This window comes from Mauremys mutica, chromosome 6, assembly GCF_020497125.1.
Source record: "Mauremys mutica isolate MM-2020 ecotype Southern chromosome 6, ASM2049712v1, whole genome shotgun sequence".
Taxonomy (NCBI): domain Eukaryota; kingdom Metazoa; phylum Chordata; order Testudines; family Geoemydidae; genus Mauremys; species Mauremys mutica.
In genome coordinates, this window is record NC_059077.1 from 33,569,370 (window position 1) to 33,816,618 (window position 247,249).

General features: G+C 43.5%; 1 protein-coding gene and 1 long non-coding RNA gene across 17 annotated transcripts; one reads left to right on the top strand and one right to left on the bottom strand.

Moving 5' to 3' along the window:
* Positions 1 to 2,545: 2,545 nt before the first annotated feature.
* ANKRD55 (ankyrin repeat domain 55) lies at positions 2,546 to 206,822 on the bottom strand. Of its 16 annotated transcripts, XM_045020668.1 has the most exons (21): positions 206,761 to 206,822; positions 200,846 to 201,127; positions 183,205 to 183,365; positions 182,039 to 182,238; positions 170,921 to 171,044; positions 139,177 to 139,328; positions 127,728 to 127,846; positions 126,991 to 127,260; positions 126,364 to 126,485; positions 95,059 to 95,122; positions 86,296 to 86,381; positions 51,800 to 51,922; positions 49,844 to 49,974; positions 48,023 to 48,132; positions 43,789 to 43,849; positions 39,172 to 39,300; positions 24,237 to 24,421; positions 22,406 to 22,573; positions 20,075 to 20,742; positions 14,557 to 14,658; positions 2,547 to 3,567 (listed from the first exon to the last, which is right to left on the bottom strand). In XM_045020668.1, the coding sequence occupies exons 9-21, from the start codon at positions 126,377 to 126,379 to the stop codon at positions 3,284 to 3,286; spliced, it is 2,127 nt and encodes a 708-aa protein (XP_044876603.1). In that variant the 5' UTR covers positions 126,380 to 126,485; positions 126,991 to 127,260; positions 127,728 to 127,846; positions 139,177 to 139,328; positions 170,921 to 171,044; positions 182,039 to 182,238; positions 183,205 to 183,365; positions 200,846 to 201,127; positions 206,761 to 206,822; the 3' UTR covers positions 2,547 to 3,283. The 16 variants fall into 16 exon arrangements, with proteins under 16 accessions (XP_044876602.1, XP_044876603.1, XP_044876612.1 ...); XM_045020677.1 differs by lacking the exons at positions 86,296 to 86,381; positions 127,728 to 127,846; positions 139,177 to 139,328; ... (3 more) ...; positions 200,846 to 201,127; positions 206,761 to 206,822 and adding exons at positions 54,035 to 54,149; positions 54,870 to 54,938; positions 75,800 to 75,851; positions 99,125 to 99,221; positions 125,286 to 125,504 and having other exon boundaries at positions 126,991 to 127,496; XM_045020676.1 differs by lacking the exons at positions 86,296 to 86,381; positions 127,728 to 127,846; positions 139,177 to 139,328; ... (3 more) ...; positions 200,846 to 201,127; positions 206,761 to 206,822 and adding exons at positions 54,035 to 54,149; positions 54,870 to 54,938; positions 75,800 to 75,851; positions 99,125 to 99,221; positions 125,286 to 125,504 and having other exon boundaries at positions 95,054 to 95,122; positions 126,991 to 127,496.
* On the top strand, positions 47,924 to 61,667 carry LOC123372523. The gene is made up of 3 exons (XR_006580328.1): positions 47,924 to 48,077; positions 51,814 to 51,942; positions 61,476 to 61,667. It is a non-coding gene; the product is annotated as an uncharacterized LOC123372523 (long non-coding RNA).
* Positions 206,823 to 247,249: the final 40,427 nt, after the last annotated feature.

The following is a 247,249-nucleotide window of genomic DNA, read 5'->3' on the forward strand; positions in this document are numbered from 1 at the left end:
CCTGAAATGGGATGCTTTCCTGATTTGTGGAACACTGGAAAAGAAAAATGATCTTTTGGGGAAAAAGGAAAAAGCATACAGTATGAAAATGTCAATTGGCTGAGGTTGCCTGGCTAGCATACAAAACACTGTACATTATTATAGTGAGGATGTGTGATACAGTGCTATTATAGAGACTAACAAATGTATTTGAGCATAACCTTTCATGGGTTAAAACCCACTTCATCAGATGCATGGAGTGGAAAATACAGTAGGAAGATATATATATATATACACACAGAGGACATGAAAAACTGGGTGTTGCCATACTAACTATAACGAGAGAAACCTTATGCCCAAATAAATTTTTTAGTCTCTAAGGTGCCACAAGTATTCCTCATTCTTTTTGCTGATACAGACTAACACGGCTACCACTCTGAAACCTGAGGATTGTTATAGTGAGCAATGGTGCTTCCAGCTTCAAATGAATCCTACTTGAATTCTACATAGTTTGGATTTTATGTGGTCTTTGGAAGAAAGTATTTTCTTTGATCTAGACCTCTTTTCAGCTGAAAATGGCTGGCAACATTAGTTCATTACTCAGATTTGTCTGTGCAAGACTGATAAAACCTTTATGGACAGGTACATTTGTTACCTGATACTTTATTTTCTGGGAATGACCCGACCCCTAACCCAAGCTTGGTTGTGCTGTCTCACTCTTCTTAGAATATTGGAGGCAGTTCAGACTTGTCCAGGGATCTATTGGCTGTGTCCCGATCCACATGAATACTCCCAAAGCTGTAAGGAAACATTACATTCTTCTTAGTAGATTGTATCTAATGTTTTAGGTAGTAATGCTTTTTTACCTGAAGAACGTGTCTTAGGTGGGGAAGGCTAAGCAAGTGGTTAGTCCAGAAAAGAAACAATGCTACTTTATTCACATTTACAGGTAATACATTTTCCATTCTGGATCCTGACCTCCCTCCCAGTCTCTAGATTAAGGCGATCCAGGGCCCTAGAGACACCATCATATGGGGCTGCTGTGGCCTTGCCCCCACTTGGAATCATAGAGACCAACTACATAACAGCTACCTGTTGGACTGGTACGTGGCCTGACACCACTTCTCTACGGGCAGCCTAGGGTTCTCCTACTCCCTGGACAGGCAGTGGCACAGCTGGGAGGAGACACTTCCCCCTGGAGTAGGGGCTGAGTCCCCATTCCTCTCAAGAACAGCAGGGGCAGTGGCAGAAGGATCCCCTTGCTTTCCAGAGAGGCAAAGGCCTTGGCATGGGGCTCCTTCTCCCCCCAGCAGAAGGAGCAGAGTCCCTCTCTCTGCAAGCCAACAGGCATCTGCTTCTTTCATCCTGCAAAGGACAAGAGTGGCAACAGGGGGTCATTAAGTACTTACCCGAGGAGCCGGGGTGTATCTGCTTCAGTGAATGTTTGGTGGGCCAGGCCACACACAGTGCTCCTTTTGGGCCGGCCTTAGAGTTCACACCCCATTGAGAGGCAGAGCACATGTCTCAGAGCTATTGTTTCAGGCGGCGTGCATACAGAGGCAGACATCACTCTGGTAACACTTGGGTCACCTTCTCAAACTTTCTGTGCAACTATGAGGGCTAGAAATTTACTTTTTTCATGAAAGCTTAGGTTCTGATGTAATAACATCGCTCCAGGAGAGTGGGTCTTGAGACTGTTGTGTTCACATCTGTAGAGTTTTATACACGTTCATAGATGACCAAGTGGTAGGTTTGCAGATTTCCTCTGTAGTGGCTGCCACCCTTTTTGCCCAGGAGGCTGATGTGCAATGCATTGAGTGGGCTCTGCGCATCCTTGTGGAATTGGTTTACCATTGACTGAGTGTGCTTCGGTGGTGCAGCTTTTTATCTACCCAGCTACAGAGGATTTGGATGCTTTCAGGCTCATGCATGATATTTGGATCAGATGCTTAGGTGCAAGCACAGGAATCAGGAACCCATTTATATGAGTTCTTTCCCCTCTATTTTCCAAGAACAGCTTTTGACTGTTAAGTGTCCTGAGACAAAAAACTGCCCATGAGAAGGACAAACCATCCTTTTCTTTGACTAGGTCACCTTGCATTGAAATCCAAAACTTAGGTATTGGCACTTGCACAGGTTGAATACCTAGGAGTATGTTGTGCTGGCTTTGGCCTCTACTGTGAGGCAATTAAGGAAGAATCATGTAGCTAATAAAACATTTATCTAGAACTACTTGGGAGTGCTTGTTCCATTCTCATTGGCAGAGTGGGATTTGGAGCTAATCAGCCCACGTATTTGACTAGAAATGGAGAAGTAGATTGTTAGTTGAAGACTGTAATATGGCAAAGTAATGAGACGAGCACCCTGAAGCAATCATACGCTGACTAACTCTGTCAGCCTCCAATGGAGTACAGTGTTAGAAAATGTTTTGCAAAGGACCATAGAGCATTCCCCCATATAATGCAACTCAAATTACTGTTGATTAAAAGGCTTTCAGTTTTGATTTTTTTTTAATTTGTAGATCAGAAGGATTAAATTGATGAAATAACAGCTAATAACACCAATCTGATTGAATTATCCTTGTTATATGAAAATAATACAGCGTCTTGTTATTGAAGAATATAAAGAATTAAGTAAATCAGATACATAAATCAATCTGTGCAATCAGCAAACATTTTGAAAGGCCCGTGGTATGTCCCTGTCTGTCCTGCAAAGATTTGTTTTTTGTATTACATCTTTTTTGGCATGTGGAGATCACAAAAATCACAAATTCACAGTGTAGAAAATGTGTTAGAAATAAATTGGAAAATAACAGCTGATTTACCAAAACTGATGTTTCTTTAGAGTTCAGAATTTTAGTTTTAAAAAAAATTGGTTTTCAGCATCAGAGCCTTTGCTTTGTGAACTATAGTAAAACCTCACAAACTCATGTTTCACTTGTCCAAACACCTTATGACTTATCACACAAATCCTGGCATTCTAGCCCTACTTCTCAGCAAAGATTTAATAGCACAGTGCTGTAGTTGGGTTGTCTATTAGGGTCTCCTTTCACAAAATATACTACAGTATATTTACTACTTACTATCAAATTAATCATAAATTAAAATGACACTAAAATGTCAAAACAATGCACAAAATACTGTGTGTGATGCAGTATCCTTGCTTTTTAAATTGTTTAATCATTAACAGTCTAGTTCACATCAGCTTTCATTAGTGTGAATTAGCGAGGTTCTACCGTATAGTAATCTTGTAATAAAAAGCTTAGAAATATTTCCATCTATGTGTTAGAGGCCAGCAAGATGAGCTAATTTTCACTGTCTGATTTGCTGGAAGATTTCTTAAAGTATTCCACTGTGAGAGTGGACCCCTTCTTGCTCGGGATAGCAGGCAGGACACGGCTTGTTCTGAGAGATTCCCCTGATAGAACAGGTAAGAAGGAATGCAGTGAATGACTTTGAGAAAGTCCTCCTCTCTGGGTTTTGGAGGTAAGTGCTGGTGGGAGTATAGTTGTGCCAGTCCTTAAGGAGTTTAAAGACAGAGACTTTGACTTCTTGACACCCTGAGAAACTTCAGTAGGTGGTAGCTGGACTGAGGAAAAAAGAGAAAAAGAGTGCCCAGAAAGTCAGAAACAAATTCTATAATTTGTCAGTTTGTCACTTTCGTATTCTTGTATGTTTATCTTGTATCATGTGCATTTAAATTGAACCCATGAAACTTAGAAACAGTATCGAAAATGAGCAAAGAATTATTAAAGTAATTTAAAGCTCATCCTGGCTGAACTAATCATGTGTGGAAATACTTTTCTTTGTGATAACCAAGCAAACAATGCCAATGACAGATTATTTACAAGGAGTTTTTAGTGCTCTGTGAGCCTGCATAGCTTCACTTTTGATAATCACTGAAACACATGGATACATATCCAAAACTTATCTGAACATGAATCTTCATGACTCCCTCCCTTCCTTTGACAGTTCTTCAAGTCTTTGTTCCTTTCTTGCAACCCATCTGATGGGGATTTTCTTTGCACAAGTTTAAGTAAATTCTACAAGCCAACAAGGAGGAGATTCTCCTCTCTTAATCTGATGTAAATCTGGTGTAATGCCACTGAAAACAATAGAATTAATCCAGATGTAGATTGATTGACTAGGGGTCACCAAATGAAATTAATAAGCAGCAGGTTTAAAACAAACAAAAGGAAGTATTTCTTCACACAATGCAGAGTCAACTTGTGGAACTCTTTGCTAGAGGATGTTGTGAAGGCCAAGACTATAACAGGGTTCAAAAAAGAACTAGATAAATTCATGGAGGATGGGTCCATCAATGGCTATTAGCCATGATGGGCAGGGATGGTGTCTCTAGCCTCTGTTTGCCAGAAGCTGGAAATGGGCAACAGGACATGCATCACTTGATGATTAGCTGTTCTGTTCATTTCCTCTGGGGCACCTGGCATTGGGCACTGTCAGAAGACAGGATACTGGGCTTTGTGGACCTTTGGTCTGACCCAGTATTTCCATTCTTATGTTCCTTTGATTTAATAGAGGATAATTTGGATAAATTGTTGTTAGAGTCAACAGGTCACATCCTTAGCTGGTGTCGGTTGAGTATCTTCACTGAAGTCAATGGAGCTATGGCAATTTATATACACTGAGGATCTTGTCCTACAAGTCCACTTTAAACAATCTTTGAATTTACCTGTTAAGAGTAGATTTGCTGTATATGGAACACTGTAGAATCTATATTTACTGATTAATTGTACCTTTAGAAAGAATAGCAGATCAAAAAATGTGCAGACAAAAGAATGGCCTGTTTGTTACACATCTACGTCTTTTTTTTAAATGTTTTTATTTAGGATATTTTAATAGGTTTACAAATCCTGGCCATATAAATATTAGAGACAATACAATAAATGTTACGACAGTGAGCTTTGGTTTGGCAAAACATGTAATTGTTGGATCTCTCTACTTAACATAGTGTGTGTGATGCACGTTACAAAGTGAGCATCTTTACACTATCCATGACATATTGTTTCTAGTGTTCTATTGAATTATATTTAACAAACCAGGCATGTCTACTGAATGGTAATAAAAATAATTAACTGGTGTGCTTTTTTTTGTAGAGGTGAATGTACTCTGAGTATTGAATAAATGGTAACCAATATCTAAATATCCAGTAATTTGTGACATGTTGGTTACAAATTGCACCCCAGTACTCTACTGACTGGAAATATCCACCACAATTTCTCCAACATTTATCCCCATTCAATCTATAAATATTCTTTAACCTGACTAGTGTGAGCCACCATTGAAACAGTATCTGAAAGACCTTATTTTTAAAAAAAAAAAAATTCTGCTACACACTGAGATTGCTTGTCCTCTTTTCTAGGTAATTTACCTATCCATATGCTTTTCCCAGTTTGTCTCATATTGACACTTTTTTTGTTAAGAAAGGTGTCTGCAAAGAGTGATTATAAATTAGTTATAATGTCTCAGTCACCTAACTGACTATACGCCAGCTCTTCTATGAAAGTTGGCTTTCCTTATAAAACAGCTTTTCTAGAAAGTTAAACATAATGCCTAACTTGAAAGTACTGGTACCATGGGAAAGTGAGCCAGTTAAAGCTAGTTTTGAGCTCTAATTAAATTAGAAAAGCCTCTTTGCTGAAAACTGGTCAACTGCTTGTACTCCATGGCCTTTTCAGGCTTTAGACTTTCTGATTCATAATTTGGGTTAAAATCTGGAATGTTTGCAATGGGGGAAAGGGATTTATTTTATCTTTAGCTCTATCCCAACCTGTAGAGGAGTCTTCACTTAAGGATGAGTATAAATTTCTGGAGGGTGTGTGTGTGTGTGGTTTTTTTTTAATTGGTCCATGGTAGCCTAGCAATGTTTATACTGCTCCAATTTTCTTGTTAAATAAAAGACCCGGTGTTTGGCTGGATTAGAGTGCTCTCAACTTTGAGCGGGCTGGCTTGGTAGTGCCACTGAATATTTGTAATAGCTAATCCACCTTGTTCAATTGGTCTAAAGAAAGTATCTGCACTCACACTTGATCTTTTCTTATTCCATATAAATTCTAACACCATCCTCTGTATTTCTGCTAGGCTTTTTATCCAGGATGATTACAGGAAGACTTTGAAAAAAGAAAGATATCCTTGGCAAAATGTTCATTTTGACTGTGACTATTTCTCCCAACCAAGAAATGGCATACTTCCCCCAGCACTCCAGATCTCTTTTCATTTGCTGAAGTAGAGATTTGACATTTAAATTATAAAGCTCTTCTAGGTTGTTTGAGATGTGAATTCCCAGATATCTTTGAGTCTTTCTTTGGGTGCCCAAAATCATAAGCCACTGTTACCCCACTACTTCTGTGAGCGAGAGCTTTACTGGAGCTTAAACTGCATGTGTCAATTCCTTGCTACACCATTCTGCCTGTCTCACCAGCAAACTCCTTGAGACTCTGCCAGTCTTAACCTTGTGTGATAGGTGGCACTCACTGGCAGTGTCGCCAAGTGGTTAGGATGATAGGTCTCTACTTTCCCCACTTCCAATGTCTTCCACTGGCTACGGTCATGTCCTGTGGTGGTCTGCCTTCTGGTGGGTGTCCACTCGACCCTCTAGTCAGGTCATCCATAGCTGCAGATCATCCAGGAGACTGGGCTTGGCATTCAGTACCCCAGGGGGCATCCCCCTTGCTGGGCCCATAGATCTGCAGTCTGTGATCCTCTGGAATGAGCATATTGAGGCCTCAGTGTTCCAGTGGCCAGGCATGTGGTCACCATATAATTTTCTGATAGCCTTATTGCATTAGTCAGTGTCCCAGGCCTGTGTCACAACACTCATCCATTTCTGCCAGCTGGGAGAATCTGCGTGAATTGCTTGAGCATGACCTGCTCAACTGGAGCCACAGCCAACAATGTTCTTTAAGGCTTTGAGCCACTGCTTGAGGCTGGGATCCTGGTGGAAAGTGCTGCTAGTGGGTCTCAGCCATGATATCAAAGATGTAAAAGATGACTGCCTTGACCCACGTATAGTCTTGCACATCCATGGCATTGAGGCTCTGATATGCTGCTTGAGCTGTCCTGGTAAGATAAGGTGCCGGCAAAACATCTCAGAGTTCAGATGGCCATTGAGCTGCTGCCACGATCTTCTCAAAACTAGTAAGGCAAGCATCAGAGTTGTCCCCAGACACCTTACCAGAAGATTTGGGGTTGGGGCAGGGTTTGGGGTCCTGGCCGCAAGATTTGCACTTGCCCCTGGTGGTTGTGAAAGGGTCACCACCTGCTGGACCAGGTGTTGTTGCTGCTCTAACTGTTGTGCCATCAGCTCCTGGTTGAGCTGCTGCTGCTGTCATTGTGATGCTTACTGCTGTTGCTGGGCAGCCATTTATGTTGGAACAGCTGGTTCTGTTAATGCTGGCTGTCCATCAGCCACCTCAACAGTTTGTCTATATCCACGATTTTTTTTTCTTTCAAGGCTTTACCACAGACCTGTGATAAGTGCCTGCCTTTTCCACCAAGTTGCCAAGGGTGGCTCACCGGTGATGTTGCCTAGTGGTTAAGATACTAGGTCTTTACTTACCTCACCTCCAAAGTCTCCCACTGGCTACTGTCATGTCCTGGGGAGGCCTGCCTTTTGATGGGTGTTAACCTGACCTTCTGGCCAGGTCACCAATTAGCCATATCCTCTGTGGGGAAACAGAGTCTCAAGAAAGATATTGGGCCCCACACCCCTATGAAGGGGTGGTAGGGAGATGACTTTCAGTCTGTTTAGTGACCCCTGGGTGTGTTGAGTTCCAGCCAGGCAGTTTGCAAAGTCTTTACCCTCTCTGGCTTTCCCCAAGGGAGAGTCTGGAAGAGAAGGTTTTCGGGCCCTCCGTAACAAGGTGGTTGGTAGGGGAACATGGGCCCTCCACTCCACTGGGCTCTGGCACTCAGGAGTGCCTTAAGGCTGCCTCCCGGGGCCACTTCTTATCACTCGCTTACTCTGCAAAGTCTTCCAGTTTGTCACAGTAGCAAAGGAAAGGAGAATAATTGAAATTTCTGCCCCTCGGGGCTGAGCAAGCAGGGTCTTTCTCCCAGGGAAAGGTTTTTGTAGCATCCTTCAGGAGCTTTTAGGGTAGGTCTCTCTCTCTGTCCTGTCAGGCCTCTTTTGAACTGTCTGGCTCAACCAATGTTGAATAGAGGGGAATGATCACGTCCCTCGATCTGCTGGCAATGCCCCTACTTATACAGCCCAAAATGCCATTAGCCTTTTTGGCAACAAGGGCACACTGTTGACCCATATCCAGCTTCTCGTCCACTGTATCTCCTAGCTCCCTTTCTGCAGAACTGCTGCCTAGCCACTCGGTCCCTAGCCTGTAGCAGTGCATGGGATTCTTTCTTCCTAAGTGCAAGACTCTGCTCTTGTCCTTGTTGAACTTCATCAGATTTCTTTTGGCCCAATCCTCTAATTTGTCTAGGTCCCTCTGTATCCTATTCCTACCCTCCAGCGTATCTACCACTCCTCCCAGTTTAGTGTCATCTGCAAACTTGCTGAGGGTGCAATCCTCAAGATCATTAATGAAGATATTGAATAAAACCAGCCCCAGGACCGACCCTTGGGGCACTTCAGTTGATAAAGGCTGCCAACTAGACATGGAACCATTGATCACTACCCTTTGAGCCCGATGATCTAGCCAGCTTTCTATCCACCTTATAGTCCATTCATCCAGCCCATACTTCTTTAACTTGCTGGCAAGAATACTGTGGAGGACTGTATCAAAAGCTTTGCTAAAGTCAAGGAATAATAGGTCCACTATTTTTCGCTCATCCCCAGAGCCAGTTATCTCATCATAGAAGGCAATTAGGTTAGTGAGGCATGACTTGCCCTTGGTGAATCCATGCTGACTTTCCTGATCACTTTCCTCTCCTCCAAGTGCTTCAAAACTGACTCCTTGAGGACTTGCTCCATGATTTTTCCAGGGACTGAGGTGAGGCTGACTGGCCTGTAGTTCCCCGGATCCTCCTCCTTCCCTTTTTTAAAGATGGGCACTACAGTAGCCTTTTTCCAGTGATCTGGGACCTCCCCCGATCGCCATGAGTTTTCAAAGATAATGGCCAATGGCTCTGCAATCACATCCGCCAACTCCTTTAGCACCCTCAGATGCAGTGCATCCGGCCCCATGGACTTGTGCTCATCCAGTTTTTCTAAATAGTCCCGAACCAGTTCTTTCTCCACATAGGGCTGATCACCTTCTCCCCATACTGTGCTGCCCAGTGCAGTAGTCTGAGAGCTGACCTTGTTCATGAAGACAGAGGCAAAAAAAGCATTGAGTACATTAGCTTTTTCCACATCCTCTGTCACTAGGTTGCCTCTCCTATTCATTAAGGGGCCCGCACTTTCCCTGACCTTCTTCTTGTTGCAAACATACCTGTAGAAACCCTTCTTGTTACTCTTAACATCCCTTGCTAGTTGCAACTCCAATTGTGATTTTGCCTTCCTGATTTCACTACCGCATGCCTGAGCAATATTTTTATATTCCTCCCTGGTCATTTGTCCAAGCTTCCACTTCTTCTAAGTTTCTTTTTTGTGTTTAAGATCAGCAAGGATTTCACTGTTAAGCCAAGCTCGTCACCTGTCATATTTACTATTCTTTCTACACATTGGATGGTTTGTTCCTGCAACCTCAATAAGGATTCTTTAAAATACAGCCAGCTCTCCTGGACTCCTTTTCCCTTCATGTAAAAGTAGCAAAGAATCCTGTGGCACCTTATAGATGGCAAGTGGCGTCATCGAGAGGCGTCGCTGCCGAATTTCGGCAGGGACGCCTCTCGATGACATCACTTGTTGGCGACAGGCGTCATCATCGAGAGGCATCCCCGCCAAAATGCCGCTGCGGCATTTCGGCGGGTGCTCTCCCGGGGGCCAGGATGCGGGCGCATTAAGATGCCCCAGCAGGCACCATGGCACCTGCGGGCACCGCATTGGGGACCCCTGCACTACATAGTAACATTCTTTCAAACAGGCAAGATGAGGTGGCCAGAAGTCAAGCCCTGTTTGTCTGGTCGGATCCTGAATAATGCAAAACTCCCTCTAGGACAGTGGTTTTCAAACTTTTTTTCTGGGGACTCAGTTGAAGAAAATTGTTGATGCCCGTGACCCAATGGACCTGGTGATGAGGGGTTTGGGGTGTGGGAGGGGCTCAGGGCTAGGGCAGAGGGTTGGGGTGAGGGCTGCAGGGTGGAGCTGGGAATGAGGGGTTCAGGGTGTGGGAGGGGGCTCTGGGCTGGGGCAGGGGATTGGGGTGTGGGAGGGGGTCAGAGCTCTGGGCTGGGGGGTGCAGGTTCTGGGGGGGCAGGATGAGGAATTTGGGGTGCAGGAGGGAGCTCTGGGTTTGCGGGGGCTCAGGGCAGGGCAGGGGATTGGGGTTTGGGACTGAGTCAGGGCTCTGGGCTGGGAGTGCAGGCTCTGAGGTGGGGCCAGGGTTGAGAGGTTTGGGGTGCAGGAAGGGGATCCGGGTTGGGGAATGCTCAGGGCTGGGTCAGGGGTTTGGGGTGCGGGGTTGGGGCACTGGCTTACCTCTGGTGGCTCCCGATCAGTGGTGTAGCCAGGGTGCAGAGGCAGGCTTCCTGCCTGTCCCCTGGCACCACAGATGATGCTGCACCCTGGAAGCGGCCAGCAGCAAGTCCGGCTCCATGGCGGAGGCACACAAGCGGCTCCATGAGGCTCTTGCCTTCAGGCACCGCCCTCACTGGCCAATGGGAGTGTGGAGCTGGTGCTTGGGGTGGGGGCAGCGTGTGGAGCCCCGTGGCCCCCTGCCTAGAAGCTGGACCTGCTGCTGGCCACTTCTGGGGCAAAGTGCAGTGTTGGAACAGGTAGGCACTAGCCTGCCTTAGCTGGGCAGCACCGCTGGCGGGACAGGGCAGGGTCAGTCCTCTGGGGAAGAAAAAGACTCCAGCAGCAATTCTATGCCTGTCCAACCCTAGGTTCCTCGATACTCAAGTATGACTATTGTGAACTGCTCATGTCTGCAGAGACAAGAGGAAGATTGTCAGAGAGGTGGTGCCCAGGGAATGCTAGAAGAGCAACTGTGGAGTGAGGACAAAGGCATCATAGGTAAGACTTGGAAAGAGAATGTAGCAGGATAAGTCATGACAAAATGGAAATAATACTGGTTGGAAAGGCAAAGGTTGTGGAAATATTTGGAACAGTGACTGGCACTTCCATAAGTTAAAAGTTGCGGTTTTTCACTTAAAACAGAGATTCAACCACTTTGTTACACATGAAGAAAGTGAGAGTAGAGGGCTAACCTTTCAAAGATACCCTTTTTCAAAATGGCCACTGACTCCCATTTTTCTCAATGAGAGTGATGTCAACCTGCCCTCAAAGAAGATGGCGGCCTGAGTCCACAACTTCCCTGTCTGTCTAGGCCTTCCCTGAGTGCAGCTTGGCTTCACTCTCATTGAGAAAAATGGGAGGCAGTGGTCATTTTGAAGGAGGGTTTCTTTGCAAAGGGCATTTTAGCCTCCTCCCACTGAGACCAATAGGAGATGGCAGCCATTCTGAAAGAGGAGAGTTCTTTGTGGAATTCTCTATAGTAGAACATTATTCTTCAGCCCATGCTGATGAAGAAACTTTCAGTTATAAAGAATAATGGCAAAAATTACCATTATTCCTATTTTCAAAATCTACTCATATTTATATTTAAGAGGTGAGAATTTCACCACAGTTCTAGCCCCTTTATGCCACATGAAAGGGCCAGAGCAGTATAAGGGGGCCTTAAAAGCCCAATATTTTGCCAGGAGAGGACTCCTCCGTTGCAGGAGCTGTGAAAATCAGCCCTAAGGCTGTCTTCTGAGGACCCTTTTGCAAGGCTTGGTTTAGGAGGTATATACCAGGGGCAGGAAGGGTGTGTTGGGGGTGGGGCAGCAGCACTGAACTCTGCATAGATTTCAGGCCATCCGGGCAGCCATAGGAGGTTAAAAGAATGAGGGGTACTTGTGGCACCTTAGAGACTAATGTCTCCAGCTCCCAGAAGAAGCCCAAGATTGGGAGGTCAAAATGATGGCTTAAAGCCAGCCTAGTACCTCCTCCCACCATATGTTGTTTATTTTCGTATGTTCCTGCTTCAGTGCTACTTATAAACTTCTTTCTAAAAGGTATTTTTAAAGTTGTTTTAAGGCAAAAACATCTTCCTGTTTTTGCTTCTCTTCCTTTTTTTGAGGAGATGTACCTTTTCTGTTGACATTCATAGAGGTTTCAGTTCCCTTTCTAATTATTTTTATACTTTTATTGTGTTTTCTTTCACCTTTTTATTCTATGTATTTAGCACTTGTTTTAATTTAATTAAAAATCATGGAATCCTGTCTTTTCTATTTGAATCCTAACATTCTTACTCAGGTAAACTTCCCTGGGAATAAAATTTCAGGAGTGGAAACCTAGATATATTGAAATCAATTTGAGTAGATCTAGGTTTCCACTCTTGAAGTTTTACTCCCAGGGAAATTTACCTGAGTAAGATAAACCCCAACAATGTTGGATTTCACCACTCATATTTAAGTTTTTTTCTGCTGTTTTCTACAGCAAGTAAAACGTAATCAGTTTTGCAAACAGCTTTTCTTTTTGTTATTTGTATCTGCCCTAAGAAAGATGATACCCTGTATATGGCACTGCTGCTAAACATTAATACCTCACACCTCTATCTGTGATGCTTAACAGTAATATGCTGCTTGTAGCTGAAAATACCCTGGTTGCTTGTGTGAATTATTAAGTCTACATAAATACCGATGACTATGAAATCCACCATTGAAAGTTAAACCTAACAACAGTATGCTAATTGGGGATGAGCAGATAATATTTAAACATCAGAGTTTAAAATTAAAGAGACAACTTGAAGCTCTGGTTCTGCAAACAGCTAAAGAATTTTTCCTTGACGACATGGAGTGTCACTTAAGCATTCTTCATGTCTTTGCTTCAAAAGAGAAGAAGCGAACATGAGTTTCTCTTTTACTTTCTAGACAACAGCAGAGTTCAGGGTTCTGTTTTCCCATCACCCAGATTGGAAACATCATTAATGTGCAGAGCAGTGCAAGGAGTGCAGCTTCCTTTATTTTTTTGTTGTTAGCAATGTGGTCAACTTCAGCTGCAGACACACAGATTCCGGAGTGGTAGAACTCAGGTCCTAATGGGCAAGAGGCCTTTTGCTTAGTTCTAAAAGTTGGTGGTGTAGGACCTGGCTGATTTGTGCTTTGGTAAATGGCAAACCCACAAATCCTCAATTCAAAACAGATGTCTGGACTTAGAGCTTAATGGAGCACAGAAATGTGAGACCATGCTACTGTGCTGAGAGTGGGGCTGGCATTGGTTGTCACACCCAAGTGCCTCACTGTGTCTGGCTCCAGCTAAAGCTCAGACATTGGCCTATGGTCTTTCTCCTCTGTCCTGACTTTTTAAACATTCTCTCCCCTGCTGGTGCTGATAACTGGGGCAGGGACGGGCTCTCTTTGCTCTTGCAGCAGCTCTCTTGGGGTTGCCATGGGAATGAAGAGGAACTGGCTGGCAGTCTACAGCAAGAGAGGCCCTCACTATCTTCCTGCTCCCCTTGATTACAGCAGAAGCTACCAAGACAGCCATAATTGCAAGCACCGAGCACAGCCGTAGAGAATGAGTGAAGGCAACTGCCACCAGCTTCCTGTGAAGTAGGAGACAGCCTAAAGTTCCACCTCCCATCCTTTCACTTGCAGATAGGATTGAGAGTCTCTGGCCCATAAACTGTACACATTTGTAGCTGTCTATGATGAAATAGTGACCCAAAATTACCTAGCAGCTCAGACACCATGGTAATGTGCACACTGTCAAAACCTAGACACCTAGGTTACTGTAGACAGATAAACTAATGCTTTGAAAGGTCTGTTGTGCAATATATAATACAATACATTAGACTGAATATGAGGATATAAAGTTATATGCTCTTGCTTAAGATCAAGTCTAAGCACCAGACCATAATACAGAGTAAAAGATCAGCACAGACCACCTTCTCACTTGTGCACGGTCTCTCTCTCTCAAGAAAACGACTTGGTGTGTGGTAGGCACCAAAGTTCCAGATCTAATTCTCTTTCTGCCCATGATCACAGACAAGGACATATGGGATATGATGGATTTTTTTCATGTTTCTATAGTAGAGCCATTGTGTATCCATGTTTTTATCACACACAGCAAGCATTGCTCCAAAATGCACCAAGCAGGATACATCTTCACTTTTCAGTGGCACTGTACCTATCATGAGGGTCTACAGCACATTGTCTATAGATCCCTGCTCTTCAGTAGTAAAACATTGCTTTGGAGTATCTAGGAAGGGCTGCTACCAGCGCGGTACAAGGCACTTTCACTTCAACTGAAGGCTGTGCATACTACATCTGCAACATATTCCAGCCCCTGCCCTCCTAGAATTAAATTCTCCTATATGGTAATGCTGATAACTGTTGCTAGACCAATTATATCAAACACATCTGGGATAAAGAAAAATTAAAAAACAATCCCAATGCAAATACTTTACAGATTCACATAGGAGTGCTACAGTAATTTAGATGCTCTACTTACTTTTCTGAACACAGTGGTCTGGTATGGGAGCTAGATTGTTCCGTACAGGAGTAAGGTCTTTTACTTTGGGTCGGTCTAGGGACATCTGTTGAAAACTTTTCCCTGTGATAGAAAAATATATACATACTATATGTACTTGGAACTAATATGGAGCATGACAGTACTCTACTTGCTGGTAGACTAACAACTTCTGTGTTAATATTCAGAAATGGGTACCTTCATGTCTACAGAAAACCAACTGAAAATGGCTAGACAGAAGCTCAGTGGTGATTGCTGATATTTATTTATTTACATTCATTTATAAAAATGAGTTGACATCATTAAGTTGTGCACATAAAAAGTCTACATAACAACATGACTTTGTTACAGTCACTCTGGTTCCTGTTCTCTCATATTGTGCGTAACACTCATTTGTACTGTCTTGTTTAAAATTGGCCCAACATTTTGTAACTAGATCCACATAGGAAGCCAATAAGGCTGAACACTTGCATGTGCGTCCATCCGTAGTATAGACAGTTTGCTGTTCTCATTTCTGAAATGAGGTCTTGAAGTCAGTGTTTCATACCTAAGGGTATGTCTACACTACCTGCCGGATTGGCGGGTAGTGATCGGTTTATCAGGGATCGATATATCGCGTCTCATCTAGACGCGATATATCGATCCCCGAACTCCTGAACTCCACCAGGGCGAGTGGCAGTAACGGAGTCGACGGGGGAGCCATGGCCATCGATTCTGCGCCGTGAGGACAGGAGGTAAGTTGAAATAAGATACTTTGACTTCAGCTATGCTATTTCCGTAGCTGAAGTTACGTATCTTACATCGACCCCGCCCCCTAGTCTAGACCAGGCCAACTGTCCTCTATGTAGACAAGTGTAATTCAGCTCACCAGTTCTGGACAAAAGGCCTGATTCAAAGCCCATTGAAAGCAATGGGCATCTGTCCACTGGCTTCTATGGGCTTTGGATCAGGCCAAAATAGCTTTGTTAAAATATGAAGAACACCTGTGGAAATCAGAGATTTTGCCCCACCACTAGAGTCTAAATGCCAGTGAACTCCCTAGACCTGCTTTTCCTTTGTTTGGCATTCTGTTTAGTCCTTAATACAGCCAAATAACTTCTGGTGCATAGGGTATCATAAATTACCCCTTAGCTTTGAAAAAGGGAGCAAGTCACACAGATCAGATATTGCCAGCTCCTTACCCTCTCTGCCAAAACATGATCCCTTTTTTATTATTAGCCCAATTTTTAGATTACTTATCATAGCACTCAAGATGTACTGGGTGCTGTACAAAACACATAACAGAGGAGGAGAAGGACCTCGGAGTATTGGTTGATCACAGGATGACTATGAGCTGCCAATGTGATATGGCCGTTAAAAAAGCTAATGCAGTTTTAGGATGCATCAGGCGAGGTATTTCCAGCAAAGATAAGGAGGTGTTAGTACCATTGTACAAGGCACTGGTGAGACCTCATCTGGAATACTGTGTGCAGTTCTGGTCTCCCATGTTTAAGAAGGATGAATTCAAACTGGAACAGGTTCAGAGACGGGCTACTAGGATGATCCGAGGAATGGAAAACCTGTCTTATGAAAGGAGACTCAAAGAGCTTGGCTTGTTTAGCCTAACCAAAAGAAGGTTGAGGGGGGATATGATGGCTCTTTATAAATATATCAGAGGGATTAATATTAGGGAGGAAGAGGAATTATTTAAGCTTAGTACCAATGTGGACACAAGAACAAATGGATATAAACTGGACACTAGGAAGTTTAGACTTGAAATTAGATGAAGGTTTCTAACCATTAGAGGAGTGAAGTTCTGGAACAGCCTTCCAAGGAGAGTAGTGGGGGCAAAAGACATATCTGGCTTTAAGACTAAGCTTGATAAGTTTATGGAGGGGATGGTATGATGCAATAGCCTAATTTTGGCAATTAATCAAAGATCAATTGCCAAATTATCAGCAGGTAAGTATGCCCAGTGGTCTGGGATGGGATGTTAGATGGGATGGGATCTGAGTTACTATAGAGAATTCTTTCCTGAGAGCTGGCTGGTGAGTCTTGCCCACATGCTCAGGGTTTAATTGATCGCCATATTTGGGGTCGGGAAGGAATTTTCCTCCAGGGCAGAGGCCCTGGAGGTTTTTCGCCTTCCTCTGCAGCATGGGGCACGGGTCACTTGCTGGAGGATTCTCTGCAGCTTGAGGTCTTCAAACCACAATTTGAGGACTTCAATAACTTAGACATAGGTTAGGGGTTTGTTATAGAAGTGGATGGGTGAGATTGTATGGCCTGCATTGTGCAGGAGGTCAGACTAGATGATCATAATGGCCCCTTCTGACTTTAAAGTCTATGAGTCTAACAAGGTATAGTCTTGTGCCTGATGGCTTAGCAATATACGCAACAAACAGATGAACAATAAAGAAGGGCGGGAGGTGGTTACATGGTAGTGGTGGGAAACATCTCGTGCACCTGCCTTTCCACCCCATACAGGGGTTCCCTTTCCGATATTGCTTGGAATTTCTGTAATTTATCTCCTTTCCGTTCCACAGAGTGGATGAAGAGTTGTGTCTGTTTTACAAAGGGATATACTGGCAAGGCTCATTTAAGCAAAATGTTCTGTATTGCTGATACCAACTCAAAGCTACAGTTGACAGGAGTTTCTGCTGCAATATTGCCAATGCTTTTTGGGGTAGTTGACCATCCTGGTTCTACCAAGGTCACGCACTGATGGAGACAATCCAAGATAAAGTGTTTTTTCTCCAAATTTGTGCCAGTGGTAAGATGGTAAGGCTCAAAATGCCCAATGCTACCAACACCAAACTCACCTGACATTTATTCAAAGGGCAATCAGTAGATAGATCAGCTGAGCTTTCATTTCCAAGAGTACAAAAAACCACAAAAAAAAATCCCCCGTTTCATGACAGATGTCTCAGTAGCATTAACATAAAATATAGCTCTAAATTTTAGCAAAGATAACTCCATATAAGGGCTTAAATGCTGAATTTCAGCTGAGATCATGACTTGAAAATTAACTTCAGTTACTAAAAAACCCCAAATGACTGATAACCATAATTCTGTCCTATATTTTCAGTGGACAGGAAGTTATATGTAGCAACCATTGTCAGTACTGAAAATGGAGGAAACGAATATTAACATTTAATTACTATAAAGAGCCAAATGTGTGTGTCTCTCTAATCCCTACCCCCTGTGCAAGATGAAGTAAATGGGCTTTATGAAAGGGCCTCCCCTATATTACGCCCAGCTGTCTGGTGAGGAACTCTAATTTACTTCCAAACCTCTACAATTCTGCAGGCAGGAAAATGCTGTGAAAGCTACAGAGGACTAAAAATCCAGAGCTAAAGTAAGAGCCATGAGGCTCTGAATTCATAAAGTAAATGCAGTGTTAATAACAGGGATTCATGTGACCCTAATTACAGCAGCAGACAGATTTTAGACAACACACACAGCTCTTTTCTATCATGATATTTTAAGACAATACCTGGGCTATGCAATATATTCCCATCAACTAGCGAGCTGCCCTTGTTTTATTCATTTCAATGGATGTCCTCTATTCTAGCTTATGGGAATCTTCTTATTGTTGGAAAATTTTCCTTGTTAAAGAGCAGCTCAGCCTGTACACAGACTACTGAACTCTCACAGCGCTCCAGGTTTATTTAGTAAGTTAATTTTCTAACTGTAATTTGTAAATTGCAGACCATTAGAGATAAGGGGATACATTCTTCCCTTCCATACACAAAGAGCGCTCCCACCATAATGAGTTAACTCTTTCCTGTAGGTTCCATGCTTGGGCCATGATCCTGCAAGCAGACCTTTACACCCACCCCAGGCTCCATGGAAGTTAATGGGGTCTCTATGTGGATACAAGTGTCCACTTTTGCAGATTCATTTGCAGGATTGGGGCTTTAAGACATAAAAAACTCTTGGAAAGATAGCAATTAGGTGATCCTGTCTGTGCCTCCATCTCTTCCTCCCTCCAGCATAGTAGGGTTGATCCTTACCATATTACGCCATCTTAAGAAAAGCGAACAATGTAGATTTAAATAACTTAAGTGATAGGGTTTTCATCACTTCCCAGTGAAAGTACTTCACAGTCAAACAGACAATTCCTTTGAGGAATGTTTCAAATATTCAGCCTCCGTTTTCCTTTATTCAGTTTTATCCCATTTCTCCTAGTGAAAACCTCTTGCGTGATCCTAAACGATTCCTTAGCCTCCTTGGTAGTTATTTACCAAAATGGGAATCATCTTATTGTTGGAAAATTTTCCTTGTTAAAGAGCAGCTGAGCCTGTACACAGACTACTGAACTCTCACAGCGCAAAAAAGTCCGACAGGATTTGTTTCATAGGGGTTGTGTGAAGTGACCATGATGAATTCAATCTAAAGGTGATTGCATCACATCAGTCACTGCTAGTTCACCTGGAGTCTTGGGTGCATGTAGTGAGAAGGATGGCAAAGGGGAAGGTGGGGGAAAAAAACATCTAGGCAGAGATCTGGGGTCCCAGACTGTGTGAACTTTATCAGCCAAGGTCTGTCAAACTTTTAGGGACCTGGCTTTACTGAACCCCCTACAAATAATTTCTAGCCCTTATTTTCACAGCATCAGTTATTCTGAAATTATCTTGTCTACAGAATCTCTATTACAAATGTAATGAAAGTTCAGCTACTGTGCAGTAAGTAGCTTAGTGGATTGTTCAGTTTTCACTGCCATGCAGGAGGCAGCCACGGCTCAACAGTGATGCATCTGACCAGTTAGGAGTTAGTGTCAGAAAGGAGTCCTTTCCAGTCCTCCTTGAACTGAAGGGTAGTGGGCTCTGACATGGTCCCTCAGCAGCAGTGGTGGTAGATACAAATACTTAAATTACATCTATTCTTGGAATTGGTGTACAAATAGCAGAGGGAGGGGGAGGGGGTTGTTTAATTTTCAATTAGTATCTAGATATTACGGTGCTTGGTGCACTATAAGATCCCACTTTGGGAAGGTACATAAGCATGTGCTGAAACTGAAGCATGCGAGAAGTACAATTGGGAATGAAGTTAAAATTGCTCGTATGCTTAAATTATCTCCTGAATCAGGGCCTGATAGACAGATTCATGAAGAGACAGATGTGAATCAAAACATGGGATCCCAAACTGCCAAACATCAGCTTCAAATTCATTTCAGAACCTTGTAGCTCAGGCTCATCTTTCGTTTCATTATCATTACAGAACAGCTTACAAAATACTAGGTTAAAGCATTTACTCTCTCAGTAAATTTAGCAACTTTAATTCAGCACTGAAGACAACATAAATTTGAACACAGCACATATAACTGAAGTGCTGAAAAGACAATATATTAACTAAAAATCTCTTAAGATGCTGTTTTGGGAATGCATACAGGAAGAATAAACTAAAAGAATTAGAAATATCAGCACTCAGACTTACCTATATTTCCAACATGCCCCTATCCAACCTGCCATGTCTGTAGAGATTAGATGATACGGGGGATATTGAACAAAGAAATTACCTGATGGAGAACTAGGCAGATAGGGAAGGTGGGGAGGGCACAAAAGCACATGGCTGGATCTTTCAGAGAGCAAACCATCTATCAGTTTATCTGAAGAAGTTGCAGTACAGACTTTATACGAGAGTATTTGGTTAGCATCTGTGTTCCAAGGATTGTCTGATAAAGTCTGGCAGCTACTTCTGTGATCTAACAAGTCATGTTCACTTCTACTTTTCTGAGACCGGTGTGCAAAATGGTAGGCATTACTACCCAAGGAGACACTTGAAGCTGCACTCTGGGAAGTTGTTAGAAAAGAATTGCCTATAGTAATGGGGGGGAGACTTTGTGTTCTTATTGGAGGAAGTCCATTACACGCTGGCTGCTTCTTTTCTGATATGAGGTACTTCTGGGTGTCTGTGCTCCTTCTTTTAAAGTCAACAGTGGTCATACAGTCCTCGGAGTTGTCTTTACAGTTTGTGTCCATAATGCAATCGAATGTAGTGATAATGTCATCAACTTCCGAGGTCTCTTCCCTTTGATATCTGTCTCTGCCTCTGTCTTTCTGGTTTGTTTTCTGATCATCTTTCTTCTTTTTGCAGGAGAAGATTTGGTTAAGCATACTGAGTCTTCCTTCCTTCTTTAGGATTTTATTGTTCTGTGACGGAGGGTGATGGACTGGCTCCAATCTACTAGAAAATAATAAATAAATAAATAAATAAATAAATAAGAGAACAGAAAGTGGAAATCCTGCAGAGTTTTTGTACAAATGTACTGAATCTTAAAAGAAATCTTGCCTGTCTTAGCACACAAAATGAAGACTGTCATATCCAGAAGAAACTGCAGGATGAATTTAAGTAGGTTGAATGGTATTGCCAAAACTGGAATGTAAAGGACACTTATGATCAAAAAAGAAACTAAGAATGGCGCCTTCTGACTCAACTGACCTGCTTTTTGTGTGTATTAAGAGTACATTAGATGATGATGCATTAGCCAAAAATAACAGAGCTTAACTCAAATGCAAGGCTGAATTTGCAGGGCAGGGAGTTAAAAAAACCACCTCTTTTTATTTGGAAACTGAGTAAATTTGGTCTGGAATCTTTGAGACACTAATAGATTTGGAACCTGGGATGCCAATTTTGTGGGCAGTTTTCAGAGTATAAATGCACTTTAGGCCAGTACGCTGGGACTCCTTTTAACAAGAAAAAATGCATTGGGATCTTGAAAGACAAAGCAACCTTTGTTTTATGTCAAATTTGAAAGCTGGTATTTCCAACTGCACAACGATCACTAGCACCACGTGAGGGGCAATGGTTCAGCATCGACCAGAGAGGAAAAAGCCACCGTTAAATCAATGTACTGTACCCCAGCACTTCCCCTGGAGGTTGCTCATCCAAGTGCCGAGCAGACCTCAAACAGTTTTGGGAGCTCTATCAAGATCATAATGTGCAGTGGTCTGGCCTCAGCAGGTTTGACAGGAGGCTGCTGCTGCCTAAATAATCAACTTCTAGAGGCTGCTCAGGAAGTAGCGTTTGCAGCAGCCTCAAAGATCATTTGAAGTACGTCTTACCCTTTGTAACACAGGAAATAATACTGACTGTTGACTGGAAAGAAAGGGGCAGGATAAAGAAATGTGACAAAAGTATAAAAAAAAAAAAGGCAGCATGTTAGCTTTCAGTCTTTATAAGTGAGTTTTTCTACTCGTGAAGGAGAACCTAAATGAACAAAATTGGGGCCATTGATAAAAGGAAAAATAATTCGTAAAGAGACAAATAATAAAGCCTCTTTAATAGAAGAGGTTTAGCAAAGTGAAAACATGTACACAGAAAGGCACAGAACTAATCATAGACAAAAACATTACGTCAAGGGTGAAAACTATTTTAAAGTTATGGGTATGAAAGCTTATATTATTAGCCGTTTATTGAACACGACTATTGTATTTAGTGGGGCAAATTCTGCCGTAGTTACATGAACCAGTGGTGGTTACATGAACACATAGCTAACCTCCATGAGCTTCAACAGAAGGCAGATATTTGAGGGCAAAAATTGTCCCATCACATGTGCAGGAGACATTGCTGTATTGATTTACAACTAAATTCATGTTTGATTTGTTCTGAACCCTACCCGAGACAGGTCATTCATTAGTTGACTGACTTTACCATTGCTATTTATAGTGAAGAATTTGAACCAAGCATTGTATAGGAACTGCAGATTAATTTCAGTAGTTTCGCAGCTCTTGCACTCTTCGGTAGCATGCAGAGAGAAGGAAATGTCATTTCTTTCCTACTGATACACTGTTCTAGCAAGTGACCTGCTGGCAAAAGCAAGAGGTTCTTTGATTTCTTGTTCCTTTACCTGTTCTCCTGAGAGAGCAGCTTGATGCATGCTGTGTGCCCACAGTACATTGCATATGTCAGAGGAGTGTTTTCATTGATGTCCCGAGAGCTGCTATCTATCCCCAGCTGCAGCAGTGTCTGTACACAGTCAGCTTTCCCAGCTGCTGCAGCCCAGTGCAGAGGCGTCCTAGGGAAAATATGGAACAAATTAATGACTCAATGAGAACTATTTCAGTACTATCTAACCTGCATCTACACAGAGTGCATCATCTAGCGCTCTCAATGATGTGGTGGTAAAAATGCCTGTGGTTGATCTACATTAACACTCCATGATTGCTAGAACTGGTGGATCTGAACTAGGGAAAGAATTGCCTAAAATTCTCAGTGTGGAGTTTGAAGAAAAGCTTTCTAGTCTCCCTTGTCTGGTGGCAAATCCTTCCCACCTCTGCACTGGACCCAGCTGTGACGGTGTAGGGGAAAGGATGCTCTCTCTAGCCACAGAGCAGTAGTGGAGTTACTCTGCAACTGCTACTTCATCTATAAGACTACAGTAGCTTTTTTTGCTGCTGTGTTCCTATTACATAGTGGACGATGACCAGCAGAAGACCCATATAGAGGCAGATCCATTTTCTAAATCAAGCTGTCCTGATCCTTTCTTGTGTTGGGGAACCTATTTGATTTTCTGCAACCAGGAACCTCTGAAGTTACAGTGGAAGAAGCATTATTTGGGCCTAGTGTATAGAAAATAATATTTGGCCTCAAAATTTTAACATTACACAGAAAAACTACTGCTTATATTTCTGAAATTGAAATAAGCTGCAAGGTACAGAACATGCCAGATAAGAAAGATTGTGAATGACAACAGGTGAATAAAAGAGGAAGTGTGTGAACATGATGCAACCCATTGATTTCAGTTGAGTGTAACAGGGAACAGAATTGAAAGGACAGCTAATGAGGGCTTATAAGGTATTGCTCAGTCTCCAACATGATATCTCTTAAAGGAAAATGTGAGGGAATTTAATAGAAAATTCTTTTCCCATTCACATATTGAAGATGTTTAGGGTAAAATCTATAGAACCCTGTTGGTTTAATCTCTATTCAGTTGTATAGGAGTTTTCCATAAAGGATTAAATGTGTAAATCCTAAAGGAACAATCCTGAACCCATTGAAGCTAGTGAGACTTTTGACATTGACTTCATGGGGAATAGGATAGGCCTATAACTGATTAAATCTGAGAGCTGTTACTGACAGCCCTCAGGTTCTACTCTTACTGAACTCAATGCCAAAACTCCAATAGACTTTGATGGATGCAGGATCAGGATCCTAAACAGTAGAGGAGGAATCTTCTGCATGTACAATACAATGGTACAAAGTGCTTCCTGTGAGAATGGGAGATGAGGTTCTCAGCATCATGAAAATCAGGCGCTAACATTTTAGCATACTAAGGGTGAAAGCTTGCACCCACTAAAGTCAATGGGAGTTTTGTCATTGACTTCAGTGGGGCCAGGGCTTCACCCCAAAGTTGTAAGTTCTTGTTCTGGTATTTTGGAAGGAATGCCTAATTTTAGTGAATCAATTAATAACAAGCCCATGTGTATAATCACCATCTTTTCCTTCCAGAAATATAGTGTAAAAAACCATTTACATGAGTCAGCAGTTGTATAAATATCATGGCCTGATTTCCAGAGTCACTAAGCGCACATGATTCTCAGAAAATTCAGTTAAATTAAATAGGTCATGGCCTGTGGAACAGGAAACATGATTATTCAACAGACATTCTTAGGCTCAGGTAATACAATGGGACTTAGAGCAGGGGGTTTCCAGCAGTTTCAGTACATTTCCATGAGTACCTGTCATCCACATCAAGGGCCTGCAGATTGCACTCCGGGACTCTAGCCAGCTCACTGATAATGTCACTGTAACCTGCAGCAGCGGCAATGTGCATACACGTCTTCCCATTCTCATCGTCATAGTTTATTATCGATGGACCCTGGTGATGGCTCAGAATGATGGAACACAGAATCCTGTTACCACTCTGGAAAACAAGCAAGGGGAAGAGAAGCATTTAACAATGAAGCACATGTTTTGCTGCACTGTCTGTTCTTGGGAGGAATAAATACAATAACGGCATTTTCTGTTTATTTCAGATTTGAGAATTCCTGCCCCTCCCAAAATTGTTTGGTCTGTGAGTTTCCTAGAATGCTTCTGGACATTGTAGAAATAACAAATAAGGTACCACAATAGAAATATCCAAAGAAAGATAGCATATAAACTTACATGAATACTTTCTCAGAAATGTTTTGATTTTTTGAAACACAGAATTTAGAGGGATTCAAGCATATATATGCATGTGTCCCTTTGAAGAACATTTACATTCTCCTTTATGTTTTTAATCAAGACTATACAAAGCAGTATAAGTCCCCAGACTGGCTTAGGCTCTGTTATTCCCTTCTCTCTGTTCCACCCTGGGGATCTTAACTTGGGACTGAATTCTGCACCCCTTCATCATGGCAAGTTGTACTTACACAAATAGTTCCACTGACTTCAATGGGATTACAATTGTAAGTACTGCTCAGCAAGAGTAAGGGACAGAGAGCTGGACCTTTGATGATTACTCTGTTTTACAACCTTGTTTGTGTTCCAAGCAATGGTACTTTATAAGCTTCTAAATAAACTGGAAAAATGCCAACTGATAATGTGGTAATAAACTGATGGCCACATTGAAATCCAAATATACAATATCCACTGGCTTCCTGTTATCTGCCAAATCAGTAACTGCATCAAAGATAACAAACCTGAGCAGTGTGTTGATTGGAATCTTTTCTCCCTTAAAATGTCTGAACATTTCATCCAACAGGCCAGTGATTTTCCAATTTTTCCTCCTTAAAAGTACAGTTCTTCATTTGCCTTTTTATTTTTATAGTCATCAGGTACTTCTAACATGTACGGGGTTTATTGAAAATTCCTCATCTCAGCCTTTTAAAACATTCACTTGCACCTCTCTAGAACTGGCAGTTTCTAGGTTTTTGACTGATCACTTTAATTACCCTAGAGCTTTTTTGTTGAATACTGAGCAAAACAAGGTATTTGAGATTTCAGTTATTTTGTTATTGTTGTTTGTCAGTTATTTCACTAATTCTGCTTCTTATTCTGGAATGGCCCTGTCATGAATAGTTAGTAAAGGGTTAAAGCATAGTACCTGGTGGGCATCTGACCTGAGGACCAATCAGGGAAGAGAATTTGAAACTCCTAGGAGGGAACTTTTCCCTCTGTTTGGGGGGGTCTTTGTCTTTGGCCGTTTGGAGTTCAAGAGACCAGACGAGTTAATCAAGTCCCTACAAGTTCCACCTTTCTGAACTAATTTCTTCTAGTCAAGATAGTGAGTATTAGAAAGATACTTTGTGTCCTTATCTAATAATCCTATGTTTGCAATTCTGTGTGTTTGTTATTGATTATTCTTAATTCTGCTTGTACTGGTTGTACTGAGAAAGAGAGAGGATTCTCTCCAGAACTTAGCAAGGTTATACCCTATGAGTGCCCAGCTTGGATTCATAGAGATTCTGTATTTTCTTTTGTTCTCTTAATAAATTCTTTTCTTTTCTTTGGACTTGGTTAATTCCTTCCCTTGGGGAAATTCAGGGGAAGGGGAGGGGGAAGTGGGCTGCTTCCCTGTGTGTAGAGATTCAAGGCGTTTGAATCCAGGCATCTCTGTCTCCAGAGCAGGCTGGAGAGAGGGAAGAGGGGGGAGGTTCCTCCTCTGTGAATTGATCTGTGTTCCCAAGGGGGGAAACAGGGGTGTCCCGGCCCACGGAATTGACCGGGTGGTGGCAGCCGAAGGGAAGACCTACCCTAGGATTTTAGGGTGGGGGAATACATGCGGGTCCTCACTTTGAAACCGCCCAGTTTCAAGTGAGGGTAGACTCTGACAGGCCCTATGCCCACTACCCTATTTTTTCTCTTTTTCTGAGGTATTTCTTGCAAATCCAGCAGATCCGGTCACATGAGGATTCTACATGAATGGAAGACTCCTTGGGTGGCATATAACCTATGCACATTCCTTCGTCTACACCAGGATAGAGGGAACATGGCTGGACACCTCTACTCCTGGTGTTCCCAGGCTGCCATGATACCCTCTGGGGTTGGAAGCCAGTAAAAAGTAAAGCAGCCCTAAGGCTGCTGTACTTTATGTTGAGGACAGGATGGGTGCAGCCTAGCATTCAAGAGTATAAAGGTGCTTTAACACCATCTCCTCATTTCTCCCCTCCCTGTGATGCTTAACCAAATACTGCTTGGACACAGCTCAGAAACTGGGCCTATGGATTCATGAGGTCTGATGATGATTTCATACCAATGTAAATTAAGAATAACTCCACTGAAGTCAATGGAGTTACATAGATGAGAATCAGAATGAAGCCCGAATGCTTCCCAGGTGAATCCATGATGTCATTTGTTTGCCCCTAGCCTTGATGCTTCAGCCTCAAAGTGCCCACTGATGCAGTGACTCTCTCAGAACCATACTGTCCTAATGTGGTTTTGTTTTGTGCCACTGTTGAAGTGAGATTGTATTATGCAAAAAAACTCTGCTTTAAGGGCCCTGAAAACACGACAGACAAATATTTGTCACTGGATCAGTTAGCAGACGTATTTCTAAAATAACTATCCAGCCACGATCATATTACAGTAGAACCTCAAAGATACGAACACCAGAGTTACGGACTTACCGGTGAACCGGACACCCTCTGAAACCAGAAGTCAATCAGGTAGAAGCGCAGACCAAAAAAAACCCACCCCCCCGCCCCACCAAAAACCCCAGGCAAATACTGTACTGCCTCAGGGCTTTAGCCTTAAAGCTCAGGGCTTCAGCCATGTAGGGGTTGGGACTTAGCTGCAGGAGGGGGCAGTCAGGGCTCTGGGCTTCTAGCACTGAAGCTCAGAGCTTTAGACAGGGGTGTGGGGGAGCGCTGGGGCCCCGCAGTTGTGCTCCTGGTTTCAGCCCTGCAAGGGGTGCTGGGACTCAGGGCTTTAGCTACAAGGGGAGTGCCCGTTTCAGCCCAGGGGTTTTTGGTGGGGCGGGGGGGGGGTGGGTTTTTTTTGGTCTGCGCTTCTACCTGATTGACTTCTGGTTTCAGAGGGTGTCCGGTTCACCGGTAAGTCCGTAACTCTGGTGTTTGTATCTTTGAGGTTCTACTGTAATATGATATGATAAGTAATAAAGCCCCGAGCCCTGGTGTGGGTCCCCCCAGTGAAGCAGGGAGAGCCCTGAGCCCTGGCTCCCCTGAGGGGCTGAAGCCGGGATTGGAACCACAGGGCTGAAGCCCCAACTGTGGCATTCCCCCCAGGTCGAAAGCACTGAGCCCTGGTGCTCCAGTGGGGCAGAAGCCCTGAGCCTCCACCCTGAGAGTCAGAAGCCCTGACTTCCCCTCCCTGCCCTGAGCCCTGACTCTCCCCACCCTGCGGCTGCAGCACCAACCCCCCATGTGGCTGAAGTCCATAACCTCTTCTTCAGAGTTACGGAACATTTCATAGTTATGGAAAACCTCCATTCCGGAAGTGTCCATAACTCTAAGGTTCTACTGTATATCCTTTCCTCAGACACAACTATTTCAAATTTGATGACAATATATATCTCCAGATCAGTGGCACCGCTATGGGCACCCGCATGGCCCCACAATATGCCAATTTTGGACCTGGAACAACGCCGACCTGGAACAACGCTTCCTCAGCTCCCGTCCACTCACGCCCCTTCTCTACCTACGCTACATGATGACATCTTCATCATCTGGACCCATGGGAAGGAGACTCTGGAAGAATTCCACCAAGATTTCAACAGCTTCCACCCTACCATCAACATCAGCCTGGACCAATCTACACAGGAGGTCCACTTTCTCGACACCACGGTGCAAATAAGTGATGGTCACATTAACACCACCCTATACCGAAAACCTACCGACCACTATGCCTACCTTCATGCCTCCAGCTTCCATCCCGGGCACACCACAAGATCCATTGTCTACAGCCAAGCACTGAAGTACAACCGCATCTGCTCTAACCCCTCAGACAGAGACCAACACCTACAAAATCTCCACCAAGCATTCTCAAAACTACAATACCCGCACGAGGAAATAAGGAAATAGATCAACAGAGCCAGATGTGTACCCAGAAGCCTCCTACTGCAAGACAAACCCAAGAAAGAAACCAACAGGACTCCACTGGCCATCACATACAGTCCCCAGCTAAAACCCCTCCAACGCATCATCAGGGATCTACAACCCATCCTGGACAATGATCCCACACTTTCACAGGCCTTGGGTGGCAGGCCAATCCTCGCCCACAGACAACCTGCCAACCTGAAGCATATTCTCACCAGTAACTGCACACCGCACCATAGTAACTCTAGCTCAGGAACCAATCCATGCAACAAACCTCGATGCCAACTCTGCCCACATATCTACACCAGCGACACCATCACAGGACCTAACCAGATCAGCCACACCATCACTGGTTCATTCACCTGCACGTCCACCAATGTAATATACGCCATCATATGCCAGCAATGCCCCTCTGCTATGTACATCGGCCAAACTGGACAGTCTCTAAGGAAAAGGATAAATGGACATAAATCAGATATTAGGAATGGCAATACACAAAAACCTGTAGGAGAACACTTCAACCTCCCTGGCCACACAATAGCAGATCTTAAGGTGGCCATCCTACAGCAAAAAAACTTCAGGACCAGACTTCAAAGAGAAACTGCTGAGCTTCAGTTCATCTGCAAATTTGACACCATCAGCTCAGGATTAAACAAAGACTGTGAATGGCTTGCCAACTACAGAACCAGTTTCTCCTCCCTTGGTTTTCACACCTCTACTGCTAGAACAGGGCCTCATCCTCCCTGATTGAACTAACCTCGTTATCTCTAGCTTGCTTCTTGCTTGCATATATATACCTGCCCCTGGAAATTTCCACTACTTGCATCCAAAGAAGTGGGTATTCACCCACGAAAGCTCATGCTGCAAAACGTCTGTTAGTCTATAAGGTGCCACAGGATTCTTTGCTGCTTTTACAGATCCAGACTAACACGGCTACCCCTCTGATACTTGTATATCCTTTGTGCTTTCCAAAGACTACCAAATAACCAAGGACTCCTTGAGGAAAAGCTGTTTGGCTGAAGTGTTGGTTTGTCCCTGTCTTTGTTATAAGTATTGTTCAAATAAAAGTTGTATGACTGACATTGTCTATTTGATACCTTATATGTATATGGAAATTTCTGTAAAGAGTGCACAGCGTTTATCAAGTACTATGATTATGACTAAAACTAGTTGTGATCTTTCCCCCTTCTAGCACAGTATTGTATCATCTGGTTTCTGTGGATGAGTTACTGATGTGGTTTTAACAAACGAGCTTGCTCCTGCGGGTTCTTTATTCTGTACTAGAAGAAGCAGAACTTTCCATTATTTTTGTTGAGGATTCATTTGTTGGTACCCTCGGAGAAGATGAATCATGGATGCTGCATTTCGATAAGATACAGACAATTAAAACAGATGTGGGCATGCAAAAGGTGTGGGGGCATGCTCCTTACTCATATTCTGGCATTCAGGGTGGGGGTTACACACAGATCATCTGCTAGGAAGATGTCTGTTAATCATCTGTTATTCACCTGTTGTTTCCATCACAAAGCTCCATCCCATTACAATTGAACACCCTGGCATACCTTAAATTGTCAGTGGCTCATCTAAGGGTTAGATCACAGCTGGCCCTGCATGTGTATTCTCTGGATTACTGTTACCATCAGTAGTGCTAGACATATTGCAGGGAACATGGAGGTGTCATGACCTCATTCCTCTTCCGCAGTAGCTGGTGGACTGGAAAAGCGACATGGCAAGTCTTCCGTTGAAGGGCTTGCATTTAGGGGGGGAATCAGCTAAGCTCTGGTTAGTTGTTTTGACGATCTGATTATGCTAGTGAGTTTCTAGCTGAATATTAGCATCCAAAGCAGTGGACAAGCCCTTTTGTTTATTATAAATCAAAATAAATAAGTGTTTATATGCAAAGGTAGAGGCCAATTTTTGAAATATCGCTGTAAGAACAGATGTAAATAAGGAGGATTTAAGTAAATAAAAGTTATTTGCAATTCTTTATTATTCACTTTTTGAATATCAACAGCCCAACCGTTCAGTCCGCACTTCTATGGAAAAATCTATCCATGTCAGAAGTCACTTTCACTCCAATGGGAGGACCCTATTTGAATGAGGAAAGATTACTGATGTGAGTACGTTGAAGAATGAGGGACTGGAGGATGAGGCCTGATTCTGATTTTTTTTAAGTAGACATTTTCTTTGAAGTTTCACAAAGTTAAATAGTCACCATCCCCTCCTTAGGCATTCCTAGGAAAACACATGAAACCAGCAGAGAGCAAGTTAAGTTTTAAAATGAGAAAGCTGTCTGAAACCACAAGCAAACTCTACCTAGCAAAGAGTTACAGGTTACACACCTTATCCAAACCTAATCCACCAACACACACACAGGGCTAGACCATGGTCCTAAAGGAAACACCCACTGTGAACTAGGAAACTGTTTTCTTTATTATACCTTTTGAGGGAGGGATCACCTCTCCCCAAAGAAACCAGGGGTCTCCAAGATGCTCCTGAATCACGGGATTCAGAAGGGACTCAGGGCCATCCATATGCAGATCCTGCACTTCTGCATTGCCACAGGTGACTTTGCCTCCAGCCTGTGCTGCCAGCTATTCCCCCTGAAGTGGTTCCCCAGCACATAGGGGGTTCATCAGGCCATATTAACTTTCCTCAAGGGCTGTCTGTGGGAGATGGAGGGTGGGGAAAATGATATTTCCTTTACCTAGTGCTCCCACCTCCCGGAGCCTGCCTCCTCCCTCCACCTTCTCTATATGGAAATCCCCCAGGCCACGGGAGAGCCTTCTGTGGAGCCTAGTGGGAGAGAAAGGAGTACGGCTGAAGAGGCAGCCAAGATCCTTCCACAAACAAAGGGCGCCCTCTACCCGCAGCTCCAAAGGGTACAGTCTTGTTCTCAGAGAGCCTGAACTTCAATTACCGTATTTTCCGCCGTATAAGGCGACGGGGCGTATAAGACGACCCCCTAATTTTACAGTTAAAATATAGATTTTGGCCTATACTCGCCCTATAAGACGACCCCCCCTTCCGAGGGGGGGAGCCCAGAGCCTTTTAAATCCCAGCCGCGGCGGGGAGTCAGAGGGCTCTGGGCTGCCCGCTGCGGCGGGGAGCCCAGAGCCTTTTAAATCCCAGCCGCGGCCGGGAGTCAGAGGGCTCTGGGCTGCCCGCTTCGGCGGGGAGCCCAGAGCCTTTTAAATCCCAGCCGCGGCCGGGAATCAGAGGGCTCTGGGCTGCCCGCTGCGGCGGGGAGCCCAGAGCCTTTTAAATCCCAGCCGCGGCGGGGAGTCAGAGGGCTCTGGGCTGCCCGCTGCGGCGAGGAGCACAGAGCCTTTTAAATCCCAGCCGCCCGCTGTTTATACCCGGCGTATAAGACAACCCCCGATTTTTGGGGGTTGTTTTTTAATATAGAAAGTCGTCTTATACGCCGGAATATACGGTAACATCTCCGTAAGTAGGACTAAGAAAAGCTGTCAAATCTTCCCATATAAATCCAGACAAATGATCTACGATTTCATCATACAACATGTACTAATGAAAGTTTAATTGTTGCCAAGGAGCAAATGTTTCTGGGCACAAGTTTGATAAACTTAGCATCATTCAAATAACATGAACTTGCGCTGCACTAGATCAGAAGTGGGGTTTTTTGTTTTGTTTTGTTTTTAAACGTGAATTCTTTTTATTTCTCTTCTGATTTTTGAGTCTTTAGAGTTCATGTTTTCCAACTTCTCTCTGCAACCCTGTAGCCTAGAAACTTTTTTTTTTAAATGAAAGCTGAGATTTTTATATAAATTACCTGACTCCAGGAGCTGGAACTTTAAGAAAAAGACCAAATACTGTGAAGTTGTTTGTAAAAGTCATGAGAATTGGCAACACAGCACAGCGAGGAAACCTTTTTAAGGTGTTTCTAGAACCTTTGTCACTGCAGTATAAGTGGCAGCATTATCTGGGATTTAGAACATTTTAAAGAAATTACATTTGGTCTCAACTTTAGTAAACAGGCTTTCATGATGCAACTAAGTTTCCTTCTGGTTACAAAGATTACTGCTTGTTTGACTGAAAGGGGAAAAACAGCGTCTGAGGCCTTGTTTAAATAGAGCAAGTGAAACTACAGGTATGACAGGACAGGGTGTTCACTCATGTACAGACATTCGCCTGTGTTTGTGCTGAAATCACATGCAAAGCTCCTAGTGAAGGCAAGGGGAAGAGTGTACACATATGCAAGGGAAGTATTTGGCTCTAAGTAGGTGCACAGTTTGGCACCTGTTTGACTGTTCCACTACATGGAAGTAGCCATGCTAATGTGTTAGAATGGTGGGCCCAGTTCAACACCGCTTGTTCAGCGGTATGAACTGGAGTATTTTCATGTGTGAAAGAGATGAGAGGTGGGGGACAGCAGTAGGGATCTCTAGAGTAATTTTGGCTATCTCTGGGGGAGTGCATGCTGGAGCAGGAGCTCTCACCACCCATTTTTATGGTGTAGCGAGCATTACCCTACTGAATTGGGCCAGCTGCATGGAGGTGGGTGGAGGTACCATGGTTTCGCCTCATCCCACCAGGAGGTCAGAATTCAACGTACTGTAGCTGGTGCCTTGTGTCCTGTATTGCTCCCATGCAGGACCAGATACAGCCTGCCCCCAGCTTCCTGACTTTCAGTTTCTAGGTACTTTTGTTGCATAAATGAAAATACTTTGGGCCTGATTCACTACTGTGGCCTGTCTCCATTAGAGCTGTATACACTGACACAGCAACACTGATGGAGCTGAACCAATGCAAACCCCTAGCACACATCTGCTGCACGGGTGTAAACTGTGACATGCTCTAATATCTTACTCTAGTTTCAAAGGAGTTGTTTTTTACTCTGATGCAGCATGTCTACAATAGTGGTTTACACTAGGGCAGCTACATCACTGTTGCTCTTTCTGTACAACCAACTTCTGTTTGAGGCAAGGCCTGTCTGGTGCACTAGTGTCACGGGCCTGGAACTCTGGTGGGGAAATCATCAGATGCACAAACTCTTTTTGTTTGCACCTTGCTGAGTACTGAACATGCATTCTTTGAAACTGTAGGCAGAGGAAGTGTATTTATCTCCCACTCACACACAATAACTGTAATGGGGCATGATGGTGTAATGGTGTATGTTTTAGCAATATCTACCTACGCTGCCTCTTTTCTGTGCCTTCTGGCACAGGTTTCTTTACTATGCCTGATGTTTCATCTGCTGCTTTCCCAGGAAAGAAAGCACAAGGCCCTATTCAGCTGAAAACAGCTCCTGCAGCTGCTGCCTCTGGGAGTTCTCTAGGCCTCTTGTGCTCCGCAGATGTTTAGCGCAGCTCTTACGGGAAAAATATCCCTGCTTCAGCAGCTCCAGAAGTGGTTACTAGACATCCCTTGTCACTGCCGCCTCCACAGCACAGTCCTGGGACTCCACCTCTAGGCTCTTGTGAAAAAGTTTGTGGGTATCCACTGAGCATTTTCAGAGTTTCCCAGATCTCAGATTGTGGCAATGAGACTAAATACATGTCTGTAAGCTTGGCAGGAGCTTTCGACAGACCAAAGCCTTATCCTGCCTGGCAGCAGTTATTAGCTTCTATTTGCCCTTATATAGGCAGGGAGGTAGAGAGAAACAGCTGTCAAATACTTCTCCCTGGCTAAGCTCAAGTCAGAGAAGAACACTAAGGCCTGGTCTACAATACACAGTTAGGTGGATGTAAGGCAGCTTATGTTGACTTAATTATGTCAGTGTATACACTACAGCCTTGTCCTGTGAGGTAATTGCCCTACTACACCGACAAACATACATGACATACATGAGAAGTGTAGGGCTTATGTCAGTGTAGTTAGGGTGATGCAGTGTCTACCTTACATCAGGTGTCTTGTCAATTTCATGGTTCTACACTGCTGCCAGGAGGCTCCCCACTCAGGGAGGTGAGAAGCTTGGGCAATTGTTCCCCTCCCCGGCTCCTGCCAAGAGCTGGGTGGGGCAACTGAGCTCCAGGCAGGAGGGCTCTTAACCCACCACACTGCCCTCTTCAGTCAGAGGAAGCGCTCCTGGTGAGGACATGCATCACTGAGGGTATGTCTACACTACGGGATTATTCCGATTTTACATAAACCGGTTTTGAAAACAGATTGTATAAAGTCGAGTGCACGCGGCCACACTAAGCACATTAATTCGGTGGTGTGCGTCCATGGTCCGAGGCTAGCGTCGATTTCTGGAGCATTGCACTGTGGGTAGCTATCCCGTAGCTATCCCATAGTTCCCGCAGTCTCCCCCGCCCCTTGGAATTCTGGGTTGAGAGCCCAGTGCCTGATGGGGCAAAAATCATTGTCACGGGTGGTTCTGGGTAAATGTCATCACTCATCCTTCCTCCGGGAAAGCAACGGCAGACAATCATTTTGCGCCCTTTTTCCCTGGATTGCTCTGGCAGACGCCATAGCATGGCAACCGTGGAGCCTGTTTTGCCTTTTGACACTGTCACCGTATGTGTACTGGATGCTACTGACAGAGGCGATACTGCAGCGCTACACAGCAGCATTCATTTTCTTTTGCATGATAGCAGAGACAGTTATCAGCCATTCTGTACCGTCTGCTGCCATTGTAAATTGGCAATGAGATGACGGTTATCAGTTGTTCTGTACCGTCTGCTGCTGTCATGGGTGCCCCGGCTGAGGTCGGCCGGGGGCACAAAGACAAAAATGGGAATGACTCCCCAAGTCAATTCCTCCTTTATGGTATCTAAAAATAGAGTCAGTCCTGCCTAGAATATGGGGCAAGTGTACTAGAGAACCAGTATATCAGAGAACCAGAGAGCACAGCCACTCTGTGTCAGATCCTGCAGACATGATGAGCTGCATGCCATTCTAGGGGGTGTCCCTGCAACAACCCCACCCGTTGCTTCCCTCCTCCCCCAACCCTCCTGGGCTACTGTTGCAGTGTCCCCCCATTTGTGTGATGAAGTAATAAAGAATGCAGGAATAAGAAACACTGACTTGTTAATGAGATAAAATGAGGGGGAGGCAGCCTCCAGCTGCTATGATAGTCCAGACAGTACAGAATCTTTTCTTTAGACATGAAGGGCGGGGGCTGATGGAGCTCAGCCCCCAGTTGCTATGATGAAGACAGTTACCAGCCGTTCTGTACCATCTACTGGGAATGACCGGGAGTCATTCCTATTTTTACCCAGGTGCCCCCCGGCCGACCTCACCTGAGGCCAGCCAGGAGCACTCATGGGCTAATGATGATGATGGATAGCAGTCATATTGTACCATCTGCCATCGGGAAGGGGATGCTGGTGTTCAGCGCTGCAGCATCCCGTCTACCAGCAGCGTGCAGTAGACATAGGGTGACATTGAAAAAAGTCAAGAAATTATTTTTTTCCCCTTTTCTTTCCGGGGGTGGGAGGGGGGTAAATTGACGAGCTATACCCTGAACCACCCCGGACAATGTGTTTGACCCTACAGGCATTGGGAGCTCAGCCAAGAATGCAAATGCTTTTCGGAGACTGCGGGGACTGTGGGATAGCTGGAGTCCTCAGTACCTCCTCCCTCCCTCCCTCCCTCCATGAGCGTCCATTTGATTCTTTGGCTTTCCGTTACGCTTGTCACGCAGCACTGTGCTGAGTCCCTGCTGTGGCCTCTGCCTGGAGATTTTTTTCAAATGCTTTGGCATTTCGTCTTCTGTAACGGAGCTGTGATAGAACAGATTTGCCTCCCCATACAGCGATCTGATCCAGTATCTCTCGTACGGTCCATGCTGGAGCTCTTTTTGGATTTGGGACTGCATCGCCACCCGTGCTGATCAGAGCTCCACACTGGGCAAACAGGAAATGAAATTCAAAAGTTCGCGGGGCTTTTCTTCTCTACCTGGCCAGTTCATCTGAGTTCAGATTGCTGTCCAGAGCGGTCACAATGGCGCACTGTGGGATACCACCCGGAGGCCAATACCGTTGATTTGTGGCCACACCAACCCTAATCCGATATGGTAATACCGATTTCAGCGCTACTCCTCTCGTCGGGGAGGAGTACAGAAACCGGTTTAAAGAGCCCTTTATATTGATATAAAGGGCCTCGTTGTGTGGACGGGTGCAGCGTTAAATCGGTTTAACGCTGCTAAAATCGGTTTAAACGTGTAGTGTAGACCAGGCCTCAGAAGGAGGGTAGTATGGACATCAGCCCCCGCAGTAATTACTGTGCCGACTTTAAGTCGACCTAACATAGGTCAATTTAGGGCTGTAGTGTAGACATGTCTAAGAGACTATGCCTGGTCCAGATATTTAAACCTGCCCAGCCCTCTCCACTCCACACCCCCAAGAAGTAAAGACTGCAAACCAGCCAGGTTCACTAACAGAAATTTCACAGAACAAATCACAGCAGTGAAACAACACTTATTCCCTCTGCTCTCAGGCAGGAAGAAGAGTAATCCAACTGTGAGTGGGTGACTTGAAAGGAGCAAGAGCAGGGATTTGTTAACCACAGGAAACTGAGGGCTTATTTGCACCATTCAACTGCCCATGTTTTCCCAAAACTTGCCTTGCACATTTGTTGTTCTGAGAGGAAGGTGGTGGGGGATATGAACTGAGTAGGTATGTCTACACTGCACACTAAGCTGGGGGCATCCACACACAAATCAATCTGACTTGGGTCAGCAACTGCTCAGGACACAGGTCCTAGGACCCTGCAAATGGGCTGGGTCAAAGCCCAAGTCCCATTGAGACTCAGGTCCAACCCCTGTCATTTTGCAGAGTATACACAGGTCAAGCTGCAGACTGAAGCCAGGTCTGGGTAGCGCAGTATGAATACATTAGCATGGCTGAGGGACCTGGGTTCAGCCATTGTAATCCTACGTTTAGAATGCAGTGTGGACATTCAAGCATGGGTTTGGAAACACCAAGTCCACAAACCTGGGTCCCACAGACCCAGGCTTAGTGTGCAGTGAAGACATACCCAATATGGCTTCCACTTTGCTGTTCTTTTGACTAGCTTGGCCCTCACCAAGCTTGAATGCAGGACCCTCCAGAGCTTGCCTGGTACAGAATTTCAGAAATTTTCAGCTAGATGGAACCTACACTGGAGCAAATGTACAAGAATTATTTAATAACTATTAGAAGAGATCCCTTTGAAATACACCTCTACCCGATATAACACGAATTCGGAAATAACGCGGTAAAGCAGTGCTCCGGGGGGGGAGGGGGCTGCACACTCCGGTGACGATATAATGCAGTTTCACCTATAACACGGTAAGATTTTTTGGTCTCCCAAGGACAGCGTTATACCGGGGTAGAGGTGTACCAAGGCAAAATCTATAAGACACAATATAGATTTGAAATGATCAGAAAAATATGAAATCAGAGAGGAAATGTAGTTGAAAGTACCAATACCTATAGAGGCCACACCTGAATTCTATTCCAGACAAAAAAGTTGATATATTTTAAGCATGGTAGAGTTAAGACCAAAAATGTGAGAATGGGGATGTTTAGTCACAGTGTATCTTCTCCTCGCAATTCGTGTTTTCTGTTTATAGGGTGACCAGATGTCCCAATTTTATAGGGACAGTCCCAATTTTGACCAGGCCTTCTAGTCAAAAACTGGACACCTGGCAACCCTCTGAAGATTTGTATTGGGAGATATCAGAAATGCCGATTTCTAGAGCTTTCTGGTTGATAAAGTAGTGGATAACACAGCTTTTATTGTACTTGGATAATTGTAATGTAACCTACAGACAGAACTCGTATTTAGCATTAAAAAGTTATCTGAAGCAAAGTATATGCAGGACACTTAAACAGTATTATAGATGATGCCTTATCAGTTGCTTAACATGATGCATCCTAAGGAAACCATCCACTTTTCTATAGGCTATTATTATTATTATTATTATTATAAGTATTACTATAGTGCCTAGTCACATCTGATATTTGCCTGCTGTATTTTTCCATCTGTAATGAGTCCCTCAGTAATTTCTTAGCTGTTGTACATTTGGGGGAGCATTTGTGATGGGTAGTAGAGACTCTATGAGGTCCCAAAAGAGGCTCTCTGATTGCCTCATATAGCAATGATTTGTTTAGAACTTGATAGGAAGAGTGTTTAATGTTACACTCTACTTAATGAAGTTAAGATTTCCACAGGATGAGAGCTTCAAGCCTTTAGAAAACTGTCCTGTAACAACAATATTTGCCATTTTACACTACATGTATGTTATTTAATTCTCCGTGGTCTGGAGTCACTGGTTTACAGCCCAGTCCTGACAGGTGTGGAGCACTCTGGCCCTGATCCATCAAAAACAGGCATGTCCTTAATGCTCAGCCCGGGACTAGTTCCAGGGACATAAATGCTTTGCTGGATCAGGGCAAGAGAGCTCAGCACCTTGCAGCATCAAGCCCTATTTAATATTTGTTAATAAAAATGGTGTTTTGCCATAGGAAACATGGGCTGGATTGTCAGCCAGTGTAAATTGGCACAGTTCCACTGGCTTTGAGCAGTGCAGGCCAGTTTACACAGCTGGCGATTCCTGCTCTAGGTTTTTCCAACTTTTAAAATGAAATTCTTCTTCCGTTCTGATGTCCCATGACTTAGAATTTCAAACAAACAATAATTGTAATGCACATGACGTATTGTTAAAATATTGGTAGAGGGCCCTCACCTGTACTGCCCAGTGAAGAGCTGTTTTAAAGTCTTTGTCCACCAGAGTTGGATCTGCTCCTTTCTGCAGCAGGGTTTGCACGTGCTGGGGCCGATTGTGGAAAGCAGCCCAGTGAAGTGCGGTCATTCCCTGAAAAAAAACAAAAACAAACCACACACAATCCAAGACAGTAAATAATTATCATTCACAGGAAGATTTAAAACTTCAAAGGATTTAATTTTCCTTTTAATTAGAGATGAGTTGGACAATTTGGAGATCAGTCTGGTGTGGGGAAATCCACCTTCTCAAGATGGAATAATTTGAAGCAGTTTCTGGCTTAATGGGGTTGTATCAAAAAAAGAAGTAGGCAATAAAAAAAATGGACTATTATAGAGGACTGATATAAAAGAGGCATGTACCTAATATTTGTAAATGTTTATAGCCTGCTTATATTATAAGTAATACATCAGTCAGAAGCATAATAAGTTCCTCATACGTTAATGTTTCATACAGTTTCCAATAGAAAGCCCTCTTTTAGACTTGTATTTTATCACAATGCAACAGCCTTATCTCCAACTCACAGCAATTACTGTGGGCTAGATTCTCATCTGGTGTAAAGCAGTCTAGCCCCATGGACTTCAGTTTGTGCCAGCTGAGAAAGTGGGCCAATTATTTTAACTGTAATCTCAAAATACAAACACATCACAGGCACCATTTTGAAAGAGAACAAAAAAACAAAACAAACAGAGAGCTTGATTCTCTGCTCTATCCAAGCTGTCCTTATACAGTGCAAACTGGTCTTAGCAGACCAAGAATCCACCTTGTATGTGCACATTAATCACCATCAAAAGCAAGTCCACATGCACACTTTAAATCTATGTTACACACTTTTCCTATCAAGTTATCTAAGCAACATCAGTCTTAAGAAACATAATATAAGCACCATTTTTGTTTGGTGGCTTGTTATACACCCACCTTGCACAGGCATCAATGACTACACATCTGTTAGTCTTTAAGGTGCCACAGGACTCATTGTTGCTTTTTACAGATCCAGACTAACATGGCTACCCCTCTGATACTTTACACAATGTGTGGAAATCAGTTCCATTGTTTCTTTTAGTTTCCAAGAGGGTAAAAACCCAAATCATGTAGAATGGAAGAGAAATTAAAACTTCAAATAAAACTCCACAGATTAGATCACAAGCTCCCTGGGGAAAAGACCTGTCATTTGTTTCACCTGTATGATGCCATTCGTGTGTACAGAAACGGTTGCCAATAAAGTCCAAATTCCTTAACATTAGTTTCTCTCGGCTCATCAGGTATGGGCAGGGGTTGAGAAGTTCAAATACAAATAGGGAGGAGAGAGCAATCAAACCAGGTTTTGGTTATTTTGGTTTTGCAAGACTTCATCATTGGGGTTTTGGTTTTTGTAAAAATAAAAACCAGGGTTAAATCCAGCCCCATTTAAGTTAATGGGAGTTTTTCCATAGACTTCAATGGTGCCAGGAGTTCACCCCAGGGACCTGACACTGCTGATGGACACTGAAAATCCTGGGACTCTTGACCTGAGGCACTACAGCAGTGTTTTCCACCCTGAGAAGTACGTACGAAGCTAGTTCTGGGGAACAATGAGTCAGTGTAACCAGGGCAAGCTACCGGACTCCAGATCAGCCTCCTCTCATCCATCTGCTGATAAAAGTGGTAGGTCAGGTGTCACCTTGAAAAGTTACCCAACCTCACAGCTCCCATTTTGGCCCCTAATGAGCAGGCCTGCAGGTAGCAGCTCACAAACCCAAACTTCTTTGCTGCCGTCTGTGTCCGCTCCAAAGGGGGCATGTAGTGTATTACTAGAAAACTAATAGCTCCCTGATCATTAATATTTGCATGTGATGTACATACAATAAACCCACAAAAGAATTTACAGATATGTGCTAGAAATATGTTCAGAAAATGTATTTGTCGACAGTGCTAGTTCCAGACAAAGAAATGTGCTTGAATGAGTCTCCAGCGTAAATTAAGCAAGGTGCGATCAAAGACAAAGAAAAGCACATTGCCATGCAAGTTAAACAAAGCCATCAGGAGAGCAAGTGGGGACAGATAATCACTTTATAACCTTGACAGGGGTTGGAAACTGCACCCTCAGGAAGCCTTCCTGAAGAATTGTGCCCCTCTGGTTTTTGTTCAGCTGCCCTGCTTTGGCGGGGCGGATTTTCAATACACATCATCTCCTGGCAGCCTCCACTGAAAGTCCTTAGAGATAGCCACAGTCATAGAAACTGTGCAGCTGCCAGCTGTATTTCTTACTATTTAATGTGTTTGTTTTTTGTGGGGGTAGTTTTATAAAGTTACAGAAAAACTTGGGTGTTTTCCTTTAAATTGGGCAATAGCTAAGAGAAGAGCTTGGTTAGTGCAGACAATCTGAGCACATTTCCAAGCAAACATGAATAACCAGGGGTCTAGCACTGAGCTTTCAACCAAATATGCTCCTGATGCCAAGTGGTGTTTAATATACTTCTGACCCTGGAGATTTTAGGTTGAATGTGGTAACACGTACAGAGAAAGTGTTGAGGATTCCAAGTGTCCTTCATGGTTCACATTAAGTTTTAATTCTGTGCAAGTTGCTGACAATATAACCCTACATTTTCAACATAGGGCCAAATCTTAGGTCCTGTCCAGGCTGTTGTAAGCCCCATATAGCCAAGTAAATAGGCTCTGCAAACCACAGTGCCAATGGGCACGAAGTACAAGGCAGGAAGGAAATTTGCAAGTTAGTGCCCTTCAGCAATGTCCTCAAGCTGCTGCCAGGCTGGAAGACACACACGGTTGAAACAATGCACCAGATTCTCTATTGTGTTCTGGCTCCTTTGTGCTGAATGGATGGAGCTGGTAAGCAGCCAGATGTGGCAAACAGAGTTCCTCTGGTGTGGGATGTGGAGCCAGCATATCTAATCCATCTCCCTGGCCCAGGGGTATATTTAGTTGATGTATGATTAAGGACCATAACAATCTGGCATAAAATGGTTGCTGTAACCTACAACAGGGCTTCAGGCAGATCTCCCAAGAACCATCTTCCTGATGGTGAGATGCTCAGTGAAACAGAGAATCTGTCTAACTTGAAAATAAGCAAAGAAATCCCTATCTTGGCAGGTGAGGTAGGAAGGATGCGCAGGGAAGCATAACTGGTGGCATGTGGAGGGAGTGGGTTTATTGGCCCAGATTCTATTTGCATCTGCCAGCTCTATTTGAGAGCAGTCAGCCAGGAGATCCACGGTGAGGCAATCCACTAGGTGTATAAACTGGGAAAAATGAAACCGGCTTCTATAAAGTGCTCTGAGGCCATTAGATTAGAGGTGCTAGATCAGTGCATAATATTATATTTAGGGCTGTCAAGCAATTAAAAAAATTAATTGCAATTAATTGCAGTTTTAATCACAGTGTTAAATAATAAAATACCCATTTTATTTAAATAATTTTGGATGTTTTCCATATTTTCAAATATATTGATTTCAATTACAACACAGAATACAAAGTGTACAGTGCTCACTTTATATTATTTTTATTACACATATTTGCACTGTAAAAAGATAAACAGTATTTTTCAATTCAACTCATACAAGTACTGTAGTGCAATCTATCGTGAAAATTGAACTTAGGCCTGGTCTACACTAAGAACGGGGGTTGAACTAGGGTACGCAAATTCAGCTACGTGAATAGCGTAGCTGAATTCGAAGTACCCTAGTTCGAAGTACTCACCCGTCCAGACACCGCGGAACTGAACTCCGCGGCTCCAAGGTTGACTCCGCCACCGCCGTTTGCAGTGGTGGAGTACCGGAGTCGAACGAAGCGCTTCCGGAGTTCGAATTATCGCGTCTATATTAGACGCGATAGTTCGAACTCCGAAAAGTCGAACTCTCCGCGTCGAACTGGCATGTAAGTGTAGACTAGCCCTTACAAATGTAGAATTATTATTTTTACATAACTCCCTTCAGCTGAGTGAGCCTTTGTTTGCAAGGGAGGGTGGATTTTACCTCAACTTGGCATGAAGTGGGGCTGGGGGGGGGGGGAGGCTGATGCAGGGAGCGTGGGCTTGCCAGGCACTATTCTCTACGACAGCGTTTGTCAAACTTTTTGTGCTGGCGACCCTGTTTGGACCAAAAAAAATATTTTTTGACCCTCCCCACTAGAAAAAATTGTGACCCCCTGCCTTCAACCCTCCCACCCCCATTGGGCATGGGGCTTCCCCACCTCAGGGTGCGGGACTCTGGGCTTCAGTTGCTCTTGGGGCTCCAGCCCCTCTTGGATGCAGGGTTCCAGCTCAGCTCAGGGCTTCAGCACCTGTCACTGCCCCCAAGCTGTGGGCTGGAGCTTCAGCCCTCCCCCACCCTAGCTGTCCCCCCCCGCAAGCTGTGGGATGGGGCTTCAGCCCCCCTCCTGCGGTGGATGCCTCCCTCCCCACCCAGAGGAATGTGATTAACACTTTAATTTTGTTTTCAGTTAATTGCAGGCATTAATTGCGATTGACAACCCTAATTATAATGTACTGTAATAAAATCAGTAGTTCTGTGGACCCATTTAAAGTGACAGGGAAGGGTATTACCTGCTGCATGGGATCATTACAGCTGGTGCATGTTTACTCACCTCATTGTCCCGATGATTAATGTCACTTAGATGTGATTGCTGCAGCAGCACTGCTAGAAGCCTGTGGAAGCAAAGATATATTTAATATGCTACATTCAAGGCTAAAACTGGATGAGAGGTTTTTTTAGAGAAACAGAGCCCCCAATTGAAAGCAAAATTAATAGCAGTGATGGATGTGAACCAGATCTGGTACGTGTTCATGTTTGAAAACCAAACCCAGATCCAGTTCTGAAGTTTGTGGCTTACTCTATGTCTAACTAAAACCAGAACACAAACTCAACACTTGGAATCAGAGGCCACCTCTAGGCAAATGCAAAAGCAGATACAATCAGGAATAATTCCAGTGCTAGTTTCCAAAATAGTATCAGAATATTAATTAATATCAAATATCAGAATGTAGTGAATGCCTGAGCCATTTTTATAGCCTAGAAATCAATAGAACTATTTATTGGGATCCTGTTTTAAACAAACATAAATGCAAATTTATTACCTTCCTATTACACTTTTGTATTCTTTGATTAACAAGCCCCTATAAGCACACACGCACACACACACACAGACAGGGTTAGATTACGGCTCACAGTCTCTCTGTTGGGAGTAAGGCAATTATTATGCCATAAACCAGAGTTTATGGAGCTGTACATCTGTTTACTTTTGTGAGAAGTAGAGTAAACACTCCCATGTTGTGTAATAGTTCTAACTGTTCCCTCCACATGAGATGGAGGTTTTTTAGGTTATGGAGCCCTAAAATTGACAAGACAGCCAAGAGCTGACCTAAGTAACATAGTGTCTACACAGATACTGTGTCGCCCTAACTACACCACCATAAGCCCTACACTTCTCATGGAGGTGGAGTTATGATGTTTATGTAGTAGGGCACTTACATTAGGAGGACTAGGCAGTAGTGTGTACACTGACATAATCAGGTTGATGTAAGCTGTCTTACATCGACCTAACTGTATAGTGTAGACCAGGCTGTAGGTGGAGCAATGTTTTATAACCTGAAAGATTTTGCCCCAGGATTTTCATAATCACCCTTCAATTACTGCAGTTAACTCTGAAAATAGTCTGAAGTCACTGGATTTGGAGGAGGCAAATTATTTTTGTAGAAGGGCGCTGAGCATTCATTAAAGTGTGGAGATGGCAGGGTTATCCAGACAGACAATCTTGTCACAACCTCATATCTTGTATCAGAATCAGCCAACATAGACCCTTATGCCAGAGTAGAATCCATGTGACACTGGCAGACGTAAGGGCCTGTGCTAGCAGAAGCCCATTATCAGATTGGGATCATAATGCTCACCCAAGGCATGGTGAGTTATGTGAGAATACTTGCTCCCCCTTCAAACAGAATGCAAGAGAAAGGCTCTTTTCTCCTTTGAGATCTTTTACTCCACTTCTTAGCTGGACAATCCTGAATTGCTTACAGTATATTTTCTGCATCAAGTTGCCCTAGAATGTGTTATATCAGTCTTAGGTTTAACAGAAGACAGGCTATGTAACTAAAGAAATAAATACATGTCCAAAATTAGAACATTAGTTATTTCAGAACATTCTATAAACACATTTGATAAATTCAAAGCCTATCATTCTTCTATGGTATTCCAGTGGCATACCTCATACTCATCTGAAAACAGGTAAAGCTCAGGTGGATGTATGACGTGTGGATTGCAAAAATATAGCAAACTGTCACCCAGCAGCATCATCCCAATTCCCACTCCTGTCTCTTTTCTAGCCATAAACCACCCAGAGACCTTCTTCTGGTCAAACACCTTGTACAATTCTTCACGGTCTTCTCCTCACCACCCTTATAAATGTTTGCAGGTCTATTTTTACAATAGCATACACCTCTATTCACTCAATTCCAGACTCAGACCCTAAAGGGCCTACCAGTCTTTTCCTTCCCCCTGAGCACATCCTTCCTGTGCCTTTTCTGCCTCTTGAGTAATGGGCTGATTAGCCTTTGGGGCTCTTCTCAGCCCATCCCAATCTATCAGTTATTACACACAGCTTTTCCTCTCAGGTTTACTCCATGGCAACGTAATTGGTGATCCAACCAATACAACTGCCCCAATGCTGAAATCCTGCAACCACCCAGATGAGCTGTGCTAATTTTAACTACACATGTAGCATGTGGAGAGTCAGCAGGGTCCTTTTATCCCATTTCTCACTGAAGGCTCAGCCACGCTACGAAACATGTGTTGAAGTTTAAAAACTTGCCAGCCCTTGTGCCTGAAGTGTTTAAATGGACTGATTACAGCCTGTCAATTTCAGTGTGGTCTGTGTGCTGCTAACTATTCCTCCTTGCTATGAGTCAATTTGCTATTGACTCATAGCAATGGGCTGCCAGTTCTTAAGCTCAGGTGAGGAAGCACTTCATAATTAGCCACCACATTTTGTCTTCCTCTCAAATCTAAATAGTTGGCAGAGAGCAAAAATGAGTACAATGGAAAATCTCATTAATGGGTATGGCACTCCAGCTGTGCCTTCTGGTAACAGGGCAATCATATCCAGAACTAATTTCGTTGACTTGGGCTAATAAGACAGAAGAAAAAGAGTGAGCAGCTGGCACACTCCTGTGTGGAGCAAAGGTCTGCTTGTTTCCATGGGGACTGTGAAAAAACTTCAGGGAACTCTGTGTGCTGCTGTTAAAGTCAATTACTGTTTCCTTTCTAATATCTGCATGTGCAGTGTTGCACAAACATAGCCTTTTCTCTTCGGAGGCTTTGTGTAATGATAATGCACTCTTGCTCTGAAACCCTCCAACTGTACCATTCAAGTGATGCATGAAAAACAATTATGAAGGTGCAAAATTAATACATACGGAGACATTATAGACTGTCACAATACTCACCTGTAACTTGAAGCTTTGCTGCTTCAGATGTGTCAAACCACCACTAAGTTCTATGCATTTCTTGCAACTTACATTTTCAACCCAGCTTTTTTCAGCTACCCATAAATGATTTACTCAGGAGAGATTTTGCATGAATTTAATCAGTTTATATAAATCAGGACTTGAAAGGCTTTAAGAAGCATTCCTGTTCACAACAGAAACTATGCTACAAATAGCACATTTGCTTGTGACTTGCTTTGGAGAACTGCCTTTCAGACTTTTTGATACATCTTTAGTAACAGTTGTCAAAAATCAACTGTACTACATCTTACCCCTGATCCTTTAGAACTACTTTCCATAGGGTGGACCAAATCTTAACAGAATTTGTCTTTTGGACAACTTTCCTCCCCTTCATAATCCCACAGGTTGTCTCCCCTCCCAGTAATAAACTATTATATTCACAACAATAATATAAATACATCATATTATAAATATATTATATATACATGTTATATAACAGAAACGTGTTCTATGACTGGGGCTCCAAGGCACTATAATAATACTAATAAATTCTAATAATAATACAAATATTTATTCTTTAATCCCACTAACATCATCCACATAATATTGTAGCAGCTGTAGCAATTACTTACATGAGAAAGTAACATTAGGAAAATATTTAATAATTTTTAGCTGTCTTTTAATGCAGCTGGAAACAAGGAGGAGCCAGAACCATGTGACCAGCCACCTCTCCACGAACCACGAGCAAGAACCACATTCTGGGAACCTCTGCTTTAGCATATAACCTATAACATTTAATTTATATAATATTCAGTGGACATAGAGTGGAGGGCAACTGGTTTTGTGACTCCTGCTGGGAGACCTGCATTTGTAAATAATGCCGAAGCCTGAGTTAAAGAACACCCTGAACACTGGCACCAAGTTAGCTAGGGAAAATACAGCACTGAACTATCATGGGAACAAATTTCCTGTGGTATTTCTAGTATAGAGGACGGCTTGATCACGTTGGTGGTGATTGGTCACTGTGGGAAATCTGGAGCTTCAGCCTCCATTCTGAGTTCCATTGCTTTTGTGAGGTTTAAATCAGATGCTTCATCCTGCCTGAACACATTCCTGTAAAACAAGTGCAGCACCAAGAGCCCTAGACTTAGGTCTAAAGTCCCAATAGCCTCTTCATTTAAATGTATGATGATCACCAGATGAAATAGCAAATCACAAGAGTAATTGCCTGCCCTACACTGCCTGCCCTACACTGCCCTACACTGCCTGCCCTACACTGCCTCCAGTCAGTCAATCTCCATGTTCTTTTGGAGACTATGTACCGGACCGAGAAGATGTTTTATTCAAATAAGCAAACGCCCTTTTAATATGGGGGCTTACCTCACATCAGGCTCTGCGGTAGCAGCATGCAGTGGCAGTCTCCCATTTTTATCAGGTATGTTCTGCTTGGCACCATTTCGAAGCAGACTGACACAGCCTTCAAGCCACCCCTAGGAAAGAAAGTCCTGAAGGTCAAAGAGGAATGGAGAAGATTTGGGACCAGATCCTCAGCTGGTGTAATTCTGTTTACACCAGCTGAGGATGTGTCCCTTGGTTTCAGAAAAACATCTTGTTAGAGCTTCAAAGATGGTTCATGTTTGGTTCAAGTCCTGGATTGGTTCATCCATCCATTGCCGTAATTAAACTTTTTAGTTCCACTGCATTTTGGCCTTTCTTTGGCTATGGTGGGGCTGGAGGGCTGTTTTAAGATTTGCAGTAGACATGGCACTGAAAATGTTGTTAATTGCTGTTGTACTAGAAAGTCTTATGTACGTTCCTGCATATGGATTTTAATTAAATGAGAGTCAGCCAAGAGCCTGAGCATTTGATCTTATTTTCTTTATAAGAGGTTACCAGAGGTAGTAAATCGATATGAAAAGCCTGAGAATTGGAGTTATTTTAGGTTTTGCTTTCAGCAATTCCTTCTTGTTCTAGCAAATGGCTTTTTACAGAGTTGAAATAGAAGTGTTATACTGAAAATGGCACCATCATTTATGGGGATTGATCACTGACAGAAGTAAAATGCTGCACTGTCACCTTCAAAAACAAACCAAAGCAGATGAGCACTCTGGTTCTCACTGAGCAAAGTATTTTGGTATGTGCTTGAGTCCAAAGGAAGTCAAACATGTGCTTAAGTGGTTTTCTCAAACTGGGACCTCCGCAGGGTCACTCCCCTACAGCTCAAGTCATCTGCCTGCCAAACATGACCAGTATTTCCTGGGGAGAGATGGAATGAGGGAATTAAAGCACCCTTGTGTTGCCCACTGATCAAAGTTTTGTTGCAGGGAAGTTTGCAAACTGAGCTAATTCTAGCACTCAGTTGCATTCATGCACACATGCAAACCCATTGAAGTCAATCCTCTGGGCAGACATCACACCCAGATTCTCACTAGGTCTCATACTACATACAGCATAGAAACCACCACTCACAAATTTAAATCACATGTAGCACACTCACAATAAGGCTCATGGATCTGAAATTTCCCCATGCATCCAAGGCTCTTACTCTCGTTGTCTCTTTAATGCTAACCAAGGGAGTATATTACAATGATTCACTCTCCCTACCCCAGGCACCTGATTAAATTGCAAAGGATCGTGAGCCTAATCCTTAGGATATCCATGGGGGTTTTAGCCTATGTAAATTCTGTGGCACTGGCCACGCTATAATTTAATTAACCTTTTGGGGTGGGAAAGCAAATTGTCATCCTATCTTATGCCTCCTGTTTAGCCTTAGAAACTGTAAGGATAAGAAGTTCAGCTAAAACAGGGGAATTCTGAAGCCATGAGGCCAGCCTGAGTGATCGGAATGTTTTCCAGTCATTTGTTTTTTTCCACCGATGTTTTTTCCCCCTTCAGGAAAAGAGGAAGGGAAAACACAGCATGTTACTAATTATGGGATTTTTTGAAAATATCTGGCAAAGAAAATATCTGTTCTTGAAAGCAACATGTATATTTAATATGTTTGAACCGATTACCCATTCTGATACTTTTGACACGTTTTCTAGCTGGAAATGTCAGAGTGAAGCACTGTTCTTTGCACAGCTCTCTAGGACCACACAAGTCTTATACTTACTCTCCCCTTTCTGTAATACAAAATTAGTCTTTATTACTTCACCCTCTTGCCCTCCCAAAGTGCTCTGTAACAGACAAAAGTCTTGGTACCATATATGTTGCAAGAGATAAACTGGTGCGTCCACAGGCATCTTGAGTATTAATATTTGCTCCCATCTTCAACAGCAATTTCACTGTATCGACTTGGCGTCCCGAAACAGCATGCATCAAGGGGGTACAACCTTGGGGGGAAATAGATTCTAATTAATTAATTAAATTATAAGTGATTATAAGTGATAGCAAACAGATCAAAGTAGATTACCATAAGAAATAAAACAAAACCGCAATCTAAGTACTAGTTAGGATTTGACTCACGCAGTGTCTCACCCAGTTAGATAGTACAAGCAGGTTAGCTTTTGCATATACAGGCAGGCCTCTGCCTTCTTTCCTGCCTGGGACCAGTATTCACCCCCCCACCCAGTTCAGTCTTTTTCCTCCAGTACTTTCAAGTGTTGTATTATAGGGAGAGTGAGATCCAGTCATGATGATACTTCTCCCTTTTATATCTTCTTCCAACTTGCTGGAAAGCTCTTTTGCTGTGACCTGGGTCAAACAGTTCCCATTGTGTAGTGCTATCTCTGAGAGGTTTCTATTGTTCACAGTTCCTGGGGTAATCCTGGTGCTTGTGTGTATTTCCTCAATAAGCCATCAACATTGTTTTGCCTTTTTATTGTTGTACCTGAAAGGCTGCTTGTGGGTGTTCTCAACCTCACATGCTACAGTAACACATACATAGCCAAACTTCATAACTTCACATACAAGGATAGCATATACAATCCAATGATATATTAATGTCTCACAGATCAAGACTTTTAGAATAATACCTTACAAGGCATACTTTGTATAAAACATATCATAATTATATGACAATGGTGAATATGGGGGTGCCAGGGTGTCACACAGATTATCTCAGTTACATCAGTGTGTGAATCCATTTCAACCGAGTTACTCTGGAGTTGAAAGGTAATGATTAGTCTACTGCAGGCAGTTAGACATCCTGCCTTTATTCTTCTGCTTTAGGAGCCGGAAGATCAAAAAGCTCTTGTCTTGACTTTACTGAGATCCAGAGAACTATTTGAAGATAATACAAGGATCCCAATTTCTGAATCTAGATTTTACAATCAGTTTTCTGAAACAGAAACAGATCTCCGCAGGGGTTTGGTTTTTTTTAAAATGATTGGGAACCCTGCAATTTTCATGGTAATCCTGGGAAAATGCCACTGTGGAAAAACTAGACCCTTGATTGAACACAAAATACTTCAAGGGACAAGCTTTTAAATATCTCTGGTTCAGATTCACTTGGAAAATACATGCCTGTAAAGACAACCAACTAACTGCATGCACTCAGATGGCACCATGTCAGGCATGGCATGAGAACCTGAATAGAAAAAAGTATGCAGCTTTAAGCATAAAACAGGTAACTGATTATACATGCAATTGCTCTTTTGGCAAGAAACTGCATATGTTACCATTTTGTTAATTGTCTGTTTGTACCTGTGCCCATATTCAGCAAGCACAAATAACCGCTGGTGTCTACTTTTTAAAATTTGGCCTAATGAGTCTTTAATATGTCCACAAATATATATAATTTAGATTTGACTAGAATAAATTATTTCTCCATTATCCTCCCCTGAAATTTCAGCAACTTTCCAGTGTTTCTCTTCCTATGACAAACAATATAAATTCATGGCAGAGGACTTTGTGTCTCATGTCCACTGTCTGATACATGGGATATTTTTATTTATATACAAATAAATAAACTTGTAAGGAGGAACAATAATATTATTTTATGGCCATCCTGGGACATCCAAAATGCATATTCCCAATGGATATCCCAAAGAAAATACCAATTTCCCATTCTACTGCTCATAAAGGGGAAAACTAGATATAATTCTACTTATGATGTTTCACTAATTTTTAAAGTCAATATTAAAAATGGAAAAAAGATGATAGCTCAATCACATATTGTATTGATTAACCCATTGGGAACAATCTAAACAGTTTTACCCTCACTGTCACAGCATTCTAATATTGAAGGATCTTCACGAATCACTGCAGTCAGTGTGTTGACGTCGCCATTAGCAGCTGCTTGGTAAACCACAGTCAGGTCAATTTCTTCTGCTGAATCACCTAGAGACAGATACATTTAAGTAAGTATGTGGGGAAACTCTAAAAATGATGAATGGTGAAAATAATCCCATTTATTTTCATGAGGCTGGGTTGACCACATAACTCATGAGAGGTCCAACCAAAAACAGATCCAACCAACATGATGTTGCATTTGGTCATCTAAATCATGTTCTTCAGTATCAACAACCTCCTATGAGTTCTCAGACAGAATCACTGAGACGTATGCACAAGCAATTTCCTGACTGGGCTAGGTTTCTGACTCAACTCATGATAGCCATATTAATTGCACAGAATCAAGTCTGGAGTGAAAAACACTACGTTGCAAAAAAAAGAAACCCATCTCAAAAGATTAGCAGCCACGTATGTATGTATGTATGATATAATGTAAGTTAAGGATACAGGTATTTTCAGTTTCTTTATTACCTCACCACAAAACACAAAGTGGAGACTATGCACTTGTTTCCCTGAAGTATTCTGATCCTCCTCCAGGATATATAAATGTTTGCAATTTCACTGTTGGTTTTAAAGGCAAATAGTGTTTAAAACAAAGAAGTGTAAACTGGCTGGTGAAGATCAATGAGAATTGTATAATCCTTATTTTCTCTTTGCATTCTATAGTGCCAGGTGGTACAAAAACACTGATTTAAAACTGAAGTAACATATTCCGACAGGTGATCCTGATGATGGTTTGCAAACTTATATGGACATTGGTCTGATTTAAAATAAGCTTCCCCGAGGGGTGAAGGTGGGGTGGCTGGTGAAGAAAGCATTGGAGCCATCTCTGCCAGCACGCCATCAGTGCAGAGTTTGCCTGTGCAGGGCTATGACACTGGCTATCTCCAGCTGTTTTAAGGCCACTTTGTACCATGGCCATGCAGAGTGGTCTTAGTTTATTGGAGAATCCAGCCAAGTACCATACTTCTGTAACTCACAGGGATGTGAGACTTAGTTGTTTGTAAAGCACCTTGAGATTCTTAGATAGAAGGCACTATAGAAATCCAGAGTATTATTTACTCTGTTGTAACATTCTGCACTATTTAACTGCATTTAAAAATGAAAGAATAGAAAGTATGGATTAACATATCTTCCTTGCACAATCTAATACTGATGTAAAGTTACACTGGAAGCTAACCACAAGCAGGGCTTTGCATGTAATATTTTCAAATAATCAGACCATTTGTCTGTTATATCATAAGTAACCAGCTATAGTCTTCAAACACAAACATTTTGCTTCCAGGGTTCTCTTGATTGTGCTCCATGTGTCATTTTATTCTAGCAGATGGGTTTTTAATTCTGTTTCAGAAAGGCTGGTAAATAGAGTCTACCCTTACCAAAGTGAATGGTCAGTCATTACTTTGCCTATGCCTGCATTTGGATTTCATGCAACTATAAGTCCTGCTTACATATTACTGCCATGCATAGATTAGAGTCCTAAAAGGGTTGTGTGGCTGGCAAGGAAAAAGTAAAAAGCAAAAAACAATCCTGGGTTGACTAGAGAAATGACTTAATTTAGCCAAGTGCAATCCTTCAGAAAAAAGTACTTTTTAAATTAATCATCAACAGCAACTCATAGAGAAGGCAAACAAAAAGGCCTCTATGGTTACTCAGGGATAACAGCTTGGTCAGAGGAAAAATCCAGGAGTCTCATTTCAGAAGAGGTTACACTGATTTCATTAACAGTTACAGAAGACCAAGTGCAAAGCAGTTGCTTATTAGCAATAGTTGAGTTCTGCTTCAATTACAACAAACTTCACCAGTCAAAACGTTTTGAAAATGCAGGTGAAAGTCTCTTTTCATCTAATGTACTCCTTCATTTCTGGGAATCTTATTTGCTTTCATGTTGGGATTCTTTTGGAATTTATCTATAATTTCACTGTTGGCCCTTATTCCAAAAGGCAGCTTTGTCTCACTAGACAGAGGATGCAGTCTCTGTGACATCTATTACTGAACTATGAGCACACTCTTCTAAACCTTCTGTACCAGTGATGAGGAAAAATAATGTCCAAGTAAATTTCAATAACAGTGAAAACAAAGTAAAAAAATTCATGTTTTAATACAGTATTTTTAGACCCATATAAGCTTAAAACTAAAAAGACTCTTAATTCATCATACCATGATGAGATTTTCAAGTGTGTTGTAATCCAAAAGTGTAGTGACATAGTTGAAAGTCACTGAATCTGTAACATTCTCACTCCACTCCCAGAAATAGTTAAAAAAATTCAGCTATCTGTACAAGAGAAAAAGTAAATGATCAATGGGCATAGTCTCTCTCTCTCTCTCTCTCACACACACACACACACACTCACACTCATTTTGGTGAGAATGTGGCCTGTTATCTGAATATATAAAAATTATGATTAACTCCCAGATTATTATACATTACATTTTCAAGGTTAGGCGTGAGTGTCTAACATGGCATATTAGTATGTACTTTATTTATATACGCAAACAAGTTATTTTCATGCCCACATAGCCAGTAGGTGCCTATTTGTCCATGTGTACGTGCAAATACCTTATTTGTGTATTCACACTGAATATTTGCAAATGAGTTGAAGGGTACATGTGCAATTGCTTGGTCATAACTTTGAAAATCCCACCCAATATCTTTTTCTCGTGAAAAACCTAGCTTCCCCTCAGCCACCTGCCAAATCTACACTGCATGAGATGGCACAAACAACCTGAAGCTGTGAAGAGTATTCCCAGTTTACATACAATGTTGCATATATGTTGCTTATAGGGCAAATTACTAGAATACTTCCAAGGTGTGAATATGTAACTCGTTTCATCAGCAAAAACAACACCATTTAAGAAACGTGCCAAAGTGTCAATTTTAAGTCTTTTTTTTAGGAAAGAAGTAGTTTAAGAGCAAAATTGCTTCATGATAAAGCTAAATTAAAAAGCCAAATAAGTGAGTTCCTCACTGAAGGTTATTTCACTTAATACTAACATGAATTCATCTAAGCCTTCTGTCATTTTGGTAACTTCTTTTCTTCTCCCATTATCTCTGGTCTTCAGCCTGTACGCATGAGAGAGGGAGAATGAGAACAGACTGGCTAGGCTATATAATGCATGTGATATTGCCCGATTTGAGGGCTGTAAAACAGCCATTGTTCTTTCTTGGACTCAGACTCTGACTTTAAGGTGACAAGGAACCATCATGAGCCTGACCTCCTAAACATTGCACAGATCTTCACCTGCCCACTCCTGTAATAGACCTATAACTTCTGGCTGAGTTACTGAAGTCCTCAAATATTGAGTTAAAGACTGAAAATTACATAAAATCCACCATTTACCCTAGTTCAATCACGTGCTTGTGCCCCACGCTGCAGAGGAAGGAAAAAACCCCCAGGGTTTCTGCCATTCTGACCTGGGGAAAATTCTTTCTCGACCCCAAATATGGTGATCAGTTGCACCATGAGCACATCAGCTAGACCCACCAACCAGACACCTGGGAAAGAATTCTCTTTAGTAATTCAGAGCCCTCCCCATCTTCAGACGTTGGAGGTATTTGTGGATGGACAATATGCCATTGTAGGTAACCTCATCATACCATCGCCTCCAGAAACTTATCAAGCTCAGTCTGAAAACAAGTTAGGTTTTTTGCCCCCACTACTCCCCTTGGACAGCTCCAGAAGGTTCCAGAAGGTCCTCTTGGAAGGTTCCAGAACTTCTCTCTTCTAATAGTTACAATCCTTTGTCTAATTTCAAGCCTAAACTTATTAATGGCCAATTTATATTCATTTGTTCTTGTGTCAACATTGGCCCTTAACCTAAAAAATTCCTCGCCCTTCCCCCCAGTGTTTATCCCATTGATGAATTTATACATCCTCTCAGTCTTCGTTTGGTTAGGCTAAATATGCCAAGAACCATACATTGCCTCTCATAAGGTAGATTCTCCATTCCTCTGATCATCCTAGTAGCCCTTCTCTGCACCTGTCCCTATTTGAATTAATCTTTCTTAACATAGGAGACCAGAACTGCACACAGTATTCCAGATGAGATTTCACCAGTGCTTCATATAATGATAATAATACTTCTATATCTCTACTGGAAGTACCTTGCCAGATGCATCCTATATTGCATTAGTCTTTTTCACAGTCGCATCACATTAGCAGCTCATAGTCATCCTGTCATTGACCAATACACCCAGGTCTTTCTCCTCTTCAGTCGCTTCCAACTTATACATCCCCAGTTTATAGCAGAAATTCTTGTTGTTAGTTCCTTGAACCTGCAGGGATCAGGTGTCACTGGCCCTGTGGCAGTCTCTTTGGCTCTACTCCCATGGACCTGCTCTCTCATTCACCAGCTGGGAGTGCTGGAGCTGTCCCCAGGCAAGAGCCATTCAGCAGCACGGTGGACCTCCCCAACAGCCAAGGGCTTGCCCTCCTCCTCACAGTACTAACCGGGGGTGTCTTCTCTCCCCCGCCAGGTCCTCAGCCTTCCATGCACCTTGTTCCTACAGAGTTCAGGTGTCAGTCACCCCGCGGCCATGCAGGGAGCCCTCTGCAGCTCCGTTGTCATGGCCCTGCTCACTCATTCACCAGCTAGGAGTATGGGCAAGAAAAGTTCAGAAGGGGATGGTCTCCCCAATAGCTGGGAGCTTGTCCTCCTCCTTGCAGCCCTGACAGAGATCTCTGCTCTGCTGGGCCAGGACTGTAGCCTCCCCTAACCCTGTGCCTGGGTATCTTGGGCCTGCCCTCACCCTAACTCTAGCCCTATCCCCCTTAATTTCTAGCACCTGTAAAAATAAAGTATCTTAGGGGTAGCCGTATTAGTCTGGGTCTGTAAAAAGCAACAAAGAGTCCCGTGGCACCTTATAGACTAACAGATGTATTGGAACATGAGCTTTTGTGGGTGAATACCCACTTTGTCAGACGCATGTAATGGAAATTTCCAGAAGCAGGTTTACAACCGCATTTGCTCCAATCCCTCAGACAGAGACCAACACCTACAAGATCTTCACCAAGCATTCTCAAAACTACGATACCCACACGAGGAAATAAGGAAACAAATTAACAGAGCCAGACATGTACTGCTGCAAGACAAGCCCAAGAAAGAAACCAACAGAACTCCACTGGCCATCACCTACAGTCCTCAGTTTAAATCTCTCCAACGCATCATCAGTGATCTACAACCCATCCTGGACAGTGATCCCTCGCTTTCACAGACCTTGGGAGGCAGGACAGTCCTCGCCCATAGACAACCTGCCAACCTTAAGCATATTCTCACCAGCAACCACACACCACACCATAGCAACTCTAACTCAGGAACCAATCCATGCAACAAACCTCGATGCCAACTCTACCCACATATCTACACCAGCGACACCATCACAGGACCTAACCAGATCAGCTACAACATCACCTGCATGTCCACCAATGTTATATACGCCATCATGTGCCAGAAATGCCCCTCTGCTATGTACATCGGCCAAACTGGACAGTCCCTACGTAAAAGGATAAATGGACACAAGTCAGATATTAGGAATGGCAATATACAAAAACCTGTAGGAGAACACTTCAACCTTCCTGGCCACACAATAGCAGATTTTAAGGTAGCCATTCTACAGCAAAAAATCTTAAGGACCAGACTTCAAAGAGAAACTGCTGAGCTTCAGTTCATTTGCAAATTTGACACCATCAGCTCAGGATTAAACAAAGATTGTGAATGGTTAGCCAACTACAAAAGCAGTTTCTCCTCCCTTGGTGTTCACACCTCAACTGCTAGAAGAGGGCCTCATCCTCCCTGATTGAACTAACCTCGTTATCTCTAGCTTGCTTCTTGCTTGCATATATATACCTGCCCTGGAAATTTCCACTACATGCGTCTGACAAAGTGGGTATTCACCCACGAAAGCTTATGCTCCAATACTGCCGTTAGTCTATAAGGTGCCACAGGACTCGTTGTTGCTTTGTAAAAATAAAGATAGTTAAAAACTGAAACCAAATCTATATTGTCAAAATTGCAACAACAACAAAAAAAGAGCCAACCCCAAGCCCAACCTCCCCCCAAATTCTGCCAACCCTACTTATAATGTAATAAATGTTGCTAGGTAACACTTTATGTCTTCACAGTACAACACCCCTCAAAGCCTCACAACACCTCTGTGAAGTAGATAATTATAATTATTTCTATTTTACAGAAGCGGGCACTAAGGCAAAGGGGGCCAGGACATTTATTCTTAGAAAGGACTACAGGATGGGTCCAGAGAAACCAGATCGTTTGCCCAAGCCCACAGATGGCATTGGTTCCAATGCTAATGAAAAATAAGCATGTCCTCCACTGGCCATGAGTAATTCTTACAGATAAATTATATTTTTGAGCATTTCAGAGATTTTACTGGGTGCCTATTAAAGCGCCACATGGGGTATATTTACTAGTAGTTAGAGTTTCTTTCACTTCAATAAATCTGCTTTTGAAAGTGTACTAGATCTAATTCTTATTACCCAAACTTCTGACATATCTAAGTAATCTTTCATGCGGCACAGTGAATGGCAATTTCATTTTGCACATTAGCAAAATTGCTGGGAAATGAAGAAGAGCATTTATGAAGCTCTAGCATTAAGATGTTAAATTGGACTCTGAATGTATTTTCAATTTTAATCTCCTTCTTCAGCGCCCAGTAGCATCAACATGTCTCAGGCTGTTTCAGAATTTCCTTTGCAGTCCCCTATTATTTATTGACACAATGATTAAGGATGTTTCTGTATTTGCTTTATGATCTCATACCGAGTTTTTAAATAAACTTTAAAAGAGTGTAAGACTGAGAGTGAACTGCTTTTACAATAGCAAAAAAGTGCATGTGAACATGTCTTTCTGAACCTGCTTTCAAACACAGTTCAGATATTAAATAAAAATATTATATGCAGTCCAAACTCATCCCCTTAATGCAGTCTATTTTTATTAACATAGAAGTTAATAATAAGATAAAGTTCAGCTCAAACTTTCTCTCTCCTTCTAGGGTAACTTGCACCCTAGAGCTTCTCTCTAGAAAGCCCCCCTTCCCCTACCCTTATATTTGGGTAAGAAGCCATCTTTCTCAGTAAGTCAACAGAACTCTCCTACCCTTTCTCCACAGGCTCACACCTGCTATTATGGTGTGAGGTTTTAGGTAAATGCTGTTGGCCTGTTGCAGTCTGGTCTTTAAGGTATGTCTACACTACAGCTGGGAACAGGCCTCCCAGACTAGGTAGACAGACTTCCACTAGCAGGACTTGAGCTAGCACGCTAAAAATAGCAGTGTGAACATTGAGGTTTGGGCTCTCAAGCCCACCTGACCCCTTAGGCTTCAGACCCTGAGCTCCAGCCTGAGTCACAATGTCCACACTGCTATTTTTGGTGCGCTAGCTCAAGCCAAGCCAGTGTAAGTCTCTCTATCTGGGCTCAGAGGCTTGCTCCCAACAGCAACGTAGACATATCCCTGGCACAACAAAGTAGCCGCTTCAGTTATGCAATAGATCTCAGGCCTGATGCTCAGTTACACTACCAGAGAGACATAAGCTGACCAGCTACCTTAAGGCCCATTCGTGTAACTGAGGGTCAGGCCCTTAGCTCTTTAGAGTGAAGTTTGTCAGGCCACTGGACTACAATGTGAGCAAAGGAAGGTGACAGAAAAGTGATGTTTAAGTAACGTTAATGGGAGGAGTTGACCAATGGAAAGGGAATCTAAGTTAAGAGTGGCACGGCCTTACCCACATAATTTTCTGTGCTAACATAATTACATTTGAAAATTGTTTGTAGGATAAAAAAGTCCAAGCAGCTTTAAAGAAGCCTGTTCAAACCATTTACTAATATACAAACAAACGATTATTATTATTTCCTGGATGGATACGTGATAAAACGTCTTAAAAAAATTAAAAATTATTTGACATACAAGTCCAGTCCATGATCCTATGTGGTCTCGGCTCCATTCCCATTAGCTCCACATTATAATTTCCCATCCAGCATAATTCCTCACACATGACCTTCTCTCCCTAGGAAACAATCATCATTCTTACTTTTAAAACTTGGCTACCATGGAGACTGAATCAACTCTCACCTTGAGAAAAATTAGTCTGTCCCACTCAGGGTTAGTGCTTATAGTCTTGGTAGATTTAGACAACTGACATGGAATCTGCTCCAAAAATACAGACCCTCCCATTTCATTACTGTTAAACTGAGACTGAAGCACAGGCTGTTTTTCTTTCAGTTAGTCTCTTAAATTGCATATTTTAAACAACTTATAAATAAAAATTGATAATTTTACTTAAAAATCCAGTTAGTAGTGGAAGAGGAATGTTCTGGGTTTTTTAAGTAGATATTGAGCCTTTGACCTGTAGGTCACAGCTTTCAAGATAGGTGGGATCAGAAGTGACTAAGAGCCATTACTGTTTGATGGATGCTCAGCAGCATACAAGTATGTGAAATAATGGCAGTGGTTTCAGTTCAGTGTCCAATAATAGACAGATTTCCACATTACGCAAACCACTATCACAACTAGTAATCTTGGCAGAGAAGCCAAGACTTGATTGAGTCATGGAGATCAGTTCTAATCTCTTACTCCAAGAGGAGTATCTGCTGCATCAAGTATGAGGCAAATTGGCAGGGCAGAGAGGTGACGTTTATGTTACTGGTACCCCTGCTGTATCTATTCTGCAGCTAGATGAGGAATTCCATCTTGAGTGCTGTCAGTGGGAGTCTTTCACAGTTATAAATGGTTGGAAACTTTATGGGGGTGGCAAGGGGAAGAAATTGATGGAACAAAGGAGCAGGATCAATTTTTTGTGTGAGGATAACTAATGAAATTGAGGTTTTTGTAGCCTGGGTGCCCACCTGGGATTTTAAAATTGCATACACTTTGCATATGCCCGTTTTATGCAAAAATCCTCAGGCTTTATACAGTGTAGGCAGGCCTACTCTTGGCAGAGACATGGAGTGATCCATCTAGAAAAGGAAGCCAAATTCTCTAGTCCTTGAGTACGTGAGGCACTAACTCTGCCACAGAGCAATAAAATGAAAGCAATAGAACATTAATAGTTAAGTTACAGCAGGTGGCTCTTAGATGCACTTTCCCACATAAAAACAAACAAACCTTCCTAGCCAAAATAACCTAACCTTGCATCCCAATCCCCATAGCAACCTTCTTCCCACCCCAGGAGAGCCAGAGAAATATTCAGTGACTCTCTCTCCCCTTTTCCCCCCTCCAAAAAATATTGACTCTACTGCTGTCAGTGGCATAGGGCTCTTTATAAGATTGACATAGCCTAAAGCTAGTAAATCCTAGCACAAGGCATGGGGATAGGTGGGGAATCCTTAACCAATAACAGGAATGACTAAATAAGCATATTATGTATTCCTAACTGCATCAAAGCCATAATATATCACTTGACACACATTTTAATGAATGTTAATTCCATTGATTTGATTTCAGAAAGGATGGCTTAAACAAGAGCTGTGTGTTTTGACATACCTCTAATCTCCTGTACCTCCATTGCAACATGCCATACTTTTGCATCACAGACAAGTTGAACTATAAATGCTCCCTTTGCTAAGCTCACCTAATTTCTTTTTGCAGACATGTCACTAGAAGGTAACTGACAGATTGAGAAATTGTGTCAAAAAGGGGACTAATACCGCAGTCAGGTAATATATCACCCTTTTCATCTCCTTTTGTAAGTTGTTTACAGTATCAGCTTGTGGATTTTTATTGTACATTGGGGGTCACATTCTCAGATGGAGTGAACAGACTGTGATGGTGCAACACCAATTTACCCCAACAGCGGAGCAGGTCCTCTGCATTCAAGTGTGTTTACCTAACTTAATTTGCTTTCTCGCTATTCTGTTAAAAACACCAATAAATGCTACATTTGTTTCATCTAAGCTGACTGTTAGGCTGTTTTATCTGGGAAATTACTGTCTGGCACTGCTGAATGGAAGCTGTCACTCATCTTCTCGGAAGCACAAAAAGTGCGTATGGGTCAAGTGTTAGGAGAAGCCTGTAGTGTGGCTAGACATAGCACTGCCACAGAAAGATCTGCAGGTACCATTGTGGGCAAAAAGCCAAATGATGTATGGGTACAGGATGCTGTCATAATTACAAATCTGTGTTTAAAAAACAAAAAAACTAAACACTTCTAGTGTATCTTTAATGTTCAAGAAAAAGGAATGTTAAAGTTGACATTTCTGTTCAGCATTTCTGAAATATGTAGTAGTGTTCCACAAGGATATCATTTCTTTCAAGACATTAAATACTAGCAGTTTGTTCTGAAAGGAGGTGTATACAATACATACAATATGATCTTAATGTAGTGTTTTACAAGGAATGTGTTATATGAGCATGTGATCTTTTTGTTAACAACTGAAGTCTAGTCTAACATCCACAAAGAATTGCTGGAGCTAAATGTATATGATCTTACTGACAACAAGACATTTATAAATTATTAATTACAGTATCATTATTAGTGATTGTAAAACAGGAAAGTTGAAAATCCAGGTGTTACATGTTCAATGTGAAGAATTATGTATTTTTATTATTTGCTTTCCCCACCATCAATAAGATGCTGCTTGGTCTCCTCTAAAGACCACCAGTGTCTGGCAGATAGTGAAGTATGTCTCATCAGGCTCACTTCACAGCAGTTCAGCATGAACAACAGTGCTTAGCAACAAGCATCCATCTCTCCCATCCCTTTGATGCTTGAAGTAATGGGACATGCTTTCCTTTCTGGCTGTACTGTGATAACCTGTTTCATGAATGTTAGTATTCTTTTCTGCCCTCCAGCAACAGCTAATTAATACTCAAGTAACAGCATGTAGTGTATGAATATAGAATTCAGAAATCACTTAATTCTCTTATTTTATGGATTTGATTATTTAAAACATCCTTGTGTTATTCAGACCCGTGAGTTAGCAACGTAAGAAAGAACAACTTATTAATGTAGAGACCAATTGTATGGATTAAAAAAAAATTGGACCTCGTCTCTTGATACATTTGGATAAAGAATGCTAAGATAGCTCAAATAATACCTCTGCTTTTCCCCTCCCTCTTCCTGCCCCCTCTCCCCCAATTCCCTTCTCTCCTTCCCTGCCTTTTGGGGGGGGGGGTATTATTGTTACCACCACCCTAATATGTTATGTCTGTATAACATTTTCCGATTTTATATTGACTGGTTTCACAACTTTGACAAGTTACATAATTGTATTGATATCCTGTGAAATGTGGGGCATTTGGTAACATATACAAGTTGTGAACCTTTTTGTTCTTGTATTTTTTGTTTGTTTCTTTATGAAAATAAAGAAAAACACACACCAACAAAACATTCACATTGTGCCAGAGTAGGGACATGACAATTTCAATCCATAAAGATAAAATTCTTGATGCAGAGTCCTGAACCTACATGTTGTTCTTTGGGACTGTCATTTTGAAAGTGAATTATACCTAGAAGACAGAAGTGCAATATGTGATTTTCTGCTCCATTAGAGAAACCCCCAAAGTCCTGGACCTAAACATGATGTTTATTCACCATCACATTGTCTTTTCCCCTCCTCTCCCAAGTCTCTGTTTTTCTTATTTAGACTAGAAGCTCTTTGGGACTGGTGCTCACTCACTTGTACAGTACCTAGAGCAATGGGACTCTGATCTTGGTTGGTTAATGGTGCTGCCATAATACAAATAAATTATTATAAGCATTACTATCTGAGGGAAAGACAGCAGGATTTTCAAAGCCCAAATACTTTGTGCCTAAACCTGTAGTTACATGCAACAATACGTCATTCTGAGACAATCTAACAGAGTGTACTGTTAACGGAGTATCAGGTTCTTTTTTGCTGATGGCCCTACTGGCCCATTACCAGGTAGTGCCCCCTCCATCCCACATGGATGACCCAGAGATCATCTTAGGAGCTGCAGGAGCTTAAACAACACTTAACCTAGTGGTTCACAGACTTTTAATGGGACACTTTCCCTCCTATGCTTCGTAAATAAACTAGAAATGTCAGCCTCCCACTCCATTTCCTTCCCTCCACCCCCCCCATGTGTTTTATCTTCTCTCCTCTGCATGCTTTTGAACTAGCTTAGTACCCACGCACCCTGGGAGCACCCCCAACAGGGGGTAGAATCATAGAATATTAGGGTTGGAAGAGACCTCAGGAGGTCATCTAGTCCAACCCCCTGCTCAAAGCAGGACCAACACCAACTAAATCATCTCAGCCGGGCTTTGTCGAGCTGGGCCTTAAAAACCTCTAAGGATGGCGATTCCACCACCTCTCTAGGTAACCCATTTCAGTGCTTCACCATCCTCCTAGTGAAATAATGTTTTCTAATATCCAACCTAGACCTCCCCCCTGACAGTGTTGGGGTAGCCTCTGAGACTTTCTCCTCTCGGTTCCCAAGAACTCAGCTGAACTCCAAACTCATCACTGAGATTTCTTTATTGGCATACAATCAAACTACATTTGAACTGATCAAGCTCAAGTGTAGGAGGTGCATATAGAGTGTACCAGACATCCAAAGTTACACAGCAAACCTCTTTCTTTATATACATTTATACATTACATTACCTCACATGTTTTGGGACTGGCTTGGTTATTTTGAAGAACCCAATTCCTGCTCTGTGTTGCTACACATATTCTTCATAGAAATATTGTTATGATATAAATATAGCATAAGAAAGACATGTTTTATGCAAGATGGGTCATGTAAGGTATCATTGGAAAGGTTATGTTTTACTGAATATGATTATCCTATTTGTATACATGTATAATTTATGTATCTGAAGTTAGGAATATTGACTATGTAACAATTACAACTGTGGTTACACCTGGGAAACACCCACCAGACAGTATGCAATCAGCCTGGATGAGCCATTAGGAAAGACAATAGGTCTATGAAGATGCTGATCTCATCTTCATGGAGTTCCTTCTTGTGGTCATTACAAATAAGCCTTGTCTCATAGTTGCTTTAACACTGTAAGGTCATGTGATAATGTCACCTAGTACAGAATACCATCTTGGGCACTGGTGGTATTTTTCCACTGGAAACAAAGAATTCCCACCTTATGTAAATCCTATTTAAGGCTGGGAAGTGAGTCAGTCAAGGCTTTTCTCCATTGCCTCCCCGCCTAAGAAGGAAAACTGCTGAAAGCACCTGAAGAAACAAAGGAACTAAGCTGTGGAAAGGCAAGGGCTGAGTCCAGGCTGAGACAGGGGTCTAGCCTGTGAAGAGAAATTACTGGAACTTTAAGCTGCAGAAACTCTGCAACCTTCCTAAAACAACATTACTTTTTTTAACCTGTTTCTTTAGTAAATTAAGCTTAGGTTGTGTGTTTGTTTTATTTGCTCAGTAATCTGCTTTGTTCTGTTTGTTATCCTTTATAATCACTTAAAATTTACCTTTTGTAGTTAATAAACTTGTTTTTGTTTATTCCAAAACCCAGTTTGTGCAATTCATATCTGGGGGATGGGGGGGACAAAAAGCTGTGCATATCTTCCTCCACATTGAGGGAGGGGTCAATTTTTATGAGCTTGCATGGTACAGATCTCTCTATACAGCATAAGACTATATTATTTTGGGTTTACTCTCCAAAGGAGATATGCACGTGAGTGCTGGGTAAATCCCCGAGCTGAATCCTCTGACACAGAGCTGATTTCAGTCTGTGTCTGCAGCTGGGTGTGGCCTTACTTGTGCGTATGCTAGAGAAGGCTTGAGGGTCTGGCACAACAAGGACAGGGGGAGGAAGCCTAGGCTGGTGGAATGGGTGGGCTCAGTGGGACCCCAGCACATCAGGTGACACCCCGGACAGGAGGTTCAACCTGTCACATGCACACCTTACTCTTTATCTCATTTTACATTCCAGGCTTGTCTTATTCATTGTTAATGGTGTCCAAGGTGTTCCTCTTATTTTAGCTAGTACCAACATTCTGTTTCCAGCCTGCTGATTTATTTACCTCCCTAATCATGTCCCTCAAGAAATGAGGCCCCACCCATGTCCAATTACTCATGTCAAGCCAGGCCTACATTCCACTGCTTTTCTTTTTTTTAATATTAGCATTCGTTTCATTTTTTAAGTTCACTACCCAGCGACACATTCCCAACACTGGTAGCGGTGATCATTTGAACCACCATTGATATCGGGCTCAAAGTACAAACCAGGTGGTACAAGCTCACCTCCTCCAGTAGAGTTCACCAGGGTGTAATCCCACATTATAAGCTTGCTCTGCCTGTAATTTGCTTTCATTATAGTATAAAAAACTGGTACAAAATATATATAAAAAAAATCTTTCCATTTATTACCACAGGAGATTTGTGTGTGAAACAGAACATAGGCCAATTAAAATAGCACTCCCTGGGTCTGTACCAGAAGTCGCCCTCTTTAGCCACCACATAAAATTTATCACCAGCATAGGCAGTTTTTACTTTAACAACCTCTCAGCATCTCAGCCGTACTGTGAAATTTGGAGACTGTTCCCCCAGAGTGAATCCACATGCCAGCAACTCTGTTTGTAAGACATTACACCTGCACATGCAAGTGTCCTCCAGGTGCAAACAGCAGTACAAGCCTGGCACTTTCCAGACCTTACATTGTCTTACAACAGTATTTGAGGAAGGAAAACAAACTTCTTCCACATTGTACACGTTATAGTGATTTCACATTTAACTTCATGGTATTGGGCCCTTGTTAATTTTCTTACCCTGCACCAACTCGTGTCACCTCTTGTCCCAAATTTTTAGATTTTCTGTCGAGATAAAAGAGTGAATATTTTCTTGCTTCCACAGCATTTAAGGCTGCTTTCACTTTGTATAGCACAGTGGTTCTCAACCTGTTTATCATTGCGGGCTGCAGGCTGAGAACCACTACATGCCCCCCTTAACCCCTCCACAATCCCTGTGGGGCTAAAACAGAGCCCTGGGTGCTGGGTTGGGCAGCCGAGACCCGGACCCCCACATGGGGCTAGGCAGCTGAACCCTGGGCCCTGCAGCAGGGCCAGACACCAGACTCCCACATGGAGCAGCTGAAATGTGGGACACCCCTCCCCTGTGTGGGGCTGGAACTGGACTCTGCAGCATGGGGCCAGGCAGCTGGAGCCTGTGATCTCACTGTGCAGGGCCAGGGGGCCAGCAGCCAGAAACTGGGACCCTGAGGTGTGGGGCCGGGTGTGGGGACTGGACCCAGACCCTGCAGCGCAGGGCCAGATTGCTGTACCATGGGATCACTACCCCTGTGTGGGGCCTGGCGGCCAGGCCGGGTGACTGGCTGTTAGAGCCTAACCCTGGAATCCTGATGCATGGGGCTGGGCAGCTGGAGCCGGAACCCTGCTGCGTGGGGGCCGGGCAGCCTGACCCGGACAGCTAGCAGCTGGACCAGGACCTCGCATCACAGGGCCAGGCGGTCAGACCCCAGGACCCCACTGCGCAAGGCCAGGCAGGCCACATCTGGACCTGGACCCCCCACCCCCAACAACGTGCTGGGTAGTTGGAAATGACCCCTGAGCTGAACCCCTGGGGGTGCTGCAGTATCCCAGCAAAACTCTAAATCCCAATGCTCCCCCCCCTCCAAACCTACCCACAGACCCACTCTCTCCTGCCCCCTAAATTACTCACCAGCCTTCTGCTGGGAGCAGCGCTCCTGCAGGCTGCCTTTCTCTCTCCCCCCGCCCCCACCTTCTCCCCTGCCAGACCAGCAAATTTTGATTTTTTTTTTTAAATCACACAGCTGGGCCACAGCTCTGTGCTAACTGGGCCACATGTGGCCCACAGGCTGAGAACTGCTGATATAGCATGTATTGCCCACATACTACATGTATCCTTATTATTAGAACACCTATTAAATAGGTTTTTTGTTAAATTTTGTGATCCCTTGCTATGTTGTAAACAATTTAGTAAGAGAGACCAAATAAATCTTTTAATTTTGCTTGGCTTAGCCTTGTCAGCTGAGCCTTTGAACTTTCTTCTTTTTTTAAATGGTTTTACATGCCTGACATTTTCCTTTTGTAAATTGAAAATTATAAGCAAATACCATTTAATTTTCTTAAATATAAAAATTGCAGTTTAAAAATGAACAATTACAAAAAAAACAAGTGAGAACTTTTTGGCTTGCGCCCTGATAACTAATGTTTTGTTTTACTGCTGTCTTTAACTCCCTTATTTTAATTCTGTGGCTCAGCTAGCTGAAGCTTTAGTAAGCTGATTGCTAAATTGAAATTTGTGACAGGCAGTATTTTTTTTTTAAACTTACTAGGTGTTCCCTTTCCACCCCTTTTTTTGCTCTTAGATTTTTTTTATTTTTTTTTTACAATTGTACCCAGGTTACACCCCCAGTAGTATATTCAGAAGCAGTTAATCCATATTGGAAATTTCAGTGGCATTCAAAGGATCTCTGCTGTGCTCTTCCAAGCATTCCCCCCAACCCCATAACACTCTCTGGAGTTCCTTTTTCACCTGGTCCCAATCTCCCCCTAATACTTCACTTAGGAGTCCAGAGGGTCCACCCTTATATTTAACCCACTTCTCCAGCATGGTACCAACTTGTTCTTATTTAAACCCTTAACCCCTTCCAGTGCCATTCCCTTAATGCTAGGCAGTGACTCTTACACTATGAAGTGTATATGTTACCTGCTCCAGACTAGAGGATTTGAGTGTGATGGGATCCCCGGGGTGCAGCCTAGGACTGTGGGACCACTGTGCCCCCTTAACTCTCTTCAGCCTGGGCTGTCTCTAACAATGCCTTGTTTGTGACCAGCAGCAAACTTATCCAGGTGTTATCATCATTCAGTACAACCACATATGGAGACCCCCACACCCAGCTAGATTGCAGGAATGCTCCCAGAGCCACTCAGGAATCACACAGGGAAAGGCACCAGCCAAATCCCCCCAGCTCCCAGCACTGTACCCCATGAATATGCCATCTTGCACTGCTCAAGATGAGCAGTGCAAATTTATTCATTGGTTCACCACTTCATCAATGGAAAGTGGATATACACCAGCCTTTGCAAACCTGGGCAGTTTTGCCACACACTTCAGACAAACTCACTGGTAAAGATAAACAGAAAAAGAAACTTATTGGCTACAAAAGATAGATTTTAAGTGACTATAAGTGATAGGCAAAAAAGTCAGAGTTGGTTACCAAAATAAAAGAAAAGCATGCAGTCTAAACTCTCAACACTATTAGAGTTGGCAACAGCTAGATTAAGCAGTTTCTCACCCCACTGGGTATTGCAGTTCATAGCACACAGATTTCACCCTTGAAATCTGGGGCAGTCCCCTCAGTTGGAGTCTTCATAGTCTCCTTGTTGCTTGCCACATAAGTGGGTGAAGGAGAAAGGCCCAGCCTGGGCCCCCTGTGTTCAGTTTTATACCCTCAGTCCATGTGCTTAGAAAACACAAGTCCAGGCATGTCTGGGTGGGCATTGCTGAGTCTCCAGGCAAGGTTGAGCAATTCCTCTGGTGTGGCCTCATGCAGGTGAGTCATTGCATTGTAGCTCCCTTGCTGAACAATGGTTGTTGATGGGCTGATTAACCAACACCCGGTGGGGGGGGGGTGTCACTTTCCTTGCTGTTGCTTCTGGGCAGCTAATATGTGGCTGATTCCCTAACTTACAGCATGTTTTAGTGACCACTATACAACACAATTCTCATAACTTCATATGCATTAATGATATACATATATGATAGAGAAATGACTTTCAGCAGATCAGAACCTTTTCCTTGGTACCTTACAAGGCATGCTTCATATGTAAGATCACAATCAAGGTATAGAATGTCACACTGAGTCACGGCACCAGTATGTTAGGGTAGCCTCAAGACCTTTTCCACTCAGGAGTCTGTTGGGGTGAATTCTGAAAACTTATGCACTCAGTAGCCTCCCAGATCTAATCACCGAGGTGTCTTTATTAACATTAACTCAAGTGTAGTTTGATTGTATCAGGCTAAGTGTAGGGGGTAAGCACAGGGCATACCACACTTCCAAAAAAGTTACAAAACAAACTTCTTCCACACTTGCATGTTACACTGCTTTTACTATACCTTGCATTACACGTTTTGGGACTGGCTTGTTTACTTTGTAGGAACCAATCCCTGTACAGCATGCTCTGTCCATGCACAATATACTCTTTACCTCATTTATATTCCAGTCTTATTTTATCCATTGTTATCTTGTCCATTGTAAATGATGTTACCTTTTATCTTAGCTACTACAGATATTCTGTGTCCAGCCTCCTGATTTATTTACCTCCCTAATCCTGTCTCCCAAAAAATAAGGCTGCACCCATGGCAAATTATTCATGTGAAGCCAGGCCTACAGAATGACCAACAACAAAGTTTGGCAAGAATGCTTATGTAGGAAGAGTGAATCCCACCAAATGCTAGAGCCAACACAATGAAGTAATGAAGAGCTACAAAAGAGCTCTCAAGGTAACTGGGCAACAAAATGGCAGATGAAATTTAGTGTCAAATGCAAAATAATGCTCATTGGAAAACAATCCCAACTATACCTATACAACTATACCTATAAAAGAAAGATCTTGGCGTCATTGTGGATAGCTCTCTGAAAACAGCCACTGAATGTGCAGCGGCAGTCAAAAATTTGAACAGAATGTTCTGAATCGTTATGAAAGGGATAGATAATAAGACAGAAAATATCATATTGCCTCTATATAAAGCCATGGTATGCCCATATCTTGAATACTGTGTGCAGATGTGGTCGCCCCATCTCAAAAAAGATACATTGGAATTCGAAAAGGTTCAGAAAAGGGCAACAAAAATGATTAGGGATATGGAATAGCTTCCGTATGAGGAGAGATTAATAAGACTGGGATTTTTCAGCTTCGAAAAGAGACGACTAAGGGGGGATATGATCGAGGTCTATAAAATCATGACTGGTGTGGAGAAAGTAAAGAAGGAAGTGCTATTTACTCCTTCTCATCACACAAGAACTAGGGATCATCAAATGAAATTAATAGGCAGCAGGTTTAAAACAAACAAAAGGAAGTATTTCTTAACACAACGCACGGTCAGCCTGCTGAACTGTTTGCCAGAGGATGTTGTAAAGGCCAGGACTATAACAGGGTTCAAAAAAGAACTTGATAAATTCAGGGAGAATATGTCTATCAATGGCTATTAGCCAGGATGGGCAGGGATGGTGTCCCTACCCTCTGTTTGCCAGAAGCTGGGAATGAGCATCAGGGAAAGGATCATTTGATGATTACCTATTCATTCCCTCTGGGGCACCTGGTATTGGCCACTGTCAGAATACAAGATACTGAGCTAGATTGACCTTTGGTCTGACCGAGTATGGCCATTCTTATGCTCTAATGCTATAGAACACTTTAAGAGAAAAACTCAGATCAAAATGGATCCAGAAAATGACCATGACAAAACTGGGTTTTGCACAGTCACTGATTCCCATTGCAATTTGATGCATATGTATCTGATTTATATCAATGTATTCACAAATACCAGAATGGAATGCTGATGTGTTAAAGAGACTAAACAAGCAGTATTCTTGGTGTACCTCTTGCATTTTGAAGAATTTTGATGTTAGCCTTTTCACCTACGCAGCAAGTCACAACCTTTTGTTTTAGGGCCAACTCTGCTTTATCAGCATGTACATCTTGCAGGTGCATCCTGGTGACTGGGAAGATTGCACATAAGTCATTTTGGGGCTTTGTAAATGGACACAGAGATTTGATGCAACATAGTTGTTTAAACAATGAAAATTTCCTGCTTTGTGAATAAAGGGGAATATAGAGAATATAGAATTTTAGTGAATTAAGCAAGAAAGGATGTAAATTATATTAGATAGATCATAGCCCCCGCCCTGACAAATACAATTCAAATAATCTAACTACAAAAATAGATAACTAAGATCCATCTATATTTCCATAGCAACCTATTCCTGTAGAAAAATCATCATTGAGTTAGGGCTTATTTTAGATTTCTTATGTTAAGACACAGTAATATTTGTGCAGTACATCTAAAGATTTCCTGAAGATAAATCACTTGTCGGTGTGTATTTCTTTCACTATTTACAGCTTATAATTCCAAAATTCATGAATTTAATTAGGAAAATGGGCACTTAGTTTTGTACAAGTCAAATACCACATTTTAACTGGTTCTAGTTTAATGTAACAACTGTTGTATACACAAATCTCAGAGCTGACCTTAAAAAAAAAAATGCTGTCATTCTTCCTGATGAAATCATTGATGTATTTTTAAAACAATACTAGTAGACAAAAATATCTGTCCTTAACACTGATGGAAGAAGGTCCCTTTTGTACAGAGTGAAGCAACATATGATAAACATATAAGAAATTCACATTAGACGAGACCTCCACCATAAAATATGCGGCATTGATTTACCAGCCAAAACCATACAATTTCAACAGGCATGCTGGGACCAATGGCTTTTGAAATTAGTAGCAAGTGACTTACCTTTGTGCTGATCAAACACTGATGAGGTACTAAAATCCATTGTGGTCTATTATTTACTGTTAGACCAGGCAAATACCATCTCTGTGGTTTCCAGGGAAGAATCCCATATATTACAGTAAACAATATATGCAATGATAGCTGTCACCAATCTTCTTGTTTGAGAATTCAATTCACTTTACGGCTGCAGATTGTTGTCAAGGCAAAGACATGGTCACTCACATAATGAGAATGGTATATTCTGTTAGTTACGGACCCTGTTAAAAAGACGTCTCCAGAAATAGCCGACTTGAGCTTTTAGGTCTTGAAAAAATACTAGCTTAAGAGGGCAAGCTGTCTATGATCAGGCCTGAGAAAGACACTGCAGATCACCCAGCATCAGCAACAAGAATGCTGGCTTTAAACAAACAGAAATCTCAATGAGTGAATGAGGATTCACTATGGCAAACAGAGCATGTGCAAAACTGCCAATGCAATTTGGATGCTGGATGTACTCATTTTAGAAGCCAAACGGCATATGCTGTGTTCACAGACAATACTGTCTTAATTGACTATTATATAAATATTGTAGTAGGCATACATTCTGTAGTTTGTTAATTAATCAGCCACCCACCTATTTAACTGAGTGAATTTTGAATAGCATGGAAAACATAAATAAAAGGGAGTGACGTTTATTGCTGTATTGAAAATAGATAAGGTTTAAAAGTTCTATATAACTGTTCTCAGTAACTACAGTCAGTTGCAATAGAAAGCCTTTTTAATGTAAACACGTTTGGTATGTTTTAGGCAGTGTTTTAATGAGATATTCCACTGCAACTTGTAATATACACATTTTATATTTACTCTCCAAGTCCTATGTCCAAGCCAAAGGAGAGGGAGTCCAGTTGTAGGCCTGTTAGTCTGACATCAGTTCTGGGCAAGATAATGGAGAGGCTGATATGGGACTTGATTAATAAAGAATTTAAATGAGGGTAATATAATTAGTACTGATAAACAAGGACTATGGAAAGTAGACCCCATCAAACTAATTTGATACTTTCTTTGAAGAGATTACTATGCAAACATGTTGATATAATATATTTAGACTTCTGTAAGACATTTGACTTGATACTACACAACATTTTGATTAAAAAAACCCTAGATAGATATAAAATTAACATGGTACATATTAAATTGATTAAAATCTGGAAAGGTCTCAAAATGTAATTTTAAACAGGGAATCATCACTGAACAGTGTTTCTAGTGGAATCCCGCTGGGATTTGTTCTTGGCCTTCCATTATTTAACCTTTTTATTAATGACTTGGAAGAAAACACAAAATCATCACTGACAAAAATTGGGGGAAAATGGTAAATAATGAAGAGGACAATTCACTCAGAGTGTTCTGGATGACTCAGTAAGATGGCTGCAAACCAACTATGCCTTTTAATATGGCTAAATATAAAGGTATATATTTATGTACAAAGAATGTAGGCCCTACTTAGAGGATGGGGGACTCTATCCTGGGAAGCAGTGACTTAAAAGGTTTGGAGGTTGTGGGGGCTGAACATGAGCTCCCAGTGTGATTCTTTGGCCAAAAGGGCTAATACGATCTTGGCATGCATAAACAAGGGGAATCTCAAGTAGGATTAGAGAGGTTATTTTACCTCTGTATTTGGCACAGCTGCCACTGCTGGAATACTGTATTCAGTTCTGGTGTCCACAATTCAAGAAGGATATTAATAAATTTGAGAGGGTTCAGAGAAGAGCCCTGAGCATGTGTAAAGGATTAGAAAACAAGTCGATTACTAAAAGGTTTAAGGAGCTTAATCTATTTAGCTTAACAAAGAGAAGGGGTGACTTGATTATAGTCTATAAGTATTTCCATGGGGAACAAATATTTAATACATATTCTCTAGAAGAGAAAGGTATAACATGCTCAAATGGCTGGAAGTTGAAGCTAGACAATTCAGACTGGAAATAAGGCATTATTTTTTAAAAGTGTGTTGCAGGTCATACATGCCCTGTCCGTTTTTGGGATGGGGCACGGGTCATTAGAGGCCCGTGGGCAAGTCTGCGCAACCCCTCTGGTCTCAGAGTGATGTGTCCTATCTGCCTTCTCTATTAGGGCTGTGCAGCCTAGCAGTCAGAGTCTGTAGCGTGGCTCTTGCAATCAGAGTTGTGTGGCCTAGTGGCCAGAGACAGTAGGGCTGGTGAGGTAGGCCGCCACCCCAGGGTGGGCGGCGGCCAGGATGGGGGTGCTAAGCCAGGGCCCTGTCGGTGATGGGATGGGGATCCAGTCAAAATACACCAACCACCTCCCTGGGTTACTTCCTATCCACTTCTCTGCAGCTTGTGGTCTCGTGGTCCCCCTGGACTCTCCTCTCTCTGTGGCATCCAGAGCCTGGAGGTCGTGGGTTGCTGCCATCTTGCTGGCCTCCGCATCGTGGAGTGTGAGCGATCCTTCAGCAGGAGTCTACAGCACACCTCCTTCCTCTCTGGTGGTCAGACCCAAATTAACTGGGCTGCTCCCTTTTATACCTGGCCTCCCGCCAGAGCATACCCAGCAGGGTCGAGGGGGCGGAGCCTCCTCGGCCCAAAGAGAGGAATTAACTGCAGTCCCAGTGCATTCCCCATCACACAGTGAGAGTAATTGGAACAGTTTACCAAGGGTCATGGGTAATCTGCCATCACTGACCATATTTAAACCAAGAGTAGATTTTTTTCTAAACGATATGCCCCAGGAATTATTTTGTGGAAGTTCTATGGCCTGTGTTATATATTTTTCTGCAGGATCTGTGCCTGGCTGCCTCCTTCAGTGTGCAGGTTGGACTCTGTGCAATGTACGAGACAGAAGCGCTTCAGATCTTTGCATTATACTGGGTCAATGTCTAGTTGCAATTACCATTGTGTAAGTATGATCAAATGGATTTACTCTGAATTTACTTTGGCCTCTTGAGAACATAACTGGGCCAGCAAAAGACAGAGTTGTGGATGATGCAGGAACCTGCTCAGTGTAGGATCAGGAGTGGGGCTGTGGGTGAGAGCTGTGGCCAGAGCTGCAGCTGAGGGCGAGGGTGCGTGGTGCTCCCTCCCTGGCCCCTGTAGGGATTGGCCTGGGCCCTGACGCATCTACCCCACAGTTTAGGGACAATGGCAACAGATGGTAACTAATAGGGAGATGTTTCTGTACATTTTTCCATAGCTTTTTAGTTTGAATCCAAGTTTTAAAACTGACTATGAATGAAAGATGCACAGTGGAAGAAAGACCATTAACTTCACATATAAATTCTACATATGAACATTCAACCACATGCATCTGAAACCTAAATTAGTTTCTGTTTGAGTATAGAGCCAAGAGACAATCACTTTGTGCTTCTGGCTGGACAAATCAGTCATTATTAGAGCGGGACAATATTTTGTGTTCTAAACTATTGACAAAGGGGCTTTTTGGGGAAAGTTTTCTCTTTCAGTAGTCTGATTTTTTAAAAACAAACTTACCATCTCAATTTTTTTTCCTTTTCTTCCTCCCACCATCTCTTCCACTGTGCCACTAGAAAAGGGGGGGAAACCACCTCAAAGTTCAGTGTATTCTTTTTGTTAAAAAGTCTCAACACTGTAATTTTTCATGAAAACTGAAATACAAGATTTTTTGTGCAGCTTTAGCTACTATGTTGCCTTCTAAAGGAAGAGGCAAAGGGGTTGATTGTGGATACAGAGCAAGGAGTGAAAGAGTAGCAATTGTTGCAAGACAGCTGGCAATCAGAGAACATGAGGGTTCCATGGTTAAGCACGCAAGTCAGGACGTGACAAAGGTAACAGTAAGTGCCCATGTGTGGATAAATATTACGATAGGGCTGGATTACTGACTCAATCCAAGTGGGCCTTGTGGCTCCCTGATCTGAACACTTAGCTGAGGCTCAGAAGGAAGTCTTAAAGGGTATGTCTACACTGCACCTGTGAGTGCACCTCCCAGCCTGGGAAGACAGACTTGTGCTAGGCTGACTCGAGCTAGTGTGCTAAAAATAGTAGTGTGGACATTGTGGCACCTTGGACTAGTGACCAAAACTTGGACCAAAGGGGATCAAGTGGGCTTGAGAGCCCACGCTGCCACTTGAGTCACAACATCCACCTGGCTATTTTTAGCCCACTAGCTTGAGTGGAGCTAGTATGAGTGTTTTAGGGTTGCTAACTATCCAGGATTTTCCTGGAATCTCCAAGATTAATTTTTTTAATTAAAGATTGTCATGTGATGTAACCACCAGGAATACATCCAACCAAAATTGGCAACCCTAGTCTGTCTACCCAGGCTTGGCTCCTAGTTGCCGCACAGACACATCCAAAGAGCTTGGCTTGTTTAGTCTTGCAAAACAAAGGCTGAGAGGGAATATGATTGTTCTGTAGAAATACATCAAAGGGTTAAATACTAGAGAGGGAGAAGAGCTATTTAAGCTAAAGGACAATCTTGGCACAAGAACAAATGGATATAAACTGGCCATAAATAAGTTCAGGCTGGAAATTAGAAGAGGGTTTCAAACCATCATAGGAGTGACATTCTGTAATCAACAGGAGCAGTGGGGGCAATAAGTTTTCAGATGAAGCTTGATACATTTATGAATGGGATTATATAATGTGGCTGCCTGCAATAACAAGTGCCTGGATTCGATGACCCAGGAGGACCCTTCCAGAGTGGTAAAGCACCAAGCTTTGATGAAACAGAAGCTGAAATGTAAAAAGGTGGAAAGCAAGTGATGGTGAATTACGTGTGCTGGATGGTTTAGGAAACGGAGAGCTATCCTAAAGATTGGAGAACAGGTGTCATCTACTGATTCTCTAAAAAGGGGGAGCAGTTTATTTGTGATACCTGGAGAGAGGTGACACACCTATTTGTGCCTGGCAATAAAAAGTGTTTTGCATTATCATTTTGAATAGGATGAAAACTGCTGTTTACAAAGTACTCAAAGAAGCAGCAACTGGATTTTGATCTGGTAGGTTATATTCAGACCAGATTTTCACCTTGAGAAGATTTACTGAGAACTGCTGGTATTCAGAGCATAAGATGGTTTTTAACTTCCTTGATTTTAGAAAGCATTTAATAGTGTCCACAGAGAAACCCTCTGGAAGATCCCCATAGACAATATGGGGATCTTGGGAGACAGACCTGTCCTCGCTTACAGACAACCCCCCAACCTGAAGCAAATACTCACCAGCAACCACACATCACTGAACAAAAACACTAACCCAGGAACCCATCCTTTCAACAAAGACCGATGCCAACTCTGTCCACATATCTATTCTAGTGACATCATCATAGGACCTAATCACAACAGCCATACCATCTGGGGCTCATTCACCTGCACATCTACCAATGTGATATATGCCATCATGTGCTAGCAATGCCCCTCTGCCATGTACATTGGCCACACTGGACAGTCTCTACGCAAAAGAATTAATGGACACAAATCTGACATCAGGAATCATAACACTCAAAAACCAGTAGGAGAGCATTTTAACCTGTCTGGTCATTCAATGACAGACCTGCGTGTGGCAATTTTGCAACAGAAAAGCTTCAAAAACAGACTCCAATGAGAAACTGCTGAGCTCGAATTGATATGCAAACTAGACACAATCAACTTAGGCTTGAATAGGGACTGGGAATGGCTGAGCCATTACAAACTTTGAATTTATCTCCCCTTGTAAGTATTCTCACACTCTTATCAAACTGTCTGTACTGGGCTATCTTGATTATCACTTCAAAAGTTTTCTTCTCTTACTTAATTGGCCTCTCAGAGTTGGTAAGACAACTCCCACCTTTTCATGCTCTCTGTATGTGTATATATATCTCCTCAATATATGTTCCATTTTATGCATCCGAAGAAGTGGGCTGTAGCCCACGAAAGCTTATGCTCAAATAAATTTGTTGGTCTCTAAGGTGCCACAAGTACTCCTGTTCTTTTTGCAGATACAGACTAACACGGCTGCTACTCTGAAAAATAGACACTATGGAATTCCAGCGAAGATTTTTAATTTAGAATAAAATTTCTAGGACAAATCTGTAGGTTGAAGCAGGGCAGAGTGGAGACACAGAATGTTTAAATAGTGGCATAAGGCAAGGTTGCATATTATCCCCACTTCTCTTCTGCATTGCCATAGACTGCAGCTGCCAAGGACACTGGTATTGTTTGGGCGAGAGAGAAGCTGAGATACTTGGTTTTGAGATGACACAGACGTATTGGATACTAACTTGGATGGAATGAAAGGCTTTTTATGACCATAAAAACAGAAGCTGCTAAAGTGGGACTTCATATGAACGTGCAGAAGACCCAAGACCATGGAGACAGAGAATGCTGTCAACACTGGTGGATGTGTTATTAATGGAGAAGATTAGGAAAAAGTTGATGACTTTGTCTATCTTGGAAGTACAACAGCAGATAGTGGCCAGCTCACTAAAGTGAAGGTAAGAACTGGGAAAGCCACTTGATATTTTCCCATTTGTAAAATATCTGGAAGAGTAAGAAGATAGATCTACACACTAAAATTAGATTGTATGATGCTATTGTCCTTCCAACACTACTGTATGATTAAAAGTAGAAGTAGCCAACAAAAAGCTGAATGCATTCCACTAGCATTGTTTAAGAAAAATCTTGGGAATTCATGTGGAAGTGCTGCACTACATGGGTCAGCAGTAGGGTTGCCAGGTGTCTGTTTTTTGACCAGAACACCTGGTCAAAAAGGGACCCTGGCAGCTCTGGTCGGCACCACCAACTGGGCCATTAAAAGCCCAGAGCTAAGGCAGGCTCCCTACCTGCCCTGGCTCCACATGGCTCCCAGAAGTAGCAGGTGTGTCCCTGCAGCCCCTAAATGCATGGGCAGGCTCTGAGTGCCAGCTCCACAGATCCCATTGGCCTGGAACTTAGACCAACTGGAGCTGCAGAGGCTGTGCTTGTGAGTGCGAGGGCAGTGCGCTGAGGCTCCCTGGCCACCCATATACCTAGGGGCCATAGGGACCTGGTGGCCAATTCCTGGGAGCCGCAGTAAGCACCACCCAGACCCCGCACTCCCACATACACCCCAATCCCCTGCTCCAGCCTGGAGCCCCCTCCTGCACCCCAAACCTCTCATCCCTTGCCCCACCCCAGATCCCACATCCCCAGCCCAAGCCCTCACCCCCTCCTGCACCCCAACTCCCTGCCCCAACCTGGAGCCCTCTTCTGCACCCAAACCCCTCATCCCCAACCCCACCCAGAGCAAGCCCTTACCCCCTCCCGCACCCCAAACCTCTGCCTGGTGAAAGTACATAAGAACGGCCGTACCGGGTCAGACCAAAGGCCCATCTAGCCCAGTATCTGTCTACCGATAGTGGCCAATGTCGGGTGCCCCAGAGGGAGTGAATCTAACAGGCAATGATCAAGTGATCTCTCTCCTGCCATCCATCTCCATCCTCTGACAAACAGAGACTAGGAACACCATTTCTTACCCATCCTGGCTAATAGCCATTTATGGACTTAACCACCATGAATTTATCCAGTTCTCTTTTAAACGCTGTTATAGTCCTATCCTTCACAACCTCCTTAGGTAAGGAGTTCCACAAGTTGACTGTGCGCTGTGTGAAGAAGAACTTCCTTTTATTTGTTTTAAACCTGCTGCCTATTAATTTCATTTGGTGACCCCCAGTTCTTGTATTATGGGAATAAGTAACTAACTTTTCCTTATCCACTTTCTCCATATCACTCAGGATTTTATATACCTCTATCATATCCCCCCTTAGTCTCCTTTTTTCCAAGCTGAAGAGTCCTAGCCTCTTTAATCTTTCCTCCTATGGGACCCTCTCCAAACCCCTAATCATTTTAGTTGCCCTTTTCTGAACCTTTTCTAGTGCAAGTATATCTTTTTTGAGGTGAGGACACCACATCTGTACACAGTATTCAAGATGTGGGCGTACCATGGATTTATATAAGGGCAATAATATAGTCTCAGTCTTATTTTCTATCCCCTTTTTAATGATTCCTAACATCCTGTTTGCTTTTTTGACCGCCTCTGCACACTGCGTGGACATCTTCAGAGAACTATCCATGATGATTCCAAGATTTTTTCTTGACTTGTTGTTGCTAAATTAGCTCCCATTAGGAAGGCCAAATTAGCTTCCAATTAGTAGGTGAGAGTGGGGGAGAGCGAGTGATGGGGGCGGGGGGGGATGAAGTGAGCACAGGGTGGGGCCTGAGAGAAGGGGCAGGGTGTTTGGTTTTGTGCGATTGGAAAGTTGGCAACCCTAGTCAGCAGACTGGACTCAATAATTAGAGAAAGACAGCTGTAGTGTTTTGGCCATGTCATCAGGCAAGCCTGTGACAGCAGCACAAGGTATGACTTAGACAAGATTCTACCTGGAGGACAAAGAATGATCTATTGCAGGATTATTAAAAATGATGCTCCCATCATGGAGACAGCTCACAATGGAGTCAAACATCTTGCTCTGGATAGACAGCAGTGGGAAAATGGGTTGCTTCATGTACCACTAGGAGATTCTAAGTTCCAGTCCTATGTATGCTCCTCTACCAAACAGAGAATGATAAAAAAGTGACCAGAGAAGTAAAGAATGAAGCCAAGTTTGGATCTTGAGATATAGCAGATGAAATATAAAATAACCAGACTAGAGCTGAAATAAATTTTTCAGTCAAATAGTTTATTTGCCAAATAAGGCAGTTTCTGGACAACCAAAACTATTCACTAAATTTTACTTGAGAACAGTTTAGGATGAATTAAAAAAATTTTTTTAAGAGTCAAAACAGATCATTTTGACCATTTGAAAACAAAACGTTTTTACTCTGTTTTGAAGTGATAGGGGTTAGAAATTTAGCTAGATTTCTTTAATTTTTTTTAAAAGGTTAAAAACCACTTGACAATGTAACAACCATAGCAGCAGTAGCAACAAAACCTGAAAAAAAATTCATTTTGAATCAAATGGAATTTTTTTGGACTCAAATGATTTTTGGGGGGGGGGAGGAGAGGGGTGTTCACATTTTGTCATGTGAAACGAGTTCAGTTTTGGTTTGAACTAAAACATTTTTATTTTTTCAGATTTTCCATTTAGCCACCACTATACAGGGCCACATCCTGGTCCTACTGAATCAGTCTGAATTGTGCCATTGACTTCAGCAGGACTAGGATTTGGCACAGTATGTTTGTTATATTGCCAAGATTCTATTAGACAGTAACATATCACAGTTAACACTGCAATTCCTCCCAACGATTTATAGCATTAGTGTAATGCTGCCAAATTCCACTAGATGGTGAACTTTGATCACTTTGCCTCTTCTCATTGTGGAATGGGACACTTGGATGGTTTAACCTGTGAAGTGTGCAGATCCAAATGGGCAAAACTAAACAGAGAACAGGGAGCACTAGGTTGAAAGAAATTGTCAGAAGAAACCTAGGAATGGGTTTTACCATCACTGCAGTTAATCCATCTCCCCAAGAGGCTTTTGCCAGGGTGATGGAAGAATTCTCCTGTTGACCTAGCTACATCTGCATCAGAGGTTAGACCTCTAACTACAGTGCTCAGGGCAGGAAATTTTTCACTGTCTTGAATGATGCAGCTAGTTCGATAAGAACATAAAGAATGGCCATACTGGGTCAGACCAAAGGTCCATCTAGCCTAGTATCCTGTCTTCCGGCAATGGCCAATGCCGGGTGCCCCAGAGGGAATGAACAGAACAGGTAATCATCAAGCAATCCTTGTCACTCATTCCCAGCTTCTGGCAAACAGAGGCTAGGGACACCATCCCTGCCCATCCTGGCTAATAGCCATTGACAGACCTATCTTCCATGAATTTATCTAGTTCTTTTTTAATGATGCCCAACATTCTGTTCACATTTTTGACTGCTGCTGTATAGTTAGTGGATGTTTTCAGAGAACTATTCACAATGACACCAAGATCTCTTTCTTGAGTGGTAACAGCCAATTTAAACCCCATAATTTTATATGCATAGTTGGGATTAAGTTTTCCGATGTGCATTACTTTGCATTTATCAACATTGAATTTCATCTGCCATTTTGTTGCCCAGTCACCTAGTTTTGAGAGATCCTTTGTAGCTCTTTGAAGTCTGCCTGGGACTTAACCATCTTGAGTAGTTTTGTATCATCTGCAGATTTTGCCACCTCACTGTTTACCCCCTTTTCCAGATCATTTATGAATATGTTGAATAGTACTGGTCCCAGTACAGACCCTGGGAGACACCACTATTTACCTCTCTCCATTCGGAGAACCGACTATTTATTCCTACCGTTTGTTTCCTATCTTTTAACCAGTTACCACTCCATGAGAGGACCTTACTTTGTTTAAAAGCCTTTGGTGAGGGACCTTGTCAAAGGCTTTCTGAAAATCTAAGTGCATTATATCCACTGGATCCCTCTTGTTTGCATGCTTGTTGACCCCCTCAAAGAATTTTAGTAGATTGGTGAGGCAAGATTTCCCTTTACCAAAATCATATTGACTCTTCCAACAAATTATGTTTATCTATGTGTCTGATAATTTTGTCCTTCACTATAGTTTCAACCAGTTTGCCCAGTACTGAAATCAGGCTTACAGGCCTGTAATTGCCAGGATCATGTCTGGAGTCCTTTTTAAAAATTGGCATCACATTAGCTATCCTCTACTCATGTGAACTGAAGCTGATTTGAACAATAGGTTACAGACTACAGTTAGTAGTTCTGCAATTTCACATTTGAGTTCCTTCAGAACTCTTGGATGACCACCATCTGGTCCCGGTGATGTATTACTGTTTAATTTATCAATTTGTTCCAAAACGCTAATGGAACTCTAATGACACCTCAATCTGGGACAGTTCCTCCAATTTGTCATCTAAAAAGAACGGATCAGGTTTGGGAATCTCCCTCACATCTTCAGCCATGAAGACCGATGCAAAGAATTAATTTTGTTTCTCTGCAGTGGCCTTATCATCCTTGACTGTTCCTTTAACATCTCAATCATCCAGTGTCCCCACTAGAAGTTTAGCAGGCTTCCTGCTTCTGAGGTACTTAAAAGTATGTTGCTATTACTTTGAGTCTTTGGCTAGCTGTTCTTCAAATTCCTTCTTGGCCTTCCTAATTATAATTTTTATACTTCATTTGCCAGAGTTTATGTTCCTTTCTGTTTTCCCTCACTAAGATTTAACTTCTATCTTTTAAAGGATGCCTTTTTGCCTTTCACTGCTTCTTTTACTTTATTGTTTAGCCACAGTGTCACTTTTTTGGTTCTCCTACTATGTTTTTTTAATTTGGGGTATACATTTAAGTTGAGCCTCTATTATGGTGTCTTTAAAAAGTTTCCATGCAGCTTGCAGGGATTTCATTTTTGGCACTGTACCTTTTAATTTCTGTTTCACTAACTTCCTTGTATTTGTGTATTCCCCCTTTCTAAAATTAAATGGTACAGTGTTGGGCTGGTGTGGTGTTTTCCCTGCAACAGGGATGTTAGAATTATATTATGGTCACTATTACAGCTATGTTCACCTCTTGGACCAGATCCTGTGCTCCACTAAGGACTAAATCAAGAATTGCCTCTCCTCCAAGAAGCAGTCATTTAAGGTATCAAGAAACTTCATCTCTGCATCCCGTCCTGAGGTGATGTATACCCAGTCAATATGGGGATAGTTGAAATCTCCCATTATTTCTGAGTTTGTTTATTTTAATAGCCTCTCTAATCTCCCTGACCATATCACAGTCACTATCCCCATCCTGGTCAGGTGGTCGGTAATATCTCTCTTCTGCTATATTCTTATTATGAGAGCATGGAATTACTATCCATAGAAATTCTATGGTACAGTTTGGTTCATTTAGGATTTTTACTTAATTTGATTCTATGCTTTCCCCTGCCCGCCCCCCCCCCCCCCCCCGCCCAAATCACAATGTAATTTTTAAGTGTAAACCAGGCCTAGGTGTTCATCCAAGTCTGCTCCTAGGCAGCTTTGCTTATATGACTGGCAAATAGTGAGCATCACATCCATTCAGACATTTGCGTATAATTAATTACATTTCTGTTACTGCCGCGGCCAATGCAAACATTAGCTCTCTCCATCAACTGCTACACTATATTGGGTACAAATAAGTTTTCCTAGAATACCAGTCATGAAGGCTTTTGTTTTTAAACAACATTTGTAGTAAAGATCTGTTTCATGCTGCTGTGGTTATGTTAGCACTCCAGTAGTTCCAGGCCTTTGGAATGAATTTTTTCCCCCTCTGCCTGAAATAGGGTGACCAGACATCCTGATAAAATCAAGACTGTCTTGATTTTGAAGAGTTTGTCCCACGTCCCGACCAGAGTACGTCGGGATGCCATTTGTCCTGATATTTTGTTTCCTGGTCTTCAGTGGCAATTTGACGGAGAGTCCTTCAGTCGTGGACGATCTTCAGCAGTATTTTGGCAGCGGGTGCTTCGGTCTTTGGTGGCAAGGTTTATTACCAGCGGTATTTCAGCGGTGGAAGACTGCCCGCGACTGAAGGGCTCTCTGCCACCGAACTCCTGGATGGATGAGTGAAAAAAAAAAAAAGCCCCCCCACGGCGGTCCCGATATTTTGGTCACCCTAGCCTGAAAACATGATGATCTAGAGAGTGCCTTCTACCCTTGTCTAGGAGTGCTCCTGGCACCAGTAATTGGGATTGTGCCAGGGTCTTCATCTCTATCTTATGAAGCCAGTTTGAATGGAGTGGAAGATACTGGGATACTGCTAAAACCAGTGAGAATTTAGGTTTATTTACATAAAAGGTAAAACATTCTTTTTGCAAAATTGGGATATGTTTGCAGCTGTAAATATAATTAAAAGTTAAGAATAGAACTTCACAAACAAACCCCCAACCCAAAGGATTTTGTACAGTATACAGAGACTGTATACGACAACCAGGTAGCAGCATCTATTTGTTACTATAAACCATAACAAATTAGTTTGACTTTTCAGTCTTTGATCCTTATTCCATAGTTTATAAACTCAAACATAGAAAACCTGTGTGGAAGCAGGTAAAAGTCAAATGATATAAGCCTAATAATTTCATGTTTAACTTCGCTTTTTACTTGGTTAGTCCACATTTAACTAGGTAAAAATTATAGATTTAAGGCATTATATATAAATAAAACACTACATGGATGTTTCTTAATCCATGTTAAATTTGTGATCAAATATATTTTACATTTCAAAGCAAGTACTTCCCTAAGCCCCAAACATGAGAACAAGTAAGCTGATTAGAAACTGCAGCCTGACTGCATCACAAAAGGCCTAGCACTGCATTCCTTGCACACCCAGAACTCTGACTGAGCTCAGATCTTAGGTCATTAACTTGTCTTTTGATCAGTTGCCTTCTGTTCCTATCTTCTCATATAAATGGCTCTGACATCTCTGGTTTGTCACAACCACAGCGCACTTTGTGTTTTATTAACCATCATCATCTTACAGCCGCATGCAGCAATGCTATTTACAGTGTTATATAATCATAAGAGGGGGAAGAGATCTCCCTTTGCCCTGGCCATGCTGACCTTTCTCCCTCTCGCTGTGCGCTTCCTTCCTGTACTTCTTTTCTATTCTTGCAATTAACAGGCTAATTAGCTTCCTAGCTCTTCCCAGTCTAGTAATTAGCCACTCCCATCCCTCAATCAGATCCTCTCCAGGGAACTAACTGGATTTACAGTGACCAGAGTGCTGGTTCAACCGCTGGTTCTCAGCTCTCTGTCATAATCAGAAAGGCGTTATGTGCACTACCAGTAACTGGGCAAACTAGATCTGCACGTTTTATTATTGCATTTATATTGTAGTGTTCGATTTAACCCTGTGCATGTATCCCCAAAACTCAAACTACAAGGAGAATATTTAACCCTGCTGACTGAAGAGAATCAACATGGGCACACACAGGCAGAACTGAAAGATGAAGCATCTGAAGTAGTTTCAGAATGAAAAAAAAGGAAGTAAATATGACTGATCAGCCACTAAGTATCCAAAATTGCTATTATACCTGTAGCAGTGCTTTGTGATGCAGTTATCAAGAGTTGATGCAATTCCAGATGCTGAGTGCACATGAAGTCCACACTTAATATGGCTCTGAAAGAGGCAATTAATTATGGGGATTTTAGGTATTACTTTGACGTAGCACAAATCATATAGACAGTTCCCCAAGGGCTTTGTTATCTATGTATGAACTCACCTGTCCAGCTGTATCACTGGAATTATTTATATTACTAGAGCACCTAGAGGCCCAAGCTAAGACCAGGACTCTACTGACTGTACAAACACTGAGGTGAAGTGGGGGAGGGATAGCTCAGTGGTTTGAGCATTGGCCTGCTAAACCCAGGGTTGTGAGTTCAACCCTTGAGGGGGCCACTTAGAGATCTGGGATAAAAATCTGGGGATTGGTCCTGCTTTGAGCAAGGGGTTGGACTAGATGACCTCCTGAGGTCCCTTTCAACCCTATGATTCTAAGTGACTTGCTTATAGGTTTTCCCACTAGCCTGCCGTGTGACAACCAAGACTAGAACCTACATCTGCCTAAGTGCTATCCATTGGACTTCTCTTGCAAGGGGTTAACACCTTTACTCATCTGACTTTGTTTACAGCAAATACAGACAGACACAATTCACAATGAACAGTTTATTTGGTGAATTTGTCTTTTTGTGTTAGCTGTCCAAGATTGCTTCAATGGGTAAATATTCATCTGCAGATTCTCAAATGGAGACTCAGTCTGTTCTGCTCTGTGTGGATTAGTTACACATCACATGGAATGGTTTCTCCCTTCACTGGAGAGCTTAAATAATTAACCAACAGAGGACATGTAAGATTCCTAGTTTGAAATTTGCACACTTGTTGGTTAATTGCACAATTCAGAGTGTGCGCTCAGTGAAAATGCAAGCATACAAGCTTAAAGTGTGCTTCTCAAGAGACTCTACACTAGGGCTGGTGGTAGAGAGAAGAACGATGGTCTTCGGTTGAGGTGCTGGACTGGAAACTTAGGAGGAGGTCTAGGTTCTCCCACTAGCCTTGTGTGTGATCTTGGGAAAGTCACATAGGCCCTGTTCCTGCAGTTTACCAGGAGCAGGCAGACCAGTGTGTGTGTATGCAGCCTGTTGATGTCAGGAACAAGGCCTTAATCTCTGTGAGCTTCAGTTCCTCCTCAGTAAAATTGGGATAATACGTCCTTTCTCCTATCCTAGGATGATTGTAAATGTGTTGGAACAGAGCTGCATGAATACTATGCACATGTACAGTGCATAGTCCAGTGCATAGTTCAGTTGCAGCACATAGGTGGTACTATAATATAAGTAATAGTAACAATGTTCAGCAGACAGTCATAGAAAGCAAAGACCTGCACACAGAATGGATGTGAGTTTATTTTAAAAGTCCAAATGAGTATTTGCAGAAGATTTGTTGCAGTTCTTACCCATTTCTAAATTGTGACCCCGCTACTGAGTAAGTCATGGTTCCCTCCCCACTTTGAACTCTGGGGTACAGATGTGGGAACCCACATGAAAGACCCCCTAAGCTTATTTCTAGCAGCTTAGATTAAAAACTTCCCCAAGGCACAAATCCTTTCCTTGTCCTTGGACAGTACTGCTGCCATCACCAAATGAGTAAGACAAAGATTCAGGAAAAGGACCACTTGGAGCCCTATCCCCTCCAAAATATCCCCCCCAACCCCCTTCACCCCCTTTCCTGGGGGGGCTTGAGAATAATATACCAACTGTTAGGTTAAGAAAGTGAGCACAGACCAAATCCCTGGTTCTTAGGACACCAAAAAAATCAAAGAATTTTTTTTTAAATAAAAGTAAAAGAATCACACCTGCAAAATCAGGATGGAAGATCTCTTTATTTACCCTGTAAAGTTATTTAAAACCCAGAGGATTCTCCTCTGATTCTGCTTCCCAGTTACAAAACAGGAATAAAATTACCTCTCAACATAGGAAAAATTCACAAGTTAAAACAAAAGATAATCTAACACATTTCCTTGCTATTACTTACTTAAATGTTTATTTCACGTAGGGTTTTAGAAGATGTTTTTTTCCTGTTCTGGTCCCTCTCTGTCCAAGAGAGAACAACAAAAGGAGCACAAACAAAAAACCTCTCCGCACAGATTAGAAAGGATCTTCTTCCCTTATTGGTCCTTTTGGTCAGGTGCCAACCAGGTTATTTGAACTTCTTAACCCCTTACAGGTAAAGGAGGGATTTTATGCTACCCTTAGCTGTATGATTAAGACAAAAGCAGAGGCCATTTTTTGTTGATGGCTTACAGAAGGATTTGAAAACATCACTTTGTTCAAGTAGTTTAGGGCCACAGTTAGGCCGAACTTTCCTTATCTCAGCAAAAGTCCTTTATATAAAAATACAATCTCCCTTTAATGTTCAGAAGTAACTGGGACCTCATTGTGAATGTGTGAAAACTATGTGGCAAAAATAAACCTACAGCTAAAGAGTAAAGTTTTTCCTTGCAAATGAGACTGAAAACTCAACCAGATGCAACTATACTGTTCAAAAAGACAATTTATAGATTAAGTATTGTGACAAAGCTCCGACCTTGTCTCAGTGGGTCCTGTGCTTCCAGGCAGATTACGCTAGCCTCAGAGGCTCACTGTGATCCTCCACATAGCCCTTCGCTCTCCAGAGGCAAGAGTCACAGCCTACTGAGCCATTTTCCATCATAAGCCAGTACAGGAGGTGGGAAGAAGCAATCCTCCCTCACACACTCTCTGTTGTCTCAGTGATTAATTGGGGAGAGTGGGGGCATGGTGGGGGGCAGGCAGGGAGCCCAGGCCCACCCTGTACTCCAGGCTCCAGCTCAGGGACCCTAATAATAGCAGCTATTGAGAGCTGACTTCTTGAAACAGGATGGGTACAATTCTCTGGGTCACTTCCCCACAGCAGCTCCCCTCCCTCTACTTCACCCTTACCTCAGGACCTCCTTCCTTGTGCCTGATAGGGTTTGTTCTACCCAGTTTCCCCAGCAGTGCAGCTTCCTCCTAAAGCTCCTGACACACATACCTCTAACTGACTAACTGGGAGGCTTTTTACTCATTCCAGCCAGCCCTTGATTGGCTTCAGGTGTCCCAATCAACCTAGTTATCTCCACTGCCTTCTAGAAGGATCTTAATTGGCCCCAGGTGTCTTGATTAACCTGGAGCAACTGCCATTTGGTTACTATGGTAACAGGATTTGTTTAGCCTGGGGCTAACATATCTGTGTCTCACTAGTTTCCTATAGCCATCTGGCCTTGCCTCATCACAGTATGTAAACATTCCCATAAGCTGTCATTATTTGTACTGCTGAAATTCAAGAGTAGTATCATGATTAGGGCTCCATGTCTGTCAAGGATTCCGTGACTTCCTGCGACCTCCGTGACTTCAGTGTGGCTGACCCCAGGGCCACCCAACCAGCTGGCTCTGGGGCCAGCTGTTCAGGTGGCCCCAGAGTCAGCCACACCAGCTGCTGCTCAGGTGGCCCCAGGCAGCTGGCCCCAGCTACTGCTGGAGCAGTAGTTCTGGGGCAGATGCTGCCTGGCGAGCCCCAGCACCTGGTGCCGCTGGCTTTGGCCCCCCAGCAGCAGCCCCCTCCACCCAAGATTTAGTTGGGGGTGTTTATAGTATAAGTAGGGCCCCACCAAATTCTCGGCCATGAAAAACGCATCACGGACTGTGAAATCTGGTCTCCCCCCAGTGAAATCTGGTGTTTTATGTGCTTTTACCTTATGCCATACAGATTTCATGGGGGAAGACCAGCATTTCTCAAATTGGGAATCCTGACCCAAAAAGAGAATTTCAGGGGGGGGTCGCAAGATTATTTTAAGGGGTGTGTGTCACAGTATTGCCTCCCTTACTTCTATGCTGCCTTCTGAGTTGGGTGGCCGGAGAGTGGCGGTTGTTGGCTAGACGCCCAGCTCTGAAGGCGGCACCCCACCAGCAGCAGTGCAGAAGTAAGGGTGGTGGTACCAAACCATGCCACACTTACTTCTGCGTTGCTGCCTTCAGAGCTGGAGTCCCTGCAGGGGCGGCTCCAGGCACCAGCACGCCAAGCGTGTGCCTGGGGCGGCAAGCCACGGGGGGGCGCTCTGCTGGTCGCCGCGAGGGCGGCAGGCAGGTTGCCTTGGGCAGCATGCCTGCGGAGGGTCAGCTGGTCCCTTGGCTTCGGGGGACCTCCCACAGGCCTGCCGCTGAATCCGCGGGACCGGGGACCTCCTGCAGGCAAGCCACCGAAGGCAGCCAGCCTGCCTGCCGTGCTTGGGGCGTCAAAATACCTAGAGCCGCCCCTGGGTCCCGGTCAGCAGCCACCGCTCTCCAGCTGCCCAGCTCTGAAGGCAGCACCGCTGTCAGAAGCATCACAGAAGTAAAAGTAGTAGTACCACCCCCCCGCCAACACAACTCCTTTTTGGGTCAGGACCCCTACAATTACAACACCATGAAATTTCAGATTTAATTGGCTGAAATCATGAAATTTATTATTTTTAAACTCCTATGACCGTGACATTGACCAAAATGGACCATGAATTTGGTAGGGCCCTAAGTACAAGTCATGGACAGGTCACAGGCCATTAATTTTTGTTTATTGTCCACGACTTTTACAAAAAATATTCATGACTAAATCGTAGCCTTAATCATGATGAAATACCATGTAAACTGTGTGTGTGTGTATGAGAGAGAGAGATTTGGAATATGTAGGTCACTTTGTACTTACTAAAGCCAGATTCTGCATGACTCTTACATGGGTATCCAAGAGTTAGGGAGCGCAAGAGCAGCCTCAACCCCTTGTGCAATGGGTATAAGGGCAGGGAGAATTGGAGTACCCGTGTTAAGAAAAAAAAGCAGGGACAGCTCCCTCTTTATTCTCATAGGCACTTCAGAAAGGATGGGAGAGTGTGCGGCCATGACTCCTCTCACCTCAGCATTTGGCCACCAGGGCTGGCTCCAGGCACCAGCACAGGAAGCAGGTGCTTGGGGCGGCCAATGGGAAGGGGTGGCACGTCTGGGTCATTGGTGGCAATTCGGCAGTGGGTCCTTCAGTCCCTCTTGGCGAAGAATGAAGATCGCGGCTTTTTTTTTTTCCTTCGCCGCTTGGGTCGGCAAAAAAGCTGGAGCCGGCCCTGTTGGCCACAGAGGGAGTAGGAATCTAAACCTCGTGAGCATAGCAGAAGAATGCTGCCTCTGTGTAATGGGGAGCTCTCGGAGGCATTGTTCCTTCTAGAGTACTGTGGCTCTGCACAACCTCACCTACAGGACTATGTCCATATGACATAACCAACCCCTAAACTAGGGCTTTGCAACTCTGCAGTTTGACCTGAGGCAATAATTAGCTTGGCATTTTATGGAGCCAGAGTACCTGATCAAAATAGCAGCGCTGTATGGCCCAGTGCAATATTTAAGTGCAAAGTACTTCGCATTGGATTAAGTTTTATGTGGCACACTAGGTGACACATGAAACTGCAAATCTTCATCCCAAATCCAGAGTCTGCATTAGGAGTGATGCTCAAGATATATCAGACCCACACATCCCTTTCTGGCAAAACTGCCATTCTTCTGTTTTCAATGGAAAGAGAAACATTTCTCACTTTGATCAACAAAAATTAAAGTAAAGCATGTACTGGACAGGATGAGAGAGAAAACAAGTGTTCAGAAAGATAAGGGTGAGATTTTACTCCTTTAGGAACAATACAAAACAAACGTACTTTTCTGCAAGTGGTTTGCTCAGGGGAAATATTCTTGCAATATTTATTTGATTAAAGCAGCATTAAGGATAGAAAGGGCCAGTAACCAAAACATAATATTCACTGCTAAATAGAACTGTGTGCCTGAGATCCTCAGATGCAGGACACTCTAGCGGCCAGTTGGTGTCAGAGACGCTCCTTGTCTGACTAAGAAAAGTCACTGTGACTTGCTCATTTTGCTAAGTGTAGATCCATCCTAAGAGCTAAATTCTGCTGACAAGACACCCAATTGACTGCTGATCTGTGTGTGAGTGGGGCAATGGGAACATGAATCTCAGTAAACAGATCAGACTGTCAGAGGGGTTCTCATTTGCTTTGAGAACACATGGTTAATATTCTGTCAAAAGCTGGCCCCATATTTTTGGGTAAGATTTAAAGCATATGTTGGCTTGTTCTGGCAGCCAAATACAGAATAGGCTCTTGAGTGATATTCCATCCTAGAACCACACAAAGTATCTTCCTAACTAGGAGACATATTCTGAAGCACATTTATGTTTATGATGGAAAATCGGAGAGATAATCAATGCTGGTTTCCCCGCCTCTCCCACAGTTGATTATCTCAGACAATTCTGTGATATCCCCTATTCTGGATACTTAATCTAGTCACATTTATGATCACCTGTTGAGTTTCTCACTAAATAGTAGCTGTGATACAGATAGTATCAGAGCACATCCCAAGCATGTCTGCCTGTAGCTCAGCTGCTGAGCACACCCTTCTTCCTACACACTATTTGAAGCACCTGCTGTGTGCAAGTCACATGACTTCCTGAGTGGAGCAAAACAAGAGTCTTAAATAACACTGATCATTTAACTCTTTAGGAGAGAAGACCATGAAGAGTAGGTGCCAAAGGAAAGCTTTTTATCACATGCTAAACATATATTACTGAAGTGTCAGGCACGCCCCACCTGCTTTTTGATTGTACTATGCTGCTGCTAGTCATGCAGGCATTTTTGCTTCATCTTTGTTTTAAAGGGAACAAAGCAAGGAGTGATTTGGCTCTTCACTCTCCCCCTCTCCATGTATGTCAAGCTATGTAACATGTGTCTCAACCTTTCAGAGTATTGATGTAGTGTTAAGGTACAACAGGAATTAACAGAAAGGCAGTGAAAGCAGAAAGAGAAGAATCTGAGTGTAGCCTGGTATGAAGGAAGGCATGACTATCATCTCACTAGCTCATGGACTCTGAAAAACCACCACAAAAAGAGATGACTTTGCAAGACAAGCCTTTGGACAGCACTGAAAGAAACATACAAGATAGCGTGAATGTCTATTTAAATGGTAGTGTCACTGACTAGTCCTAGTAGTATTTAAAAGTTCCTTAAGCAGGTTTTTAATCTTCACTTTGTGGAACAATTGCATTCCTACAGAATAGTAGCTCATTCTCTTTTCTTTAACTGGGTGACAATTATGAAGATTATAATCCCAAATTATTAATGACCACATTATCTGAGGGAGGAACGAGGCTGTGTGTATGGGAGAAAACACGAGACTAACTTTATTACTAATAGTTCACGTTATAAACTCAAGGCTGACTTTTATGGATTAGATCTGGTGTTTCTTATTTTTTTTAATTCTAAGAGAAAGATGTTTGGATTTGAGGTGTATCAACATTAGGGGAGCTGTGCAGAAGTAATAAAGAAACTGATTTGTACATACTTTCACTGTTTAAAGCCTTTAGTTTGGTTTGATGAGATTGTGGAGTCATTAGTTATTCACAAGTATTCTGGCAGCCACGTGACCAGATAATCTTGTTTGTGACTCATGAAACTTTCATGAGTCACAAACTAATCTTAACATGAATTAATATCTAGTTACCTTAATTTTGAATTGGCAATGTGTTTTTTGTTGTCCACTGCCTTTTCCTGTCATACTTTACTGCTTTCCGAGTGAAACTATGCCGGAAAAAAATGCCCTCATATTCTGAAATAAGAGTGTCCACATGGGAAGTTATACTCGCGTAGCTAGAGTGGTGTAATATACTGGTATACTTCTGCCAGTAATTTTCCCATGTTGACAATCCCTTAGATGAGCAATCAAGCAATTTAAAGAGAACTTTTCATGAATAGTTATTTGTAGGTTTTCAAGTTGTTTGAAGGAATACCTACCAGCCTAGTAAAGGAGAGGGTAGTAAAATTAGGATCAAAAATATTTTCATTAATTAGAAGAGGGCAATGAATATTATTTGTAATCTAGTATTGAATCAACTCTAACTCGTATTACTTACACACACACAGTCTTTAACTGGATGTTAAGTTTGATTATAGGAAAGTTTATGAAAAGAAAGATATATGCTATTTATTAAACAAAGATAATAGAGAGCCTTATACTGAACTTTCTTACACCACAGCAGATTTATAATTTATTATCAGAATGGAGCAGCTTTCAACAACTTTAGCAGAATTCTACCTTCACTGAGAGAAGTTTTAGAAAGGATGATGTCCTGCCTTGGCCAAGTGCCTCCCAACTCCTGTGGTGGAAAGCAACAGTTTAGATCTGACTTCTCTCACTCTGGTCTCTCAATGGCCATCTTCCCCTTCCAACACCAAGGACTCTTTCTTCAGAACCGTACATTTTTAACAATGAAGCTGATTAATCACTGGAACAATTTACCAAGGGTCATGGTGGATTCTCTATCATGGGTAATTTTAAAATCAAAATTGGATGTTTAATTCTGAGAGCATGTCTTTTAGCAATTCTGGGGAAGTTCTATGGCCTGTGTTATAATAGAAGTCAGACTAGTTGATATAGTCTTGGCACAGTCACATGAATCCCCGCAATACGCTTTCCTTAAAGAGCTGAGGATCACAATAGGGACACTGGAACATGCACAAGCATCACAGTGACCACTGCACCATTATGTAGCCAGATACTATTTGTTGGTGTGAATTTGGTTCTTGGAAAGAGGCAGGACTAATTGTTTTCAGTACTGAAGTGCTCAGCTGTCTGCAGAGCAGGTAAAGTGCAGGTAGTAGCAATATACAGAACTAGTACAGTGCAGATAATAGCAATATAATCTACTCATCGGTTTACCTGACCTCCTTACAGGGACAGGGTTCAATCTCTTCCCCAATAAGTCCTTGTCTTCTTTGCTGAGATTGGCTGTCAGGATACAAATAAATATCAATTAGTGATGTGGACATTTGTCCAGTAGGAACAACACTGACACCACCAACTCGTTTCTCTTAGGCCACCAAACAGTTATCAGATAGCAATGACTTGCAGTCACTACCGAGCTTGTTTGGATTTGATCTGGTGACCTAGAGGTGAAAGGTTCTGTATGCCATTACCAGTCCCCCAATGCATTCCAGTTCCCCACATGCTTTTTAAACCATCTGTTGTCAGTGCTTTTTTAAAGAATTCAAAGAATGAGAAATAAAGGCTGTTCCATATTCATCAGGAACTCAGTTACGTCATGAAACTGACATGCATCTTAAGATGCACATAGTCTAAGGTATACTATTTTGAAGTTTAGATTTAATGGAACATACTGAGAAATTAAGTTCTACATCAGGTTTGCTGCAGTTGCATTTTCTCTGCCAAACTTTTACAAATGAGAATCAGAAGTGAGGAAAACAAAAGAGAGACCCTCAAAAGGAATAATTCTCTGATTAGGGAATAGAAAGCAGATGTTTCATCAGTGTTTTGATAGGTGACTGAAAGGTCAGTATAGGTCTCAGCCAGAGCTGGTACAAGCGCTGCTTAAATACAGTGGAAAATTCCAGAAATTCATGGATATCAGTGGAGTTCACTGGGGGTGAATTTAGTCCAACAACTAACAAATCATCTGAAAAGGCAGTAACAAAATATTGCACACAATAGCTGTCAGTGCTATGATTAGATGTCTCAGTAGGTTTACTCTTCCTGCAGTAGAAGGGTACTCAAGCGAAGGGAGAAGATAAGGTTCTCAGACTTGGAAAGCAGATAGAAAGCTTAGCATACATAAGACTGCTTGGCAAAGATCAGCAAACAGCAGCTTAAAGGTAGGCCATTTCCTTTGCAACCTTGCTGCCATGGTTTGGTGTAAGGATGATTATCATGTCACTGTCTTGGTGTTCAGGAGGGGGAATGACTGGATGTTTGCTAGGAGTGGGGGCCAATGACCAGTGGAAATTCTGTCAGAAGCACAGGAAATGAGGATGAGGACCAAAGTTTCAATATGTCAAAGGAATCTGCCTGAAGTTCCACTCAGAGTTTCTCCCCTATATAGCCTGCTTGATTTTGCTTCACTGAAAAAAGTCCAGCCCAGAACAGCCCTCCCTATACAGAATGGTTCTTGCTCTACATTTGTTGCTGAGATGTCAGCAATACAAGGCTCCATTCCTCTCCTGTTCTGACTTGGGGCTATAGACAAGTCCTCCCCAACATGGGGGCGAAGATTCAAAGAACATTAACTTCTCTTCCCCTGAGCCAGCAACTGTCAGAGTAGTGAAGGGAAAGCGCCAGCCTCCAAGAGAGCACAGCCAGAAGCAGAGCAAGTGGTGACCAGATGTCACTGTGCCAAACACTGAGCTGGAAAGCACCTCTTCAGGATACATTGCAGAGCAAAGCGAGCGTAGCCTCAGCTGCAAAGAGTAGAAGGAGATGTAGCATGAGTGCATTAAGGGATTCTGCACTGTTAGAGTTGTCATTTTAGTTGTTCTACAGAAGTAGGCAATGTGGTAATATACCTAGCATCCCAGCCAATATTCCTCTCTACAAAATAAGCAGGTCCAATAACCAAGGTGATAGGCATATAAATATAATAGCTAGATTAGATACAGTAATGTACCTACTGTCGAAGGCTGTGTATAAAATACTACTGAAGACCGTAGGCACTGTAGTTGCCTGAATAGCCACTGCATAACCAGTCTCTAAATGATTATTATTTTTACAGTGCTAACTTTTAAGATCCCTTGAATGTAAAAGGCACTATTTTACTGTCTGAGAAGGACAACTAAAAATTGCAGTCCTGTGAAACTGTTTTAGCCACACACTGTCATTTGTTGTTGGCTGCACATTTTAATCAGGATTATGAAGTCTAATGAGATTATCTAGATAATACTGCTTGTTAATTAGGGTGGCCTATCCACTGGACTCCTTCTAAAGGGGATGGTGGTGGAGCAGAATGATTTGGAAGAAAAGAGGCTCTATCAGAATAGGGTCAAAGGGAATGGGCCTGAATGCAAACATGGAACATACATGGCAATTTTTTTTAAAACAATGGATTAAAAATAGATGGAAGGATGAAAAAAAGAGTAATATTTACAGGACAAATTCTATCCACTGAATTTGGAAGCAGAGGTGGACTGGATGGGCAGTAAGTGGAATAATAGGAAGAAAGCTTATTCAATCGAAGAAACATAAAACGTCAATAATGTATTTTTTTAAGTCTGAGGCAGATCCACGCTGCATAGCTCCAAAATATTCAGTAATGTTCTACCTATTGTGTCCTGCTTATACTTCCTATCTATTTTAGGATTTTCCATAGCACCTAACTCCAGAATTATTTCATATTTCCCAAGAAGCCAAAACCTAAAAGGGATCCAGGTCCTTTACTTGCCAGTAAAAGCAAAGACAACAATTAGAAATAGTGGGATGAAACTGAACAAAGTAAAATTTAGGCTATCTGGAATTTTTTCCTAGCAATGATCTATTAGACTACAAAATAGTCTGATGGAAGCCTGAAGGTCACTTGAAACTAAACAGGAAAAGATACTCTGAAATATATTGTAGGGAACATTCCTGAACTATCAGAGGGAGGGACAAGATGATAGAAAATAAAAAATGGGAAAAGATCTAGTTTCTATAATCTGTGATAAGACATAGGAAAACATGCTGTATGGAACGAGGCCAGTATTTATAAGCACGGGCACTAACAGTTTGGATCAAGTTTAAAGCAATATACATAATCAATCATAGGGAGCTGTTCCAGAGCTCTGAGAGATGGTGCAAAAGAGTTTAGGAAATTATTTTGTTGGATAGACAGGTCATGGGTTAGGGGCAGGGACTATCTACTACTCTGTGTTTGTACAGAGCCTAGCATAATGGGGTCCAATCTCAGTTGGTTCCTAGACAATATTGTAATAAACCATTAGTGATCCTAGTGAGTGCCCGTCCCTTCCTGGCTACCCACTAGGCCTGTTGTGAGAGGAGTTGAAGCCTCTGCCACTCTGGATCCCTGGGGTGTTTCAAGCTCCTGGAGCCTGAATAGAGTCCAGCCAGTGCCCCACTCTCAGGATCACTAGGCACACGCTCTGCAGACCTATCGTCTGGCACTCCCCACCTCAGCACTGGAACCCACGGTCCAGCCACCAAGCCCCTTGGGAACACTGCTGACCCTTCCTACTGCTCAGGACTTAAACACATCCCAGCACTCCATCCAAAGCTGTGAAGCTTCTGGTAACTTCACATTACTCCCAACCCCCATCCCTTCAGACAAGAGGAGGAAGTGTCTTCTCCCAGCTAGAGCAAACCCACTGTCCCAAAGTGTGCTACTTTGACTAGATCATTAGTGACTGCTGATCACTCACCACTGTCTCTGGCCTGGCAGAGACATGACAACCTTGCTAACCCCCTTTCAAGAACAAATCCTAGTGTACTTGTGTACTCCTGCTCTGATGTTCTGGTACCCACTTCTAGACTGAACATTTTAATACTCTGCATTGGTAGCTGCAACCCAGTTTAAAAGACGGATGTCAATGAGAGCCCTAGGTTGGATTTGGGGATGACCTTTGGTACACTCTTAGCATACATGGAGGTTCTTTTATATATTTTCTCTGTAAATGCTTTTGCCCTAATATTAAATAGTTTGTTTTGTGAAGGTTGGCTGGTAATTGGCATATACTGTGTTATCCCCTGAAGAAAGAGAGTTAAACACAGGTGCTAGACACTGATCAGACCTGCTGGGAAATTGTAGTGAGGTGTAGAAGGACTCCAAGCCTAAAAACCCCCATCTGAAGGGAGGGACACATGAATCTCCACCCCTAGAGAAACAACAGGTGGAAAGCCTAAAATCTTAAGTGAGAGCTCTCACGGAAAACTGGGAACGTGTGTCAAAGGTGCAGTTAATCCTGAAACTGTGACAAATGTGATTATTAATAAATAATGAGTACTATTACCCACCTATTGATAGGAGAGTCCAAAACTGTACTGATTATGACCAAAACCTGCATTTGTATCCTAGAAAGCTCTGTGTAGACACTTCATTTAAAATCAGAATCTGTGAAAACAAAAATTGGGCAAGATATAAAAGGTTCACACAGGGCCGTCCAGAGGATTCAGGGGGCTCCCCGCCACCGAATTGCCGCTGAAGACCCGGCACTTCGGCGGCGGGTCCCGGGGCGGAAGGACCCCCCACCGCGGGTCTTTGGGGCACTTCGGTGGCAGGTCCCAGGGCGGAAGGACCCCCCGCTGCCGAATTGCCATCGAAGACCCGGAGCGGAAGAAGCTCCGGGGGCCCGGGCCCTGCGAGAGTTTCCGGGGGCCCCGGAGCGAGTGAAGGACCCCACTCCAGGGGCCCTGAAAAACTGTTGTGGGGGCCCCTGTGGAGCCTGGGGCAAATTGCCCCACTTGCCCCCCCCCTCCCCGGGAAGCCCTAGATTCACAATGGAGACATGCATTATCTGCTCAGCACCACAAGATAACATGATTGTGTTATCACGTCATGGGAATTAACACTTTCAGCTGCCAAGGAAGAAATATGGCTTCTGGCTACTGAATGCTGGCATTCCATGACCTGCAAAATTGCAGGCTATGATGTGCTGGGCTGGAAGTTAATACATATGCTCATTATACTTTTGCTTCCAGCTGTAGTGCAGAAATAACCATAGCAGGAGAACTGAGCCACCCACTCAGCCTGGATAGACAGACTCGAGCTAGTATGCTAAAAAATAGCAGTGTGGCTCCAGATCTAAAGCTGGGGGACCTGAGAGCCCGAGCCACAATGTCCACACTGCTATTGTTAGCATGCTAGCTCAAGCCCCACTGGCACAGTATTTTCTCCTAGGCAATATGAATGCTGCAATTACGAGTATCCAGGCTAATTTGTATTGCAACATTCTGTACCCTAAATTTTTTGTAAGATCTTTTTATTAATTCTTTTCCTCTATAAAAATGTTAACATACATAAGAGAAAAACAAAATCAAGGAGAAAATATTTCAATTCAGTCACCTCTATGAAAGCTATCAAGAAATATTGATGAATCGGTGATTAGCCACAGCATAGTAACTAAATTAATACAGGCTTCCAGACTATATATTTACATTGGAAGGAGATTCTGCATTTATAGGGCAAGATTTTTAAAAGCAGCCTAACTCTGCTCCCATTGACATCAGAGAGAGCACAGTTAGGCCAATACGGAGGACTTTTGACTATCCCACCCATAGTCTATGGCAGTAAGGTAATGTAATGGGTTTCCCAACCTTTCTCTGAAACATCAAATTTTGGCCATTGCAGGAAGCAGCATTAAGGACTAAAAGTCTCAACTGGCATGACATTCATTGGATGTCCTGATACCTGTCTCCTTGTTAGATCGTCTGCTTCAAGATTCAGCATCAGGAGCCACAAGTTAGTTATTGAAACAGGCACTCAGTTCTTAACCATTTCTGGGTATTTAGTTTGGGTCATAGTGCCCTATTTCAAACCTTGTGAGCTACAAGAGTATTTCACTTCCTGCTCATGTCTATTTATCTAACATACATTACTACAAATAATTCATGGAGGAATACAGAGGTCCCTGGCTTCTGATAAGTGTTTGAAGTATGATCCTACCTCTACATTTATATTTCAATAACAGTGAATTTTTGGTTTCTTAATGACTATCCATTGTCTAGTTCTTATTTTTTGAGTAAGAACAGTTGCAGAATCAATTACATTCCTGTAGTAATGAGATTTATGAGTATTTTCCCCAACTTTGCTATTGTGATGTAGCCTACAGCAGTGGTTTTCAAGCTTTTTTCCTGGGGACCCGGTTGAAGAAAATTGTTGATGCCCATGACCCAACGGAGCTGGGCATGAGGGGTTTGGGAGGGGCTCAGGGTTTGGCTGCAGGGTAGGGCCAGGAATGAGGGGTTCAGGGTGTGGGAGGGGGCTCTAGGCTGGGGATGAAGGGTTTTGGGTACAGGAGGGGCTCAGGGTTGAGGTGTGTGTCTGTGTGTGTCTATCCTTGTATAGTTGCTGCACAGACAACCCACAGCTGCCACATTTTAGAGTGAGAGGGAGAGTCCTTAAGTTCACTCAAAAGCTGCAGCTGGTGCAGAATGCAGGTTATTTAGTGATGCCACACTCCCACAGGCTTGTCAAGAGAAGTATGGGGCCCTGGTACATCATGTTTGTTGGGACAGTAGCTCTCCCATTTCTTTATTTACATAGATGGTATGTTTTTGGGAGCCCCCTGAGCTCAGGGTCTCATTACAATTGTCTCTCCTCCCCAGCTGTCCCCACCCCATCAGTCCTGGACCAGTTGTCATGAGTTCCCTATTGCCGACGTTTTTAGATCTGAAGTCTACTGATTTCCAGTCATTTTCTGGCTGCAATTCAGGACACGGTGACAGTGAATTTTAAGTGATGGTTGTGTTTCAGGGCATGGTGTATGGACCATCTATTTTCTCAGCCTTATGTCTGAGTTAAGTGAAGGGAAAATATTTTAACTGAACTCAGGCAGGGGACCCTTTGTTCATTTATTTGTTGGTGTGTTTTGCATTGATTTTGAAACCTGGCACATGCCCTAACAGTTCTGAGCCAGGGCAAATTTAAAATTTCATGATACAGAAATAAAAAAGTTATTGCACAAAGAATGCAAGCTGGCCACTAGCATTAACATTTCCTTATGATTAATGGAACCACCACCACCTTACTAGCCTCCGTAACAGTCTCCATGCTTGAGCCAGGGCTTCTGCTCTCCTTCCCCCCGTCCTGACTTTGATTTACTACTAGTTACTATCAGATCTCTACCCTTCTGTGCAATTGCAGAGGAGATTGTTTTGGCTGGAATTAGACAGGCCCAGATGGTACTATAATGCTCACCACCTGCTGCAAATCCTTTAGTTATTATCTCTGCAACAGCTTTATGTACGTCTTTTAGCAGTTTGTTCAGTGGAGTAGAGGAAGATTCCCTGCCCAGCTCCAAGTGAATACAAGGTTGGGCTATTTTTCCTGTGCTTCACAGACATACTATATTCAGCTCAGTAAATCAGCCATGATTGGAAACCATAGGCCTCTTGTAACTCCATTGACTTCCACTGAGTTACTTCTTTTATACCTTAGTGTTAGCAAGATCAAAGTCATGACCCTGGTCCCATCAGAAATATTCCACTCAGCTCCTTATCTTCCAAAGTCTAAAATGTATTTAGATTGGTTATTTTTCCTTTCTTCCTCCATTGCTAAGACTAGTGGAGCTCATGTGAGTAGCTATCCCTCAGACAAAAGTTCTCGAAAATAAAATACCCCTCCCCATGTAAATTAGCTTAAATAATAAAAAATACTTCCCTTACACCCTTCCTAGAACAATTTTTGGTTCTTTGGGCTCAGTTTGGCCTGAACTTTTCTTTTCTACTAGCTGCCATGAACACAATGGATGCTGCTATGTCTCAGGCAGAGGTGAATTGAAATGTCTGCCAGGCGGCCATGCTGGTATGTCAGACCCAGATCAGCTAAGTAGCAGAGGCTTGTGCTCTGAGGCAAAGGAAATCCCCTATTTCAAACTCCCCATTATGCCAGCTCCTCTAGGGCTGATACAGACTTATAGTCAAAACAAATAGAACTCAAAATGTCTGCTTTGCCCCAGGTCTTGAGACACAGCAGGTTTGGTGGCACCTGGAGTTATTCTATTTCAAGGACATAGATAAAATTCCTTCTTTCCAAAAATATATATTGAGCAGGTCAGATCCTCAGCTGGTGTAAATCAGCATAGCTCCATTGAAGTCAATTGTGCAGTGACAATTTACAGCAAACAAAAATCTGGCCCAGCATGTCGAGACAGCTAAGGTTTTATGCAAAATAATTATGCAAGACACATCTGGACTGAATAGCTAGTCCAAAAGGAACAGGCTGTCTCCCATCCATTTCAACTTCATTCTGTATACATTTGCTGATTACTGGCTTTTTGGTAATTTAGAAACAAATTCACATTACTAACTAGTAAAAGAAAGGGGCACAAGATTAGGAGAGCAGGACATGCTTTCAGGGCATCTGTTACATTTTCAGTACACACTGTCTGATCCCTGGCTAGCTGATCCAAACGTCTAATTGATGGAGACAGCACAAACAAGTTTTAATCAATAAATATAGAAAAGCATTAACAGGACCTTTGGCACAAACAGAACTCCAATTCCATCAGAAGATAGTTATTGTCTGGATTTTGCTTCCCACCACATAAAATACTGTGTGAAATAGTGGAAAACCTTGTACATTTGGAGTGATGATAATCCATTGACTAAGAAACACTAAAATAAGCTGGAGGTAAATTATTGACCATGAATTTATAATCTTTGATAAGTTTTAAATATTTTCTGGGGAATATATATTCTCTCTATTGTACTTTTAATATTCTGTTAAATGTAATAGATGCTAAGTGTATATTTATAAATAGTGCAGTGCTATCGCAGGTGCCATGTAGGTGGCGCTGTTACATATAGTCTTCCTAGTTCTCAGTGTGCAAGCAAATGTTCAGACATGCTGTGGTGTTCGTTTTGGATGTGGAAGGGTCTGCGTTGAGATGGTGGTGTTGTCCCTGAAGAGGGAGCTGTGGGAGCAGCAGGAGTATGCGCTGCCTGTGGTGGTCTCTGACTGGAAAACATTCTTAAGGCAGTTCTGCTTTCTGGGAACAGGACACCAGTTAGGCTGAAATTCCCAACTGCCCTGCGTGCTCTCTGCTCCAGAATGGATGGATATGTGTAAATAAAACATGTTACACTCAGACTGTACCCAGACTTCATATCACTGATTTCTCCTCCATTCGGAAGCCAACCAGCAAAGCCTCAAACAGCTGCTACTGCTTGTTAGATGAGTGACACTGGTGTAAGCAAGAGGGGAACCATGCTACAACGCTGCCCATTTTGCTGATATTTTAATGTGATACAGTTTGCTATATTTTAAGTTAGTTTAGTTAAGGGTGCTGGAGCAATACTTTAGAGAGAAATATAGTGTGACAAACAGGACATATTTTTTACTATGTGAAATCAAACCAGATCCTACTGAAATGTCACCATTAAAATACATACAGGACTGTAATGGTCCCTCACTCTCGGGTCCGGAGGGAGTAGGATTGCCACCTGTCCGCCTTTTACCTAGGCAGTTTGCTTTTTGGCTTCTGTGTCCAGGTGCCATTTAGGGTTTCCAGGGGTGCCTGATTTTTGGGGACCTGGCAGCATTAAATGGTACCCATACCAAAAGTCCAGTTACTGCAGGGTGGGTGAGGCACCGGGTCACTGATCCGCGCCAACCCCTGCTTACCAGGGCCACCTCCTACCTGCAGGCAGGCTTCTTGAGACAATCCAGCAAGCAACAGGTGAGGGGGGAAGAGGAGTGAGTGACGGGGCCGAGCTTCGGTGTGGGGGCAGCATCCTCTCTAGCAATTCCTTGGAACCTTCCAGCTTCCCTGTAAGTAGGGCGCTGGTCTGCTTGGTTGCTGGTCTGGGATCCGCCAGAGGGGTTGGCTCCCTAAAGGAAATGACCACCTACTTCCCTGGTCCAGCCCCAACTGAGTTACAGAGTCCTCCCTTTACATGCTGTCCCACCTTGGTACTTCTGGTGAGTGGGGAAGGGCATGTTTGGCTCTGTCCACCTGGGAGAGTGTAATGGTCCCTCCCTCTCAGATCTGCAAGGAGGCCACTCCGCCTCATTACAAGGATTACAGAAAGGGTCCATTGATTACCAATGCCAGTTATGCCGTCGGAGAATACTTATTTACTGTGGGAGTGAGCCAAAGTTACTGTGGACTTCAATGGGAGTTTGCTTGAGTCAGGACTGAGTAAAGACTGAATACATACTCACTGTGGATATTAAATTTTTACCACTCTAAAGGTGCAGTCCAGCTCTAAAGGCATAATCCAACTCCAGTCAATGGAAAGACCCCCATACACAGATCCAACTCATTAAGTCAAAGTCATCAATAAAAAAATTGAAAAAGCAATAACCTTGGAACTGAACCCTGAGGTCATTCTAGTGATTGTTAAATGCTCTAGTGACACTAGGGAATTTTCTCCACATTGCATCATGCTAGTGACTTTCCTCTCGTGACCTGTTGCCATTTACAGGCACTTTTGCTTACACATATTTTAATCTATTGGTGCTATTTTTTCAGTCTGATGCAAGCCCATCAAGACAAGTCTTCATGGAGCCTAAATCGTGTTAGCTGAATGGATTAGTGGCTTAATTGAAAACCCAGTGAACTGTTACAGGCTGACAGGTTTGAAGCTTGTTAGTGAACCATATTAAGACAGTCCATTGGCAAGGTACTGGTGACTTTCCAGAACAGCTTGTAATGAGTTACTTTGCATTTAGCAAGGTCCTGAGCACATGGTTAAAACTAAGCCAGCCCAGACCATATGGAGGATTGTTTTTTCTAACCACCAACACACAGGCTTACCTTTTCTTTGGCTGTGTCTACACTTGCAGAGTTTTTGCATTGGCAGTTTCCCCAGTGATAGGGAACCGGTAAAAAGAAAAGAGCTGGTTTTTGTTCACTTACTTCCACAGGCGTCATTTGCAGCATTTCCATCGCCACTGAGGGCAGCCATTCACAGGGCAGCTCTCTCCATTTTGAGGACAGGTCTTGTGTAGGGGGGATGATCATGGGGCATCCTGGGTCCCTACACAGCCTCTTCTCCCCAAACACAGATCAGCTCCAGTAGCTCAGCATTGCTCCAAGCAGGGGATCATGTGGAGCAGGCATTGTCACCTGGCCAGATGAGTGAGCACTTGCCAAGAAAACAGGAAGGGGAGTTTCAAAGTTCCCAGGGCTTTACAGGGAGGGGGGCGGATGTCTGTTTACCTGGCATCAGAGCAGCAGAGCTGCTGGCCAGAGTGGTCACCTAGGCACTGTGGGATATCCTCTGGAGGCTAAAAGCTGTGTAAACAGGAAGAAAGTGTCTTCACTTGCACATCGCCGCAAAAGTATCACTGGTAAGAGCTGTACGCCTCTCGTGGAGGTGGTTTTCTGTTTGCGGTGAAACTTCTGAGTGTAGACACTCCCACAGTTTTTGCACAAAAAAGGGACTTTTTGAACTTTCCATTTAAAGTGTAGACATGCCCTTTGTCATAAGGTGATTACATTGTAAAAAGACCACAATCTGAACAGTCCCTGTAGCCTGACTTGTGCCTGACCCACCCTGAAAGTCACCTGTTTCTTAAGGTTCAGAAGAAAATGACATTTAGCTGCCACTGGGATAGGCAGATTAGATTAGAAAGAGAGAAAGAAACTGTTTGCTATAGTCATTATATTGGGCTTCTGCTTAGTGGAACTGGCAGATTTAGTTAACAGCGATTCTTGATGTAGCCTAATGTGTTCTAGTCACTATAGTACCAACATGCATCAGAAATGTCTGATTTTAATTAGGTTTAAGTTGAGGTCCTTTAGGTGAAAGGACAATACAACATACATAGTCTGAAAACTGAACAGATAAAGAAAAAAGCCACTAAAATGTTTTTTTTGGGGTGGAGGGAGGAAAATGTGTAGCCAATGCACCTAGTGATTACAAATCTCTCTCTCTCTCTCTCATGCAGTTGCTAAATTGGTAACATCATGAACGTGTTCTTGTAGATCACAAAAAAGCACAACCACAATAAGTTATTATATACACACTATTCACAGAACTTGGCTGATACTTAGGTGCTTCATTCCAGCTCAGGATCTATCCTCTTCATCTTAAAGAGCTATTACAACTCTGTTTATTTAAAAAAAATAGATTAATGGTCCCCCTCCTGTTTTCTCAGCGACAGACTTCATTCTGTCTAGTGTGAGTCATTAAAAGTGCTGGCCTACTTGCCCTAGCTGCAAGATCAAAGATGTAAAATTATTCACGTTTGACATAAACCAGCTGCCACATTTTAGCCAAAAGGTCCATTTGATATAGTTTTTTTTCCCATCTACATAGCTATACTGATAAAAATACAGAATGCTGTAGATAAGAGAAAAATCAAAAGGCTGTGGTTTTTGTTCAAGCAGTACTCTGCTCTGGTTTGTTACAACAAGAAAACAGCCATAGAGACACAGGAAGAAACACTGTGGTTCCCAGCTGGCTATTGGACTGCTTTTCATCTTCTATCAATTACAGTGGATTAAATATAAGCATGTCCCTTAAGACAGCGGTTTGTAACTTCTTTTCTGCCACCACTACACATTGAGACAGCCTCCCACCTCCGTACACCAAATATTCTCCTTCCCCTCCCCTTCAAATACCCACTTAAAAACACATTTCATTCAGGAAGCCCAACCATGGGCTCATTTCAGTGGCCATTTGTCTGCTTTGCACTATCTGGTAGTAAAGAGAAAGTGCTAGAGTGGTGTGTGCATGTAGGGCTAAAGCTGCCCCTTCACAGTGGGTGTGCATGAGGGAGTGAGACGGCCTGGGGCAGGGGCTCTCAAACTTTTTTGGCTCCCCTCCCCTTGAAAATATTTCAGGCTGTGATGACCCCATGCCCCTAAAAAGTGACGACCCTCTCATATTACGCCACCCTTACTTCTGCTGACAGCAGTGCAGCCTTCAGAGCTGGGTGCCTGGCCAGCAGCCACTGCTCTCCAGCCACCCTGCTCTGACAGCAGTGCAGAAGGGTAAAAATACTGCAAACCCCCTCCCCCCCCAACCCAATACACACACAATAGTCTTGTGACTCCCTTTTGGGTCACGACCTCTAGAGAAACAGGGGCTTACAGGACGGGATTGAGGCTGGTTAGTTGGGCTGTGTGAGGAAGCTTGCATCTCTGTTTGATGAATGTACCCACTCCATGGATAAACAAAGGCTTCAGGCTGTCCCTCCAGCCCTTTTCATCAACACTCATGCTTTTAAAAATTCAAAGAAACCAGTTTACCAGCATGTCTACTATCCACATTTCTTAGTTCATCTGACTTTGTGTATAGATATATATACACACACACACAATATTGAATCTGCTTTTGGCATGCCTAAACTACAGGGGTAGGAAGGAAACCTAAAGATTAACTTTTTGAATGTTCTTCATATGCCTGTGGGTCATACATTGCCCTATCTATGTTTAACTCCCTTTGACCTTACGCAAAGGTCAAGGGTAGAGTTTAGACAACAGTGCAGACAGGCAGCACTTGCAGGCCCTGAGGTATATATTATATTAGTCTGAGTTTGTGTTCAAGTGGACACCCTGTGCATCACAGGGGTTATGTTATTTTATCCTGTTCCACCTGCCTGAAAAAAAATGCAACAGATGAGACCCTGCATATATATGAAATATATATTAAATATGCATTTCAGAAAGAATATGCATTTAATTTGAGATAAGACAGACCCCAAAGAGGATCCAAGCATTAATAGGGGAGAGGGAAGGGAATGAATTGACATCTATATCCATATATTGCAGCTGCCTCTGAACTCTGTGATAAGGCAAACAGACACCCCTGCTCTTAACACGGTTAGTCTTAAAAGACATCCTATATCCAGAACCAGTGTTTGACTCTGGAGTATTAGTTCAGGCCCTTGTGTAGTACTGTACATAATGTACCTCCTAGAAGCCAGAACTCATTCTGCTGTGAGCAGGGGCGGCTCTAGCAATTTCGCTGCCCCAAGCACGGTGGCACGCCGCGGGGGGCGCTCTGGCGGTCGCCGGTCCCGCGGCTCCGGTGGACCTCCTGCAGACGTGCCTGTGGAGGGTCCGCTGGTCCCGCTGCTCCGGTGGAGCATCTGCAGGCACGCCTGCGGGAGGTCCACCGGAGCCGCGGGACCAGCAGACCCTCCGCAGGCACGCCTGCGGGAGGTCCACCGGAGCCGCCTGCCGCCCTCCTGGCGACAGGCAGAGCGCCCCCCGCGGCATGCCGCCCCAAGCACGTGCTTGGCGTGCTGGGCACTGGAGCCGGCCCTGGCTGTGAGGAGTAAAAACCATGCTGAAAGGTAGCTTTTGTTCTGCATCACTATGGGCAGGCTTGAACAGATTCGATCTTTATTGGCAAATGTCAGTTAACAATGTGTGGATATGGTGATTTCACTGCACACACACAGAAGCCTATGAAAAAAATATTTCCAGATAGAGAGAGTACAAACATTCTGCTTGAGAACTTTGATTTAAGGATATTTACTTTGCATATTTTGTCTGGTGATGATGACAAATTTGGGTCTTAACAGTTATAGACCTTTAAATTTCTGAACCTCAACATCTACTGTCATTAAACAATTATTGTCTGACACCTCCTCCCCATAACTTCCCTCAACTGTGAAAGTTAAACAAAAACAGATAAATGTTTTTAAAAAGTTAAAAATAAACTCATCTGTTGAAATTATTAAATAAAAATTGAATTCTGCCAAGCCAAACTATGGGCTAGCCAGACACTTGGATTACATACCTGTGCAAGAGAACAAGTGGGAGTAAGAATTCCCCCCCATACACAGACACCCTCTTGTACATTTTATGAGCTACCCAGATCTTGCATCCAGGTGCACAGGAGTAAGTGGGGTTACTTGCTTGATAACTCTGCCAGGAGCAAGTAGATGGGGAATGGGTAGAGCCTGGCTCCACTTCCCTCATATTCACTTGCCAGAGTAGCTAAGTTACTGCTAGTATTGGTAAGCAGTAATTGGGGTTGTCAATAGGTGGACCGTGGGCCAAATCCAGACCACCAGACTCTTTTGAACAGACCCTGAAATCTTTTGACTTATTTATCATCATTGTTATCTTTGGAGTCTGAATCTTGACCAAGAAATTTGGACTCCCGGTGCAGTAAATGAATACTTCCTGTGAGCAAGGAGGAAATGCAACTCAGGATGTGCTTGTCAGTCACAGTGCTTCCCAATGCTATTTATGAGGAGATGCACTTTATGTGCTACTCCTTGCTCAGTGCTCTGCCTAGAATCACAATCTGCCCTTTATGATTTCCATTGCAGACACATCAGGTTCTACACATTAACAACACATTGCAATAGTATGATGGGGTGGAAAACAAATTGTTTCTGCAAGAGGCATGATCCAGAAGGGGACCAACCACCTACAGATCCTATTAAAAAGTTAGATATTGGCCTTTATAGGGCAGTATCAATGAATAAAATTGGATCTGGACAGGGAAACTGGAAGAAATACAGTAAAGAAGATATACTGATCTTAATTCACTTTCTTGGGATTCCCATATGTCTGATTTTAATGTACTGTTTTGGTGCCACAAGTTGTTAATTTTAATTGTGGATTCCCTCTTTTCAACCTCATCCACAGTGTGTCAGGCACATATAAACCCCTGACATGAGGCTTCCTGGCAGGCACACTCTCATGGGCTATGATGATTTACACACACAGACTAATCTACAAGCAAGACAATTCAAGGTCTTCACAACAGGGATGTCAGAGAGACTCACCAATTCTCCTCCACTTGCTACTGTCCAGCTCCTTTTTGCTCTCTAAGCGTTATCTTTTGTTTGGATCTCTTCAATTTGGATTCAGGCCTGTTTTAGGCGGTTTTTGACAGATTCCTTACATGTGATGTTTTGTAGCTCTTCCACAACTGTCCCATGTAGCAAAATAATGAGTGCTCCATATATTTATGGTATCATAAAATGCTTTGCTTATTTTTAAAACATTTGAAACTATGTAATATATTTCAGTAATTTAAGACTATTTAGAATAAACTAGGGCCAGGGTTGAAACCTCCTTCCAAGTTTGTCCCTGTTAAATACTACTTTTTAAAAAGGTCAACTGCCTTCAGTCTGGCTGAACATAATTTATTGACACTGACAAGAGCTCTGCTATGGATCAAAGACTGTGTTGTTCATAATTTTCTTAGGCAGACTGTTATTAGTTCATAGACTTCAAGGCCAGAAGGGACCATCGTGATCACCTAGTCTGAATCTCCTGCATCTCGCCACAGAACCTCACCTACCCACCCCTGCAATAGGCCCCTAAACCTCTGGCTGAATTATTGAAGCCCTTAAATCATGATTTAAAGTCTTCAAAGTTACAGAGAATCCACTGTTTACTCTAGTTTAAACCTACAAGTGACCTGTGCCACAGGCTGTAGATGAAGGCGAAACCCCCTCATTGTTTCAGCCAATCTGACCAGATGGAGAATTCCTTCCTAACACCAAATATGGCAATCAGTTGGACCCTAAGCATGTTGGCAAGACCCACTAGCCAGACACCCGGGAAAGAATTCTCTGTAGTAACTCAGAGCCCTCCCCATCTAGAGTCCCATCTCTAGCTGTTGGGGATATTTGCTACTAGTAGTTGCAGATGAATTACAGGCAGTTTCAACATACCATTCCCTCTTTAAACTTACCAAACTCAGTCTTGAAGCCAGTTAGGTTTTTTGCCTCACTTTCCCCCTTGGAAGGCTGTTCCAGAACTTCACTCCTCCAATGGTTAGAAACATTTGTCTAATTTCAAGCCTAAACTTGTTGATGGCAAGTTTATATCCATTTGTTCTTGTGTCAACATTGGTCTTAACTTAAATAACTCCTCTCTCCTCCTTGATATTTATCTCACTGATGTATTTATAGCCATCACATCTCCCCTCAGCCTTCCTTTGGTTAGGCTAAACAAGGCAAGCTCTTTGAGTCTCCTCTCAGAAGGTAGGTTTTCCTTCCCTCTGATCGTCTTAGTAGCCCTTTTCTGCACCTTTTTCAGTTTGAATTCATCTTTCTTAAACATGGGAGACCAGAATTGCACACACTATTCCAGATGAGGTTTCTCCAGTGCCTTGTATAATGGTACTAACACTTGCCTGGCTTTCCTGGAAATACCTCACCTGATTCATCCTAGGTCTGCATTAGCCTTTTTCATGGCCTCATCACACTGGCAGCTCAGTCATCCTGTGATCAACCAACACACTCAGGTCTTTCTTCTCTTCTGTCATTTCCAACTGATAAGTCCCCATCTTGTATCAAAAATGCTTTTTGTTAGTCCCTACGTGCATGACCTTAGACTTTGCACTATTACATTTCATCCCATTTCTATTACTCCAGTTTTCAAATCATCCATATCTTTTTGTAGGATATTCTGGTCCTCTTCCATATTGGCAATATCTCCCAACTTTGTATCATCCACAAATTTTATTAGTACACTCCCACTTTTTGAGCCAAGGTCCTTCATAAAAAATGTTAATGAAGATTGGTCCCAAGACTGTTCCCTGAGGAACTCCACTAGAACCTCCCTCCAGCCTGACAGTTCACCTTTTAGTATGACACACTGTAGTCTCCCTTTAACCAGTTCCTTATCCACCTTTCAATTCTCAAGTTGGAGCAGATGGGGATTAACATAGTTCCAAATGAGAAATTATTAGTTATCAAATTCCTTACTGAAATCCAGGTAAATTAGATCTACTGCATCTCTTTTGCCTAAAATAAATAAACAAAAATCAGTTATCTTCTTAAAGAAGGAGATCAGGTTGGTCTGGCATGATACCCTTTGTAAAACCATGTTGTATTTTAGCCTAATTACTATTCACCTCTATTTCCTTAACTACTTTCTTTTTCAAAATTTGTTCCAAGACCTTACATAAAACTGAGGTCAAACTAACAGGCCAGTAGTTTCCCAGATCACCTCCCCCCCAGCCCCTTCTTAAAAATAGGTACTATATTAGCAATTCCTCAGTCATAGGGTATGACCACAGAGTTTATGGATTCATTAAAAATCCTTGCTATTGGGCCTTGCAATTTCATGTGCCAGTTCCTTTAATATTCTTGGATGGAGATTATGTAGGCCCCTGATTTAGTCCTATTAAGCTGTTTGAGTTTGACTCCCATCTAAGATGTGGTACTTTCTATTTTCATAGCCCAATTTCCAATAACCATTCTGCCACTACCCCTAAGTTCTTTATTACTCTTATTAAAAACTGAGGCAAAACATTCATGTAGGTGTAGGGCCATGGCTAGATTATCTTGAATCTCCTCTCCATCCTCAGTGTTTAGCAGTCCTATTTTTTTCTTTCCTTGTTTTCTTTTTATTTATATGGCTATAGAACTTTTTACTACTGGTTTTCTAATCCCCCCCCCCCCCCCACACACACACACCCATTCTGATTTTCAAGAGGTAGCTTTCCTTTCTGATCCGTCCCATCTTCCATTCCTTGTAGGCTTTCTTTCTCTTAATAAGCCGTTTGAGATGCTTGCTCATCCAGTTTGGTCTGCAACCCTACACATTTTCTCCCCCTTTTGGGGTGGAAGCTTCAGATAGCTTCTGCCACTTTGACTTAAATGAATTTAAAGCCTCCTTCACCTTCAAATCCTCGAGTTCTTCAGTCCAGTCCACTTCCCTCACTAATTCCCTTAATTTTTTAAGGTTTGCCTTTTGAAATCAAGGACCCTAGTTGCAGATCTATTTTTGTTTATCCTTCCCTTTAGTTTAAATTGAATTAGCTCATGAGCACTTGAACTACTACAACCAATTCTTCTGAGGACATCAGTACTAAATCTAAAATAGCATCTCCTCTTGTTGGGTGACTATTTGGTGAAGAAATCTGTCAGCTATCACATCGAGGAAGGTCTGCATCCTACCATTATTAGTAACACTTGTCCTCCAATCTATAGCTGGGAAATTAAAGTCTCCCATAATCACACAATTCCCAGTAGTATTTGTTTCATTAAAAATATTAAAGAGGTTTCTATCCATACAGGGTAGCTCTGGTCTGGTCTTTCATAGCACATCCAATCTACCTGAAACAAAGCAGTACTGGGAAATCCTTACTCCGTGGACCATTGTAGATGGGCTGGACTCACCCCCGTGGCGCCTCCTGCTGGCTATCCTTGGAATTAGCTCACTTCCAGCTCGGAGCACCCTCTGCAGGCCAGTGATCCACCTGTCCTCTGGCCCTGAGTCCCTCCCTGGACCCCGGTGCCTCTTTCAACTGGGTCTCCCCGTCCCAGGAGAACCCCCACCCCACTATCCCCACTTTGCCTCAGTATTGGCTACTTCCCAGTCTCCATCTAGCCCCTGTTCACTGGGGCAGACTGCAGTATCAGCCACTCATCATAGGCAAAGGGGTTTGGACCTGCTGCCTTTGCCTACCCCTGGGTTGCCCCCTGCAATCCCCAGTACCTCTTGGCCTAATGCTAGGCGGCAGCCTGGGGCTTTCCAGGCAGGAGCTCCCCAGCTCTTCTGCCTTTCCACAGCCCTGCTCCACTTGAGGTACCTTGTCTAGCTCCCTGCAGCCAGGCCCTTCTCCCTCTACAGCCAGAGAGAGACTGAGTGGGTTCCTGGCTCACTGCCTCTTATACGGGCCAGCTGGGCCTGATTGGGACCTGGCCACAGCTGAGCCTACTTTCCCCAATCAGCCCAGGCTTCTTGCCCCAGCTACAGCCCTCTCCTGGGCTGTTTTAAGCCCCAAAGGGCAGGAGCAGGGGACCACCCTGCTACAACCACCCACAGAAAGAGGTTGCCAGCTCTTGAATAAGCCTTTTTGTCTCCATGTCAGATTGCTCTGATTGTGCCAACATTGGTTTGGTGATTAAGCCTTACCAGAAAAATTGCTTCAGCGGTGGTTAAGATCACAGCATGGAATACATATGAACTTTGCAGTATAAAATAAAAAATAAATTAGGAGCACCTCCACTTTCCTTACATCCATTGGCTTAAGTGGACTTTGGATCAGACCTTGTATCTTTCATTTTCTATCTGCATGGCGTTTTTGCTCTTTCTTAACACATACACAATACAGACACAACAGTGTGTCTGTACATTTCACTGGCTGAATCACATAATACTGAATCACAATAGCTACACTGTGAGAATAGTTTGTGTTCATGTAGCTGGAGTAGCATAATTTAGGTCAACTTACCCTGGTAGCGTAGACAAGGCCTGAGTCCAAGAAGGGCACTGGTATAAGTGAAAGAAAATGCATTTACCTTAGAAAGCTTCAGTTTACAGGGCAGCGGACATGAAAAAAAATGGGAAGGACACTCCCAGCTGAATGTAGATCATTTGGATGAAGAAAAGTTGACTGTAAACATGCAGTTAAATTCACAGCTTTAAAAGTTCAAGGTACTAGCCTGGGTGACAAGGGTTGGTCACTAAGGCTATGTCTACACTATGAGCTAGAGATGTGATTCCCTGCTCATGCACACATACTTAAATGCGTTAGCTCTTATCAAGCTAGTGGGAGTATAAATAGCAGTGTAGTTGCAGTAGCATGGGTAGCAGTCACGGGGTTGAGCTGCGCCGAGTACATACCCACTGGTGTAGGTGGGTTTCTACTCAGCATGGCTTAGTACACATATCGAGCTAGTGCAAGTATAAATAGCAGATCAGCATGACTATCTGCTGCCGATGGTCATGCTGTCCTGCTATTTAAACTTGCACTAGCTCGATGAGAACTAGTGTGGGTAGGTGCACACAAGCAAGGGAAAATACAAAATCACACCCTTAGCTTATAGTGTGGACATAACCTGTGTTTCTGTCATTTTCTTGGTGCCATTCTTGGGATCTGATTTGCAGAAGTGCTGGGTACCCACAGCTGCAACTGAAGTCAATGGGAGATATGCTTTGAACGCATAAATTGTTATAAAATACTAAGTGCTCGGAAAAAAAAAGCAGGTCCTAGGTGTCTCAAATTGAGCATCCAAAATTAGTGGATACATTTGACCTTAATCTCTGTGCCTCAGATCCCCATATGCAAATTGGGAATAACAGAAAACCCTCACCTTACAGGACTGTTGTGAAAATAAATTCATTAATATGTGTGAAGTACTCAGGTACTATAATGAGCATCATAGAAAAACCTGTGGAGAAATGAATAATTCCATCCTCAAAGCAGGGTTTGAATAGCGGGCAGTAATTAAGGCATAGGGACACACATTAAACAATGAGGAGAAAGCAGAATATTGAATAGCTTCTCCTTAACTGAGCCCCATCCTGTGCATGAAATGAGGTAGAGTCCTGTGGAAATAATAGCATGTTGTCATGTAATTAAAGACTATCATAATCCATACACACAAGGGAGTTGAATTAAAGTTGCACAGGCAACCTTAATTCTGGCATTTCTTAACTTGTGTGCTTGACTTTGCAATTTAATTATGTTCTCTTAACATCTTTGTCTGTTTCAGAGTAGCAGCCGTGTTAGTCTGTATCCGCAAAAAGAACAGGAGTACTCGTGGCACCTTAGAGACTAACAAATTTATTTGAGCATAAGCTTAATTTGTTAGTCTCTAAGGTGCCACAAGTACTCCTGTTATCTTTGTCTGTGTGAGAGATATTATTCTTAGCTTGTAAAAATACCACTATAGACTTGCACAGAAAATATGGATGCCAAGTGTTTTTCCAAATGGAGAAATTTTTGTGGAATGTGATCTTTATTTTTCTTCTTTATATTCACTTGTTTTTTCTTTCAGATATGTGTATTTTCATCTAATCCTGCAGTGATAAATAATGGTCAAAAGCCCCTATAAGAATTTCTAAATGCACTTTGTTTCAACCTCTCATGAAAGTATGTGCTCTTCCTTCTATATTGCTTCCCCAACTCTGCCTATACTGTTTATAATAAAACATAGCTGCTAGAAATGATGATGATGATGATGATGAAGAAAGATAAAGGGGTTCTACAAAGGACTATTTATATTTCTTGTCAGATCATTTTTCAAAAGGAAAAAGACCTACATTAAGCTATAAAATGAAGTGTTGGTCACTGCTTGGTGGGGCCTGTAAGTTCAAAAAAAATATCGACTTGGTTTTAACCCCTTCACTTCTGAATTTAGATTTCCTTGGGAGTTCCAGATTTCAGATTATTTCAATTAGATATTAAAGCTGTACCAGGCATCAGCTATGCTAGAGAAGTTTGGTTATAAACTTGCCACATCATTATTTTCTGTATCTCGAATTTTTTGTATTACATTGTTGTGTGACTGACACAAAGTTCATTTTTCTTTTTCATTATTTTTATTATTCTCCTACTAATACAGCTATCCTTTCAAACTGTCTAGTTTCTGTCCCTCTAGGCCAGTGGCCAAGGAACCTGGCAACTGCCCTTCATAACCCCCAGCTACTCAGATGAAACGTGCTGAAAGTAATGAGTTTCACATACGCCTTAGGATTTTGAAGAGGTTCATCATTTCTAAGAATTATGTCCATGATGTGATCCTTGCAGCCTGAACATCAGGCTTTCCAACTGCTGATAGCAGAGAAGAAAGGTTTCCTTCCGACTCTCACTAGGTTTCTCACCTTTCTCTACCACCAAGTTAGTTATTCCTGAGACTGCAATGTGGCCCAGAGAGTGCTAGATACTCCCACACACTGGTAGTTGAAGAATCTATATATTCAAAGCAGTATATATTGGCTCCTGACCTTTAGCTGCTTTCAACCCTTCCAATGTATTGCATGCATTAGTTAGCACTCAATTAAACGCAGGTGAAAGATTGCTGGGTTCTTGAAAATTTGTGTCTATCAGTATGCTTCAAAAATGTTCTGCAAACAAACACTTAAGGGTTGCAGAATGATAAAACTAGGGATGAGCCCCAAACACAAACCCTGGATCTGTACACCATTGTACTTTGACATAGCTTGGACATGTACAAGTGTTGTGGCTCTAATGAGTAGATACAAGATTTGGCCCCACTAAAGGAAAAAATGTATGATAGATTCTGGCTTCAGAAATGAACTGATGCACTAAACACTGGTTGAACTGATTTTAAGCATAAATGGCAAATAAATTGTTTGTGTCAAAGAACTTACACACAAGTCTATTTGCATGGCGTTGTTCAAAGTTCATTGAAAATACGGAGCGGTGAGTGTCTGTGTGCAAGTGATAGAATAGATGTAATTCACCTAGACAGGTGCAACTGGTGCCACTAAAATTTGCTGGACACTTGCCACAAAAGGCAAATTGTTTTCTGATTAGATTCTAGAGCAACTGTAAGTAGGAGAAATGAGCTGGTACAGTATAAATCCTAGGAATAGACCGATGGAATGCAGACATCTAATTAACTTAACCCATCATCGAGAATTACTTCTGCATGCCATCTTCTGGGTTTTTCTCTCCTTCCCTCTCCCACACATAGGAAAAAACCCTGTGAGCTTCCAAAGAAAATAATTAAATGGCCATTTAAAACGCTGTTTTTATTTATAATCTTTAACCATTATTGAGGAAGCCTACAAAAGATTCGCAATGAATAAGGGTTATTTATTGCACGTGGCAAATGCCTAGGCACATACATGATGTTTACTGATGATTATGCAGTTGCTTTGCAATGAAGGATTCCCACATCATCACATAAGAAAGGAATGTTTAATTTTTTAGGCTAGCCATAATTAGTTTTATGATCTAAATCTTACTTGGTTGTGGTAAGTGGGTCTAAAAATGCTTTTAGTCCTTTAATCAATTTTCAAAGTATTTACAAAACACGGAGAAATTAGCACTTGGATAGCATCACAGTGGCATTTGCATTATACAGAGAAGGACAATAACTTTCACTGGATATTCCTTTCCACATTCATGCCCTTAGATCACAACCCCATCCCAAAAACAGGGCTATGAAAGATTTTTTGTTTTGTTTTGTTTAGGAAAGAAAAAGAAAGTGTTGCACTAAACTGCCATAATGGCACCTTTTAGTGGAAGTTTAGATATTCACTAGAGACTCATCATACATTGCGTCAATTTGATATTTGTGAGTGCTCTTTCATTTTGTTTGGAACTTTCTGATTTTTGAAGTGTTTATGCACAGCCCTGAGCAGTTTTTCTGGGGGAAGGGAAGGGATAGTTATTAGCAGAACCATTCAAAAAAAAAAAGTTGACAAAAAGTTTTGTACAGCGGTTTGTTGAAAAGTGGGGTTTTCACAAAAAGATTTTTAAAAAAAATTAAGGTTTTTTTAGCACTGAAAAATGTTTGGTCTTTTGGGTTCTTGGCTGATGAAAAGCTGAAGTTTTTTGCAAAAAATTTAGATTAAAATGAAAAGTTCATTTTCACTGAAATTTTTATGGAGAAAAATTACAGCTGACAGGATGTTATAATGAGCAATAATGCTATTTGAACTTTAAGGCATAGGAGCAACCAATGAAAAGACAAAGAAAATACAAAGAGCCAGTGAACTTTAAAGGGAAACCATATTCCTTTTGTTCAGACTAGTTGAAGTTTCAAAAGATTAGAAGCCCCACTTGGCATGAATGAACTTAGAAACACATGTGCATGTTCAATTGGCATCACATTTTGAATTTCCAGACAGCAGTGATGAGAAAAGTGGGCCATATCCTGTCAGGGTTTTTTTTTTAATCTTTACCTCATTGTCATTGTTTATTCAATATCTGAGAAGAGGTTCCAGGCTCAACACATACAGGATGCATCCTATTTCTTTCAATTCACTGCCACATCTACAATGCACTACACAATTCTGCAGTCCCTGTTGATTTCTCTTGGCACAATGCTGCTTGGAGACATGAAGGGACAATGTGTGGCGTGGGTGGGAGATGAGGGTGTTCTATGATGGACTTTACCCCCACCCCAGCCCTTTCCCCTCGCCATGTAGTGGTACTGGAGCTGTTCTAGGGAAGCTACAGTGTCCCCTATGTGCAGGGGCAGTGAGGGCTGTTGCCCAAACTATATGGTGGAATCCTGCCTTTCTGCTTCCCCCCACCCCCATGAAAGCTTCCACCTGCTCTACTCCCTTCTGGGGGGGGGGGGAAACCCCTCATGCTCCCTAACAACTTCTGCTTGGCCAAGGACCCCACTGCCTGACTTTTGAGCCTTGCTACTGGGCCAAAGATCCTCTTCCTTCCATTTAATGGTGTGCCCACAGCTGGCAGACATGGTGGAAGGTTGGCCAATGGACCCAGGTAGCTGTGGATCCCTGGCTCACTCCCATCCTACTCACAGAGTTAGTTATTAGACTGCAGCATGGCCCAGATACTGGTAGATGCTTTCCACACAGAGATAGTCCCTGCCCCAAGCTTTCATATATAGTTTGCACAGGAGCATACTACACTGTCCAAACTGTATATGTACAATACACCTAAGCAGTGCAAAACTCAGCAGGATCACTTCTAAAGATTCAGGTGCTGAGTTTCAGACACTTATCCAGGATAACCAGACCTTATTCAATCGTCTCTGCAGCTCCTTGGTTTAGAAATGCCACAGCATGCTTTCCTGTGAGGTTTCCACAACTGTCTGGTGTTAGCAATGCAAGTAACAGTAGCCCCCTCTCACAATATATTGCTGCAGCCACTTTCCATTCTTGCAAGAAGGTGGAAGCAGAGAAACTTGAACTTGCTGTAACCTTAAGAGTTCTGTTTCATTAGATTTTTGGATGAAAGTTCCCTTGTATTCCTTATTTCTCAACCCTTTTATCCACCCCTACTGCTTATACTTTTTACTGACAAACCAGTCCAGAAAGCTTTGTAATAAAAATATACCAGGGGAGACTACAGGCCATTTTACAGGTGGAACACAGAGGAAAATGAGGCCCCAGGAACTTTCTGCTCTGTTATGAATGGCCAATTCCACTTGTCTGTCTCAAGTATGGTGAGATCTCTAAGGTATCTTCAAATTATGTTCAAGGCACTCAGAAAGCCTGGGCCCAGGCTCTCTAAGAGATCTCCTAAAGTTGCAGGATGAAGATGGAGGCTAGCAACTCTCTGTCATAACGTCAAAGCTCTTCTGTGTGAGAGACAGAACTATCTCAGAGGTGATCTGAGATAGAGAATGAATTCCCGCAAAAACTAAAGAGCATCACAAAGCTCACCACCTTCTGCTCCAAGTGTAAGGCATGTTTCTTGGACCTTGCCTTCTCTAACAGGCATTCATCGCAACATGCATATTAACCACCTTCCCCCAAAATAAAAAACAAAGATCCCTACCAAAACAAGAGACTCCACTACACACACTTCCCCATTGGGGAAGGAGGGGAATGAGAAAAAAAAAGAATGTGTGATAGATGTTAGCCATGTTGCTTAATGCACTACTGAAAAATGCTCAGACACGACAGTGATGAGTATGCTAAATGAGCCTATATAGAATAGAGGGACAAGATAGACGAGACACTCACCAACAGAAGTTGGTCCAATAAAAAAATATTACCTCACCCACCTTGTCTCTCTAAGATCCTGGGACCAATACAGTTACAACAACACTGCATATACCTGGATAGAATAGATACTTGTGCCCTCCAGTACCATAGTAGCTGAGAAACCCACAATGTATATACTCTCACAACACCCTGTGAGATAGGGGAGTGCCGTTATCCTCGTTTTACAGATGGGAAATGGAAGTGACTTGTCCAGTCACACAGGAAGTCTGTGATAGAGCAGAGAACAAAACCCAGGACGACACAAGTCTCAGGCTAATACCCTAACTGCTGGGCCACCTCTCTCTCTACACTTACTTTGCTACAATACCTTATTAGCATAGGTTAGAATTTTCTACCTAACATGAGACTTTTGTAACTGAAACAACATTTTCTGCCCACTCTATTTTACTTACATACTATTAATTAGTACATGCATTATGTACAACAGCAAATAAAAACAATCAGATTGGGAGGATAGCAAATACAGTTGCTAATGTAACATCATAAATGTCTGAAACAACCAGAAACAATCTTCAGTGCAACTCTCTTAAACAAATATTTATATAATGCAAACCAATTATGAAAGGCGAGTCTAGTATATAATGAAGTGCTTATTATGATATTGAAGGATTCTGGTCATTTCCTTGTATCAGATTGTGAATGTTAGTTGTTTTTATATTATACGGTTACAGCATTTCTACTTGAACAGTTTTCTGTTTACATTCCATCTTCCAAAACATACACATGCATCATCATGGCAAGTAACACATCTCTCATGGGACTAGTAGGGGGCAAAACCTTGCAAAATGCTTTTAGGTTCAAATCCTGATCTCCTGGAAGTTAACGGAAGTTTTGCCACAGGGTGAATGGATTTCCTCTTCAGCTCCTGGCAGCTCTTGGCTGGTAAACCCTCTTGGTGAATTAAGCAGCCTACAGATCCACTAAAGTACCTACACCACGTGTTTATTGGTCATCTCCTTCTTAAGCAGCAGGTACAATACAGCCATATAACAGCAGTTATGAGGAACCCTCTCCTGCTCCCTGGCTTAGGCTTTTGTATTGCATGCTTTCCTTCCTGAGTTGTCCAGGGAGTGAACTAATTACCACATTAACTCATCAGGCTATCACCAGATGTAAGTGCCCCCCTTCTACCTTAGAACACCCAGTTAAGTGAGCAGGGTGCAAGCTGGCAGAACTCTATTTAAATCCGTTAACAGCATCCTGTCACATACCTGTCTCCTTTATGTTCCCTGCTCAGCTAGCCCGCCCCCTTTCCACTAGAGCTCAGTTTTCTCCCTGAGCAAGCTCTACCTTCCTTGTGGAGGCAACAACCCTTCACTGCCCCTGAAGTTCCCTCAGTCTGCCTTTCCATGGGCCACCTATGTGGGTTTCCCATCTGCCATCCACAGAACAAGGAGTTTTTAGGCAGGGGTTTACCCCACGATGCAGTTTAGTCCCACAGGTCATCACACCAGGGACAACCTACAGACTCTGATTGTGTAAAGCACACTGGGGTTTCTTCCTCAACTAACCCCTCACACTCCAAGGGTCTCTGATCTCATTTAGGAGCTAGGCCTTTGGAGGTCACTCCCTCCTCCAGGCCCCCGAGCCATGGCATGGCCTGCCATCCTTTCTTCAGGCTGTCCTTGTGTGGGTCACCCCAGCTCCTTTGCCCCCTTTTCCAGCTTCTCTTCTGGTCCAATATTCTCCATCTGGGCCTCAAATCCTTGGTATTTGTCTGGAGTTTTCATTTTCCCACTTCTCCTTTGCCTGGGCCTTTCCTACCTGGTCCTCACTTTCTCAGCTTGTTGTCTTCCATTTAGGGTGATCTCATCTCCTCCCATAGGCTCTGGATCCCATGCTTAACCCCAAGGCCTCTTTTCCTGACTCTCCATTGAGGTTCCTTCCCTCAGGGTCCATTCTTCTCCTTAAAAGGAATGGGTTCCAATCAGTCCCCATGACCACAGGATGGGGCAAGGTTCTTATTGCCCCAGCCCTTTTCCACCAACACCTCCCATGTACTTCCAATGGGACTGGTGCCACTGGATAGGTTCTCCCCTACCCCTCATGTATGCATTCTCTGCCTAGAGCATTCCACTCCTGAAACCAGCCAGCATGCTTTGCACTAGTGACCACTATCCAGCTGCAGTATCTCTCCAGTCTGCATTCCATATATGGGCAGTCCCACTTAAAGTGACCTGCTACCTGTGAGTGGGGCAAATGGTTTTATCCTGGTGGTCTGAAGTCGCTTCCACCCTCCTCACATCTCACACTCACAGGCCTTACTGCTTAAGGAATCTTGCCTTTTTCCCCGTCCTCTTCACCTACTAGCATAGGACAAGCCACTTTCTGGGACTGGGGGGGTGGGGGGAGAAATCAGCTTCTATACACTTTTTGGCCAATTTTACTTCTGCTTTCAGTGTCTCTGGTTGGTGTCTCCTCACTCAGACCTTAGTGGTATCTGGGAGGCTCTGCATAAACTGTTTAAGATCACAGTACTTCAATATCTTGCCCCCTTCATCTCAGTTGTTGATTAGCCCAATCAGTTAACTTCTGCTCAAACGCTCTATGCTTTACCATGTGGCTGTCTACATTTCTGCAAGTATCTTTTGGCTGACAAAAGACATGGTCCAATATAGCAGCCTGTAACATATCAAAGTTCTTGGCCTGTTCCTCACACAATGCCATGTAAGCCACTTGGGCTTCTCCCACCAGATAAGGGACTAACTGTACAGCCCATAACCCTTTATCCCAGCCCGCATTGGTAGCAATTCTTTCCAAAGTCAGTAAGAATGCATCAGGATCATCCCCAGGGTCCATTTTACAGCATCACAGCCTCCTCTGCCTCAACTTCCATTCCCCATGGCAGGACCCATTTTGTATTATATACTGCTGTACCTGGGTCTGTTCCATCATGAATTCCTGAAACACTCACTGTTGCTCCGCCTATCATCCCAGCAGGGATTGTTGCTCTGTCTGCTCGGTCAGTTAGAAGGCCTGCAGTGTCCTCTAGATCTCCTTCAGTTGTTCTCCTGGCCACCACATCAGCTCCTCCATGTTTTTCCAGTTCAGTCTGTCCTCACACAGGCTGCCTCTCAACCTTCCCGGTTGCCAAGTGAAACCCAGAGAAGTCCCCATTCAGTACCTAGAAACTCTTGACTAGTTAGCCCTCTTGGTGATTAAGCAGCACACAGGTCCACTAAGGTACATTGACCACTTGTGTTTATGGTTTGTCACCTTAAACTCCAGGTACAATACAACTCTATAGTAGCAGTTATGAGGAACCCTCTCCTGGTCCCTAGATTTGCAATTTATACTACCTGCTTTCTCCAGCTGGTGAGCTAATTACCTCATCAGCTCATCAAGCTACCGGCAGGTGTAAGTGCTCCTGTCTACCTTAGTCACACTCACTGTGTAATGATAACATATGCATCTACAAATGTTTTACTGCCTGGGCACTCCTCTGGATTGTCTGTTTTCTGTTTGAGTAAATGTTTCTGTGGTTCAAAGCCAGGGGTCACTCAGAACACACTAGAATCATTTTCAGGCTCACATGCCTTTGCATTGCTATTTCAGAAAGTAAGCTTGAACTCCCTGAAATCATCTGTGCGTATAGAACAAAATTCTGCCATGCCCTCATCCACAGGGGCTGCATTGTAAGGAGGGGTAGAAGGTGCCAGCCTCCTACAGGCACCCTGCTTGTGTGTGTGTGTATGTGTGTGTGAGAAAGAAGAGGGAACATGTTTTGCAGTGCACTTCATTATTCTTTTGAAAAGGAGAAACCTTCATCTCCTCCTTGCTACATGGGAGCTAACCAAGAGAGCACAACACTTCATGGCAGGGGGCCAGTGGCTGCCTTAGTTACTCCCCCTTCAGGGTGAGAATCCTGCCCTTCCTGAGGTGAACGTTCAGGGGAAGAGTGGTTTAGAGGCTTTCTTCCACCTACGAGGCAAGATTTAACCCATAGTTGGAATGCATCGAGAAAGGAGAGGGCTATTTTATTGTGAGCTCTGACCTCCCCCTGAACTAGAAATGGGTGATTAAGGTTAAGGGAAAATAACACATTCACACACAATAAGTTTCCCAAAGCTTTCCCCAGAGAAGAATAAGAATCAGATAAAATCAAGAAGCATCACCTGCCAAGGAAACTTCTCACTTCATTATTTTAGCTGCTTTTCCTGCAAATCTTGAAAACTGAAGGAAAAATTCAAACTCTCCAGCAAAGTATTATCCAAATGTCCCTGGGCATCCATAATAACTGCTTTACAATGCGCTGAAGACTGCAATTGCCATTAACAAATCTGCATTTGCCAATGACTGCCACATGATCCCATCTGGATTTCCATACTTTCTTCCTGTATTTAGAATAAGGAATAACTCTGTGGTATATGTTCTCAAAATGGTGACCATTTTACATTAGGCTCTGAAATCTAAGGGACCTATATATGCTCCTTATAATAAATAAAATAAGCATTACAATAACAAATGAATTGTTAAAAAGAAATAGTAAATTATATTCCATTCAATCAGGTCTACTAAGCAGATTGCAAAATTCATGGTAATTAATTATTCCTTCTCAAACAATTCTTACGTTAAAAATTTATGAACTCACAAGCCAAGGAGGGCTTGTGAAAAGCTTATCAGGAATAAATATTTAGCAAGCTTTGCTATTATAGTATCATTACTGACAAGTTTATCTTAAACACTCTTGCCTTACATGATCTTCCAGGCCAATATGTGCACAAAAATGGACATTCAAAGTAGTTTCATCGACAGCATATTCATGCTTTCAGTATGTGTTTCTAATGTTTCCCCAGACACAACTTAGAACCATTTAGGAAATCTCCAGGGTAGTGTTTGTTTAAGAATGGTGAACAGAATGGCACCACAGCCTGGGAACCGCATGAGTGAAAGAGAAATGCTCGCATCATGAAATAGATTGTGGGTGCCTTGAATTATTCTCTACTATAGTCCACACTAGAAATAACTGTTGAGTGTTACTATTCTCAGAGCACAGCAAGAATTTTGGAACATAAGCAAACTTCCAAACTCAAAAGGTAGCACATAGAACAAGACAGGAAGGGCCCTTTATTGTTCTCATCTGCAGAAAATATTAGTTTCCTTACATTTATTTTTAAAAAAAATTTATTTAGTGCAAACTTTTAAAATATAAAAGATCTCAATGGTTTTTATTCAAGTAAATTAATAGCTTACCATAACTCTCAAGCATTTAATCCTTATTTCTGTTACTTCAATGGGACTGCTTATGTGAGTTAATATTTCTCATCGGTGTTAGGGCTGCAGGATTGGGCTTCAAATTAATTGGGATCTTTCACCTGGAAGAGAGGGAGAATTTGTTCTGAGTTTGTTTTCTGTGATGGATCATTATTGGCCATTCCTGGAATCGTGCTAGTTAGAAGAACACAAACATGCAAAAGAAGTGCTTGTTCATAATACAACTATGCCTTCCATTGGGTGCAATGGCAGCAACGATGTCTGGATTTAATCTGGCTAGGGGTCCTTTTTCTCAATCCCCTTTCCTGCTACTAGTTATGTGAAATTAAATTATAACCTGTCTGGTCACCATTGCAGATGGTTCGTTCCCATTCACAAGCATACAGAGTCCTTTGGAAAATGGAACAATCAGTATCTTTGTATTTGGGGAAAAGGGAAACAATCAAAAGAAATATGACAACTTTCTGTATTTACATATAGGAAAACAAGTCACTCAAACCAGTACATCAGGAGCTTGCTCACTCCCACAGTTCCAAACAATAAGTATCCGACTTTTTGAGAATCTTTAGTCCCACCAGAAACCCCACAGAACTGAACCACACTCACCAGAAAGGCTCAGTAGTAGTCAGGGGGTGCCTCTTTTCTGCTAGTCTGCTCCACTCCATGAAGAACTACTCTGCCAGGTGTTGCTCTGACATACAGCTACTTTGTCCAGGTCTGTGATGTCAGCTCTGCTTCTGCTGGCCTAGTGAGCCAGGGCACTGCTAAGTCAGTTCTGCACGGTCACTACTACTAGTCCAGTCAGGCTTCTCTAAAAGCTCAGTTCAGCACCCATACCTCATTCCACACAAGACCCAGAATCGTAAGGTGAGGAACCTAAAGCAAAACAGGACCTCTGTTTCTTCGGATACAGTTCCTGGTATCTAACACAAAGTCCTTTCCCCTTCCTTGTTGAGCTTGAGTTTTGGTTACCAAACCAAAATCCACAACCTATATACACCTGGTCATACATTCCAGGGCTTATCTTGCACATTACTTATGCCCCTTTAGGAATACAGTAATGATAATAATAATCTATTACATATACAATCAAAACATAAACAAATTCCAACTAAAGCAGCAAAACTCAATAAATGGAATTATGGGTAAGCAATATTATAATTATGTAAATAAGGCTGGCCAGAGTTGGGTTTTCCCCTTCCCACTTTAGAGTGAACAGAATGCTCCATGCCTGTAAGTCTTCTGGAACTGGGCATTACATACAGTTAAGGAGGGAAAAGCAGATAGTGGTCTGAAAGAGGACAATGGTTAAGTGAAGGCAATGTGGGACAAGTCTAACTTACAGTAGGCTGTTTTCTAGTTATTTTACATAGTTGATCCATCTTCCAGTGTCCCATTCTTACACCAGAGTTGCCCTGCTGCTGAACAGTAGCAGATATCCAGAGCCCTACAGATCATCTTCCTAGTGGAGGAGAAATCAGTGATGTGAAATATTCTAGGTATATAGTAAGTGTAGCTTGTCATATTCACACATATATACCAGCCCTAGCACAGATAAGTTCAAACAGCCGGGTAATCCCTTCTTCCAGGAATCTCAGTTGAACACACTTTTCCCAGGGAGCAATTCTGCCTCAAGAAATGACTCCAATCAAAGACCGAGGCAGAGAGCAAACTCTCCTGTCACTCACACAGCTTCTTCTTCATGGACCATTGCCTCTTCCAAGAATGTTGCATGACGTAAATCAACAACAACACAACATATGTCTTCTTAGGACTGAACATTTGCTCACACGCTAAGAAAAAGAATGTGGAAGACTTTGTGTAACAGTGCCACCTGATGATACCTGCCACAGCAACAGCAAATACACAAATGCTTGCTATAGACCACACAATAGAACTCAGTGGTTCTAGTTCTCAAGGGTTTGTGCAAATATTTTCTTCAGTTTATAGTCACATGGCATTCCTTGAGTTTCAGGTATGAATGAACCCAAAACACCCAAAGTAAAACTCAGTTGGAACTGGCAGCTTTCACCTGGTATTGCAGTGAAATGCTGCAAAACTATTTTGTATTTAGTTTTTTCTTTTGGTTTTTATTCCAGACAATCCTTCATGGAAGGCTATGAAACAAGTTATTTTAAAAGAGTGCTTGTATTCTGGTGAGCTGTAGTATTAAGGGTCATTGCACACTGTTACAACAGATCTAGAACTTTTAGGTGGTAGGTTGGGAGAAAATACACACTGTACCCTAACTGAGCAACAAGTTGTCAAGACCATGTTATCGTTAATAATATTGTTAATAAAGATATATTCCCTTTCAACTTGCCCGATCACATTCAAATGTGTATGGCCATAAACCATCATGACAGATGAGATCAGGACTCATTGTGGTCCCTTTTATTCCAGATGCCTGTTTACAACTCAACTGTACAGGATGTAAGATGTTATTGGTGTATGGTTATACTCTTGTTATGTATTATAATAAATGTTGCTGCAATTCAAAATGGAGTCTAAAAATTCAAGATGGCGCATGTGGTAGGAGAGGTTTGAACTCCACCTTGGTATCCTTTCTTCATGGCATTTTCCCGCCAAAACTCTGTTTCCCGCCAGAACTTGAGGGACTGAGAGCTGGCTGGAACCAGTTGGGGCAGTGTCTGCCAGACTGTGCCTCAGGAATTCACACCACAGAGAGCATATAATGAACTGTCAGTGATGACGCAGGGGCTGTCCACCATCGAGGCAGACAGTTTCTTTGCGCGGGCACCGGATCAAGACTTCGGCCACTAATACCTGCCAAGGACTTTGATATTTATCTGATTCCTGTAGACCAGTGTTTCCCAAACTTGGGATGCCGCTTGTGCAGGGAAGGCTCCTGGCGGTCCGGGCCGGTTTGTTTACCTGCCACGTCTGCAGGTTTGGCCGATCGCAGCTCCCACTGGCCGTGGTGCACTGCTCCAGGCCAATGGGAGCTGCAGGAAGCGGCGGCCGAGGGATGTGCTGGCTGCCACTTCCAGCAGCTCCCATTGGCCTGGAGCAGTGATCGGCCAAGCCTGCAGACGCGTCAGGTAAACAAACCGGCCCGGCCTGCCAGGGACTTTCCCTACACAAGCGGCATCCTGAGTTTGGGAAACACTGCTGCAGACTTTGCTATCAGCCTAGATCTGTTGATCTCCTGCTTTGGTTGTAGAGAGCCAGATCCTCTGATGTTCCTGAGATTCTGAGACGGACCATCAGTTGCCAGTGACCTCCATCTGCAGTAGAAGAGAGACAGTAATTGTTTTTCGGGCACTTAATAGTTTAACCAAGGGACAGTTTAAGGGTCTGGGCTCTAGGCCCCTTACTGGAATCTATTCTTGGGTATTTGTAATGATCCCCTTAGTGGATCCTCCTCCCTGCCCCCAGTTGTAACTATCCCTTAATAAATCTTCTTTCTTTCTTTCTTCTTAAGGTTATATTCACTCTATCCTTTATTTTAATGCAACACGGGTGGGAGGCACACAGATTTCTAACTCTCCCAGTTGATAGATGCTGGTAGGAGTTGATCTTGTTATTATATGTCACCTCCTTATTATTCTACAACAGAGATTTTGGGGTAACATTTACTGGCGACCACACAGGACTCCTTAGAGATTTAGCTCTCTGATTGGGGTCCTTAGGTTGAATAGATTCTGGCTAAGGGTCCATAGACTCGGGGAGGGAAGGGTTTGGAACAGTGTCGGTGAGGGCGTCAACCAGTTGGTTGGACAAGTTCCCCAGGTCACTGTCTGTTCAGACATATTTTGTCTCCCCATTCGGTTGTAGTTTGTGAAGAATGAGCTAGAGGCCCACAGGCCGAGGCTCACTGCAGTGTAGGATTCTGCTTATGCCAGTAGCCTAGGGAGCAGACCCAAGCAGCCTGCAGCAAGGCAGACTGTCAAGTCCTGGGTTAAGTGGACCTGGCCAGCCATTTAATCTAAGGCAGAGGTGGAAGGTAAGGCCCTAAGTGTCCATCTCTAGGACAGTTGTCCGTGGTCGTGACTGAGCACTGCTGGGTTCTGAAGGAGGCAGCTGTGGGTTCTTGTGAGTTACTGACCATAAGTGAATAGTCAATACAAGTCTAGGACAGTGGGCTATTCGGCTTTGACATAACTGTCTATTTTACCTGTGGTAAGATGGAGAAGGTCTTCAGCCTAGAAAGATGGTCCTGGCAGTCTAATAAAAATAGTTTGGAGTATGCAGTGTCTGTTTTTGGGAAATCTCAAAACCCTTGGAAGGAAGGAGCTTTCCAGGGAGATGAGGCACTACAAAAACTATAAATATTGTGGGGACAGTATTTGGCAAGCAAGCTGGTTCCCAAAGAAAAAAATTACAGAAGCGAGCATTGATTTATGGGCTCGCCATGGTGTGCAGGGAACTGGATGGTAGGGTGAGTCACCTAAAAGCTCTAGCCAACCAGGCAAAAGATCAGGAGAAAACAAATGGGTTGGAACTGGAGAAGGCAGTGGCACAACATCAGATGGATCCTGCCCAAATGACAAAACAAACTATGCAAATCATGGCTAGAAGAACAGCTGCAGGAGGCCAATTCATCCAGGGCAAAGGCAGAAAGGGAAAATCAAATCCTGTCCACAAAATTAGAAGAGGCCCTAGCTACTATCAGGCACCTCCTGAGGGAGGCCAAGCAGGCTCACGGGTCAGAAGTAATAAATCATTCAGCCTGCTTGAACAAGATTCAGAGGCTGAAGCAGCAGCTAAAGATCTCTAGGGGTATAATTAGCACAGTGGAAACTAACCCACTAGCTGAGTTCACTTCCAGGGAAGGTTCAGACGTAGAGTCTGAGGAACATAGGGACGATCCACCATGTTACTCTACTGTAGAGAAAGGCCTTATTCCATCAGTACCATTTAATTTGGATGAAGGCCTAAGGGTGATGGGACAAAGTAATCCCTGATCACTACTATAGTCGTGCCATATGGAGCTCAACTGCCTACTGAGATGCGCTATGAAACAAAGATGTTATCGGCAGACCAAGCAAAAGCTTTAGGAAAGCAGCTGGGCCATCTTGATGGAACAATGCTTTGAATTGGTTAGCATGCTTAAGCTGCTTACCTAACCTTAGCAAGGAAGATTCCCTTATGATAGGGAATGTCTGAGTGTAGAGGATTTCAATGCCTTACCAGATGGATTGTCTATGGGACATATCACTGAAATTGTAGCTATATATATGGGTGTGCATTAAATGTTTTTCCATATAATAACCTTATTGGGAAAGTGTATTCAGAAAAACAGGAAGCTACAGAGCATCCAGAGACCTATATAGCAAGGAAAAGGTTGTTGTATTGGTTAGCTGGTATAGCACCAAAAGACCGGAATGCTAATGTGTAGTATAATGTCCGTCTCAGAATCTCAGGAACATCAGAGGATCTAGCTCTCTACAACCAAAGCAGGAGATCAACAGATCTAGGCTGACAGCAAAGTCTACAGCAGTGTTTCCCAAACTTGCCTGTCCTCTGGCCCCCGTGTCCCTCCTTGGACCCTGGTGCCTCTTTAACTGGGGTGTTGCCCCCTGGCAGTACCCCCACAGTTCTGGGTCTCTCCCCCCAGGGGAACCCCCAACCCAACCCCACCTTGCCTCAGTATCAGGCTACTGCCAGTCATTGTCTAGCCCCCATACCCTGGGGCAGACTGCAGTATCAGCCTACTCATCACTGGCAAGGTTGGGTTTGGACCTGCTGCCTTTGCCTACCCCTGGGCTGCCCTCTGCAACCCCCAGTACCTGTTGCCTTATGCTAGGCTGCAGCTTGGGGCTTTCCAGGCTGGAGCTCCCTAGCTCCTCTGCCTTTCCCCAGCCCTGCTTCACTCAGTTGCCCTGTCTCTATCTCCCTGCAGTGAGGCTCATCTCCCTCTACAAACAGAGAGAGACTGACTGGGCTCCTGGCTCACTGTTATAGGGGCCAGCTGGGCCTGATTGGGGCCTGGCTCCAGCTGAGCCTACTTTCCCCAATCAGCCCAGGCTTCTAGAGCTGCAGCCCTCTCCAGGGCCACTTTTTAAACCCCTCAGGGCAGAAGCGGGTAACCACCCCGCTACAAAGACCTTACTGGACGAATGATGAGAACTCCAGAATACTGGTGGTTAGAAGGAGGAACGCCTCCAGATAACTATGTGCCACAGTTTAAATTGGACTGCTATATCAAAGAACTGCTGAATACCATCAGCTTAGTGCAGAAGCTGGTTGCTGTTAATTTAAAGGGCATTACCAAGAAAATGGACCAATGTTTGAAGAACAATTTATCTTTTGTGGAATGGGATATAGGGGATAAAGTCCTCTTCTGATATTTTTCGGAGAAACACTATCCGCTCTCACCTAGATGGGCAGGTCCGGCTGTCATACTGAAAAAGGCTAGTCCCACTGTGTACTTATTTGAAATTTCCACAGGAAAAAAGAGGGTTCCCAAATGGTTTCATTCTTCGCAATTAAAGTCATGGAATGGAAGCAGGGAAATTGCAGTAAAAAAACAATCAAAAGATGATGCTAAGCCACCATAAGGTTTTAATTGTTTGTCTATAGGGAAGGAAAGCATGACCTTTTTTGGTCATGATTTTGTACATAGGTTTATTGGATAGGTATCTTGTATGTTACTGGTTAACGAAAATGAACATTGGTATTGTCTAGTGAACCACGAGTTGGCACATAAGTGGGAAGTACCCGTATTCCCAGAAGTTGATCCTGATTCTAATGAGCATGAGACTGAGGAACTAGAGGACAATGTGGAAAAAGACAGGGCGTCAGAAAAAGGAATAACAACTCCGTCAATACCCAGCCTACAAGTCTCAACAAAACAATGGTATTCTGATGAAAATATAGGAGTAGAAAAGTTCCAAATGCCTGATGTGTAGACAACCACAACTAGACAAATTCCTCCCAAATGGATAAAAGATCAAAGTAAAAGGCCTTGGAAACCAAGTTCATATGGAGTTGGAGGAGGATGTTTCAGAGTAGGTTGTAAAAAATGGGAAGACAGTAGTTTTGTTCCATCTAAATTACCACCAGAGCCTGATTATTGGGTCACGCCTGAGGATGTATTGTCAGTTCTAGTGAATGTTTATGCATATACTTTGAGTGGATATTGTTATCTATCCTTTGAGGAAATTGAAGGGAATAAATCTATCATAGCTTTCACTATCCATGATGCCCAGATGAAGCACGACCCTATTATCAATCCTCAGACGCAGATAAGATTTATTAAAAAGGTCACAGGGCAACGTAAGTGGATGCTGGATGATCAAAGCTTTAAGGGTTGTTCCAGTAGTATACAAGATTGGGATGAAGCAGCAAAGAATCCTGTGGCACCTTATAGACTAACAGACGTTTTGCAGCATGAGCTTTCGTGGGTGAATACCCACTTCTTCGGATGCAAGTGGTGGAAATTTCCTGGGGCAGGTATATATAAGCAAGCAAGAAGCAAGCTAGAGATAACGAGGTTAGATCAATCAGGGTGGATGAGGCCCTGTTCTAGCAGTTGAGGTGTGAAAACCAAGGGAGGAGAAACTGGTTCTGTAATTGGCAAGCCATTCACAGTCTTTGTTTAATCCTGAGTTGATGGTGTTACATTTGCAGATGAACTGGAGCTCAGCAGTTTCTCTTTGAAGTCTGGTCCTAAAGTTTTTTTGCTGTAGGATGGCCACCTTAAGATCTGCTATTGTGTGGCCAGGGAGGTTGAAGTGTTCTCCTACAGGTTTTTGTATATTGCCATTCCTAATGTCTGATTTGTGTCCATTTATCCTTTTCCTTAGAGACTGTCCAGTTTGGCCGATGTACATAGCAGAGGGGCATTGCTGGCATATGATGGCATATATTACATTGGTGGAAGTGCAGGTGAATGAACCGGTGATGTTGTGGCTGATCTGGTTTGGTCCTGTGATGGTGTTGCTGGTGTAGATATGATCAAAAGGAGGTGCTGTTGTCATCATGAACAGGTCTGACTACCAAAAGGAGGCCGCCAGACAACTCTCCAATACTAAATTTTACAGGCTACTTCCCTCAGATCCCACTGAGGAATACACTAAGAAACTGCACCATCAACTCAGGACACTCCCTACACTAACACCAGAACTAATCAACATACCCTTAGAGCCCCGACCAGGGTTATTCTATCTACTACCCAAGATCCACAAACCCGGAAATCCTGGACGCCCCATCATCTCGGGCATTGGCACTCTCACTGAAGGACTGTCTGGATATGTGGACTCTCTACTCAGACCCTATGCTACCAGCACTCCCAGCTATCTCCGCGACACCACTGATTTCCTGAGGAAACTACAATGCATTGGTGACCTTCCAGAAAACACCATCCTGGCCACCATGGATGTAGAGGCTCTCTACACAAACATCCCACATACTGATGGAATACAAGCTGTCAGGAACAGTATCCCTGATGATGCCACAGCACACCTGGTTGCTGAGCTCTGTGGCTTTATCCTCACACACAACTATTTCAAATTTGCTGACAATATATATCTCCAGATCAGTGGCACCGCTATGGGCACCCGTATGGCCCCACAATATGCCAATATTTTTATGGCCGACCTGGAACAACGCTTCCTCAGCTCCCGTCCACTCACGCCCCTTCTCTACCTACGCTACATCGATGACATCTTCATCATCTGGACCCATGGGAAGGAGACTCTGGAAAAATTCCACCACGATTTCAACAGCTTCCACCCCTCCATCAACCTCAGCCTGGACCAATCTACACAGGAGGTCCACTTCCTAGACACCACGGTGCAAATAAGTGATGGGCACATCAACACCACCCTATACCGAAAACCTACCGACCGCTATGCCTACCTTCATGCCTCCAGCTTCCATCCCGGACACACCACAAGATCCATTGTCTACAGCCAAGCACTGAGGTACAACCGTATCTGCTCTAACCCCGCAGACAGAGACCAACACCTAGAAAATCTCCACCAAGCATTCTCAAGACTACAGTACCCACACGAGGAAATAAGGAAACAGATCAACAGAGCCAGACATGTACCCAGAAGCCTCCTACTGGAAGACAAACCCAAGAAAGAAACCAACAGGACTCCACTGGCCATCACATACAGTCCCCAGCTAAAACCCCTACAACGCATCATCAGGGATCTACAACCCATCCTGGACAATGATCCCACACTTTCACAGGCCTTGGGTGGCAGACCAGTTCTCGCCCACAGACAACCTGCCAACCTGAAGCATATTCTCACCAGCAACTGCATACCACACCATAGTAACTCTAGCTCAGGAACCAATCCATGCAACAAACCTCGATGCCAACTCTGCCCACATATCTACACCAGCAACACCATCACAGGACCAAACCAGATCAGCCACACCATCACCGGTTCATTCACCTGCACTTCCACCAATGTAATATATGCCATCATATGCCAGCAATGCCCCTCTGCTATGTACATCGGCCAAACTGGACAGTCTCTAAGGAAAAGGATAAATGGACACAAATCAGACATTAGGAATGGCAATATACAAAAACCTGTAGGAGAACACTTCAACCTCCCTGGCCACACAATAGCAGATCTTAAGGTGGCCATCCTACAGCAAAAAAACTTTAGGACCAGACTTCAAAGAGAAACTGCTGAGCTCCAGTTCATCTGCAAATGTAACACCATCAACTCAGGATTAAACAAAGACTGTGAATGGCTTGCCAATTACAGAACCAGTTTCTCCTCCCTTGGTTTTCACACCTCAACTGCTAGAACAGGGCCTCATCCACCCTGATTGATCTAACCTCGTTATCTCTAGCTTGCTTCTTGCTTGCTTATATATACCTGCCCCAGGAAATTTCCACCACTTGCATCCGAAGAAGTGGGTATTCACCCACGAAAGCTCATGCTGCAAAACGTCTGTTAGTCTATAAGGTGCCACAGGATTCTTTGCTGCTTCTACAGAACCAGACTAACACGGCTACCCCTCTGATACTTGAAGATTGGGATGGTTCAAAATGTATTTATGCCATGGTCAAATACAATAATAGAGTAACTCCAAGTCCATTTAATGTATCTATCATGATGGGTATTACCTCCACTAATGTATCTTCAATAAATGTAAAGGTCCTTATCCCTGGACGTCAAATATACTATATTGAACTAAAATGTCAAAAATGTATTGCTCATTGTAATAAGGCTCCCAAGGAGATTGTAAAATCAAAATTTTGCAGAATGGAAGAACACCCCAGGGGTTTTGGAGCAATATGTTACATTTGGTTAAAACTGAATGTCTCTGTAAATTATATTGAGAACTGGGAATTGAAAGGTCCTTTTGGATTAAAAAGGACATTTAAAGTTTTTGTAGCCCCTGTGCCATACATTAGTTTCATGGACCACTCATAGTAAAAAGGGATGTATCATGCAGTTTAATTATAAACCCTCACTTTGTATTGAAAAAATTGGTTTTAAAGGTTCAAGCTTCTCTAATCCCTATGCATAAAGAATGTGCCCGGTATGTAACACCTTTGTTAATGGGATGGATGGTGTGGGTAAAAGGTAATGTCTTGCCACAGCCATCTCTCCACAGAGTTAAAAGAGATCTAGCTGCTAAGATCCTCGGAGGGGTGGGAACTGGACTAGGAGTGCTGAATATGGTAGATCAGCAGTTCCTGGCATCACGCATCGGTGAACTGGGACACAACATCTCCTCACTAGCCACCTCCCTCTCAGCAGCATTGAATGACTTTGGTGAGTTAGGTTTTAATATTGCTAACACATTACCAACATGGTTAGAAGTGCAAGAAAAAGATCACCTTAAGATTATAGGAGCACTAGAGATACTGCAGTCTCATCTAACAGAGGCATTTGCATGTATGCAAGTGCAGCAGTTGCTTCTCGACATTGCAAAGGCTATACTCAGGGATGGTCATAACGGTATAGTGCCACAGGAAATTAAAAACATTATCTGGTCTAATGCCACCAAATTTGAAAAAGAAAAGCAGCAATGGTGGAAAATGGTGAATTTCACCTATGACCATGCTAATGAGACTATCGTGGCATACATACTTACTTTAAGGGATGCCATATAGTAAATAATTCCCTAATGATGCCTATGGAAAATACCAAATGGGTGCATGTAAGAGGAGAGTAAATATTATTCTTTAAATTTACAAGCTTGTGTGGAGCTAGACAAATTGGGTTTTACCTGTACCACTGGAGTATGGGAGGAGACTCATATATGTTTAGATTCCAATGAAGAAAAATGTAATCACCAGCTTCACCATCCTATGTATTTTCAAAATTCAGCTATAGTGGTTATTGATAGTCACTGTCTGTGTATAAAAACTTTATGTAAAAATTTGTTAATTAAAGGTTTTTAATCACATTGACCACGATTCAGGAGATAATATATGTTTATGTGCAGTGTTTTCTGTAATAGGTGCAATATAAATATTACTCTGTCTGATGCAAAAGTGCAGAGCATAATAGCATCTTACTCTATGACCATCTTCCATCTATTCATATAGGAGCAAACCCTCAAGCAAACCTCTAAGCACTAATGCACCATAAGGATATGGTTTATCACCTAAAGCAGCTCCAGACTCAAGGAGCTAGGGTGACCAGATGAGAGACGTGAAATATTGGGAGGCGAGGGGCTGCCAGCGGAGCAACAACAACAAAATAAACCCTCAAGAGCCGGTGGCGGAGGAAAAAAACAAAAACAAAAGCCAAAAAAAAAAAAAAACAAGAGCCGCCGGAGCATAGGAAAAATTGGTGGGGGCTGAGCATCCACCGGCAGCTCCACACCCTGCCCCCCTGCACCAGCTTGCCTTCACTCTGCCTCCACCTCCCCTGAGCTGGCTGCCGCACCCTGCTTCTCCCCCCTCCCTCCAGCGCTTGCGCCACCATACAGCTGATTAGCGCAAGCCTGGGAGGGATGGGTGAGGAGGACAAATGCGGCGTGCTTGGGAAAGAGGCAGGGCCAGGGCGGAGATTTGCGGAGGGATCCATTAGGGCAGTGAGGGAGCGGGGCTGGGGGCGGGCCAGGGCAGGGATTTGGAGAGGGATCCAATGGGGGGAGGGACAGAGTTGTGGGGGGGGGGGGGCACAAGCCCTCTCTGCCTGTGCACCGGAGGGCAAAATATCGGGTCAATTCGCATCCCAACCAAACATCGGGTGAATATCGGAAGGCTTGGGAAATCATGCTACATCCAATTGTAGTAATACTGCTCATAGAGCTGGTTATAATCGTATATCTATTGATTATATCTGTGTATATGTGTAAGAAAAAAAACTAAAGATGCTACAGTGATGCTTTTTGTAATGTGTCAACCTGCATAACCACATTATGAGGTCAATGTCCAATGGTATTAATGTAACAATAATGTCAGAAGTTTATTAAAAGGTGGTCACATCGGTCAAGGAGAGGCTATGTAAGGTGTTACTGGTATATGGTTATAATACATACTCTTGTTATGTATTATAATAAATGTTGCTGCAATTCAAAATGGAGTCTAAAAATTCAAGATGGTGCATGTGGTAGGAGAGATCTGAACTCCATCTTGGTATCCTTTCTTCATGGCATTTTCCCACCAAAACTCTGTTTCCCGCCAAAACTTGAGAGACTGAGAGCTGGCTGGAACCGGTTGGGGGGCAGAGTCTGCCAGAGTGTGCCTCAGGAATTCACACCACAGAGAGCATATAAGGAAATGTCAGCGATGACACAGGGGCTGTCCACCATTGAGGCAGCCACGTCCAGTTTCTTTGCACGGGCATCGTATCAAGACTTTGTCCACTAATACCTGCCAAGGACATTGATACTTACCTGATATCTGATTCCTGTATTCCATCAAAGGATCCAGTGAAGACTTTACTATCAGCCTAGATCTGTTGATCTCCTGCTTCAGTGGCAGAGAGCCAGATCCTTCAATGTTCCTGAGACTCTGAGATGGTCCATCAGTTGCCGGTGACCTCCATCTGCAGTGAAAGAGAGACAATAATTGTTTTTCAGGCACTTAGTAGTTTAACCAAGGGATGGTTTAAGGGTCTAGGCCAGTGGTCCCCAACGCGGTGCCCGCGGGTGCCATGGCGCCCGTGGGGGCATCTTAATGCACCCACGTCCTGGCCCCCAGGAGAGCACCCACCGAAATGCCACCGAATTTCAGCGGCATTTCGGCAGGGACGCCTCTCAATGACGACGCTTGTCACCAACAAGTGATGTCATCGAGAGGCGTCGCCGCCAAATTTCTGCGGGGATGCCTCTCGATGACGTCACTTGTCGACGGCAAGTGGCGTCATCGAGAGGCGTCGACGCCGAAATTTGGCAGCATTTCGGCGGGTGCTATACCGCCGCAGTGGTCCTTCGTCTGGCACCCGCCAGATGAAAAGGTTGGGGACCACTGGTCTAGCCTCTAGGCCCCTTGCTGGAATCTATTCTTGGTATTTGTAGTGATCCCCTTAGTGGATCCTTTCCCACCTCCCCAGCTGTAACTATCCCTTAATAAATCTTCTTTCTGTTTAAGGTTATATTCTCTCTATCCTTTATTTCAATGCAACACAGGTGGAAGGCACACAGATTTCTAATTCTCCCAGTTGTAAATACTGGTAGGAGTCGAACCTATTATTATATGTTACCTCCTTATTATTCTACAACAAAGACTATGGGGTAAAAAGGTGCAGTGGTGCTAAGACCAGGAGGGGAACCAAACAGACCACAATTGAAGCTCTAAGCTTGATATTAATATTTAACAGAGGAATATTAAATGGGAAGAAGCTCTGCAGATTTTGCTGAAACTCTAAGACCTGAAGCAATGATTATAGAAAGGAATACATGAGGAAGGAATGTGAGCTCAGGCTGAACATGCACATATGAAAGAAGAAAAGATCAATGGCCTTGTCTAGACTAGCAAACATGTTATTTGACAGGTGTTAAATAAGTATGCAGTAGAGTTGTAGTCATGTCGGTCCCAGGAAAATAGAGACACGAGATCTCTCTAATATATTAAGTAACACATTTTTAAACACCACTTAGAACTCAGGACAGTCCCTAAGTTGACCACAATCAGCTGACAAGATTTTAAATACCACTGTTTTTGTCTATGCTAGGAGTGATATTTTCAAAAGTGCCTTAGAAACGTGAGTCTCCATTTTCAAAACGTTATTTTGGCCATGTCTACACTACAAAATTATGTCGCCCTAACTTACATCAGCATACAACTACTGCAGTCACTAAATCACTTGTGTATGTCCACACTTGTCTTCTTGTGTCAGTGGTGCATGTCCTCAACAGGAGCACTTGTATCGATTGTATTGTCAGTGTGGGGAATTGTGGGATGGCTCCTGAAAACCAGTAACAGTTGATGTAAGCAACACAGTGTCTACACTGACACTGTGTCAACCTAATTACCTTGACTGTGACTCTACGCTATTTGGGGAGGCGGTGTTACTAAATTGACACAAAGAGGCACTTATATCAGTGGGAGCCAAATTTAAGTGAAAACACTTTCACAGATAGGTCGACACAAGGCATCTTCGGTTGATCTAACCCTGTATTGTTCACAAGGCCTTAGGCACTTAGAAGCCTATGTGTTAGTGAAAGTCAATGGGACTTATGCTCCTAAGGGCTAGATTCACAAATGGACTTAGGCTGCTGCTTTAGGCACTTAAGTCCAACATTTAGGCACCACTGGCATTCACAGAACCCCTGCTCAGCTGCTGCTCAACCCTACAGGTGCATAAAATCCCTAGGTGCCTAAATTCCCACTGATAAAATCCCTTAGGCAGCTAAAAATCTGTCACTGACCATGTGCACAGCCGCTTAGTCCTGACCCCCATGCTCCTAGCTAAACACTGGTGGGACCCTCAAACGAGCTATTTCCCACCTATCGCGCCTGCGGGGTCCAAACCGGAAGGCATGCTCTGATCACTTTTTTGCAGGTATAAACTCTACACTAAGGGTATGTCTAGACTATGAAATTCGGTTGATTTTATAGACGTTGATTTTTAGAAACCGATTTTATACAGTCGATTGCATATGCCTACACTAAGTGCATTAAGTCAGCAGAGTGTGTCCTCGCTACCGTGGCTAGCATCGACTTACAGAGCAGTGCACTGTGGGTGGCTACCCGCCACCCATTGGAATTCTGGGTTAAGCTCCCAGTGCCTGATGGGGCAAAAACATTGTCGCGGGTGGTTTTGGGTACATGTCGTCAGGCCCCCCTCCTTCCCTCCCTCTGTGAAAGCAATGGCAGAGAATCATTTCGCGCCTTTTTTCCTGGGTTACCCCTGCAGATGCCATACTATGGCAAGCATGGAGCCCGCTCAGCTCACCGTCACCATTCGTCTCCTAGGTGCTGCTGGGAGACACGGTACTGCATTGCTACACAGCAGCAGCTCCTTGCCTTCATGGCAGATGGTGCAGTAGGACTGATAGTCGTCATATGTCTCCTGGGTGCTCCTGGCAGACCTTGGTGAGGTCGATCAAGGGCGCCTGGACAGACATGGCTATCCTCCTCTTAGAGCACTGAATGGGAGCCAGAGACTCCAGGTCATTCTCTTCTTTAAGTTTCGTCTCATGGAGATTCAGTCCTGCCTGGAATATCATGCGAGCTGGAGGCTTCTGCCTCAGGCTGCTCTCCAAGTCGGCAGCACTGCGTGCATAGGCACCAACTTTCTCCAGCGCCGGTGGGTGCCCATGCCCTCCCGCCCCCGCCACTTTCCCTAACCCTCTCCATGCCCCGGCCCCCCTCTGACTCCACCCCATCCCTGCCCCGGACCCCGCCCCCATTCCAACCCCATCCCCAAAGTCCTCACCCTAACTCCTGCCCCTATTGGATCCCTTCCCCAAATCTCTGTCCCGGCTCTGCCTCTTCCCCCAGCATGCCGCATTCCCCCTCCTCCGCGCCCAACGAATCAGCTGTTTTGTGGTGCAAGCACTGGGAGGGAGAGGGGTGAAGAAGGATGCACGCTCACGGAGGAGGTGGAAGCAGAGGCAGAGGTGAGCTGGAGCAGGGGGGCGGGGCACCCACCAGCACCCATGGAGTCGGTGCCTATGTCTGTGCGGTCGCACCTACCCTAGCCTATCTCTTGCTCTCATGGCTCATGAAGCCTGGACAGTAGTAAGGAGCAGTTCAACTATAGGCTGAGCAAGTGCAGAATGGTGGTAGAATGTGCCTTTAGACGTTTAAAAGCTCGCTGGCAGTGTTTGCTGACTAAGTCAGACCTCAGCACAACCAACATTCCCACTGTTATTGCTGCTTGCTGTGTGCTCCATAATATCTGTGAGAGTACAGGGGAGATGTTTATGGCAGGGTGGGAGGTTGAGGCAAATTGCCTGGTGTCCAATTTTGAGCAGTCAGAAGAGCACAGCAAGGTGTGCTGCGCATCAGAGAGGATTTGAAAACCAGTTTCATGACTGGCCAGGCTTCGGTGTTTCAGTTGTCTGTTTCTCCTTGATGCAAACCCACCCCCTTTGTTGATTTTAATTCCCGGTAAGACAACCACCCTCCCCTCTTTGAAATAAAGTAACTATACTGGCAAAGCTTTTCTAGTGTTCATCTGACTGTAGTCTAGACAGGGCTATAGTGGCTCGGAAATTTTTTTGACAACAGTGCAACAATATGCTCAGCAAGAACATGAACACTCTGGAATATGGATAAAGTTCTAAAGACTGGACAGCATTGTGTGGAAAGATGTATCATTTTCATCACATGCAGATACAAGGAATCAGACAAGGAAAGTGAGCAAACCCAGCTGAAAGACATTTTGAAAATGATGACAAGCTAAAGTGCTAATGTCACAAGAAACCAGTTACTTTTGCGTAACTTATTTGGTCACATTTATCCCAAAGATGAGCCAATTGGCAGTGTCATGGGTAGGTCTTTATCTTAAAATAAAGTATATGGAGATATTCCTATCTTATAGAACTGGAAGGGACCCTGAAAGGTCTTTGAGTCCAGCCTCCTGCCTTTGCTAGCAGGACCAAGTACTGATTTTGCCCCAGCTCCCTAAATGGTCCCCTCAAGGACTGAGCTCCTAACCCTGAGTTTAGCAGGCTAGTGCGCAAACCACTGAGCTATCCCTCCCCCCACTAAATTTTGAATGAAAGCTAGATGGTGACCGAGGATAGCATAATGTAAAACACTATTGGGGTGGCAATTTAAAGAAACATTGCAAATATAAAAGAAAGGTATAGAACAGATCAGAATGGTCAACAAAAGACTTGCACTCAGAGTCAGTAGTTACGCAGCACTTGCTGTTATTGTATTTTAGACAGTTATAATGTGTGCTTTTTCCTGTTATAATAGACAGTTATGCTCACCCAAAGCATTAGTAAATTGCACTGTACTGTATGTCACAGTATTCTGCTATTGAAGAAAAGATCTAGCAGCAGCAGAAGCAGACCATTTCTATTGTTTGTGCCAGAATAAGTACTGGTCCATTTACCACTCAGTCTTTCCATTGTGGTAGAGGGGCATGATTCCATGTGACTTTTGACCTTTGTCACCTTGACTTGTGGAAACTTTTGCAGATAAGATTTTTTTTTTAAAGCACTTTGCTCACTGCTACAAAGGATATGTGTCTGGACCCATTTGCTTGTTTGTATTCCTCTCTAGGGTTTGTAAGTGACTATCAGGAAAAGAGAAAGAGAGAGAAAAAGTCTAGTAGAAAGTGAAGAGTGATTCAGAAATGTGTCTGTTCTTTCCATTCAAGCCACTGTACAGAAACTATGCCTCTATTGTGGGACAAAGACCTTTGAGCAGAGTGAGATGTGTTTATGCTGCTCCTATCAAAGAGCCTTTCATCTCCACAAAGCAAATTATTAACACATTCCATTGAAGATGTGGGGGTGGAGGGCAGGCCTTGGGAAAAAGCTGGCCAAAAATGAACATTTTTTTATAAACACTTTTAATGATAGTGAATGGCTCCTTGCCAAGGCTCTTATGCCCAGTGAAGCACTGCAGGCTGATTGTTTGTCTGGAGAAGTCCCGTGGGCTGAGCCTTTTGTGCCGAGGAATTTCCAATTTGAAAGCCAGTGGTGTGGGAGGTGTAGGCCTTTCCAGGTTCAGCGAGTTAAGGCATGTGTTGCCAGTTGCCTTAAACCTGCACCAGAGATGAATTTTTGTTGGATGAATGAACATCAGCCACTGTTCCAGATAGTAAATCTTTGCCTTTCGAGACAAGCTAAAAACATGGGGAGAAACCTACACAAAATATATATAGCAGTGTTCTGGCTTTGTCAATGGATTACTCCTCATGGCAGACATCCTTTGCAGATTTCTGGTTACCTAGCAAGTCTTTTCTAAGGAAGAACTTAGATATTTGTTTACTAAGAATACATCTTATAAGCTATGTTTCCAAATGTGTGCTATATTTGCTTGGAATAAGGTTGCTAAAAAGCTGAGGTCTCAATTTAATTTATTTATAACGGGTAAAAATCCAAGTTTAATAGCTCTGACATTTTGGTTTCTCTTCTGCCATGTCTTCTGTTTCCACATAATGCCAAATCAGTGATGCCCATGTGAACGTCACTTTTTAACATCACTGTGATTGACACTAGAGAGAACGTGAATTGATTCAAAAATCACCTTTCAAGTTCCTCTGCAATTCAAGGGCCGGCCTTTGGATTAAGAGGTACTCACACTCAGCGTTTAGGTGAATCCAGATGGTGATGGTTGGTTTCCTTTTGGCCAACTTTCCACCTCCTCTTGTGAATAGGAGGAGATGTGTAAATCATTTTTTCCCCAGCAGTACAGATTTTGGAAACATGTCAAACTTCTTCATTTACTGAAGTAGTGACTTCAAAGATCATCATCATAAATGGCAGCATCACTGACAGATGTCTTCTTTGTTGTGTTTTCAGTCACAGGATAAACAAGGCACCATTTAATGAACCATAGGCATATCCTAGCATGATGGCTTCCTGTATTTCACATTTTAATGGTTCCCCTATAAATTGCAAACCATTCTCATAGCTATGACATAATATTAAATCTGGTTTAGCCCACAGGGTATTTTTCTCTTCCTGAGGAGCCACATTAAGATTTCTGATTGATTATTCTGAAGATCAGTGGCTTGCATGTACCCACATATCCCAGAGAACTTCCCCAGTTGTGGTAAGCATTGCTGTCTCTATTCAGAGCATTTTCCCTTTGACCCTCAGGTGCTGCTATTGTCAACCATTTGTACTTTTTTTTTTTCGTGTGACCCAGGTGCTTAACCTCAGCAGACATGGTTTTCAAGAATGTGTTTTTCTTTGAACTGGTGCTCCACTCAGTTGGAAACACTTAAGTGATAACACATAGGTGGGTATAAAATCCAGGATTTCCCTCCGTGTTTGAGCTGTTTAAGTTTACGTGAGTAAAGTGGAAAAGACATATACAGTTGAAATGCTGAGCTACAGCCCTTAAAATAAGAAAGGAGAATAATATTATGACCTGGTCCTCTGTCTCAATCTGCTTTCATTCATTTTTATCATGAAACTGGTAGAGGAAAGCCCAAAACTTAAAAGTAGAAGACTGACAATCCACCCCCAGAACTCTGGGGACAGACAGCAAGGGTGTAATAGCAGACTTTGACAAAATCCTGCAACGGGACAGTGAAGAGGTGGCAGAATAAAGATCATCCTCTATTTCCAGTAACTACATACCCTGCTTCCTCGTACTTCCTGTCCCACTCACGCTCTCCTCTCTGTGATCCAGGAACAGACCTGCCTAACTTCCAGTCTTTGGCTGCAGACTCCAGCTTTTTGTCCCATTCTACAGCTCCTTCACCTCTCTGCTGAGCCTGGGGGTTTTTTTTGGCTAGCCATGAGAGGGGGTTTGTTGTAAACCTTTCTTTGACCCACTCCTGGCAGCAGCTGCCTTCCCTGCTTGCAGGCTGGAAGCCACCAGTTGAGAGATGCCGTTTTTCTCTGCCCTGTTGACTTCTCAGTGGGGGAGTAGTGTGCTGAGGCAGGGAATTGCTGAGGGAAGTGAGTATGTTGAGGGATCAGCCAGGAAACGGGGAGGGGGACTTCCTGCTAGTCCACCAGCAGCACCAGGTCTCATTGGTGTTGGAACAGTTTTTATAGTGGGGGTGCTGAGAGCCATTGAACAAAACTATAAACCTTGTATATTATGGAAACCACTTCAAGCTGCAACACCCCCAGCATCTCTAGTTCCAGCACTCTTGCCAAGTCTTCTCCAACCCTTGTAGAGTTAAGATCTTGGGGAGAAGGGATCAGGATAGGGATGAGGAGAATGGCTGAGGGAAAAACCTTAAGCAGTGGAGCAACACCTGGAGGAGCAAAATCCTGTATGGGCAAGAGAAACTGAGGGAAAACTGGGGAGGAGTGACCTTGGTAAAGAGGGAATAGGGAGACTCAATGATGGAGGTAGAGCAAGAAGGTTAGAACACCATGGGGAGAGGAGAGGTGGGCTGGGGAAGTTCTGAGGAAAAAAGGTCTCCAGCCCCCTGGGAAGAGAGAGGTCCTGCCCTTGAGATCACTGTGGTGGGGGATGAGCTTGCTGTCTGTTCGCTGAGAGCACCACCTACACCTAGGTTTGTGTGAGTTCATAAAGGTATGGAATTTTTATCCGCATTGTGACAAAGTTCCTCCTCTACCTTGGTGGGTCCTGCACTTATTGGCGGATTTGCTCACCTCAGTGATCTTCCCCTCTGGTGGAACCCACAGTCTGGGTCAACTCCTCCTGTGTCTGATCAGGAGTTGGGAGGTTTGGGAGGAACCCGGGCCCACCCTCTACTCCAGGTTCCAGCCCAGGGCCCTGTGGATTGCAGCAGTCTATAGTGCCTCCTGTAACAGCTGCATGACAGCTACAACTCTCTGGGCTACTTCCCCATGGCCTCCTCCAAACACCTTCTTTATCCTCACCACAGGACCTACCTCCTGGTGTCTGATAATGCTTGTAGTCCTCAGTCCTCCAGCAGCAGCATACCTTCACCTTCTTCCTCTTCCTCTTCCTCTCAGCTCCTTGCGCCTCTTGCTCCCAGCTCCTCACACATGCACATCACTGACTAACTGGGAGGCTTTTAACTAGTTCCAGCCAGCCCTTGATTGGTTTCAGGTGTCCCAATCAAGGTAGCTATTTCCACTGCCTTCTGAAAAGATCTTAATTGGCCCCAGGTGTCTTGATTAACCTGGAGCAACTGCCATTTGGTTACCATGGTACCAGGGATTTGTTTAGCCTGGGGCTAACATACCTGTTCCTCACTACTTTACTGTAGCCATCTGGCCTTGCCCCATCACAGCATTTATGCAAATTTTAAACAAATATGGACTTTGAGCTCTTTTGATAGCCTCAACTTGGCATGTTTGCTCAGGGATGAAGAGGGAGAGTTCCAGATTTAAAAAGTTATGGTACACAGTCAGGCTGACCCTTGTTCTTTGTCTCTGGTGCTTTGTCACTAACTCTGTGGTAGTTTGAACATAAAGGTCTTTGCAGTAACAGAATCTAGGGCCTTCAGCTGTAAAAAGCATGCTCCTTCTCATTTGAGGTAAAGAAGAATCTCCAATAGCTGCTGCAGCATTAGTAGGTTATATCCTCTGGGGATTGCAGCCACTAGAGGGTGGCATGTTAACATAAACTGTGAATATCTGACATTGCAACCATTAGAACAAAGTGGGGCACACACACAATCAGTCTATTACAAAACCACACATATGTACTAATGTAGTTCTTACATATAACTCAGTAACACAAATCTGTAGAATTTCAACTGATCTTTCAGAGAAAAGTATCAATTAGATGACAAAGGATTTTTTTGCTTATAACCATTTCAGGAATAAATTCAACTTTTGTTAAAGATAAACAAGTGTGCTGTGGAAAATCTGCCAACTGAACATGCTCACTTCATTGATATTCTTTTAAAAAAATGACTTCAGTGATAAACTCAAATAAATAGAGTCCTACAAATCCGCGGATATCTGCTTTATATCTGCGGATCTCCGCGGACCATTTTTGTGGATAGTGGATTGGATGCGGATACTCACCAGTGGTGCCTGGTCCACTGTGTTTGGCTCGGGCAGCCCATGGGATGCAGCACACTCAAGGCCATCGGCAGCAACCAGTAGCTGGGGCTGGGCAGCAGGTCAGAGTTGTGGCTGTCCAGCACACATTTGCCACGCTGCTTCCTGTCCAGAAGCTCTGACCCCTTGGGCAGCGCCAGTGTCCCCATCATAGCCTGGCCCAGCAGCACTGGCCGTGCTCCTAATCCTGGGACCAGCCCATGGGCTTCTGGGCAGTAGGGCCTGCCCCTGGCCATGAGGATTGGAGCAGGCGGGGTCCTGGTGCCCCACCCCTCCACCCCACTGTGATGCAACACACACTGCTACTGATGTGTGGTGTCGCTCGCGAGCCCCTCATGCTGCCCCCTCCCTCCAAGGCCCCACCCTCACGCATTGCCTCTTTCCTGCAAGACCCCACCCCCCACTTCTTCCCTGCCCCACCTCCCATCGCTAGCCTTTGTGAGACAGCTTGCTGCTGCGGGTGTGGATACAGGTAAAAGACGGCTAGCAAATCGCGGGTTGATCCTGGCAGATGCGGATTAGATGTGGATCCACATTTTTGTATCCACGCAGGGCTCTATAAATAAAGCCAATAAATACAAAAATAGTAAGCATTAAAAGAACTGTTTTATAGTATCTGCATTTATTATTTTGCTTTATAGGTAATTTTAGTTCTGTTGTATTATTAATCAGAACAAGTAGTTGATAATCGGCTAAATTATTTTTAGTCTATATTGTATGGAGTTCAGACTGAGCCAGTTAGTTTACAGGAATTGCTCAGCACTCCCCAATCTACAATGCAGAAACCTCAACTTCTGAAAAGCCTGAGGAGAGGCAGGGACACAAGTTCAGGGTCAGAGTTTTCTTTAGGTCCTTTCTTTCTCATTGATATCATAATAATTGCATGGAATTGGGTCTACCAGGTAAATGGTAGAAAACTGCTGCTGAGAATGGGCGACAACCATGGCTCTGGGGAAGACTTTGCACTGCTTTCCCCCAATACCAGAGTGGGTACGCTAGAAAGCATTTAGATGCACAGCACTGCACATTATTTTGCACTAACAAAAACAGTTCTTAACAGGTACTAAAATAGTGCTTCTCTCTGCAGTGACCCTGTTAACCAAGAATATTTGAAAACACAAGCTGCTTCTTGTCTGGCATTTATCCATCATGTTGCATCTGAAAACTAGGTCAGAGAAGACTGACTTTTTGACACACACTCTCGCATCATCACTCTTCATTTTGAACTGCAAGGTCACACTGATTCAGTGGCCTGAGGAGAGGCGTAGCTGCCAGAGCAGCTGAGAGTTCCTATTCATGGCAGATTACATGTTATGAATGAACTGTGACAAAAAAGCATACCTGTCAGCTGTATGGCAGGCTGATTAGGTTAATTAAATCATTGTCTACAAGTACGATCATTAGAACTGACAATTGTTTAAATGAAAATAAAAGAGAGGTAACATTCTAGGAGCAGCAGCAGAGTTCGGAAGTACTATTTAGATAGGAAAGGAATCTATAACAGACAGTGACTAATACTTCCCCTTAGGCAGTCTCACTTAAAAATAATGTGGGGGAGGGGGAATCATGGTCAATTGGGTTTGTTTTGTTTTTTACTTATAATAATGAGGCTCAAAATGGACAATTAATTTTTAATCAGTTTTAAACATGGGCTGCAAACATAATGGTAGCCTTGAGGTAACCTTGGGAAAACCCTAACTTTCTGTTCACGAGAAAGGTCTGCTCGACACACATATTCACCTGTATTTTTTGCATTCGTCTAGACAAGGTGTAAGAGTCTCTCTCATGTAATCCTGAAGGGCTCAATTTTTCAGTAAAGGCCTTGGGTCTAAGTGATCAGGAGGATGGCAGCACTGTCAATGGGAGGCAAAAATAGGGTACAAGACTATGGTTTGGGAGTAAAGAGAAGGAACTCCATTTTGGTCATATTAAATGGAAGTGACCAGAGAGGTATGCAGCAGGAGATGTCAGTGAGAGCAGTTAAATGAAATGCAGTGGTGGATGGAGGGAGACAAATCACAAGTGGAAAGGCAGGTTTGTGAATCATTAGCTTATATAGCAGTTGCTGCCAGGAGTGGATAAGATCATTCAAAGAAAAGGTGTAGAAGTAGAAGATGAGAGGGCCAAGGACTAACCCTGTGGGTTCCTCATAGAGAATGGATGCTGTAGGAACAGATGGAGAGGGAAGGAACCTGAAAAGGACAGCTTTCCAAAAGACAAGATGGGATGAGATTTTGTAGAGTATGATTGACAGTGGCGAAAATGGCAGAGAGATGATGGAAGAGGAGGATGGAGTAGACGCCCGGGACATTTGGTCAGGAGGAGGTCATTAGAGACCTAGCCATGTGAATCCTGGTGTTCACAATTCTTCACATTATTTTTAACTGTGTGGCCTTAATAGTGCATTTATATAGATTTTTGCATTTCATTTCCTAATTTTTTGTTTAAAAAGAGTAAGAAAAAAGCAAGAGTCTGTGCTTAATGTTTTTAAACACACACACATAAGAAAAGGAATAATGTAAATCAAACATTAATGAAAAACCCTTCCATATAACATTAACTATTCTTCTCCTTATTGGGCTGTCACATAAGGACTGTATCAGAGGGTAGCTGTGTTAGTCTGTATCCACAAAAACAACCAGGAGCCCAGTGGTACCTTAAAGACTAACAGATTTATTTGGGCATAAACTTTCGTGGGTAAAAACCCCACTTCTTCAGATGCATGAAGTGAAAATTACAGATACAGGCATAAATATACTGACACATTAAGAGAAGGGAGTTACCTTACAAGTGGAGAACCAGGGTTGACAAGGCCAATTCAATCAGGGTGGATGTGGTCCACTCCCAATAACTGATGAGGAGTATCAATACCAAGAGAGGGAAAATTGCTTTTGTAGTGAACCAGCCACTCCCAGTCCCTATTCAAGCCCAATTAATGGTGTTAAATTTGCAAATGAATTGTAGCTCTGCAGTTTCTCTTTGAAGTCTGTTTTTGAAGTTTTGTTGTTGAAGGATGCCTACTTTTAAATTTGTTATAGAATGTCCAGGGAGATTGAAGTGTTCTACTACTGGTCTTTGTATGTTACCATTCCTGATGTCTGATTTGTGTCCATTTATTCTTTTACGTAGAGACTGTCCAGTTTGGCCAATGTACATGGCAGAGGGGTACTGCAGGCACATGATGGCATATATCATAGTAGTAGATGTGCAGGTGAATGAGCCTCTGATGGTGTGGCTCATGTGGTTGGGTCCTCTGATGATGTCGCTAGAGTAGATATGGGGACAGAGTAGGCGACAGGGTTTGTTACAGGGATTGGTTCCTCGGTTAGTGTTTCTGTGGTGTGGTGTGTAGTTGCTGGTGAGTATTTGCTTCAGGTTGGGGGGCTGTATGTAAGCGAGGACGGGCCTGCCTCCCAAGGTCTGTGAGAGTAAGGAATCATTTTCCAGGAGAGGTTGTAGAATCACACTAGTTAGTGCCTTAAACCAAGACAGAATCAGAGCATGGCTATTTACTATCTTTAAAGGACCAAACTTGATGGGGAATCTGGGCTATTGTTGTGAGAAAAATAAGCATTGGAACTTTATTGCTGTCTGTGTTTTTGTACAGCCTTATTTACTTATATTACCACAAATAAAAATATAATAGAAGTAACTCCCCTACTTACATAGAATTTTATAACCAAAATGTAGGAAATGTTTTGCTGGTTTTTATTGATGAAATAATACACACAACAAAAAATCACTGCGCAATAATTTCGTGACATTGTGTATGAACTAAATCACACCCTCCTCAACTTTATAGATTTAAGGTCAAATTTTCAAAAATGCTCAGCATTGCCCTAACTCTGTTTCCGCTGAAGTCCATGGTAAAATGCGCATTAAATTCAATGAGAGCAGTTATGCCAACATTGGGCCAGGGATGAGAAGTTTGGGGTGCAGCAGGCAGGCTGCCTTGGGGCTGGGGCAAAGGGAGGCCAGAGAGGACGACTCCCGCCAGCCCTCTCCCCGCCAGCAGCAGCAAGCTCCAGGGGAGAGGAGGGGAAGGGGGCCCTCCATGGCCCCCCCGGCACAACACTCAACCAAGCAGCCCCAGACTGCTCAGGAGGTCTGGCCAGGATAAGCCCCCTCCAGAGTCACCTGCCAGGGGGGACTGCCATGCACCTCCTCCCTCTATAGGTGCAGCAGCCGCCTCACCCTGCCCCCAGCGCCACTCCCTTGTAGCTAGCTGTGGCAGTGGCTGGCACGGGTGCACAGTGCGGAGCTGCAGGGGGCAGATGCCCACTGCTCAGGGAAGGCAGGGACACTCGGGGGAGGCGCGTGGCGGGACACTCCGGCGGAGGTGCGCAGGGACGGCAGGTGGAGGTGGGCCCCCCTGCCCTGGGCCCTGAATTTGCTGAAGCCCGGGCATCACAGGCCCCTATAACTCACCACCCCGGTGAAGATTAGTCACTTGATATTTGTACAACATTTACAAATACGGTATAGGCCATCATTTAAATAAATGGGGGCCCAGTGTTAGGCTCCTAAAGCCACATTTAGGCACCTAAATAAAAGTGGTCTAGATTTCAAATGTGTTGAGCACCCAGTTGCTTCACCTGTAGGCAGTGGGAGCTGCTGGATGCTCAGCACCTTGGAAAAAAAATCAGACTTTTATTTGGGTACCTAAATATGAATATAAGAATCTAACTTTGCACCCTCACTTTTTAAAGTCATTGCCATAAAATGTGAAGTATATTATTAATGCAGTCAATTCAGATAAGCATCCAGAGCATCCAAGTATGCTTACCATTAGTTTAGCCAAATGAATTTGAGCCCACCTTCTATCCAGGGAGCCCCCACATCATGACAGATGATTGTAGGGCAATGCTTAGCTGTATCCTATGGGTATGTCTATTCTGCAGCGGGGAGCAAGCTCAAGCCTTGCTAGCACAAGTTTGTCTATCCAGGCTAGGAAGCTCACTCCCAATGTGGACATACCCTTAAGGGCTGGAGAGACGTCCCACTTTCAGCAAGAGACACTGTGGGGAGGAGCCGGCTACAAGGCAGCCTTGGTTCTTTTGTCTTCTTCCTGCTACAGCTGTACAAGCTGGTTGCTACAGTCAAAAAGGTTATAGCAGTCAGGCTACAGGAGACAAAAATAGTTGTAGGGTGTCTTGGGTGAGTGTGTGGGGCTCATTTATAGGAATTTCCCATCCCAGAACATCTCTACTGTTCTCACTGAACAGTGAGTGAGTTTTGTTTCCCACTTTGTGCAAAGGACCAACCTTCCCTGATGAGGTTGGCCCAATGTGCAGCTGGCTAACAGTGATGTCTTTGAGGACATATAAGCATATATATCCTGTTGTCTTGATAGGGCTGGCTACACATTTCTCATGTAGTACATGCAAGATGCAGATTAGATGAACACCAGAGGCATGGTTAGCTGCAGACTGACCAGTATAAAAACAGAGCAAGCAAACATTAAAACAGAGATAACAATTATAGGCTTTACTGCAAAATTTTCATCTGGATCCAGATTTTAACCTTTCCAAAATTAGAGGATGTTTGGATTTGGAGTTTTATTTTGAGCCCATCTCCATCTATAACTAACAAAAAAGTTCTTCATACAACGTGCCAATTTGTGCAGATGGATGAAAGGAGCTTTGGATTCTTAATCAGTGCTCCTCCGACCTCTGCAATACTACATCTGTTTTGGATAATGAAGGAACACAATTGAATAAGATCTTTAGTATGCTCTTCTAGTTTAATATATTTCTATAATTAGTTCAGAATATTATATTAGAGAAATTAAAAACAACTAAACAAAAAGAAGTACATATTAATAGCAACAGGACTCAGATCTGAGCAATGATATAAACCAGAGAAACACACAACTTATGGAAATGCCCTGGTCAGCACGCTAATAAAATTTTCTTTTCTTTCCTCTTGACAAAGGCTACATTTTATAGCACAGCCTCCTTCTGACAGCTGTGTTAATACAGTTAGATGTTGTTACTGAGAAACTGAGAGAAATGTCTAGAAATAGACTAGATCCTCTCATTGATTTAAAAACAGCAGAGTTTGAAACAAAACCATTTAAAAATAGATTCAGTTTCTTAGCTGATATTGTGAATAACTCCAAACTTGGTGGTGAACTAAAATGTCACAATAACTCTACAGTTTAAAAAGATTGCTGTCCATTTTGTCTGATAACACAAATATTCTCATAACCATTTCATATTTGATTTAACTTCATTGTTTAGAAAGATGGAGAGAAAAATAAATTAGGGCTAGATTCTCAACTGCTGTAAATTGGTGAAGCTCCACTAATTTTACACTGGAGCAACATCAATTTATGCCCGCTGGTGATCTGGTCATTTCTAGCCTTGTATTACTGTACATACAATAGGGGGATTCTCTGACAATATGACAACATGGTTATCTTCTCTGTCCTTGTAAGCAACAGAGCTAAAAGACCATGAATAGATGCATTTAATCACATCTAAGGTGACCCTTCTCTCCAACCCCTCCAGGTAAGAGAGTTTACTGTGAAGAGGGAGTTGGAAAAAAGAATAGATGGTGCAGATTATCTGTGAGCATTAGAGCAGGATTAAATGGCTAAAAATGAACTCCTATCCTGCTATCCCAGACAGTCTTTCTGCAATTTGGCATGGAGAACATTTTGTCATTGTGCCCATTCCTATATAATAGTGGTGTTTTAGTGCCCATCACTACCAGTTCTCTGCTTTTCACTGATTTAGAGAAGCCTTTTGTAATACAAATTGCCGGAGAAGGGGACATGGATCTTGGATCCACCCTTATCAAATTTCAAATCCATACAACTAATGCTAACAGAGAAGACACAATTGTAAATAGCTTCTCCACAGGCTTTCAGAAACCAGCACTGTTTCTGACTGTGCAAAGCATATTCTCTTTCCGATTCATTCATTTCACGGGACAGCCTGTAATCATCACAGTCCTCCCTCCTGACCAGGTGATTGTCAGAATTTGGGAGGCTGTGGGTGGAGTACTGAAAGGAACACTACGGAAGTGCCAAGAACTGTAAGGAAGTGCTGTAATTCATACAACCTTACCCTGGAGCCTTACAAACACATTTGGCACATAGCTGCAGTACAGCTTCTCTTTGTATCATTGTGCAATTAAAAATACAGTGTTTGGTTTAGATATGGGTTAGATTTGGTTAGGGAAGTTCAGGTATCTCTTTACACAAAGTTTCTGCCTAACTGCTGATATTTTGCAAGTTCCCCTTCTTTAATATGACTGGCTGATTACCTTGCACTGCCTCCCTCGATTTAATAGTAATTAAAGGGCTTCTTGGAGTAAGTGAGGCAATTAATACATACAAGTGTTGTGAACGAAACTAAATCTTAACAATAATGAGAAATGAAATTAACAGAATGATAGAGATGCAGATTCAAGCACTCAAAAGTTAAGACATACCAGACTTCACATTTTGGCAGTCCTGGGCTCCCTACATCCAGTCCCACTCTCCACCAACCCATGCTGGGCTCCTCTTCAGATCTCCGTTCCCCCTCCCCTTAGCTCTGTCTAACCATAGCTTGGCAAGCCCTACCCTTTCTAACCCTACTGTAGCCCAAAGAGTCTATCCTCTGTAACCCTAAATAGCCTGGAGAGACCTAGACTCTGTAACCCTAACCCTAGCCATGGAAGCCTTAGTCACTGGAACCCTAACCTTAACATGGGGAGCCCTGCCTCTGTCACCTTACCACACAAAACCCTACTCCTTTTAACTCTAACCCTAGCCCAGGCAGCCCCACCCTCTGTGTATCTCACCATAGAAGAGAGAGCCCTACCTTCTTTAACCCTAACCCTAGCCCAGGGAACCGAACTCGCTGCGTCCATAACCTTAACCTGGGGAGCCCTGACCTGTGTAACCCTAACCCTAGCCTGGGAAGCCCTACCCTCTGTATAACAAACTGTAGTCCAGGGAGTCCTCCCCTCTAGGGCTCTAACTAAGTCTAAGCCTAGGCCTGGGAGCACTACACTCGGTAACCCTAACACTATCTTAGAGAGTCGTACCCATTGTAATCCTAACCCTAGCCCGGGGAGGCCTCCCCTCTGTATACCTAACCCAAGCTGGGCAAGCCTATCCTCTATAATCCTAACCCTAGCATGCTGAGCCCAACACTCTGTAAACCTAACCCTAAACTGGAGTGCTTGACCCTTGTTTAACCCTAACTCTAGGTGGGGGAGTCCTAGCCTCAGTATACCTAACAAAAGCCCAGCTAGCCCTATTACTGTAACACTCTCCTTAGGCTGGGAGGCCTTATCCTGTGTAACTTTAACCCTAGCCCAGGCAGTCCTCCTCTTTGTATCCATAATCATAGCCTAGGTAACCCTACACTCTGTAACCCTAACCCTAGCCCAGGGAGCCCTACCCTCTGTATAATAGGCTGGGGAGCCCTACCCTCTGTATCCCTAACAGAAGGCCAGATAGCCCTACCCTCTTTAACCTTAATCCTATTTGGGTGAGCCCTATCCTCTGTAACCTTAACTATACTCCAGGGAGCCATATCCTCTTTAACCTGAACCACAGCCCAGGATTCCTACCCTCTGTAACCCTAACATTCCACTGGGGAGCCTTACTTTCAGTAACCGTAATCCTAGGCTGAGCAGTCCTACTCTCTGTAACACTAATCCTAGACCAGGAACCCCGACATTCTGTATCCCCAACCATAGCTCGGAGACCCCAACTCTTTTTAAACACAACTCTAATCTGGAGAGGCCTACCCTCTGTATCCCTAACGCTAGGCCAGGGAGCCTTACCTGCTGTAACTCTAACCCTAAACTGGAGAGCCCTACCTTCCATAACCCTAACCCTATATCAGCAAGTGCTACCCTCTGTAACCCAAACACCATCCAGGGAGCCCTGTCCTCTAGAACCCTAACCCTGAGAGCCTTACCTTCTACTATCCTATCACTAACCCTGAGGGCCCTAACCTCTCTAACCATAACTGTAGCCTAGGGAGCTTCACCCTCTGTAACCCTAAGCATAACTCGGGGAGCCCTACCTTTCAGAACCCTAACCCTGAGAGCCCTACTCTCTGTAACCCCAACCCTAACCAGAAGAGTCTGATCCTCTGTAACCCTCACCCCACCATGGAGACCAGTACCCTCTGTAACCAGAACCCTAGGCCAGGAAGCCCTTATCCCTCTGTATCCCTCAATTTAGCCTGGGGAGCCCTACCCTCTAGAAGCCAAACCCTAGCCCCAGCAGCCCTACCCTGTGTGTCCCTAACCCTGGGAGACCTAACCTTTGTAACCCTAACCCTACCCTGGGGACCCTGTCTCCTGTGACCTTAACCTGGCCCTTGTCCCCTCTGAATTCCAGTAAAGCTGCTTCCTCTTTCTCGTCTATGCTTCCTAGGCACAAAGCTGGGAGGCATTGAGAGTGTAGAAGAAACTGCCTGCCTGCTTTCAATTCTGGTACCACAGCTGTCCCACAGCTGAGACAAGCAATTGCAAGAAAAGTCCTGCTCAGCCCCTGAAGCCTGGGATGGTCCTTGCTCAGTGGGGATTGTGCATGGCGGGACTGGTTGGCCTATAGAAGCTTTCTGGATAAGATCTATTTTTACAATTAGTCACCTCACCCTCTAAATCACTGTTTTGCTCCTGTTGTAATTTGTTTAGCTCCTTAAAGATATGATTAGCTTCTATACACAGTCAGATTTGTCATAAAATACATAATCCCCGTTTTAGTTGTAAAAATAAATATTTTTAATCCGACACCCACCCTCCCCAAATTTATGTTGTATTTTCAACATGAATTTAACAACTGCAACAACAACCACCCAAATGAATATCAGATGGCCTGTGTATAATGGCATCCTTTTACTATGGTTTCTTCTGGTCTTTATAGGGAAAATAGTCCAGATACTCTGGATTGGTTTTCCTGTACTTGACCCAAGCTCAGAAGCAGAAGAAAGTGGGAAAAGGATCTAGCTCCCTTGTCTGACCCTGGTGCTGATGGTGTAAGATAGACCAGACTGATGGCTGCTCCATCTTATGCCACTCTCCAGGGGCCATTACTGCAGCTGGGGACTAGCTGAACGAAACAGCATTCTGGCCATGCCCCCTTCTGCATGTACGATGGGGTAGTGGTGGAGGACCCACTACAAGTGAATGATCCTCTCGCTAGTTAAAGTGACTTTAAGCCTTCATGAGGCTCAGGATCTAGCCAATAGCTTGAGAGAACTGCATGTGCAATGTACAGTATGGGGAGGGAACACTTAGGGATCAAATTAGATAAGAACTAAACAAATACCGATTAAGTCAGGAGGTAAAATCCTTGTTACTTGAGGCCACTAAACAATTAGGAATGTTTACCCTTGTGTGTGTGCCTAATTATCAGTTGGGTAAACTGTTATGCTTACTTGAAAATGCCAATTGTACTTTCAGTTGGATAAGATAGTCTTCACTTCCTATTCTTGTGCTGTTAAACAGTTGCTATATTCCACTCCAAATGTGACTTCACTTCTCCTGCATGTGATTTAGGATCCTTCCAGGTAAATGTATAAATTAAAAACACAGAATATTAATAATAGGGAAGGTGCTCGTTTTAATCTAAAATGGACTCCTTTTTCATAATCCATGTTATGGTCTGGTTTTGAATCTATTTACTTTTTTTAGCTTCTGAAAGGACAATTTGGGAACAGAAGTCGTTTACAGAAGCCAGTATCTGCTGCTGTAGAGCATTAACTGCTCAATAATGAAGTCTTTCAAATCAAGTACTACTGGCACAAAGACGCACTTGAATCTACTGACTTGGCTGGGCACAAGATAGGGATAATTTCCATTTTTCTTTTGTCCAATATAGTATCTTTTATCTCTGAATATGAGCTACTTTCATTACAGTTCAGTTATCTTAGATATTAATTCAGTGCATAAGACTCATGTATTTTTGGCAGTTTGCTCAGTCTGTTGCATGTTCCTGAAGTGTAAAAGGGACTGCTTCCCTTAAAATTGTCTTCTATGGTAAGAAAGGTTAGGACAAAGCTGTCTTTCTTCTGTTTTTCTAAACTGAAATAATCTTCATTATCATTGCACATTTTTATAATTAATCTGATAATTCCACTAGTATAATCTACCAGAATTAAAAAACAAACAAGAAAGTATCTTCCATTGATATGCAGCCTTAACTAAAATTCAAGGACATTTGCTTCAGCATGTCTAGTGAAGAATGAATGTGGGGAAATTATATGCTCAAATCTAAGAAGTCTCTACTGAGCATAGATTTATAGACTGTAAGGCCAGAAGGGGCCATCAGGATCATCTAGTCTAACCTCTTGTACACTGCAGGTCACAGAACCTCACCCACCCACTCCTGCAATAGGTCCATAATCTCTGGCCCTACACACCGTATGCCTAACCCACCAGCTCGATTAGATCTGCATTTCCTTTGTCTTGATTTAAAGCTTTTAAATTACAAAAAATCCACCATTTATTCTAGTTCATATTAGCAAGTGACCCGTGCCCCATGCTGCAAAGGAAGGCAAAAAATCCACAGGGTCTCTGCCAATCTGACCTGGGGAAAATTCCTTCCTGACCCCAAATACAGCAATGGGCAAGACCCACCAGCCAGATACCTGAGAAAGAATTATGTGAAGTAACTCAGAGCCCTCCAACGGCCCTTCTCTGGTCATTAAATATTTGCTAAAAGCATTTGTTGATGGGCTATATGCCATTGTAGGCAATCTCATCATACCATCTCCTCCATAAATGTATCAAGATGCATCTTAAAACAACTTAAGTTTTTTGCCCCCACTACTCCCCTGGGAAGGCTGTTCCAGAACTTCACTCCTCTGTTGGTTAGAAACTGTTTGAGTTTGACTTCCACCATGGATGAGGTTATTTCTACTTCTATATCTTAGCCACCCTGCTACTTCCCCCAAGCTTCTTGTTATCCTTATTAAAAACTCAGGCAAAGTATTCACTTATGTGTTGGGCCCTGACTAGATTATCTTTATTCTTCATCCCATCCTCAGTGTTTAGCAACCCCACTTCTTTAGCCATATAAAAAGAAAAAAACAAGGAAAGAACTTGTTACTATTAGTTTTAATTTCCTTTGCAAGATCAAGCTCTGCTTGGCTTTTCACAGTTCTCACATTTCCCTATAATTTCTGACCTCCAAGAGATAGCTTAAGCCTTCTCCGCATTCAAATCCTTGAGTTCTTCAATCCAGTTGATACCAGTCAGTTCTGTGTTCTTGGGGAACCAGGGCATGGTATCCAGCCTGTCTGACTCATGAAGGACACCCCCCACAACAGCCTCTGCTTGAACCAAAACCAATCAGAGAAAAGACTTGCAGAGGGCAGTGAAGGGCAGTGGGAGACACACCTAGACACCTCCTGACAAGGGTGATAGGATTAAGGCAACTACCCTCGCCTCATCTGCATCAAAGAAGGGACAGGGAGGCATCTCCATTAGCATACAGAATGGAGAACAGAGATTCCAAGGCAAGAATGCACTAAACTCTGGGACCAGAAAAGCAGGGAAGCACTGCATCATGGGGGATCTCTGCTCCAGCTGTTAATGAACCTCCGCCTGCACACACCCAGCTCAGTAGTTATCAGACCAATTCTAGTAATGAATCCTTGATTGATATCCAAAATACTGAAGCAGCCTAATTGCATTGTGAGCTCTCTGGAAGGAACACCATTCATAGCTAGGAGTGATCAGCTCCTATTGTCTAGCCTAAAGAAAACCCTTGAGTCATCAGTTTACCCATAAACAAATCTAGTGTTCTCCCTTGAACCATTGTTCTTTTCCCTACCAAAAAAACCCTACCCACACTCAAGTAAGTGTTCTGCTGCATGGATCCAAACTCTGCATCAGTTCCATTGGGATTTCATCATCTCCTGACTGTTCGTGCTGGGGGCTCTACCTGTCTCCAGCACTCAGGACCCTGAGCTACCATCATCACCTTCAAACCCCGATCAATTCAAGCTTCATGGAGTGATGAGATCCCTCTCTCTTTCTGTTTTCTTTTCTACCTCAGGTATAACTTTCTAACCCTGACTTGTTTGATCAGGTATAGTTTTCTATATATGACTTTTGTAACCTTGAATAATGTAACTGTTATGTTGGTTTAGGCTCTCCTTGTGTACTTATCACTAGTATTCAATAAATAACTTTTATGGTTAAGCTGGTTGCTTCCCTCTCTCTCTGGGCTTTACTTTTTTGTGTTTTTAGCTTCCCCATTTACTCTGCAGCAACGCTTCTCTTACCTAAGCTAAAGATCCCTGTAGCGCCCAAAAATACTGTGGGGTTACTACCAGTACAATTGTAACGTGAAAGTGGGGATAGGGACGTGCTGAACCTGTGACATACGAGGGTGGCAGCTTGGAAATGCTGCTTGACCCAGACTACTGAGTCCAGGGGCATATAAGGGTGGCAGTCTGGAAGTGCTGTTCGACCCAGCCTGCTCAGGCGTAGTCTACTCCAGTGCGGTACCTGTGGCACATAAGGGTGACAGCTTGGAAGTGCTGCTTGACCCAGTTCACTGAGTCCAGGGACCTATAAGGTGTCGGCTTGAAAGTGCTGATTGACCTGGTCCATTCAGACTTGCTCTGTTAGTGTGTGTGTGTTCATCCGGTTCTGGGGCTGGAGGAACCCAGCCATGAGGAACCTAGGTCCTGCAGGGAGGAGACTTGCAGAAGGGAGAAGTAAAAAACTCAAGTGACACAAACAGTACATTGACAGAATCATAGAAACACCCTGCGCCCTCCCCCCCCCCCCGAGAAGAATAACCCTAATAAATGAGCATACCCCAAAGTAACAGGCAAATCTGGTAACACAGCCCCCTTCCCTAATTAATTCCCTTAATTTTTAAAGTTTGCTGTTTTGAAATCAAGGACCATAGTGTCACAGTTCTTAGGCTGCTGATGGATGACTGATGGATGCTGTTGTCAGAGCTGGGTGGCTGGAGAGCAGTGTCTACTGGCTGGGTGCCCAGCTCTGAAGTCAGCGCCGCCACCAGCAGCAACCCAGAAGTAAGCTTTGCAATACCATTATCCCCCCATACAATAGCCTTGCAACCCCTTTTTTCATCTAGACCCCCAATTTGAGAAATGCTGTGTACTTTTACCCTATAGTATAGTATTGTGATGGGGTGGATCACAGAAACCTCCTTGGGAGCTGCCAACTCATGTGCCAAGACTACTTCTGCCCCTGCTTTCCTGCCCTGGCAGCTTAGGACTCCAGCACTCTGACTGGTTTGAGCCAGACCCGCTAGCCTGCTGCAAACCCAGACCCAGGTCTCACCCATGTCCCCTAATAGCTGTAGGCTTAAACTGAAAGCAGCTTACAGAAGTGTTCCTGTCTTTAACACTCAAATGCCCAACTCCCAATGGGGTCTAAACCCCAAATAAATCCGTTTTACCCTGCATAAGCTTATACCAGGTAAACTCATAAATTGTTCACCCTCTGTAACACTGATAGAGAGATATGCACAGCTGTTTGCTCCCCTCCCCCAGGTATTAATACATACTCTGGGTTAATTAATAAGTAAAAATACAGAAAGTAGGATTTAAGTGGTTCCAAGTAGTAACAGACAGAACAAAGTGAATTACCAAGTGAAATAAAATAAAACACACACATTTAAGCCTAATACAGTAATACAACTCAGTACAGATAAAATCTCACCCTGAGAGATGTTTCAATAAGTCTCTTTCACAGACTGGACACCTTCCTAGTCTGGGCACAATCCTTTCCCCTGGTACAGCCCTTGTTCCAGCTCAGGTGGTAGCTAGGGGATTCCTCGTGATGGCTGCCACTTTTGTTGTGTTCTACCCATTTATATATCTTTTGCATAAGGCAGGAATCGTTTGTCCCTCTCTGGGTTCTCACCCCTCCTTCTCAATGGAAAGACACCAGGTTAAAGATGGATTCCAGTTCAGGTGACAGGATCACATGTCACTGTAAGACTTCATTACCCACTTGCCAGCACACACGTATACAGGGAGACTTACAGGTAAAACAGAGCCATCTGCAGACAATTGTCCTGGTTAATGGGAGTAATCAAGATTCCAAACCACCATTAATGGCCCACACTTTGCACAATTACAATAGGCCCTCAGAGTTATATTTCATATTTCTAGTTTCAGATACAAGAGTGATACATGTATACAAACAGGATGACCACACTCAGTAGATTATAAGCTTTGTAATGATACCTTAAAAGAGACTTTTTGCACAAAGCATATTCCAGTTACATTATATTCATACTCATTAGCATATTTTCATAAAATCATATAGAGTGCAACACCACAAGTATAGTATAGTATAGTATAGTATAGTATCTTAAACCTACCCTGCCCTAAGTGCAGGAACACAGTGACTATCAGACCCTGGATTTTAAAGAAAAGGTTTGAATGACAATTGAGTTAATTAATTAGTATTAGCGAAGTGGTACCGTAAAAATGGGGAAAGGTTCAAAATACAAAATATAAAGTAGGAAGATAAAACAGAGATTTATAAGCCAAAAAAAGAAAAATGTCGTAAGTGTCAAAAACAGCATACACTGTTTGAGCCAGCCAGTAGCTCTGGGATCAGCAGTGTGGCATCTGGAAAGTCCTCCTGATAGACCAGCATAGGATGAGGAGCCATGCAGTAGGTGTGGAGTGTCCTCATCTATACCACAGCTACACAGAGGGCTGTTCCTGAGTCCCTAGGTGTGGTTGTTTGCCATGCACCTCCACACCCCACGTCTACAATGGTTGAACTTGCGGGAAGGAGTTTCTTATAGATGGATCAGTAAGAATGTGGCACAATGTGGCAATATCTGCTGTAGAGATGGTTGGTAACTTAGTCCTGATTGGTCTTCTACTGATGAGTCGGTAGTGAGGTATTGCTCATATATATCTTTGAAAAATGGCAGTTGTGCCATCTCCTGGAATTTGTCAAGCAATTTTTTTTTGCTGCAACGCAATGTCTGATGTTAGGAGGTAAAAAACTTCCTGACTGTCAGAGTCAGGGCCGGCTCCAGACCCCAGCGCGCCAAGCGCGCGCTTGGGGCGGCGTGCCGTGGGAGGGTGGCAGGCGGCTCCGGTGGACCTCCCGCAGACATGCCTGCGGAGGGTCCGCTGGTCCCGCGGCTCCAGTGGACCTCCCGCAGGCGTGCCTACGGGAGGTCCCCTGGAGCCATGGGACCAGCGGACCCTCCGCAGGCACGTCTGCAGGAGGTCCACCGGAGCCGCAGGACCGGCGACCGCCAGAGCGCCCCCCACGGCGTGCCGCCGTGCTTGGAGCGGCGCAATTCCTAGAGCCGCCCCTGGTCAGAGTGGTTAAGCACTGGAATAAATTGCCTAGGGAGGTGGTGAAATCTCCATCATTGGGGAATTTTTAAGAGCAGGTGGACTAACACCTGTCAGGGATGGTCTAGATAATACTTAGTGCTGCCGTGAGTGCAGGGGACTGGAACAGATGACCTCTTGAGGTCCCTCCCAGTTCTAAGATTCTGTGAAATACTGAGCCTGACTCTGCGCTAACATATGCTGGCATATATGAAATTAGTGATATCAGTGGAGTTGCAGTGTAAAATCAGGCTGAGTGGAGAATCAGCCCATGTTTCTACACTAGTACAGATGGTGAAGCTATTTCTAACATGAAACTAATTTAAATTTGGTTATGATGAATTTGCCCTTATTGCAAAACCTCTAAGAGCACATGTTATGGTTATTAATGGGTACATTCTACCCTCCGGGAGTCACACAGTGCATCTGTTGACTTCAGCAGGAGCTGCGCTAGTGTCTCAGAATGAAGAGCTGGCCTCACAGTATTTCAGTTTAAACTGTTTTTTAAATGCACCTGTTCGGTTAGAAAAAATTGCAGAGCTCAGTTTGCTCAGACAAAGTAAAACCAACAGGTTTTAGATTCTAATTTTGAATATCAGAGCCGCTGTGGTTTTAATAGGACACATCACTATCTAGGTCAGTCAATGGTAACTGCAGGGCAGTGTGTATTTGAATTTCTTTAGATGTCACTCACTCATATATAATGATCCTCACTGATTTCTTTTTGAGGAGATGATCTGCAGTATTGGCCCTTTTCATTCTGTCCAGACTGAAAAGCATGCAGTACCTGAAAACTATGGAAAGTAAAAGCATTACCATATTTACACAAACAGGACATTACAAAAAAAAGTCCCATGATGCTTGTCCTGTGAGACATTAGCTCTCAGCTCTGCTAAGCTGCACTTATGGATACAGCTACAAGCAAACCCTCCTCTCATCCATTTGTGCACAAACATCCCACATTGCCTCTTGTAACAACAGTCACATTATGCTTCCTTGCACAAAACCAGCTTTCAGTTTAGATTTCCTTAATCCTGTCAGATTCCAACTCAGCCAACTAACAACTATGATCTATGGGAAAACCTTCCATGAAATAAAGCAATGTCCTTACTGAAATGACATGTCGAAAAAATTAGCTAATGCACCAATCTCATGAAATATTTAGTTTATATCTGTAAATTACAGACTCCTGGTTGCCTAAACAGTTGTGCTATAAATCTCAGAGGCACAGCAATATACAAACAGCACACACAAAATCCGAATCCTGCTTCCCATATTCACACATCATACATTGTACTTTTAAACAAAAGCATTATACACATATATATACCTACACATTATATATATATGCACATATAGGCCCATGAGTGTTCTATTAAAAGTATTAATGTGTTTTGTAGGATATTCATATGTAGATATTCACTTAAATCTATGCCCTTAAGGGCAGATCCTTAGCTGCTATTAATGTTATCGCTCCAATGAAGTCAACAGAGCTATGACAATTTATAGCAGCTAAGGATCTAGCCCTTATAGAGCAACTAAGACAGTTCTAAACATGGTGACATAACAATCTGCCACTGACAGTGAAAGAGCTAAAGGAAAGGATCACTAAAGGGTTAACTTAGAAGGGTACCCTAATCATTTCCTGAAAGCTGTAGAATAAAACCGCATGGGAAAGAAGAGAAACCCACTGCAAGGTGCACATCACAGAATTGGTTTCCTCCTATAATAAGGGTGTGATTCAGAGGATTGTTGGTAAGAGGTTAATCTTTATGTTCAGGTCCCACTCACAGGACATGGGTCAGAGTAACAAGTCATGATAACAGTATCTGTTAGCAAATGCCATCTTGGAATCAAGGAAGTGGGCTCAACATGCTGCTAAATTTATAGCCTCTTGAATCACCACATGGTGGCACAAATTCAGTATTGCAGCTTCTCAGGGTGTTAATGGGGGAAGCAGCAAAATTAGTTTTCTATTTTTTCTTTCTAATTTATATGCATCAAATAGCAGCATTATCAATCCCAAGCATTCAAAAATCATGAGTCAGTTTCCAAAATATGTCATTAGATTATCTTAAAAATCATGAGATTTAAAAAACAACAAACAAACAAAAAAAATCAGGGGTTTGGCCAGCAGGAAGCAAAAGAAACTAAGGAGGCAGTTTCTTAAAACCTGAACCTATTGAAGATAGTTCAATCCACTTAATAAATAACGATGTACTATTTTTGAGATACAATGACTGGCTGGTCTCTGGTCTCAGTGCCTTAAAGTACTCAAGTGCTACAGCCATCGTGTAACAAACACAAATCAGAATATGTACATCCTGGCCTATGAGGATATATTACAGCTTTTAATGTCAAACTTTTTTTTTTAAGGGAAAATATTAGCTGGGATTTTTCCTTGTATATGGGTTAAAAGCTATTTTATAATCTTGACTTCTGTCTCAGGGCTGGTTGGCTCTCTACAGAGCATCAGGGTTACAGCTGAGCATTTCACATCATGTGTAATGGCACTGCACATTTTATATAAAAAGGTAAAACACATAGTGCATGAGAATTTTTTTTTGTAAGACCATATTTCCAATGTGATTTTATAAGTCAATATTAAATCAGTCAGCTTTTAATTGTATTTTTGGAAACAGAAGAAAAAAAAGACATCCCAAAATGTAACATTTCTGAAGTGAACGAAAGCAATAAAAGGATAATCTTGTGGTTAAAGAACTAGATGGGTATGGATGAGAACTGTGTGCAATTCTTGGTTGTATGACAAACTTCCTGTCTGACCGTAGGCAAGTCACTTAATCTCTCTATGCCTGTTTCCTCACCTGTCAAGAGGGGTAATAATATTTCCTTTCTTTCATCCTTCGTCTATCTTGTCTATTTAGATTGTAAAAATTCTAGACCAAGTCTCTCTCCTACTATGTGCTTACTCATTGCCCGGCACAATGGGGCCCTGATCTCAGTTGAAGCATATATGCACTATTGTAATAAAATAATCACAATGATAAGAAAAATGTAACATTTAAAACAAAACCAAAAATAAATATGGACAGACAAGACTGCTTCAGTCAACACCCAGTCAAGTGATCCCAGCTTTCATCCTAGCTTATTAATGATCTCTAGGGAAAAGGCCATGTAATCTGACAGATTTTCAAAGCAGTCCTGGGACATTGTGTAAAATCCTGGCACTCACAAAATCAATAGGAATTTAGTTATTGACTTCGATGGGGCCAGGATTTCATGCATTAGTTTTAATTGAAGATATGTATCTAAATCCCTTAGATCAGGGGTCGGCAACCTCTCAGAAGTGGTGTGCCAAGTCTTCATTTATTCACTCTAATTTAAGGTTTCACGTGCCAGTAATACATTTTAACATTTTTAGAAGGTCTCTTTCTATAAGTCTATAATATATAACTAAACTATTGTTGTATGTAAAGTAAATAAGGTTTTTAAAATGTTTAAGAAGCTTCATTTAAAATTAAATTAAAATGCAGAGTCCCTCGGACCCGTGGCCAGGACCCGGGCAGTGTGAGTGCCACTGAAAATCAGCTCGCGTGCTGCCTTCGGCACACGTGCCATAGGTTGCCTACCCCTGCCTTAGATTGTTTTGAAAATTTCAACCCACACATATATTTACAGCCCAAAAAAAACTACATTACAAATGGTTGCAGGGTTGCAAAGTCTGGCTCTCAAAAGTTAGGAAATGCCAGAATTAAGATTGCATGTGCAATCTTAATTCGGCCACCTTGTGTATATGCATTAAGATACAGTAATTACATGATTACATCCTATTTTCCATGGCACCTCTCCCTCATTCTGTGCACAGGATGGACAGTGCTCAGGGAATGAATCAGAGCTGGGTAGTAAAGGAGGCTTATAGGAGCCATGACTCATTTGTTGAAGAAGTTTGGAAGGTGTGTAGTGAATGTGGCAATGGATTGTAGCCCCTTATCCACATGTGGTTCAATTCAGGATCAGCACCAGATCATAGCATTTAGATATATTTATAGTGAAGACAAGCATAAGTTTATTACCAAAGATTCAAGATTCAAACAATAGTGAATAAGGATAACGGAAACAAAAAGTTACATATAGATTCATAGACTCTAGGACTGGAAGGGACCTCGAGAGGTCATCGAGTCCAGTCCCCTGCCCTCATGGCAGGACCAAATACTGTCTAGACCATCTCTGATAGACATTTATCTAACCCACTCTTAAATATCTCCAGAGATGGAGATTCCACAACCCCCCTAGGCAATTTATTCCAGTGTTTAACCACCCTGACAGTTAGGAACGTTTTCCTAATGTCCAACCTAAACCTCCCTTGCTGCAGTTTAAGCCCATTGCTTCTTGTTCTATCCTTAGAGGCTAAGGTGAACAAGTTTTCTCCCTCCTCCTGATGACACCCTTTTAGATACCTGAAAACTGCTATCATGTCCCCTCCCAGTCTTCTCTTTTCCAAACTAAACAAACCCAATTCTTTCAGCCTTCCTTCATAAGTCATGTTCTCAAGACCTTTAATCATTCTTGTTGCTCTTCTCTGGACCCTCTCCAATTTCTCCACATCTTTCTTGAAATGCGGTGCCCAGAACTGGACACAATACTCCAGTTGAGGCCTAACCAGCGCAGAGTAGAGCAAAAGAATGACTTCTCGTGTCTTGCTCACAACACACCTGTTAATGCATCCCAGAATCATGTTTGCTTTTTTTGCAACAGCATCACACTGTTGACTCATATTTAGCTTGTGGTCCACTATAACCCCTAGATCCCTTTCTGCCGTACTCCTTCCTAGATAGTATCTTCCCATTCTGTATGTGTGAAACTGATTGTTCCTTCCTAAGTGGAGCACTTTGCATTTGTCTTTATTAAACTTTATCCAGTTTACCTCAGACCGTTTCTCCAATTTGTCCAGATAATTGTCCAGATCATATAAAACAAAGTTATCACATGCTTTTTAGAGACTAAATTTAACAGGCTAAACTCCTGTCTAAAGAAGTTTCTCTCATCCATCAGTGCCCTCTGCACTGTTTCAACCAAGGCTGGTTGTGATCCCATTTTCATGTTGTCTGTTTACTTTCTAGGTTCAGGATAAAAGGTTGTGTACTTTGACTACTCATATCCCCAAAGTTCATTGTCTGTAGTCACTGTAAGGTGTTATTGGAGTATGGTTATGCCTTTGTTATGTATTATAAATAATGTTGATACAATTCAAAATGGAGTCTAAGAATTCAAGATGGCGCATGCGGTAGGAAGGGTTTGAACTCCATCTTGGTACCCTTTCTTCATGGCATTTTCCTGCTGTGGTGTTGGGGGGAGAGACTCATCAGCACAGCGCCTCCTGCTGGTTATCCAGGGAATTAGTTCTTTCCCAACTCTGGAGCGTCCTTTGCCGGCTGACGTCTCGCCTGCTGCTGGCCCCCGTGTCCCTCCCGGACCCCGGTGCCCTTTGCCCAGGGGTTCTGCCCACCACAGCAACCCACAATCTGGGTCTCCCCTCCCAGGGGAATCCCCACTCCCTATCCCCACCTGCCTCAGTGGCTATTGCCAGTCTCCATTTAGCCCCCGTTCACTAGGGCAGACTGCTGTCTGTAAACCACTCAACATCGGCAAGAGGGGTTGGACAAGCTGCCTCTGCCTATCCTTGGGCTGCCCCTCTGCAGCCCTAGTACCCTTTTTGAGGACCCTTAACTTGGCCTGCAGCCTGGGCCATGGCTAGGCTGGAGCTCCCAGCTCCCTCTGCCCTTCCCCAGCACTGCTTCACCCTAGGTACCCTGCACAGCTCCCAAGCAGCCAGGTCCCTCTCTCTAGGGAGCTAGAGAGAGTGTCTCTCTTTCCTTCTGGCCCACTGCCCTCTTATAAGGGCCAGCTGGGCTTTGATTGCACTGGCTACAGCTGTGGCTGCTTTCCCAATCAGCCCAGCATTTCCCCTGCCACAGCTCTCTCCCAGGGCTGTTTTAAGCCCTTCAGGGTAGGAGCGGGGTAACCACCCCGCAAAACTTGAAGGACTGAGAGCTGGATGAAACTGGTTGGGGGCAGTGTCTGCCAGAGTGTGCCTCAGGAATTTGCGCCAGAGAGAGCATGTAAGGAACTGTCAGCAGTGACACAGGCGCTGTCCACCATCGAGGCAGCCACATCCAGTTTCTTTGAGCGGTCATTGAATCAAGACTTCGGTTACTAACATTGGATCAAGACTTTGGCTACTAACAGCTTCCCAGGACTTTGATACTTACCTGATTCCTGTGTTCCACCAAAGGATCCAGTGAAGTCCAGATCTGTTGATCTCCTGCTTTGGCTGTAGAGAGCCAGATCCTCCAATGTTCCTGAGATGGACCATCAGTTGCCGGTGACCTCCATCTGTAGTAGAAGAGAGACAGTAATTGTTTTTCGGGAACTTAATAGTTTAACCAAGGGACAGTTTAAGGGTCTAGGCTCTAGGCCCCTTGCTGGAATCTATTCTTGGGTATTTGTAATGATCCCCTTAGTGATTCCTCCCTCCCCACCCCCAGTTGTAACAATCCCTTATTTAATCTTCTTTCTGTTTAAGGTTATATTCTCTCTATCCTTTATTTCAATGCAACACGGGCGGGAGGCACACAGATTTCTAACTTTCCCAGTTGATAGATGCTGGTAGGAATCGAACCTGTTATTATATGTCACCTCCTTATTCTATAACAGAGATTTTGGGGTAACATCAGAGTCAGGATAACCATTCAAGACTTATTTTTCCTGTTTGCTACTTCTCTGTTGATTTCACATCTCTGTGTTGACTTCATATGTAAATAGGAATACTCTCTGTTAATCTACAATGCTTAATTTACACCTCAGAGAGACAGATGAATAAATATCTTTTGTCTGACAGAAAACCAGTTTGCCAACTGTCTTGATACAGACTTTAAAATGTATTTACATATATATACACACACAACGCCTTATATGGTATCTGTACATACATTTCTCCATGATATTAATGACCAGTGTGTCCCCGACTTTCATTTAAGACCTCACATGACACTCCCTGGAGAACCAGAATATATATTTACACACACCAGAATCAGTTGGCATTAGGGGATGCTGAACAATGCTGAACAATGAAGAGAAAATAAAATATTGAATAGTTGCTCATTTACTGAGCAGCATCCATCCTGTGCACTGAATGAGGCACTATGGAAAAAATAGAGTGTGATCATGTATTTAAAGACTGTATCATAAGGCATACACACAAGGAGCCAAATTAAGATTGCACAGTTAATTATGACATTTCTTAACTTCATAACTTTTGAGGGATTGACTTTGCAACTTTAACATTCTTTTAATGTACTTTTTTTGTATGTAACACCAGATATATGTTGTATTGCAAATTCATCCTTTCATATCAGGATAATGGGAAATTTCAACACAAGCGGGGGGCGGCGGGGAAGGGGCACTGCACTTTTGATGGCTCCAGGCCCAATTTACTATTAAGAGGACATTGTGGTCCAGCATACTGGGCACTGGACTGGAAGTCTGGAGAAATGGGATTTTGGTCCTGGCTCTACTATTGACCTACTGTGTGTGGCCTTGGCTAGAGCACCTCACCTGTCTGCACATCCATTTTCCCATCTGTAAAATATGTGGCTGATGTTCCTTACCTTTCTTTTGAGAACTCTGGATGAAAACTGTGATACAACTACCATGTGTTGTTAAACCAGCCCATCCCAGGCCATGCAGAAGTGAACTTGGCCAGGAACAATTTATTATTGCAGGACCAGCTGTAAACAAGCTGAATGACCTGCAGGAGGAACCTCTCAGATTCAGCATTTTCGAGGCCTCCTGAAGTGTAAAGATGACCTCTGCTTGCAACAGTTACTGCCCTCTCTGTGGGAAGAGCAAGCAGACCTCCCACACCATCTGTGCAAAGGTGCTGGTAGCTCACACAGCTGAAATCACAAAGGACTAGAAATCTCATAAGAAAGCTGCTCTCCCAAGACTTCCAGAGCTTATGTGAAACTCCTTGGGCTAAAAAAGCATAGAAATGAGATTCCAAACCTTTTAAAGTTCACCAGTAGTAACGAGGCAGCTCACTTTTATGCCACTATTCTGCTTTTGCTGAGGGAAACTCGAACTATTGAATGTGACCACAGAACACTGGCTATGCGGCTAGTCTTTTTTTAACTCTGGGGCTTATATGGGAGCATGCCTTTGATTTCCCTTGACAGAGCCTTTGGTTACCCCATAATATGCGTGCACACCCCAACTATACTCTCAACTCCCACTGAAGGGAGCTCAACTCAGTCAGCGGGATCTGAAGGCATTTGGCACATTGCATGACTGAGCCCATGATGTACAGAAATATACAAGAGTTGCAAGCAAAGAAGAAGTTGAATAATATTTCAAGCACGCGTTTCCTGTACAGGCTTCCGATATGTCTCCCTCACCAGGGCTGAGTGACCGACCTCGTGTATGCATTTCTCTGAAAATATTGCACATAGATTCAACTGTAATTTTCCCCTTCTTCATTTACAGTATATAGCTATTTTGAAATCCTAAAACATCTGGAAAGTTGTATGAGTAAGACAACTTGAATGAAGCCTCTGGGGTTTTGCTGTCTAACAAATATGGACCCAGCAGGTCTTTTGTGAATTTTAGCCAGAACAGGAATTTTCACATCATTTAATTAACTTCATAAAAATTTAACATAAATTACTAGAGTTCGGATTTTGTGAACTTTGCAGCATCAACACATGTAAAGAAACATGAGGAATTTTTCAGATTTCATTACAGTAGAAGATGAGCAGTCAGTGGAGAATAAGGTTCTTGTGTCTTGCTTTATAATGCCAAGGAAAAAGAAACAGGGTTCTCTTCAAAGCAACGGAGATTGCACAGCAGCTAGAAGCCAAGCTGGACAGCTACCTTCTTGGTCTTAGTTATACAGGACCCCAAATCACAAAGTTCACATCAGGATCCAAACTTCCCTCAGTTCAGAGGTTTCCAGATCCTTGTTCTGGATTGGACCCATCTCTAAATTAGAGCTAATTACATCAGACCGGGTTTAAAAATCTGTAGCGCTGCTTTGTAAAATTTCACAACAATAAAATACTTTCCGTAAGATTTTGTCAATGGCAGCAATTTGTACTTCGACCTCACTTAGTTCCAGAAAACTATGGGCCACCTTCTGCAATCATGATTTCTGCACAGCTTCCTATTGATTCCAATGAGGAACCCTACATGAAAACTGATGGCTGGATATGTACATTTGGGAGGTCTAGGTCTCAACAACATTTTGAAAAGTGACCTTTCTAAATTGTATGCCTTGCTTATTGTATAGGATTCCAAAATCTTGGTGGGCTAATGAAGTGTCCTGTAGTCTCTTTTCCAGACACAGTTACAGTGTAAAACCACTTGAATTCCCATGGAAACCTGGGAGGCAGTGTGACCCAGTGGATACAGCACTGGAGTGGGACTTAGGAAACCTGGGATTTGTTCCTGGCTCAGCCACTAGCCTGCCAGGGTTCCTTGGGCCAGTCCCTTCACCTCTCTGTGCCTCAGTTTCCCCATCTGTAAAATGGGAACAACAACATCTCCTCTGTAAAGTGATTTCTGATCTACTGATGAAAAGTTCTATAACAGCTAACTATTGATCATCATCATCAGGTGTCAAGTATCAGAGGGGTAGCCGTGTTAGTCTGGATCTGTAAAAGCAGCAAAGAGTCTTGTGGCACCTTATAGACTAACAGACGTTTGGAAGCATGAGCTTTCATGGGTGAATACCCACTTCGTCAGATGCATGTAGTGGAAATTCCACTACATGCATCCGACGAAGTGGGTATTCACCCACGAAAGCTCATGCTCCCAAACGTCTGTTAATCTATAAGGTGCCACAAGACTCTTTGCTGCTTTTATCATCATTAGGGTTGCCAGGTGTCTGGTTATTGATTGGAACACTTGGTCAAAAAGGGACCCTGGTGGGTCCAGTCAGCACTGCTGACCAGGCCGTTAAAAGTCCGGTTCGTGTGGGGCTGGCAGGCTCCCTACCTGGCTACACATGGCTCCTGGGAAGCGTCTGGCATGTCCCTCTGGCTCCTAGGTATAGGGACAGCCATGGGGGCTCTGCACACGGGGCCTGCCCTGAGCACCAGCTCTGCAGCTCCCATTGGCCGGGAACCACAGTCAATGGGAGCTGCAGGGGTGGCGCCTGTGGGGGGAGGCAGCATAAGGAGCCATCTGGCCATGCCTCCACCTAGGAGCCAGAGGGACATGTCACTGCTTCCTGGGAGCCACCTGAGGTAAGCACTGCCTGGAGCCTGCATCTGCATCCCAACTCCCCTGCCCCAGCCCTGAGCCCCCGCCTGTACCCCAAACCCCTCATCCCTTGCCCCACCCCCAGTTGGAGCCCTCACCCCCCTCCCACACTCCAGCTCCCTGCCTCAGCCCAGAGCCCCCACACTCTGAACCCCTCGGCCTGAGCCTGGAGCCCCCTCCTGCACCCCAAACACCTCATCCCCAGCTACACCCCAGAACCTGAACCCCCAGCTGGAGTCCTCATCCACTCCCACACCCCAACCCCCTGCCCCAGCCCAGTGAAAATGAGTGAGTGAGGGAGGGAGGGTTGGGGAGAGCGAGCGATGGAGGCTGGATAGAGCGGGCGCGGGGCCTCGGAGAAGGGATGGGACAAGGGTGTTCGATTTTGTGCTATTAGAAAATTGGCAACCCTAATCATCATACAATTCTAATCACTAGCAGAGATTTTCAGTACCATTAACCGTGCTTTTTCTTCTGAGGGGTTTGCCTCTAAACCTGAAGTGAGAAAAAGTCAGAGCTGGAGGCACCTGGGATTTGAAAGAGGAAGTAGGTCCAGACATGATCCTGGATACTGTACCCTAATGCTGTCTGCTTCTGTCTCACAGTCAACACTGCAGGATAGGCTGCTGGTTTGGCAGTGACACGGGCTTTCAATCTACTCAACACCTATGATGTATTCCATCCTCATTCTTGGTAATTAATAGCTAGGAAGCTACTTGAGAGCGCAGGGGTGAGACCCATGCACAGCCCTTGCTCTGACTACATGAAAAATAAAGGGTTCTGTTTTTGTCCAGTAAACTAGGAAATTACACATAATTTGTGTCTAGTCAATTAGTAAACCTAGCAAACTGAGTGTAAACCTAGATTTTAAATCAATTTACACAATAGACCAGATCCCAAGACCTCCCTTATTCAAAGACGCTGTTCAGCTCCCAGTGCAGACCTAACTTGAACCCCTGCTGCAAAGAGGCCATTGTAGTGGTACAGAATTGCTGAGGGGGCAGACCACTCCCTCTACTGGCCCTGCCACACACATTAATGGCAACTCCAAGGAGCTAAAATATCATGAGTCAGACACCCAACGCACATGAGATTGGACAAAATAATAAACTCTGAGTTCTTTTTAATTTGCCCTCTGCTTTATGAGCTTGTAGGGGTCATGTTTTCAAGCTTTTTTTCCTGTAACCATGAGGGCGAGGCACTGAATTTAATTTTAAATGAAAACTGTGATTCTCGTGTAATCATGACATAGGCTGGTTAGTCTGACATCAGTCTTGGGCTAAATCATGGAAAGGCTGATCTGGGATGCCATCAGTAAAGAATTAAAGGATGATAGTACAATTCATGCCAATCAACATGATTTTATGAAAAAAGTTCTTGTCAAACAAATTTGTTAGCATTTTTGAGGGGATCAGAAGCTTAGTTGATAAAGGTAACTGTATGGACATAACACACTTAGACTTAGTCCCACATGGCATTCTGGTAAAATAAATAAATAAAGAGCACTACAGCAAGTTAATGTAACCCATATTAAACGGATTAAAAACTGGTTAAATGATAGATTTCAAAAAGCAATTTGTAAACGGGGAACCTCATCCGGTGAGGTCTCTCAGAGATGTGTTCTTGGTCCATTGCCAAGGCTTAAATTCTTCCCGAGTATTTCCCAGAGCCCCGGGACTAGGGGCTTCAGCCATGCGGGGCGTGTAGGGGCTCCCTCAGGTTTGAAAATATTTACCAGAGCTCCGCTCCGGACGGCTCTGGCTGAATTTAAGCACTCTCCATTGCTATTCTATATTGTTATAAATGATCTGAAAGAAAATATACAATCACTGATGGCTAAATTTGTAGATGACACAAAAATGGGTGGAGTGGTAAATAATGAGGGGGACAAGCCAATTATACAGGCCAACTTGGATCCTTCGGTAAGGTGGGCTCATTTGAACAATATGTGTTTTAACGTGGCCAAACACAAGGTTATTCATCTAGGAACAAAGAATGTCAGTCACACGTGCAAGATGGTAGATAGCACCCTGGAATGCAGGAACACTGAATACTACTCAATTAATGGCAGATAACTGACTGACCATGAGCTCCCAGTGAGAACTGTGACTAAGTCTGACACCAAGAACATCAAAATCAATACCAATTATTGCAAGACTTGCAATAAAATCCTGAGAATTGACAACACTGCTCCCCGACCCATTCTGGAATGCCTCCTGTGTGCATGGGAGTATACAGCTGGCTCTTTATCTTCTGCAGAGGCAGGGGCGGCTCTAGACATTTCGCCACCCCAAGCACGGCGGCATGCCACGGGTGGCGCTATGCCGGCCGCCGGGAGGGCGGCAGGCAGCTCCGATGGACCTCCCGCAGGCGTGCCTGCGGAGGGTCCGCTGGTCCCGCGGTCCCCTGTACCTGCGGCTTTGGTGGACCTTCCGCAGGCACGCCTGTGAGAGGTCCACCGGAGCCGCCTGCCGCCCTCCCTGCGGCCGGCATAGTGCCCCCCGCGGCATGCCGCCCCAGCACGTGCTTGGCGTGCTGGGGCCTGGAGCCGCCCCTGTGCAGAGGGTCTCACATGCTACATATATTGCAGGGAAACCTTATGGCTCCTTTGCCCCAGTTCCCCTGAAACTCCATAAGCAATGTAATTGTTCAGTTGGCTTATTGGTGTAAAAGTGCATTAAATGTGGCATTAACATCAGTTTGCACAGCCATAGCCACTGAGAAAATAGTGATACTCCTACTTTGGCTTCAAACTCTGCCTAATCCACCCAAGAAGGATCACCTCAGGGCAAGGATAATACCGTAGTGGTGAAGAGCCATTGTCTGGGTTCCTATGACACACACTTTCCCTGCTGCAATGGAGTAGGGGAAATGGGTGTCGTTGGGGTATCCCTCTGCTATACCAATCCTGAACTATGGATTTGGCCCCTTGTGTCTGCTACAGACTGTCGTTAAGTCAAAGCAGCTCTTAGGTGGCTCTAACACGCTGCAGGGGAACAGCATGTCATGCACAGAGCAGAACCCACATCAGGCAGCACAAAGGAGAGCAGTAAACCCTCACTTTACATCACTTAGACTTGCATTCTGGTCCCATGCCAGGATCTGGCCCCCTCTGTGGTGAGAAAACATTTACACATCCCCAATTTGTGTAAAACTTGAGACTTGCATCACAGACTGCTCAACAGTCCTGGAATTTTCTATCGGCACAACCACAAGGGGTACGAGAGGGACACATTCCTTTGTCTTTTTACCATCCTCTTGCTGTGGCCCTCAGTGTGGCTGCAGGTTTCATGCAGTTGAACTCCTGTTCCTCTCAGCAAACTTTTTTTAAATATCATTAGGCCTGAATTTCCTATGAATTCAAGCCTTGGAGTCACTTCCTAGCTGCAGCAGGGCCATCTAACAATTGGTGTTTATCTACCTGCTTGAAGCTTAGAGAGGCAGCCAAGCCCCAATTGCATCATTCAAGTTTTCCTGCTCTTTCCCTGGCTTGTTTTACACAGTACTTCTCTCTGCAGAGCTAGTGGCTATCTCCACAAGCACATCACTGTGTAAGCAGCTGCGAAGGAGGGGGGCGGAGAGAACAAGGTGGCAGGAGCCATGGTGAGGCCTGTCCGGAAGGGGGTGTGGAGTCCCTGTCTATGAAAAGAGTGAGGCTGAGGGAGCACATGTGGGGAAAAGAGACACAAGGCAGCTGTGCGGAGAAAGAGGTACAGAAAGTGCTAAGAGGAACACAAAATAAAAGCAATGGAAAATTATGTAAAGAAGGTCAAAAATAAAAAACAACAAGATAGCAAACAGGAAAGAGCTCACTAAGAGAGATGGTGTAAAACAGGAATTACACAGGCTGAGCCAAACGAGCTTTGAAAAACATGGTGAAGCAAACGTTAGAGAAAACAGAAGAAAACAGGGGACCCAGTGAGTTATTTATCAATACAGCTTGCGAAAAAGCCGTGCTTTATGTGCGTTCAAGAACTAGTTAGCATGTTAACATCTACGGGATGACTGCCATTAGTTTATGCAAAAAAGCTCTCCTCTCACTAACAGCAGTGCAGCTCCCTGGAAATCGATTTGCACTGAGAAGATCTTTTCTTTTTAGAAGAACTTTTCTTTTTTAAAAAAAAAAGGTTTTTCTTCTAAAACTTTTCTTTTTTAAAATATAATCCCCTGTAGTATAAATAAAGCACCTCAGATGCAAAGATGTAACAAAATCTGTGCTCTAGCAGCACAATGTAAAATCACCCAAGCATGTTATCACCTGTAGGTGATGTAAGCACTGCCCATCACTTAATGAGTGTGGTTTTAGTGTGTATTGAAGGTCAAAATATGAGAAAGGCATTGTTTGCCTAAATGCAGTAAGAGCATCTACCTATACAGCTCCTGGAGGCACAACAAGCAGCAAATTACACATGAGCACAGCAGTCAGCTCCGGTGCAAGGGATTGCTCTTATGCTGTACATATAGCAACAGCACAAGGCAGCAGATACAAGAAGCACAAAGTGAGAACAGGTGTAGAGGGAAAATTGGGGAGAGTAAAGTATGTTGTCTGTACTGTGATCAGTTGTGGGCACAACTTCAAAATATTACAGTACTCAATGTGTGTTAGAAGGCACTGCCAATACAGATCAGCTACCACCACCACTTAGTGAACTCATGTCATTTCTGAATATAGTACGAGTCCCTGATGTTGCTCTTTTTTCCTCATGTGACATATTACAGTGTCTCAAGGGCAGAACAAGTCAGGAGATCAGGGCATCTTGACTTGAGTCTGAAATGTACCAGATAGACTTGCACTTGTATTGTGCAGCCCGGAAGAGGTTCTTTGCTCTCAGTTGTCACAAGCAAAAGCTGAGGAACAGAAACTTTATTTGCAGCAGACACATGGCGTTTCCTGTTATGGGAAGGATTAATCACAGGCGCAGTATGCCAGTGTTCACTAACTCAACACTAAACCCCATCCAGCACATATCCAAAAGCAAACCTCAAATAAATGCAATTGCCAGTATGACACTGGCCAACTCTGCAAACGTTAAATGATCCCCAGAGAAAACTGATCCCATAGGGAAACACTAACAGCTGAGTGCTGATATACACATGTGAAAAATGTACACTGTATTGTCCCCTTGGCCAGCTTTACATTGTGCACTCCTTACTCACCATTTTTACATTGCTAGTCTAGAGAGCCGCAAGGAGTGTGAAAGCTCCGAGGCTGACCATGCCCACTTTTGGAAGGCTGTGACCACTTTCCTTCTCCAAAAGAGTGACACAGAAAGGACAGGACAAAGTAGAAAGCCCAGAGGAGGAATAACTTGGAATTTGTTTGGATTTTTTGTTTTGTTTTGATTTTGACATTCCTCAAGTTTAAGAACCTATCAAATCTATACAATAATGATTCCATTCTTAAGAAAGTTCATAGACTTATAGATTGTAAGGCCAGAAGTGTTCACTGTGATCACTTAGTCTGACCTCCTGCATAACATAGGCTATAGGACTTCCCTGTTTGAACTAGTGCATATCTTTGAGAAAAAGTATTCAATTTTGATTTTAAAATTGCCACATTGGAGAATCCACCACAACCCCTGGGAAGTTGTTCCAGTAGTTAATAACTTCACTGTTATAAAAATTGTACCTTATTTCTACTTTGAATTTGTCTAGTTTCAACTTCCAGACATGGGATCTTGTAATATCTTTGCCTGCTAGCCCATTATCAAATTTCTGTATATTGTAATTAAGTCACCCCTTAACCTTCTCTTTGTTAAACTAAAGAGATGGAGCTCCTGGAGTTTATCACTAGAAAGGAATGCTTTCCAGTCCTTTAATCATCCTTGTGACTCTTCTCTGAAGTCACTCCAATTTATCAACCTCCTTCCTGAAGTGCAGACACCCAAACTGGACACAGTTTCCAGCAGTGGTCACACCAGTGTCAAATACAGAGGTAACATAACCTCTCCTACTCAATATTCTCCTGTTTAAGCATCCAAAGATTGCAGCTCGTTTGACCACATCATAGTACTGGGAGCTCATGTACAGCTGATTATCCACATGACCCCCAAATCTTTTTTCAGAGTCTCTGCCTCCAGAATAGAGTCACCCATGCTGTAAGTAAAGCCTGCTTTCTTTGTTCCTAAATGCATAACTTTGCATTTGGATGTATTAAAACACATACTCTTTGGTTGTGCTCAGCTTAACAGGCAATCTAGATCACTCTGTTTCAGTGACCTGTCCGCTTCCGTATTTGCCACTCCCCAATCTTTGAGATATCTGCAAATTTTATCAGTGATTTTATATTTTCTTCCAGGTCATTGATAAAAATGTTAAAGAACGTAATTAAATTCCCAATTCATTCTCCACACCTGAGAAGACAAAAGGAAACAGCCATTGGACTCTGGGGGAGGGGTCCTGACCTGAAAGTTTGATCAGTAATCTGCAGAAGCATGTGGTGAGAAAGTTTGCTTTGCAATGATGATAGTTTCTTATATAAATACCAGTAAGAGTTTTTAGCTTTTTTTTTTAAACCATTTCTGACTTTTATGCCTCATTATTTATAGTCACTTAAAATTTGTCTTTGTAGTTAAACAAGTTTTACCTAATTCAGTGTGTTTAAATTAAAGTTTCTGGGTAACTCTATTTAAGATAATAAACTGGTGTATGTGACCATAGTCACTGGAGGGGCTATACTGAGATTGGTCAATCAGGGTAAACTGTAAAGAATAGGGCAGACAATACTCAAAACTGGTGGTTTATTTTATAAATAGATTTACCAAGCCAGTAACTAAACAGCTCCTTACTGGTTATAAAGAAGCTAAAAATACAGTTCCCTTTAAGCAATCCAGCTGTTGGCTACCAGCCAGAAAACCAAGTCTATATAGTGAGGGTTACTTAAAACCTTAATCACCATATATAAAGTTCTACCAATCCCACGAGATCGGATACATTATCCACCAGATCAATGAATATTTCAGATCTTACCCAAATACACGATTACAGTCAATTCTTATTAACTAAACCTAAGATTTACGGTATTAAAAAGGAAAAGAAAGTTACTGTGGTTGAAAGATCATTATACATACTGATATGAATAAAGTTCTTAGGTCAGTTTCATAGCAGAGATGGTGCAGCTGCTGATTTGTATAAGTCTTTCCAGAATCAGTTCAATAGTTTATAGTCCAATAGGCAGTCCATGTGCAGTTTGTTCAAATTCCTCCATGAGATATTGCAGGGCTAATCCAAAGTAGACCTGGAGACCTCAGTCTTGCGGCTTGAACTTCCCCTGACAAAGTTTAAGCAGATGTGAGTTAGTAAGGATAAGGCCTCAAAGTCCCTTTACAGCTGAAGTTCAGCTGACATACTTGTAGGGCTGTATCCTTGAAGGCCCAGTGGGACATAATATTGTGTGTGTGTATACACAAACACACCCTTTTACAGAGGTTACCCCATCTTGGACATCATGGGGTTCCTTACTTATGGGTTCCATGGGCTGAGTCTGATCATATGAGGGTGAGCAGACCTCGGTGGGGAGCCACGCCCCAGAAAGTTGAGGCTTGAGGATGCAGACAGGTTTTCAGGCTTGAGTCTTTTAGGTCAGAGTAATATTCACCCTTCTGGGACAAAGCATCAGCCTTACTATATTTGGTTCCTGTAGTATAGGAGATTATGAAATCAAAGCGTGAAAAGAATAAGGCCCACCAAAGTTGTTGGTTGAGGTCTTTGGCCCCACTCAGATATTCAAGGTTCTTATGATTGGTGTTCACCTGGATGGGACACCAGGCCCTTCTAGATAGTGATGCCACTCCTGAAAGGCAGTCTTAATTGCCAGGAGCTCTTTGTAATTTTGTAAAATTTTGTAATTTTGCTCTGTGGGTGAGAGTTTCCTGGAATAGAAGATGCACAGATTTAGCAGTTGTTGAGGACTGTGCCTTTGGGATAGCACCACTCTAACTGGCAAGTTGGAAGCATCTGCTTCGACGATGAAAGCATACAAGGTGTCGGGGTGGATCACTATGGGACTGGTGGTAAATGAGTTTTATTTGCTCGAAAGCCTGCTAGGCCTCAGAAGACTAGAGGAACCTGATGTTTTTGTGTAGTGAGGGGGGCAATCTGCTTGGAGAACTTTGGGATGAACTGCCCATAAAGTTCGTGAACCCCAGGAAACTCTGTAGTTCACAAATGTTCTGCCCACTCGAGGACCACCCACAAATGTTCACAAATGGGCTGCCCACTGGAGGACTGCCTTTACCTTGCATGGATCCATTTTGATACCAGAAGGAGCGAGGATGAACCCTAGGAATTTTGTGGAGGACTGATCAAAGGCACACTTTTCTAGCTTAGCATAGAGGCCATATTGGTGTAGCCTCTCCAGGATGGAATGGACGTTCAAGGTGAATTATTCAGAGTTGTCTGAAAAAAGAAGTATGTCATCCAGGTATGCTACCACATATTGGTCCAGAATGTCCCACAATACATAATTAATAAAATTCTGGAATATGGTGGGCACATTTGTCAGACCAAATGGCACCAGAAGTTATTCCAAGTGACTGTAATGCGTTCAAAAGGCAATCTTCCATTTATCCCCACCTCTAACATGTTCTAGGTGGTATATTCCCCCCAGGTCCAGCTTTACATATAACTGGGAGGTGCTCATACAATCCATTAACTCATGGTAATGGGTACCAGTTTCTAATGGTGACCTGACTTAGAGCCCAATAGCTGACACTTAGTTGGAGGCTTCCATCTTTTTAAATAAATAAATAAATAAATAAATAAAGGACTGGCACCCTGGCAGGCAAAGTGGATTATGAATAAAGCCCTTAGTAAGTTCTCCTGAAGGTAGGTGAACAGTGAGGCTAGTTCAGGCTCCAACATGGTGTATACAGACCAGAACAGAATGTTTGCCCCTAGTTGTAGCTTGATTGGACAATCATAGTTCCTGTGCAGGGGCAAGATATTTGCATTCTTTTGACACCTCTGTACTCACTGTACTTGGATGGAAGTTGAGGACCGGACTCAGTGGGCAGTACTGCTGGGCCAGCTACCCTGGCATGTGGCCAATTTTGTGGTGTCAAGCAGTGCTGCTGGCAGAATTCTGGGAGAAATTCAACTTTTAGTGCACACCAGCAGATAAGGGGTTGTGGAGGGCCAGCTACAGGATACCCAGGATCAAAGGGAAGTATGGGGAACAGATGGAACTGAATTGCATAGTCTCTCGATGCCCTTGGATAGTAACTTCAAGAGGAGCAGTTTCCATTGCCAGTGGCCAGGAGGATAAGAGGGACCCCATTGATAGTCTCTACCAGGTCCAGAATAGGCTTGGCCACTACAGGTTCCCCTGGGTCAGCTGCCTCTGCATCAATAAAGTTGTCTACTGTGCCTAAAAATCGATAAGGGCCTGCTGTGGAGGAAGTACTCGAGAGTGTCCCAGCATTGTAACTCAACTAGTATTTGTAGGACAGCCCTCCTCGGGGGTCCACTCTCACTCAGGGTTAGGCCACTCCACCTCCTGGAGCCACACCTCTCTGAGTCTTAGCACACCTGTTTCGGGCAGTGGGCCCCCTCAGGCAGTCCACTCGCTCTGGACCCCCAGGGCCTCCACCCCCCGAAGGGGTTGATGCAACCCTGTTCTCTAGACTGGAGTGACTCTCAGCCAGCATAAAACAGGAGCTTTTATTGAGCATTGAACACAACACAGGAAACTCTCAGGGCCTCAGGCCTGGCCTCCCTCAGCACATCCCAGTCTCCCCTGCATCCAGGTGGGCTCTGCTCCCTCTCTCCAGTCGCGAGCCCCCTGCTTCCCAGCTGGACATCTGATATCACCGGCCCCAAGCCCCACCTCTGTCCATTGTCTTCTCTCCAAGTAAACAGGGTCGCCTGGGCCTCTTCTCTCTTCTGTCCTCTGGCCCCCTCTGGCTGGAACTGGCGGGTTAGGTCACAGGGGTCCTCTCTTCAGGGTCCTCTCTTTACAGCTCATTGTCCTCCCACTGGCCAGAATCAGCTGCGACTCCTGAGCTGGGCAGGGCCGCCCAGAGAATTCCGGGGGCCCGGGGTCTTCGGCGGCGGGGGGCCCTTCCGTTCCGGGACCCGCCGCCGAAGTGCCCCGAAGACCCGCGGCGGGAGCCCCCCGCCGCGGGTCTTCAGAGCACTTCGGCGGCGGGTCCCGGAACGGAAGGGCCCCCCGCCGCCGAAGTGCCCCGAAGACCCGCGGCGGGAGCCCCCCGCCGCGGGTCTTCGGAGCACTTCGGCGGCGGGTCCCGGAACAGAAGGGGCCCCCCACCGCCAAAGACCGGGCTGCGCTTCGGCGGCGGGTCCCGCTTCTCCCCCCCGGCCCCGGCCCGGCCCCGGCTTCGCCCGCCCGCCCGCGGCCCCGGCTTCTCCCTCCCGCCCGCCCGCGGCCCCGGCCTCTCCCTCCCGGCCGCGGCCCCGGCCCCGGCTTCTCCCGCCCACCCGGCTGCGGCTTCGCCCGCCCGCCTGCCAGGCCGGCAGCGGCCCCGGCCCCGGCTTCGCCCGCCCGCCCGCAGCCCCGGCCCCGGCTTCGCCCGCCCACCCGGCCGCGGCTTCGCCCGCCCGCCAGGCCGGCAGCAGCCCCGGCCCCGGCTTCGCCCGCCCGCGGCCCCGGCTTCTCCCGCCCGCCCGCGGCCCCGGCCCCTTACCGAGCGCGTCGCCCGCGGGGCCTGAGCTCCGTCCCGCTCAGAGCCGTGTGGTGAGGGGGCGGGGCTGGGAGCTCCACGCTGAGCGGAGGCAGCTGCCCCTCCCCCTCCCCACGGCGCTCTGAGCGGGGCGAGGCTCAGGCCCCGTTGGAGCTCCCAGCCCCGCCCCCTCACACGCGGCTCGGGGCGGGGCTCAGGGGCTCGGCCGGAGTCTCGGCGCTTCATGCGCCGAGGCTCCAGGAGAGGGGCGGAGGCGGGAGCCTCCGCTCTTCTCTTGGGGGCCCCTGCGGAGCCCGTGGCCCTGGGCAAATTGCCCCCTTTGCCCTCCCCTCTGGGCGGCCCTGGAGCTGGGCCTCCGGGTCACCAGATCGTCAGGTCACCAGTCGCTGGTATCCATCCTCCAGGCCATTGGCTGGGGTCCCAAGTTCTCTCTCCAGTCCTCTATAACAACAAACTCCCTCTCCCATCACCTGGTTAAACCAGTAACACCCAGGGAAATTGAGTCCCACCCCTCTGCATGCAAACCATTGGAAAAACAAGGAAAAAACAAGAAAATCCCCCACTTCGTCACAGCTAGTAACACCGTCAAAGAAGGAAACAGATCAGGGCTCCACTGCTGCTAAGCCCTATACATACGATGATCCCCGCCCCCAAAGAGTTTACTATACTGCTTATAAGGGAGCAAGGAAATTTTTTTTTACATCACTCTAGTTAGTGTTTCCCAGATTGTTATCTAGCTGCAAATGTTTGCAGCATCCATAAATTATGCTATAATGAAAGTGTTCAGATTCCATTGTGATGAGTGCAGTATAAATACTTAGAGAGAGAGAGAGAGTAGATCTCAAGTATGTATTGGAGATTACTAAACTGTTATAAAATCTTTAATCTACTTTAAGAATTGATCATTGCTTTGTGGCTTGCTATTCTGGTCAAATAAATCCCTGGAAGAAAAAAGTTAAACTATGTTCGGGAATTAAACATTAAAATATTTTGTACTGGCAGAAGTAATCAAAATGCCTTGGTTCAGTTTAGTGTCTTGAGGCTGCATATATATATATATATATATATGTGTGTGTGTGCAAAAGTTGCTCCATCCTATTTATAAGAGAGTAGGGAATTTGGCTATAGAATAACATTGCACTTTACCTAGAGGAAATGCAGGATTTTCAGCAGTCAAAATGTTTTAAGCATTCAGTTACAAATCTCCAGCTCCTAAGTAAATGCTGAAGAGTTATATAACAATCAGTGAACCTTCAATGGACAACATGTATTTCCCTGAAAGAATGAGGATCTTATACAATGATGCTAAAAGATGGATGGTTTTAGCTTGTGGCTAAATATATGTCCACTTATGGTTGGATGCAATTACAATTATTCCTTCTTCTGTTCAGAACAAAATAATAGAAACACACAATGCAGTTTGTCCAACATCACCTAAAGCACTTAATCTGAGGCAAAAATCCAAGAGGCCATTAGGGAAGGACAAGCAAGTCAAGTTCACATTACAGCTCTTTGATGCAGTACAAATACACAGATGAGTGGTGTATTTTAAATTTCTCAACAATAGAGTGATGGATTTTTTTTTTTAAAGGAAGAACATTAGAATCTGGAGGACATTCAATATTAGATTAGAACCAATATTTAGATACCATATGTCAGGGACATAAACTCTCAGACTGTCCAGAATTCAATGAACTCTGGATAGCAAAATACTAAAATATTATCTGGTTAGATAATGGTTTCAAATGTGCAGGACTACAATCTACCTTTTGATACATTCAAGAAACTCCCATTGACTTTTGTTGCAAGTTCTGCATGTGTATGTATTTTAGGACAGAATCTGAGCCCGACTACACAAAGGAATATTCCAAGAAAGGCAAAATCTCCCTGATTAAATTTTATGCCTAATTTGCCTAAATTGAAAAAAGAACAATATTTACTATTATTTTGTATAACATAAAATGTCTTGTGTTAAAAAGGAAAGTCATTAAGCATGACAAGTATTTCAGCTTTTTCTAAAGGGCTGGTGATTAAAGTTGGCTAGTCATCAGTAATATAAAGATGTATACAAGATAGATGGGTTTCAGAGTAGCAGCCGTGTTAGTCTGTATCCGCAAAAAAAACCAGGAGTACTTGTGGCACCTTAAAGACTAACAAATTTATTTTAGCATGAGCTTTCGTGAGCTAAAGCTCACTTCTTCGGATGCATAGAATGGAACACACAAGATAGATGCTCATTTATTTGCTACTGCCTTTAATCATCATACAGATTCATAACATAATCACTTACATGCCCCATGCATTAGTATGACATTAGAGGAAAAGGAACCAAATTCTTCCCTGACACACAACACAATTTAACTGGAGAGAATGGCATTTCACAGTGGGTAAACCAAGGCTTAACATGGCCCAGAGGTTTGGTCTATTTTTGTTTCTAAGGGTATGTCTACGCTAAAACGTAAGCCCGTGCTTGAGCTTCGGCTCAAGCCTAACGCCTCTTGCATTTACACTGCAATTGCGCTAATCCAGGACTCAGCCCCAGGGCCCTAGGGCCCTGCAGAGCTGGAGGGTCCAAACTCAATTTAAGTTGGGACCCTGGGTCTGAGCCATATTGCTTTGAAGTGTAGACGCAGCCCTGCTTGACTCAGGTCTTGGGAGTCAGCTGGAAGTATCCCACAATTCCATGGGACAATTTCCTTAGTCCTCTCTATCCCAACAATCTGCAGTCCACTCTATTGAAAACGGAAGCCACCCCCACTTTGCAAATGGCAGCAGTGCAGGTCAGTGTTAACTCATTCTCTTCCATCACCAATCTGCAAGCACACTATCAGAGAGCCTCCTGGGTTTGCACTGGAGAGCAAACCAATCAAGTCTTTTGCAAAGCAAGGTGCTTCCTGGTAAAGCGCAGGGCAGGTAGTAAAGTTTCCCTCACAGTGCACCACAGTCCTAGGGCTTGAGTGGCCACATTTTGGGGTGGTGCTGGGGAGCGGGCGGCAGGGACTCTGGGATATGGTTACTTTGATTTGGGTCTGCACACTGCAGTGGACACCTTGAGCCCTAGGTTCAAGCACAGGTTAGAGAAGTCTTAAGCTAGGGTTAAAATACAATGTAAAGGCTCAAGTCCAGGATTCCCTAATACAGGCCAGCTGACTCCAGTCCCACTAACCTTGGGCTTATGTTGCAGCGTAGACATACCCTAAGAGGCCTACATTCACATGGAAAAAGTTGCAATTCCTTAACTGGTAAGTAGGTAGCATGCAACTAAACTGGAGGAAAATTAAACTGAAGAACATCTGCTTAGAAGAGTGAGCTCAGCATAGGCTTGTTAACAACTGCTTTGTATACAGAAATATTAGACGTAATCAACCTGTCCTCTTTATATGACTATTATTATTTGTATTATCATAGTGCCTACGAGTTGCAGTCACAGACCAGGACCCCACTGCACTATATGCTACACAAACAAAGAACAAAAGGATAGTCCCTGCCCCACAGAGCTTACAGTTGAACCCAAACCCTTGGGCACCATATATGTGATAGCCAAAAATTAGTAGAAAGGAATATTTCTCCAGTTCCTAGTGTAAGAGAGTTGACCAAGGGATTATACAATATGAAGAGCAGGTTTTTTTTAAATGGAAAAGTATATTCAGATCTCTCTGATACACCTATTTAAGTGTTTATATATTGATAATCATGCTTGTATGGTAACAGTGGAGCACTATCCATTTTTTTTTAAATCAGGTGTTAAAAGATCAAAAGGGGACCCCTTTGATGATTCAGACTTTAATCAACCTCCTAAAAAAAAAAAAAGGCAGGTCTGAGCCAATGTTGATTCAAATAATCAGCACTTTGAGAACAATATATATTTGATAAAAAGAAGGCTAAGGTTTATGCACTTAACAGATGTGGAATTTGGCTAGGATATCAGAGCTAACCACCCCTATTCTGCAAAAAATACCATGGGATCTTTAATGAACTGTGATGTCAGGGCCATCTTCTTGAGCAACACAGAACCTTCTAGCACAGTGTTAAATCATTGATTCATTACTGATTCAAAGAGAAGAATGCCATCTACAGTGGAGTTTTCTAAGACCCAAGGTATTTCTCAATGTTATTGAAGGTTGTTTTTTATTAACTAACCTTGCAATCACCTATTGGTTATCACCCCTCAGTATAGCTCCAGCTACATAAAGCATACTTCATGCTCATCATGGTAAACAGTTATAGCTAATATTACTTCTGTAAATTAGAATCAAAGCAGCATAGTCTAATACACTGAGCATGGAGTTGCAAGTCAGGAACTTCTCGTTTCAATCTGGGTTCTGAAACTCACTTCCTCTGTGGCAAGTTACTTAGGCCCTTAAACCTTAGGAATTTAAGCACATACTAAAAGTTAAGTATGCTTAGATACTTTGCTGGCTAGGAATGGGATTACTCATCTGCTTAAAATTAAGCACACTTGAGTGCTTTGTTGAATTGGGGCCTTAATCCCTCTATGTCTCACTTCCTTCATCTGTTAAATAGGGATAATAATGTTGACTCACCTACATCATAAAGATTTTGTTAGGATTAATTAATGAATGTTTATACAGTTCTTTGAAACTATAAAGCCGTATAAAAGTACTAATACAGAACAGAATAGTTTATGCTCCTGAACATTTTTATGCTCTGCTACTTAACGAAGTATTGAAGCTACATGCGTGCACAGTACAAATATCCATCACTTGCTATTAAAACTGAGTGAATAAATCACAATAAATAATCTATTCTACAGATTCTAGCTTTTCCTCCCTTCCTTAAAATTGTCTACTATCATCAAAATACAATATTTGCAAATATATTTGTGGATCAAAAGAAAAAAAAAATCACACTTTGCTTCAGCAAACAATGCTTGGCTTGAAGATTGTTTGCAAACATAAAACCAGTTTGCACACTGTCAATTAGTTATATGTATCATGTGGTTTTATTTCTTTAACTTGGTCGGATGATTTATTTAATGAAAAAACAGTGCAGACTGCAAATATAAACTGAAATTTGCAGTGTTGGTTAGTTACCCAAGACACATACTATTGTTTTTTCCATGAATGAAAGTGAAACTTGAGTGCTCAAATATTTGTGAAAAGAGAAAATAAAGTGTCATGAATATTGTACTGTATATTTGTGCTTGAATATGGCATGTAAGTCAGACGCTACTGTGATGTCCAGCAAATACCCAAAGTAGTACAAAATGGGAGCCCAAGAAATAGAAATCCACTCTTTTCATAACTACTGCCTCCTGGGAGAGAGAGACAAGGTGGGTGAGGTGGTATCTTTTATTGGACCAGCTTCAGTGTAATCTCAAAAGCTTGTCTCTCTCACCAAAAGAAGTTGGTCCGATACAAAATATTACAGACAAGGTGGGTGAGGTAATATCCTGGGACTGACGCAGCTTCAACAAACACTGCATACAACCCTGGGAGAGAGTCTATTTACTATGCCAGCTGATAATATTCTCATCAAATTCACTGATGCTTGATGAAGTACAATTAGCCAAACTCTTTTGTCTTTTCTTCTCTTTGTATTGTGGTGTTAGCACTCAGGAAAGCACAGTTCACTTTTCCAAAGGTTAATGTCATACTATCCTGTAGGGGACAATGCAAATGCCCAGCAGAATCCTGGGTGCTCATTAATAATAATAGTCCTGCACTGGCAGAGGGAAAAGCTAGTTGGCCTAACCGAGCTACTTCCTCTCTAATTGCTACGGGCCATTTCATTCCCTGTATTTTAAAGCCTGGAGGGGATTACAGGAGTAGAAAGGGGCATCTTTCAATCTTGTTCAATTAATAGAAAGTGCCTGTAGGAATTAATGCTGATATTGTCAGTATTAATTCTAGAGCTGGTTAAAAGAAAAAAAAAGCAAGCATGTGTTGAAGTGGGTGGGGACAGAAAATTTTGATTTCTGGCAGAAATTTGAATACCAAAGAGTTTTGGCCAAAAAAATAAAATATTCTGCTTTAGAAATTGCTCCACAGTACCTCTTGGGAATTGTTGTTTAGATGCCTTATGCTCCCATTCTCACCTGTGCTGTGGTGAGACTGTGATTCCTGGTCAGACTACATTTTCATGATGTACCATAGTCTCCCCTCTTGGAGCCAGGAGGTATTAGTACATCATGGGCCTCTCCAACCAGGGTGTATCATGGAAGATGTAGCCAGCGCTTTTTGTGAAAATTTTCATTTTGTCAAAAATGCAATTTTCCAACAGTTTCAATAGAAATTTTTCAACCAGCGCTAATTAATTCTCAGATTCCTACTCTTATTCCTGAAAGTTGTGGTTGTGAGGCCAGGTGTGGGTTGAGATGCATTGGCAGTACAACTCTAATGGGGGTTAGCCAGTATTTGGGGCCTTTCAGGGTTGTTTTCATTAGGAGGAGAAATTGAAGATAAAAGTCAGGTATATCCATTGGTGCAATCCTGTTCCTTTACAAAGAAGGTACATAAAGAGCCCTTTCCCTGAACATAGTAGGAACAAGCAGCATCAGGGAGTTTCCTTGCTTAAAAATCCCCCACGCCTGCCTCTCCAGTGAGTTCTGTGCCCAAGAAATTCTCTCTCTCTGCTTCCATTCAGGGACACACACACCACTGCTTTTCTCACTTTCTGCCTCTAACACCACAGCCCGCAAACCCAAGCTCCGTAGCTATGTCTACACTACAGTTTATGTTGGCATAACTTATATTGTTTAGGGGTGTGATTAAATCACCCTCCTCCCCCAAGTGACATAAGTTACACTGACACAAGCACCAGTGTGTCATGTTGGTGCTATGTTGGTGGCAGAGCTCCTCCTGCCGACGTAGCTACTGCTGCTCGTGGGAGCTGGAATAGTTAAGCAGATGGGAGAGCTCTCTCCTGTCGGCTTAGAGTGGCTACACTAGAGAGCTTGCAGCAACACAGCTGCGCCACTGTGAACTCTCTAGTGTAACCGTGCCCTAAGTCTCTGCCTTTCAATCAGGGAAACCCCTGTTAATCTACCTGGGTTAGTTTTTGCTCAGGCCTCACCATGAGGTGACTGCCTTGAGGGGTGGCTTCTATTATTTCCAGCGATCTCTCCACGTGAAAGGGTTTAATTGCATTTTCCATTTAGACTGAAAGAAGGATGCTTAGCACAGCTATCAGCTTTAACCAGGTCTGTGATTGTCTTTGGATCAAAGACTCACTGTTAGGAGCTTCCAGCATAACAGTGTTTATCATGGAGAGTTTTCTGCATTCTTTATAACTTATAATTTATTACTAGCTCTTTTAAAAAGTAGGTAAAATCCTGAGCATGAAAACATCTTATCCTTTTGAAATGACTTATTAGAAAGAAATCAAACAATAAGCAGTTATCAAAAGAGTAAGGTTAATTCAATTTGAAAAAGTAAAAAAATAAAAGATTTGCAGTAATTTGGATTGGTGATATGAAATAAAGTCTGACAATTGTCATAGTGTTGTGGCACATAATATGATCACAAGGAACCTGAAATCTATCATAAATACCATAGAGCTTCATATATCCATGCTTCCTAGGGCCTAAGATATTACACACATGCAACTGTACCAGAGAAATTGGAGCTTACAGAGATATACATACAGGGCCATATCCTCACCTGGTGTAAATCAGCATAGCTTCGTTGACCCACTGTTCCTTCTCTTCTTAATTAGCTTTTCAAGACTGGGTTTTAAAACCACATGTGAAACCCACTCGTTCAGTAATGGAAGGTGGGCTGCTGGCTGCAAGTGTAATAATCTGCACACTATCATGTGCCCTGAAACAGATCAGGACAGGCTGTCTGCAGAACTGTGATGGATGCAGGTAGGTATTTTGGATAAAGAGCCTATGCCAGCCTCATGCTGTAGGAGGCTGCTACACTGTGAAACATATAATAGTATTACTGCATGATGAATGTACAAAAAGGCAACCTGACCAAAAAACCAAAACAATAACCCCCACCTTACCTTTAATATCGCTAAGATGCCTTTCTGTGCTGGAGGCCACCTGTGCATATCCATTATCAAACAAACAATCTCCTTTTGACGGTGCCCTCAAAGGCTGCCTTTCGCTGCACTGATTGTAATATGTTAAAAGAGTACTTTGATTTTTTAATAAACTGAGAGGTCCATTAGAAATGCTTTCTTCAAACAGCTCCACCAATCAACCTTGCAGACTTGGCAGATTTCCCCTTCCAGCTCACTAAGCCTCATATTAGCTGCAGTATGGATACAGCTCCCACTTTCAAACTGTCTTCATTTAGCCTTCTTTAAAACACTGCCAAGCCACACAGACCTGCTATTGAAAGATTGATTGTCATTTTGTGATCACTCCCCAAATGTCCCCAAGAATAATGAATAAACCACCATTTTTCATTAACTAATTTTTTAAAAAGAAAAATCAGTTATTTCTTTGTAAATTACAGGAGAAGTATTATTTGCCAATGAAAAGTATAACTGGATTCAAAAAAGAATTAGATAAGTTCATGGAGAATAGGCCCATAAATCAGCCAAGAGGTCAGGGACGCAACCCTATCCTCCCGGTGTCTCTAAACCTCCAACTGTCAGAAGTTGAGACTGGACAACAGGGGATGGATCACTCAAAATTGGCCTGTTCTGTACATTCCCTCTGAAGCCTCTGACACTGGACACTGTCAAAGACAGGACACTGGGCTAGATGGACCATTGGTCTGACCCAGTATGGACATTCTTATGAATTCAGTAATAAATCCCTATGCAAACTTTTTTGCATTCTGCTTTATCCCGTATATAACCCAATCTACTTATTAAAGTCAGCAAAATAAGTCATACAATACATGCTGACTTTGTTTTGAGAGAGGGAGCAGGAGATCTATTCATCGCACAGCACTAATCCCTGTTTTCATTCTGGATTGTGATTTACCCAATGAAACATACTACTGTGGATTATTTATGATCAAATATTCCCTTCATGCAAATATTCAATCTGTGATATGCTTGCTTTTCTGCATTCCAAATATTTTCCAACTGAATTTCTATCAGCGAGAAAAGTAGAGGCTGTGAAATTGACATGAGCGAGTTAATAAAATGTAAAGAACAGAATCATTTGAAACCCTGATATAAAAGGCCAAATTCTGCTCCCATTTACTCCCATAACACCAAAAATTAATGGACCACACGGATCAGGAAACAAAGCAGAACACAGATAGCAAGCCAGAGTGTCCAACTTACTATATATGGCATCATGACTGGCAGACATTGGCAAAAGACTTAAATTCAACTTACTTGGGCTTTTTCTGCTCCATTGAAGTTGATCTCTGCTGGATGCACCAATAAGGGATAAAACCAAACCAAACCATTGCTCTCATTTGATTAGACAATGGTGTTGGTTAATAGTAATATAATGGCTTTTTACCTTGAACATCTGGATTCAGATGTAGTATAGATCACAAATGAAATGAGATTATTGGTCTCAACCTAGTTCCTACCTGAGATTGGTCCACTTTACAAAAATGACTGCTTGATGTGTTCCAGTTCATCATAACTGGCAGCCTCAGTTTTGAGGGAGACTCAGATCTAGTGTAATAGGATGATACAGATAAAGCCTGAGTGCTGTGCTGAACTGCAGGGGGAAACTTGCACACTACCTGCCTGTGTTCTGGTCTCTATTAAGAAGCCTTTCACCTTCATGGCTTTTAAAAGGTCCACGTTACTAGTTCCAATATATATTGAAAATATGAATGATTATTCTAGCATAATGAAAACAAGCACAAGCTCTCCTATATGTCAGACATATAGCAATACAAGAAAAATGAGCCATAAAGACTGGAACTCTGCAAAACTTATTTTAATGTGAGAATGAAGACAATTCCATCTCTATTGCAAATTTACACAGAAAACAAAACATTTTACCAGGTACTGGTTTATCATCATATAAAAAATTAGTAGGTTTTAGTGGCATTTAAAAATTCGCAATAGTGTTTTGTTACTCACATGCAGAAGTTGCCATAAAGATCCATATTCCGCTCCCACTGAAATCAAAGACCAGATTTCTCACTGACTTCAAAAGGATCAATGGACCAGGCCTCAAGTTTTCAAATAGAAGAGGCCTTTGCTCTACGCGCATTATCCATGCAGCTGTGTACGCACTTTTGCACACATATTTTGCCTCTTTTCAACTCTTGGGTCAAATTTTGCTAAGAGAAGATCATATTAAATTAGACCTTTTAAAGGATGGGTCCAAAGCCCATTGAAGTGAACGGGATGATTTGGGATCAGGACTTTATGTCGTTGAACACTTGCTATTGGGAAAAGAGTGATTTGATTACCTTTCCAAGTTCATTTTCTTTACAAAAATCATATTATTAGAAATAAATATACAAATAAATACTGGGCCAAAAGAGGTTGATTTAGGTTTTGCAAAAAAACAAAAACAAACAAAAGACCCACAACCACCCTCAATTCCCTCCCCTCAAAAAACAAAACCAAAAAAACCTCCACCACAACCCTACAAGGGTGCTTTAGGCCTTTATCCAAATCCTTAAGATTGTGGAGGTTAGGTGGTTTCTGTAATTGGTTTGAGTCTCAATACATCTAAAAATTGGGGATTGTTTTTGTTTTGCAAAATCTTGTCATCTAGAGTTATGTTTTTCAAATGAGTAAATAGCGACATCAATAATACAGTACTTTTCACTTCCAACATCTGAGGATCTCAAAGCACTTTACCAACATTAAAGATTCCTCAACACTCAAGAGTAAGAACGTATCATCATCTCCATGTCAGAAGCAATTAAAATGACATAGGGAAGTAAAGTGGCTTGCCTGAGCTAAAAGAACAGGAGTACTTGTGGCACCTTAGAGACTAACAAATTTATTTGAGCATAAGCTTTCGTGGGCTACAGCCCACTTCATCTGACACATGCAGTGGAAAATACAGTAGGAAGATATATATATATCTACACAGAGAACATGAAACAATGGGTGTTACCATACACACTCTGATGAGAGTGATCAGCTAAGGTGAGCTATTACCAGCAGGAGAGAAAAAAACTTGTTGTAGCTGTAATCAAAATGGTCGATTTGCAGCAGTTGACAAGAAGTTGTGAGGAACCGGGGGGTGGGGAGCGCGAGAATAAACATGGGGAAATAATTTTACTTTGTGTAATGACCCATCCACTCCCAGCCTGAGCTAGTGGCATAGATGGAAAAAGAACCCAGACTCCTGGTCCAATGCTAAAACTACTACTAGACAATGTTCCCCAAACCAGCCATGGTTCATCTTCAGGCTTTCATCTAAATGCCAGTGTTGACATGAGTGATAATGTATTTGCCCCACCTGTACTAATACAACATAATAAAAAGAAGTCATGGGTATGGCATTAAGTAGTTTACAGTGGGTGCAAATACAATTTTAAAAAGTGATATTGTTTCCTTCACACAGTCTCTCACGGAGCTTTACAACAAGAGATAAAACAACAAAGCAAATGACTAACCAAAAAAATCATCTAAATTCCCAGCTGAAAAATTGATCATCCTAATTTGGAAATGAGAGGCTTCCGTGTTCCTGGCATGTTGAAGGGGGTAAGGAGAGGAAAGATACATGGCCCATTCTCTCTCTCTCTCTCCTTCTCCAGGGAGCTGCCAGAGTATTTAGGCTTTCTCCACCCTAGGGGTTTTGCACTGGTGAAACCAGGGTATTGATGCAGTTTCATCAATCCAAAGTTTGAGTGTAGACACACTGCACCAGCATAAACTGTGATTAGCTCTGTTGTGGTTTCTCTCTGTTTCATACCATGATAGGCTGAAGCAGTCTCCACTAGGGATTTACACTGGTGCAGCTTGATCAGTGTAGCTCTCCTGATGCAAACAACTCCATGTAGACAAAGACTCTATCCATAAAAGTGCAATGTACAGCAACAGGGTGTGTGGCTAGGCTTGAGAGACAGGGTCAAGGAATACGGTGCTTTGCGTGTTACATTCCCTCAAGAAACTGTCTTAAAGACAGCCATGTGAACACAGCTTAGCAAGGGCCGCTCTGAGCAACTTCATTGACTTGGCTGCTCAGCAGCATACAGCAGCAGTAGGCAACCCTATGGCAGCTCAGCGCCTGGATTAACTTGGTGACCACTGCTGGGAGAGCACATGAGTGAAGATCTCTTTGTTCAGGCTACACTGCATTCTTTTCTGTGCCTTGGGGTGTTTTTGACCTCAAGCCTGGGGGTGGGAGAGGTGGAACATGGGGCTCAGAAATACTCAGTGGTTTTGATATTCAAAAAATAGATAAGAAACTCACCCCAATTTCATTAAAGGAAAAATATCCACTGCCAGTAATCGTCCTAATGTCACTGGGCTGCTTTTGTATTTTCTACTGCAATGGCAATTATCTCAGTGAAACAGCAGCCTCCCCGCTCCCATCTGTGCTCTGCACCCAAACAAAGAGGAAACTGGTGTCTGCTTGTTTTATGCAGCTTGACCCCCAGCCTGCAATTTTTATGATTTCTGTGCCAGTGAAAGGCAAATAAAAGGGGAAAAAAGCAAGAGCACAAGACAGACAAAGGAAAAGAAGCTACATTTTTCCTAAGCTGCCCCAGGACTGACCGCAGCTCAGCTAGGGCTGATTTGTAGCCATCCAGTAAGCGAACACAAAAGCATCAGGGAAAAGGCACAAAAGGCTCTGTAGAGACTGACAGCTTGTTAAGGACTATTATTAATACAAGTTCAGTTTAATTGACAGGTCACCTATATGATGCTGTTTGGGCTGCTTGCCTTGCTCATAGCATCTTGTAACATTTTTCTTCAGAAAGTTTCATCTGACAAACTAGTTCTCCAGACTTTAGTCCTCAGACAGCTGAATATATAGTTTCTGTTCTCATTCATTACTGACTTAAAAGACACCACACACCAGTTTCACCACATTTCCTCTGTGACTAGAGAATTAACTTGGTAAAGAGAGCTGTTGTGTGTTTGAACCTTAACAATTATATTTCACAATGAAAATCAGCTAATTACATTCCTTGTGGCAAGGCACCTTCTCAATCTCACCACCCTCCGCTGCTTTTAGCCCTGGTGAGACAGGCTTGGGTAACATGGTCCCCCTTGGGACACAGGGGAAGTCTGTTCCTTCTCTCCACCAGTCCTTTTTAGCATATTTTTCTCCCTTGTGCAGGGCCGCCCAGAGGATTCCGGGGGCCTGGGGTCTTCGGCGGTGGGGGGCCCCCACTTCAGCGGTAATTCAGTGGCGGGGGGCCCCTTCCGTTCCGGGACCCGCCGCCGAAGTGCCCCGAAGACCCGCAGCAGGGGCCCCCTGCCACCGAAGCGGGACCCGCCGCCGAAGTGCAGCTGAGTCTTCGGGGCACTTCAGCAGCAGGTTCCGGAACGAAAGGGCCCCCCGCCGCCGAATTACCGCCGAAGACCCGGCTGCAGTTTGGCGGCGGGTCCCACTTCGGCGGTAATTCGCTGGCGGGGGGTCCTTCCGCCCCAGAGCATAAGGACCCCCCGCCAGCGAAGACCGGGAGCGGAAGAAGCTCCAGGGGCCCGGGCCCCGCAAGAGTTTTCCAGGCCCCCCAGAGCGAGTGAAGGACCCCGCACCAGGGGCCCCGAAAAACTCTCATGGGGGCCCCGGCGGGGTCTGGGGCAAATTGCCCCTCTTGCCCCCCCCCTCTGGGCAGCCCTGCCCTTCTGGGACAGACTACTGCCTCTCCTCCTGGTGAGGCTCACTGTCTTGCTGCTCCTGGCAGCAGGGCTCCTTCTCTTCTCCTTCCCCCCAGGGGAGGGTTTAAAAAGGTCTCAGGCAGCCCTTAGTTGGAATCAGCTGATCCTAATTAACCTCAGGTAGCTCCCTCTCAGCTGATTGTAATTGATACTTTGGTAACTCCTTCTCAGCTGAATCTGACTGACCCATAGTTACCCCCCAGTTGATAGGGAGGAGGGCTTTTTAACCCTCTGAGACTGATTTCTACCCCTCCCTTGCAGCTGTCTGTCCTGAATTTGTCACAATATGTAAACAATGATGCAGATATTATTTAAAGGTATATTAAAGACTTATATGATGGGTCTTGCTCTGAATGCCTTACAATCTGCCCATCTACAATACAAGTGGACTGCTGTGCCTGTGCAAAACAGGACTTCATTGATCTTTGTGTGGGTGCAGCAGCCTGCCATGCCTTGTAAACTGCAGGATCATGGCCCAGCTGGACAATACATTTACAAAGAAATTATTGAAAATAATGAAAGATTTTGTTTCCATCCTTTCCAATTCTAATTATTTCTTCTCAAACCCCAGTTTAACCAACCTGACTTATTTCCCCTGAATTGGAAAATGTGTTACAAAGGTGACTCAAAACAAGGAGCTCAAATTAGCGTACACATTAAAAACGCTGACACATTACAAATACGCTAAATTGCGATCTGATAAGCATCCCGGATTTAGAAAAGACAAGGAAATAATAGGGGACCTGTTTCTGGTACAGCACAATCAATTACACCTGCTGTAGCAGGGCGGGGCACTCACAGCCACGCGCCTCCTGCTGGTCAGTCCGGAAATTAGCTCATCCAGCTCAGGAGTGCCCTCCTCTGGTCAGTTTCTCCCCTGCCCTTACCTGCCCCTCTGCAGTCCCTTTATCTCCACCAGTTCGGGCCCCGTGCCCCTCCCAGACCACGGTGCCACTTATCTTGGGGTGTTGCCCCACGGCAGTGTCCCCACACTCTGGGTCTCCCCTCCCAGGGGAACCCCAACCCCCTATAGCCACCTTCCCTCAGTGGCTACTGCCAGTCATTATCTAGCCCCTTCTCTCAGGGGCAAACTGCAGTCTGAAATGGCCACTCATCACTCGCAAGGGGGTTGGACCTGCTGCCTTTTCTTGCCCTGGCTGCCTCCCTGCAGCCCTAGTACCTCCTCAGGCCTTCACTCAGGTGAAGCTGCAAACAGTCAATCAACCCAGGCTCTGGTTCAGAGCAGGGTGGGAAACAAAGTCACTCAGCTCCAACCTGTACTCAGGTGAGGCTGCAAACAAAGTCGGGTAACTCAGGTTTTCCTTCGGCTAGACTGAGGGAGGGGTACACTGCCACACACAGCTTTGATGGCAGGGGGGATGCAGGCCCTCCCACTCCTCTGCATCCCTGCCCAGGGCCCTAAGGGTTTGCCACCGTGTCAGAGGGAATCCAAGCTGCAACACGCTGACTCACCCTCTGCCAGTGTTGCAGCCAGACTGGTGTCTACTACCCCTGGGTCACTTCCACACTCCCCCTACAAAGTACCTGCTGGTCTGGTGAGCTAAGGTGATTGGCGGGGGCCTCAGTTGCTGGCAGAAGCTCTGCCAGGGTTGGGCCAGCCGGCGGTCCAGGCCAGCCATCTGTCTCCTGCGGGGTTGGGTCATCCAGGGATCCGGGTGGTCCAGGCCAGTCATCTGCTTCCTGTGGGGCCGGGTCGTCCAGGAGTCTGGGTGATCCGAGCCAGTCGTCTGCTTCCCCTGGGGTCAGGTCAGTCCAGGGTCCAGGTGGTCAGCGACAGTCATCTGCACTCTGTGGGCCTGCTGCCACCTCCCAGCGCAAGTGCTTAGGGGATGCATCCATCCCCTTCAGTGGCTGGGCCCCTACTGAGCTTCTGGGTCCTGCCTTTATACTTCCAGCCCTGCCCCTTGGCTTCCAGAGGGCAGAGCTAGGGGTAGGGCTCCTCCCATGAGGGGATGGGATCACCTTCTTCCTCTGTGTCTGGGGAGAGCCGGTCCACCTCACTACACCTGCCAATGACATTCCAGTTATTTAGTGACCACAGAGTTGGATATTGAAAGTTCTTGCTAGTGGGTCAAATGTTGCTCATCTCCTTCCCCCCAAAACAGCTGAACTGATGCAGTTTCAGTGTATGGAGGATGGAGTAAGGGGGATACCTCCTGTGCACCATGAAACTCTGTTCCAAGATGCCTCCAGCAGCATGGGGAGTGGAGGAGGTTGTGAGTGTGGACAGTTATAGGAGCAGTGGGGCCCCACAGGTCTAAATCCCCTGAGAAGGGATTACACACGGTCCTTAGCCAACGTAATTACTGGTGGCAGTGGAGAGGTTTGCCCAGCACACTAGCATGTGAGAGTGTGTGCACATATTTTTGGGTGGGGTATGATACTTCCCTGCGGTCTTTTAAATCCAATCCTTTGCACAGGGCTGGTGGGGCACTACAGTCCACTCTACTGTGCTCAGCTGTGTATGTGTAATTCAGAAATCAATACTACTTTTAATGGATAGGAACAGTTTTAGGGGGAAAAGCATTAAAGGCCAAACCCTCAGCTGATGTGAATCAGCACAGCTCCATTGACTTCAATAGAGCTACGCCAGTCTATGCTGGCTGAGCATCTGGTCCATAGTCACAAAAGATGTGATTTTTTTTTAATTGGAGCCTTATTCATAACAATGTTTTTCACTACAGCCAGCAGTCCTACTCTCCTTTCTGTGTTGTATTTGCAGTACAACCAACCATCATCATAACCCAGCTATTTCTTTGTGACATACAGGAGGTGAGCACACAGCACCCTACCAGCGGGCAGAGTCAGGGAAGGGGCACTGGCAGCCAGTAACATTCCAGTGATGTCTGGGCATTAATAGAAAATGTAGGAAACTAGGACAATTTGGTTAAAAAGAAGGTTGTGAGAGTTTAAGGCTGCTCAAGGGCAACCTTAATTTATGTGCCAATAAGTTACACAAATATTTTCTCTACTATTCAATTAAGAACAAGTAGTTACCTTGGCAACTGCCACATTACATGGAACTTATCCTAGCTCTGAGTTCCAACAGAGTACTTTCCCTAAGAAAGGGACATGCTCATCTATCATGTAAATGTCTAATTTGTACAAGGTTTTAAGGTGGAGGAAGGGGGGAATTGACTTTTCAATGACTTAACACTAACCTTCTCCCCTGCGAAAGGCAGACTTGGGCTTTATTTTTTTCTTTATCTATTGATCTTATCTTTAGGATCATATTTAAATTTTTAAAAAGTAAGAGACTAAGATTACAAAACATTTGCATTATAAGATGCAAAGGGAAGTGTTGTGGGTGAAAGAAGGGGGTGTTCAGGAGAGACAGGAGACAGTCTTCTTCCATTCAGATTTTGTTACTGTTTGCAATAGTACTTATAGGGTCAACTATGATATTGGGGCTCAGCCCTTTTATGGGCAAAAAAGCAGGCTCTATATGTTAGTGCACAGATTATTATCAGATTATTATTCCCTTGCCAACAATCGCCTTACTGAGTGCTACTATTACACTGCCACATAAAGCTTTGAAAGGTTTCTGCCTTCTAGCATGCAGGTCCAGGTCTAGACATGTGCCGAGTGTGTAGCTGCAAAGGATCCTGTGGTTTTTGTCAGCAGCCCCTACTGGCCTTCTGTTGCATTCCAAAAATACAAACTACAACAGTTCTTTCAGAGCAAGTAAACATCGGCTCTGGGTGAGGCAACACACAGCACTACAGAGAGGAGGAAAGACCCTTCTCCCCCCCTTATTTTTGAACATATAGATAACGTATACTTGTTGCAACCAGCATCTACTGTAAACATCTATTTTTGCCCCAAATCCCATAACTGTCAAGGAAAAATGATTTGGCCTGAACATCATCAAATTTAATCTGGAGGCGAATATTCTTGCAAAATTTGAAGAAAATCTGTCACATTGTTGCTGAGATACTTTCATTAATGGGGCTTATCGTCCTAAGTAACTTAAGCGGTTTTGAAAATTTTACTCCCAGGTCATCAGCAAATCACACTGATTTGAAATGCAGTGTCTAATTTTTTTTATTTCCCTCTACCTTAAAAACAGCTAATTACCACTCTCCAGATTTTCCACACAGTTAAAGTCTCTTTGAAAACTCAGGCACCAGCTATATTTGAAGAAATTTCAAAAGGGCAGAGACCCCATCATATTCGCATTGATGTTAAGGGGAGGTTTTGCCACTGAATTCAATGGGAGCGAGATTTGGCACTATGTGCATGTACATGAACATACTGCCTTCTGGTTGCTGGTTGTAGCTCAAATAAGAACTCAAGGGTATTCCTGTCATTGCTAGCTAAATTCCTTTAGCTCAGTTATTAGAGGGTTGGAATAGAGAACTGGAGTTTGTGTGTTGTATTTAATCAAGGACAGATAGTAATGAAACATAGTTTTCTGCCTCAAATCCAAGTGCATATAATATTATTGACTTACTACAAAATTATATAACACTTTTCCTATTGCACTACATATTGTTCTCAAGAAACAGCAATTCTAAGGACGTTAGCAAAAAAATTCTACTGTCAGTAAATAGACTAATTGATGTTCTCATTTTACAATGCCTCTTCAAAAGAAAATATTTAGATACCAAAAATCAAGAGAACAGAAAACAATACATAACCTGCCCATGCCCCACAAACCATTCAAGGGTCAGAGTTAAGGTATGATTATGATGAAATATGCATTTCTTTATACGCACTCAGTATGTTGATAAAAATAATGTGCTTTGGTTATTATGTGGCCATTTTAAAATTTACGATGCCCTTCAGTATTTTCTTTTCAATGCCTGAGTGTTGCAAATGAGGTGACAGGTAAATTCACTGTTGTCATATAGCAACCTTATCTGATTTTTGTTTCTGCTCACCCCCACAATTAATTGCATGCTTTCTGCATTCGATCCCACCTCCCTCTTAATTGCATGCTGTAATGCATGAGTCTCTCTCACTGGCTATTCTTCATGTAGGATTTTAAAAGTCATTTTAAGTATTGTGTCTAATGGATGGGGTGGGATAGGAAACAGAGCATTGCTAGTTAGTGTGTGTGATGGGTATGCCCTTAATGTGTTTTTCTTCTGTCTGGTGAGAACTGGAACATTTTTGCTAACCCTGGGTTTCTTCTCCTTGACACTAGATGCTCCCTCTAACTGGGCTGCTGTCGTGAACAGGGTCTTCCTACAGCTAGGGAGATGATGTGAATCCTGACCCTAGGCTCATGGGGTTCTTGGAAATATATTTCAGTAGCTAAGTGACAATCTGGTTGCCAGCATACCTGCTTGTGTAAATACATGAACACAGGTTCAGGATTGATTTTTTTTTTTTCGTATTTAAGGATGGTGATGAGTCACCTGACCTGACCGATCCAACGGCCCATGGTGATCCTCTGGCTTGAAAGACAGTACCTAAGACCTATGTCCAGGTAGATGTCAAGCACTGCCCTTCCAGTTGCTCTACTTGATGAAATCCCTGTGAATGCCTCAAAAACCTGATCTGCCTCCCCTAGTTCCTAAAATTCACTCATGTCTTCCTATGGGCCCCTGACCCATCCAGCCACAGCATCCTCCTACACCCAGATATACTATATTGATTATCGAAGTCCCCCAATTTACTTTCCACAGGGCCCTGTGAAAAACTGTGGGCCAATCCAGCTGATAGGGAATCTTCCCATGCTCCCCACCTCCTCCTCATTTAAATTAATAAAGCACTACACTTACACTTGAAAGAAATGGACATCGCTGTATTTATGTAATGCACAAGGATGTAACAATAACCACATCATTCATAATTACTTCCCTAAATCAGCATACACAGTACCAAAAAAAAATACTGCTGGTCAGGAAACTTTTCATTCTAGAGGCAAGTGGAAATGTTTTTTAAAGGATAAAGAAAAGACTGTGACTTTGTTACACACATTCAGTGCTCAGGAGCCTGATATCCAAGGGGCATAGGCCAAACAGGGCTGCATCAGTGTAACAGCACAGAATCTGCACTTTCAGGTCCCATATTGCCATTAGCCAGATCACCACCTTGCGAATCAAGAGGCTCCAACTGTGTTCAGATACCGTTGGTAACATCTGTGTCCTTGATGAGGTCCAGACCACCATACGTGTGATCCATAATCCTTCATTTGGACATGCCTCACACAGCAGTAATCCAACACTAAAGCACTAAATCCTACTAAAAACCCAGTTAGGTAACCACCCACTCCTCCATTAACTTCACTAAATTATAGTATTTCATCTGAATAATAACAGTTATCTCTTTTCAGCTCATTGTGCATTCCCAACACATCATGAGCTGGTAAACCTCAACGTGTGTGAAGCAATCTGAGTATTATCTGACCCATTTTATTCTGTACATCTCTTGCATAACTAGTGTCATGTGGTCATTTCCACAATTAGCCACGGTCTATCCAGGTATGTTTTGCACTTGCTGGAGAATGACATATTATTTCCTAAAAGTCTTGTGATCACAGATCTATGCTAGAGAGGAGCATGATCCAAAATCCTCAATCTGAATTCCTGTGATGATTGGCTCTAGATCTTTCTCTCTATAATGGACTGATCCAAAAACCTGGATCCAGACATCCACAAACTTTAAAGCAGTGGATCCAGATTCATGGTTCAGGTCCATCTGCTAGGGAAAGGAAAGGAAAGAAAGTGTAAATGACCATGCTCTTGTCCCATCACTAGTGTTCTGCCCATGGTTCATTATGAACCCCACCTACCAGTTTTCCTAACCATATGATATTATGAGGCCTAATAGCATGTCTTTAAATAGTCCCTCCAATAATCCTAATGAAACATGTATCATGACCAATAGGAATTAATGACAGTAATTGTTTTCATTCTGGCTCATGAAGACTTTGCCTTTAGAAGTCTGAGATTAGGAAAAATGTAAAGAATGACAGAATGTGAGGTAAAAATGTAGAGTTGTGGGTTACTTGTAATAGGACCACTGTGGCCTAGGGCTCAGAAGCTGGATACCAGGCATTTAGAGCCTGATCCAAACCCCATTGCCATCAATGAGAGTCTTTCCATTCCCGTCAATGCACTTTGCACTGAGCCTTTGGTGCCACCACTGATGCCTTCAGCAATGTAAATTATTTTAATATATTGTTGCTCACATAGTGCCTGCTCCTATGTCCATCACAGTTAGGCCCTGACTCAGCAGAGCTGTTTAATTTTAAACAGAAGTAATCCCATCCCTTTTCAGCAAAGCCTCTCCCAACTCCCTCAGTTTTAAGCACATACTTAAGTGCTTTGCAAAAATGGGGACTTAATGAGAAACTTCCCATCAATGGCTGTAGAAATAGGGGCTTAAGGGCCAGATCAAAAGTCCTTATTGGGTGATTTGCCTGAGTATGGCATAAGAAAAGTCCACAGAACCAGCTCCTTTTCCTATACAAACCGAAGTCTGATTACCTGGTAAGGTTCTCCTTTTAGCTCCAACGCTGGATATGCATCTCTAAGGGCTTCCCAGTTTACTTTAAAAACAAAACAAAATAAAACAAAACAAAAAAAACACCCTGAAATTAATCATCTGATTCACCCTATAGTAATTTTTATTAGAAATGTGGCCAAATTAATTCTTTTTAGTTTCATTTAATAAATAAAAAATATTTCAGTTACCTGTTTTCCATAGATTTTGTCATAAGCACAAAAATGGTATCTCATTATTTCCTTTTAACAGATTTATTTTGTACTGATTCAAGTTAAATACGTGATTTAACATTCTTGTTCTGTATGCATTTGTTATTTAACTGTATAATACAATTCATATTTCTATCTTAAAGATATCTTACTGTGCCAGTTGTTTTTGATGCAGTCTTCATGAGCAGAGAAAGCCCATACAACAACCCCAAACTCGAAATACTAGCTGTAAATGGAAACTTTTTGAAAAAGTTCCATCAATGTTACAGTGGTTTCATTTATTACATTGTTGTCCAAGGGAAAGTTTGTTCTTTTATGTTTCCAGAAATAATGTGAAAATGAAGTGTAGGTAAAAAGACACATCTAGAGGTGCAGACACATCCTAGGTGTTTGTAAGGGGGACACAACTATTTTGTTCACACATCTAATAACCCAAAAGCATCTTTCAGTTACACTGGTATCACCTCATCACATTTTTCAATGAGGTGGCAATGATAGCTGAGAGCGGATTTTGGCACAATGTGTTTTGTTCAGCCATCTGTCAAATATAATAATAGGGAATCTTTTAAGCTGGATTTGGACTGCGACATGTGTTTAAATGGAGGTGGAACAAACATTTAATAATGGGCTCTTCAATCCAGCAGTGACAGGTATAACATGATTCAGTGGCTGGAAGCTGATGCTAGACAAATTCAGACTGGAAATAAGGTGTAAGTGTTTAACAGTGAGGGTAGTTAACCATTGGAACAATTTACCAAGGACTGTGTGGATTCTCCGTGACGCACAATTTTTAAATCAAGACTGGATGTTTTTCAAAAAGACTTCCTTTGAAATTGTTTTGGGGAAGTACCATGGCCCATGTTAGACAGGAGGGTCAGACTAGATGATCACAGTACTCCCTTCTGGCCTTGGAACCTACGTGGTGTTTACATTTTGCACTAGGCATGCTTCTGGGTAAAGATCAGATTTGCTTGGTTGGTTGAATTCAGGCTATTTCCTGTCAGTGGCACCATGATATCAGATAGTTAACATAAAATAATGCTGAAACAGACTAACAGCTAACTTTGATTCTGATGGAAATAAGCCAAATTCTTTGGGTCTTATTCCTGCACAGGTGTGTGGAAATAATATTAAACTTCATTCGAATCTTCCATCTGGTCTCTATTGATTTCTACTAATCCCTATGGGTATTTCTACATTTCCAGCTGGGAGCGTGATTCCCTGCTCAAGGAGACATGCTCTTGCTAGCTCTTTTCAAGCTAGCATGCTAAAAATAGAGTGTAGCTGTGGGGGCAGGAGCGGCTGGATGGGCTAGCTGCCCCAAGTGTGTACCCGTTCAAGACCCTAGGCATGTACTCAAGACCCTAGGCATGTACCTAGGCAAGCTAGCCAGTCCAGGGGCTCATGCTGCTGTGACTACATTCTATTTTCAGCACGCTAGCTGGATGAAAGCTACCATGGGTATGTCTCCTTGAACTGGAAGTCACCTCCAGCTCCAAATGTAGTCATACTCCATCAGTTTGGGCTAGCCTATGTTGGTTTCCTTGGAGGGCCATTTGCCCTAAAAACTGGCAGACCATAGCTAGATCTGTCTCTCTGTTTAAAAAGCTAGCTAGCCCTCTGGAACCAGTAGCAACAAGTTTATCTTACTGAAATTTCCACTAGGGATAGGAAATCAATGCATTTCAGAGCAGAAGTGGCACTGCTGCTACCAATACCTCTTAAGAACAGAGGCAGTGGCATAGCACCACCAACCTTTTCGATATCATGATTCACCCCAGAACCTCCATCCTCATCTAGTTAGACCTAGCCAGGACTGATCACCTATTTAGCAATAAAGGAAGACAGGCTAGATGAGATGCCATCATTACCCATTAGGTTGAGAACCCTGGACACAGAGGACGAGAAAATCATGTAACATTATTATTATGATGATGTTAGGATAGCACCTGGAGGCCTCAGTTGAGATTGGGGCCCCATTTTGTTAGACACTATAGTATAACATGGTATGAGACACGACACTGAAGAGCTTACTGCCTAAATATGTGAGACAAACAAAGGGTGGGAGAAAGGGACAACTATTATTCCAATTTTCCAGATGGGGAGCGGAGGCACAGAGAGATCAGGTGACCTGCCCAAGGTTACATAGGAAGTCTTTGGCAGAACCAGCAATGTAACTCAGATCCAGTCTAGTGTCTTAACCAGCAGATTAAGTCAAGTTCCAGTCTAGTGTCTTAACCAGCAGACCACCTTTGTCACTTCCATAACACTACTACCACTTTCCACACCTTGGTATGGCGGTTCAGTGTGGGTACTGCCACTGAGCATATCGAGTGGGGAACTACACTCAGACTGCAGGTATGATTGGTTTTGCAGCACAGAGGTAGAGAGTGCTGCACTAAAGGGGTTGAGAGCTGAGATGATTTGACAGAGTGGTGATCATTGAGCTTCATGATTCATTACACTGATGAAGAACGTGAGCACAAGCTAAAATGCTGTCACACAACACTGCTTGTTTTCAGTCATGCAGCCAGTATGATTGGGCCTTTTGTTGCTTATTTCTGCCGCTGTATCGTTGAGATGTACTAGCTGTAGCTGCTACTGCTGGCTGTTATTTTACCTCCTCCTCCCTGATCTTGTCAATAGCAGACAAAGACACTTCAGAACTGATTGGTTAGGTTTTGGTGTATTTATTTTCCAAGGGAGTGGGCACAATAAAATTGTGAGGTGCTTCTTCCCTTTCCTATGTGATGCTCTTGGCACAGCCTTCTCTTCTGAAAGGACAGAAGTGTGAGCATTGCAGCTGTGCTTATCACTTTCCCCCCTTAGTGTAAATATGGAGGAATGTTCTCCCCTGGCGAAAGGACATTATAGCACCATATGATACAAGTGCTTCTCCCCTTCCTCATCCCTCCCCTTCCTCCATAACATCATTGCCAATGGCACAAGTAGTAATCTAGCAACAGGGTAGTTGCAGGAGCGGCCATTCAACTTGTCTGGTCCCTTCATGTGCTGGCTAAATACCTTGTGCATGTTACCAAAGGAGCAAACATGTAGTAAACACAGCTAATATTCATAACTTCAGATACCAAGATGAATATACATGCATAGAAATAGCATAATCATAAGTACCAGCTATTTCACCTACATGACTATTCCCAAAAGAGAGTCTGAAAAATCACACCACGTACCTGGGACCCTATGTGCCAGCACCATGCCCCACTGAGTTTTGTTATCTGTTATGTAACAGCAGAGATGGAGCCAGTGACATGACTTTGTTTAGCTTAAAAGGGCAAGGTTAATTTTTAGCTGTTCAGGTGTGACTGCACCTTAAGTGAGTGAGGGCACACTGGCTGCCACACATTCAGGTTAATGGGCTTCAGTGTTCCTTTGTAGTTAACTTTTTAATGTTCATAAACCTGGTATGTGCTGAGGTAGTTTAAAGCATAACACAGGTTTTTAGGTCTGCAAATCTGTAAAACTCTGCCTCTTTGAGATTTTATTTATTATTAATTATTATTATTATTATTATTATTATTGCTGGTCATAATGTGGAAGGGTATCCTTTCTGTCCTCTGCTCATGAGGTTATGCATGTGTCTTGTAACACTCTTCTGAACACCAGTTGGAAGGAATTTTTTTTCCAGTAAGTGTGGACTGATTCTTTTCTCTTAGAAGGCACATAATTTTTTCAAGTTCACACTGATTAACACAGAAAACAATTGAGGCTGTTAAACTTTCTTCAAATTCCAAAGAAAATTAAGTTCAGCTATATCTTCCAGTACAGTGATGAAATGTGTGTTTGTATATACAAACATCAACATGCTTAACGACTCACTTTTGCCCAAAATATGTAGTATTTCAGTCTGTTTATATGGAATATGGGAGTTGGGTGAGGGGCCATTTCAGTATAAGTATGACTTATTAAAAGACAAACTGTATCCTAAACTGCATTATGGTATTGTACCCAAACATTGCATTTCAATGGGAGTTTCAACTTCCTTTGTAAGAACAGAACAGACTCCTGAAACTCTTACCACAAAAGTGGTCCATAGACATGCAAATAGTCCCATTGTCTTCATTGGGATTGATCAAATGATTAAGAGTTTACAAGACTGGGTTCCAAGTTTGTAAATTGTTCTAGATGAAACTGACAATGCGTGAGCTGTCAGATCAGAAGGAACATCATTCGAATAAAGGTGGGCAGATATGTGGTAAGTCTTAGCTCCGTTGCTAAGATGAGGAACATATTTTCAGCAAAGTTCTTGGCAGATTCCTGAGGCAGCTGGTTTAAGGTTGTCAGTGTTCGGCATTATAATCTTCACTTATAGTTCTCTCACTCACAAAGCTGGAAAATGAGGCATTTGTTTTATTTGTTTTGCTGCTCCAGTTCCAGTTAGCAAAATGCATGTTAGATTAGTTTGGCTGCAAAGAAGAATCCCATATACACTGGGGACAAGACCTGATTCCTGTCAGGCTGCAGAACCGGACTGACATCAGAATCCAAACATCTTCTGGTCAGTGCAAGCAGAGGCATTCCTCTAATGATTTGGACTTGATTTGATACAGTATGGATGTCATGCATAATTCAGACCAATGGGGAGAAACAGAATAAAAAACACTGTTTAAACGCCTTCCGTCCATCCCCCAACCCTCCCCTCTTGAAGACTCCTGACCAATTTAACAGCACAATACATATGCTAACAAACTTAAACAAAGCCTTTGTTTAAGTTTGTTAGCATATGCATTGTCCTGTTAAAGCCATATAAAGAATGAATGACCTCCCTAGCTGTGTTTGCTCCTTAAAGGAGCAGAGTACATTCCCCCCCCCAAGGGGGGGGCTAGCCCCAAGTCTTTCCGGTACCCCATACCTGCTAAAAATCTCTTGCCGGTACTGCGTATTGGAGAGTACAACCCTACTTGCACAGTATCTGAGTGCTTCAACAAACATTTAATGCATTCATCATCAACTGCCCTCTGGAGTATTATTATCCCCAGCTTGCAGAGGGGAAACTGAGATACAGAGAGACTACATGACTTGCCCATGGTCACACAGGAAGTCTGTACTGGAGCAGGGAATTGAACCCACGTCTAGTCCTACTGCCCTAATCGCTTGACCATCCTTCCACCCATTCTGTGCCAAACACCAAGCTAAATGATGGTATATATTAAGGGCAACTTTGTGATTTTTTTTAATAGATTTCTTTCTTTTCTTAGTCTCCCCTAAGAAGCACTGAATGAGGAGCAACAAACTGCTTGTATCCAGCACCCAAAATGAATAAAGAATAGCTACAAAATTGTGGTTGCACAACAGAGTCTAAATCCAACCACTGACTGGCTGGAACGTTCCTGTGAGACTCAGAAATCTCTTGTAACCCATTTTAACAAGCACACTCTGAACATCTGCAGTTAGATATTTTCCAATTGGTATCGTGTCCACAAACTTTAGCTTCACCACATAGGCCCAATGCTTATCTTATTTAACACAGTTATTATTCAGGTCATCCATTCTCTACTGCCATGAACTGGATGTAGCTCCCTCCAGAGCTCGTCAAATAAAATCCTTTCCGGAGATGCAGAGTACTACAGATATTGCAATCCGAGCCTCAGGAAAAGGATGCATTGTCTTTTCGGCATTTCAGATCTCCTGCCCACATGACTGTGTTGAAGCTGATAGTAAGTAGCATATAAAATAGTTTTATTTTTAAAGAAAATTAATACTCCAAATTAATGTTTATACCATCTATTCCACTAGAGCTCACCTCTTTAGTGAGGTACTTGAAAAGCATTTAGGGAACTGGCAAAATGGTAACATTTACAACTTTTAAATCCTCCAAACCTGCACCACAGTGAATTTGGATTAATAAGTGGCATACTGTGTCGATCTAGGATCGTTGATGCATTTGATATGAAACACAATTGCAAAACAATAAGCATCAAGTTTAGTTAATTGAGAAATGTATGGTACAGTGTATAATTATACTAGCCTTTCACGTTTGAAGGCTTGTGCTCAATGTCTAGATTGGATCGCAAAATAATCCTTGTCCTCAGCACAAACCCAATGCATAGTTTAACACTGCTGCTTAAGATTACCCAGCCCTGAAATTTCTGGTTATTTGCTGGCTAAAATTGCCAATTGCCAGACCCGTGTGAAAAAGTTACATAGTTACCTATATCCTGTCAAACACTCAAGTGCAGATCAAATCAACTGCATGTTATTAAAACTAACTACATTTCCAGTAAGAGGCAGTAAAGTGGTCACTCATCCGATAGTCCATACAGCATGTGGACAGCATCGTGAATTTTACTTAAGATTTTAGATGCAGTTTTACACATTTGTAACATGGTTTACAAAATACTCAATGTTTTTGAATTCATACATTTTTATAGAGTTCAGTTGGTAAGTAAGTTTGTTCATGAATATTCTATTTGCTAAGCTTTATACTTGATTTCTAGCAAGCGCTAGAGCCCAACAGGGCAGAGAAGCAGCCCAGTGAGAAGGGCTCGGGTAAGGCTTCACCTGAAAGAGTCCCCTTGCCCCTGCCTCTGGAACCCCCTCAATGAGCCTCCGTGTATCCAAATCCCCCCACACCTAGACCCCTCACTGAGCTGCCTGCACCCAGACTGTCCCACACAGAATCCTCTCACTCCACCTCTGGATCCCCCCACACTGAGCCTCTCCACACTTGGATCCTGCCTGCCCCACACCTGGTATGCTTGGCACAGAGGGTCAGGGCCCCAAGGTGTTTCTGGGGCAGGCCCAGACCTTGTGCTGTTTCAGGGTCAGGTGCAGCCTCACCACTGAGTCTGCATCCCAGGGGTGGGAAGGTGGGGAGGCTGCAGGGTGATCTCCCACCTTCGTACAGCCAGTGACCTGTGCTCCCCACTGCCTCAGTTTTCCCATCTTCAAAACAGGGATAATGATATTTCCCTGCCTCAGTGGGATGCTATGAAACTCAGATATTTAAGGGGGAACTTTCAAAAGTGCTTAGAGGAGTCAGATGCTCTATTCCTGCTGACAGCACTGGAACTCCCTTAGGGGCTTTTGAAAACCCTTCCCATGATGTTTGTAAAGTGCTTTCAGAGCTCAGATGGAAGGCACTATGAGTGCATGTGAGTTCAGTGTGAGGCTGCTTTGCAAATGTACAGGGCCAGATTCATCCCCATGAATAGTACCTTGAATCTGCCCATGGATTTCAGAGGTCTTCTCTGGTTTGTAAGGAAGAACTGACAGATGAGGGTGGCTAAGGGTGACAGAATCTGGCCCATAATTAGCCATGTACATTAAGTGAGTTGTATATTTCCTGCAGCTTGGATCCAATGCCACATTTTCCTCTTAGTTTTTGGTCAGAAATAAATTACTTTGAAGTTCAAAGATGCTCATGGAACTATGTGGGGAACACCAAGGGCTGCAAATTAAATCTTTGCCACACAAACATGTTGAGAAAGGGAGTCACTGACCGTAACCTTATGAGGTTTCTGGGGAAGTCACGTATCGCCTCACAGCCTCATGTTTCTGCTAGGCCCCTTGGTAGCTCTTTATATTCTTCCCAGTCAAAAAAGCAAGATGTTTGAATCTTGAGGAAATGTTAATGTGCTTCTAAGCAGTCCCAGTGCACAAATAAATTGTGTAGGTGCTTTGTGATCTGAATAATCTCACATGATCAGTCATACATTGTTCTCTTGTCAGCAACAGCCATCTAGGACCAGCCTGGTGTCCTGGATCGAGTCCAGAGTAAACAAGCACCCTAATGGAAACACCAGAAACACCCAGAATCTGCAGACATTCTTAGCTTGCAGAATGCCAAGTTTTGGAAAGAAAAAAGCTATTATACTCAACATGCAATCAGTTTAGTGGATGAAAGATTTAGATATGGAAAATTCCAAGCAAATTAATTTACAAAGAAATGGCCCTTTGGAAATACTGTTCAGATGTTTGCAAGCCTTCCCCAGTGGCACGTTCTAAAAATATTTGCTGTGGTCCGCTTAGGGCCAAATTCCTTGCTGGTGTAAATGGGTGACTTACGCTGATGTTAATGGAGCTGCACCCATTTATCCCAGCAGAGAATTTGTCCCTCCACCTGTACAACCCTATTCAGAGAATCATGGCAATAATGAACCCTACTTATAATAGTGAACATTTTTCCCACTCCAATTTTTAGTTTCTCATTCTGGACAGATGAAAGTCCCTGGTAACATAGGTGCTGACTCCATAGGTGCTCCGTTCTTCAGCACCCACCAGCTGCAGCTATTTGACAGGGCCACCAATGAGCTGTTTGGCAGCTGGGGAGGCACGTGGGGGAGGGCAGAGAGCAGCGGGCAGGTGGAGGCCTCAGGGGACGGGTTGGAGCGGGGGCAGCAAGGAGTGGAGTGAGGGCGGGGCCTTGGGAGAGGGGGCAGAGTGGGAGCAGGAAGAGGCGGAGTGAGGGCGGGGCCTTGGGAGAGGGGGCAGAGTGGGAGCAGGAAGAGGCGGAGTGAGGGCAGGGCCTTGGGGGAAGGGGCAGAGCAGGGGTGGGAAGAGATGGAGTGATGGCAGGGCCTCAGCGGAAGGGGCAGAGTGGGGTGGAGCACCCCTGGGGAAAACTAAAAGTCAGCACCTATGCCTGGTAACGTTGGATTCTACAGCACCTGTGCCATACAGCCAGACCCGCACACCCTTTTTCATTTCAGAGAGGTAAATGCAGAGATTTATATTGAATTTGTTCTTCACCAAAATGCCTGTTGTCACGTGCCGCTTCTACATGGTAGGTTGCAGGCCTGCTATGAGCTGGTTAGGCTTTTGTATCAGATATGGACTAGCTACAGAGCTTCCTTCCCAGCGAGATACACCAGATGTGTCCATTATAAGATCCTTTCATACACTGTCAGGTGTACCTGTTGTATGCCCAGATAAGGTATGTTACACACAGCACCACCCCAATGGCTGAACAGTATAATACAGTTTAGCATTGCATTACACCTGTAAAGATGAAAAGGTATCAACAAATGGCAATTTCAGTAACCGGTACTAGACTAGATTCACATCTGATGTATTCTAGCTTCTGCGACATGAACAAGAGCACAGTGTTCCCCAGTGAAGGAAATATTGCTGCTGTGGTGGTGGTAGACTGCAGCCCCAAAGGTAAGCGAATGAACTATGCACACGCTCACAGTGAACATTTTCTTAGGTGCAGTTCTGGGGGTTTGGGAAGATAACTCTGAAGTTAACTTAGCTGCGAACTTAGGAGTTCCAAATATGCCAGCCGATTTTCACTCTTACTCCACGTTATTTATTTAATATGCAGCATGTTGAGTAAGTAAGATTCACTGTGTATTTTTCAGATAACAATTTCATGGTAAACACAGAGTGCTACACAGCACTGCAAGATGCTATACATGCCAGCTGTGTTGATAGCAAAATTATATGACATTTATATTGTTTCATTTGATAAATGGCATCTGATCATGTAATTAAAGATCAAACCAGGAGGCGGGGCAGAGTTATATCTTAGAATGCTGAACTGTGCACCATTAGGACCAAAGTTGGCTATCACATGAAAGCCCCACGTGAAGCTGCATCCATGTAACTGAGAGCAGAATTCAGCCCTTAATATTCCTCTTAACATAACTCTGAGCATGGACTTCTATATAGCTCCTTCTTCTCCATTTTACAAACTACCAGTGGGAAGCCATAGAGCGCGCTAGTGTTTAATTGTACAGAGATATCTAACAAAGGGATCCTGAACTACTGTACAGGACTATCCCATGTAGGGAAATTGCTGCGTCTTCACAAAATCAGTAGGGAGAATACTTCCTCTGAGAAAAACACTTCCATCCTGAGACTGCCCAAGGGAGGAATTAAAGAGCAAAGTATATATATCACAACAGGATATACTCTAGTGTGTTATTGCTATTTCAGTATGTCAGGCTTTACCATTATGCTTGCCTTGTCAGTCCCAGTGCAATAACATTCAGAGGCGTTTTCATACTTTCTCCACAGTTTAGAAAGTGGCAAGTGGATGGTAAGACAAACAATTTGATTAAAGATGTTAAATGTTGGGTTTAGGTACTTACACAACTTCATAACATCTTTATATTATCATAAGACAAAAAACCCATCTTACTGCCATCATGTTTAGTAATTATACCCACAAGCACCTGGCAAACTTATGGCAATTATACTTAAATACATTTAATAACACTAAAAAGTTGACAATGTAAGAAAAAAGCAACTTGACAATGGTTAGGCTGCTGGTGTGCTGAGACTACTGCTTATCGTGCTGACAAATATTGTCTCATTGTTTCTTTGTGCTCACCCATTTGTCTGTATGCGACTGGGGTCTCTTGCCTTATACTTAGTAAGCGCTGTGGGGCAGGGAGTATCTTTCTTTGTTCTGTGATCATACAGTGCCTAGCTGGTCCATGACAGAGGCTCCTAGTTCCTACCACTATATAAATAATTCCAACCAGTTCTGCTATTATTTGTTTTTCTCATAGAAACTTTCCTTTCAACAATTTTTTTTTACCAAAATGACCATTTTTGTGGGAAATGACTCTGAAAAAGGAAAACATTAGTGTGGTAGGGTGCTGCTGGAGAAGCCCTTAATCAGCTTCTGCCACCCCAGTCCTAATCAGGGAGAATGGATTGGGGCTGGGTGAACTGTCCTATGTTTGCCTGGTAACTGACCACACCTGACAGCCTCATTAGCAGGAGCTATAAGGCTGGAAGAAAGTGAGAGAAAGTGGAGGTGGAGACTAAGAGTGGGAGGTCAGCTGCAGCTGCCGCTGCCTAGCATGTTGCTGGCCAGGCCTGTGGTAGGCCAAGCAGTGGTAAAGCCTGTAAATAGTTGGAAACTGGTGGTGGGGAACTGATCACGAATAAACAACATGAGTGTTGCACCAGACTGAAGTGTCCCTGATTCATGGAGAGGGGCCAAGGGGCTGAACCTAGAGGGGGCCAAGGTGTACCCCCATTACAATTAGGAACAAGGTGTGACACTTTGCCCCATATTCTTCATAGAGATATATTATGGTATGATTCTGGCATGACAAAGATGTATTTTATGCAAGATGGGTCATGTGAGATATCATTGGAAAGGTTATGATTTACTGAATATGATTGTCCTATTTGTATGCATGTATCATTTCTGTATCTGAAGTTAGGAATATTGTTTATGCATCTATTACAAATGTGTTTACACCTGGGGAACGCCCACTAGACAGAATGCAATCAGCCTGGATGGCCAGTTGGGAAGGGCCGTTAGGGAAAAAATAGGTCTTTGAAGATGCTAATCTGGGAAGCCTTCCTGGGGATGCTGTAAACAGCCTCTGAGTTATGGCTGCGAGGGTCAGGTGACCAAGTCACCTGGTACTGGACTCCATGGCAATACTAATATTTTCCCACTAACTGGGTGGTGGGAACCACACTGGGAGACAAAGGATTCCCACCATATGCAACAACTATTTAAGGCAGGGGAGTGACATCATTGAGGTTTGCTCTTCATTGACCTCCTGCCCAAGAAAGAGGACTGCTGGAAACACCTGAGAACAAAAAGACTGGATGAGGCGAGAAGGGCTGAGCCCAGGCAAGAAGGTCTTCTAGCCTGTGAAAAGAATATCTGGAATTTTAAATTACAAGCAAGTGCGGCTTGCCTTCAAGAATCTCTGCAATCTCCTAAAACAACAACATTAGGGTGAGAGTTTGCTACTTATAACCAGTTTCTTTAGTATACTAAGCTTAGATTGCATGTTTGTTTCATTTTATAGGTAATCTGCTTTGATCTGTTTGTTAGCCATATAATTACTTAAAATCTATCTTTTGTAGCCAAGAAACTTGCTTTTGTTTTGTCTAAAACCCAGTGTGTGGAATTCATAACTGGGGTGCAAAAAGCTGTTGCATATCTTTCTCCACATTGAGGGAGGGGGTGAATTTCATGAGCTTACGCTGTACAATTCTCTGTGCAGCGCAAGATAGTATCATTTTGGATTTACCCTCTAGAGAGGTGTGTCCACTTGAGTACTGGGCAGTTCCCTGGCTGAGCCTTCCCATGCAGAGCTGATCTCAGCATCTGTGTGTATAGCTGCAGATGGGTGTGTCCCTACCTGTATGAGTGCTGGTAAAATACGGCCTGGAGCCTGGGAAAGGGAGTGGCAGGCTTGCCTCAGCAGTACAGTTTGAAAGAGAATCCAGGCTGGTCGATCAAGCGCACTCAGTGGTAACCCAGTTCTAAGTGGCACCGGGGGGAACCCATCACACAAGAAGTGACCAATATGGTTAATGAGGGACTGCAAAAAAAATCTGAGGATTAAAAAAGAAGCAGAGAGCTAATCTATCCAGCCTGGCTTCTGAACACTCATGAACTGAGAAGTGAGGAGGGAGGGAAAAAAACAAGGTTTGTTGGTCAGGCACAGCTAGAGGAGCATTACCGTGCGCCATACTTGGTGTGGTTCATGCAGGTAACAATGAAATGGAAGAACTGAGCATTTGATCAGTTATGTCAGCTGACTGGGTATCACCAGTGTTTTATGATATACAGAAAATTAAGTATACCGCTTCCTTATCTTTAGGGTGGTGGGTGCTATAGCAAATGTTAGATCCTGTTTCATTGAACAGCACATTAGTTAGATTTGCAAATTATACTAACATAGGAGGTGCTGTGAAGACCAGCAGAGATGACAGAGCAATAATACAAATAAACGAGGAGAGATTTGTGGTAACCAAATGAGAGTGGAACACCCACAATAAAACATCTTGGGGAAAAATAATCCAAACTACATATATTTCCTCCCTATATGTACTTGGCAGGAGTAACACAGCATGAGATGTACTGGTCACAGTAAATAATGTAGTAAATTATGTATGAGTTGGAAGTGTAATATGGTGGTACCTATTCCCCATGGAATATCTTTTTTAAGGTATTTAGGCACCTAATGGGATTTTCAATAGTGCTCAGGATGTCCAGCTACTATAAATCAGTGGGAGTTAGGCGTCCAGGTGCTTTTGAAAATCCTACTATCTCTGTCTTCAGACACCTAAATACCTTTAAAAATCTGGCCCCATGTGATGTTAGGCTATGTAGACAGAGGCATAATGACACCGACCATATCAAGTTTTCTATGACACTGGTGAGCCTTCCCCTGGAATACTGCACCAAGTTCTGAGGCCCTCAATACCAGAAGGACACCTACAAATCAGAGGGGGTTCAGAGAAGAACAAAAATGATTCAGGGCTAGAAGGAAGGATTCATGAGTGGAGATGAAGAGAACTCAAAACCCATACTGATAGCTTGGCTAAGCAGGGACTCGGGGCCAGATCTGAAGCCCATTGAAGTCAGTGGATGTTTTTCCATTGAATTCAGTGGGATTCAGATAAAAGAGTAAGAGAGCCTGCAAGTATTTGTAGGGTGTTAACATCTGGGAGGATGAGACAGGGTTAGACTGCTCAGAGGGATATCAAGGAGGATGACACAGATTAAAGGAATATTTTGAATAGGAAGAAAAATCCTAAACAAGAGGTTTAGCTGACTCTGGAATAGTCTCCCAAGCAACAGCTAATAGAGGCCCTATTTGAGCCAGTCACTTACAATCAGAGTGGCGAGAGCAATGGAGAATATATTGTAAGGGAACAACAGTCCTGAATCAGCAGAGACAGGGGCTAGAGGCTAGAGGATCTTTTAGGTCATTTCTAGCTCTAACTTTTTCTGTGATTCTGTAAATTGTGAAGAACCCAACAGTGACTCAGGGCTGAGTCAGATGGTACAATGAAAATAGTAGCTGTGCCTGAATCCTTAAGGATTTTGTGGAGGATTATTAGCGCCAAAGGGGTTGTTAGTTTCCAGATGTACCAGAAAGGCTCAGCTGTATGTTTATTTCTAGTGACACAATGTCAAGATGGTGGCAAATCAATTCTAAGGGAAATTTAAGATAGCCTTTGAAAAAGAAATTTAAAAGACAGGACGAAAACGTTGATGTAATGTTGGTTGGTTGGTTATTGCTAAATAAGCACGTAAAACCAGAGCTGCCATTTCCACTAGATCTGACCTCTGCTGTGCAGGTTCCCTACCCACATGGGCTTTTCCTTTGACAACAGAGTGAGGAATGCATTTAGAATTTTTGACCTCCGATCATCACGCACAATGAGCACTTGCTTCAAATTAGCACTTCTCTGTTAAAGTTCTTTATTTGCATCCCACAAGGTTTCTTCTAGGTTTGATGGGTTATTTAGTACAGGGGTATTTACAATGTAAATATTTGCTATTACATTAGAACAGGATACAGATACATGCATTGTTTTCCCTTAACATCCCATTAATTTTCAGGAAGGTTAAACACCAAATACTCTTATATATTTAGCAATTATTTTGATCTATACTAATACACAAGTGAATTAACTCGGGGCTTTGGCATGAGCTGGCACCTGATCTGCCAGCATCACAGCCATATTGGAGCTTGTTAACAAAAGGAGGAAGAATAGACAAATGAAGGAGAAGAAAAGATTGAAACAGAAAGACAAAGAAACAAGAGGCAGAGAAAGCAGAATGAGGAAAAGAGGACCCACTAGCCGGTTGAGATGTAGACCTTCTATAGGAGGTGATCCTAAAGGGGCCTTTGTGACGTGATAATGTCTCCAAGAACAGCTGTTGGCTGCCTGTCCTTGAATGCGGATTTTTTTCTTTATTATGAATGCCTAGTACTTAGCAAGATTTAAAGCAGGACTGGGTTTTGTATGGATAACAAGTTACAATAGCAAATACTAAAAACTAGAGTTTGAGACAGGATGTGAAATATCATGCTTCAGGGCTCAAACCAATCTGTTAGGAGTTAGGGAAAGTAAATTAGGCAAAAGTGCAGGAATCATCAGACAGGCAGGCAGAAGTGCCCTCCTCTCTCCATCCTCACATCCTAGTTAAATAAAACCAAAACCACATACACCGAAAAAATAGTAGTGCTTAACAGGTGCAGTATGCAAATATAGTGTCTTCCATCATGCTGTATTTCAGTTCTACATTAACTCATACTAATCTGATGAGTATTCTGGTGGATGACACCTGGAAACTGCGTGTAAGGGACCAGGGCACAGGCAGTCTTATCTAGTGGTTAGGGCTGAGGTCTGCCCTCCAGAGACTGTAATCACTGGGCAGGAGATGGAGGAATTGCAAGAGCCCAGTTCCATAAGCAAGAGTCAGGATTGGGGTCAGAGAGCGGAGAGCAGAGGTGGTACCTGAAGGGAATGGTCAGAGTCAGGCTGGCATCAGAGGCCAGAGGCAGTACAAGGTTAGAATCAAGAGGCAGGAATCAGGGTGAGAGTCAGGCTAGAGTCAGAGACTAGAATATCAAGCAAAGTTTGGCATTGCAGCAGCCCAAGATCTGTATTACTATCCAGACAACTTCCTGGGTCAACCCCTGAGGTTAAATAGGATGCTTAGTCACACAGAGGGCCTCAGGGCACTATCATTCTGGGTCTCTTAGGCGGCACTTCCTGCGGTACCTATGTAACACCGACAGACACCGGTCGTCGGCTGGCAGAATTGAACCTGGAGCCTCTGGAGCTTAGTGCATGAGCCTCTACCGCCTAGGGTTACCAGATGTCCCGATTTTATAGGGATAGTCCTGGTATTTTGAGGCTTTTTCTTATATAGAAGCCTGTTACCCCCAACCCCCATCCCAAGTTTTCACACTTGCTGTCTGGTCACCCTACTACTGCATGAGCTAAAAGCCATGTGGCCCTTAGCTTAGGCTGTACAGCAGACTCATTAATCTCTCTCTCTCTTTGTCTCAGTGCCACTAGAGGAGACAGAAGACCACACCCAGGAGATGTGTGGGTTACACCTACTCTCCATAGTGCTCCCTGGCTGTGCTACTGCATGACCTCTTGGTGGCAGTGTAGGAATATCAGCCCTCCCAGGCTCCGCAGAGCTGTGTTCTGGTCCTTACACACTAGGTTAATTTTGAAGTGGTGAGGGGGATGTTAGATCATTAAGTGGGGTGGGATTCCAAACAGGATGCTAGTCTGGAGTGGAAATCCGTCTTGAGAATCTGACCACCATCTTCTCTGCTTCCAGAAACCCTCTCCTTGTTCTGAATGACTTCTGAGCATGGTTACAGGAGGACTGGGAGTAGGGAGGAGTCAATGAATCAGTAATCAGAGCACCTTGTGGTAGGTGCAGGTAGATGGGAGAGGAATTTGGGTTAGGGGAGGGAAGGGACCAACTAGTGCAGAGGGGGCTGGGCCATTTTCAGTGGGAGAGGAAGGGATGTGCACCCGAGGACAAGGATTTTCACCTTCCCTTCTTTGGTAAATTTATATTTAAAAGTTAAGCATCAAAAACCCAAACTTCATTTAAAATAAAGTAAAAGCACAAAGTGACTGTAAAGGAAATGCTGAGTTTTTGATTGCACCTTTTAACTGAGCCCAATTGTGCCTAAATATAGGCATACATTTTGATCCCTTAAAAAATAAAAATGCAGACTAAGGCCCCAACTCTGCAAAGTGATCCATCAATACAGGCCCTTATATCCATGTGGAGTCCTGCAGGCAGATTGCTTTGCAGGATCGGGACTTAAAAAGGGAAACACAGAATTACATAGTGTTAATACATATTTTCACTTTATATTTTCAAGTGTTGGGGAATATTTAGAAAGCATCCTGTGTTGCAGTCCACACTAGGCTAATCTTCAGTAGTGCTGTAGGCTTAATTAATTAATGTGTGCAAAATGCTTTACGAGAGTTGCAGAAGTGCCCATTCTTAGGTTTTTACACAACATAATTTTACTCATGCAGTGCTCTGGAAACTGCTGCTGAGGTGAAGCCTTATTTAGATTTTATCAAAATCCTATTTTAGGTCTAACAGGAAGGCAACATGGTCAGTTTGTCGTATAATTTATTATTACTCTCTCTTAGCAAATGATGAGCAAAAGAAACCATCTTGAAAGTCTCCCCCCTTCCATTGAACCAGGGAGGGAGAGAGGGCATGGCCCATCTTAAGGCAGTTAGTTACTTTCAGCATGTACAGAATGCAATAAGTGGGAAACGTGATTTTTTTATTTTTTTTTAAACGTAAGGCCAAAATCATCCCTGGCATCCCTCTATTGGCTTCAGTGGAGTGAGGCCAGAAATGGATTTATCCCAGTATTATGTTTCAGGAGAAGGGCAAATTGTTTATTTTCCACAAGAAAAAATGCCTGAAGATCATAAATGTTTTATTATTAAAGCTTTTTAGTCTGGAGCAATAAAGCGGGTAGTTAACATTGATGAGAAAGTAAAAAGTAATGTTGACAATAGAGTTCTCCTCCAAGTAAGTGCCTTCTCAGTGATGAACTACACCTCTACCCCGATATAACGGGACCCGATATAATACGAATTCGGATATAACGCAGTAAAGCAGTGCTCCAGGGGGTGGGGTGGGGGGGAGATGAGCACTCCGGCGGATCAAAGCAAGTTCGATATCACGCGGTTTCACCTATAATGCGGTAAGATTTTTTGGCTCCCGTGGACAGCGTTATATCAAGGTAGAGGTGCATATGTAACCTGGCCTCTTCTGGTTGTTTTAAAAGCCTCTTCCAGTTGACTACAGCCTGCTATTCTCTGCTGCATGTGTGCACAGCAGCAAAACCAGGACATTGCCACAGACATGAGGTTTGAGGGACTTGTGGAGGGGAAAGGTCTCTATTCCCTTCAGACTGGCATCATGTGAGCTGAACTCCTGACTCAGGGGCATGTTTAGCCAAAGGGGGAAGGAGTCAGGGAACAGTTGCTCTGCAGTGCATTATCTCCTCTCAGAGCAGAGTGCAATTTAAGGGCAAGATTGTGATTCTCCTATGTGGGCAACTGGCATCAAGGGGGAGGAGGACAGCAACCTCTCTGGGGCTGCTGCTCCTTCCTTCTGCATAGAGAGGCAGAGTCTTCACTCCACCCTCCAGTACACAGGCCAATCCAGAGGAGGAATTAAGCTGTGCATGGTAAAGGTGTGGCATAGATGACTTCCTCCCCGAAGAAACAGGGGACAAATGCTATGTGCTGTCCCTTACTCAGCTATAGTGGCAAATCCACAATTTAACTGAATTTACTGCTCATACGAGCATCAGTATCTCTCCCTACACAGCTTTGAGATCTAACTGAAGGACCTGTCTGAATGGCAGGAGTGAGCAACCAATGGCGTAGAGGGAAGATAGTGTAGCTGTGCTGCCGGGGAGGAAGATTCTGGGGGAAAACATGGAAGGACCATGAACAGTGGGAAACAGCCCTTCTTCCACAGATTTTTGCCTTCTGTGATAATTAGGGGCCATATTCCATGGCCTTATTACTGTGCTTTCAGCTCCATTTTAAGGTCACAACAGGTCTCAGCAAGCATGTTCTCTGCTTCTGGCCATTTGTGTGTCTTGAGAGGCTGTTATGAGCCTAAGCATAAGAAATGTTTTCCACAAGAATCTTTCGCAGTAAGTAACAATCACAAATTCTTTCTGTTCACTGTCTTCTATTTGTATGTTTATTTAAAAAAAATAAATCTAGAAACTAAAACTACATATTAAAATAGATAATAATACAGGCCTATAGAATTTAATAACTACAAATGGTAGAAAGATTCATACCGTATTTTGTTTCACAACTGAAAATTTTTTACCTGCTTTATTACCATAAGTAATACGCTTTTCATAAGTGTTTTGAGCCAACCTATAGAGTGTGTGAGAACAACTGTAAAGTGCAAACACTGAGTTTAGTCACAGGTCTGTCTGAGGCCCGGTAACTCACGTCACTGGTGATCTAGTATCCTTTGAATAAAGGCCTCTGCTTGTAAGAAGCAATTTTATTAACACCACATCACCATCATCCGGTCAGTACTACATGCATTTTGGACATATCCAAAGCAAATGTACGTAATCTTTATCCACAAACTTTCACAGGGTTTGTTTGTTTATTTGGGGCTTTTTTTATGGATCTTTCATTAAACTAGATAACAACAGAAGCCATCACCAGTGGAATAAACAAGCTCTTCATCTAGTGCCAACAGAATTATTGCCAGATCTTTTTACTGAAAAAGAATGAGATTCTTTGTAGAAATTCAAACAAGGTTGCTTCATAGATGTAAGCTGGCATGTGGCAAATTAAAAAGTTGAAACCAAAAGCCATTCAGACAACAACAAACCACGAAAGTTTTTCCCTTTTCTTTTCCTTCCCATTTGAGTTTTGCTATAATTCAGTCTGCAATATTCTGATTTAAATTCAATGTGACTGAGGCTTTCCCAATTTTTTTAGGATAAACAGAACAGTACGAGTCCATTTTATGTAATGCCACATCTCTAGCATATCCTATGCACTTTAAAAATGTCTTGGTATTTTAGAGTTATACTGCTGAGTTCATTAAGGATCTATTAAAGCTTTTACTAAACCATTTCGTCAGTATTCCATGCGTTTAACTTTGTAGATAATGTGGGGAATATTCTGGTAGGCAGAATATTAGATATCTGTATACAGCTGCTTTTACTTAGTACGTAAGATATATTGCTAACATGTTTGAGAATAAAAACTGAAATTTAAAGTAGATTTAGTACTAGATACAAGCATATTTCCTATTGTATGTAAAGTGTTCAAAATACCTAAAATATATTCCAAGTATGAAAATGATGCACAGTAATTTACACAAACTAACAATTTAGGCTTCTTACTTCTCCTCTGCCGAATATAAATTGCATGAGTGGATCCTGCCTTGGGCATGGAAACCTGGACACAGAATATTTTCAGTAGGATGTAGATGCCGAAAAGCTTTAGAGGAGGGGCTCAAGTCACTGTTAATGAAACTGCCTCAGGAAAAGCTGATACGAAGCCTGACCTGCTCTTATTGAAGTCAATTACAAGAGTCCTATTGATTTCAGTGGGAATGGAATCGGGTCCATGCTGACCCAGTTTTCAACCCCTCTCTGCCCTCTTGACTATTACTGGAATCCAAAGGCTTGGAGTATTAGAGGCTAAAGAATTTCAACATAGACAAAAGCAAAGTAAAGTCATGCTTGGTTGGATGAAAAAATCTTACTAGATTATCATTTCAGAAATTACTGGATATTAAAGAAAGGCCTGTGTAATGCAAGGTTTTTAGTTGTTTCTGTCCCATAAAAGAAATAATTTGAAACCAGAGAGTTTTGTCTGACAAGTGCTGTTTCTTGCTAGATTAATCAGCTCTTTTAAGAAGCACAAAACACTGGAGGGTTAGTTTAGTTTTTCTGGGTGCACAGGAAGTGAACATAATCAATTAAAGCTGTCACTGTAAATACTTTAGAAACCAGGACGATCCCCTTGAACTGTTTATCAATGAATGGCATTATTCAATATGTGTAATCCTTCAAAGATTAAGAATCATTAGCTAATAAGACCATGCCTTAGTGAATCTGTAACATCTGCATTTTTGCTGATCACAGAAATGCATCTGTCACAGAGAGAGGAAACAGACAACCATTCCCCAACTGAAAACCTTATGAAAGCAGGACTTTGGGCAGAGAGGACCCCAACACCAAAAAAACCTATGGCCAGTGATTTTACAATTGCATGGGAAAAAATCAGTTGGCAAAAAAAAAATGAAAAAAATAAACAATAAACAATAAAAAACCTCAGAGTAAATCTGAGTTTCAAAACAACAAACTGAAAAGCAACCATCATCTTCAAACTAGACAAGACTTCTTAGCTCTCTGTTGCTTACAATGTCCTTGTAAGGAACTCTTCAAACAGTTAGAACCCCATTTCATCACAACAGATTTAGTTGGTCATTGACACCAAGAGAGAACAAGTGACTGAGATGACAGGCAGCACTGAAGAAGAGGTTTATCCCTCCTTGTTAGTCAGCTTGATAAGAGATGTTGATTCTGAATGGCCTTACAATGGCGTTTTTATTTGTTTGCTTAATACTGAACTGTTAGAGCTGCACACAGCTGAGCTGACAGGAGATTCAAACTGAGAGGGTTCGTTTGGGAATTACGGGGGTGGTGATGCACAGGAAAATAGTCTCTGTCTTCTTCACAGGAAAGTCAGCTGATAAGCTGATCTTAAGACAACATATCTTCCTTCCTGTAAAATGCAATAACAGCCAGATCTTATGACCTCAATGACCTCCTGCTAACTTTATTCCTAGCAGAGTGAGTGAATGGTGGGGAAGCTTTCCTTGGCAAATATATCACACAACTTCCATATGAATCATATGGCCATCCTTAAAATGGGAGCCAACAATACCAACATACTGGCCCACATATTTTTCAAAGCAAACGAGTTCACAAAGAAGTCCCCTGCACGTGAAGATAAGCTGCAGCAGCCTTTTCATTAAACATCCGCTGTGTACTTCCTGTCAGAGCAGTGGGATGGGGGGGGAGGAGCTGATTGATGAGCACTAGCAGTCAGTCTCATGGTTTCTCATTTCGTTATTTAGGCCAGATCTTCCCTACAGCTCTCAGCAGAGGGCAAAGAGAAACACAGCCATGTGTGTCACCCTATTAAGTACACACAGCTTTTGCAGCCCTGTGCTGTGTTGTAGTCTTTCTCATCCCTCTTTTGGCACTATGCAGCAGAGTAAACATCATAAAGAACATAAAAAGGAGTTTTCCTGAATTTTCCCTTCATTCCCCTGGCAACAGAAAGCTTTAATAGGGTAGCTTTTCTCAAGAAAACATTCCCCTCCACCCCCCACTCAAATAGGGTTGGCAAGAACTCAAGCCTTGTGCTTGGGCAATGCTCAAGGGTCCCTCCAGGAAGCTGTGTTTGGAAAAGAGTTAACACAGCAGCTCGCTCCCCCTGCTTTTAATTACACCATGGACATGTTCACTTTCTCCCTTTGAAAATAACTCAGTTTGCAGAATCTGAACAGCTCTTTCTATCCTACAATAATAACGAGACTGAGCACAGAGGGCCTGGGCCTGACTCTCCGTTGCCTTGCACTTTGGGTAGCCACTGACACCTGTGCCAAGTGACCGTAAAATGCTCCCAGTTCTGGTTTGCTAGTGTTTAACCACCATTTTGCTTCAATGCACACTTATCCTCTTCGAAAAGCTTTGCGAGCACTAACTACTTACACCTCACAATATTTCCTTTTCTTAAACATGTATACTGCTGCTGAGACAAGGGCAGGTCAGGACCCAGTTTTGCTGGGTGCTGTGCGAACATAGAAAATGACAGTTCCTTCCTCAAAGAGTTTAGTCTAAAAGGCAATACAACTGGTGCCTGGACTAGGCAAGCACATTGGGCTTGGGAGTACAGGCACGGCCGGCTCCAGGCACCAGCGGAGGAAGCGGGTGCTTGGGGCGGCCAATGAAAAGGGGCGGCACGTCCGGGTCTTCGGCGGAAATTCGGCAGCAGGTCCCTCAGTCCCTCTCGGAGGGAAGGACCAGCCGCCGAATTGCCACCGAAGAATAAAGCTGGAGCCGGCCCTGAGTACAGGAGACACTGGAACAATGAAAATAGCATGGACGCAGTTCTTCGCCCCTAGCAAGGCTTGTAAATATATTATCCCCATTTTTACAGTTGGGGAAACTGAGGTAGAGAGTTTAATTGATTTGCACAAGACCACATAGTGAATCAGTAACAGAAGCAGGATTAGAATTCAGGAGGTCTGGGCTTCCAATGCTGTGTTCAAAACCACCTGATTGTCCTTGTCATAGACCAGAATTTGGGAGGTCATGGCTAGTGGTCAGAGCCAGGATCAGTAGCCAAAAATAGAACCCAAGGGTCAGAGCAAGAGTCACAGGTCAGATGCCAGAGCCAAGGGTCAGAGCTGGGTTACCTGAATTGAGGGAAGGCAGGGGCAAAGCTGGATCCAAGGCAGGAGCAGGACTGGGTGCCTCTTAAGGGCCTCAGCCCCCAGTTTCTCAAGGGACTTCCGATGGAACTCTCACAATATCTCCAGAGCATGGATATTCTTTACTGGTTCCCAAGACCTCTCATCCAGAATGTGGCCTTCCCAGTCCCCCAGATCCTGGAGCCATCCCCTAACTTGCAGAGAGTCGAGGATTCAGTGGACCAAGTACTCCTCCTGTTCATGGACTGTTATGGGTGGTGCTGGTGGGTTGGAGCGGTATGGGTCTGGGTTCTCAATGTAGGGCTTTAAAAGTGAAATGTGAAAGATGGGGTAGATCCCCAACATCTGCAACCTGAAGACCACTGGATTTACCTGTTCTATAATCTTGAAGGGGTCCAGGGCACTGAATGAGCAAGGTGTAAAAAGGCCCTGGCACAACCTTTGGGGGACCAGCAGCTGACAGAGTACTTGTCAAGTCTGTGGCTCTTCCACCAGCCAATAGAAGCGGTCTTGCCTTGGGGTTTTAGGGTAGCACCCCCCTTTTCTTGATCCCTAGCGGTGGCCTGTTCCCAGGCGTGCTTAAGTGTAGGGTCCTCTCGTTGTTCCTGGATAAAGTCGCCAGCATGTTCAAGCTCTGTCTGCACCACATTGACAGAGGAATCTGTTTGTGTAGGTGGGGGTACAGGGGTGTCGGTGGACCCGGAGGGTCCTTCCCCTAGGTCATCATCATCCCGACCCCTCCCAAGAAGCCCTCTTGTTACCTGCCTCTCGCCTTCTCCTGCCAGAGGGTTCTGGGTGGACTCTTGCAATAGTCCTCGGAACCATGGCCAGTCTTGCCCCAGACTCACCGGATAAGCCAGTCTATATGTTCACCCTTATCAGCAGGGCAGTACGGCCTAGTGGCCAGAGTCCATAAATTCACCCTTGTCACTGGGCAGTAAGACCTAGGGACCAGTGTCCATCAAACCACCCCTTTTCACAGGGCAGTAAGGCCCAGTGGCCCAAGTCAATAACTTCGCCCCTTTTTGCAGAGCAGTACAGCCTAATGGCCAGAGTCAGGAAATATGCCCCTTCTCAGAAGTCAGTAAGGCCTAGTGGCCCAAATCAATAATTTAGCCCTTGCTCGTAGGGCAGTAAGGTTTAGCGGCCAATGTCGGACACAGGGGAAAGGGTTGTGCCCCCCAGCAGGTGGGTCCGGGCCCTCCCTCTCCCCCGGACCCCAGCCCAGGGCCCTGGTACTGGCCGTAGTGTGGGCCATTGAGTCAGCAGGGAAAGGCTGCTACTGAAACATGCTGACTCAAGGCTTCGGCTTACTCACCAGTCTGCCATCGGATTCCCCTGGGCTACTTCCTGCTGTCATCCTTGCTGCTGTGGTCTGGGCCTCCCTGTTATCTCTAGGTTCTCTGGTCTGTCCTTCCTCTGAGCTCTGCGATGCCTCCGGGGTTGCCTTTGTGTCCGCCTGGGCTGCAGTATCTCCAGCTCCTAAGGTCACAAGCTTCCGCTGAGCCTTGGCTGGAGCAGGCAGCGTACGTTCTTCCTCCCTGGCAGTCTGCCCCAACTGAGCCGAGCTGCTCCCCTTTATATTGGTACACCTGGAGCATGCCCAGTAGGGTGAAGGGGGTGTGGTTTCCTCAGCCCACAATGTACGATTAACCCTTTCCCATCCAGTGCGGGGCAAGTGTGCCCCATCACAAGCTGGTATGGCGTACCAGAAAAAGGAGCAGCAGAATGTGGCCCCACGCTGGCAGCTCCTCCGGCACAGCTGTACCACCCCCAGCCCTTCCAGGCAGGGTCTCCTCCAGCTCCCAGCTGCAGCCCTGCCAGAAGACAGGGCTGGGGGGGCGGGGGGGAGGGGAAGGCATGCAGTACAGCCACAAAAGGAGCTGCTGGTGTTCTGCTCCTTTCCCCACTGCCCCTCCCCGTGGGGAAAGGACTAAGTCCTCAAATTGTCCTCTTGATTTTTCCAGGAGCAGAGATGCTCAAGACAAGGCCTTCCTGGTAAGTAAACTGATAATCAATGTCATTTGGGTTTGGCCAGGAGGCACAACTGCAGGCATAGCAGAAATAGGAGCCAACACTGATTTAGGAACCTACAAAATTTGGTGATTGCCATTAAATGTGTCAGGCAGGGGGAGCTTGGGTTTGTGGGGAGCCAGAGTTGGAGCTGAAGGTGGTGTGGCTTGAGCTTGCAGGACTGCATTCTGCACCTGGGAATCTGGGCCTGGAACATCTGTAGAGTTCCTACTATCTCTGTCAGAGAGAGATTGGGCTTTGTAGAATACATGCTCGCTGTATCAGCTTTAGTCCCTTTATTGTTGGTGTTTTGTCCTGCTCAAACTGTCAGAAACTGAGATGTGGGTGGTCATGCTTAGTGGATGGAGCCAAATAGGTGCCCAGGGTCAGAGCTGGAGTCGGAAATCAGGAATCAAAGCTGGAGTGAGGCAAGGTGGAACAGGGCAGGAACAGGGCTGGCCTGCCCTGGAACAAGCTGGCTCAAGAGCTATTGCAGCCATGGGTGAATGCTCTGAGCAGCCGCTGAATGGCTGCTACTGCTGCTGGGCTTAAGAGCTGGTCTGCTGACTCTTCCAACCAATCAGACAGATGCTACAGGCCTGCTGCACTTGGTAGGTTGCCTGGAGATTGGCTCAGCTGAAGGCTTCATTCCTGACAATGTCTTTCACCAGAAGATTCATTTTAAAAGAGGATGGCCAAGATTTTCCACAGTGACTGGTGATTTTACAGAGCTGGTTGCAAATTTTTCAACAAAACTTTTTTCTCTCTCAAGCTCCCTTGCTGGAGCTGTTCCACTTCGTATAAATAAGTGTTCACTAGCTCAGAGACAGAGAGCGTGACTGACTCTCTGGTCCTGGGGTTAGAGCTCTTGCCTAGGATATGGGAGACGCAGGTAGCCATCGGACTTTGGGTGCCTCTGTTTTTGGATACACAATCTGAGACATTTTAAAGGAGTGTGTTTTTAAGGGCACGTGCTCAGCACTTTCTCCAAAACGGATCCCTTTAGAGTCACTATCACGGCAGGCTTAGTAGTCAGGGCTGGTGTCCAAATCCAAAAGCCTAGGTCAGGGTTTGAGTGTTGAAGCCAGGGGTCAAGGTTGGAGTCTGAGTCCAAGCACCAAAACCAGGGGTCAAAAAATGGGGCCAGAGTCCAAGCACTGAAACCAGTGGACAAAGTGAAAGACAGAGTTCAAGTGCTGAAACTGAGGGTCGGGATCTGAATCAGGTTTCAAGGGCAGAAGCCAGATTCCAAGTTGGGGTCAGAGTCCAGGAGCAAGCTGAGAGATAGGTCCATCACTACAGCTGTCTGGGGAGTCCACCTAGTTGCACAAACACTTCCTGGAACTTCTCTTGGGATGCCTGGGCCAATCAGGGGCCACAAGGGAAGCTGTTAGTCCAGCCTTCCAGGGTGGTATTTATCTCCATGGTCTATGTGATGATGCATACACCCATATCATGGCTTCTGGGTGGCAGGGTGGAGCCTAGGTTCTATTCCTCACAGAGCATCACAGTCTCAAGCTGGGCACCTGAAAATTGAAGCAGCCAAAATTGCCAGTCACTTTGGAAAAATCTTGAGCTAACTGTTACTGAGAACAAAACAAAACAGTCATTATATACTTGCTTTATATCTTAGCCAACAGGTAAACACTGGCTGAGGGAGCTCTGCTCTGCTCTCACATACCAGACCACTTCATCTATATTTGCTTATAGCATCTGAACATAACTTGATACAATTTGCTGTTCACAATTAGACTGGCATCCAACACATAATCTAACACACCAACTTTTTCACTGAATGGACCACATTTTAATAACTTTTGTCTTGTGCATACCACCCCTGCCAACCCAAACACCTCCCTTCCTATTTATGATTGCCTGGATCACCTCCCCTCCCATTCACAAGCACGTGAGATCCCTGCCGCAACTCAAGCAATGCTTACATGGAAAAGCAATATTCCAAAGGTATTCAATATATTATTCACTGTCTTTTCTTGCAATTAAGCAGTTGGGAATACAGATGATGAACCAGCACCATGTGACTAGCTAACTGTGTGGGCCATCAGTTTGTGGTCTAAAATATTACTCTAATATAGGAAATAAATGTATTGTAACTTAAACAAACACCTTTCGCTTTTGCAGTGCACCCATTTGAATGTGAGACACTCAGGTTCCACGTTAATCTTCCATCTCTTAGGGGTGGGTGAAGTGGCTCAGTTAAAACAACAGAACTTTGCCCGTCTCCGATGCTGAAGGTTTTTTAACATGCAAACAAAGTTTAGTGAAGGATGCCTCCCTACTAAGGGGTGGAAGGATCCTAATGCAGCCACTTGTCTCCAGGTGAGTAGGGTTCTATTGGGTCATTTAAGAGAGAGCAGCCAGCCTTCTCCTCTTTGTGCAGCACAGGGTGATGAAGTTTGGGCAATGCCCTGGCATTGGGGAACGTGGTAATTCTCTCTCTGCTGAACTGAATACACAGTTTCATTTTGACAGACTTGGATGTGGAGCATTTGGGCAGACTCTGAAAATCACCTGAGCCACCCAACATGCCTTAGGATTTAATAAGAATTTAATTTAGTGTTAAACTTTAACCCTCCTCTGTTCTGATGTGCCTGAACAGCTCTCTAATGCTTACCCTCTTTTTTCGGTGGTCTGGGAGGAACTTCTGCACTAACTTCCACAAAACGTTATCCATATTCAACTTCGGAATTCATTTCCCATCCACCTGAGTATAAATAAGCTAAATCTGTTTAACTTTTGGGAATGTTGCAAAGCCCATCCAAGGTTTCGATCATTTCTGGAGTGGGGAGCGTGGCAAGAGCTATAAAAAGGGTGGGGTATTTTTGATTTATCAATCTATGGTGGGGATTTTGGCTATATGATGTGAAGATTATGCTGGATTTTAAATGATTTTGTTGTAATATATCAGAGGTGCCTAGAGAACAAGTGGAAGGGTGCCTTTCTTACTAGTGGAAAAAGAAGGAAACAGAGAAGGAAAATATTTTCCATCTTTTTATTACAATATAGTTTGAAAGTTTGGTACCTGAATCTTAAATGTACAGTAAATTTTCACTCTGAAAGAGATGTGTTTTTTTCAAGAGGAAAAAACCCCACTGTGAAATACATTTTTTCACATGTGCTAAACAAAGACACAAAGAAATCTACCTATATTGACAGGGAAGCGTTAATCTTATAAAACAAACTCTCCAGCTATTCCTAAGGCAGGCAATTTTTACTGGAGTACTGTATGTGTTATATTACAGCCAGGTGTATCATAGCTGTAAAAGCAGCTGTGCTATCTTCATGCAGACTAACCAGAAGATTGTTCAATAGCTTTAATCTTTTCTACTGGGGAAGGATATTCTATCATGCTGTTGTACAAGGTACAAGGACAACCCTTTTAAAGGACATTTTAAATACTGCCTTCAAGATACACTTTGGGCCTCTTATCTCATTGACTTCTGTTCTGCATATATAGGTATTACACTGAAATCCCTCAAACACTGACACGCCACACAAACCTTCCCAGGGAAACATCTGCCTTGTGAGGTCTCCTGTCAGTCAACTGCCCTCTGTTTGAGATCCCAGTTCCATGGTTATGTTCTACCCCATGAACTGCTTTGCATCTCCCTGCTTTTGTGCATATTGGTAAGAGAATCAGGAAGCTCCCACATTGATCTTCACCACTCTGCCCCAGAATCAGGCGTTTCCTTCTTTTGAACTGTAATAAAACAAGCTAAAAAGAAAATATATTTTGTTTGAATAACAAGGTTTTGATTCTGCTTCTTGTTTCCAGTATTCCAATATTGAGGCGATGGGCATAAAGTACATGCACTTGAGTGTAATAACTCTCCGCTTTATTATTTATTTTTTAAAGATAGTCTCCATTTTATAGGATGGATAAAAAGTCTGCCTCAATCCTGCTCCCACAAAAGCCAATACTGAAACTCGCAATGACTTTAATGGTGCAGGATGAGGCCCATAGAAAGGAATACTTAGTATCACAGTGTATACCGGTATATACCATGAGCCAGATTCTCAGCTGGAGTAAATAGAGTGACCTTAAGGACACTATGCAGATTTACACAAGCTGAGTTCTGGCCCTGACGCTCTAGCTGATACCATAATGTGAACTCATAATAAGCACTGAATCGGGACTCAGGAGATCCGGATTAATTCTCAGCTCTGCCACTGACTTCCTATGGGACCTTAGCCAAAGCACATCATTTCCCTGTGCCTCATTTCCCCACCTGTAAAATGGAGGTAAAGACATTGCCTTTGTCTGTATCTCTGATGTAGACTGTAAGAACTTTGTGGCAAGAACTTTCTGTACTGTGTGTGTTTATAACACTAGCTCAAAGGTCTCGGATCTCATTTGGGGTCCCTAGTTGATACTCTATTAACAATAATGATTCTCCTACCTCAGAACAGAAATGTGTGTAGGTGTAGAGGGGGACTAAATCCTCCATTTCTTTTCCCCTGAAATGGCATTAGCAAATCATTATTCAAACAATTATATTATGTGCTTGTGTCATCTTTTTCCAACACACAAACAGAGAGAGAGAGAGAGAGAGAGAGAGTGTATCGAGGATGTGTATCTTCAAATACTCTATACATCCGATATAGCTTATCGATATAGCTTATTCTCCGTAACACCTGTGAGGTCTCTCATCAAGCTAACAAGCAAATTACCCAGGACAGGGCTGGCCAAACTCCTGATAAAGGTTCTGAAACACAATGACACCCTCACTCTTTCTTCCTCCCTTGTAAAATCAGTCAGACTTTACACTTTAAATAGGCAAGTGGCCTAAAGGGAAAATTTTCCCAGACTGTCAGGGTCCTGGGAAGAGAACTGAGGAGGGGCTTTCCACTTGTCATTTATTGTTGAAAGAAAATGGGTTACATGGGATTTATAAATCATCAAATACAGAGAAATATTTGAAAATAATCTGTAAACAGCTGAAGGTTGACCCTCCTAGTTGTAGTTAACAGCCTTTATGCAGTAAATCAGATCTTTCTGAATTTGTTAAGGTGACAAGTCATTGCCAGAATGAGTTAAACTCAGTTATAGGAGTACAGGAGGTGATTGATGTAATTGAGCATGATGCATCAGCCTGGGAAATTTAAAGACACAGTTTGCTAAAAACTATGGCTAACAGGGCCACAGATTAAAAAAGAGCTAGGAAACCTATAAAGACAGTTACAGTAAAACCGCACTGATTCACAAGTCACTAACATACATGATTTATAATTTGCACAAAATCCTGGCGGTCTCTCCCAATTTCTCAGCAAAGATTTAACAGCAGTGTGATGTTGTGAGGCCTCATATTACTCAGGCTTCACTATTACAAAATATACAACAGCATTTAATCAATTAAAACTGAACTTCAGTTGTTCAGATAAATGATCAGAGACCATTTTGTGATGCATTGTTGCTGAAAATTATTTGTTCGTTTAGTCCTTAGTTTGCTATGGGTTTCCAACTTGTCGGTGCAAATTAGCGAGGCTCTGATGTAGCGACTCAGAGACTTCAAAGCCCTTAAGGCATCATTGCTAACATAAGACAATGAAATATCATGAGTCAGGCCCCAAAACTCATGAGACTGGGTTATAAATCATGAGACTGGGTTAAAAATAATACTTTTTTGGTTCTCTTTGCCTCTGGTTTCTGAACCTTTGGAGAGCATTTGAGTAAAACTGTGTGAGTAACTGATTCTTCTGGTTTGGTCAGCTTACTGAAAAACTTGAAAAAAATTCATGATGGGTTGAACATGTTTCCTTGAACCTGAAATGAACCTTTTTGGTTTTGAGGGTTTTTTAAACCTTTTTTAAAATAAAACTGAAGTAAAATTTGAAAAGTCATTTTGAATCAAAAACTCAAAACGTTTTGTTTCAAAAATGTCGAAACAAAATGCTTCAATTGTTTGGGGGGATGGGGTTTCAACCAAAACAATTCGGTGAATTTAACACACATTTGTGAAATGTTTTGGTAGACCCAGATTTGCGTTACTTGTTGGAAAAATGTTTTGTCTGAAAAATTTCACCCATGAGTCACATTTTCAAGCTTCTCTCCATAATCAGAACCAGTAGAAAGTTATTTTTTTAAATTAAAGCAGAGATGCTCATGTAACCCGTTGTCCCCAGGAACTGACACTATGTAAAACATCCATTATTGTGAGAGTTGGGCTAGAATTGCAGAAGTTGGCAACACTGTAAGAGTGACTATCAAACCTGACCTCCTATATAGCCCAGGCCATAGAATGTCACCCAGTTCGTCCTGCATCAAGGATTAATGTCTGGTTGAACTACAGCATATTTCTTAGAAAGACATCTAATCTAGATTTAAAGATTTCACGAATCCACCACATCTTTTGGGAATTTGTTCTCATGGTTAATTATTCTCACTGTTAGAAATCTGCACTTTATTTCTAGTTTGAGTTTGGCTAGCTTCATTTTGCAGCCATTGGATTTTGTCAGATTAAAGAGCCTTCTACTACCAGATATCTTCTCCGTGTGTAATTTATGGGTGATGATCAGGTTACTTCTTAAAATTCCTTCCAATAATCTAAATGGATTATGCTCTTTAAGTCTCTCACTGTAAGGCAGATTTTCTAGTCTCCAAATCACTCTTATAGCTCTTTTCTGAACCCTCCGAACCTTTCAACATTTTTATCATGTATAAAACCCAGGCATATTCTCATATACACATACAGCCAGATTCTGATCTCAGCTACACCACCGTCAATTAGAATCTTTAGCCACATTTGCCAAAATGTTCAAATATGAGTGACAAAATTTAGTTCTATTCACAGTTAGACACCTCAGTAAGTGACATGATTTCCAGAGCTGCTGAGCACTCACAGCTCCCATTGAGGATAGTGAGAACTGTGGCTGCTCTGCGCCAGTGAAAATTACGGTATTCAATTATATTTGACATTATAGATTTAGGTGCCTAACTTGAGGCCAGATTTGTCAAATTTGATTGTCTAGGTGTTGTCTGCTTATGAAAATGTAATGGTGCTGAGAGATACCAGTCCATTTGACTCGCGAAATTGAAGTCCTCTCCTAGGTTATGTCTACACTTGGAACTAGGGATGAGATCCCCTGCTTGAGGACACATAGGCCTGGTCTACACTAGGAGTTTATGTCGAATTTAGCAGCGTTAATTCGACTTAACCGTGCACCTGTCCACACCAGGAAGCTAATTTGTTCAATCTAGAGGGCTCTTTAGTTCGAATTCTGTACTCCTCCCCTACGAGGGGAGTAGCGCTAAATTTGACATGGCTATGTCAAATTAAGCTATGTGTGGACGGAAATCGACCTTAGTAGCTCCGGGAGCTATCCCACAGTGCACCACTCTGTTGACGCTCTGGACAGCAGTCCGAGCTTGGATGTTCTGACCAGCCACACAGGAAATGCCCAAGGAAAATTTGACACGCTCCGGCGCCTTGTGGATGTTCTGCAGGACCGCAGTTAGGAGGACAGAGCCCCCCTGCACTGTATCTGCAACCGCCCTCCCCCACCACAAAGTCCCAAACCCCCCTCACCCAAAGTAACAAGAAGGAGGGGCGACAGGGGCCGTGAAAACTGTCACTGCAGCCCTGCAGAGTGCACAAATACAAGAAGGCTCTCATTCCCTAAATGTTGAGAAGTCCTTCCCTTCCTGGCTCACCGAAGCCCCAATCCCAGTTTCATCTCCTAACTGTGTAATTGATTATTAAAAGTAGTTTGCTGTTAATTACTATTTCCGTCAAGTTTTTCTACAGAAGACTGTCTGTGAAGGGGGGGGAGGGGGTTGTTAATTGCATAGGACAGTCACCTTTACCAGGGTACAGACATGGGGGCAGGATCAACAGCAGGTCACACACACAGTGCAGTCAGTAGGCACCCCGGTCGGTCTGGGAGGTGTTTTCCATGTTCTGTGTGGGTGGGGGGTACATGACTTTGTGGCATGGGAGGGCGGTTACAGAACTTATGCAGCGGTCCTTGTCCCGGACCACAGAGCCACGCAGCAGGGGAATCTGTAACCGTCCTCCCCCGCCACAAGGTCACGTAGCCCCCGCACACAGAGTCCCGAAAAGGAGGGATGGCAGGCTCTGTTGAAACAACCAGTCCGGTACTGCAGACCGCTCTAGGAGCAGGAGGCTATCATTCCTCGAGTGTAGAAGCGGTGTTAACACCACTGCACACCCTACCCACCACAGTCTGCGTCCCTGTTTCAACCCTTTAATGCGAATTCATTAATAAAGAAAACGTTGTTAATTAACAATGTTCCATTAACTTTATTTTTAAACGTGTGTTGGAAGGGGGGAAACGTGGTGAACGGGGTATGTAACCGCAGAAGAAAGTCAACAGTAACTGAAGCAGGGGCAGGTTCAGCTTCTCTGTAAAGAAACTGAACAGTCACAGGTTACCCTGCTCCCTGAGGAACCTAGCTTTCAAAGCCTCCCGGATGCACAGCGCTTCCCGCTGGGCTCTTCTAATTGCATGGCTGTCTGGCTGAGCATAATCAGCAGCCAGGCGATTTGCCTCAACCTCCCATCCCGCCATAAAGATCTCCCCCTTGCTCTCACAGAGATTGTGGAGCATACAGCAAGCTGCAATAACAATGGGGATATTGGTTTCGCTGAGATCCGAGCGAGTCAGTAAGCTCCTCCATCTCCCCTTGAGCCGTCCGAAAGCACGTTGAATGATGACAGTTACCCAAGACCACCCTCGACACATTTTCCCCCCCAGCATGCATTGTGGGGAAATCCCAGAATTCAAATGGGCAGCGGGGACTGCGGGAACTGTGGGATAGCTTCCCACAGTGCACCGCTTCCAATGTCGACGCTTGCCCCGTTAGTGTGGACTCACAAAGTCGAATTAGTGTCCTTAGTGTGGACACACAAATTCGACTTTGTAAGGTCGATTCCACAAATTCGAATTAAGTTAAATCGAACTAATCTGGTAGTGTAGACATACCCAAACTCACTCTAGGTCACAGACTGTAACCATGCCATCATAGGAAGTTGAAGGAGCTAGCCGCCCCAAGTACATACCCACCCAAACCATCGGGGCGTGCTCGGGGTGGCTAGCCTGTTCTGTCACTCATGTTGCTGCAGCTATACTCTATTTTTAGCTTGATCAGAGCTAGCAGGGGAATGTCTCCTTGAGCTGGGAATCACACCCCAACTCCAAGTGTAGACATACCCATAGATTCAGCTGAGCAATCCCCATGTGTCCTTGTCAATGCATCTCAGCCTGGAGGAAATGACACCTCTATAGGGTGACCAGATAGCAAGTGTGAAAAAATAGGTCAGGGATGGCGGATAATAGGCGACTTAATAAGAAAAAGTCTCAAAAAACGGGACTGTCCCTTTAAAAACGGGACATCTGGTCACCCTACCTCTAAGAGCTTGTCTACACTACCCGCTGGATCTGAGCGCTCTCCCGTTGACTCTGGTACTCCACCAGAATGAGGAGCACAAGCAAAGTTGATGGGAGAGCGACAGCTGTAGACTTACTGCAGTGAAGACACCGCAGTAAGCTGAAGTTGCATATCTTAGATCGACCCCGTGCAGTAGTGTAGACATGCCCTAAGACTGAGGAGGAACTCCATGCTGATTCAGTTCCTGACCAGGAAGCTGAGGATAATTAGCCAATTAGGGCTAATGCTGATAGTTTTCTGACAACGCCTGTCTACTAGGAAATGGAGTGAAGCCATGAACTCATTGTGCATAAGCCAATTAGGTGCTATCACGTGATAGTGTGTTTCAGTAACTAATACCAGCTTGTGACAGATTTGAACCAATAACATGGAATCAGAGCCTGACAAATAATTTGTAATAAATAATATAATTCATTGCTTCTTCTTCTGTTTGTGAATTTGTCAGCTGACGTGACAAACTTTTGGACAGTAGGTTGTTTCCAAGCAGTATAGACTGAAACACTTGAGCTGTTTTGATGTCCCCTAATTAGATAAACACAACTCTTGGCATCAGGTTTCTGGTGCAAATATACATAACTGCAAATTCAGAATTTGCTTTCCACAAATATGCTGAAGTGCTTGCTTAAATGTCCTTTGTTCCATTGAACATTCCTTCCCATAAATGCATTCATGAAAATATTTCCAGAAAATGAATACAAAAGGGCTGCAATCACAGGAAAAAAGAGAACTCATTTGAAATTCTAAAGAATATGGGCCAGATCCAGACTCCATTGGAACTTTTCCATTGATTTCCATGGATTTTGGCTCAGGTTTCATCTGCAGATAATAATTTTTTTGCAGATGTTGACTGGCTCTGTTTAGCGGTACTGTATTCTAATACATTCGCTCCCCAAAAAAGAGTGTTAAAATAAATGACATTGCCCAAAGGCGTTGTGTCCTGGTATTGGATGGAAAACATTTAGCACTAGTTACAAAAGCAAGTTGGGCATGTCTCAAATTGTCAGGATTATTTGTACAAACTCAATATTTACATTAATTAAGGTGAAGAAATGATTCACAGTCAAGCAACTACTATTTCTTTTCTTCAGATCTGATTGGCAGCACTGGATTATATGGTGCAGTCACTGTCAAGACAAAAAAAGTGTCAACAATTGAAACGTAGCTGTCTTTTCTAAAGTGGGCAAAAGCTTTCCAGATATAAAATTGTTTCCAGCTATTGCAAACACTTTGTTAAAATCAGAAGTACCCTTAAAAGAAAGACACAAGCTTTGTGTGTGTGTGTGGGGGAAGTAATTAATTAATTTTTAAAAAATGCTATTAGAAATGAACTTGAGGTAGAGCCAAACATTTCTAAAGCTAGGGGTACTTGGGTCCAGGGCATCTCTACTGCAACCACAAACACCACAACCCTCTCCCACAGATAGGGGGGACAGGGTGAAAGAGATGGCACATAGATATCATGATTAGCATGGTTTACTGTGTATTATAGACAGGGGCAGCTCTAGACATTTCGCCGCCCCAAGCACGGCGGCATGCCGCGGGGGGCACGCTGCCAGTCGCCGGTCCCGTGGCTCCGGTCGACCTCCCACAGGCGTGCCTGCGGAGGGTCAGCGGACCCTCCGCAGGCATGCTGCCGAAGGCACCCTGCCTGCTGCCCTTCCAGCGACCGGCAGAGCGCCCCCCGCGGCATGCCGCCCCAAGCACGCGCTTGGCGTGCTGGGGCCTGGAGCCGCCCCTGATTATAGACAGAAGCAACAACAGCTCCGCTATAAGACTAGCCAGGCATGAGTCACAAACTAGAAAGACAGGTAAAGAGCCAATCATGTCTGGTACTTTGTCATTACTATAAAAGGTCAAGACTGACACAAAGGAAAGTTCCACCAAAGAGACATTTCCCCATTTACTCATATTTGGATGCTCTTGGCACCAGCTGAAAACAGTTCAAAGGACACAATATGCCATTTTATAAGGTAATTTTGCTTTGGCGCTGTTTAGTTTGTTAATTCTTTTAAATGTGTGTGCCAAGCAGTTTCCCGTCATGCTACATGTGGTAATCTCTTCTTTCAGTGATAAGCACTCATGAGACAGATTAAAAGAAAAACATTAACTACTCAAGAGTAGTTGCTGAACATACACTGCTTACCCTGCTCTTTGAAGAATTACTGATACACTAAGTCCTTTCCTCAGCAATAAATGGAGCTGGGGGACAGACTACTTTACACAGCAAGTCAGATTTCTACAAAATACTCAGAGGACAGGGCTTAAACTGGGGATGGCTTGGGCAGGTGTGCCGGGTCTGGCACTGCTGCACCCCTTTGTGGCAGGGGAGGGTGGGGTACCAGGGCCTCGCCTCTCAAATTTCCCAGCCTGCCTTCTTTAAGGGCGTCCCGATGGGGCCTAATGGCAGGTTCCCACGTGCTCGCCCCGGGTATCAGGGCACCGTGGCCCAATGGCCAGAGTCCATACAACTCGCCCCGGGTATCAGGGCACCGTGGCCCAATGGCCAGAGTCCATACAACTCGCCCCGAGTATCAGGGCAGTGTGGCCCAATGGACAGAGTCCATCTTTCCCTCTCTCAGGTGGGGAAGTGTCGCCTAATGGTTGGAGGAGTAGGGGGACCCAGTTGCACCCTCTCCACCAGGTTCCGACCCAGGGCTCTCCTATTGGCGGGGTTCCCCTTGCTGATGGCTCGGCGGGGATCCGCCCGCAACACACTGAGCATCAGTGCTGCTTTAACGCGGCTTGTCCCTAAGGTTCCCCCGGGTCACTTCCTACCCTCAACGTCATATTCTCCCCTCCGGGGGGCTTCCCGGTCTGTACCCCTCTGTCGGGTCCTCCGTCTGGGATGCAGGGTACAAGCCGGCCGGACTGGATCCTGGACCATGGGCTGTTCATCCTCGGAAGCTGGCTGTGTGTGTCCTTCTCCTCCGGTGGTCAGCCCTGACTGAGCAGTTTTGCAGGCTTTTATACTTAGCCTCCAGTTGGAGCATGCCCAGCAGGGCTTCCGGGATGGGGCTTTCTCTGCCAAGAAGGAAGGGTTAACCCCTGCGGCACCAGTGCAGGGCCGCTCTGCCCCGTCACACAGGGAGTGTCATGCTGACACTCCTCATGGTGCTAGAGCCTTGCAGGGCAAATAGCAAGAAGTGGGCTTCTCTGGGTGCTGAGTGCTGAGTGCATTTTGGAAATAAAACTTTGTTTTGCTCTAAGTAGGAAGTATGACAATGCTGTCTAGGGCTGGGATTGTCAAAGGAGTGGGAGTTACACTTCTGTTGAATTCCAACGGGATCTGGGTGCTTTGCTCCCTTAGTCTCCTTTGACAATCTCAGCCTAAATATTCACAGTGCTGTCCTAAAGCCTTGCATTTTCCCCCGAGACACTACTGTGGGAGCTACCTTGCACCTCTAGTAAACAGCATAATCTATGAGCACCTAAAATGGCATGCAAGAAATTAGGTGCATGATGCGTTTCCAAAGAATGTGCTAACCTTTGCCTCTGCACTGTAGGCTAGATCCTGGCTGGTGTAACTCAGCATAGCTCCATTAGACTGGAGCAGTGGATCAGATTGAAAGTACAGAAGATACTTTGTTTTGAGTAATTTGGTATGGGCATTGGCACCTCTTTCCCACAGGAGAGACTGACTAGAGCCTACTGGAGGGCTGGAAGGATGACCGTGATGGTCTGCAAGAGGGCTCGCTGTCAGTTCAACCCATTTTGGTCCCCAGAAAACAAAAACCAAAAAGGACTCGGCTGCTTTCTTCTCTCTTCCTTGACTGTCTGATTCCTTCTTCCTCCCTCTCACACTTCATTGGTTTGCCTAGGGAAATAGGAGGAACAACAGGCTACAAGAGCAAATTATTCTACTTTCTGGCGATGCTTTGTGCTTGTGCAGAGAACTTCATTCCTTAATCACATGCTAAGCGTGCAATGCCTCTCCCACAGGAGAAAGTCCCCAAATGAGAGGGCTCTCCCTATGGGCAACCCAAATTTTTCTGCATGGATTGGAACACATGTGCACCTCTTCTAGGTATGTGCAAGAGGGTGTGCACATTTTTTTTGTATGTGCTCATTACCATATTTGGGTCTTAAAGCACCCATCACAGTGGCATGTAGGTGCCATACCTTTACTGAGCTGCTTAGGAACCAACTCAGAAAAGTTAGATCAAATGCTGATTTAACTTTTTAAAGTTTCTGTTGAAGGAATGACAAAGGTTTAAGTTCTTACTTTAACTGAATTGGTTCACTCATCTCTAGTTTAAATAAGAGTGTTTGTGTTTCACAAAGGTTTCTAGTATCACAAATATACACCTCTGTGCTACTCATCAAGTTCTTGACATCTGAGGAAGGTTTGAAATAAACTCCTGCAATTTAAGTCAAACTGGAAAAGATCTTAGTTGCATATAATGTAGGAACATGAGGTTAGCCAATGACCTCCTAGCACATACTCTTTTTTTACACTTCATAGCTTCTATCTTTTATCTTCTATCTATTTCACTGCCAAGTACACACCCCACAGGAATATTAGTGGGAGTGACAGTCTGCAAAATACTACATGGTCTGTTATGTAGCTCTAGTACTTTTTACCTTCCAGTGAAAGCCACTTTTAAAATCAGATACAGACTTAACAACTGTCACTGAGCAAGTCACCTCCAAGTAAACACAAGGATCACATAATTTATCTGGTGGTGAGTGTTGCTCACAGGCATGTTGGGGATGGATATTGTCCAGCCAGGGGAAAAAGAAAACCTGTTTGCTTTTGTTTCTAAGGGAACACTCATGTGTGTCATCACGTACTCCCACACAGGGGCTTTATGAATTAGTGCCTTGAGGCTAAGATTGATATTGTTGTTTTAGTTTACAGAACTGAGACAGATGATGTATTTAAGCATATAATGGTCAGGATATGTACTGCTGCAGCACTTTATCTATTGGCACGTTCACAAGGGTATTAGTACTTTCCAGAAGTTTTCTGTTGATATTTCTCAGATGTTGTATTAACATTTTCTCCTTTTTTTTTTTTTAAAGACAAGGAAGATACAAAAACAACCGAAAAGAAAATTGAATGCTCACCTGGAAATGAATTGACTCAAGATCTGACCAAAAATATCCACGCAGGAGACATAGGATTCTTGTGTTTCAAACAAAAGGGTTTGGAGAAAGCTATTCAGCAAGTGGTAAGACAAGCGGAACACTCACACACAATGTGTTCTCAAAACACACGCTCCATTCCAATTTTCATGGCATGAAATCTTATTTCTCCTCCTGACTCAAAGTACTTCAGCTTTCTATATGCATGATGTGTCAGTACTGATCAGAGTAACATATTCCGCATGTTACTCTGATTGATCTTACCAATATGCTGTATCCGAGCTTCAGGGGCGGCTCTAGGTATTTTGCCGCCCCAAGCACGGCAGGCAGGCTGCCTTCGGCGGCTTGCCTGCGGGAGGTCCCCAGCCCTGCGGATTCAGCGGCATGCCTGCAGGAGGTCCACCAAAGACACAGGACCAGTGGACCCTCCGCAGGCATGCCGCCGAAGGCAACCTGCCTGCCGCCCTCGTGGCGACCGGCAGAGTGCCCCCCGTGGCTTGCCGCCCCAGGCACGCGCTTGGCGTGCTGGTGCCTGGAGCCGCCCCTGCCGAGCTTGGATGTCCCAGCTATTTGGATGTTGCTGCCCAGCTACACATATTTACGGCAATACAGTACACTTGGGTACCATGAGCCAAATGTGCAAACCTTTACTCACTTTTTACTCATTCTTTACCAAAGCAAAACTCTCAGACTTCAAGGTCACACTTGCCTGAGTAATGACTAAGTAAACACAGAGTAAGGAGGCCTTCAGGATTTGACTCAAATGTAGGTGTGTTAAACAAGAGCACAAGACTAAATAAAATAATAAATGGAATAAGCCAAGGAATTATGGTGGTTTGCAAGTGGCTACAAGTGTCTTATATTTGTAACACTTGAAGGTCGCCTTCTTTGACATTTGATTAATATAATTTTCCCTTTCCCCTAGTAAAGTATTTTAACAGCTGTAGGAACATGCACAACTAATGTTATGTTCTCTGATCTACAGACAC

Bases quoted from the DNA above. Each gene is read 5' to 3' on its own strand.
- ANKRD55 (XM_045020666.1), bottom strand. From the start codon at position 89,307: ATGTGTGTCAGGAGCTTTAGGAGGAAGCTGCACTGCTGGGGAAACTGG. The intron at 20,743-22,405 runs GTAAAGGAACAA...ATTATTTTCTAG, and splicing joins CTGCTCTCTCAGGAGAACAG to TAGATTGGAGCCAGTCCATC. The intron at 14,659-20,074 runs GTAATTTCTTTG...TTTCTATCACAG, and splicing joins TCTGCCTAGTTCTCCATCAG to GGAAAAGTTTTCAACAGATG.